This window comes from Poeciliopsis prolifica, unplaced genomic scaffold, assembly GCF_027474105.1.
Source record: "Poeciliopsis prolifica strain line A6 unplaced genomic scaffold, Auburn_PproV2 SCAFFOLD032, whole genome shotgun sequence".
Lineage (NCBI taxonomy): Eukaryota > Metazoa > Chordata > Actinopteri > Cyprinodontiformes > Poeciliidae > Poeciliopsis > Poeciliopsis prolifica.
In genome coordinates, this window is record NW_026562407.1 from 1,922,792 (window position 1) to 2,145,162 (window position 222,371).

The 222,371-nt window shown below is 38.4% G+C and overlaps 10 protein-coding genes and 3 non-coding genes across 26 annotated transcripts; 6 read left to right on the forward strand and 7 right to left on the reverse strand.

The window, feature by feature from the left end:
- The first annotated feature begins 839 nt into the window (after nt 1-839).
- m1ap (meiosis 1 associated protein) lies at nt 840-34,464 on the forward strand. Of its 3 annotated transcripts, none has more exons than XM_055051183.1 (12): nt 840-977; nt 2,903-3,166; nt 3,244-3,441; nt 5,203-5,368; nt 24,536-24,734; nt 24,840-24,935; nt 27,217-27,358; nt 27,968-28,031; nt 28,101-28,243; nt 29,004-29,119; nt 29,240-29,321; nt 32,075-34,464. In XM_055051183.1, the coding sequence occupies exons 2-12, from the start codon at nt 2,909-2,911 to the stop codon at nt 32,279-32,281; spliced, it is 1,671 nt and encodes a 556-aa protein (XP_054907158.1). In that variant the 5' UTR covers nt 840-977; nt 2,903-2,908; the 3' UTR covers nt 32,282-34,464. The 3 variants fall into 3 exon arrangements, with proteins under 3 accessions (XP_054907158.1, XP_054907156.1, XP_054907157.1); XM_055051181.1 differs by having other exon boundaries at nt 24,536-24,691; nt 24,776-24,935; XM_055051182.1 differs by having other exon boundaries at nt 3,247-3,441; nt 24,536-24,691; nt 24,776-24,935.
- On the reverse strand, nt 4,030-4,101 carry trnaa-cgc (transfer RNA alanine (anticodon CGC)). Its single transcript has one exon. It is a non-coding gene; the product is annotated as a tRNA-Ala (tRNA).
- Nucleotides 8,433-8,504, reverse strand: trnaa-cgc (transfer RNA alanine (anticodon CGC)). The gene has a single exon. It is a non-coding gene; the product is annotated as a tRNA-Ala (tRNA).
- Nucleotides 11,782-11,853, reverse strand: trnaa-ugc (transfer RNA alanine (anticodon UGC)). Its single transcript has one exon. It is a non-coding gene; the product is annotated as a tRNA-Ala (tRNA).
- Nucleotides 34,465-43,312: 8,848 nt separating the features above from the next.
- On the reverse strand, nt 43,313-64,623 carry dok1b (docking protein 1b). The gene is made up of 5 exons (XM_055051179.1): nt 64,277-64,623; nt 49,580-49,900; nt 48,616-48,706; nt 48,361-48,533; nt 43,313-46,884 (listed from the first exon to the last, which is right to left on the reverse strand). The coding sequence occupies exons 1-5, from the start codon at nt 64,331-64,333 to the stop codon at nt 45,571-45,573; spliced, it is 1,956 nt and encodes a 651-aa protein (XP_054907154.1). The 5' UTR covers nt 64,334-64,623; the 3' UTR covers nt 43,313-45,570.
- A 2,240-nt stretch (nt 64,624-66,863) lies between these two features.
- Nucleotides 66,864-72,331, forward strand: nagk (N-acetylglucosamine kinase). Its single transcript, XM_055051231.1, has 10 exons — nt 66,864-66,927; nt 67,273-67,357; nt 67,573-67,671; nt 67,758-67,899; nt 68,687-68,797; nt 68,868-68,980; nt 69,715-69,802; nt 69,889-69,986; nt 71,445-71,523; nt 71,610-72,331. Exons 1-10 carry the CDS (start codon nt 66,899-66,901, stop codon nt 71,813-71,815), a joined length of 1,050 nt encoding a protein of 349 aa, XP_054907206.1. The 5' UTR covers nt 66,864-66,898; the 3' UTR covers nt 71,816-72,331.
- A 1,293-nt stretch (nt 72,332-73,624) lies between these two features.
- On the forward strand, nt 73,625-80,430 carry LOC129373340 (uncharacterized). The gene is made up of 9 exons (XM_055051232.1): nt 73,625-73,762; nt 76,285-76,416; nt 76,508-76,591; nt 76,696-76,828; nt 76,913-76,975; nt 78,990-79,130; nt 79,917-80,016; nt 80,099-80,240; nt 80,324-80,430. The coding sequence occupies exons 1-9, from the start codon at nt 73,739-73,741 to the stop codon at nt 80,351-80,353; spliced, it is 849 nt and encodes a 282-aa protein (XP_054907207.1). The 5' UTR covers nt 73,625-73,738; the 3' UTR covers nt 80,354-80,430.
- A 1,829-nt stretch (nt 80,431-82,259) lies between these two features.
- Nucleotides 82,260-93,927, reverse strand: paip2b (poly(A) binding protein interacting protein 2B). Of its 2 annotated transcripts, none has more exons than XM_055051142.1 (4): nt 93,702-93,927; nt 84,946-85,112; nt 84,181-84,363; nt 82,260-84,095 (listed from the first exon to the last, which is right to left on the reverse strand). In XM_055051142.1, the coding sequence occupies exons 2-4, from the start codon at nt 85,099-85,101 to the stop codon at nt 84,039-84,041; spliced, it is 396 nt and encodes a 131-aa protein (XP_054907117.1). In that variant the 5' UTR covers nt 85,102-85,112; nt 93,702-93,927; the 3' UTR covers nt 82,260-84,038. The 2 variants fall into 2 exon arrangements, with proteins under 2 accessions (XP_054907117.1, XP_054907116.1); XM_055051141.1 differs by lacking the exon at nt 93,702-93,927 and adding an exon at nt 91,417-91,608.
- A 43-nt stretch (nt 93,928-93,970) lies between these two features.
- hspa12b (heat shock protein 12B) lies at nt 93,971-125,386 on the forward strand. 2 transcript variants are annotated; one of them, XM_055051137.1, is made up of 16 exons: nt 93,971-94,057; nt 99,545-99,652; nt 102,519-102,598; nt 104,068-104,128; nt 104,420-104,502; nt 104,837-104,961; nt 105,046-105,232; nt 106,604-106,708; nt 106,815-106,931; nt 109,186-109,363; nt 120,977-121,063; nt 122,782-122,886; nt 122,958-123,216; nt 123,306-123,409; nt 124,077-124,267; nt 124,343-125,386. In XM_055051137.1, exons 2-16 carry the CDS (start codon nt 99,595-99,597, stop codon nt 124,826-124,828), a joined length of 2,226 nt encoding a protein of 741 aa, XP_054907112.1. In that variant the 5' UTR covers nt 93,971-94,057; nt 99,545-99,594; the 3' UTR covers nt 124,829-125,386. The 2 variants fall into 2 exon arrangements, with proteins under 2 accessions (XP_054907112.1, XP_054907111.1); XM_055051136.1 differs by lacking the exons at nt 93,971-94,057; nt 99,545-99,652 and having other exon boundaries at nt 101,593-102,598.
- A 1,148-nt stretch (nt 125,387-126,534) lies between these two features.
- Nucleotides 126,535-132,734, reverse strand: cct7 (chaperonin containing TCP1, subunit 7 (eta)). The gene is made up of 12 exons (XM_055051140.1): nt 132,644-132,734; nt 131,959-132,042; nt 131,068-131,137; nt 130,880-130,986; nt 130,621-130,799; nt 129,794-129,965; nt 129,514-129,678; nt 129,240-129,428; nt 129,077-129,174; nt 128,837-128,969; nt 128,154-128,360; nt 126,535-127,199 (listed from the first exon to the last, which is right to left on the reverse strand). Exons 1-12 carry the CDS (start codon nt 132,647-132,649, stop codon nt 126,969-126,971), a joined length of 1,641 nt encoding a protein of 546 aa, XP_054907115.1. The 5' UTR covers nt 132,650-132,734; the 3' UTR covers nt 126,535-126,968.
- Nucleotides 132,735-133,268: 534 nt separating this feature from the next.
- On the forward strand, nt 133,269-139,191 carry krcp (kelch repeat-containing protein). 2 transcript variants are annotated; one of them, XM_055051138.1, is made up of 13 exons: nt 133,269-133,437; nt 133,633-133,794; nt 134,096-134,177; nt 134,282-134,332; nt 134,731-134,956; nt 135,113-135,190; nt 135,748-135,879; nt 135,968-136,155; nt 137,302-137,498; nt 137,588-137,682; nt 137,763-137,817; nt 137,950-138,047; nt 138,779-139,191. In XM_055051138.1, exons 1-13 carry the CDS (start codon nt 133,376-133,378, stop codon nt 138,997-138,999), a joined length of 1,647 nt encoding a protein of 548 aa, XP_054907113.1. In that variant the 5' UTR covers nt 133,269-133,375; the 3' UTR covers nt 139,000-139,191. The 2 variants fall into 2 exon arrangements, with proteins under 2 accessions (XP_054907113.1, XP_054907114.1); XM_055051139.1 differs by lacking the exon at nt 134,282-134,332.
- Nucleotides 139,192-143,403: 4,212 nt separating this feature from the next.
- On the forward strand, nt 143,404-203,524 carry mark2b (MAP/microtubule affinity-regulating kinase 2b). Of its 9 annotated transcripts, XM_055051126.1 has the most exons (22): nt 143,404-143,671; nt 143,975-144,629; nt 166,351-166,521; nt 168,066-168,119; nt 170,905-170,953; nt 171,125-171,190; nt 171,434-171,504; nt 172,614-172,670; nt 174,970-175,206; nt 176,478-176,597; nt 177,899-178,001; nt 178,124-178,236; nt 178,402-178,476; nt 179,289-179,346; nt 179,620-179,771; nt 181,770-181,864; nt 186,440-186,580; nt 192,629-192,895; nt 195,700-195,726; nt 200,157-200,195; nt 200,704-200,813; nt 201,130-203,524. In XM_055051126.1, exons 2-22 carry the CDS (start codon nt 144,579-144,581, stop codon nt 201,477-201,479), a joined length of 2,406 nt encoding a protein of 801 aa, XP_054907101.1. In that variant the 5' UTR covers nt 143,404-143,671; nt 143,975-144,578; the 3' UTR covers nt 201,480-203,524. The 9 variants fall into 9 exon arrangements, with proteins under 9 accessions (XP_054907101.1, XP_054907102.1, XP_054907103.1 ...); XM_055051127.1 differs by having other exon boundaries at nt 143,404-144,629; nt 200,160-200,195; XM_055051128.1 differs by having other exon boundaries at nt 143,404-144,629; nt 177,902-178,001.
- Nucleotides 203,525-205,356: 1,832 nt separating this feature from the next.
- On the reverse strand, nt 205,357-221,369 carry rcor2 (REST corepressor 2). Its single transcript, XM_055051202.1, has 13 exons — nt 221,141-221,369; nt 215,704-215,829; nt 214,886-214,942; nt 213,941-214,021; nt 213,769-213,821; nt 213,518-213,679; nt 211,986-212,110; nt 211,620-211,686; nt 211,300-211,542; nt 210,909-210,986; nt 210,693-210,750; nt 209,187-209,428; nt 205,357-208,036 (listed from the first exon to the last, which is right to left on the reverse strand). The coding sequence occupies exons 2-13, from the start codon at nt 215,825-215,827 to the stop codon at nt 207,704-207,706; spliced, it is 1,623 nt and encodes a 540-aa protein (XP_054907177.1). The 5' UTR covers nt 215,828-215,829; nt 221,141-221,369; the 3' UTR covers nt 205,357-207,703.
- Between the last annotated feature and the right edge of the window lie 1,002 nt (nt 221,370-222,371).

The following is a 222,371-nucleotide window of genomic DNA, read 5'->3' on the forward strand; positions in this document are numbered from 1 at the left end:
TTGGCAAAGAGGATTTGGTAAGGTTTTCTTGGGGCTGCCCCACATACTTAACTCTGTTGTTCAACCTATAAATCCACATTCTGTGTTTATTTCCCTTTAAATGGTTGAATATGGATTCAACCATTTAAAGGGAAATAAACACATCCCCTCACTTTAGTGCTTAATTTAAGCCTTTACAATTATTTGGATTTTTTTAAATGTATATGTGTATTTAATGTTAGACTAATTCTGTTAGTTAGATATTGCTAAGTTGTTCATAGCAAAATAAAACATATTATTTAAAATACTATTTAAAGACAAATGGGAAAAGTTAGGAAAAATGTCCATAGTTCCTACTACTAGATGGCAGTAATATGGATCCAGTGATTGCTGACCTCTATTCAAACAATATACTCATAGCACAGGCATGTTGTTTCATCCAATATTGAAACACTGAGTATTTTTTATCTAAATTCCTTTCCCCATCTTACTTATATTAAGGCATTCTGAGTTTTTGTTTTAGAAAAACGTAAAAATAAAATAAAATAAAATTAAATATGCCCTCAAGTTCCCTCCTTTTCAAACAAATCAATCAATTTTATTAAATCGTTCTTCAGCATGAAATTTTTATATTACCACATCTGTAGTTCTTATCAAAATAAAAGTTACCAATCCTTTGTACCGAATTGTTTCGTTTTTATTTTTACATGTAAATAAAATACATGTAAAATTTTTATTTACATGTAGCCCTTCCATATATAAGGTGCTTATATTTGATTAAACTTTGCAATTCTGTTTTTATTGAGAGATATCGATAGAAAGACATAAATATTGCAGATACTAACTCATTCAATGTTTTCTGCTGGATATTGTTTATGGTAAATGTTTGAAAAGTTTGGTGCCTAAGTGACCCCTACTCTCATAATTCTCTAAATATTTTTTTTTCTACTTTTTAAAGCATTATATTTCAGATGTAAAGAACGGGACATAACGTAAATGTAAGTTTAATACTGTTGCAGAGAGAACCAAATGAGAGGTAAAGAGTTTTTGAAATAAATTACAACCGGATGCTAGCTGGTGAAGCTAATTAGCATACCGTTAGCGCTAGCAAATGTTAGCATGCTATCTAAGCAGATTTTAGGTTCAAGATAGCAGTTAAAACTTTCCGACTTAGTTGCTAACACTTGTTTTTGGTGCTTTCCATATATAAGGTGCTTAGCTGGAGCTCATTTACCAGTTCTTCATTTTATAAGATAATTAACAGTTAAAGCTAAAGCGAGAGAAAGAAAATAGCTAAGCCAATAACTGTCAAACCTGATTTTGATAACAACATATAGCTGCTAAGTGTTTGTACATTTTAATTGTAGGCATTGCCATTGTTTTGTTTTTCTTTTTGGTGCTTTATTTTGATAGAAATTCTTCGTATAGTGTAGAAAGTAGCTGTATATACTAGGGACAATAGAAAAACTAAATAATTTGGTCTGAAAGTAGACTAAAATATTTAATTTCTTCAGTTAACACAAAAACCAGTTTAAAGTTACCTGAAAACACCAAAGTCTTTACTCTTTAAAAGTTTTCTAGATATTAAAATTAATAAATTATTTCTTTCTTTGTTAGTTGTGTTTGTTTTAAAGTAGAGATTTTAATCAGCCAAAAGGTAACTATTGTCCAGCTACTACACATATTATTGACATAGTACCTTAAAAGCAGCAACAGCAAATATTCTGCCTTGGAAAAATGGAGGCATTTATATCGCCTTATTTTTAAATTATGAAATCAAGACAAATATAAATTCCAATTTTTGATGGAAACCAAATTTTGTATGCATTAGTTAAGCATAAGCCTTATTTAAGTCCAGTCTGATGTCAACTTCAGGTAACATTAATAATAAACATCACATAACAGAATATTTGGGTTTAAATACACTTGCATTTGTCAGTCAGTTAAAACCGGGTTTATCAGACCTCAAATGACAAAATCTGAAACTGCAGCTAGCAACAGCAAATAAAAACCTGTTTTTGGGGCAATGATGATGCCATTAATGCAATCATGAATCGAGTAATTGGGCCAAAAAGTCCCAGCCACAGACTGAGCGATTTTAGCATGCCTATTTAAAGTATAAAATAAGAAAGCATACATGTATTTATTGTCCTCTACTGTGAAATTTTATTACCATTTCCCAGCCTGCAATAATACCAATTTTTAAAAAAAAGCCACTTCAACCAACATCTGCCTTATACAAACACACCTGCAGAGACCATACATCTCTGCTGGACTGAGTCTGATTACTTTTTCTTCACAGAAGAGTAAAAAAAAAAAAAAAGATGACGCAAGTGGAAGGTGTGAGGGTGAAAGATGTTTGATGTGGTCGTCATGGGTGGTTCAGTTTGTTACAGAAATTCAGTTGAAGACAGATTGTGGGAGCTCAGTCTTTGTGGAGAATATTATCTGTCAGTTATTTTCAGCTTGATCGCTGAAGTGTTTTGTTGGTCATGTTCTTAACTGATGATGACATAGCCTGGCAACAAAAAGTAAACTACCTTGAGATATTCTTCATCCAGTGTTTATCCCAGCTTGCCTCACCTGGCCACTTATTCAGCTTAGTCTGAATTTGTTTGTTCATGTTTAAACTCTAACAAGCAAATGTTGCCATAGAGACTCAGGGACAAATTTAAGGCAACATGATGAAACAAACGTGAAACTTGAATACATAACTACTCTCTGTCAACTATTGCAATAAATTTAACCATGCTTTGGACAAAAAATAATTATATTTCTGTTATTCTTTATGCCGTTTAAAATCTCCAACTAATTTAATTCATGTTTTGCTCTTGTTAAATGCATAACATTTGCAGTCTGGTTAATATTATATATTATTATATTTTTGTCACATTTTTGGTGTGTTGTGTACATTGTTTTCCAGGAGCCCATGGACAACAGGAAGAGGCAACCCAGTTCTTCCAGTACAGGGAGTTTTGTCTTTTGGTCCTCCTCGTTTCCCCGTCAAGCAGCAAGGGTCCTGATTGTGGAGGCATTGCCCCCCGGTTGGTCAGACACTTGCGCTGTGCTTTGTGATGCCCTGGATAACTTCCTGTCGCTGGCCTGCAGCCTGGATGGACCCTGCAGGATACCCCTACTCAGCCTCTACGCCATCAGCAGGCAGCAGGAGTGTCTGCTTCCATTTGTGGTTAGCGAACGTCACAAAAGCATGTTTTAATGCCTGTCTCTCCATTCTCATTCAGTCTGGCTGTTTTCTCTTTACAGCAGGTTCGTGGAAATTTAGCCAGGCTACATTCCTGCGTCGAGGAGCTGAGGTCTATTCCAGGTGAAAGTTGCATTAAAAGTGCAGCCAAAGGAGGCGATCTGCTGCGACAGACGGTGTTGGACAGTCTGCAGCAGTTTAAGCAGTACGTCAAACACGCCAGCACAGGCAACCAGGCCTGCAGCAACGCATCTGTGGAGGTACATAAAGGCTGTCTTAGTCTTTTTTTCCTCTGAACTAGAGACTTTCTGGAAAAAGCCAGGTGTCTAGCAAAGTTTTTGCAGTGGATTTATTGAACTCTGAGTGTACTGCTGGCTGGCTTTAATTTCTCAGATCAGCGGAGGAAAACCAGTCAATGAATCATACTTTTAGAAAAGTCACAAGTTCAACAAACAAAAAAAACCGAGTGAGAAAAATCATAAAAAGAAACTTTGTTGAACTTAATTTTTAGAGCTGGAACTATCGGCTTTTTCCTGAAGGTCCTGAAGGTTTTGCTTTATCTGAAAAGAATTTTGCTCCTGTTTAACATCATGCTGTTTTTTCTTACCCTTTTTTGAAAAGGACTAGAAGTGAAACTGATTTTATCCCACAAAATTTCGAAAAGGAGGTCATTTCCCTTTCCTCAATTTTGTTTTGGCAGACTTGTAGATAGATTTTCATTGTCTTGAATTAAACTATATTTTGTTTCAGATTTTTATTATTCAGTCCAATTCCAATTCTGCAGGTCATGATTTATGCTTCAAGATGCCGTATAACTACAGACACACACACCTCTGAGGAAAAGGAGTTGGAGATGCTGGGGATTGAACCCAGGACCTCATACATGCGAAGCATGCGCTCTACCACTGAGCTACATCCCCACTGTTGCAATTTGAGCCTGTAACACTTTCAATACAAATCACATTTCCATATCGTGCATAGTTTCACTGTAAAAATTGCAAGTGGTGCACTGATTGTAGTTTTTTTGGCTGATCACCAACCTTTAAAAAGATTGACAATCTGATTTTTCTTGTCTAAAAAGGTTCTGAAAATAGCAAGAAAGTGACTATTTGGGCAGCAGTGGGATGACTGTTGTTATCTGCTCACATACAGATGTGACCTATTGGACGGGTCAGTCAGTCAGCAGAATATAAGAGACACTGGCTGATTTTCAGACATTTGCAGACGTGTAAACGGCCAAAACCATTCTAAGTATAGAGTGAAATTATAATCATTCATTAAGCCCTGTAACACACTGCACAAATAAAACATTAGAAGCTTATTTCAGTTAACTCAAGCTTTTGATTGTGATGATGTTTGTATAGATAAATTATCTTATAAATTACCAAAATTCCAGGTTGTTAAATTTGGAGTTAAAAGTCAGTTGAAAGATGAACCAGTCCCATCTGTGCTTGTTAAACTTTAATGGTTTACAGACTCCAGACGCAGTGGTTTGTGGATGACACACTGGGACGTTCTGTTCCCAACATCAGCCGATATGAATAGCTCCTATTACCAGGCACAGAGGCATAATAACCCTATCCATGAGCACGCCTGTTGCTAATCTACTAATACAATAAAAGTTTTTATCCACACATGATTTTGGTGAAACCTGATATTTACTCGTTTTGTATAAAAAGACTGATGACCTATTTCTCACTTTCTGATATAAAAACAAAAAACTTTTCCTTTTTAGGAATGGAATAATAAGCATGAAGCTGTTTTAGAGTTTTCTTTGTTTTCTTCTTTAATTTCAGAAGTTCACATTTGTTACTTTCGTATCGAGTAGAATTCATTTTAACTCACTACCTTTTGGTATGGCACAGGTACTACAGCATTTAAATGTAAAATGTATTAAGTTTTGTTTTTTTAAATAGAAGGAAAAAATTATATTTGGAGTTTCTTTTTTTGTTTTAATGTTTTCACCACATATCTAGTTTGAATTGTTTCTAAATAAGCGGTCCGTCTCCATGTTTTCTCAGATTACTGTGGTGACCAGCCAGCCGGGGCGCGGCCTGATTCATCAGTTGGAGAGCGGCCTGAAAGAAGCTGACCTGGTGCCACTCAGGCGGCTTCTGGTTGTTCAGATTGTTGGAGCGAATGACTGGAGCCTGGACTCCCACTCACCTGAAGCCACAATGACTGAAGGTAAAAACGCATAAAGGATTTTCAACTGATAATACTTGAAAATGGGCAAGACGAGTGCTGGTGCTGCTAGCTGTAAATGTATCTAAATCCCTTCCATTCACACGCACTTTTGTTTCAACCCATTCATAACGTGGCATTACTAATGTTTTTACAGTTTCAGCATAACTGATATTATCACAGTTGGTGGGATATTCTTACCATCCAATTATTTGCCAGTTGTTTCACATAATCATCACCCTTCTGTTCTGCTTTACTGACTTGGAAATAGTTTGAAGGGAAGGAAAAGTAAAAGAATTTTGAATTGAGTGCATCATGAGATGAGGAAATCATTGAGCTTACTGGAAGTTTGTTTTGCCCCAAAGTTTATGTAATGAAAACCATCACACTACTGATGTTGTGATGTTTTTCCTGCCTGACACAGTTCGATCAGTTACGTAACGCTGTAAAAATTGCTATCTCCTTCTCTGCTTTTTACATAACATCTGAAAGAAATCAGTATTCCTTTGTCCCCCTTCTAACCATTAAACCTTTCTGTTGCTGTCACTGGACACTGTGTTGTTTGGGAGCATCAACAGCACAAGAGAGTCGAAGCAAAACCAACATCACAAATCTCCTGCGACTTAAATAAACACACATTTCTATTTATTGTATCAGAATATTTACATTAGAATTGCTGAGTTGTTTTTCTCAGTCAGATAAATATTTTTTTTTTTTGAAATAACTGAAGTGGAAAAAGGAGATGGACTCTGGGTTTAGTGGAGTTTACAGGCATTTTTTCTGGAGTGGTGCTGGGATTTTGTTTGAAACCACATCTACTTACATAAATTTATACATATATTTCTTTATTGGAAATATTCTTTCTTGACTGTTGTTAAGGTACAAAAAAATATCAACTCCAAATTTTTCACCAAGTGACTGTTCAAAAATAAAAATACTGGTCTAAACTTATAAGATTAATTTATTACTTTTAACATGAAAATTAGAAGCATAATGACAGTTTTGGGAAATTTGTAATTAGCTTTTTCTTTTCAATAGAAATCTGAATTGTCACATTCAAACCAAGAAAGATGCCAACTGGAAAGAAAAGGCATTTTAAAAATGTGTGGTGAATCTTTTAGAAGATAAAACATGTGACATTTATTTAAATTGCCAGTAAATCTTAATTATACAATATGAGTTTTAATTTGAGATGGAATGCAGAGCATAAAATGGATAAATCCTGCATGAAAAAAATGTTGCAAGTCTTACCCTTGAAGGGCTACATTCCTGACTGCAGACTAAAAAACGATCAACCGCGGTCCATTGTTGATGTTACGAATCTTTGCACGAGTCATTGTCAGGGCTGTAGGACATCCACAGCAACGCCGTCACACTGACAGGAACACTTTCCGGGGCAACAACAGTGATAAATTTCTTTTGTCGGATTGTCTCCAGAGAGCACTGTGGCCTTGGGAACAGGGGCAAGCTTAAATGATTAATGAGTTTCATTCCAGGCTGAATTTTCTTGGTGAAGCAGATTTTTGGTCTCAACAATTATCCAAAATCACCAATAGTCTGATTTGCTCCATAGATCATTGTTGGTTTGTTTTTCTCCAGAGCAGACAGAAATTTAGTTAGAGATCTGATGCATTGTGTTTTTGTTTTTCCTGTCAATATTTTAATTGTAGCTTCAGTCGAATTGATAGCTTCTGCAAAAGCACACTGGTCAGCCATAAGGCTATGAACTCTGACAGCCAGTGAAAGTTCATCTTGTTTCCTGGCAAAATCTGCCACCAGACACTTGATATGCCAAATGATTATACAGCATGTTTGTTTGTATGGCACATGTCAGCTACAGAAAATTTGAGGCAATAAAGGAACTCAGCGTTTCAACAGCTTCACAGTTTTCTGGAAGTTTGTGTCAGATTAGAGAGGCAGTGAAATTGAATGTTGTTTCTCCATGTTTGGTGATTGTTTTCAACAACCAGTTATTATGTGTAGGGGTCAGTAGTTTTGTTTAAAGAGAGTCAAAGAACTGTTTTGTGCAGTTCTTTTAATTCCGGATAATGATCGTTTGTATTTGCTTAGGTTATATTTGCCACATATCATAATTTGTTTGATGATCTGAAACATTTGGTTGTGACAGTAAAGCAGAAACAAAAATAAATTGTAAGCCTAATTTATTGTTGTTCTGAGATTCAGCCATTTCATCTGGCTAACTAACTCTTGCTTCCTCCTCCTCATACTGTATTTGGAAAAAAATGCTTATTCAAAACAGCTTTTTCAAATCAGCACTCTGTCAGATACATTTAATTTTTATAACAGCTTCATTTACATTTAGCCCACAGATGCATATGCCTAATCCAAATTCAAAAGCACATTCTTTGGTCTATTTACGCAGCCTCCAAAACGGGTTATCTTTACATTGTGTATTTTTCGTGGGATCAGCTCTCCATCAATGCATCCATCAGTCTCACATGAATAAACTTGTTTGGTTTAGCTGGAAGGTAAACAGTCAGCACTAAGACAACAGGAACTTGAAGAGAACGGCTCAGAAATGTTCACTTCTGGCTCATACCCATCATCTCTTCTCAGCTCCAGCTTCCTGCTGCTACACAGATAATGCTGAGCTTCATTTGAAGAGTAGCAGCAGTGTCATTTCCAAACAGCATTAAACATCTCAATTCTGGGAACAGCAATAAAAAACGTAGAGTCATTACTTCCACAGTCAGAATAAGATTAATTTTTTTAAAACATTCCCTGCTGTTAAGGCTTTTAATATTTATAGTGTTTGTAAACTCTAAAGTAAACACCAGCTGTATTTATAAATGACATTTAATCCATATGAATTGCTCCTTTTCCTAATTTTGTTTGATCTTTCAACATTAGTGAGCTGGAGTTTATCAAATGTATGTCACAACATTTATAAAAACTTCAACACTGCGACTCTTAACTGTTTCATCCGAGATTCATGTTCAGAATAAACTTCATTTAAATTTAGATTTGTGGTTAAAATAAGCAGAAGATCCATGTTGTGAAGTGAATTAACAGCTGCAGCTAAACTTCAACTTTCACACCAGCAAGTTGGAGATGCTGGGGATTGAACCCAGGACCTCATACATGCGAAGCATGCGCTCTACCACTGAGCTACATCCCCTCCTGAAGAAACCTCAATCATCACTTCCGAATACCTATCTCTGCCAGTAGGCGGCAATAATCAGAGAAGAAAGTGAGAATATTGTTTTCAATCTGCCTGCTTGCACCAGATTACTATTTTTAAGGGTTGTTTTTTTTTGTTTGTGCTCATCCAGTACTCTATTTCTTAAACATGTTTAACGTGAAGCTTAGCTGGGGATTAAACCCAGGATGTCATCCAAGCAAAGCAGGCTCTCTGTGCTGTAAACTAGTAATTTGATTGATCACAAAGTGTTTTTGTTCTGACAGATGAATTATGGCATTTATGATTTAAAAGAAAACTGGGTTTTGATTAGATGCATCAGAGTATTTGAAGTTAAATACAATTGCAGACCACATTTTTTAGATTTTGAATAGTCATACCACGTATCATTTCCTTTTCACTTCATTATAAACCACATAAAGTCTCAGTAAATACATTAAACCTTGTTTTTGCAATGTGACAAAATGTGAAAACAGATTTGAATGTGCAAGACAAACAAGGAACAACACTTTATAGTTCTTCTGGTCTAGACTTGTTCACATATCAAGAGAATGGCATAATTTTTTGTAACAGGTTGGAGAGTAAACACATTTAACAAACAATGGTAAAAACCTTTGTTTTCTATGAGTTATAGAAATTTCCCCTGGTTTCATATATCAAACAACAACATTGCAGTCTTTATTCTTTTTCTCATGGAGTTTCACAACCATTTTCTGTAACATCCCACAAGGAGCACCAACTTCAACGCAATGTAACCTAAACCGGACTTTTAGTGTCACATTATACAAAACTAGAATTTCTATAGCACAATCACAACTGAGGTGGCCTTATAATGACTTCAAAAAAGTAACATTTGTCTTGTTTTAATTATTCCATTAAGACATTCCATCTTTTTTATAAACAGGTTTTCCTTAGTTTCATTTTCTGATCATATTTCCCTCAATTAAATTATGTAAACTTAGGGGAAATGATTAATAAATTATTATGAAATCTCTTTTACCAAAGAAAATTTGTAATTTAGGTCTGCAGTTTGTCTGGATTGCTAATCCTAAGGAATGTGGCACTGTATTTAAAATGAAGATAAAAAAAATCTTTTATGAAAGCTGTGGTAATCACTAATGTGTCTACTTTATTATAGCAATTAACATGGGGACTTATAGTGTTTCTTTGAAAGCTTTGCCTAACACCTCTTAGCATTAAGAAGAAGCAGTCTTGGATAAATTTTAAGCCAGCACTCTTTAGGCGATTCCTGGATGTGTCCCTCCATAGAAGCGGATTGTTTTCACATTATATCACCTCTAATCCTCTCTCCTTCCTTTCCATCTCCCTCTTTCATCCTTTTTCTCTCATTTTCACTCCTATCAAGCCGTAGCATTGACGCATAGCATATTTTTCGTCCCGTTTCGTCCCGTCATATGTGTGTCCTCCATACATGACTCATGACTATCTCTTTTTGCACATTTTCCCTTCTCTGTCTCTCTGTGCTGCACATTTTCCCTTCTCTGTCTCTCTGTGCTGCACATTTTCCCTTCTCTGTCTCTCTGTGCTGCACATTTTCCCTTCTCTGTCTCTCTGTGCTGCGATGTCAAAGTGCCGTATGAGTGTGTGGTCTGAGCCAATGCAATTTTCTCTCATGATTTTCATTTTTTCTTCAATCAAACTCCACTTCACAGCGTACGCAATTCTCCATCAAGCCACGGCAGATTCCCTCTCTCCTCTCCAGCTGTCTAATTACTTTCTCCTCCACCTCCTCCTGTTTTGCGGGTCTTTTCAGGATAGTTCTTTGCCATTATGACTCCCCCTACTCTCTTTTATTTTGTGATAAAAATATCTAATTTCCTCTATCATTTCATCTGTTTTATCTCTCTTGTATTACCCCATATTTATGATGCTTTAACCTAGACTTATTGCGATTCATTTTATTATCTAGTTGTAGACTTTATTTCAAATTAAACTCCCTTTAATCCAAAGTCACTTTGTCAGTCTCTAACTGGAAAGCATTGACTCATTGTCCTTGATGTTTAAAATAAATTACAAGTGACAAGTTATTAATGTGGTTGTTTCATAAATATTAGAAAAATATGCAGTCACTCCATTTTACTTGGCACACTTGTTCAATTGCTTGTTAAAACAAAGCAGATTGGCCAATCACATTGTGAAAAAGGTCTATTTACGTTTAAACTAACCATCAAAATGAGGGAAAAAACCTGATTCCAATAGAACCTTATCTATAGTTGAAACCAGGTATTTACATCCACTGAATAAAAATGCACAATTTCAGAAGATAGACCAACTTTCACTTGTTTTATGCTGATTAGTTGAAAATACGCTGGGAGCAATCTTTGTTTTAGGACTACACCAAATCCAAACATGCTGTTCTGTTGTCAGACACATTTGTGAAACATCTAGCCTTTCTAACATTGCTCACCAATCAGCTAATCCCAGATAGATTAATAGATGTGTATATTTTCATATGACCTCTCGTTTTCCCTAACCGCACTTTGTAAAATCTCTGAAGATTAATGCTAATTGTTTTTTATAAGATTCGTAGGATCTGGTTCAAACAATGGTAAAGAGTTAGGAATTTACCACGTCAGTGGATGTTGAACATAGTTTCCTTTGTATGAAAGCCAAGAAAAACATTTCTAATAAACTAAGCTAATATAAATCTATTTTCTGAAGCCCTATTAGGAATTGATTTAGTAGATTTAGACAACATAACAACCAAAAGATTATTTTGTTTGTAATACTTCAGTTTACTGAAATACAGATCTGTCTTAGGAAGATTTACTCCCACGTTTTTTAGATGAGTGTATCCTTCCTTCTGACCCCCCATTGATTGTCAGCATAATTTGCACCCTGCCAGACATTATTCGTACATCATCTGAAGGAGTCAAATACGTGGATGCAAATATCCATGATAGACTTTAGCTTGTCAGCTCATGAATGTCAAGTACTGATGTGTGAATGGGCTACTGTGGACTATTCAATACGATTTTAATGAACTGAGGAGTGTTATCTCCTGGCACTTTGGCAGATACAATCAGTTATATCCAACTCTGAAGAATCCAGTTTTATCCTAATTCACAACAAATCAACCCATTTCATTCCAGTATATCACAATGTTCATTTTACTCAAACATATACCTGTAAAGAGTGAAATCAGAGAAACTTTAGATATCATTTTACGTGGTCTCAGTTATTTTTTATAAAGCTGCATATTTAAAAGTATGTGAGTTTTTATAAGTTAAAATTTTGGAGATGCTGGGGATTGAACCCAGGACCTCATACATGCAAAGCAAGCGCTCTACCACTGAGCTACATCCCCCGTTGAAACTAACAACCCAGAAAACTCAGCAGGTCAAGATGGTTCATCTGAGCTTTGCCTTCTCTCTTTAGTGAAGGATAGATGTTAGATGATAAGGCGTTCTTTGTGCTGAGTTAGATAAGCACAAAGAACGCCTTATCAGTTTTTCTAAATTTGGATGAAATGATTCTTCACTTTTGTTATTTGTGAAAATCTTTTCAGCTACAGTCTGCCTGAATTGGGTCTTGCTCTTTATCCTCTTCTCCTTATTCACTCTTCATGTTTTGCATTAATTACTTATGAAATCATCACATGATCAAAACAATTTAAGAGGCTTTAAGCAGCTTTGGTCTCATGTTTTGACATTGGGACCATCACTCCTGTCTGCCAGGCACCCATTCAACATTGAAGAGGTGCCCTAACCAAGACTATCCCCCAATTTCAAGAAAGTTCAGCTTTTCCTGGTGCCCTGGACACTTCCTATCTTGATTAGCCAATGTCTACCACTCAAATTCTGCCCAGATTTAACTGAGCAATAGTGTCACATGTCCTGAACTTTATTAGAAATTGGTATGTTTTGATTTAGAATTAATGAACACAAAGATGAAAAATAAAGTAGCAAAGAAAGGAAGAAAGATGGAGAAAAGATTTAAAGGGAAAGACTGAGATTGCATCAGAGGAGTGAAAGAAACAGAGTCAATAGCCTAACAGTCTGCCTCTAAACCCACGAAAAGAGAAAAAAAATCAAGAAACCACAACAATAAACAACCTTTACACATATAATAACAATCATAATCCCCGCAGTACAAGATAATACAAGATGTTTTTAGTGGGAACTGCAGCCCAACTGGAAGTGCATCTAACAACCCAAGTGTGGAAAATGTTCTTCTAGCCTTTAAACTTAACTGAAAAAAATGCTGGTATTGTGGTGTGTGTTAAACATTGCAATGTTGCCACATCATAATGCTTTGGAGTAGGATAAAGGAAGAAACACTGAAACAGTATCACCTACCATGTGTTTGTTGTAACACTTTAAAATTTCTAAATTTGGGATTTTCTTTGCTCATTGTTGACATCTATTAAATATGGCTGAGCGAAGGTTTTAGGCTCCAATATATATCGATAGAAATTAAGTGAGACTTTTGGTGACAGTAGATGCTGGGGATTAAAGCAGGACATACATGCAAAGCTTGTACTCCTCCACTGAGCTACAAGCCCTTTGGCATAGGTGTCATCATAAAACATTGAGAGAACTACTGTTGCATTTTTAGGCTCTTTTAACAGGAAATCCACTTGCACCATCAAAAGCACTTTTCATTTGTCAACTTTGCTAACGCTTGTTCCAACTATTTGATGAATAAATATTTACATCATTACTTGCGTCATCATGTGTTGTCACGGTTAATGCGTTCCAACAGGTTTAAGGGACTTTGCTGAATCCGCTCCTAAACTTGAACCTTTTTATTTCATCTTGAGTGAATCCTCATCCTGGGTGGTGCTGATTAACGGCGTTCTTTTTTCCAGCTCCGTGTTAAATCATAATTCCACTTTTCAACCAGCCGCTTCCCTTTCATCTGCTGTTGCAGCCACACACCGGCAGACATTTGCCTCGGATTGTCTTCTCATTCTCATTTGGTTAATTTTCTATCACAGTGAGCTAGGTCGGCTCAGTGTGTGGTTGCACAGAGCCAAATCCCTACCCAGACCTGCTTATACACACACACGCAAACTTACTGTATGCTTGGCTAGAAATCAGGGAGAACAAGGGTTTTTTTTCTGACCAACAGTAATTAAATTATTTGTTCCGTTCACATTCGGTCAGTGCCGAGGTCAGGCTGTTCACACCTCTGCATTAACAGAACAGCAGGTGGTCACACAGATGGAGAGCAGCGTCTCTGTTTGCACCAGATTTCAGCCTGTCACTGAAACTGGCTGGTTGCTCTGCATCATGACGAACATCCACATGTCCTCTTCTCACCTGTGTCAACGCCTCAGCTGTCCGTCAGTCTGTTTTGTCTTTTACATTTTCTGCTTGGCACACAAGGAAATATACATTAGGGATCTAGAATATAGCTAAGGAGATAAGAAAGAGGCTGTCTGACACATGGTGAGGTGTCAATCGTAGTTCAGCTGGCAAAGGAAACAGCTTCGATTTGGTTCCTGCTTTACACTGGGGATGGGACAGATGGTTGGTATAGAGAGAAACTCAAATGTTTCTCACAGACTGACAGCTATAAAACATCCAGAAGGTGTAGCTTTAGTGTCTGTCTACTATTCTCTATTTACGTGAGCCTGTCTTCTTCATGCTCATGTAAATAGTCTTTTGGTTTTAAGATTTATGAGGCAAAATGTCAAGAAATGTACAAATCTGAAGTATCGTGAGGTTTATTGTTTTGGAAAACTGAAGGAAAATTAAAAAATCTTTTTTGTCATCATTTGTCTACAAAACGAAAATATTAGTAGGCTGGGCGTTAAGCTAGGTTCCTACTTCTATTTGGATGCTGCAGTGTTATTTAAAGGTATTCACTCTGCTTTTATTTTTTTCCCCACATTTTCCAACACCAACATTTAACATAATGTATTGGTATTTTATGTAATAGAACAACCCAAAGCAGCCCAAAATGGAGGATAAATTGTTTCTTAAATTAAAATCAAATTTACTTTGACAATTAGCTACTGCAATAAGAAATTAATCAATGTTAAGGGGACATATTAGACGATGTCACATCTTTCACATTTTTGTACTTCCCTTTGCAAGTACAAAAGGGAAGAAGTACTTTTGTACTTGCAGGCCAAATGTACACTTGGCCAAGTGCAGGCCAAGTGTTTTCAGCCCGCACTTGAATTATTGTTGAAACTCACTTTGTCCAAATGTTTCTGTTTAACTTCTCTTTTAGTTGTGCTGAGCCCCTTGTTTTATTTATATCAACATCTCAAATACTAACATACAATCCACAGTGATCTTTCGTTGATTCTTCTAGGTAGTTTGTAGACATCTGCTGGTTTTATTAAAACAGAATTGATTAATTTCCTCTGTTAAATTAAAATACCTTCCATGCCTCTGTGTGGCTGATATTTTCTGTAATTTTCACCGCTCTCTGATCCCTCTGTGTAACTCACTCCTCTTTCATGTGGCTTTCTGATATCAAGCATACTTCTATCTTCTTTTTCCAAGTGCTTCAAAGAAAGCAGACAGCTGCTGTCCTCACTTAGTCTCCGTGTCCTTTTCTGCCCTGAAATTCATTTTTTCCTAGATTGTTTGAACTAAGCTAAACTAGTTCATTTCGCCATTTCATTTTAGAGTTTCCTTTAAGAGCAAAAAAGCAACTTAGAAATCATGTGTGAAAGTATTCATATGTAAAACGTCTCTATAATTCAGGAGTGGTCAGAATGTTGCTGATGCCTATTTTCTTCTAGCTTTGAGAGAGAAACAGTACGATAATAAAACCCAACATTTTCAATATTCAGAACAAATTTGCTACGTGTTTCTGTGTTGTAGTTCTCACAATTATTCATTATCACCAGTAAAGCATCAAAAACTCAAGAAGAAATAAATATGTCTATGCAGCGTTAAAATTAAGAGACCTCTTAAAAAGATCAGTTTCTCTGATTTTACTCTTTATAGGTAAATGTTTGAGTAAATTGAACATTGTTCTTTTATTCTATAAACTACTGATGACATGTCTCCGAAATTCCAAGCAAAAAATTTGTATTTATTTGCAAAACATGCGAAACGATCAAAATAACAAAGAAAAAAGACGGAGTGCTTTCAGATCTCAAATAATGTAAAGAAAACAAGCTCATATTAATTTAGAAAAAAACATTACTAATTTTTTAACTCAAGAAATCAATATTTGGTGGAATAACTAGAAAGTTTTCTATGATGTTTAGTAAAGTGGTCCCTTAAGTTTTTACCAGAGTTGTATATACAATATTGCTTGTTAAAAGAACCAGGATTGTAATCTATCAGTAGCTGCATTCTTCATGTTAGTTTCTGCACAATCTACTCAATAAAAAAAAAGACTCAATGTCACTTTATGGCCATCAGACAAACTAAATTTTGAGAAGTACATTGCGACAATATTCCTCTTATGTTTGCTAAGCAGCTTTTTATGTGGTAATTTAATGGTTTATTTTTTTTAATGGTTTATTTTGATAATGAGCTCACCATAATCTTGAGCCCCTCCACAGATTATTAATTCAGGACTTGGCTACACCAATCACTTCCAGCTGGAAAAATGTATGCTTGCAAAATTAAAATATCTTTTTAAACCTAAATTTACATTTTCAAAGCTAAACAAAATGCAATTTTTTGAAGGATTTGAATGTAATAAGAGAGAGATTCTCGAATAAACCTTGCAGAGATTTGTTCAGAAAATAAATAAAAATCAAACCTCTTGGAGCATTATGCTACCTTTAAGTAATCAGATAAAGCTTTGCATTATCTGTAAGTAGGTCCCCTTGTTCAACTCTCGCTGAATGATATCTTGTTCTGCCTCTCCTTTGACAGCCAGATGAAAGAGCTTTTTCTTCCCTCATCTTCACGTCCTTTTCAGCCGTCTGTCTGAATTAATGCTCACTGCGACCGCATCACTTTAACAGAAGTAACTCTGAAGCAATTAGGTCACACAGCCGCTGGTGTGGCGAGGGCCCTTGTTTCAGACCAGATGATCAATGTCCTATTTGTCATCATCTCAAACGGCATCAATGCGCCATTCATCATTAATATTTACACAGACATGCTGACAAGAGCGGACATAGTGGATGCTGTCAGCGTCATTGTGGGGGGGAAATGTTGATGTCAGTGGGAAATTCCACAGACGGCACATCTTTTATGTTAAAGCACATTTTGAAGTTTGCACCGATTCGGGGTTTGGCCTCAGTGTCGAATAAAGTCAACGTACAGGCACAAGAATGCATAATAGTGCAAGTCCTTTTAAGAACCTCATGCTCCTTTAAAATCTTCACAAAATATACTTTTATATTGCCTAGAGCCATGTTTTTGTTGCATTTATACACCTGAATGTTCCATAAATTTCAGTCACTTTTACTGGGGTTTCATATCACAGACTAAGAACATAATGGTGGCGTCCTAGGAAAATGATGCATGGTTTTCAACGGTTTATGAGACTAAAAACCTGAATTTTAATTCAATTCAATTTAGTTTATTTATATAGAAATGATTCACAATAATGTCTCTCATTACAGTATGCTCAACGAGTTATTCAAAGTAGTTTCTGTTAAAAAAAAACAGCAGATTGCATCACTGTCATTGACTTCAAAGGTGTGCCATGCATTTTTATTAAATCCTTGCAAATCAAATCATCCAATTGCTTTGCAAATTTTGAGCAAACTTTTAAAATATTGCAGAAACGACAATGCCAGTTATGCATATTTCCATCCATTGGTTTGGAACAAATCAACCAACCTACGTGAGTAGTAATTTTGTAAGATGCTGATATAATAAGATATAGAGGTTGCAAACTAGTTTAAAAAGTGCAGAGGGGTCCCCTCTAAGCTGGAGGCTTGAACTTTGAAAATTTTCAGAGTTTTGTACCTCTTGTAAGACACACCACCTCAAGCTGATGTAAGAATGTTTTTGTGAAATTGAGAAACTTATTTTGAATTTTGGAAACTTTTCCAATGTAATGCTTCAAAAAATGTTGATGGAAATGCTACATTTTGCTACAGTTGTAAAACCTACCATTCATTTAATAGCTTGTGAACAAAATCTTAAATCTTGGGCATTCTAAAACATTTATATAATTTTGATCTAAACCAAGCTTTGTAACAATTGCTGTATGTTTGGGGTAGTTTTGCTGGAAGGTGAGCCTCTTTGCCCAATCACAAGTCTTCTGCAGCCTCTAGCAGGTTTTCTCCCTGCTAAATATGCTAAGTAAATTCATCTTCCTTCAGCTCCAACCAGCTTCCATGTTCTTGCTGGAGAAAAGCGTTCCCACTTTCACCATGTTTCGAGATGTGGGTGTTGTGTTTACGGGTAGTTTTAGTTGCACACCATTTGGCATTTTGTACATTGGCCACATTGTTTAATTTTGATTTCGTCTGACCAGAAAACTTTTTTTTCAAAGTGTTCTTGTGAAGCAAACTGTACGTCTTATGGCTTTCTTTCAACAATGGCTGTCTTCTGCCACTTTTGCATTCAGTTTGTGGAATGCACAACTAATACTCTTGCAGTCTTCTGTCTTGCAGTTTTGTTGTAGCATCTCTATTTAAGATGATGGATTGAACAGTCTTTGGAAAGATGTTCAAAGCTTGGGATTTTGTTTTCTAACCTAACACCTTGAAGCAGCTTTGAACCTTTAATTACCGAAACAAAGATAACATCATGGAATTTGCTAAAGTTTGCGAGAAGCTTTCACCAGGATTCCCATCACTATCCCGAACACAGTCCATTATCCTTATCACCAGTACTTATCTCTGAGTGAACATAAGCTTCCTCTTCTTGTACAGCATTAGCGTCATTACTAAAGACAAAGAAGCTAATGTTAAAATAGCTAATGGTTATGAGGATGAAGCACTTGTCCTAATTCACATTTAAAAGAAAGCATTACTGTGTATTCTTCAAGGAGAGTGTGGGCTGAGAGGAAGAACACTACCTCTTATATAAAGCAAGTAATCTGATTATCCTCCATTTCACAAGCAAAAGTAAAAGCTTCATGGATAATGGGCAAAACAAATACAGCTGGAAATGTGTATATATTGGACTTTTAGAGTTGTGGGTGGTCAGAGCTAAATGCATTTCACCTGCAGGTGCTTCTAGAAATAACACTCTGCAAAATATATCACATTGGAATAATCTGAGACTGTGACATCTAAATATTTAATTTGTTCACCAGCCAATTCTTTAACTTTATCTTTAATTTGCTGCTGAGCAGGCAGCATAAATAGAGATTGTCTGAATGAGTTAGCTGCTTCGATCAGCTTTCTAATGCTGCTGGAAACATAAAAATGAAAGAATCTAGAAGTAGGACTTTTTATGGTGGATGATGCGTAAATGGGTGATTTTATTTTTTGTCTTACATTTCTGCTTACAACTTTACCACACTCTGCTAAACTGACATGTTTAAATATTTATTAAAGAGCCTCACAGCAGATGAAAAAAATGTTTTAGGACAAATTATTGTATAAAAAACAAACATTAAAGACTAGCAAACAGGAGTCTTTATGCACAAAATAACCAAAGGGAACTAACAACAAAATAAAAGAACAAAAAGGTGCAAATTAAAATCAATACATTAAAGTCAAAACAGAACAGAAACAATCTAGTTGTTTAACATATGTAGGTTAAGATACTTTATTCAGATGACGTTTAGAAAGTACTTTTATTCAAATCACTCCAGAGATTAACAATAGTGTAAACATGAAGTGTTTAAAATACAAAATAACAATTAAAAATACAGACATTCATGAGCAATTACTCTAATGTTATAGCAAACACTTGCCGTTTTCTGTAACTTCAGTATCATTGGGATTTTTGTCATTAACATTTTCAGCACATTAATTTAGCTCTTAATATGTTGTGACAGCCATGATTCTCTCATGCAGCAACAGTGTTCAGTCAGAGGCCTTTTTAGATTTGTTGCAAGACTGACTGCTACTGGAACGTCATCCTCTACAATAACTCTTTGAAGATACTTCGATGAAATGAGTTACATTTAATTTCCCTTTGGATAAATAAAGTACTTTTAAATTGAACTGAGTTAGTGCTCACTAACAGATTTGCTATAGATGAAGTGGCACTACCAGCCTTTATTAGCAGGATTTTGGACAGAAAAGTGGCAGAAATGGAATGGGGGAAGACATGCAGCAAAGGTCCTGAGGTCAGAAGTCGAACCCTGAACAGCTGCATCGACGACTAATAGCCTCCATCACAGAGGCACTACCATTCTGCCACATGCAACCCTGCTTGTTAGTTTTCCTTATTTGAAATGTCATTTGCATGTAAAAAAGAAATGTAAATGCATCTGAGCACGTCTGTTTCTGCATTAAGGTTTGCAGGGCTTGAATAATTATTGTTTAATCACACTTTAAATGCAACAATTTAGGAAAACATGATTGCGTACAGGAGGCTTGTTACACGTACGGCTACATTTCTACCTCTAATGAGATACCAGCCCGACATGCTAGCCTTAACATGCATAGCAGGGTTTACACACGCTAACACATGGAGGAAAGCCTAATGAGATTCAGAAACACCATTAGACTTGTAGATCAGGGTTAGGTCACTTGCTCCGGCTCTTGATTTAATGAATGTTTCATCTCTAATCAGAGCAAAAAGGGGGAACAAAACACTGAGAATGTGGGGAGAGCGGTTTAGGAAGGCTGCTGGAAATAATTGATTTCTGTTGTTTTTCAATCTTACCTGACTTAAATACACACTATTAACCAACCGAGCAGAGATTGGGAAGGAGATATCCATCGGAGGATTAAACAGATAAATCCCCAGAAGTGAAACATATAACCTTGCTGCTCTTTTGCTCTCTGCCGAACACACTCATGAGGATTGACTGCTCTCCCTCTTTAAAGCACCACTTTTCACTATTTAAACAACTGGGAGATATAAAGCATCTCTTTTTTCCCTTCCATTTATTCTCCCTCTGCAGCACATCCTCAGACGCTCGTAAACACAAGCAGACTCGGTGGTCTAATTACGAACATTGCTGACGGTGTGGTCTGTCATCCATCACCCAGCTCACCCATCCATCTTCCCTCTATCTCGTCTTATCCTCCTGGTTTTTCTCTGTGTTTATTTCAGCTCCGATGGCTCCTTCTCGCTACTATCCTTCTTTCCAACTTTACTGACATTGTCGCAGAGAGTGGTAATTAATTTCCTCTAACTTTCTTTTTTTCTGATCTATATCCCTCTCCCAAGAAGAAAACATAAAGTTTCTCTTTCTTCATGCTAAATGTTTCACTGCTTTATTGCTGTCAGGAATTAAACCATGTTTAATAGTGTTAGTTTAGAACACAAAAATTAATTTGTGTAATTAAAAAACAATACAAAATATTTCTGTTGGAGTATTTGTCTTATGCTAGTTCTGATTTGTTTGTTTTTTTGTTGACAATTTGTCAGTGTTTCATGCAATTATTCCCTCTTGGATGCTGTGCAGCTGGAACGATTACGTTTTTGCTTTCAAACCAAAATATAAAATAACCCCTGAACTACGACCCCAAATCTCAGAGGAGTTTAAAAAGAGGGTTGACAGATGCAGAGGAAAGACAGAAGGAGGGAGTTCAAACTATCCTTTCCATTTAATTGCCACTCAGAGATTTAAAGAGGTGCAGCAAAAGCAAATGAGGTGGATTACCAGTGCTTAGCTCATTGACATGTTACTCTGGGTTAAAATCTCTGCTGCCCAGAAATGGAGATGTTAGCATATTCTGATAGTCATACAGCAGCAGTCTTCAGTCAGAGGCTTCTTCAGAGACGTTGTAAGACTGACTGCTACTGGAAATCCTTCCCACCTACACCATCCACAATAACATTTTGAAGATAGTTGGATGATATCACTTATGACAATGTTTAATTTCCCTTTGGTATACATAAAGTATTTTTGATTTGAATACACAATCTGTATATTGGATTGGGATCTGGACTTTGACTAGGCCATTCCAGAACATTCTCTTTATTGTCTTTAAGTGAAGCTTTTTGCTGTACGTTGGGGTTCCAGAACCTGCTGCTGCATCCCCACAGCATGATGCTGCCAACATTATTCCTTACAGTTGAAACGATGTATTTGTGGCCATAATCAAAGTTTAAAAAAAAAAAAACACATAGCATCTTATGTGATGGCTTTCATCTTATTGGACCACAGACCTTCTGGTCTACTAAATACCTTTAATGTCCTTGCCTGAAAAGCTTGCAAAATCAAAACGCCTCCAGCTGCTTTTTAAAAGAATCATCAGAAGCTATAGATCCTTTCTGCTCAAAAAGTGTGTTTGGGGATCAAGTAACAGACTGTAAGGATGTGGGATAGGGTCAGATCCGAGATCAAAGGAGAAATTGACTGCAAAAAGCAACCTGGGTTTTTAAAAAGAGCTCTAAAATGAACTGATAACCACTGAAGCAAAGCTAAAACTGATGTATGTAATATATTGTGGGTTAAAAGCTGAACAGCAACAATCTGGACAAATAAAAAGGAAATTACAATAGTTCATGCGATAAAAATGAAAAATGTGACTCAGGCTTTGTTCTCGTAATTTCAAAAAGCATTGCCCAGTCAAAACACGTTCCTAACTTCCTATGATTTAGCAGAGCAGACAAACCTACAGCTTCAGGGTGTCGTTTAATTTAGTGTTTTTTATTGTCGGCTGTGTGCAATCTTCTTCCCCAGCCAGTCAGTTTGTGAGGACAGCCGGACCAGAGCCATACTCCTCATTTTCTTTATGTATTGATTGAACTGTTGTGTTCTGAAGCAGGCCAAAGCGCAGACAGGAACTTGGTATTTCTGTCTGCACTTTTTAATGAATAAATAAGAAAACAGTGGACGAGGCATGGAGCATGAACCGAGAAACAGGAGGGGCAACGAAAAGATCCAGCAGGAAATCACAGAACCTGAGAGAAGTTGCATATTTACATTATAAAACATGTTGGGTATATATATTGTAAAAATAATTTTTATTGTGACATAAGGAAAGCAATTTTAAGTTGTATTATTTTTCCAAATAACATTTACATTAAAATACTACGTTTTTTAACTTTAAAATTATTTCTTGCAATTCATTCTTATGTAAACTGATTCATGCGCAGCTGTCTTATTATACGGACGATCAAAAGTTGTAAAGAATTAAGGGACGTTTTTTTAATCCGACGGCGACTTTTTGACACATTGAAGTAGGCATGCAATTCATTACTTATTAGCAAAGTTTAAATCTTCCTTTAACCTCTCTCACTCTCACAGGGACCAATCAGAGGAGAACGAGCACACACAAATCTTCCCCTCAGATGAAGCACAGAGATGAAGGACTTCTGCAAATGTTGGCAGCTAATCCAAAAAGCTAACAGCACATGATGGATCAGATAGATAGTTCAGTCTACTAAAGGAATTTAGCTTCGCTTAATTTCATCCAGACGCGGAGAGTGGGAATATTTTCATTTCTTTTCCCCTGCTCTGCGTCCAACTTATCCTCCCTTCTGTCGACCTCCTGATCCTCCGCTCTCCCTCTAGCCCTATTAGTTATCCGCTGATGGCTCATTAACTATTAAGCAGCAGGAAAAAAGGGGAGGATGGACGAGCCGAGTTTATAAGGTTTCTGTCAAGCCTGCGATAATAAATGGATGCTGGGGATGAAAGCAGAAAAGATATGGTTAGAAGAAAAAGTGGCCAGTTTGTCCTTTGAAGAAACAGATAAGCACAAACAACTGGATAAAATACATTCTAATAAATTATTTTTCATAGAAACACCAGAAGTTAATGAAATCTCTGCACACCAGGCATGTTTAAAAGTTACGTCAAGTGACTCTGAAGCCCTGAAATGACACTCCAGAAGGTTATTTAGGTTGGTAATTGTGTCAAGTGTTGTAAAAGTATGTTGAATAGTGCTGCCATCTACTGGCCATATACAATAATTCCCCTAAGCAACACTTTGTTGAACAAAGCACTAACTTCTTTCTTATCTGTATTTTTGTCCCTTCTTGGCTGCTGATTTTTATCGCTGCTTGCTTCAGGGAAGGACTTCAGACACGGCTGCATAGATTATCAATACAACCTTTAGAAAACCTCTGTCTTAAGCTTTTTGAATATTTTGCACATATTAAACAACTTTATGTTGCTAGCAATGGTCAACAGCAAACATTTTATATATATCCGGTACATATAAAAGGTTAAATTTCAAACATCTATTTATAAAACCCGTCAATTATTCAGTTTCTCTGTAAATTTGAGTCTTGCATAAAACCAGAGGTGTGTAGAAACTGGTTACATTTAATTAGGTTTTTGGGAAAACATTTCTACTTTACCATACTTTTTATTTTTACTTGGGTTATATTATTATTAAGCAGCACTACTGTAACCTTAATAAAATGTTTGGATTGCTCCACAAAGCATCCTACTACGAACGAAATCAACTTTGAATATGTTTGCTTTTTTCTACCTAATGTTTTCCCTCCACACAGTTTTCCATTAAACCGCTTGTAAACATCATTTGAAATTCTGTAATAATAATCTTTTGTGCCTTACCGTCCATGAGATGGGAGTCAATTTCATTTTTTATCATCTGTAAATCAGAATTAGGGGAAGTAAACACTCAGTGTGTGATTTTGACTTTTGAATTTAAGTACCGGAATAACTTGACTTTTTGGTGATGTTTAAATTTACTGAAATACACCTGTAGCCATAGACATAGGTTTCACCTAGTGGTCTCCAAAATAACAATATAAAAGCATTACAATAGGAATGTCATGTTGTTTGTTTTGTCACTTTGACATATTAATCAAAAAATGTCCCAAACTGACCAATGTTGTGTCCATAACTGTCAACATAGCAAAAATAGCAAAAATAAGTGAAAAAGCAATGAAACTCCAAAGATAAATTCCTAAATATCGCCAGAAGGTCTGGAGAATTACTGACGTTTAAACAACTGTAGAGAACGTTTTTTCAACATCAGTAAAATAAGACAGATTTGGATTTAAACTTCAAATGGTCTGATTTGATATCATTTCTGTGTGTTTGTGTCTCTGGAGACTCACTGATGTTGGGGACAGAGGTGGACCTGCAGCAGGTGGAGAACAGCGTTTTCGCCATGGAAACGGTGTTAAAGGCGTGGCTCCAGGAGCAGGGAGGAGAGAGGGAGCACCTCCACCTGCTGCTTCCCAGCCTGGCTGACAACCCGCTTCCAGGTCCGACTCAACGACCAGCACTCAGAACCGCACAAACTCAAATGTAAAACAAGCTCAGTGAAATGTCCTGTCCCACCTGTGCAGTTTGTGTGAAATGTGACATGCTGGAGCGCCTGATAAGCCCCGCCCTCATCCCTTTGACCCCCAGCCTGGGCGTTAAGACAGAGAGCCTTCGTGACTTCCTGCCGGCAGTCAAGGGCCCCGGAAATCAAAGCCCGACTCCTCAGAGGCTGAGAGCGATCAAGTAAGTGAAGGACAGAAAAACAACAATCTCTGAGCCTCAGGTTCTGCAATACAGAGTTCAAATTGGTGCTTGAAATCCGTGACTTAATATTCACACTGCACAGTTTTGTAATGAAGTGCAATCTAATATTTGTTTAAAAACAAATATTAGATTAAATGTTATTTACATTTGAAACCGAAATTTTTCAAACCCCGAATAAAAACAGATATTTTTTAAATCAGGCCAAACTTCTCTCGTTTTGGGCGAGTTATAATTATCAAAATTATTTCTATTTGCTAAATGCCAGAAAACGTAGCAAGACAGTTTTTGTAACTTTCTTTGTATATGGTGTTTTAATATTCAAGTTGAGCATTTTCATCAGCATGATTTTTTGACTTAATAACTCATTGATTTGCATAATTGAAATAAAGGTTGACTTTCTTGTACTAAACAATATTATTGAAATTTCAAAGCATAAAATTTTGCTACAATTTAGTTTACTTTGTCCCTATCTCATTAGTTAATAACAGCAATAAATTGTCTCATGTAATAGTAAATTTAAACTGTATTTTATAGTCCACTCTTCCTAATTTTGTGTCTGGCTTGATGAAACAGAGGAAGAGAAGAAACACGCGAGCCTTTGCCGTCCGTGTGATGAAACCTCGCTCCAGTAAAATCTCTATGAATGCCTTCTTTCTGACTGTATGGAGCAGTGGAATATTTTTTAGATGAAACTCTCTCACCATGTTAGAGGACGCTTTGTTCTGCTCTGATGTTTGAAACGTCTCAGAACGAGTGAAACCGAGTGGAAAAACTCCACAGACGTTTTCTGGACTGGCTTGTTTATGTCCTCAATGTGCTTTACATCCTTTTGTTCACGTTCTCGTACTTCTGGAAGTGGGAGAACACAAGAATGAGTTTACAACCGAGACTGAAAACCATGAGATGTTTTTGTGAAGTTTTGATTTATAGATAATAGATTCTACAGGAAGTAAACACAAAATGAAACACGGGGCCTTGAGAAAGTTATTCTTGTAATTTTTTACATTTTTTCAGTTCTTTTTAGTAAGATCTTATGTGATGGATCAATACAATTGATTTCAGCAACATTTTTTCTTTATTATTCCTTCATTTAACTTTGATTGGCTACAAACTATTGTCTGCTTCTCAATGCAATGAAATCAAGTTGTTGCAATTTTATGTTATTTATGTAAGTAGTGAAAGTTCTGTATGACATGAGCTTATTTATGTATTCCTATTTTACTTTCTTTACTTCATGTAATAACAATTGTGACATACTTGTCGTATAAAGGGCATCATAAGTAAAATATATCATTATTATTGTTATTATTACTTGTAATCATTTTATATTTTTAAGACGTAGTTATGCTCAGATTTAATATAGATTCAAGAATTGGATCTGAAAGCTCAAATGTTTTATATAAACAAGCAGAAAACGTTTACTTCAAAATCTAACTGAACCAATTTGTACTGTATTTGAATTATTAGTTTTGGATTTAAAATCAAATATTTTCCTTTTATTTTCTTTTGTTTCTCATATTTATAAGTATTTACTAAATTGCTGCTTTGCATACGTTTACATCTGAGAACCGAACAACAGATACTTGACTGACGTTCAAGAGATGATGTCACCGACTCCTGTAAACACACACACCCACACACACACACACCCACACACACACACACACACACACACACACACACACACACACACACACACACACACACCCAAACAGCAACACAAACTGATGCACACTTCTAAGTCAAATACACCTTTGTGCCTTCACAACGAAAAGTAGAAACCGAGATGTTTGGAGTGACGCAGGCCTTTTTCCATCAGTTATCCTGATTTGCATGGCGTTTGCATTTTTTGTGGAAGTGCAGTTACGACATGTAACTGCGTCTGTGTTCAGGAAAAAGTGTTTTACATAAATGAGTCACAGCATTAACCTGCAGTTCTCAGAAGAAATGAAAACTTTACGCTGTGAAGGACCTGCAGAACTGTCATTTACAGAGATGACAGTTCACATCAGGAGTATTTTTAGCCACATCCAGTCACCAAACATTAACGAATAAAGGGCATTGATCAGTAAATACAGCCATTAAAGGTTCCATTACTGATTCTGGGGCATGTGAATCAGTAATGCATGTTTTAACTTCATTTCCTATCTAACTTCTAAGAATAAAGGCCACTGGTGCTATAAAAAATCTAAAACAAAAACCTCATATTTCCTTCAATCTTTTATGCTTATAATCCCAACTGAGACTGTGTGTTTTGAAGGGTCCTGCATGCAGACGGAGTGTGTGAGAGTGTGCTGTACGGGCTGCCGCTAGTGATCCGGCCCACCACCTGTTGGCAGCTGGAGTGGGACGAGATGGAGACCAACAACAGCCTTTTTCATGCACTCTGCCAGACACTGCGGGTGTGTAAACAATCTAACACTAATCTCCCACTGATGACAGTGAAATGCATCCTGCTATGCAAAAAAAAAAATTATGTTGTTGTTGCTCTCAACCAGGGGTTGAATTATTTAGTTTGAACATTAATAAAGTATTTTCTAATTTGAATTGCACCTAGAATTTGTGTAAATTTAGGTATGATGCAAATTTGAGCCACCAGGCACTTAAGGAATGAAACAGCGTTCAGTCTAATTGATGCTGCTATTTGTTCAAGCAAGACCTACAAACTTAGCCAAAATGTATGTTTTTAAATAATCTCAGATTTTTAAAATCATTACAATGTTTTAAATACTGCAAATTTGTCTTTTTGGTTATATGAAATTGGTTTACAAATTGAATTTCAACATGTAATTTTGAACAGTGTTTCAAATACAGTTAAATACTAAAACATTTATTTAATGTACTGTGCGAGAAACTTTTGTTCCCTCTCTCACCATAAGGACCTTTTGCTTTTCTATATTTCATCACGTTCATTTGCTGTGGATGCTTTGCACCAGTTATCCATATTTCTCTTTCCCCCACTAAAATTAAAATACGATTCCTAATGCAGTATTTTCTTTGTCCATCTTCAGAATCAAGACTTGTTCCTGCTGCTGAAGGTGGAACCTGATAAGAAATCCCCAGCTGGAGGTTCAGGTGTGTGTCTTAAAGACAAACACACAGTTTATTGCTTCACATCTTCACATCTTATCGTACCTGTTCCAGGTGTATATTCCCACTTCGTCCTCCAGCCGTCTCCATCTCTTTCCCTCCTGCTGAAGCCCGTCGCTTCCAGAGAGCTGCTGCTGCCTTGCTCACTGCCCGTCTCCAATCAGGACCCCTCTCCTAATGCCATGCAGAGCATACAGGTTTAGTAACATCTGTTTCATGGAAGTTGCGCTGGATAAAAAATATATTTGTTGATCTAGTAGATTTGATGATAAAAGCTGACAAAAATGATGCCCTTCTTCTTGTTCGCAACTCCAAAAAAAAAGTTCTATTATTATTGAAATGATTAATTTTTTATGAAATACATAAAAATAGTCAATAAAAATCTGAACTCTTCCTTCACACACACTTCATAGCAACATATTTAAAGACTAAACAGTGTTAATCTGGGTCAGTAAAACTTTCCAGTTTGTCAATACTTTTAATATTTATCTGGTAAGATTTTCGCAGCTTACATGCAAAACTGAATAAAATGTCAATCTTTTCGATCTATATATGTATTTATCCTCTAATTTAGGTAACCTGCAGATCTTATTCATTCTAGTAGGGATAATGAGCTGATGAAGGAAAATATTCTAATTTATCATAATTTTATTATGCTTTTTCCCTTAATAATCATATCATGCATAAATTAATGTACATCATTTTGTGGCTGTTCAGTCACTTTATAAATAATCTTTACTTAATTGCTAATAAATATTCAAAATATATTTATTAGCAAGTAACTTATAGCTTCATAAAACCTGATATTTAGTTTAGACTAAGCCCACAGTTTCTAAAATGGCACATGATATAACATACAAGCACATTTTGTGAGTGTTTTGGACAATATTCACTGTAAAAAAAAAAAGGATTTTGTGCTGGTTCCTCTAAGGTTTTTGTGTTTTCTGTGCGTCCCAGGCTTGCCTCTCTCAGCTGGATGAGGACTTTGTGTTGAACCCTCTCTTACTGAGCAGCAACCTGTACCAGCACCTCCGGAGCAGAGCGCTCCTCTCACAGCCACGATACCCGTACAGGTCGGTCGCCTTATCTGCTCCCACGATAAAATCCACCTTAAACATACACAGAGAGAGAGAAGGAGATGGGGAATGACAACAGGGAGGGGTTTATCATGCATCTCTTTCTCTTTACTTCAGGCTTCAGTCGGCAGCCGCCCATAGAGAGCAGCCGCAGGCGGCAGAAAGCAGCAGAAACGCAGTCGGCCGACAGCAGCGCCAGGTAAAGGCCAACAGCTGCTCCCCATGGAAATAATAGGGAAATGGAAATGTTTTGGCGCCGTGGTTCCAGAGCCATTACACATAAAACTTGGACAGTTTATCTTTAGCCTCTTTTAGGAAACTTCCTCCTCACTTCTTTAGTTCCTGACTGACCCACTAGATGGCAGTGCAGAGTTCATACAGACAAGACAAAATAAAGTCTAAAATAAACAGTAAAACATAAAAGTTTCTTTGTATTCTGGTTTAGGTAGTCAAATACTGCAAACTATTTTTATTCTTCTATTTTGACTTTTGAGCTCGGATGATGTCAGACTTAGCGAGTAACATTTAGCGTAAATGATTTGAATGAAATGCAAATTAATTTCCTAATGTTCTTATTTTTAGTGTTAAGGAAACATGACGCTATTTACAGCCTCCAAATAAAAACAAAATAAACTCCACAGGTTGACCTATTTTTAAATCCACTGAACTAAAACCAGTAGATACAGACTCTAAAAGGGACTTTTGGTTTTGTTTAATGCAACCACTTTGTCAGTGGGAGGGGTTTAATACATTTTCATATTCCCCTCTTCACATTCATTTACTTATTTCATTTTACTTAGTTATTTAGTTATTTTGTATTTTTTATTATTCATTTAATGCATTTTTTATTTATTTTATTATTTGGTTTAGTTAATTTAATGCATTTTTTATTTTACTTATTTATTTATTTTACTCATATAACTTATTTTTTAATCCACTTGCTGATTTTATCAATTTATTTATCAATCTATTAATCAATGCAGTATTTATTTTGTACTTGAGATCCAAAATCAAACACAGTCAATTTTTAAATGTAACTTTTTTTTAGAGATGAATGCAACATGCTAAATAGTAAAACATTGGTATTCAATCTTTTTTTTTTTTGCATTAAAAGTATAAAATGGCCCCAAAGTTAAAACTCTAGAAACTGTTCTGCTGCGATGATGCATGCGCCTAGAATTAGGAGTCAGGCTTGATTCTAAATCTTGAACATTAAAACAGAAAGTCCTGTTGAGTCAAACTAATTCTCTTTGAATCATTCTTTTATTGTATTTCAATATTTCCAGAGTGACTCATAACCGTAAATAAAGCACAGTGACAGAGCAAGCCTGTGGTCGGGGTATTTAAAAAGCAAGATTACTTAAAATAAAATCAGACTTACAACAAAAGCGGTACTTCTCGGATTTAAAAATACAATTTCTTAGAAAAAACTTCCAGTTTACTTATCGCCGTTTTTCTGGTGAACAATTTTAACAGCCAACAAAAGTTGTAATCAGTAATCCTGTATCGCCATGCTTTGACTCCTACTCTGTCTTTCACGCCATTAATTGTTTATTCAAACTAAACCCATTTTCCAAACTGGGTTTAGTTTGGAAAATGGGTCTAATGAACCAAGAGTCTGTCCTGCTTGAGAACTCACACATCAAGCTGCCATTTTATTTGATTTTGTCTACAGAGGCCGACGGCGGCCCTTCAGTGTCATCGCCGCAGGTCGTGTGACTCATCATGGCCGATAAGCTGCTGACATGCAAATAGTTCGCTTCAGTGCAAGACAGTGTTCAGGGCTGTTTTTTATTCGTCTTCGTCCTATTTTTTATTTCTTAAATTAGTTTACAATCCGCTGAACCTTGTTTTTGCTTTATACTCTAAGAGTAAGACATTTACTTAGCAAAAATAAAGATTTAAAGTTTGAGAACTAAAACGTTTCAGTTCCAAAAAAACTACCAATCTAAAACAAATCACTTTTATTCAAAGGAGATAAGCATGAAATACTTTTCTAATGAACCAAGAGTCTGTCTTGACATACATGAATTATTCCCACACACTTTTACATTTTAAACTCTATATTTTTACCCAATTTTTAACCCAAAATTGCATGGATGGATTTTTTGCTAAATATTTTAAGCTCAGTCTGGTGCCAGTAACATCCACTTGTCGATCAAAGGTGTGAAAAGTTTTTCCATTGCAGTTGATACGGGCAAAAAAAAAAATCCACCTCATCCTAGTGCAAAAACGTTGAGTTTTGTGTTTTTTCAAAATGACTCTGCTTCCATTATGCAAATTTATTTTGAAATTGCTCAATTTTATGGTCAATAGGAACGCAGCTAGTGAAAATGAGGAGAAAATGTTCCTTCAAGAACGGCATTCAGACTTTTTCTTACACCTCTTGTTATCACTAACTCTGTCACAATGACAGATTTTGCTGGAAGACAAATTGTCCCAGACATTATTGCAATAAATAGTAATATTGTAGTTTTGACACCATTTTTAAGTGTTATAATGGTAATAATGCAAAAGCACATCCTCAAAGATCAATTAATTTTCAATTCTAATGACTATTTAACTCTGAAACTGGAAGACATTTTAAATATCCAAAATAAACAAACAAAACAAAACAAACAGCAAATAAAATTAATTCTGAAGTTTCTGTAAATAAAATTGTCCTTCAAAATAAAAGAGCCGGTTGAGACCAAAGCACCAGACTGACGACTTTTTGGTAGAAGAATGATAAACCGAGCACAAGGAAATTATTGAGCTTGTTTTTGATCATTACAACAGACTTAGTTCGAACAATCATGATCTATAACTCAGCTTAATTCAGTCCAACAACACTTTACCATTCACAGATACAAATTAGATAAATATGTGTGTAAAATGAATAAAAAATGTGTTTCTTGGTCTTGAGGTTTCCTCTGCATACATGGACACAATGTGTGTGTTGTTTCACTTCAGCCTCCAAACCGCCAGCTTGGACCCAGCAGCAGGGTCAGGGCCACCGTGGCTCCGCTGCCCTCCGCCTCCTCCTGCTCCTCCTTCCTGCTGGGACCCCCTCCGGCGAAGGCCTCCCGCCCCGCGCTGCACTTCCTCGGCAGCGGCCGCCGGGCCCCGGCCCCTCCTCTGCAGGAAGAAGACAGTGATGACTGTTTGATTTTACAGTAAGAACAATGAATGGTGAGTGGAAGAAAGGAGTCAAAGAGAAAGGGAGAGGTGAGCGCTGCGCCGCAGAGGGGTTTCCCTGCATTAGGAGCAAACCTTAGTCAGCACAAATACACCCTCATTTGGCTAATTGGGCTCGTTGTAAAACATATGAGCACCCACATGGCTCCTAAAGTATTTAAAGACATTGTTAAAAAACAAAAAAAATGCTTTAATTTGAAGCTTTAGTGCTCTGGAAATGTATTCATAGTCTTTGAATTAGTCGAAACCACAAATGTTTGGTGTGTTTTATTGGGATTTAAGGTTAAAGAGCAGAACTGTGAAGAGGAAGGAAAATTATATGTGGGCGGCATTATTTTTCTTAAACTGTGACAATCTGAAAAGTGTGGTGTGCATTTAAATTCACCCAACCACCCAAGTAAAACCCTCAACAAGCCACATTATGCTTTAAACCTTCAAATTGTTGTTTTGTGATATAACTCAAGCTTTTTGACTTTGGATGGAAAGCCCCAGTGAACATCAATTGTCAAGTCTGGGCTTTGACTAGGTCATAAACGCGACGCAAACCAAGTCCTGTAACAGGCATTTTGTGACAAGAATCCTGCATTGTTTGTGTTTCTTGGTTTTACGCACTCAAATTGGACTTCAGTTACTAATTAGGTGACATTTAAAGACAGCTGGTTTTATTTGCAGATGCCAGAGTAAAGTTGCCATGTATCTGAATTACACACCACTTCTGAAAACTCACAATACGACAAAAAGTGAAAAGGTTAGAGAGGGTTTTTATACTTGTGTGCCATATTTGTGACTGCTTCAAGCCTACAATAATCAGAACATCTTTAGTAGGAACCGAATCGAACTTGTGAGGAGGTGAGCTGGTGCCACGTGCAGAATGCTGAGGCAGCACACTTAAACTGCAAACCTACAAAGACTGAAAACATGAGACGAAGGGAAGCAGCAGGACAATGAAGGCTTCCTTCAGTAATGAGGAGGAAGAAAGAACAAAAGGTTCCTCATGTAGGCAGATGAAAGCCTCTGCATGTATATAAAAAAATCACTTCCTGCTTTTAATTTAAGACCCCCCAAAAGATGAGAGTGAACACATCAGACACACCATGTATGTACAGTAATGTGTGCATAAAGCCCCATAGACAAAAACACACACAAGTGCGCGTTTCTTTTCATTTTGGCCTTTGAGCCCTGAGTTTGAACACAGCATCTCTGTTATAAAGCAGCAGACAGAAGGGCCTCTCTGCTGGGCCCCTCCTGCAAGCAGAACCAAGTGATAAAAATCTCCAGCGTGAGACTTCTGTGAAACGGCGAACGTGGAAAAGAAAAATTTCCATGGTGTTTTTGGCCTGGTGGTTGATTTAAGTCGATGAAGTGGCTTCGTTTACGTTTGCTCTCATTTAATGGATGATTCACGCTCTTACGCAGATTCCGCTCGGTTGAAGACTCGTCTGTCGTCACTTGTCTTAATTTATTCCTCTTCAGGAAGCTGCATCATCCCCACACACAGACGCTCACACACAGTTAATGAGGATCCCGCCATTCCGCCCCCCTGCTGAACCTTGCAGTACCAACGGGTGACTGGCATGACACCGCAGCTCCTCTGCGTTCACAAACCCAAACCACAGCGAAGCGTTTTGTTCCCAGAGGCCTAATGCTCGGACCTTTGCAACTTTCCGCTGACGTCTCACCCTTGTTGTTTTCTGCGGTGTCTTTTCTCTTTTAATTGCCTTAAAAAGCGGAGAAGTTGAGTCAGCGCGTGCAGATTTCATAAATTGGTTCAGGGAGAACAACAGCAAGCCCCACTGTCCGCGTTGAGGGTCAAAAGGTCGAAGCTGGAGGTCCTTCTGTTTGATCCTAACGCTGTCAGACACACTTCACATTTAAATAACATCAGAGGACAAAAGTGTGCTTGTTTCTGTTTAAACGCTGTGGCAGCCGTTCATGTTGTTCTACTGTTACATGTTGACTCGTTAATGTTGCAGTTCGGCGTTTGATTCGTGTTTCGTTTCTTCCTGTTGTGCGATTTTAAAGGTTCGTCCATGAAGGAAATGAACAGTTCATCTTTTAACTCAGTTCTCTCTGCTGTGTGTCTTCACTGTGTTCTATATTTATAAATTTCTTATCTCTGTAGCATTTGGGTTACTAAATAAAAGCGACATTTGTTGGAAACTTTATCAGGGTAAAATCTCTGTGACATTAAGTGCCTGCAGGAGAAAGGAGAGCATTTGACCTTCTAACCTTTAACCACCCACTGACTTCCTAACTGTGCAACTGCAACATCAAACTCAAGATCCTGATGGCAGTGAACATTACCTCCAAGCACCATACTGCCACCACCATGCACCAGTTCAGCCCGTTAGTGCAGCAGATACTTTCATATTTCAGCAGAATCTTGGATAGAGGATGTTAACGTGGCACAGATGTTTCCAGATGCTTGATTTGTTAATTCATTTATATTTTTTAAATAAGCGTTGGTCATTAACAATTCAAGATGGCGGCCGTTTTTCAAGATGATTGTCAAGGAAGATTTATTTTTGCGCTACAACTGCCAGCAATTACCACAGATGAATACTGTTAGCGTCAAATCTTACATAATTGGACCCACAAAAATGTTATACTTACTGATAACCTTTCAATTTTCAAGATGGCCACCATGGCTGTCATGGAGAATTAATTTTTGCAACAAAATTGCCAATTAGATGAACACTAAGCTGCTTAATATATTTTTTTTAAAATCAGCATAAGATAACACTAAACCACTAAACACATTGTGAAATTGGCAGAAGCTATTGCTAAATCGCTAATTTCACAAAAGATTGGCTGAAGATAATGCTAAATGGATAACACATGAATGCTACTTGCATGCAACCTACATTTTTAACGGCTGTTTGTCTCCTAAAATAATCAAGAGGCTCAATATTGTTTGCTAAAAATTAGTTTCAGTCAAAAAATGCAGCAGGAGAAGCTGAATCTTCTCCTCATCTCCATATATGAAGATGAGGAGCTATTATCTGCTCTAGTTTTGTACATCTCTGAATCTCTTGCTTCCCTGAGAATCTTTTTAAATCATTCCCAAAACTCTTTACTAACAAAAACATCATTTTTCTTCGACCAGTTTCCACTGTGATCAACAAAAAATAACTTTCTGCAATCAGACCGTCTAAAAGAATGAGTCTTTTAACTCATCTATATCTGTTCTGGGATAATATTAGTTCTGCGACTTCCTCCTTTATTCTTAATGTTCCATTTCCTTTTTTGCAACAATCTGCAGCAGAGGCAGAATTATGTTTTAGCTTTTCTTTGTCTCTGTCGCTTTCCTGTAATTGTCCACACATCTAGGCCACAGGAATCAGACAAGCATACAAGAGTCACAATTCAGACTCAGGGAACAAGAAAAAATAATAATCATGTCTCTTACCAGCAAAGCTGAGCAAGAACTGGAAGAGGAAGTTCATCTCTGGGAGGGAGGAAGTGAGGAGGTGAAGTCAGGACCTTGCAGGGACCAAACAAGAATTGTCTGAAAGAAATGGGAAACATTTTTCAAGTCTGAATTGTCTAGAAAATCCTGATTCTTTTTCTTTTCTTTTTTTGCTTAATTAATAATAATAATTTGCAATGCAAAAACACAAATTCTTACCAAGTATTTTCTTGTTTTAGTTTATTGTGCAAACATCTCACCACACTGAAAATAAGATAAAACCGACTTACCGGTGACATTTAGGCAAAATATAATTCTTGAATAATGATAAAAATAACTTCTCCCACTGACGATTTTGGTTAACTTTTGACAAGATATGTTTCCTATGTTATAAGTGAAAGAATCTGCCAAGAGAACTGGTACTTTTTCATAAATATCAAGGAAATATTTACTGAAGCTTGCTAAAGGTTACTTGTAAGCTAGTTTTATCTTAATTTGAATGCATTAAGATATTTTCATTAGAAAATAGACGTTTGCAGATAAAATCATTTTACTGGAAACAATCCTCTTCCTCATGACGACTCACATTTGTGCTTGAAACCTTGTAATTTGCACACACACACCGAACACACACGTGCCTTTATTTTTAGGTCAACAGAGCGATGACATGCAAGAAGAGCTGTCATTTCCTTCAGGTAGTTCTGAGAAAGACCTAAGGAGAAATGAGTACGATTCTCTTTCAGACTCATGACTGTACGGGGGCTAGCCCACGCTAACAGCTAAAAATAAACCGGGGTGGTCTTCATGCTCAGAGGGGAGGAAGCCGTACAGTTTCGGGTGTTTCTGAACGGAGAACGCACAGATCCCTATCAGATGTTCAAAAGTGAAAGGGGTTCTTGCTTTGCCTTACCGCAGAGGAGGAAATACATCCTAGCTTCAGCTAAATGTTGCTTTATGTTCAGAAGCGCAGCTGACAGCTGTCGAAGTTCCTCAACATTAGAAGGAAGTTCTTTCTCAGATCACATCAGACTGAAGCTTTGGGTCTGAAAAACCTGCGTATAGAGGAAGAGTTTACTTGAGGCTGGAAAGCAAACATCTTTAAACGTAAATCATTTTGACTTTCCTCCTTCCCTCTGGTTGAATGTCTGCAGCCTCGCAGCATAATTCTGTCTGGATCTTTGCAGAATTATTTAAATAGTTGGATTTTCTAGTATGGATGGACGTTTGGTTTTTAGTGAGCAATGTTACACAAAACGTTGTCTTCCTCACAGGGAAGCACACACACACACACACACACACACAAACCAAGCACTGATCCAGAAATACTTTAATCTAGAAGAGAAACAAAGCCAAACAGATATTAATAAAAAAGTACTTGTACCACTAACAGATTATTTTGCTTATAAAATGCTAAAAATGTCTTATTAAAAGTCAAATCTGCCAGTGGAACCAGTACTTTCATCAGTATTAAATTATTTTCTTAAACAAACTCAAATGTCTTGCTGTAAATCTACTTTTAAGTTATTTTTGTCTTACTTCAAGTGTACTAGAACCTCAAAAATACTTAAGATTTTGTTTTTGCAGAGTAAGCTTTACATTCCATAAGCAAACTCCACTTTTAATTTGTTCGGTTTAGAGTTGCATGTAACATTGATTTTAGATGTGCGCTTACATGAGTGTCTTTTAAAATAAACGTCTCCACCGCATCTTACTACTGTTGATGTGAGGAGCGGCCATTTTGAAACACAATGTCCGCCTGGCTCTCCGTTTCCCACTGGAAAACCCGACTTCTGGGAGCGCTCCAGTTGATTTTTCCAACTGAGAAGTCAGAATTTCCCAGTTCCAAGTACAACTGGAACGCAGCGTAAAACTGGGACAGCTGGTCCGAAAGCCTCGAATTCACAAACTTAAACAAACTTCTTGTCAGTTTGGTGGAATCGCTCAACCTTTGTACATGGATGCAGTTTCTCAGAGGCGTCTGTTTTGGAGCGGCGGCTGTTTTTCTTGGTCACCGATGATGTTAAACGTCCACCATATTTCAAGGTCACGAAATGAGACATAAACAACCCACATTCTGCTGGCATTTATTTCGTTTTTCTTCATCAATGTGACTCCACTGCTCCTTGTGAGCTGCAGCATCTCAGCCATAAAAAACAAACATCTACTGCAGAACGTCAAGAGCTGAACGTCCTCCAACACCGCACTCAAAGGACAACGCAAAGACGTTCTTATTCAGTAGATTGTTCAGCTCTGATTGTAACCAATTTTCAGCGGTTTACACAGTTTGAAACTGGTTTTGGAATGGATGAAGGATCAATATTTAGAAATAAACCAATTTGAGTGAACGTTACCAGTTCTCCTGAGAAGCTAATCTTGTTGGGGTGTAGTGGAAACCTGAGCGGATGAGGCAAAATCCACAAAAAGTTCAAACTTGTTCACGAATCACAACACTTTTTAAATGTTGAAGCAGAATTAAGGATATGTTCCACACTAGACTGGATGAATTTTACTGTTTTACTGAATTAAATTTTGGTAAAGCCTTTTTTTTTATATTTTATCAACATTTGAAATTGTCTTATTTTTCTGTCATAAAACTTTTCAATAAACCTGATTTTTGTATTCTTGAGTCTTGAGCCACAAACACCAGGAGTCACTGAAATAAAAACCAATCACACCTACACTAGTTCAGAGTGCAGAGCTTCGTGCTTTATGGCGGGTTAACAGGGCAGAGGTCGCTTTTCACTGAATGACTCACGACTGGCCGACATGATCCAAAAGGCACCTGACTCTCAGTTCACCAGGAAATCCTCTGAATAAAACAGAGATCAAACTGTTTCGCTTCGCTTCCGGACAGGTTCTGCAGCAGAGACAGGAAGGAAGAGCGCGCCGTGGAAAACGGCGATGGCAGCAGTCATCTTTGAAGCTGCGTAGCAACATGCTTCATTTGCAGGTTTTATTCACAGTTTTTTTTGCTCTTCTTCCCACTTTAGCTGCCCTTATTTTTTTACAATTTAACCTGAGTTATGCTTTGGTTTATTTCTCTTAGCAAGTTACAGGTTAATAAAATAGTAAGAATTGAAATAAGTTTTTTATAAAATCTTCCTGCCCAGACTAAGGTCACTCATGATGTTTCTCTTCTCTCAACCTCTGTCTCTCAGATGCCATGAAGGGAGTTTATTCATTATATTTCTCCCCTCTGGCTGCTTGTCCTTTCACCAAAGTCCACCTATGATTGGCTGACTCATTTCCCTCAGCTGCATTGTGGTCAAAGACACACTGCAAAAACGATCTAGTTTCTAGTGCAAATGTCTTAGTTCGATTCAAATGAGGCAAAACCAACTTACAAGTAACTTTTCATCAAAATATGAGACTGTTTTAAGTCAGTAACTCCTTAAAAAGTACTTGTTCCACTTGAACGTTATTTCTCTTATGACATGAAAAACGTCACAATCTTTCAGTAGTGACTTTTGATCAGCATAGCTGATCCAGAGACGAGTTCAGATCAGTTTTGAGGATTTCACTCTGACAAGTCAAACTAAGAGCTTAAACATAAAAGTATCGGCATTTCTGCTCCCATTTAGGTTTTTACAGCGCTGGTGTTTCAGATCAGTTTTTCCAGCTCTCAACCACAAAACAAAGAAATTTAAAAAAATAATAAAGTCTTTAGCCAGCAATTTAGTCAACACAGAACTGCAGCTTTAGGATATTGTAAATATTCTTCAATAGCACTGACACTCATAACAGTATGACTGTTATGCTAACAGCAGATTCACAACCTTTGGGTGTGAATTAAGAGATGCACAAAGCAAATGAGTTATTTCTAGCCAAATTATAAGTGCTGCATCATCAAATTTGTGGCTGAACATTAATTTCTGGAGCAACGCTTGTGCATCACTCAGAAAGTGGCTGTCACTCAAGAGGCGTTTCAGTGCCTCTTGCCGTTGCACCGACTCGTCTCTTTCTGTAAATCTGACGTGGCCTTTAAAAGCTGCAAAGTGAGACACGGAGTCTGAAATATTAAAGGTTAGAGGCTGTTTGTGTGGATGTTGACACGGCCGTTAGAACAGCTTCGCCCACACATTATGATCTTGTCTTTTACTGCAGAGGCAGTCCACACTTTAAAAAAAAAAAAAACAATTATCAAGAGGATCCTCATAATATGCTTCCTCTCTAAGAACAGCATGAACCTGCTGAAGTTGATCTGAAACTGTTTGGCGGGGTTTTTTTGTTTGTTTTTTTAATCTAAGCTTGCATTAGATGATCACATCAATAACAAGAATTGACAAAAAAAAACTATTGCACAACTGCTCAACATATTTTCACATGTACAGTTCAACACAAAAGCCTTATTTTCACACCTAGATGTGCCTAAACTCAGCTCATGTGCGAAGTCAGCCAAACTGCTTGGCGCAAGTTTGAAAGGTCAGAGGAGTTAAGAAGAAGTTTGTGCAAAAGGCAGAGGAGGTGATCGTTGCAAAGGCGATGTGAGCTTTAGACGGCGAGGCCCTCGTCAGTCGGCGTGAGACAAAATGAAACCAGGGACTGAGAAGTGGTGGAGATCTCAGAAATAAATAAGCCAATAAATGAGTTTTTGATGTCAGATTTATAGCAAAAGTACTCTGTATATTCCTGCCATTCTATAGCACAATCAAGTAGAGCTGGGCAATAAATCAATAACAATTTGTACCGCAATAAACACGTGATCAATATCTATAGATAACACATATGGTAGAATATTTAGTATTCAGTATGTAAAATACTCAATGAACCCTGGTGCAGAACCACACGGCATTCTGGGAGATTAGGCAGAGGAAAGGCTTTAGTTGCTCCCATACTTAAGACAGTGCTTCTCAAATCCAGGGCTCCCTGCTCTGCATGTTTTAGATGAGCCTCTATTCCAGAACAGCTGATTCTAATGACTGGATGACCATCGAGCCTGTTAATCCCCAGATGTTCAGTCCAGGTGTGGCAGAGGGGCAACACCCAAAGCATGCTGGGTAGGCGGGCGCGCAGACCGGAGCTGTCTTAAAGCAAACTGAGAAAGTGATGGAGTCAACTAACTCACTCATTCTTTGGTTACTTGGCAACAACCTGCTGAGTGGCGCAGCAGCAGTTCAAAGTTTTGCCCCATCGCCTTATGAATGCTTAAAGATAATCAAAAGAGTTAAAACTGTGACTAAAACAGGAAAAAGTGATTTGGCTGGATTTCAGATATTCAAATCAAAAAACTAATCAATAATTATCGATATCAACCTAAATGAAACGCTTTGAGCCATATCGTCCAACCCTACAGCCATGTAACAATTGTGTGTTACCTTCAGTTGTTATGAAAATGCTGCATCCAACAAACATGACTTACAAGAAGTCTGACTTTGCAATTCAACGCCTTGAAATCAGGTCTCTGTCTCTTTAAGAAGCTCATTTTGTTCCCCCATGCTTGTGGTTACGTAACTCCTTCAACTGATCAATAAGTGGCAAGAAATGATGTAGTTTTATTGAATACATACATCGACTGAAACCATTTTCTGAACATTTGTGTTCATTTTTCTTTTAAATGGCCGAAGCAGCTGGTTCAGTTTGCTCCTCGTTATTTAACAAGTCTGGACAAGAACAGAAAACTTTCCAGGGCATATTTCTTAATCTGTTGCCTAAAAGTCAGAATTTATAAAATAAATAAATAATTTAAAAAAAAAAAAATTTGTTTATATTTAAATTATACATGTTGTCTTTGTTAAACCTCTTAGAACATTTGGTGGCACAGTCCAGAAATGTGTCAAAAATTAGATTTGTCCTGTTTTTTTAGTCTCCGCTCCTCAGGGCTTTAAGCTCTGGATCCATTTTGTTTATTTATTTTTACAACTAAATCAAAGCTACCACATCCCACAAACTGGGCTTTAAATAATCTGCGTTTAGTGTCAAACAATCCAGTCCAGATTTGACAAGACCAAGTGTTACTGCTTTTAAAAATGAGCCGAACTGTAAATATTTGAGAGAAATTATTTGTGCTCAAGTGTGCAGAACTTTACAAAAACCGCAAGGAAAACTAAAGGGGAAAAATCTGAACATGGAACTTTATACAAGTTTTCATTCTCCTTTCATTTTTCCACACACGCTCACATCTCAACCTCAAGCTACCGGGATTTTATTTGGCAGACAAACTATTGCAAAACTGCGACGCAAATGGAAAAGCATGCCCTGTTTTCAATCTTTTTGATCAAAGGAAATTCTGAAAAGTGTGGCCTTATGCACACTTTTGAGACTTTAATGCCCCTGAAAGCGTAGCCCAGCCAATTGCATTCAGCAGTTAAAATAGAAAAAGTCAACTTGTGTGTAATTTAAGGACAACATTATCCAGCCTCTTGAAGCAGCTATGAGGCACATGCTGCAGAGATCCACAGCTCAGGAGACACGGTGGTGGCAGCATCATGCTGTAGGAATGGTTCTTATAGAGGAACTGGTCAAAATGGATGAGAAAGTAGAGTTTAATACAGTTTAATCCTTGCATAAAACCAATTTTAAAAGTTCTATTTGTAAAAAATGAATGTGAACTTTGCTCCATCTTCCTTTCATCTCAGTCATGAACGCCGTCGCTTGTTGGATCCTCTCGGTATGAATGTTTTTTTAAGCCACTGTGCATCTACAATGAACATTTGAGCTACCTGCCGAGTATAAAGCAGTAAAACGGCAACAACAATAAAACAGTAAATCTAGTTGGCAGACAACTGAATTGAGGTAGAGCTGCAATCAAAACTGAAGTTGGAATCTTATTATTGGCACTTTATGGTGGATTTTAAGACCCTAATTTGCACCAAAAAAAAAAATTCTCCATATTGAAACACACAAGACCTGTAAACGTGTAAACAGCTTGTTAGTCGCTCCAAGAGGAAGTGTTGACGCAGATAAAAGAAAAACTGCACACAGACCCTCTAACCCAACGCTCCTTTTTCCTCCCTTGTGTTCAAAGATAGTTTAATGAGAAAAACAGAAGCTCTTTTTGCTTTCTGCTTTTCTTCCCTCTCTCTGTCTGAGAGAAGCAGAGATGTAACCAGTTACTTTTCCTGGAGCTGGAAGGACTCTAGCAGCAGGTGAGGGAAAGAAAAAGGGCAGAGAGGAAGAAAAAGAGAGAGAAGTGGAACAGCCTGTACCTGTTTGTGAGCCAAGACGACACAAACAGGTTCATCCATCCAGACGGCGTTCGTCACGTTCAATCAGGGATCTGAAACTTTGTTTTCCTTCATATTCGTCTTCTTAACGGTATCACCCTGCAGTTAAGATGCACAGCAGGTCCGACACAAACCAGCCACCATTATCTGTCGCCTCAGCAACCAAACAACACAATTAGAGGCAGCGAAGGAAGGAAGAAAAGTAAGAAAGAACGTCTTTGTTTGGCTCTTTTTTTCTTCTTTTTTTCTCTCTCTCTCTTTGGAAGCTACGCTTTTACGGCGTGATTAAGTGGTTGGAAACAGACTGAAACAACAAAAACAGAGCAGAGGAAGAGAAATGAAGGATGAGGTCAGACTGTTTTTACTGTCCCGGTCGCTCCAGCACAGAAAAGTCCTTTTTAACACGAATAACAGATTCTGATTGGACCAGAACACCGAGGGGAAGAAATTATGACCAGTTTAATGACTCGGTTTAGTGAAAAAAAACAAACTTTGAGACACTTTAATTATCAGATACATTTCCAGACAGCACAGCTGTTTGTGACAAGTAAAAGCACAGACCGGCACATTACTGGGGATTGATCAGTTTCATATTCAGTTAATCTGTCGACACACGTTCAGGATTCTTGTGCAGAAAGTTGCTCTTGGGTCCATGCATGTTTTGGTAATTGGATTATCTCACCATTAAAAAAAAAACAAGTGGATATTTTATATTTTTACTAAATAAAAAAAAATATTAGATTAACATTTGAGGTCTAAAAGCAAGCAAACATTTTATTGTTTAGATTTTTACTGTATAAAAATATATAATGTTTTTCTCATGTTTTAAAATAGTAAAAATTGATATACATATATTTCAAGACAGTGCATTTTCTGTTCTGCATATTTTATTTTATTTCATCTAATAAACATTTATATGGACACAAAAATATAAAATCTGGACAACAATAAAAAGTATTTTTAAACACTTTTTCAGCATTCTTACTGCTTCATGAACTTGTTGGGAAAACAAATAAATAAAAACAAACCTCTTCTCTATTTGGCGAGTGATGTCACTGAGTGATGCACACGTGTCAGAAAATTTTTTTAAAAACAGGCCAATTTATTGTTTCTTTTTACCCGTAATTTTAAGAATTGTTTAATATTGATAATATATTAAAAACGTCACATTTTTCCTACATTTTTGACTCAGAAACCCGTCCATTTGTAGATTTATTTTCTTAATATATGAAAAAAAAAATGCAACTGTGAAGCTGAAATACTCAGACTCAATGCTACTTGACAGGCTATTGGCTGGCGTTCAAAAGCAGCCAATAAAAAGGCTTCATTCACTTTTCTTCACGCCGATTGGTTGTTGCTCAAAGAGCGGAAATAAGGAAGACAGTAGATGTTAGCTTCTGCGGTAGTAATAAGATGGTTTCCACTTGAAGCATAATAAGGCATATTTGGTGTTCGAACTAAATTAAGTATTTTTAGAGGGAATCTAAATATTCATAGATTCTAACTGGTGGTCCTTAAATCTTAAATGTCTTTAAATGTCTTTACACGTGCAACATTAATGTAAGGTAAATTATACTTCTCGATGTGGAGGGGATTCATTTTTTTGCTGTTTATTTTTGTTTTTCACTACTAGTAATATGAAAACACACATTTAAAATTCAGAAATTTCCCTGATGATTTTCCAAAATGAAACAAATGCAGATAAACAAGAGTGTATAAAATAAACACATTCTTCTACATTTAGACAAAGGACAGTCAAAAGGAAGAATAAATAAATGTACTGCATGTGAGATTGATGTTGAAAACACTCAGAAATACCATATATGGGCAGTGATGTCAAAATTTCATAAGAAAGCGAGGCAGCGGTCGACTCTTCTCAATGATTTTAAGTTTTTATTATTTTAAATATGGTTCAAAATGCTTGCAATTCTATGTAATATTTTATATCATGACCCAAATTGTTTTTTTTTTATTTTATTTTTCATTGCTGGGTTCGGATTCAAATCCAAGCAACAAAACATGCAGAGAGATCCTGACCCATTTGGTGTTTTGAAAACCCGAAGCCGTCCTGTTTTTACTCCCCCGTTTCATTGGGGGAGAAAGAATAATAAAGAGCTTTTCTTTTGTTGAAGTCAAAGATCGACTCCTGACCATCAAATTCTGTTTCACATTAAACACAGAAGAGATGCAGTGCAAAAATAGGTCTGTCTTTTTCATAAGCACAGCAGGAGTTTGTAGGAAAAGAGGAACCAGGCCGCTTTCCTTCTCTCAGCTTGTTAAAGTGAAGACAAATCCATTTGTGTGGTGTGTGTGTGTGTGTGTGTGTGTGTGTGTGTGTGTGTGTGTGTGTGTGTGTGTGTGTGTGTGTGTGTGTGTTCCAGTGAAGTGGCTGTCTCCGGCCGCACTGTGGCTTGGTATGCCAATTATGGCTTTGCCCGTGCAAACACTCTCCCTCTCTATGACACGCACACAGGGTGGCCCAGCGATCACTGCAGCCACATTTCAAATTGCGCCCGTAATGTGGTTTTCTCATCGTTGTGTGCCGATCTCCTCCGAAGCAGCTGACCGTCTCAGATAATTGTTGCAGTCCGCACGGATGGAACAAATGTGAAACGAGAAAATCCCGAGGCCCAGCGTTCCACTCCGAAGCTTCTCTCCGTTTTTCAGCGAGAGAGTAAAGGTTTGTTTTACAGGAGCGGTCAAATGTCTCCCAAGTTGTCATAAATTATATCAGGTGCCCTGAGCGGGGCCTGGTGGTTCTTATTACACCACACAACGGATGGAGGAGGCTTCTGTTTTGACACGCTGCTGTACAGCTCCTTCCCGCTTCCTCCGGAGCTCCACATGTTGTTGTTGTTGTTTACGTTGCTACCGGAAACGCCATGTTTCCCAGCGGGAAGAGGCACCGGCTCCTTCCGAGCGAAAGCGCTCTTGTTGGGCTTTGGAGCGGTGGCGGGTTTGGGAAACTTTGGTGTCGGAGGCTGCGGCGTTCCGCGATGTAGGCCCGGCAGCTTTGGAGAGTGTTTCTGCAGCTCCGTCGGCTTCCCCTGGGAGGCGATGCTGTAAGTGGCGTCCAGTCCTGACGGAGGCCCGACCTCTTCCTGTCGCCTCTGAGGCTCCAACCGGGCCTCGTCATAAACGGTTATCCCGAGGCTTACGGGAAGGCTGCTGCTTCCTTTGGCGCAGCCTTCTGGCTCGTCATATATGTGGTCCACAGAGTGCACAGGAGGGGGTGAAGCCCCGTCCCCATGACCTCCTGGGGGTCTTTTGCTGCTAGTCGCCACCTTCCCGGCGCCTCTTCCTCCTCCAGCCGACCCGTTCAGACTCAGTGCGCCCGTCTTCTGGCTCAGGTCCACACCGATCTGGTCATACAAATGCGAATACAGGTCAGGAACTTTCTTTTGGTTGCTCCCCGTGTGGTGATGATCCCCTCCGCAGGAGTCGTCACCCACAGGCCGAAGGCGTGGCGTTGGCACCGGAGGCGAGGTTTGGTTCTGACCCTTGATGGTGTCCACTGGGTCTGAGTAAAGGCCGTCACAACTGGGAACAATCAGTCGCACTGAGTCTGCTGGCTCAGAGTAAAGACTTGTCTGTTCATCCAGGGGGGCTACAGCTTTCCCTGCCAGTCCTCTAGGAGCTGGGGGTTCTGGTAAGCTCCTCCCTTTGTGTCCTCCTTGCCCTCTTCCGACTCCGTCTCCGCCCTCCCTTTTCCCAAGCACTCCATCAGCCGAGCCCGGCTTGCTGCCGCCGGAATCGCCGTCCGCTTCCCGACTGCTGCAGCTACTGTTGTCCCCGCTTCCCGGCGCCATGCCGCTCCGAATGTACTGGAGGGACAAAGGGCAGTCGGAGTCTAAGCTTTGGGGTCCGCTGAGGTGGCGTTCCCCGGCCTGGGCCTTCTGAGACTGGATGGCCAAGTCAACCAGTGTGAAGATCTCATTGCCTTGTTTTGTCTCAAAGGTAAAGTTGCCAGGGCCGGAGTCGCAGCGGCGTCCTGCTTCAAAAGAAAACATCACCTGGGGAAAGAAAATACAAAATGAAGTCTGGTTTATCATGCTTCCTTGAATACATGAGTGATACAAAATATATTAACTACATTTTTTTGCACAAAATCATTCTTAGATAACAAGATTTTACATTTTGAGCTTCTTTCAAAATGAGCTGTTTTAGGGCATTTTGTCACTTTGAATCCAAACAAGCTGCTGCTGACCACAACCCCTAACTCAATGTTTACACTTGCATGTGAAAATGGCTGCAAAGCAGACGCGTCAATCATATATCTGATTGCAGCAAAACAGCTTTGAAAAGCAGAAGTGGAGCCTCCTGCACAAACAACAATATTAGAGCAAGTGACTTCTGGATGGTAAGTCAACAACGAAGCAGTTCTCTTTTCCAGCAGCCACTGTACAGTAAATACAGCAGTAAAACCAGCTTATCGAGTGTGCTGGAGCTCCTCTGGGGCGCATCGAGCAGGCCTACTTCGAAGACCAAAAGCTCAGGAAGGACTAAACAAACACCGCTCTCTGCCAACTTGTCTTGTACATTCTGGGACTCCTTCTCTCATTCCCTGTGCAGTAGCAACTGCCACACCAGCGTCTGTGCTTAGGTCCACGCTTGTACATTTGGTAACGCCACGGTGTTGATTGTGACTTAACAATTGGGGAAGTTTTTGAAACGGCTAATGTTTCACACACCACTTGTTGCTGTGTAGAGGCTCAACTTTAAATCCACAGAGTAGCAGGTGTTTAAAAATGAAGTCAAGAACAGACGTGGCAAGCTCTTAAAAAGAAAACAATGTGTCTGACGTTTCTTAAGGCTGCAGAAAGCGAGAGAAAGCAAAACTTTCATCAGATAACAAGAGGCTTAATGGTGTTGATGTTTGATCCTTTGAAGAAACTTAGACACATGTGATTGTGACTGAGTTTCTTATTAAATGGAATTGTGAAATCATGTCTTCTGACATTAGTGGAATACTGACAAAGTTTTGCCACATCTGCAATGGAAACAATGGTTTGATGGAGACATGAGGATCACTACTCTTAAATATACACATGGGCAGTGCTGTTTTAATGAACATAATCATGCTAAGCATTAAGATGCTGATGTCTCAAGCACATGGTGTAGCATCAGGTCTGCTACTGATATAAATAATTACTGTAAAACTTTCCCAACAACAAATTGGCTAAAATTGGTATCGGCAGGTTAAACCTGTTCAAAGTTCTAATCATTCATGTCATATTTGTTATAAACAGACAACAAAAAAAAACTTTCTGCAGACAAACCAAACCACCGGCTTTAAAGGTCATCTGCCAGTTTTAGATCACATACTCTATCTTGAAAACACGATGTGACAGAAATTACCACAAATGGGGGTGCTAAATATAATCTGACCACATCTGTGCCATTTATGCTTCCTTTATCACTGCTGCAGCCAACACGCTTCCTCTGAGTTTTTGGTTTGTTTTGTTCAGTTTGCGTGTTCAGGCACTCACCCGGTCCCTGCCGTATCTTCTCAGGAGCTTGTAGGGCCACACCAGGACGTTCCTTTTTGTCTTGGGCTCCTTTAAAATCAGCGCTTCGTTTTCTGCTTTCAGCCAGTAGCTTCCTGCGAGCCTGCAACGTTCAGACGCCTCGGTGCGCTGAACTGTCACCCAGAACTCATTCACTGTCAAGCGATAACGTCCATTAGGGATCGTGCTGGAGTTTCCAACCAAAAGTCGTAAGACTAAACTGATCAACGTCCTTACCCTCCTCCCTGGAATAATAGATGAGGTTCTCAGCCATCTGCAGGTCCTGAGGTCTTCCATTACAGTCCGTCAGGCTGCTGCCGGTCCCCCCCTGTACTCAACCAGAGGGAAAACATCATGTTAGTAATCTTATTACTCCACTTGTTTACTCCACGGTGTGCCAAGGATAGCCACTTAGACAATAAGGGTTCCTTCACACCAGCCCTGCAGAGGCCACTGTAATCGTTTCCCGAGAAAGTTTGGTTCATTTGTGGAGGTGTGAACTCTAATCCGAACCAGAAAAGCAAACTCTGGTCCACCTCAAAGGCTAGATCTTGGCTTAGTTGAAGTGAACTCTGGTGCGGTTCGTATGCTCTAAAAACAGGAAGCAGATTCCAGTGCAGGGTATTCTGAGTCAATACAACGAAAACAAAACTTTACAAGTCTAGCGCAGGTGGGAGAAATGACTTGTGGTCTTTTACCAAAGACCAAAGAGAAATCCTACAACCGCTAAAATCTGACAACACTCCATTTTTGTTTACATTTTGTGAAGAAGGAAGTTGAGCTCACGTCTTCTTCAAAGGTTTTTGTATCGGTTTCTTCAGTGGTTCTTGGTGCAGCGCCAAGAAGAGAGGGTTTTCCAAAGAGTTTGGACCGTTTCACAGAAAGTGAACCATGCCAGTTGAAAATTTAATACTGGTCCCAATCAAACCAAATCTACTGGACTGGCAAACACTGTAAGTCTGGGCAACACAACCAATAATAATTTTCAGTTATTCCTATTAAGTTAATTGGTCACAGTAAGACTCAGAATCTAGAGAACAAGAGACATCAAACAGAGCAGACGCATGTAAAGGAAGTCCTAAAAAACATTTCCACCCACGTCTTAGTCACTCATTACACACTCCTATTCCCTTTAGCAACCAAATGAGTGAACTGGTCATCCTGTTTTCAGCAAAAGGTGAGAGCAAAATGGTAAAAATACCTGAAAAGCAATGTCACACATGGTGTCCATCCAGTCCTTCGCAGTGTTCTTCTCTGCTGCGAACACATGCGTCTTGTCATTTGTTTCCACGCAGAAAGCCGCCATGTTGTCTTTGGGGCAGCTCTCGGTCAGGGCAGGCAGAATGGAGATGCACTCCGACAGACGGATGATCTTCTTGTCCAGCTTCCTGGTTTTCTCGTTGGAGCCGCTTACCGAGCTCCCGCCGGACCCTCCTCCACCTGAGGGGCAGTCGAAGAACTCGAGGCGAGCGATGCCGTTTTGGCTGGCCGGGTAGAGGACGAACCAGTTTTTCTTCCATTTCTGATGGATGGAAAACAAATGAGGACTCAATGAAGAAAGTATTGAAACAACACGTCAAAAGAGAAGGAGGCAATGTTGGACTTCAGTCATGTCTAAAATGTGCCGGTGATGTTGTGTATGGAAGGGTTTAACGCCAAGAAATATCTGCCATCAGGAAGTCACTTAGATAGTTTTGTTTGATCAGAGGTCACTTTGTTTTTTTGTTTTTTTATTATGTGGCATTAACAGTCACCAAACCCAAATAAGGTGCAAATCATATTTCAATTTGAAGTCAACAAAAAACTGTATTTGTGAGAATTAGCAAACCACAGCCACCTGTGAAAAACTGAAACCCTCTTCCAAAAACACATACAAATACTTTTTTTCAAATTGTTCAAACACCAAAAATACCTTAATATGCATTTATGCAGTGGAAGCAGACTTAGTGCTAGCACAGAAGCTAACTTCTGTGGTCTTTCTTTCCTCCGCTCTTGGGATGTGATAAAACTGCCAAAAGTGTCACATTACACATGAAAATCCCCTCGTGCCGTCCCAGTCGAGACGAATGCATCATATGCAAAGGTAAAATTTGTTTTTCTGTCTATGACAAAATATCTCAGACACAAAAAAGGAAAAGAGGAAGTACGAGTTAAGACTGTAAGGCCAAAAAAGCATAAACATTTTTCTCTAGATTGCTTAAGACTGCAGTTTGTCTTTGCTCTTCCATCACAAAATGCAACTGTTGACTTGGCTCTGTCACTGTCCCCGACCCAGTAAACGAAGGAGAGGAACCAGCTTTTTGTTGAGTCATTACAGATATTCTGTTTGTGCAATTTAATCTCACTTCTTGCAAAGAGTTTAATGTTTATTTGGCAGTTTTGGAGCAAAATATGGTTGAAGAACAGGGAGAATATTATTTTGTATTTTCATTTAATTATTTGTCCAATATGACTCGAAAGGTCAGAAATTATTATGTTAAAGGTTAATTTGCTAATACAGCAGAGGTACTTATTTTAATGCTGTTTAATTACAGAGATTATTGTTTGTATAACACTTAACTGGGAAAACTTTTTGAAGTACCATTGCTCTTACATACTATTCAAAACGCAAGATCTCATATCCACTAATTAGTAATCTCTGTGGCAAAAACAGTAAAACATGCACTTTTTCTCTATAAATGCTGATCCAACATACCACTTCATTTTTTGCTTCATCTGTAAAACCAATGGACAACCAGTGCTTTTGTGCAAGCTGGGTTTCTTTAAACCAAAACTGAAACTTACAGATCACATTGTAAATACTCAAAGGATATGAACAGAGGTAGGTGGTAAAGAGTCAGAAATTATCTTCACCCAGAGATAACAGGTCTACGACATAATATAGGGTTAGACCACAAACAATAGGGGGCAAAAACTTCAGTTTATTCTGAATATATCAGTCTGAGTGATAAGCGGATCTTTCGTTTGCTGCCTGAGGCTTGATGTAGGAGGCGTGTGGTGATACGTTTGATGTAACTCGGCATTTCGTTTTGCACGTTAACAGTCGTTCGAATCAGCAGGCAGAGACCTCATCAATTCACCACCTAAAAATCAAAACTGGCTTTAATCTGGAAGTTTAAACCAGCTGGGAATCGTAACAACATTTATGTAGTTTAATACAGACAAATGATTCTCCAGAGAAAGTTACTTCACTGCAACTTAAGAGGCTGATAAGATCACATTTCCATCAAAATGTAGCAATTCAATACATGCTACTAACTCTTGAGGAGGACATGATTTTTCTTCCACTGCTTGTGGAGTAAAGAACCAACTATTGTTTTTAAATATAAATATAATAACAAATCCAGGTTTTAGCAGCGGTTTAGTTTTTCATTTAATGTCCACAACAGTGGATCAATAATTATCAATATCGACTGACATGAAACCGTAGTAGTGATAGGTTTTTCAGCTATATTGCCCCGTCCTAAAAAATATGATTAGTTTTCCTTGTATTAGTTTGGTGCTTTTTTTGCTCCATAAAAGAAAATGGATCTATCATCTTCATTTTCCCAGTTTTGTTTTTCTCTCTCTTAAGGTCTACCAGTAAAATAAAATGGTGATTCTTTAAAAATGACAGCAAAATGTTCTACCGTAGATATTCAGTGGAGTTCAGCTACACTTTATTTTGGTGAATTATCAATATTACACACAGAAAACAGAAACAAACTACTTTACAAACCCAAACAGGCAAAGACTGAAGCTAAAGCTGATGCTTTATCGTCAAACATTATAATCTTTCTTCAAATGATCAACTGGCCTCATTAAAATGCAGTGAAGTTAAAATGGCTCTTTGGACTATAAATGTTGCTAAGCCTTCCTGTACAGGTCCAGTTATTGGGTTTTACAAGCTCAGAAGCTCCTGAACGAGTTAAAGAGACGCCACAGTCAAAACCAGCTGAAAGCTTTATCTTTTTCACCCTGAGAAAACAACAGCGAGCAACGATCACTTCCTGCAAGGGGACAAACAACAAGACACTCAGTCCTGAACAATGACGCAGGTGGCAGGTGTTAGTTTGTACATGTTTAGTGCCAACAATAGCCACAAAGACAAAGCATCACACTGATACACATATCATTATGGTATAGAGGTATGACAGCAGCTAAAGTGAATAAAATGGATTTTGGGAAAAACCCTGCTTAATGTAGCAGCAGCTTGCAGCCCCAACAGGCCATGCTTCATTGACTACATTAGTCACAGAGTTCAGGTTTGCTCCTACAGTTACTAACACAGCAGGATGACAGTCAGAGAGAGAGAGAGAGAGGAGCTTGTGACAGGAAGGTCAGTGGTTTTTTATAACCTTTTGACCAGCTGGGAAAATCCAGCTAAAAGAGAACGAAATGAAAAACAGCTGCAGATCCTCATATGAGCTCCAATCAGAGGGACGTTTCCTTTTCTCAACTGTCTGATAATATCTAACTTAAAAGCCTCGTAAAAACGCTTCTGACCTGCATTGTGACTCAAAGTGCCGTGTTTATTCTGGGTGATTAGAGCCATTTATGTGACTGAACTAAAATACTGTGAGAAAGTAGTCTAGTCTAGAAATCAAGACTAGTTATTTACACTTCTGTTTTCTGTCAAGATGTCAGCTGGAAGCAAAGTTAAAAAGAAATTGGTGTGAAATTCTCAGAATAGCCTTCAGATTTTTTCCTCTGCGTACGTCCAGGCCTGTCGCTATAACACATTTTGCTGGATGATACATTATCCCAGTACTTATTGTGATAAATTATTATGTAGTTTCTAGTAATGTATTAATAGCGGCATAATAACATAGGTTCACCCTGATTACGACTGATAAACTTTAATTTTGTAAAGAACCTGTGACACTGGAACTGGCAGATGATTTAAATATCCAAAATAAAACACGGCAACCAAAAACTGTAAATAAAACGGAAATAAAAACTGCATACAACCGAAACCATCAATAGAATGTATTATTACGTTTCTGTAATCAATATCGCCCGTCAAAAAATACTGCCAAGACTGGAAATACGAATGGAAATTATAGTTATTTGCTCTATCTCCCGCTTCATCGGCCATTGTTACTAGAGCAAAACTCTCCCCGACCCGTCCTTCGAATCCTTTTGAGGAGCGTTTAAATTTGCAATCGGCCTTCAAATGGAGCCTTTGCAGGATGCAGCACTCGAATACGGACTCACCCTTGGTCTTTACAAGGTTCTAAAATTATGTCTTACCTTAAGTATACAAAAACACATTCCAGAGACTGATTAAATTACACAGAAAACAACTACATTAGATTATTTTAGCCAGAGGAGGTTCTACAAGCTACTGAGCCATGTGTTTAAAATACCTTTTCCGTTTTGGCTTCTTTCTTGTGTGGTAATTTCCATGCTAACATGTGTAAAAATACCCAATTGAATTAGGCAGGAAATGTCGAAACATAAAATGATTCAAGAGACCTTTGAATCATAAGCAATAACCCAACAGAAAGTTAGAATAAAAAGGACCAAAGTCTTAAAAAAGACTGAGTAAAATGTGAATATTTACATCCTGACAGCAGGTTCTGACGTTAGATGAAATCTTCAAAGTGGTCATCTCTTCACTATCATTCATAGCATGAAAATAAGCATCATGTGAGTCGGTCTAATTACAGAATTACCCTATTTGCATGTAGGCCCAGGTACAACTATAGCCGCAGGGTGTTGGCGGTGAAACATTTGATCTCAGGCTAATGTCTAATGACTTTATTAATCAGATGCTATGGTTTTATTTTAAAGCTTATGAACTTTCACCAAATGAACCTGTTTGAGCTATAAGCCAAAGGTTAGCTGTCCTAAAACTGTTGATATACTGTTTATCTGGTGACATAAACAGTAATTATCTGTATAAATTCCATTTTTAAAGGTAATTAATTAAGATTTTGCAAAAAGACTCGTATAGGATGTTGGTTGGAATTGCAGGTTGTAGTATTCAGAGAAATCCTTGAGACCTTATTTGTAGAAAAGGCAAATTTTTAATAGAGTTTTGGTTCCCTATACACCAGGAATCCTAAACATAATGGCTCCTCTTTGTAGTTGCAAAGCTGATTTGTGGGACTCCACCAAGACGATTGCAGACTTAAGAGGACATCTCTATACTTTAAGAATTGCTTAATTTTATGAAAAGAAGCGACAGGGCTTGTTATGTTACATTATGTCACGTTACATGGTGTTGTGTGATAATACATAGTTATTACATAGTTATGTTACATGACGTTACATTATGTGGTGCTACATATAGTGTAGCACCACATAATGTAGTTATATTACATTTCAATCAAATTGGATTATTAACTTTAATCCAACTTGATTAAAATTAATCAAATAATTGCTGAATCTGTAGTTAATAGTAATGATTGCATTTCAATCAAAAACTACACTGACTAAATAATACACATTTTCAGTTCATAAACCATTTTTGCAGCTAAATTATTGAATAAATAGACATATGGTACAGAGTCGTCTTGGCACCATTCTGATGCTTTCAGTGTTTCAGGAACCTCTGATCATTCATGGAATTTCTTGAAAAAAATACTTCTTTAGAAATGCCAAATTTAGCATCTGGGCTGCTGCAATGTTTTGCGCTGAAGTGCTGTCTTATGCTTGAACAGCTTTGCTGATATGCTAACTCCTTTTTAGCACAACTTGCACCGAACAGCAGCCTCTTAACAGCAACAAGAGCAGGCCTGAAACAATTAGTTGGGATGAGTCAATAATTAGTATAATAGTTAACTAATTTTGTAATCGATTGTTAACTGGAGTAAAGACTCAAAAAAACATTTTGCTAAAAGAACAACATAATCAGCAGTTATTAAGTTAAAACATGTACAATTTGCATTTAAGTTAAACCTTTGTTAACATTTTATACCCAAAACAATTCATGTGGCATAGATTTTAGCGTTACCCAATTCAAATTCTGTGAAAAATCTCATATTGAGCACCTATTGCTGTCAAATTAATAATGGGAAAAATAGTAACAGGTCAACCTTACTGATGTTAAGTCGTGCCATAAGGTTTGAATTTGTCACATTTTGATGTCAAAAGTGTTTTTTCAGCTGTAGCTTTAAAAATATTTTTTAAATCATTGAATTATTTATGGGTTTTCACAAACTTTTACGTATTTCTAATATTGTATCAAAAAGGCTTAAGGTACAAAGTGTTTAGGTTTCGTTTTAGGTGTAGTTCAGAGTCACTGAGTTCAGAGTGGATCTCAGTGACTAAGTGTGAATATTTACATCCTGACAGCAGGTTCTGATGTTAGATGAAATCTTCAAAGTGGTCATCTCTTCACTATCATTCATAGCATGAAAATAAGCATCATGTGAGTCGGTCTAATTACAGAATTACTCTATTTGCATGAAGGCCCAGGTACAACTATAGCCGCAGGGTGTTGGCGGTGAAACATTTGATCTCAGGCCAATGTCTATTGACTTTATTAATCAGATGCTATGGTTTTATTTTAAAGCTTATGAACTTTCACCAAATTAAACTATCTGAGCTACTGAAACAATGTGTAGCTTCTGCCTGACAGAGCTTCACTCTTACTCAGAGGTGTCTAAAGATAGGTGCAGGGGCCATATATCGCCCTGGAAGTGATGTCTGGTGGCCTTTGACCAACAAACAAAAACAGCACAAATAAATGTTATTTGTGACATTTATAGTTAACCAGAACAATATCTGTCATTGTGTAGGTGGGCAGTTTTTTTAATTAATCTCATATGCATACACGCACTGAGGCCTCAAAGATAACTGCCGGAGAGGACAGGATATATGTGGGACGGTGATTACCCAGGATTCTCTCTGCTTCCTTCTTCTGCATCCAGGTGCGGCTTCAGAAAAATGCTAAAGTGTAAATGCGTCCATCTGTTCGTGCTGTTGAGCTCGGACCATCTGGAGTTGCTGTCATGCAACAGTTTTCTCGTACGAGGCGTGACGCTCTGAGCCGTGTTGCAACGTGGTCCTAAAGTGTGCGTGAAACAGCTGGTCCATATAAGGCAACAGAGCGTTGCACTGAGTGGAAATTATGCAAAAAAGATCATGGCAGAGAGACGGAGAGAAACTTCCTCACTGGTGTGGCAACAACCTGCTAAGTTTTACAGAAACAAGCAAAGTGCAGGAAAGCTTGAGTGGCTTTCTTTACATTTTTGTAAACGCGTATTTGGTGGGTTATGAATGTCTCATAAAACAATCACAACAACATCAAGGCCCAAAATGCTCTTAATAACACCCCAGTTTGAATATTTAGTGTGATTCACGGCTCAGTTTGGCTGCCTAAAAATACACAATGAAACCCATTCCTGTATGAGTTGCGTTTGTTATCAGAATATCACCTTGTGCATGCATGCAGAGTGACCCTGCCACTGAAACACCTTCTTTATCTTTCACTGTAAAGAATAACCTCCTTAGCGTGAGTAGACACAAAGCAGCAATCCGGTGGGGCTTATTTGAAAGCGTGAAAGACTGTTTATCGGCGCGTGCCTGCTTGGTAAAAAGAGACGGATTAAAGAGGCTCTTTGGGGAGTGGTTTTCTGAGGAAGGGAAAAGAGAGAAAGTCTAACTGCCTTGACCACAGAGTGAATGAAACCATGTTTCAATTTGACAATCATCTGCGGAGGCGCTCTCAGCATTAGTCTTGCGTATCCGTATCACCTCATGGCACGTAAGACCAGAAACTGCTTGTGCAGAAGAGAGAAGTCTGTATGTAGAGAATGCAAATGTCCACAGCAGATCAACATGGATGACACTTCTGTGCAGCATATCCAGCCCAAAACATTGGTACATTTTTCTGCAGAAAGTCACTCACAGATAATTAGCCAACAGCAGAGCTAAAATATTTTTACAAACCTAAGCTTGGGAAGCTGAAATATCCTACAGGTGCGATGCTACTTGACTTGCTATTGGCTGGCGTTTACAAAGCAGCCAATCCAGAAGCACCATTTATTCTCCTTGTCACTAATTGGATGTACATGCGTACATTAAATGAGAAAAACTGTAGATATTAGCTTCTGTGGTAGCGATAAGAGTTTCCTCTGTGCTTACTAAAACATATTGAGAGATATTTGGTGGTTAAACTATTAAAATACAGTGTTGTGTTTTGAAAGAAAACCTGTTTCAAAATTCAGGATCATAAGATGCACAGAAAACAGAAATAGACGGATTAGTGCGGCTACATTATGGAGTAGTGGCGAAACACAAAAACTATCACTGTGTATTTATGTGACAGCACTAACTGGAGCAATTCTATGATTCAGATGTGGCTTAAAAACTTACGTATTAACCTTTAAGTTGAGATAGGGCGACGTGAGATCATAAAAATGAATGTGTTGGTGATCTAATATAGCAGAGAAAATGCTTTATCATCCAGCACATGCTGTTTGTTGCTGTTCAGTCCTGTACAGAAGCATCAGTTTTGGTTTCATTGTTGTTCTTCAGTAAACTGGCCTTTAGATAGAGCAATTTACATGGTGGGTGTCAAAAACGGAATAAATGCGGCTGATGCAGATGCACTTTGTTCAAAATGTTCACTTAAGTCTGGTCTTATAAAAAAGACACACAAAAAAAACATTCAATCATTTGCAATTAAAAAAAGAAAAAGTCATCTTTTCGAATGACTTTCCCAACAAAATTCTGTTTTGTAGCAAATAAGACCAAAAACATCCTGTGAGTTTTTATTCAAAAACAGAATAAAGACTGACTCATATTCTGGTACTGGGAATTCAAACAAAGAAATATAAAAGAAAAAAGTTTTGACTTTTTTTTTCATCCTTTTTTATGTTTCCAATTTGAAATAAAACAAAATAAAACTACTTGGTTTCATTCAAATATTAGGTATGCAGTTTAAATTTAAAAAATTACATTATAAATACACTTAATAAATTAAAAATAATATAATTTTTGTGGCCAACACTACAATCAACTTGACACTTTTGGCCCTCCATATACTGTTAAACGCGTTGCCATTTATTATGTAATCAGTGTTTTATTTCCTCATTTCATCATATCAGATTTAAATTGATGTTTCATTAACAAGCTTCTGTAACAACGAGCAAGGAAGGCGATTTGTTTGCATCACAGAGGCACAAATCTCTGTGAAATGGAAACTGTGATATTTAAGTTTTTCTTGGCTCATTTATTGAGTTTGTGCTGCATAATTTGACCAAAAAAAGCACAAAACTTCACCTTTAAAAAATATTCATCACAGTCCTATACCTTTTTCACATTTCATTATAAAAACACTTCTAATTCTGTTTTCCTCTTTTTCTTTGCAGGGGTGCAGAGCATAATAACATGGAAGTAAAACAATGCAAGTAAGAGAGAGAGCCTAAGAGAATAGGCTTTCAAGTCTAACCGCAGATGCTCAACAGGTTTTTGGTCAGGATTTTGACTAGGCCATCATAGCACACTATACTGTGGTGTACCACTCTTTTGTTGTTCTGGCAGCTTCTCGCTGGTTTTGTCTGGGTGCTGCTCTATATTTAGCTCAATATATTTTTCCATCAGCACTAAGCTTTCTCTAAAGCTTAGTGCAGAGCATACATTTGTAGGCTGAAACAAAAACTGTGAGGAAAAACTTTCCATAAGGCACCTAAACATCTCTTAGACCCAGGGCCTGCCCAAGCCTTTTTGGGGCCCTGGGCAGATTTTCATTTGAGGCCCCTCAGACCAACATGTCAACACCAGATACATTATCATTCCTACGCCACTTTATATGCAACATACATATTGGCATTAGCATTATTTGTAATTACCTAAAATATCACACCAGTGTTATTATTACTGATTTTGACCTTACAGGAGTAGCAAACTAAAAAGAAAATTGGATTATGAGACACATAGTGGTATTTAAGTGTGCCATATAATTTCAACCATTTGAAAGAAACACCAGCTGACAAACACTACATTTACAGTAAATAAGTTACAGCTTCAGTTTGTAGATTTTAGAAAAAAAAATTCTACATATTTATTAAAACTGTTACCCTCTCATGACAGAAGAATAAAAGACAGATAACCTGTGAAAGAGCAATCTCCTCCCTGAGCTACTATTGCCGCTCCAGACCAAAAACAACCAATCAGAGCCAAGAGGAAGGTCTTGGGACTGTCAATCATCATTGTGAATGCTCTGCTAAATGTACTAACGCCAAAGAAACAACTCACTATTATAGAAAACCATTTATGATGCTAACTAGCCCTAGCATTCACAACTGTATTGTAGCAAAGACGGCGTCGAAGGGGATGAGCGGCACGAACATAGAAGTGATTGACAGCACTAAGACCTCCCACCTAGGTCAGATTGGTTGTTTCTAGACACCAGAAAGCAGATGAGTTTGATTGTTTTAACAGATTATCTGTCTCATTCCAAACTGTCACAACATAGTGACAGCTTCATTAAATATGTAAAAAATATTTTTATAAAAGTTTTAGCAAGTTTGATATCTTATATTTGTCCAACCTGAAAGGAAGAGATTAACCTATTATTTGTGCAACAACTGAAAAAAGTAATATAGATTATACATTTTTCATGAAAAATAGCATTTAGTTTATATTATTTCATGCTATTTTAAATAAATATTATCCTAGCTAGGTGGTCTTAGCAGCCATTTAACGTGCACATGCCTTGGGCCGGCTCTGCTTAGAAAAAAATGACACTTTTCTTCCTAAATCATAACAGTTTACAAGCATAATTATTTGACCACATCAAGGTACTTAGTTATTACCATAAATGATCTGGTGCTTCTTTCTGGGAGGTTTGACATTAGCGTCTCACCACAGGACAAAAGAAGAGGAGGAGACCTGACAGTGAAAACCTAACCAATAACTTGAACTAATGTTGTATAAATCTCGTAGCCTGAGGAAATGTATTTCTGGCCAAGCATGACACACATCCTGGTTGAACTTGTCTGCTGCCAATAAGGAGACAAAGTCAAAATTTCAGCCAGTGTTTGGTCGACAGCTGCAAGCAGATCACTGAAAGCTTCTGCTAGCTGCAGGTCAACCAAACACAAGTCGGAGCAGCTTCTAAAACGTTGACATGGATGCGGTAGAGCCAGGCAAGCTGATGCAGAGACAGACATGACTCCCCGGTAAATCTGCTGCTCAGATCTGTATCCAGAACCAGAGCCTGGATGACAGCTTGACAGGTTTACAAGCTGTAATTACAACAGCAACTTCAAAACCAATCATCATTTTAGATATTTATTGTTCATTTGGTCATTCCTGAGGGAAAGTAGTTACATTCTGTTTTATTAAAAAACATCCGCATGAAAAAAGTGGAGACGAAAACAGTAGTTTATGATTAGACAGGAAAGGATAATTAGATTTCTCTCCCTTGTAACATTTCTTTGCCATTTTGTGTTATGTAAAAGCTCAATACAATACACAAAACATCTAAGAGTGACAAGTTTTACAAGGCAATGTGTTGCTAATTTTCTCCTTGTCAAATATTGTTTCTTTCCTAACATAATGTCCTGTTAGGTAAGTAATTTGTCATTTTTTTTTGTCTAAATCATGTTTTGAATTTTTTTTTTTTTGTTAAAATAGTTTTTGGGCAAAAACTGAATAAGTTAGGTTGATGATATGGACGATATTTGTCATGTTTTTTTTCATGTGATAAAGCATGAAAAAAATTTTGATCACGATATTTTGTGGTATTGTGGTAACAATAAAAGTAACGATAAGTAACTTTTTGACATTTCTTAGTTAACTAAGAATGCATTAGCCCCATTAAATGTGTGCAAGTTGTTGATATTCTGCTGATGTTGAAAAGACAATTACAGAATTGCTGCGTTTCCAATTAATGACAAATTAAATGAAAGTAAATAAGTTTCTTCACGCAAAAAGTCATTAAAAATTATGATGGCAGTTACTTTATATAAAAATACAACTATTTTCAAAATTGTCACGTTTCCATTAAGCAATTTTATTTTTCACAACTTAAATTTGTTTAATTTTGTAATATAAACACAGACTGTTTATGTGAGGCTATGGCAATCATCGCCTCACATAAACAAATACTCCTCTTCAAAAACATTTTTATTTGCAATACATTTATTTACGCTTCTTTTGGACAACAGTCCTATAAAGACGTGAGATTTTAGTAAACGACAGAATAAATGTATTTAGTCATATTACATGCTTAGCAAACAGTAACAGTAAAAATAATAAATTCCGATTTAAAAACAATAATACAACAATACATCAAACTTTATTGCTGTAAATGATAAAGGGCAACTATCACATATTGTGCTATTGCTTTAAAAGCACAGAAGTCCAGAAAGAACCCTTGTTAAAGTTTTTTTGTTTTGTTTTTTATCTAGTCTTTATTGCCCATTTAAATTTCAAATCTCTTTTTCAAGAGAATCGTGGCCAAAGTCTGGCTGCCAGGATGTCTGCACATGGTGTCTGCGAGCTTGATTTGTTGCATGTTGCCGACCTGCAACAAGTGCTACAACTTCCCACGTCACAAAAAAAAAAAGACAACAGTCTGAAACAGAAACCTGGCTCCCCTCTTCTGTCACATTTTCCAACGAAACACACATAAATCACCCCTATATGTACATATATATGTGTGTGTGTGTCCACTGACTGTTATGAAGATTGCATAATTCACCTCAGCAAACCTGAAACTAGTTTCAACACTTTCAGAATAACTGAGGTTCTGCTTCCTGTTCTATTTTTTTTGCAAGCTCTCAATCTTTTTTTCCTCGCCTCTCCCTGCCTCATTCAGCAAACTTCTGTTTTGCTCAGACACAGAAATAATGCATGTCCAGTTTCTATAGAAAACACACCATAAAAGACATTGAAAGTGTTTCTTGGGAGCATGAATATGCATTGTGAAGTGGTGATTTCAGAACAGGAAGCATGGGGCCTGAATGTTTTGTCGGTTCGTGTCATATGACCACCAGAGACAGAGAGACGAGGCCAGACAAAGACCGTCTCACAAGTCTGAACGTCTGACCGGGTTGTTATCTAGCGGGGCTGCTGAGAGACTAAACTGGAGCGTGGATGCCAAAGACAGGAAGGCACAGACATGAGCTGAGGTGTTTATCACCGGGGTTTCACTCTGTTGTTTTGCTGGCTGCAACAAGGTGTGAGTGCAGCTTTCACAGTCAAAGGTAGTTTAATAAGTGGGGATGATCACAATCAACACAAAAACATGCTATCCCTAGTAAACAATAACTCAAGTAATTGAATGATGATTGTTTTTCTCTCTTTCTAACAAAAATGGACGACAAAAGGCTTCAGTCTGGTGCATTGGTCTCAACTAGCCTCTTTACTGAAGGTCAGTGTTGCTTTATTTATTGTTTGTTTATTTATTTTCAATATTTAAACTGCCTTCCGCTTACAGTGCTCCATATTCATTATAATTTAAAGTTTAGTCATGTTTGAGATTGCATTATTATCTCATTATAATCATTATATTACTTGAAAAGGGCCTCAAAACAACAATATTATCATTTATCACAATAAACTTTGGGACAATTTTTCGTCCAGTAAAATTAGTTATCCCTTTTTCCAATGGGTGCAATAAATTCTTGCAAAATAAAACATCACAATATCGTTTAGGCGACTACAATTGAGCCAATTTAGGTCAACAATCCTTCAACAGATAGTCATAACAAAATGAGCCTGAACTACTCTTAAATCATCGCTATATCAACCGATTATATCAACTCATCTTTGGTACGTTGAGCTACATCAAAATCTCAGTGAACTCTACCAGTATCGGTTGTTAAATGTTATACAGCAGAATATCTGTTATTGAAGTACTATCCTAATGTCTGACAAGATAAAAAGAATCAGAAAAAGGAAGATATTTGTTTGTTGATTTGTTTCAACCTCACTAAAAACGTATAACAACAGGCTTTTTGGTAGCATAAGTTTAATCTCTTAAGTTTTCTCCTAGTGGACCATCATTTGACTCAGTGTACGAACCAGAACCTGCAGAATACCGGGCCTTGAAGTCTGTCTTTGAACGCCAATGTCCTAAAGTTTGGTCCAATAACTGGTATGAAGGCATACCAGTTATTGGACCAGTTATTGGACCAGTTATTGGACGCCTAGCGGCCATTGAGCCAACCATTAATTCGTATGCAGAAGTGATGAGAGCAGATGTCTGACTGCTAAACTTTGACCCAAGCTGGGTCATAAAACAGAACCTGCATGACCTAGTTAGTTATTTAAAGGCATATCAACATCTGTAAGTTCTTCTTTCGCTCAGCTTAAAGTTGTTTTAATGAGATGCCAGAGAATGTGCTGAAGTTGAGCATTTGGAGCAACACTACCCCTATCCCCTCTGTCACTGGACACTGCTGGTCAGCTGGCTGAAAGGAAAACTACTCCACTTTTCCTTTACTTAAGATATTTTTAAGTACTTAACAAAATATTTCTAGCGACAAAAACACACATAATTTAAGGATGTTTAGTAAATTTCTATTGTTGAAGCTGTAAAAAAGACTAAATGAAACATAATTTACTCATCTTGAGTGAAACTCATGCCTTCTCCCTGCTAAGGAAATTGCATTAAACTGCAATACGTTGCATAAGAGTTTTTCCTTTTCCTCCTATACGTGTTCAGTGTTTTTACTCAGCATCACATCGCAATAACCAGGTTATTTCAGTGACCACTCAACCAATTAGCAAAAACGTGTCACTAGTTTCAAACTGTGACTGTCATCTTCATATTTTCTGCGAAAATACGTACTATTAAAATACTATTAGAGGTTCTGGGCTATTTCTAGGTGTGTAATGAGCGTTTTGCTAAGAAATAAAACCATTCAATGCGTCAGTAGAGATCTGCATTACCAGCCACACACACATTAGTAGTTTGCCCGGTGGAAGTAAATAAGTAAACAATAAAACTCACCTTCCCAAACTTTTGGTGCTGCACGTAGAGCTGTCCCTCTTTAACATGCGCGTCCATGATCCCACACTTTTAATACCAACTTTCCTCCAGGGAAATCAACAACAATGACGATTCAACTTGAACTTGACCAAAGAAAGTCGCTTTTTTACAAATATATTGTGGGTTTAATTATCTCCCACTGCGACTTCCCTCTTATTCCTCACTTCCGTCCCTTAGGCGTCTTAAAAAGCGGTTTTGTAGAGACGCGACAGTGTGAGGCGATGCCATGGCGAGGGCAGAAAGAGAGCGGTCCAAACGGACACCGAGCGGTTCCGTGAAAAGCTCAGTACTGTCTGTGTGAAGTCAGCTGCTCGTCTATCTGCTTCTTCTCACTCCGCCAGTGAGGATGGAGCGGCAGAGCTCCTACAGCTAGCTTAAACACAACCAACCACTTCCTTTTGGTTCTTTCAAAATAAAAGCAAATCGTGTTGAAGCGATATGCGCTTTGGTGCTGGTCTAGTGTTTTTGAATTTACCCTTGTTTCTTTTTTATTTTAATAAAGCAGTTAAAACAATTTTTCCCATTTACATTGTTTTTTTGTTGTTAGTCCAGTGCTACTGTGTTTAGTTGTCTGTCTGTCTGTTTAACTAGTTTTATTTACTTGAGGAACGTTTTGTGGGAACAATATACTTTTAGGATTATTTTACTGTGCTTTACTTTTAGCTGAGTAATTTTATAATGAAGTATGGCTACTCCTACTTGAGTAATTCAGTGTACAGCTGATCTGCTGATTTAATTGTGGATTAATAAATGGATCGCAAAAGGTGTTTAATAGTTTAATTGCTAAAACAGACACTTCTGGGTTAACTATACTTCTAAATAAAGTTTGTTATCTTTAATGCAAAAATTTTAATATTCTTATTACAGTTTTTGCTTAACTCCTGCCCTCAGTATGTTGGTCTTTCAGTAAATGGCCTCCACTTAACAATTAATCGATTTTAATTAATAGTAAAATGTGGTGCCAAATAATTTGTAACAGAGCGCTAGACTCTTATTCTGAAGTCTTTGCGTACATCCGGTATCCTCCTGTAGCGTGGAATTGACGTTTCTCTCTGCCTTCAGCAGCAGAAACAGCACGCTCCCCTGCTTCCCTCCTCCCACATCCTCACTATTGTGTAACTTCTTCCTTGATTTCACCTCTGACACGCTCACTTTCCTACCTCATCGTTCAGCCAAGCTCTAATTAACTCTGTTTCTTTTGCTCTCTATTTGTGTCGAAACGAACCTCGAAAACTCTTAATTACATCCGATGATAATGATGGAAAATTACCAGCAGGGTATAAATGTTACACAAAGCTTACAGGTTTTTGGGATTTTTTTTCCTTTTTGCATAATAATCCGTTCCCCCTTTTCTGTAGACCTGCTGTTGGTGCCAAAATAAATAGGCTTTCACGTCAGAAAAATTGCAGGAATTTTAAATTAAGCAGTGTGTGTTGGCAAGTGGAGCTGCCCAGCTAAATTAATATGTTGCAGATGCCTCCTGTTCCTGTTGGCTCACAGTGTAGCTGTGCTGTGTCTCCAGTGGTGATAAATCTTATTGACATTATTCTGACACTGGATAAGGATTCTTGAATAATGAGTCCCAGTCTCAATTTAAGGCCAAAATGTCTTATTCTGCTTTTGTTTTTTGTGTTGCAGTTTAGTTTTGCACTAAATTAACCAACAAAAGATAAACTCAATCGGTTTGCTGTGAAATTATCAAATGACAAGGTCAGTGTATACAGCAATAAAATCAAGGAGCTGTATCTAGAGGAGAGGTTGGAAGATAGTGCAGCGCTACTCTTTGGCTAATAATCGTAAAGGGGTCAGGAAGTGGAGAAGATTATTGGTTTTAAACACCTTGGTACACTTAAACATAAAGAACACTCTCCAGCTCCATGCAGATTCTGGTTATAAAAAGTCAAGATGTTTTTTTCATTTGAGAAAGTTAGGTGATTAAAAGATCATTTCTCTCCTTTAATACAACATTTTGTTTCCGTTCACTAGGTGGTCAATCAGGTCAAGATAATTCTAAAATAAAGCAGCTCTCGCTCACCAAAAATGATATCTAAGCAAAAAAAGTGATGACTCTTCCGTCATTGTGGTATTTGTTTGTTTTTGGCTGTGTACTTTGTGATTTCAGAATTTATTTGTGTGTCCTTTTGTATGCCGAAGAGAAAATTTTATGTTCATTTATAGTATAGCAATGGATTTTATGTATTTTTCCACATTTTTAATTGATATCTTTATAACAAGCTTATTCATCTTAAAGAGAGACAGTGTGTGGAAGCATATAACTACTACTATTGTTTTTGTTGGTGTATTACAGATAAATACAGCAACATACAAATAATTAGATCAATAACAGTGAAGATAAAATTTTAGCAATTGTAATAATATTAGTATGAAGAAACAACTAGAATAATAGTTTTATTATTTAAAAATGTTACAAATAAATTCAAAATTATAATTATTTATTTATACATAAAACTTTCAGCAGGCACAATTTAGCACAACGCTGCCATCTAGTGGTTAAGATGCAATATTGTAAGTGTAACTGGTTCTCGCGAGATCTCAGCCGACTACAGGGACCCAAACAGGAACATGGCATCGGTGTACGGTGGAATAGAAGGGTAAGAAAGAGTAGAAATGTTCACTAAAAGCGTTTAAGTTGAAGTTTTATGGCATGTATCTCTGAGTTTGTTTGAATTTTGTATGTTTACTTATGCCTTGTGGGCTGTCATGTATAAATTAGGGCTAAACTTAATATGTTTTTCGTACACGGAAGCGTAAATCTCGAGATCGTCTCGTCCCCCCTGCTTACGTTGCCTTTAAATGAATGATTGCTCATGAAAATGCATAGAAACGTGTTTCATGTTGCATTCTGTCGCCCTTCCTGTCTTACTGAGGTATTTATGTTAGTTGTTAATAATGTCTTAACATATTCCTGCATTTCTGTTTCTTTTTTTTTCATCCAGTGGAGGGACTCACTCCAGGGCTGTGCTGCTGTCAGGAGATGGGAAGGTGCTGGGAGAGGCAGAGGGACCCTGCACCAACCACTGGGTGAGCTGCACAGTCAGGGTGGGATAGTTTATAACCCAAAAGAGATTAAAAGTGCACCGTCTTTCAGTTATGGTTGAAATATTATAATGTCTCGCTTTTTATTCTTATTATTTTTTTGAAGACTTATGTCCAGATATAGTTGCACATTTAATTTCTTTTTATGAATACTGTCTTATTCCCTGTGCTATGGACTTGTGCTTTTGTGTCTAACATAGTTGATTGGGGTGGATAAAAGTATTGAAGCCATCAACGAAATGGTCCATAAAGCAAAGATCACCGCAGGACTGGATCCAAACACGCCGCTACGCTGTCTGGTCTGTCAAACGGCTCCTTAAAAACAAATTCCTGCTTGCTGTCGTAATTTCAGGTTGAAACTATAATTCTTTATGTTTTTGTGTAGGGTATGTCTCTGAGTGGGGGTGAGCAGAAAGATGCCATCGACAATCTGATTGCTGTGATGAAGGAGCGGTTTCCACATCTCAGCGAGCATTACTTCATCACCACAGACGCCATTGGTGCTATGGCCACGGCAAGTGATCAAGGTAAGCTTTTAGGTTACAAAATGTAACCTATAAAATCCAACTCATGTTGGATTTTCATTAATTGGTTAATAAAATCAAAATTATACATTTTGGATGCGTAATAAGATACTGGACAGGAGGTTTGTTGCACATTAAGCAACGTATGTCATAACGTTTATCATTTCTCCTGATATATTTACAATTATAATAGCAATTTTGATTTGTCATTGTGATAATAAATTCCAGTTATTGGTGTCTAAAACCACCCAAAACTGTTTATTGTTAAAAAAAAAAAAATTCATTCAATGAATGTATTGATAAATGTAAATAAATTTTAAAATATGATTCAATACAGTTTGTGTGCGCAAAAGTCTAAAAGAAGCGTATTGCAAATGGAAATATTTTTCAAGACCAGTATTGTAGGTATGATTGATGTGACATGCAGCCAAAGTCACTTTTATCACCCAACTGAATATCCTCATTTCTATAAACACAATAATGCAGGTAATGTAGTTAGCATCTGCATTTTAACTTACATGTAATTAGAATTAACTTATTATAGTATAGTTTATTTTTTTTATAGTTTATTTTTAAAAATTACAATTAAGAACATGAGTTGGATTTTTATAGGTTACATTTTGTTTCATCATTGCTTTTGTTAATGATTTTGTTCTTGCACCAAAGCTCCTCACAGTTTTCCGTTAACGACTGGTACTTTACCCTTTCAGGTGTGTCTACCTCAGAGTGCCATCTGTTCCTTTATGGCCCTATGTTACTTAACACCGTCTTCTGTGGGTTTTCTCACCAGGAGGCGTAGTTCTCATATCCGGGACTGGCTCCAACTGCAAGCTGGTCAACCCTGACGGCTCCCAGGTCGGCTGCGGAGGCTGGGGTCACATGATGGGAGATGAAGGAGCAGGTAAACAAAAACCTTCAGTGTCTATGTCTTGGTCGTTGCAGCACAAGCTCATATAGCTTTTGTGTTTCAGCGTTCTGGATCGCTCATTCGGCTGTGAAGACGGTGTTTGATGCCAAAGACAACCTGGTGGCGCCGCCACATGACATCACACACGTTAGGAAAGCCATGGAGGAGTACTTCCAGGTGAGACACGTCCAGAAGCTGTTTGCTTTGAAAAGGGGTGTCCAAGATGTGTCCAAAATGTGGCCTTCTGGCTGATGTTGATGAACACTTTTTCATCTTTTGTAGATAAATATCTTTCTAAAAAAAATATTGGGTGCCAAAAATATTTTCCCATTTATTAATTTGCTTCATCTTACTTTTGGAGTAACTAGAAGCACAGTTATTGACCTGGTTTCAAAAGGAAAATCTTCCGGCCCAAATAGGAAAACAACCAACCCCCAAAATTTAGAAACCGTTATCCTGTCTTATGGCTGGACAGTAAATCAATAACAATATGTCGTGATAGACACACGATCAATATCAATAGATGATATGTCTGATAGAACATTCAATAATTTCACTGAATTCAGATTTAGAAATGCACAGCATTTCAACCAAAATCAAATCAATTATACATAACTGATATGTGATGTTTCTGTTACAGTACATTTTTCAGCCATATCATCCAGCCTTAGCCTCTAATTATGTGATTTATCTGCAATAATTCACTGATTTTTATTCCTATTTCAATTTTGATAGAATTGTCATTTTTTGTTTTATTAAATGCACAATTTTTTTATGTTATAAAAAAATACATACAATTTTTGTAACCCTCAGTGCTTCTAACTTAACAATTTTTGTCCTCATGCAAAAACATTCGTACATCACTTGCTTAAATGAGACTATGGAGAATAAAGCATCATTCTTCCTGACAGGTGTCAGATCTGATGGGCATGCTGCCACATCTGTACAGAAACTTCCAGAAATCATTCTTTGCTGGCTTCTGCTTGAAGCTGGCTGAAGGTAATCAGCACATCAGTTTCTTTTGTTTCGTTCTTTTCTTTGATAGAAGCAGGTAAAGATGAACAATATTTATCTTTCCATCTAAGGTGCAGAAGCTGGAGATGCTCTGTGTCAGCACGTGTTTGCCGAGGCGGGCAGAGTCCTGGCTAAACACGTAGCAGCAGTCCTGCCTGCCGCACAAGAGGTAGCCAGCTGCATGTATATATCAGTATCACATCAGATATACAGAGTTATGCAACCACTCGCCTAACAAGTTCAAACCTGAATGCCTTTCATTGGGTTTTATGTGATAGTAGTGCATTTTGTGAAGTGAAAGGAAGAGAATGCATGTTTACTTGTATTTATTATGTTTACTGCTAAAAATCTGAAAAAGTTTATTTTTAATCCAAGAATCCAGAGCAACCAATCACCTATAAAAATCAACAAATTATTAAATACTATAGCTATTCTACAGGGGAAAACTTGTTGAATCAATAATCAAAAATTCATGACATTTAGACAATATCATCACTGTCAACTTTTTTTTCTAAATATAACTTTTTAAGCTTTGATCATCTGATACTTTATGAAAACATTTGTTTAGTTTGTAAGATTCTTGATTACATTCCCATTCCACCTTTACAAAGTTTGTTTTCTGAGATCATGAGTCACATGGGCGCCCTCTAGAGGTGACGACAGTCCTAAAATGTAGGACTGCTTTTTAGAAACTACCTTCTCTTTTTTTTATTGCAAGTCATTGCAATAGTTTGCCAAATGACATTATAACATGTTCTAGTTTTAAAATGATAAATATGCACATTAGCACTTATTATTTATGAAGGCAAAGTTATTGTTTCATAAATTCTGTTGGTTTGCAGTTTAGTTTACTTGGATTTAGTGAGATTTGAATAATGACTTATCAGACACGCAATTAATTACATAATTAATTAAAAACTTACTTTTCACCCAATTATAATCTGTTAATCATATTTGATTACACCAACCTGACCAGGGACTGCAGGTGGAAGTTAAGTGTTTTGTTTTGTTGTGTTTTTTTGTTTGTTTTTCTGCTTTAACCAGGTAAAATGCATATGACAGCAAATTAGTCATTGTAGTCAGAGAAAAAAAGCAAAATTTCCACACAAAAAAATTACTCAAAACCACCAAACTCAAAACTAAGAAATTTCTGAATTTCAAAAGTTGAATATTGAAGATGTAATAACTTGTTTTAAGTAAATAATTCCTTAATATTGATGAATAGTAACACAGAAAAGGCTTGTTATAAGTAAATTAATCTGCCAATGGAAATGTTTCTTTTTTCAATATTAAGAAATTGTTTAATCAAAACATGCTCTGATTTCTTGCTAAAAAGTTAAATGGAAGTTAGTTTTATTTTATTTCAAGTTTTCTAAGATATTTGAAACTGAAACTGCAAACTAGACTGAAAATACTTTTGTTTTTGCAGTGCAGTCAGAAGAGACGTAATTAAAGTCTTTTTGTAAACCATATATCACCTCCATGCACTGCTTGTTGTTAGTCTCACATAAAATCCCAATTAAGTACACTGAGGTTTGGAAAAGATTAAGTGATGTGAATAGTTTCTGTGAAGTACGGTGTGTTATTAACGCATGAATATTTCTCTTCTTTCTTCCTTTCCTCCAAGCCTTTACTGAGCGGTGAACTGGGTCTGCCCATCCTGTGCGTGGGCTCCGTCTGGAAGAGCTGGTCTCTGCTGAAGCCAGGTCAGAAACTGAGAAAACTTTTCAACATTTCCTCTGGATCGTAACTCTTTTAGTTTTACTTCCTGCTCTCGTCTGTCTCTCTTCAGGGTTCACAGAGGTTTTGGAAAAGGCAGCATCATCTGAGAAGTTGAAGGGTCGTTTCCGTGGCTACAGCCTCCTGATTTTGCAGCAGTCGTCGGCCCTCGGAGGGGCCAGTCTCGGTGCTCAGCGTTTCGGCTTCTCCATCAGCATGGATTATGGCGCCAACGCTAAAATCTCCTTTCAACACTTCTTCAGCAGCAGAAGCCAGTGACAACAAAGGGCACTTTATGTTTTTTACAGTTAACTCGTCTTTTTCCAATCACAGTGACTTTAAATCATGTTTGTGTGAGACTGGACTTGCATATGATTTCACAAGATCCAACCCTCAAGTGAAGAGATTTAAAAATACGTGACTCTTTTTACTTGACAGCTTGTAGCAACAGCTGAAATATTTTTTTATTGAAGTCACTTCTTTTTTTTTTGATGATTCATTTGCACTATGACTTTATAATAACAGTGTTGGTGATTTTACAGACGGTTTGAGTGCAGATCTCTAGAGAGAAATTCAGCCTTCTGGGTCAGCAATTAAAAACAATCAGATTTCACATAATCAACACATGAAGTCATCAGGCAAAAACAGGTGCTATTAACTTTGTATAAAACTTCACATTGATTCATAATCTTTATACAGTTCTTATGAAAGCAAATTTGCAATAAATATAAATGGAATCGATTGATTAGACAAGCTGCAATTTTTGTTGTATTTAAAGACGATGTTCAAGTTTGACTTTTGTTGATTTTTTTTCTTATCCATATAGAGTTCATTTTATATTTTTATAATAGAAGTTATCTACTTCTAACAAGGTATTAGAAGGATATCATTAATTGATTTTACCATATTTCTACATACTAGTCTAGTATGTTGTTCCCAAGTTAGTTTCTCGTCAACAATAATTCCTAAAAATGTGGTTTGAGGCACTTGGTTAATGTTTAATGCCATCAGTGTACAGTATTGCATCTTCTTTATTAAATATATTGGGGGTTTGTGTTCTAAGAAACATGAAACTTGCATCGTTCCCTGATGTAGTTAATTCCAAAAAAAAGTGAATAACAAAGTTATCTGCATCTACCATGGTTAAACTACCAAAATTCCTCCAAGAGGGCATCAACAACTCATCCAAGGAGTTAGTACTATACATCTATACAGTAGTGCAGCAGGCCTCACCTACCTCAGATATGGTCTGTTCATGACTGTAATAGCAATAGAGAGATATGGCAACAATGGCATCCATGGCCGAGTTCCTATGTTAATCAAAGACAACACAAAGACCAATGTCATTTTCTAAAATTTATATCCATCCCAATTCTCACCTGATGATTGCTGGAGATTTGCACCATCACATTGTAACCCTGGAAGGAAGAGCAGGTATAGTGGATGAACTGATGGGCTTATTGACGATCCTGAAGGGGAACAGTTCTGTGGATTAATGAAACAAAAGTTTGTGGAGGATGTGCTATATCTTAGTGTAAAACTAAGCTTTTAATGTGAGGTTCCTTTGCTGCTTCAGTACTTGCTGTTATTGACACGATTAACTCTTCAGTAGTGGAAAACCTTGAGGGAAAAGGATTGTTCATCAGTTTGAGACCTTAAACTGAAGTAAACGTTGTCTAAAATAAACTAGGTTTTGCAGGTGTTCATTCAATTGTGGGACTTAAATCCAATTGAGTGTCTGTGGCATGAGCTTAAACAGACACTGGCCTCCAAAGTGCCGTTATTAAAATAGTTCTGCAGCTGGGCCAAAATTCCTCCACAGAAGTAGAAAAAACACATTGCCAGTAAAACACTTGATGGCATCTGTTGCCACCAAGAGTGGCAGTTTTTAGGGGGGATACTGCTTTTTCACACGTTTGGAGATTTTTTTCCCCCCCTCCATTAATAAATAGAATCATTTGAAAACTGCATGTTGTACTTGATTAGGCTATCACTATTGTTTTCCTTTAAACTCATCAAAGTTCTTTCAGTTCATTTATCCACCCTTGGAAAAAATAGAACCAAGTGTGTGATAAAACACAGTTACATTTAAATGTAAACAGTAACAGCCCAGAGAAGTAAGGGGGAAACTTCTCTGAGCTGTCCAGCAGAGAAGCTGCAACCGAGACGAGGGATTAATCTGCCAAGGAGGAAGCAGCAAATATGTTTCCGTGGGCTCGCTATGCGGTAAATACTCCTTTTGTTTTGGTTTTTATCCACTGAATGCTTTGAATTAGTTATTAAAGAGAAAAAACATTGTTTCTAACTGGAAATTCTATAGACACTAAAAAAAAATATCAAAATATCTGAGGAGGTAAAAAAATATATATTATTTTTTAAAAGAAGATAAGCATTTTCTTTAAAAAAGAAAGAAAGCTCATTCATGTAAATCCAAAGCTTTCACAAATGGAATTTTTATTTGTGAGGCTGCGTTGCTGATGTTTCGCCTGGTGGGGGCAGCATTTACTCCTCGGAGAACACACACACAGAGAAACAATAGTTAATAAATATTAAATAGTTACGATGTGAGTTACCAACAGTACAGTTTATACCCGTGTTGTGTGTTTATTCTATTTACCTTCCTCTTGGTGCTTTTTTGCGATAAGTCTGAAGTAAGTTGAGCAGCCTAACTGTCAGCGACGCTGCTAGCTAAGAGGCTAACCGAATGAGCAACAAAATGAACGGCTGTTTTTAAAATACTGAGCTTTTTTGTCGTCATGTTTTTATAATTATGGGTATTATTTTAGGATTTTTTAAAAAAAATAGCAAAGGTTATGCTTCTATGCTTCTTCACATAAAACATAAAAGATATATATTTTTTACTCATTTTAAGGGTTGTAGCAATTTTTTTTTTAAAAAGGACGAAAAGAATAACTTCTTTTTAACAGAATTATCTCAAAAAATGCACTTTTACAAAAACGTAAACAAAAACCTCCGTCCAATTATAGTTCACACAGAGATAAATAGTACCAATAATTCATTGCAGTGCGCACTATGACCAACAAACTGTAAACTAGGGCTGGACAGTACATCAATAACAGATATAGCTGTAATCAGTGTCAATAGAGCACATGACTGATAGAATATTTAATAACTTACCTGAACTCCGATCCAGAACCGCAAACATTCTGGGGGATGTAGACAAAGCAGGCGCTCAACATTTAACTGCTAGCTAAACTAGATGGGTGGCATGAGCTAACTCACTCTGGTTACCTAGTAACAACCTGTTGAGTAACACGCGCTGCAGCAGTTTAAGAAACTGGATAAAATAGGAAAGCTGACGTCACCAGATTGGCGGTGTTTCAGCTATTTTAAACAAAAAAAATATCAATAACTAATGATAACTGCTGATATTAAACACTCGTATTGCTATGCGTTTTTCAATCATATCGCCCAGCCTGGCTATGAACCACATTATGTCAAACTCGAGGCCTGCTGGCCAGATCCGCCATAACTATTTATGTGGCCATCAAGACTCTACAAGGCCACATAAACAGAACACCAAGAAAACGGCTGATAAAATGCTGTTTTATCAGTAAATAAAATCAAATGTTATTTTTTATTTGTATAGTGCCACATTAATTAATATTTAATTAACATTTTAACTTAGCTAATTGGTACTTTTAGCAACATTCTGCCACAACATCAAGATCAAGATCATTTATGATCTTAACATGGCTTGAAATTAATTGTTTGAAACCCCTGCTACAAACCCTAAGTTATAATTACAAAAAAAAAAAAACAAGGCTATTTTGCCTAATTTGTTAAAGCATGTAAGCATGTACACACTTTACCTAACTATGTACCTAACTAATTAAGATGCAATATATACAGAGCAATGGCTCCTTCCAAAGTTACTGGTAACATTCAAAGCATAACTATTTTACTAAAAGTACATTTATTTCAATTGTTCTGTGAAAAATATTAAACTCATAGTAATTAGATTCAGTAGACAACAAAATAAATATTTTAAACGCTTACTTATGAGCTGAGGATTATGATTTCACAACTAATCAAATTCCAAAATTCTGTAAATCTAAGATAATTTTAGAGAGAAGAGTTAACTTAACAGTTATGTTTTGGGACTGTGGGTGGAAGCTGGAGTACCTGGAAAGAACCCTGTACTCCATATTGTCGTTGTTGTCCCGCAGGGAGAACATACAAACCCCCTAAAGGAAAAATGGGGATTGATTGAATAAAATATGAACAGCAGGAGTGCAATTAAGCGTTATATGTGATTTATTGTACATTTCGCTGTTGTTGTTTTTTTTTTTAAAGGTGGGTTAAATTGATTATTACACATTTATTTTAATGTACAATTTTGCCACTGACTTAAATTAAGTTAAAGTTAGGCCTTTTAAACATCTTGACCAGGCCAGCAGTAGTGATATACATTTTAAGTACCCTTAAGTAGCAGTTTTTGGTACTTAAGTACTTCTTTCTGGATCAATAACTTGTTCTCAGCCAGAAACAGCTACTGGCTCAGCTTTAGCTTTACCACAATGATTAGGTATAGATGAATAGATGGACACATGACAACATTAGTTGTGTGTGATAATTACCCAGAAATTAGTACTATTCTAGTCATTTTTAAAGAATACATTTTTCTTAAACAATTAGCTTGTTCTGCTAACTTGCATGTTTTTAAGTCTACCTGTTCATTTGCTGTTAACTCCAGCTTTTTAAGATCCCTGCTGTTTTCCTCTCAGGGCCTTGCAGTGAGCCCTTCAGAGAGATTTACCACCACCTACAATTCAGACTTTAAACCATTTCACCAACGCAAAACATTTCTCAAGCCCATACCTTCCACTAAACCTGGTGCAGTAAACATGAGGCGGATGGTAGGTTGGATCACCCGGATACACAGAAAAGCATCTCTCTTTTCTTGTGGCGTCACTTTTTTTTACATTAGTGTTTTGGCTGTTTTTACAGCCTGAACGTGATACGTCGGCTATGTTGCTTCAACACTACTACATGAAAAATCCCGATAACAAAACCTCACTAATTGGCCCCCAGGTAAGGCAGCACGTCCATGCATGCTTTCAGTGGCCCGCTCCATGTTCATCTAGTTCTTCATTGCTAGCAGCAATAAACACTCATATTCTGCTCTGGTCCTACAGTACCCCCCGAATACACTTTTCCCAGTCTTCATACCTTCACTCGGCGGCATAGCCACTTCCTTCACTGAGGAAATCAGAAATTCTGGTTGCTTAAAGGATGCGGCTCCATGGCACAACGTCTACGGCGAAAGAGGTACAGAGGCATTTTTTGAAGCAACAAGACGTTGAGGCTCCAGTGTGCTTGTTGACATTCGACCTGTTTACTCCTGTCGGGCAGCTGGCCTGTTGAAGCGGCAAATGGAGGACCCAAGTGGGACCACTGACATTCACTACGAGGAGGGTGAGTACACTTTTTTTTCCCAGAACCGCACAACATTCTGGGGGATGCAGTCCAGGCAAGCGCAACATTTAACTGCTAGCTAAACTAGATGGGTGGCGTGAGCTATCTCACTCTGGTTACCTAGCAACAACCTGTTGAGTAGCATATTCGCAGCAGCAGTTTAAGAAACTGGATAAAATAGGAAAGCTCAGTTTAAGTGGTAAAACAGTGGTTCGGCGCTCATGAAACGTTTTTTTTTTTTTAGCAAAAGAGAAGTGTTAAACGCAGGAGCCGAAATTGTTCACACCGCTTGAAACGTTACACATTTGTACCCTGCTTCGGTTGCTTAACGGTCGCTCGGCCGGGGCGTTAACGGGCAAGCGACTCGAAGATTACGGCTATCCTTGTTTTTATTTATTAACTTGTTTTTGTCTTTTCGTTATCTGGACTGGCAGCTGAAACGGCCAAGCGGCACAGCAGGACAGATCTGCTGAAAATTAAGGCTCAGACTTCGTAATTCACAGCAGAGTTTTGTACCACCGGGGTTACAACGGACGTTATGTCCGTGTTCTGCTCTCTTCTGGTCCACCCATAACGTTCCGCTTACGCCGAGCCGCTCGTCAGTTAAACCGCAATATTTTTGGTTGTTGCGAGCTTGTTAAAACGACACCAATGACCGGTACTTTTCGAAAAATTTCCGTAACACTCCCCGCAGATGTTAGTGTTATGTTAAACATAATAATAAAGAGTACACGGGCCGTTTTTTTTTTTGTTGTCGTTTTTTTTTTTGCCGTATTGTCGTTGATGTGCCGTAGGGCCGCCATTTTGGAACGGTCGCTGTCGCTGAAAACTAAACTGAACTTTTCACGTTTTTTTGGAAGCCATATTTAGAAACCTTATTAAAACATTTTTTTTCAAAGTATCTTTGAATTGGATTTATACCCGACTCGGTATATTGCGATATTTTTAGAGGGTCTTACAGCAACAGAATAAAATATTCCGATATGATGAGCAGTTTACAAACCACACATCTATGCCGTTTGTACAGCTACAAAAAATTAACAGCAATATTTTTGGTTTATTTTACCGGTAATAGAGAAAAAAACGTGGATGCTCAAAGTAAAATTTTTACCACCATGTTATTCAGAAATTTATAAATGTTCTAAACTAAATATTTAATTCTCAAGCTGACTGTTTAGTTTGCAAACTACACATTTAGTTTTGAAATTAAATATTTATTTAGGAAGCTAATTATTTAGTTTCAAATGTATATTGAATACCAACCTAAATGTTTAAGTCTGAGCTAAATATTTAGTTCCAAAATAACATTTATTTTGCTAACTAACTATTAGTCACAAACTATTTCATTTTCAAACTATATATTCTACCTGCTAATTAAATATTTAGGTTGCTAGTTAACTATTTAGCAAATGTTTATGTTGAAAACATAGGACGTGCTGCTTAAACAGTTATGTAAAACAGCATGTTTTATAATGGCATATATTAGGCTATACTTAATGTCCTCTTTATAATGTCTGAGGAGTTTTCCACTGTCCTTGTCTGCTTTAAGTCTTCCATCATTGTGCTGGTACCAAAACAAAATCTGCTGTGACCGGTTCAAATGAGTCGCACTAACCCCAGTCATCAGGGAACCGGTCCACAGAGAATGCGTCTTGACACTGATGTTAGGATGACTTCAGTCCAGCATTTAATACTTCCTGTCCCTGAGAAGCTGATGGTGACGTTTCACGACTTTTGGCATCAATGTGACTATGAATAGGGGACTTTTTCACCAACAGGCCTCAGATGGCGAGATTAGAAGACCGAACATCATCCACCTTGGTCCTGAACAGAGGCACATCACAGGGCTGTGTGCTTGAATTCATGGTGTTTGTGGCTATAATGTGACAAAATGTAAGAATTTTATGGGGTGTGAATCATTTTGCAGGGCAGTTCATTCTTACCCAAGGGAATGAATGCAGAAAAGCACATGTCTCATGTATAAAGTTTAATTCTCTTACTTGTGCTCCTGCAGGAGTGATTGTTTTATCACCATACAGAGGTCCCATCAAGTGTGAGGATGTCCTGCAGATTCTGCACAAGACCGCCACTCCAACTCACATGGGCACCATTCCACGGGGGACGGCTCCTTACATCACACTGAATCACGCCACAGGTTCATCATCTGCTGTTTTTTCAACAACCTGCTGCAGAAAATGATCCAATCTATGTCGTGAAAAAGTAGGGACTAAGGGTTGGAAAAACAGCAAACATTTAAGCTGAAATACTGGACGAAATAGACATAGAACAAAGTTTTATTGAGCAATAACATCAAGATATAGTTTTTTTCTAAAATACTTCATTTAGTGCGCAAAGGATAAATTAAATTATTTCTTAGTTTGGTCACAATTAGTTCAGAATTTGAAAATTAAATTAAGCCTTAAAACATTAAAAATGCAGCTGATTGAACAGGAGACAGTGCGAAGTACTAAAAATGAAACCTCTGACAGCAAAGAGAAGTGATCTGTGCTAACTGTAAATAGTTTAAATAGTTAGAAAAAAGTGCTATTGCCTGCGTTCTGAAGTGCACAGTAGATTAATTGACTGCACTTTCTCTAGTGTTGAACAGAGGAATGAGCTACAATTTCATTGTGTAGACATGTGACACTGGTAGACACCTAACTCAGAAGACTGACTGCAAGCAACTGAAGAAAAAAAAAAGATTCTTAAAAGTGTTGACTCAGAATGCAAGTCCAAGCCACACTTTTCAGATTTTTGTTTCCCTTTAATTTCACAGCTATGCAATACTTTGTGTAGGTCTAAAGGGTAAAAATATCAACACAATACATCAAAGTTTGCGTGCTGGTAGCGACATGAAAAGATGTGACGGTTCAAAGGCTGCTAAAACTTTTGCAAGGCACTGGGAATTCACTTTTAACTTTTCAACTCTGATTGGATGCAGGAGTCACGGGGGGCAACTTGACCGCCGTGAGCCAACCAGCTGTATATCCCGAACCCTGCCCCGGCCAAGCCTTCACACCTTCATCCCACTACTGCAGCAAGTATGTCACAGATACACAACACTTATTTACACATATATAATTTATTCATTGTTTTCTGACTCTGTCTTCGTTTTTCTCCCAGCTGTGGATCTAAATCTGAGCATCCATTAGGTTGCTGCTGTGGGGCGCAACTTGTCCCTCCTCACGTCTGCCAGAGCGGCGGACTGCCACACCCCGTCAAGAGGCCTCCAATGACCGAGTATCAGGACAGCTATTCTGCTAAGGTACAGACTGAGGCCGCAGATCCTCTCCTGACGTCGCCGTAATGTTCTAATCTCTTTTCTCGTCTCCATGTTTCTCTGCCCAGTGGTTCCAGCCAAAGATCAAACCCGGCTAACGTCACCTTCCTCCTTGTCACAAAGATCAGCCCCCAATACACAGCTCACGAAAAGAAGAGTTGTTTGTCTTTTGTCTGAAACATAACCAGTCGCGGTGTGAAGAGCTTTGTCTTTATCGCACCACCTGCGCTTTTCAGGCTTCACAGCAGCTAATTGTTGCTAAAACACATCAACAGTCAGAGCTAGTTTGGGCTCGAATGCGTTCCCCAAGGACACAGGAGCTGAGCGTGAGTCATAACTCCCACCAGCCACCCAGAGGAAGGAGGCGCAGTAGTTTAGAGAAGGTCTTAATGTGAAGAAAACGTAGAACTACCACTCAGGGAAAATTTAAGTGACTGTATCTGATTTGTTTGAAGCGTTGTTTTTGAGGGACATGTTTTCTAAAAAAAAAAAACAATTATTCTGGGGGTTTTTTCAAACCACACAGGGTGACAATTATACACCCAGCCTCAGTGCAGGCAGTTGGAACTAGAAGTTTACATCCAGACATTTTTTCTTTCACTGTCTTAAGTCATTCTTGTTTTAGGCAACTTAGCATTACTAAAATTATTTATATTTGCTAAATGCCTGAAAATGTAGCATGAAAATGCCTTTATTTTATTGTAATTTTTTTAATTCAGAGGTTTACATAACAGGGTTTGTATTTTTCCCATAGTACATTTCTAGGTAAGTTTTCAAACTTTTGCACCACTATAGTGCATAGTATTGTTATACTATGCACTCCATAGAATGGAGATTATAATACAAATGAACTAAAAACACTATAATATATAATTCACTATAATATAATGTATTACTGACTTATGATATTATTCTACAGCTACCAGTAAACTAAAATATAAGAAAATGTTTCGAAATATCTCACACACACACCTATGCACCAGGCAGAAGAACAAAACACCAATTCATCAAAATATAACGTTTCAATGTATAAAATATAATCTTAACTTTATTTTAATTAGACAGATTAATATAATTTAACCATTAGGAACAATAAATATTCATCATATTGAAACAATCCAAACTAATAGTGTTGATGTAAATTACCTTCCTGCTAAAACACAATATACAAAGAAAAACATCTTAAAGTTCTGTATTCAGTTTTCTGGCATTTAGCAAATGTAATTTTGGTAATTCTGTAAGGAGAATCCTAGTCTGAAGTTTGACTTCTGACAGAACAAAAATGTGTTCGGTGTATGAAAATATCTGGTTTCAATTGACTTACTTTTTACAAATTTGTGCTTTTCGTAAAATGCTAGACCTCACTTTATCAAAAACTGAGCAGTTTGAATATCAAGCACTTTCCAAACCTTAAAAACACCCAATTGAAGTTTCATACAAACTCTGTCATACATTTATTTGGTAAGTATCAGGGATGTCTTGGATCAAATATTTTGGTTTTCTCTCCACAAGCTTCTTAGTAGTTTACTGGAGTTCTGACCCAGTCCTTCCAATCAGGTTTCAGATCGTCCTTTAAGCCACTTTGTAACCACTTCTGCTGGTTGCTGAGGGTTGTTTGAAGCTCAATCTGTTCCAGTTTTACCGTCTTGGTTGCTGTCCTGAGGTTTCTCCAAGACTCCAGCTGCAGTCAGTCCAACAGACTTGATTCTTGTTGCCAGCAGTTGATGTTGGACTTTGTGGCCATTCAGTGGAGGCAAGGCTGAGGAAACCATGTCAACACTAAATCAGTCATTTGAATTTAAATGTTGCATTTGTTTCTGATATTGTACAGCCTTTGCTGAAACCCTTCATCAATGTGGTGAGATTTTGAAGTTGAACAAAAAAATGGAGTTATCTACCAGAGCTGGAACATGGCATTTAATTTGCTTATGTATTTTGTGTACTTTAAAATATAAATTAAACTGGAGGAAAGAGAACCCCAAACAGAAAAACAGACAGCTTAGATTTGTCTTTAACATCTTTATTCGTCTTTTTTCATTATTTTTAACTCTATTGAAATTCATACTGTGTTTTCAGAATTTTTTTTTTTATTTTTTCCCCCGTTTCTCTTTTTTTTTTTTTTTTGAAACAGCTTCTGTCATCTAACTCAAAACAAAAATCACCAAAAATGATTTCATGTTGTACGATCCACCTGGCGGACGGTCCCCGCTGGCTTATCCATTCTCCAGGTTGCTGTTCGGTGCTGTGGTCCAACACTGAGGAAGTTCCACCAGAAAACCAGAACTCCTGCATTTCCGGGCAGCGACAGCACCAAGACGAGCCAATAGGACGACCAATTACCCAGTGGTGAAATATTCTGATGGTTTCTCCATAATACTGCCGCTGAATTTATAAGCCCACGTGGCAGATTTCAGAAAACAGGACGTCGTAATTTGCGATTGCAGCTGAAACTTAACTGATATCATATTCAAACAATACAAACTCCGGAAAATCCTGGAACACGAGGAGTTCTGGTTCAGAAGGAAGAACTTCGTCGAGAAGGAAAACAAATTCTGTCCTTGAGTAGAAATGAAAAGAATTGGAGGGATGCAATACTGTCCACCAAATGCTCCACTTTATCAGGACAAATTGGACACCACAGTAGAAACCAACGACTCGTCCTCAAACACACTAAGTGGAAAGAAAGGAGGGAAAAAAAAAAAAAAGGAGACAGATCTGGACACCAAATCTGAGCGAACCGAGCCGGTCCAGCAGGAGGAGGCAGCGGCTGAGTTTCAAAGCAAACCCGTCTCCCTCCGTCCCCCCGTTCCCATAACAACGCTGGTCCCCAAATAAACCCAATCTGAAACCAAGCATGAAGCCGATAGCAAAATAAACAATTAGAATCTATATATATTTTTAAACAACAAACTCAACTTGATGCATGATTTAGGCGTTAAACCACCTCGGCTCTTACGCACTGGACAATATAAAAATCTGAAAAGTAAATTTCTCATCCACAATTACAGCTGTCCATGTCTGCTCTGACCGGTGGAAGTGAACTGCCAGGCAGGGTGGGGGCGAAGGGCGGGGGAGGGCAGGAGGCATCTGGGTTTGCTCAGAAACAGAGCCGCTGCCGCTACGGGTGAACTCGTATCTCTAGATGCACAAGAGCTGCGATGTAAGCAGGAGTTTTCGTATATCGGATTTAATGAATTTTCTTGACTGATGAGTTTGCAGAGCAGCCACAGAACCTCACTGGAGTCCCCTGAAATTCTTGTCCTTCTTTAGCCTTGCTGTTGCTGAAACCCTCTTCCTACTAAAAATGGTGTTTGTTCATTTTAGAGAAAAGAAAAAAAAATTGAAAATAAAGCAATTACAAGTGTGGATCCGAACTGATTTTGATTTCTTGTAAAGCCTTTGGGTTGAAGTTTTGACCTGGCATCTCTCTCAGGTAGCTGCCACAGTTCCCAGGGAGCCACAGTGAGCTCTGCATGCTTTGCAAAACGGCAAATATGACACGTGAAATGCAAATGATGAGCTAGCGTCTGTGGGGCCCAGCGCCCCTCAGTTTACGAGAAAAAAAACAAAAATAAAAAGATTAAAGAGGAAAAAAAGAAAAGAAAAAAAATAGAAATCCCCCCACCCCCCAACTGGGCCTACCGGCACGCCACTGACTTCAAGTGTACGGTGTGTGTTTGCGTGTGTGTAACAATAAGAATGTGTGCGGCCACGGCCGTAAAGAGTCTCTGGATGTGCAAGGGCTCATGTGTGCATGAAGGCTCCAGGGGGTGAGGGGGACTTCTAGTATTTCATCCCTGGCACAAATTCCTTCGCTTCAGGATTCAAGATGCTCTTCCTCTGCAGAAGAAGAGGAGAAAACAGACTTAAGAGCTTTTTCTTGTAAACAGGATGTGTGTGAAGGGGAGAGGAGAGGCAGACTCACCGCCACTTCCTCCACGTTGCTGTGGTGGTCGCTGACCGACAGCCCGTTGAGTTGCTGCTGCAGCTGGCCGACTCCCTGGTTGTTGAGGTCACGCGAAGGGATGAACCAGTCTTGGTCTTCTTCCTCCAGCATTTCCTGGAAGCAGCGCTCCAGGAACTCCTGCTCCAACAGCTCCTCTTCCACCTGGGAGATGAAAAACAAAAACACATGAGGAACGGATAAAATATAGAACAGAGACTCTGCGTCGCAGCATTTTACGTACACAATTTAAAGCTGCAGTATGTGACTTTCATGAATGTTTAAATAAAAAAAATAATATAGCTAGTTTGGGCTTGAATAATAATATTAAAAAAAAACAAGCTCCTCCGTCACCTGTAGAAATGCACAGATGATCAGAAACAACCAATCACAGCCAGGAGGCGGGTCTTAGCGCTGTCTATCACCTTCTCTCTGCTATGCTACAGAAACAGGCTTACATAAAACTACTAATGGAAACAAGAATAAAGCTTCTTTTCCCCAGACATTTTTAGGGTTTGATTGCTGTAATGCAGTTAAAATTCCTTCATTAAACATTGTAAAGCCCTTTTTGTAATATAAAGCTAATTTTCAAATTTGACTATTATACAGTTTTGAGTCTATTTTACTGTTCTAGATTGAATGAAAACATTAATTTCACATCTAAATCTACTAGGACTTAATTTTTGGCTTGACTGTGAGGAAATGTGGGACTCCTACAACGTGTATCGGCACATAACATAAACACACCTGTCTGTTATACTCCTCCTCGTTCTCCATCCACATGTACTCAGCAAACGGATTGGCATCGGGTCCGTCTCCTGCGTGCCCATTGGCCACCGGCTCTTTCCCTTCCTTTCCCGGCGCTCCGCCTCCCGGTGTGTTGGCGACCTCTGGACCGCTCATCTCAGCTGGCTCTGTTTGACGGTCACAGGATGAAAGTGAAAAACGTTGTAGGGCTGGACAACAAACACGTAATCGATACCAATAACAGATTCAGCAATTTCACTGAGCTCCCACCCAGAACCGCACAGGATTCTGGGGGATGTAGGCAGAGGAAAGGCTTTAGCTGCTCAACCAGCAAAGGAAGGTCGGTGGAATCAACCAACCCATTTTCTCTCTGGTTACCTAGCAAGCTGTTGAGTTTCCTGCTCAGCGGAAGTTAAAAGTTTTGCCATCGTCACGATAAACTTTGCTGGACAATAAATTATCCTGGTATTTATTGCGACAAATGGTAATGTTGTTGTTTTGAGACCGATTTGAAGTGATGCAATGTTAATGGCATAACGCAACAACACATCCTCAAATATCAACAAACTTTAACTTCTAACCAACATTCAACACAAAAATTCAATAGAAGCAACAAATAAAACGAGTTGTAATCAAACCGTCCTTCAAAACAAGAGCTAGCCAAAACTTCTGTCATCCAGTTTTTTCAGAAATAGAGAAAAACAAATCATGCAAATGAACATTTTTAAGTTTGCTTTAAATTTTCATGTGAAGAATTAATTTATTGCTTATCATAACAGGCCCAGGTCCCTCATAACTGCTTAAAAATAAAAAAATAAATAAAAAACAGCATGGAGAGAAAACTGGATAAAACAGGAAAGGTCGCGCCACAAGTTTGACACCATTTCAGATATATAAAGTAAAAAACCAATCTATAATTACTGATAGACTGACATGAAATGGTTGCATCATGATACATTTTTCAGATACACCGTCCAGCACTAAAACCTGGTAAATGGCCATCAAGTTCAATATCTCTAAATTTAGGAAAGGATCCAGGACAATCAGAATGATTCCCTTCTCATTAGAACATCTAGATAACAAACAGCTGGGATGGATCCAGTTAGGCGACCCAATTCATCAACTAAATCAGCCTGGAGCCCAAACAGAGTCTCAGGCATTTTGTTTACCATCTCCAGTTGGATTAGGAAGGCGGCGCTGCAGTAAAACACGCGTTTCATCATTAACTAGACACGAACACGCGTTACCAGGCAAACCCACGGAGTGTGTGGAAAGCTAATGGAAAGCAAGCAAATGAAATTTAAAAGCAGGTGGAGGCTGGAAAAAGCAGGAAGTGCAACTAATGAATTAAAACCTGCAAGAAATATAAAAAGGGCTACTGTCTGAGCATTGAGGGTTGCAGACTATAATTTCATTCACGAATGCTGAAGCACGTTTTAATGTGACGTGGCTCAGATGACTCACTCTGCCTAAAGCGGCTTTTTATTCAAACGCTTCATTAAAGCAAATCTGGAGCCTAAAATTTGGACAAGGGCTTAAAAATCCTGCATACAAATATTGTAAGAACAATTTTTACCAAGAGAGAAGTGGGTAAACAACTCCATTAAACCTCAGCGCACATCAGGAACTCAGATTATTTTACCCCGTCAAAATCACAGACAGACAAATATTACTTCTATTTTTTCCAGCTGCTGCAGATTGCTGAACATGATGCAATCAAGGCAAATAAAATGAGTCATGTGAAATCTTGCCGCTTGTTACAACACTCATACGTTTATCTTAGAAGAGGGATTTCAAAGGAAACAAAAAGGCTTTTGATGGTCAATATTCAGTTTTATGCAAATTCTCAGAAGAAATCCTTGTTTTGTGATAAAACTCACCTGTAGAGAAAAATTTACAGCAGTCATAAAGCCGGAGTCAAACATTTTCCAGTATCAGGATTCAACTGTAGTTGCTTTCACCTCGTTATGGTTCAATGTTGGTGGATTTATCCCGTTTAGTTATGGAAAATTTCCATTTACAGATTTTTCTGTAGAGCATATCTAAAATATTTGAAAGAAAAGGCAGCTGAAATATTTACACACAATGCTACTTGACACAATATTGGCTGTTCCCCAAAGAGTAGACATAAAGACTATAGACGTTAGCTTCTGCTGTACTGCTATGACGGTTTCCACTGTGCTTATTAATGCATATTCAGGTAGATTTACTGTTCTAACCATTACATAGAGGTGGTTTTAGACTAGAATGAGCCTCAAGTAGTCAGCACAATTGATGGAGTCAATGATAATTCTGCTGCAAATTTGTTGAGGCATAATTTTAATGCATTTCTGACCAAATTTGCAACATTTGTTACATTTTAAGCTGCTGCAGTTTGCTTACACACTGCACTCAAACTAGCTAAACTAATTGAAAAACCTGTTCCCCTCCTCACCTCTTGGGACGCTGTACCAAGAAACACTGAATGGAACGACAAATAAAAATGGAGTGGTGTCAGATTCCAGCAGTGTAAGAATTTCTCTTTTGCAAAACTCAGTCATTTCTTCTTCTGGCATTAGACTTGCGTGTTCATTTTTGGTTGCATTTACCCAGAATCCCCTGTGCTATTGTCCACTTCCTACTTTTGGAGTTGTAGCCGGTTTGCTTAGCATTCATACAAGCATTCAAACTGCATATATGTGTAGTTTGTTTTTTTTTGGTCCACATCAGAGCCTGATCGCACAAACAAACCTGAGTTTCTGAATAAACTAGAGTTCAACTAAAGCGGCCTAATCAGGACTGGTGTGAATGCATCCTCTAATACGGAAGGGTCAAATTCCCATCCTGAAGAGTCACCAGAATCACATAATTGGATCACAAACCGGGCTTAGTAAATGTCGAGTCCGTAAGGATTTGATTCAGTCATTTGTTTTCAGAGTGTTGGATTTAAGGCTGATCCATCTGCTGCTCAGTCAGCTGAGCCAAGTTATTTCATCTCAGAGGATGAAGTCGCCTAAAATATGGGACAACTTCTGGCCCGGGCGAAGGCAGACAGGAAGTTTCATTGAGAACCTCAGCAGCACGAGGGACGATCAGCGGCTGAGGATGACGCCGAGCCAAAAAAAGAAAAAATGTTCTGAGAGATTGGACAAGTTGTCCCGTCTGCCATGTCTGGCTGAATAAATGTTAATGGAAACACTTAGAAACACACCGGATTTATCAACTTTTGCAGCTGATCAAATCGTTTTATTTACACCAACAAAAATCACATTTAAAGACAACTCTAAAAACAAAATAAACAGTAATATTATTGTCTCTAATACTACACTTTAGGAAAAAGCTTTAATAGAAACTGTTTTTCTACAGGAGTTTCACTTATTTTGTTACCAATTCAGTCAAGTTACACATTATATTCTAACTACTAAGGCTTATTTTACTCTTAAATAATTTTTTTTTTTAAACTGAATACAATAAAACCAAATGATTGTTCTTATTGGTTTGTTTGCAGTACTTAGTTCTGCCTTAGTGGGAATGTTTTAAAGTACAATTCTTGTCGCTTTATGTAAAAGTTTACTTTAAAAAACACTTTGCTGACATTTCAGATGAACTAAATACATAAGTTACAGTTTCATCCACTGCCAACTAAGAAACATTTCTCAAGTAGAAAGAAACTATGTACTTCAGTCTCTTTTTACACCACATAATTTATATCAATATTAAATTGCATAAAATGTTTTCAATTAAAATATTGCTTTTTTTTAATAAATAAAAGAAAGGAACAGTTGCGGTAAAACCACTAGAAAACAAACTCCTTATATATGCAGTAAAGTAAATATCTTCAGGAAGTGAAAAAAAATCTACTTCCCTTATTGAGTAAGACTTCCTCTTCCTTCAGCGGGATTTTCCCTCCCTCATCTGGGATACTAACGTCTCGATCAACAATAAAAGTTCACAGACAGCCTGTTTGTCACAAAACAAAGAAATTCCTCCAAGTGAAAGGAGTTGGGATTTGATCGGCGCTTTTCTGACGCAGGCGTACTGTTACTACTATACTAGACAAGCCCTCACTGATGACATAATCCTCCTGCTGCTGCTACAGGCCAGTCATGACTCACATGATAAAAAAATATATATATAACTCAACGAGCAGCATTAGCGCCGACCTGACCTAGGCGTCATTTCTGCAATGTTTGACTTGCAGAAAACGTCCCATAATGAGCCAATGCCAAACCTCAGACAGAAATGTTTCTCCTTGCACGTCCTGTGCAGCGCAGTCGCCGTGTGCAAGCAGAGTTTATCCTGACACAGGCGGACAAACTGTGTTTTTCAGGACAGTGTGAACAAACATGTAATCTAAGTAGGTTAGAGGACAGAGGAAAGATGTGACCGAATCCGTCTAAGAGAGGCAATAAAGACGGCTAATCGAATGGCTATAACCGATAAATGAAAAACTAACCGGTCAGGAGAAAGAATCACTTCAAAGAGAAATCTCATGAGTTGCTTTCAATCTGAATAAATGTGTCAAAAATGACATTAAAGGTTTATATTAAAAAATAAAAATAAAAAAACTGGTAAAGCTTCAAATGAGATGAGGAAAAAAAAACAAGTGACAAATCAAGAAAATAAGCCCAGTAATTATGATCCTGATAGAAAACTACTTCAAAACCAAAATCCTTTAAATATTTAACATAGAGCCACTAAAAACAACTTAAACCCTACTATATTAGCCTGCAACTAGCAATTAAACACATTCAGCAGCCAAACCAACTAATGCACATTTGCATCATTCATGCAATAATTATCAGTTAAGATAAACAAATACGATGCTGAAATCCAATTAGTGCGGTGAAAACACACCAACATATTGTGAAATTACTGTTTTTCATGCACACATCTTAAATTTTAGTGTTGAAATGTAACCTTCTAATACAAGTTTTTGGATTGAAAGATGTATATTTTTAACTTAAAACATCCAGATTTCCATCACTAGTGAAAGGAAGTAACTAGAAGAGTCATTTTCAACATTTACATTTTAATTTGTATGATTAAACATACTAGGTTAATATAAATGTAGCTTGAACTGGAAAGAAAAGGTTTTATTTATAATAATTTGTAATTTTTTTTCTTCTGTGAGGTTAAGGCAAAGTCCATTTAGCTCTAAATTTGTTACTGCATGCAGGTTTAAAAATGTTAGTTCTTAAAAAAATACATAAAATTGGCTACCAACTACAATTACATTGAATGTTCCAACTCTTTCTACTAAATTACTGTATTAAAAAGAAAAACTTGCATGTTTGTAAGGGTATCTCTATGTTTTATATATATATATATATATATATATATATATATATATATATATATATATTATTATTATTATTATTATTATTATTATTATATTTCCTGATTTTCTTCTGCCCTCGTTCTCCTTTAAGAGCATCAGCAGCAACAGTTAGGATGACTAATTTAATGTAAATTAATCATTTTACCAGCAAGACTAAACCAAAATCCAATTCACCAAGTATGTTTTGATTAATATTTTTTTAAAATTACATGAAAAACTAAAGTATATAGAAAATATATATAGAAAAAACAAAGATCAAGGTAAATATGAGAATATACATAAACCAAATAAGTAACTTTTTTTAAATATATTTTTGGATTAAAGCTACATTTTGAAATATTTCAACTTGTTTTGTATTTCTATTTTAGACATTGCATGATGATGTTTTTAATACACGGAGGGACGCAGGCGGTAACAACCAACTAATTCAGTTTATGACATTTTCTAATAATTTGTGAATTTTAAACACATTTTAAACACTAAACTGTATGTGAAACCTTGAAAATATCAGATATCGTTAATGAGTGTCAGCAGGGGGGAACAAACCATTGATAAACTGTCCGTTTCGGCCATAATAACCAGTGTAAATAAGCGCCTTCCTAACTGTTTCCGTGATGTAACCGAGCTGCATGTAACAGGAGCGATGCGGCTCGGAGCTAACGCCTTGCTAACGGGTTCCTCCAGGTGTAAAGCTGTGGCCCAGGCTGCCTGGAGTGAACGGATTTAGCTGAGGTAATGCTCAGAGGCCGGCTGTAAACACACTGTCAGTGGACGGGGCCTAAAAAAAAGGAAAGGTGAGAAGCTATCCCAGCAACAACAAAGAGCGGAGGGGGGCTGGCTGCCTGCCACAAAACTGTTTTTACCTCAAGCTCAAAAAGCGCAAAACATCCCCAACATTACAAGCATCAAATTAAAAAGGGACGAGATCAGCTTTTTAAACGCTTCGAAGCAGACCGAGGACAAACGCAGGTGCTGCGCGAATATTTGAGGCCAAACAAAGTGGGCTTTGCTATCAGCTAGCAGGCTGCTACAGCATGGCAGCATCCCTGAAGCAGGTCAACAAAACAAGCGTCCGCTTACCAACATAACCGCCGTCTAACACGCATCAATCACCGGGCATTTACATGCAGCACTTCGACATTTATATCTACCTGGCATTGTTCTGTCGGTATTCGTCTGAAAGCGAAACGTTAATTGGGTCGTAGTGCCCAGAGAAGAGTGCTCGCTCGTCGTTTCTCCAGCGGGGGATTTCTCTGAGCTAAATCCTGTTAGCCTGCTGCTATCGTGCTCTGCTGATGCGTTCGCGGACTTTATAGCAGCTCGGACATGTCGCGACATGTCAGTGACAGCCAATGCAACTCGGCAAAAACGGTTTATAGTCAAGTTTTTAAATATGGGTTAGCGTGTTCTAAAGGTTTGGGAACGTGCGCAGCGACTTTACGGTAAAAAAAAAATACTAGATTAAAAACTAATATTTTTCATTTGCTTGTAAAGCAGTTTACAATTGAAACCAGAAATTTAAATACAGGGGCGGCCCAAGCTTTTTTGGGACCAACATGTCAAAACACAAATGCTACTAGCACCTACTAGCATCAGCATCATGTAATTATGGCCATTAATTTTAACCTTAAATAAGTAGCAAGCTAAGAAAAAAATTTTGGATTCTGATTTGATCTAAGAGTGCCATTTTATTTCAACCATCTGAAAGTAATAGCAAATAAACACAAAATTTATTGTAAACAACTTTGATATCTTAGGCTTCCACAACAGTGTAAGCAGCCATCAACAGGAAGCAACTAACTTATTATTTGTACAACTATTTAAAAAATGGAAATTATATATATATATATATATATATATATATACTCATTTCTATCATGTTACCTTGATGCTCGTGGGGTCCCCCTGGTGGGGTAGGGGTCCTAAGCAGTCACTTAACTCGTAAATGTGTTTTTCCAGCTCTGTTTAAATGCACTGAATAAAAAGAAAAAAAAAGGTTCCTCTGTTTGAAGTTAAATCAGACCAAACCTTTCATGCTTTAAGTCAGTTAGAATTACCTGAAGTATCTCTTTTTGCTATATTCCACAACAATGACAGGAAATATATATCAGATTTATTTATTTAGGTTTTCAAAATCAGCTGGAGTTCTGGTCCATTCCTCCTGACAGAAGCGGTGGAACTGAGTCAGATTTGTAAGCCTCCTTGTTCTATTCACTATTTTTGTCCTTTAAAAAAAAAAAGGAAATAAAATCAAGATTTGTAGACATGACTAGAAATGCGGGTAAAAAGGACAACGTTAACAAACAGATTGTAAATCGCAACATGTTCAAACGTCAGGGCAGAAAGCTCAAAATCAGTAAATATATACAAAAATAATATATTTATAAATAATACAAATAAATAAGCAGTAAATCAATTGATCGCATGATAAATTAAAATTAGCTACATTATTTTCAGAATTAAGGCTTGTATAGTTACTTCTTTTAGAAATGCAAATTTCATCCTCATTTTGTTCTGCAGATTAGATGACTGAACTTTTGTCTTTTTAGGCTTTTTTTTGTTTAGACAAAGCCAGATTTACTTGTCTATGAATTAAATATTTCATTTTTTATTTAGTTTTTAATATTTTTACACATTTTTGTGAGGTGTTTTTTAGAAAGTTAATTTTTATTTTTGTATTTTTACTTATTTATTATTATTATTATTATTCAGTTTTATAAAGACAAAATAGTTTCCAAATATATTTTTTCCTATATTTTTGACTGTTTAATGTTTTTCATAGCCAGAGCAGCAGGTTTTTAATTAATTTTTTTCTTATTTTTATGCGTCTTTTACTCCATCAAAATAATAAAATAAAAAAATAAACATATATTTTCCAGTTTTTTTGATAACACATTTTCCAATTTTCCAGTTTTTTGATAACACATTTTCCAACTGTAGCAATTTTTTTTTAAATGAGTTTTAGAAAGCTGAACTTTTATCTTAAAAATTCAGAGCTGACAGGAGGTCCCTGAACGCATCATGTGGACAAACATCCACCACGATGCTCTTCACTCTCTTCCACGAATGCTTGCGTGGCTTCGTGAATTAAAGCATTTCCCACGACTAATTAAGACATTTAAACGCTTCCGTTTCGTTTCAACTCTACCGTGGCTGAATTTGGCTGAATCATTACGAAATAAAACATTTCTGACGTTGACAATAGTGCGCGTGGAATTGCTACAGCTCGCGTTACGCACATCTAACCTCGGGAACCGTGTCCTGACCTTTAACCAGCATTTTTCAGGAGTTATTTCCCTATTTTTGCACACACAGTTTGATGTAACATTACGCAGAAATAGACTCATGTTCAGAAGAACTGCGGCTAGTTATTTATTCACACGGAGTGCGTCCAGCCTGCGCTGTTGTCTTTTTAAGCTAGTTTTCACCCACTCACCACTGAACTTTAAGTGCGAAACGGGGGCAATCCGCAAGCCAGCTGTCAAGACAGGAGGGGGGCAAAACGTCTCTTTAACGGTCCCAAAAACCCACGCTGGGAAGAAAGTCCTCCAGTTAGCTCCAAGCCGCTTGTTTTACTCTTGTGTCCTCGACTCGGTTTGCTCGTGTTATTAAGCTAAAACACGACAAAAAACGCTAGATTCAGTCTGAGCGCTGAGAGGGAAAAAACAGTGTCGTAGCCCGCTTGTCCAGTTGTACCCTTCACTGATTGGCTGAAATGAACGTCGATCGGAGCTTCCTCGCAACGCTATTGGTCCATGTTGAAGACAGGTCCCGCCTGACTTCTCCATTCACGTAAGTAAACAAAATCGTCCTTTTTGCTCCTGTCCCTTATTCTTGTGATCATAAGAGTTTGTACTTGACGACGTGGCCCTTTTTTAAGGAGGTCTTACGTGTATTTTAGATGTTAAGTTCCAACGCTGTGCTTTTTCGAGGGACAGGGACGGGAATAATGGAGGAAAAGAGGAATAAAAGTTAGGCATGGATACTTTTGGAAGCAGTCATTTTCAAAGTTGGGGTCAGGACCCCACTTAGGACCTCTTCAGAAATCAACCTAAATGCTAAAAATATATATTAAGCACAAAGCATATGAATTTTAAAAATGTAACAAACTGCAAAAACACCAACTGAATATAAGTAAAAGCAACATGTAAGTAAATATATTATCTATTGATGCGAGCATTTCTTTTAAACCTGGAGAGTCTGGGTCGTATTCCTCTTACATTTTTGTTTTGTGGGGCAAAAGTTTGGGAAAACTTCTAAACTTGAGTGCATGTTTATCCTTATAATCATTTTCATTATTATTAGAGATAACCATAAGCATTGTATTTTAAGTTTTCTTAATAAATTTATAAAATATGTTGTCTTAAAGAGAGTTGCTTTTTTTGATCTTGAGCGTATTCAATATGTTCTTATAAATATACATTTAGTAGAGCAGAGTAGCGACTTCAAGGTTAGAATCACTTCCTAGTTTTTTATTTTTTAGTTTTTTAAGTTCATAATGATCATTGTTACTGCATTGATGTGATGCCAGCTTTTGGTTTTCAGCTGCAGTGCAACAGATGGATGCATTACTCCTGGATCACAGTGGAGGGCGACTGTAGCACACACTGTGGGTGACACACTGGCATTTAGTTTAAATCTGGACCACAGAGGAGAACTCGTACAGTAGACGTGTATTAGTTTTCTCTAAGCTGTATTCAGTCCGAGTCCTTACAGAAACATCAGAAACCCTCATCAAAGTGCAATGTCATCCCAGTTTCTAATTTAACATTGACAAAGTTCATTTTTTTTCCATGACTCTCTTTGGTCCACTTAACTAAATGTAAATAATCTCTGCAACTGAATTCCAGCTTCTTTGTTTTGTTTTCTTGGTCTCTAGAGGTTTTTTTTTTTTTTTTTGTACATGCCTGTATTTGTTGAAAAAAAGATGCAGACATTAAATTCAAGAATGCCAGATGTTCCCCTCAGTGTCAGTCTAAATTTAAGCCTCTGTGTGTGTGTGCGTGTGCGTGTGCGTGTGCGTGTGCGTGTGTGTGTGTGTGTGCGTGTGTGTGTGTGTGTGCATGTGTGTGTGCGTGCGTGCGTGTGTGTGTGCCTGCAGATCATTTGTCCACAGCGTCCTGCGATATGTGTCCCTGCACAAAGAGCTGCAGGAATGTATGATTAAACACATATGTGCGTGTAAGCTGAGTGTGTGCTGCAGCTACATGTTTAATGACGTCTATCTGGGAAATATCTGGTGTTTTTCAGGCTTTAATGAAGATTTTATGCATAAAAATTTAAAGAATAGAAACAAACTTGAAGCCTTTTCAAAATAAATGTTTGCCAGAACAGTTTTTCTTGCTGAAACCTCTTTTGATTTGTCCTAATGCTTGTTTTCTTCCCTCTTTTAGCCAGTTGAATCTTGTCTAATGAGATTTTATGACATAAAAACTATTTTAAATGTCTTGCTGTTTTGTTTAGATTCATATAATCTTGTGGGAAAATAACCTTTTTACACCTGACGGTGAAAACAGATGAAAATAAGGCTTTCGATACCCACCCCCTTCATTTGTTTACACAAACTAACATCTCAGAAATCCTAAGTAATGTGAGCAGGTAAAATTTATTTGCAAAACACTTTTTAGAGACATAAAATCACAAAGCATAGTATGATCAAAATCAACCTTAAAACAATTTAAAGCATAAAACAAACCCAATAAAATCATGACATAAAAGCCTGGGATTTTTTTTAAAAGTTTTAATGTGATTATAATGAATTAATAAACCCTAATTAAGAATTACTTTATATTGTGGATATAAATGTAAACCATTGTAATCCATATCTAATTCCAAAAAAGCATTAATCTGCTTCATTCTTTGCATTTTTACTTATAGAATTAAGGTTTATTGAATCTCAATCTGAATTTCGAAGAAACTCTGATCAGATAGAAATTATCCAGTCTAGGTTTTATTTATCAAACCTTTTGGATTTTCAAATATTCATCATCAGATCTCTTAAAATAAAGTGAAATGCCAATTTGGCTCAGCTCTGCATCAGCTCTGCTTGAATCAAATCACAAGCCTGTAAAGACGTATCCCAAATCTCCTTCAGCTGCATCTGCAAATGTATCTACGCAGGAGGAAACAAATATAAATATGTACCTAAATTACCACATTTTTATTTGTGAAATAAATGTGATATTATGCTCTGTGTCGCAGTGAAGTTGGTGCAAATGTACTGAGTTCATTTGCTAAATGCAAATGAACACAACATTTAGAATAAAACAGAAACAGCCTTTATTGTTCTGCAAAAGGAAAATTCAGCAACAAATATAAAAATTCACACAATCAATCAATCAAATCAAATTTTATTTGTATAGCACATTTCAGCAAGGCATTTCAAAGTGCTTTACATCATAAACACAAGAACACAAAGTCATGCATCATAGAATAGACAATACACTGTAACATATTACATTTCAAAAACAATTCTAAACAGGTGTGTTTTTAGTTGCGATTTAAAAGAAGTCAGGGTTTCCGCTGTTTTACAGGTTTCTGGAAGTTTGTTCCAAATTTTTGGTGCATAGATGCTGAAAGCTGCTTCTCCTCTCTTGGTTCTGGTTCTGGGGATGCAGAGCAGACCAGAACCAGAAGACCTGAGAGGTCTGGAAGGTTGATACAACAACAGCAGATCTTTGATGTATTGTGGTGCTAAGCCGTTCAGTGTTTTATAAACTAACAACAGTATTTTAAAATCTATTCTCTGAGCTACAGGGAGCCAGTGGAGGGACTTTAAAACTGGTGTTATGTCTCTATCTTCCTGGTTTTAGTGAGAACATCAGCAGCAGCATTCTGGATCAGCTGCAGCTGTCTGATTGATTTATTGGACAGACCTGTGAAGACGCTGTTGCAATAATCAATGCGACTAAAGATAAACGCATGAATGAGTTTCTCTAGATCTGGCTGAGACATTAGTCCTCTAATCCTGGAGATGTTCTTCAGGTGATAGAAGGCCGACTTTGTAATTGTCTTTATGTGGCTCGCAAGGTTCAAGTCCGAGTCCATCACTACTCCCAGGTTTCGGGCCTGATCACTAGTTTTTAGTTGTGATAACTGAAGCTGTGCATTGACTTTAGATCGTTCCTCTTTAGGTCCAAAAATAATGACTTCAGTTTTGTTTCTGTTCAGCTGGAGAAAGTTTTGGCACATCCACACATTTATCTGTTCTAAACATTTATTCAGTGATTGTGTTAAGATGCTTTAAACAAAGCATCTTAAGTGTTAAAACAATATATAAATAAATAAAATTAACAATAATACCAACAATATAGACTGTAATGAAAGAAATGCTATTTGAAAAATGAATAAAGTCAGAGTAAATCCAAACACCAACATGTATGTAAACACTTATGGAGTTTGTTGTGTTTATTTGTAAAACAGCCAAAGATCAAAGCATGATCATAACAGTCCTATTTTTGGTGGCTAAAAATTTGCACTATCAGAGTTCACTAAAGAACAGATCCAGTTCTTCAGCTTTTCCCAGTTTTTCTCTCCACTCACTGGTCTGACCTTCTCCTCTCTGCTCTCAAATCCCCGTCAGTCCCCCTCGCCATAAATTTCCTCCTTCGTCTTTGCAGTCGAATCATAAATCATAAAGTTTCCTTCCTGCTCCCCTTTCTTGCTTGCTATAACAGTTTTTTTATGACACAATAGCCCAGACTCCATATAAAAGAGCAGCCACGTTTTCATATGTGTGTGTGTGTGTGTGTGTGTGTAACCTCCAGCTCTTTCCTGTGGCTCCGGGTCCCCACCCCAGGCTGTATAGTGCGACTCAAACATTCACGTGGATATACACTGGAGGAGACGACACACCCCTAGAATGCACACTAAAGAGGAAGTAGCACGTTAGTCCTCGAACTTCCACCCAAACATACAGAAATACCTTCTTTAATTTCTGCACAAGCCCCGAATTGTTGCACACACAGGTGATTATTGTCAGTTTTTTGTTGTTACTCACATCTGTGGAGTTGCTAAGCATCAGGCCTAACGTGAATTTAAGAAGAAAAAAAAAGGAGTTGGAACCATAAAATATATTTATCAAACTGTCTGGAGTCACTTCTGTGTTGAAGCTTGTTTCTCTGCCGGAATATTTGGAGCCATGTCACTTCATCTACAGAAAATCCTATTTTTATTCCAAAGCAGCTCAAAATTAAACAGATTTTAGTTGGGAATACGTCTGGGCTTTGACTAGACCATTCTAACACATGCAGATGTAGGTAGAATACCAAAAGATTTTACTCAAATAAGAGCAGCACTACTTTATCATATTTTTAGTGAAGTCAAAGAAGGCATCAAAAAAAAAAGTATTTGATGTTTCTGATCAAAACATCAATTATTTAATATTTAAAAGTCACATCATTAGACGGACCAAAATATAAAGTTATTTAGAATTTTGGAATTGTAAAGACCAAAATGACAATAATTCAAATAAATAATTATAAGATAACAAAATCAGGCAAAAGAAAAAAAATTCCATATCAATTAATTTTAATATGAAGCTGCAAGTTTGTGTCTGTTTCTGGTGCAGTTACCTAGCAACATTAGCCCTGTCACCTAGCAAACCAAGTGGAGTTCCAGAACATTTGGTCAGCTGGTTTGACCGCTGCACAATGGCTGCTGGAAAAGACAAGTGTTTCCAGAAACCACTTGCTACATCTTTGTCTGTTGTGCAGAAGGTTCCACTTTTGCTTTTCAAAGATGCACGTGGATATAATTGTGCATTTGTTTGCAGCCATTTTCATGTGTGAGTGTAGATGTTGAATTAGGGGGCGTGGCCAGCAGCAGCTTATTTGGATTTAAAGTGACAAGATGCACTGTCACTTTAAATCACTTCAAACTGACCAGACTAAAATCTCATTATCTAATGACTGTGCAACCCATGTAACAACCTTCCTTAACATGTTCAAGGAACCATAATAGGTCACCTTTAACTTGACTTTTTCACCTAAACATTGCAACTCCGTTTTGCTCGTTTCCGCAGAGTGACGTCTGCTGCTATCTTGGGAAGTAACAAGTTCTCATTCAAGCTTCTGTTGACATTTTTGGGCTATTTAAAGAAACTGCCAGGCAGCATCAATGTGTGTTTGAGTCCGTGCATGTTAGTGTGTCATATGGCATGGGTGTGTTTCCGTTGCTGGAGGATTACTTCCAGAGTCCCTGAGATAATGTTGAATTCATGAAAGGAATGTCACACAGGGGGTTCCTTCCTGTCACCTGACCCCATCTCTTCCTGTGCAGAGTTTCCTGAGTCTGAGTGTCCGCCGAGGAGCCAGATCCTGACTGAGGTGATGCAGGGGCTGATCTGCAGCGCTGCTGATAGAATGAGGATGGATGCAGAAGAAAGAAGCAAACTTCCTCCATCTTCCTTATGGTTAGCAACTCCAGGTCTTTAAAGGTTCTCCGTGACAAACTGATATTCGGGGAAGAAGTAGCGACATCTATTAAGATGTTCTTAAGATGGTTTCACGCCTGACAGTCGGGTAGATTTGGTTCAATTGGAGACCAAAACTGCGACATTTGTTCTATTTTCAGTTGTAACGGTGTTTGGTTCTCATGAACCAAACACTTTGAGAAACCTGTTCACCTCCTTGCCTGTGGTGGCGCTGCACCAAGAACCACTGAAGGAAACGACACAAACACTGCAGAAGAAGACACGCCTGCAACTTCCTTCTTCAAGACATGTTACAGAAATGGAGTGCCGTCAGATTTTAGTGTTTGTAGGTTTTGAAAAAGATCACTAGCAATTTCTCCACTACACTCTCACTTTTCTCTAGATTGTATTCATCCAGAGTTCCCTGTGCTGAGCTTACCCCTAAATAGAAAAAAATCTAGTTTGTTTATCTTGCAAGGTCGGTGTGAATGAGCAATCGAACTCTGATTCAGATCAAGCAAACTCTGGGCCACTTCATGCAGCGTGAACTCTGGTACGGTTCTGATGCAAATGTGAATGCAATCGGACCAGAGACCACGGCAAAAAGCAGAAAGCAGAGCATAGTGCAGGAGGAGAACACATTGCAGTGTGAAAGTGAACCGCAACAGCTCAAAATGTAACAAATGTTGCAATTTTGGTCCCCAATCGAACTAAGCCTACCCAATTATCAAGTGTGAAAATACTTGATAATCCGCTTCCTGCTTTTGGAGTGGTCTCTGGTCCACTTGGCATTCACATATCCACTTAAACCAAACCAGAATTCACTTCAACCAAACCAAGACTTAGGTGTTTTAGACAGACCAGAGTTCAGTTAAAGCCAACTAAACAAGTCTGGTGTGTAGTCAATAGTTTGAGTCCTCGTATGTAAGTAAACTAGAAAAGTACAGGAAAACCTTAAACTCTATACATGTCTGAAAATGCTTCGAAAGAACCATTTCTGTCTGTCGGAGAGCTGTATGTGGTATTATTTGAGAAAAGGCTGAATAAAACAACAAAAGAAGTTACAATATGGAGGAAAAGAAGAGAGTGAAAGAGGTGATGGCAGGCTTTGCATGGGGCCTCTTGGTTTTTCAGTCAACAGGGGGAGAGGTGCCAGGTAATGGCTTCCAGACCCACATGCATGCACGCACACACACACACACACACACACACACACACACACACACACACACACACACACACACACACACACACACACACACACACACACACACACACACACACACACACTCTAATTCTATTTGGAAGTCTGACAAGATGAGGAAGCTGAGTGTATCTGAACATGTGTGTGTGTGTATATAGATACCCGGGGCATTTATTCCACATAATAAAAAGATCCGGCTTGCTTTTTACCAATGAAGGGTTGGATTAGCACTACTATCTTTGTGCATACACACACATGCAACAACACTGTCGATTCAGATCTCTGCAGATCTACTGAAAACACACTACAGACATTAAAAAAAAACTCAAGACCAAAAATAAGCATGTTTGTAAGAGCTGAAATCAAACAAGTAGCACTGAAGTTGCCTTTACCTTCTGAATAGTAGGAACTTTTCACAAAGGCAAATATGACACAATGTAGAACCAATAGACCAACTGAGAAAAAAAAATCCTGCAAAAACACAAAATGCTTCATTGGAAGTTTAACAAGTGAGAAAAAGGTTTTTTGTTATTTGATCTCGCCAACAAAATCTTACCAACTATTTTTGGTCTAGTTTCTGGTGAAAATATTGTAATAAACTTGAAATAAGACAAACTAACTTAAAAGTAACTTTTCAGCCAGATATGGAGGCTTGTTTTAAGTAAATAATTTCTTAATATTGTTGAGAAAGTATTTGTTCCATTTGCAGATTATTTCACTGATAACGAGACATTTTTTCCATGTCATACGTTAATTTATTTGCCAATGCAACTAGACCGTTTTCATGTTTGCAAGTTAGACCAAAAATACTTGGTAAGATTTCACATTTTTGCAGTGAAAGTTTTGTTGAATATCCATCTATTTTTCCAAATTTATCATTGGATTAAAAAAATGCATTTTCAGCAAGAAATCAAACATGTTGATTCCAACTCCGTCAGTGACGTTAAACATTATTCTGTCAGAAGTGACAGTGAAAAACTGGAGCAGTGCCGTAAAGGTCACGCCAAGTTTGACCAAACGCACCTGGCTGCTTCCTGCCTTTGTCTGACACACTTACAGGGAGAGTTGCATCAAGGAAAGAGAGAGATAAAGATTAAAGGTTTGAAAACAATGTTTAAAAGATATTTTAAAAAAAATAAAAACCAAAGCAGGAAAGTTGAAGACAGGAAGAGGTAATTAAACGAATGGGAAGAAAGAAGAGAGAGCAACATTACTGGAGCAGGATACAAAGCCAGCATCAGAATCACTCCACCCTCCGTCTCTGACTTACACTCTGCTGAGGTAAATCCCCCGGCATTCCCCCGTATGTGCTGTCATAGCCCTCCCACTCCTGCGACTGGTTCATGTGTGTGTGTGTGTGTGTCACCACTTTTTCTTCTGACATTCATTTGCAAAGCAGAGAGACGGAGCGCTCGGCTGGGGCTGCAAAGCCAAATCACAATTCCACTGAGTGAAAAGAAACTTCTTCCTGCAGCTTTTTGACGACTCTTTTAACATCCAGTTTTGGAGATTCTGCATGCAAAACATTTGGGAGGTCTTGCTTTTTTTAACAACAGCTTTCCAGAAAAGCATCCTCTTGTATCCAGCTGCGCTTTTCCTCCGGTCGTTTATCCATCCATCTTTCTCTCTCTCTGGAGGCAGAACGCCAAAAAGTTTAGGAACATTTCTCACAGTCCAGCAGAAGAACTACAGAAAAAAGAACGACAGACTTGAAGTGGTAAGTCGATTTAAGTAGGAGAAACCTTTTTTTGATCATGCACTCGCAGTTCTGCAGCAAAAGTTTATTGATTGTGAAGCGAGAGGCACGAAAACTTGAAACCTGAGACCTATGATTCCTTTTCTGCTTTTGTTTAAGAGAACAAAGGAATTGTGTCCAGTTGTTTTTATGCACCAATGTATGTAATGACAAACGACACTTTTATGCATTTTTCATCCAAAGATGTCAAACTAGTAGAGTTCAGTTGTAATTATTGCATTAGAGAAGCCTTTGGAGGAGCTTATATCCTCTTGATTACTGCAAAACTTCATGATGAAGTCAAGTAGAGCTACAGTATTTAAACACTGGAGTGCATCCCCCCCCTGCACAGCGATTTTTATGAGGTAGAAAGAAGAGACAGGATGAAAATAATGAAACCCATGTGCATTTTTATCTTCTCTCTGGTTTTACCATCAGAGCAACAAAGAGAACAGCTGGGAAGGAAAACCAGCACTTACTGGTGCATAAAGTGCAGACTTAATACACACACACACACACACACACACACACACACAGATGTTTTATGTGTGCACAAAAAAAGGTAAAAACCATGGGCGTCATTATTAAGTTGAGCAGTAGAAAATAAACTAACTAAGAGAAACTAACATACTCAAACATGCACAGATTCTGTAAAAATACAATTTAAAGAAGAAAATCACAATATGTTTGAGGAAAAAAATGTCTGGAAAAGTGTGGAAGTATTTTCCCAAAGATGAAAAAGTAAAAAATGAAATGTGCAGATGTCCATCAAAGTTATGCTCTGTTATACTGTCTGAAAAAAAACAACCAAAAATTTATTTTTATGTGTAAAAAAAATGTCTGGAATGTTGATATGAAAACATGGAAATTTATTGCAATGTTTATCATTTATTGTGATCAATTTCTTACCTTGATAAGAATTTTAATTTAATATCATCACAGCAGATTCATGTTTTTATTAATAGAAACTAATTTGTGTTCAATAAACACCAATAAATTGGAAAATATGACAGTTACAGTGACAGAAATGACACGTTTTCATGTGGCTGGTGTCTTAAAGTAATGCGTTACAAATGGGAATGCTTCTTAAGAGCAGTATTCGTGTTTGTGGGATAAGAAGTAATTAAAAGTCACAACCACACACATACTTAAAAAAGAAGTAGTACATAGTTTTTATTATCACTTTTATCATTATCAAAGTTTTACCACAACATGTTGTGCTAAAATTCAGTCTGTAATCTTCCACCTTTGTAAGAACTAAATGAGTTTTTTCATAGAAAACATAGACAGACTTTATGTTTATAAGGCCCACAATATTATGGTTGAGGCTTAAACTTGTTGGTTTTTCTCGTTAAAGTCTCTGTCACGAACAGAATATTATAAAAGTAAACATGATCAATAAAAGCATCTTAAATTTGTTGCTGTTTTAATGTGAGTCCAATTCTCCGCAGAAACTGGCTCCTGTAAAAATGGCTGAGGAGGTCCAGCTGGATTCAAATCTGCAGATTCCTGGTAAGACCCATGTTTATTTTATTTTTTAATTCATGCTGGTTGAAATGAGTCACTTCTTCTGCATCCTCCGGAGCGCTGACCTATCGTCGTCCCACTCCCACTGGGGTCCACTGCCCACTTTGGATTCCAGTGACATTCCAGTCATTCCTGCTCATTTCAATTATCCAGACTCACTTCAAGAGAACTCTGCCGCTTTCTCATTTCTCACTGTAATCTTCTTTAGTTGCGGTAATTCTGTGATTATATCGCTAGATATTGTTGTTAATCTCTTAATTTCAATTATTTCTGCAGGTGGGAGTTTATCCATTCCATCTTCGCCGGCCACAGCCAGGAACGACTGCAGCATCACGCCGCTCACGCCCTCGCCTTCACCGGTAACCAGCAGCCTCTCACCGCCACACACCCTTCCCGTTCTCTGCTCTCTCTTTATATAGAGCGTCTACCTGTTATTAGTGGGTCACATGAGGCTTAAGCTCTCAGTTTACGGTCAAGAATAAACATGGAAACCAGTACTTCAACAGGAATGTGATCTGGGGAAAAGAAGTGCACAGAAAAGAAGTTCAGCAATCACAAAACTGGTTGTATGCAGGGCTGACATTATGTATTGGAACTAATTTTTCAAGACAGAATGATCTTATATATTAAAAAAACTGATTCATTATCTATCTGAATAACTATATCAACAACTCCTGGCTCTTCTTGTGGCAGAGGGTGGAGGTCAGACCCAGAATGGCTTGTCCCTTCTCTGTCGTCATCGCCATAGACTTTGGGACGACTTCCAGCGGCTACGCTTTCAGCTTCACGCAGGACTCCGAAGCCATACATATGATGAAGTAAGAATCTGCTTATATTCCTCACAATTGTACAATTTCAACTCATTTCAATTCCCCTTTACGTCACTGCGTCGCTCTGTGCAGACGCTGGGAGGGCGGAGACCCCGGAGTGGCCAATCAGAAGAGCCCAACATGTTTGCTGTTGACTCCTGATTTGCGGTTCCACAGTTTTGGGTTTGCAGCCCGGGATTTCTACCATGACTTAGACCCGGAGGAGGCCCAGCACTGGCTCTACTTTGACAAATTTAAAATGAAAATCCACAGTACCAGTGTAAGCAGCACATGGTCAGAAGTTTGCATACACCCTGTCATGGGCAAGAAATCTAAACACACACCCAGACTGATGTATCTCCACATGTTTCACCTTAGCCAAACTTCTGCTAGAATCTATTTACTGGTGTTTCAATTATTGTCCACAATTTGTTAATAGAGTCAAGGTTTGGGCCATTTCAGAAACTTTATCCACATTTGGTACCGGCGCCTTGTTGGTACAACCGACTGTCTCAAAGTTTCAACCATTTAAGTTAAACTGCCATCCTCAAATGAATCAAAATTTAGAAAATTGTTTAATTACTGTTGAATAAAAACTCAGAAATCAGAAAGTCTGAAGCTTGCTGATTTCTGGAAGATTTGGAAGATTCAAAGTAAGAGCAGTTACCAATAAAAATGCCCCTACTCTGCTTGGCATAGTCAAAGTAAATCTTTCAAATCTAAGAACAAAGTACCAGTTGTCAAGCATGATTACAGAAAGTTGATGGTCTAAAGAAAATGGAGGAATATGTTCAAGTTTTTCTGTTTTCAAGCTGAAATCAATCTAAAAAGTTAAAACCGCATTTTCCAGTTGGACGATCTTCCCAAAAGAAACCCAGAATTAAATCCTCATTGAAAGGATTGTGGCAATGTGCTCAAAGACAACCAATTTGAACTATTCCTGAAACGATTAATCAGGTTAATAATGATTAATCGATTGTTGAAATAATCAACTAATTTAGTAACTGATTAATCGTTCACTGGAGAATACAGACTAAAATAAGTGTTACTTGCTAATAGAAAATGACATTCAGAGAAGTAACTAAACCAAAACTGCACAAAAAATATAAACATTTTGCATTTAAGATCCTCTGTCTGTAAACATATTCTACCCAGAACTCCTCAAGTGTCAATTTTAGCTTCACTCAGTTCAAATTCTGTTAAAAATAATCTAATTTTAGAAACATTTTCTGTTCAATTTTTGATTGGTCAACAGGTTAGCTCTACATTGTATTGATGCAGAAGCATGTTGGTGTTAGAAGTATTTCTTCAGCTGCAGTTGCATCCTCTGCTACAAAGAGTCAAGCGAACACCAGATGTACAGCTGCATCTTAGGCAATAGAATGTTTATTTTCTTATTTATAAAAAATTATTTAATTATTTGTTTATTTGCATTTTCCAGTGTGTTTCTTATATATAAAAAGGCTTTAAAAAAAAATCTGTGGAATTTTCAAATTTTCTTACCCGATTAATCGATTAATCGTCTGAGTAACCAATTACTCATTATTGAACTCTTGAATTAATGAAAACAAGAGTGTTCAAATAGCCACCCAAGGTTTTGCTTCAGGAATATCAGGGGCTAATAAGCTTTTTGGTTTCCACGTCTCAACAGGATCTGACGATGGAGACGGAGCTGGAGGCTGTTAACGGTCGGAAGGTCCGGGCCATCGAGGTGTTCGCTCACGCCCTGCGCTTCTTCAGAGAGCACGCTCTGAAGGTAAGGCCTCGCTCCTCAAGGCAAAGCCACATTGCGCAGTCCGTCGCCGTTGTTTCCAGATCTGGGGAGCAGTGGTACTCAGAGGTGACTGGAGGTTCTGTTTCAGGAGGTGAAGGACCAGTCGTCTTCGGTGCTGGAAGGAGAGGAGATCCGATGGGTGATCACCGTCCCAGCTGTGTGGAGGCAGCCGGCCAAGCAGTTCATGAGAGAGGCGGCGTACCTGGTAGGACATCGCAACGCGTCTGATGTCGAAGCAAACCCATCCTCAGATTAAAAGCAAACATTGCCTTTGCGTGGGAAGGTTTCCCTCCACATCATCCTTCCCAACTAATTATCCTTCTAAAAACAAACAGCTTGTGTTCTCAGAAAAAGTATTTTTTAAAGGGCATCTATTAAGTAAAATTAACATTTTACATCGTTTTGAATTCCCATTTGGGTTTCAGCTGCTTCTACAAAAAAAAAAAAAACTGCTTAAAAAAATCACTGAACTGTTTTATGGGGTCTGGAAAATGTGCCATTTTAAAAACCTTTCAGTTGTTAAGTCACATTCCAATGACCCTGCTCTGTTACCTAGCAACCTCAGCCAAGCAAAGACGTGTTACCTAGCAACCCCAAGGGAATTCCAGCATGCTTGGTCAGCTGGTTCCACCACTGTATGTGTTGCACAATGGCTGTTTTGTTGTTAACTTACCATCCAGAACCCACTTATGCAGGAGGCTCCAATTCTGCTTTTCAAAGATGTACTGTTGTATAATTGTGGATCTGTTTACAGCCATTTTCATCTGTGAGTGTAATCTTCAAGTTAGGGGTGTGGCCAGCAGCAGCTTAGTTGGCTTTAAAGTGCCAAGAGGCCATAAAACAGCTCAAAATAGAACTGACCAGACTAAAATCTCATTCTCTAAGAATGATTGCCTGCAAAAAAAAAGTAACCCATAAACCTTTCCTAACCTTTTCAAGGGAGCATAATAGGTCACCTTTTAGCTTTAGAGGAAAATGTCTTGTTATAAATATTAATTGCTGAACCTTTTCTATTAATTTGAGGATTTTAGGAAGCTCAGTTCATATGTCTGAGAGAGATTAAGGAAGGAAAACATCAAGCCAGAAAGAAAGCCTGGGATAAAAGACAGATTAGCGTTCCCATGAAGGAATCTTTACACAGATTACAGAATGCATTTGGCTTTGTCTGTGATTGTATGTCACCCTATGAAAATGCTCACACCCTTTCTTATTGTGTACGTGTTAGACCGACTTGTAGGAAGTGTGCGTGCATGCACAGGAATGCATCAAGCAGAAGGTTCATGCAGCTCTGCATCGCTTTCTGCACCTCTTTCTGCTAAAATCATTGATTGTCTCTGAGCTCCGCACACAGAATGAATCATTTATATTTTTTTGCCACTTGCTTCCATCTCAGGTGAGTTCACGAAAAGTCAAATGGACACACACACTCACTCACACACATGCTCTGCGCGGGCTGCTGGCTAAAGGCCTGTCAGGGCGTGTGTGCTTCCTGCTGGTGGTGATGTCATTAGGAGCGAACAATAAGGGAGACCGGCATACAAACACAGGAAGTAGAGAGCAGACCCCCGCCCTGCACAGACACAAACTTATTGTTACAGCCTACTCAACCTTACGCCCCATAACATCACGTTTAATACTTATACAAGTCGTTTCAATCCTTCATCCTAACAGATAATACACAGTTCAGGTCAGGTTTGACTGTTTTCATCTTTCAATCTGTTTAGTGAAAAGGGATTCTTTAAGTGTCGTGACTGTTTTTCTTTCTGTTGACCTCTGGAACCTCTCCTCTTTTCCATCCAAAGGTCAGTGTGAAGTACACAGCTCTGTGTAGTTAACATTTTATCATGACCTATAAGCAAAAAAGATAGTCAAAGAAAAACTATGTCCACCCTATCATTCAGTTGATTGTGGAACTTCCTGCAGCAGCGATAATATAAAGCTTATCAGTCTCTTTGGGCTCATTACCTTGTTGATGGCCCAGTTTGGACAAAGACCCAGCTCATTTTGCACATTTTTATTATCCATTTGGGTCTCAACTTGCTTCTAAAAACAACCAAGTGATAAAAAAACAACAACAACAAAAAACAACACCCAGCTGTTAATTTGACAACAAGTTCGTGACTTTTTGGTGTCTGGAAAATGAGACATTTCAAAACCCTCCAGATTGTTAGGCCACATTGTGCAGGCACTGTCTGTGCTATTACCTAGCAGCCCAAGCTGAGCTCCAAGCAGTATTCTTGTGGACTGTGCATAAGGCTCCACTTCTGCTTTTCAAAGATGATTCTCGTCATCTGAAATTGATTTTGCGTTAAAAAAAAAAAGTAAATAAATGTAGTGAACATGTATCACCCACAGCCCATCCTGACCTATTCAAGGAAGCCTAATAAGGCTACTGCATCTCTGTACGCGCTGGTCTCTCCATGTCGCAGTACACTGTGCGTCTCTTCTGCGTCCTCCAGGCTGGACTGGTGTCTCCCGACTGCCCTGAGCAGCTCCTCATCGCTCTGGAGCCCGAGGCCGCCTCCATCTACTGTCGGAAGCTCCGGCTGCACCAGGTGATCGACCTGAGCCTGCAGCCAATCACAAACGGCCTGGACCTGGACGGGACCCGGCCCTTCGACTCCAGCTTCAGACAAGGTAGGTGGCGCCGCAACCAGGAGTTTTCTTCATTAGCATAAGCATGAAACCTCACTGTTTGTTTTTGGAGAGAAACAAAGAGCCGGGGGGGAAAGACGTAACCACTTAGAACAGGGCATATGTTTCATGTAGAGCTGCCAGAGAAGCAGAAATGGATTCATGAGCTGAGGAAGAAAGAGGAGAAGAGCTGTGTTTAAACAGACCGCAGAATTCCCAGAAAGGGGAAGTGTTTATCCGAAGGCTCCCTTTAATCAACGTTACACTCTGCCTGGGACGCTTTCTCTTGAGTTTAGTTAAATTTGCATCTAAAGGCAGTACTCTAATCTTACTGTGTAGGAGTTTCATCAGAAATAGCAAAAAAATGTACCAAATGTAATCCATAAACCTTTCCTAACCTGTTCAAGTAAGCATAGTAGGTCACCTTTTAACTTTAGAGAACAGTATCCTTTTATAAATATTAACTGCTGAACTTTTTCTGTTAATCTGAGGATTTTAGGAAGCCCAGTTTGTGTGTCAGAGAGAGAGAGAAGGATTTTTGCAAAACATGTTTTGTACAGCCGATAGACACATTATAATCTCTTCTAGGAAGCATAATAGTTCACTTATAAAGGAGAACATTTTGCATATTGAAGAGTAAAAAGCTTTTCAAGCTTCAGCTGGATTCAAACTCTGCCTCAGTTTGCAGGACTAAAACACTTTTTAGGACCTAAAAGCACAATATGAAACTCAGAGGGGGGAAAATCAGCATGCATAATTCAGCGGGCGAAGAACATGCCGTCCAAAATCCCCTGCAAAGGCCCACTTATACATAGGCAGCCTGCAATGCACACAAAGAACATTCACACACTCTAAACACAGGATATTGTAATTGGAACAAGGTGCAGTGTGACTGTGATCTCACCCCTCCTGGCCTGTCACTCTCCCTCTCCTTCACTCGCTTTCTCCTTTCTTTCGTTTTTTCTTTCAATCTCTCACTTTATTTTCTCTCTGAGGTCGGTCCCATTCCCAGGACCAAAAGGACAGAAAAAAAAACAACCCCACACAAATACAGAGACCCAAACTTGGCATCATTGACCTGTTTTTTCATCTTCTTCTTTCCTGCTATCTTTAGTATTCCTTCCACCTCATTTCGTGTCCAAATTTAGCGCCAGGGAGTCGTAAAAACAAGCACATGTACATTTTCTCTTCTGCAGTTTCATGTAAATGGTTTCCAGACTTGCTTGTCGCTCCTCAACAAAAACATACACATGAAATCGAAGTTTGCGTGATTTCAGTCGGCCTTCGTTCAGCTTCATTTACAAAGCACACACACTCACTATCACACAGGCGGCCATTCAAATAAATCTTTGCTTTCAAGACGCTGTTGCTCAACAGCTTCACGATCCTATAATATTAAACACGGAATTTTTTTTTTTATTTCAACACCCCCCTTGCGCTCGTTAAGAAGCTTCTTGTGTTCATCTGAGTTTCACACAAAGCAGGGGTCAAACTCACAAGTTTTCTGCACTCAATGAGTCTAAAAATAAAATGATATTGTACATCAACGTAATTTGCCTCCATACATGTAGATATTGATTTGATTTGACTAATAAAATGGCATTCAAATGCAAAACTGTTTTGTTGAAGCCCACTTTCCGTGGCTCTTTAGAGTCTGGAGGGCCACAGAAATAGTTATGGCGGACCAGATTTGGCCCACGGGCCTTCAGTTTGAAACGTGTGCTGAAGCTTCTCCACAGTCTCATCCAAAAAAAAAGGTTGTTCAAAAGAACAACAATGAAAAAATAAAAAGGATTTGCAACTTAAAAAAATCAACTGAGAAAAAATAACTTGGAACTAAAAGAAACTTTAAATCTGCAAAGTAATTTTTTCAGTTTCAAAACTTTTTTTCCCCCATTTATATATATATATATATATATATATATATATATATATATACATATATATATATATATATATATATATATATATATACTGGATAGCTCAATACATAAGGCATCAGTATATCACCCGAGAGGGCAGGGTTCGAATCCAGTCTGGGTCCTTAGGCAAGACCCTTCAAGCTACTGCCTACCTCATACCATGAGAGATACTAAGTTGCATAACATGCCGGCTCAGACGTCGCCCGGCCAAACAAGGTCTGCGTCAGGTGTTGGGAACCAGAGCACCTTGATGACAAATGGGCTACTGGAACAAGACGGAAATGGGCGAGAGATGAAAATGTGGATCTGTTGGAATGCTACTACTCAAGTAACCCTAGTGAGAGAGGTTACATGCAAAGACTGGGGGAAGGAATGGTTACTTCGACATCCCCAGTCAACACTAAGCGCTAAACAACTAGTAGCTCAGTGTTCCAACATCCGCAAACGGCAACTGCTATCACAACTTGAGATTGACGAGATACAACACAAATGCTACGGCAAAAGGGAGGAACCCGGATGTCAGGACTGTGGGGACTTAACTACAAGTCCCCACCCAGTGAGGGGATACACGGCCCCAATGAGCGAAACAGAGCTGAACGAGACAGCTGCTGACCTGAGAGAGAGAATCATGACCCGAATGACAACCAGGCCTCCCCGCCAATTACAACGGCTGAGTGAAGTACCATCTGAAGTCTCATTGAGAATGTGAATGCAGCATTGAGAACGATCCCTACCAACACCATAACAGAAACCAATGAGCTGATCTACAACTCAGCATCAGTGATCCTTGAGATACTTGGCTATAAGAGCAACCATGAGACCCAATACCCACCATGGAAAAGACGGTTAGAGGCTAAAATCAAGGTAACAAGGAGGGAAGTGAGCCAACTGTCAGAGCTCCACAAGGGTGCAATGAAAAGACCAGTACCCAGAAAGTACAGGCAGATGCCCATACCTGAAGCACTCGAGACTGCCAAACAGAGGCTCCAAGCCTTGTCCAGCCGCCTAAAGAGATACACAAGGGAGAATGAATCCAGAAGGATTAACCGGCTCTTCTCCACTCAACCAGCTAAGGTGTACTCTCAATGGCAGGGTAACAATAACAACAGAGCAGACCCACCAAGGCTGGAGACGGAACAATACTGGAAAGGCATATGGGAAAGGGAGGCGTCCCACAACAGCAATGCACAGTGGCTGATCTCTCTACGAGAGGACCACAGCAACCTCCCTGAGCAAGCCCCGGTAACCATCACTGTGACAGATGTCCAAGAAAGAGTCTCAGGTATGAAAAACTGGACAGCACCAGGGCCTGACATGATCCATGCCTACTGGCTAAAGAAACTCACTGCTCTCCATGAGCGACTGGCAGCCCAAATGAACAGCTGCTACAAAGTGGGACTCACCCTGAATGGTTAACTGAAGGGCGGACAATCCTAATCCAGAAGGATCCATCAAAGGGTCCAGTCCCACCCAACTACCGACCAATAACCTGCCTCTCCACAACCTGGAAGCTCATGTCAGGCATCATAGCGGCCAAGATAAGCAAACACATGGATAAACACATGAGCACGGCACAGAAGGGTATCGGTGTAAATAGCAGAGGAGCCAAACACCAACTCCTCGTAGACCACACAGTTGCCCGAGACTGCAAAACCCGACACACCAACCTGTGCATGGCTTGGATCGATTACAAGAAAGCCTATGACTCAATGCCGCATACTTGGATCATTGAATGCTTAGAGATGTATAACATCAACAGGACTCTGAGAGCCTTCATTGCAAACTCGATGAGGCTGTGGAAACCACCCTTGAAGCCAACTGCAAACCACTTGCACAAGTGTCCATCAAATGTGGCATATACCAAGGAGATGCTCTGTCCCCGCTACTGTTCTGCATAGGCCTGAACCCCCTCAGCCAAGTTATCAACAAGACTGGCTACGGATACAGACTCAAAAATGGGGCCAATATCAGTCACCTACTCTACATGGATGACATCAAGCTGTACGCCAAGTGTGAGCGAGACATCGACTCACTGATCCACACCACCAGGATCTACAGCACTGACATTGGGATGTCATTCGGACTAGAGAAATGTGGTCGGCTGGTCACAAAGAGGGGGAAGGTCATCCACACAGAAGGGTCTCACTCCCAGAAGGAACAATAGCAGACATAGAGGACAGTTACAAGTACCTAGGTATACCACAAGCAAATGGCAACCTCGATGAGGTCACAAGGAAAGGAGCCACAGCTAAATACCTCCAACGAATAAGGCAAGTCCTGAGAAGCCAGCTCAATGGCAAGAACAAAATCCGTGCGATAAACAGCTATGCCTTGCCAGTAATCAGATACCCTGCTGGAATAATTAGCTGGCCAAAGGAGGAGATAAAAGCCACAGATTAAGACCAGAAAGCTACTAACAATGCATGGAGGGTTCCATCCCAAATCCAGCACCCTGAGACTGTACACGAGCCGCAAGGAAGGAGGCAGAGGACTAGTGAGTGTGAGAACCACTGTCCAGGACGAAACAACTAAGATCCATAAATACATCAGGGACAAAGCCTCAACAGACAATGTGCTCAGTGAATGTCTCAGACAACAGGGAACGGAGGTTGAGGTGCCAGAGATACCATCATGGAGGACAAACCCCTACATGGGATGTACCACCAGCAAATAACCCAAGTGGCTGATATCAGTAAATCCTACCAATGGCTGGAAAAAGCTGGACTCAAGGACAGCACAGAGGCCTCATCCTGGCAGCCCAGGAACAGGCCCTAAACACCAGAGCAATAGAGGCCCAGATCTACCACACCAGACAAGACCCAAGGTGTAGGTTGTGCAAGGAGGCCCCTGAGACAGTCCAGCACATCACAGCAGGGTGCAAGATACTGGCAGGGAAAGCGTACATGGAGCGACATAACCAAGTGGCAGGCATAGTGTACAGAAACATCTGTGCAGAATATGGACTGGAAACCCCGAGATCAAAGTGGGAAACACCCCCAAAGGTGGTGGAGAACGCCAGAGCTAAGATCCTGTGGGACTTCCAGATCCAGACAGACAAAATGGTAATGGCGAACCAACCAGACATTGTCGTAGTGGATAAACATCAGAGGAAAGCCGTTGTGGTAGATGTAGCAATACCAAGTGATTGCAACATCAGGAAAAAGGAGCACGAGAAACTGGAGAAATACCAGGGCCTCAGGGAAGAACTGGAGAGGGCCTGGAAGGTGAAGACCACAGTGGTGCCTGTGGTCATCGGGGCCCTCGGGCAGTAACCCCCAAACTGGAGCAGTGGCTACAACAGATCCCAGGAACAACATCAGACATCTCAGTCCAGAAATGTGCAGTCCTTGGCACAGCCAAGATACTGCGCAGAACCCTCAAGCTCCCAGGCCTCTGGTAGAGGACCCGAGCTCAGAGGATAAGAACCACCCGCGGTGGGTGAGAAGGGAATTTTTATATATATATATATATATATATATATATATATATATATATATATATATATATATATATATATATATATATATATATATAACCAAGTGGCAGGCATAGTGTACAGAATATATATATATATATATATATATATATATATATATATATATATATATATATATATATATATATATATATATAAAAAAATTCCCTTCTCACCCACCGCGGGTGGTTCTTATCCTCTGAGCTCGGGTCCTCTACCAGAGGCCTGGGAGCTTGAGGGTTCTGCGCAGTATCTTGGCTGTGCCAAGGACTGCACATTTCTGGACTGAGATGTCTGATGTTGTTCCTGGGATCTGTTGTAGCCACTGCTCCAGTTTGGGGGTTACTGCCCCGAGGGCCCCGATGACCACAGGCACCACTGTGGTCTTCACCTTCCAGGCCCTCTCCAGTTCTTCCCTGAGGCCCTGGTATTTCTCCAGTTTCTCGTGCTCCTTTTTCCTGATGTTGCAATCACTTGGTATTGCTACATCTACCACAACGGCTTTCCTCTGATGTTTAGCCACTACGACAATGTCTGGTTGGTTCGCCATTACCATTTTGTCTGTCTGGATCTGGAAGTCCCACAGGATCTTAGCTCTGGCGTTCTCCACCACCTTTGGGGTGTTTCCCACTTTGATCTCGGGGTTTCCAGTCCATATTCTGCACAGATGTTTCTGTACACAATGCCTGCCACTTGGTTATGTCGCTCCATGTACGCTTTCCCTGCCAGTATCTTGCACCCTGCTGTGATGTGCTGGACTGTCTCAGGGGCCTCCTTGCACAACCTACACCTTGGGTCTTGTCTGGTGTGGTAGATCTGGGCCTCTATTGCTCTGGTGTTTAGGGCCTGTTCCTGGGCGGCCAGGATGAGGGCCTCTGTGCTGTCCTTGAGTCCAGCTTTTTCCAGCCATTGGTAGGATTTACTGATATCAGCCACTTGGGTTATTTGCTGGTGGTACATCCCATGTAGGGGCTTGTCCTCCCATGATGGTATCTCTGGCACCTCAACCTCCGTTCCCTGTTGTCTGAGACATTCACTGAGCACATTGTCTGTTGAGGCTTTGTCCTGATGTATTTATGGATCTTAGTTGTTTCGTCCTGGACAGTGGTTCTCACACTCACTAGTCCTCTGCCTCCGTCCTTGCGGCTCGTGTACAGTCTCAGGGTGCTGGATTTGGGATGGAACCCTCCATGCATGGTTAGTAGCTTTCTAGTCTTAATATCTGTGGCTTTTATCTCCTCCTTTGGCCAGCTGATTATTCCAGCAGGGTATCTGATTACTGGCAGGGCATAGCTGTTTATCGCACTGATTTTGTTCTTGCCATTGAGCTGGCTTCTCAGGACTTGCCTTATTCGTTGGAGGTATTTAGCTGTGGCTCCTTTCCTTGTGGTCTCATCGAGGTTGCCATTTGCTTGTGGTATACCTAGGTACTTGTAACTGTCCTCTATGTCTGCTATTGTTCCTTGTGGGAGTGAGACTCCTTCTGTGCGGATCACCTTCCCCCTCTTTGTGATCAGCCGACCACACTTCTCTAGTCCGAATGACATCCCAATGTCAGTGCTGTAGATCCTGGTGGTGTGGATCAGTGAGTCGATGTCTCGCTCACTCTTGGCATACAGCTTGATGTCATCCATGTAGAGGAGGTGACTGATGTTGGCCCCATTTTTGAGTCTGTATCCGTAGCCAGTCTTGTTGATAATTTGGCTGAGGGGGTTCAGGCCTATGCAGAACAGTAGCGGGGACAGAGCATCTCCTTGGTATATGCCACATCTGATGGACACTTGTGCAAGTGGTTTGCAGTTGGCTTCAAGGGTGGTTTTCCACAGCTTCATCGAGTTTGCAATGAAGGCTCTCAGAATCCTGTTGATGTTATACATCTGTAGGCATTCAATGATCCAAGTATGCGGCATGAGTCATAGGCTTTCTTGTAATCGATCCAAGCCATGCACAGGTTGGTGTGTCGGGTTTTGCAGTCTCGGGCACTGTGCGGTCTATGAGGAGTTGGTGTTTGGCTCCTCTGGTATTTTACACCGATACCCTTCTGTGCCGTGCTCATGTGTTATCCATGTGTTTTGCTTATCTTGGCCGCTATGATGCCTGACATGAGGCTTCCAGGTTGTGGAGAGGCAGGTTATTGGTCGGTAGTTGGGTGGGACGGGACCGTTTGATGGATCGTTCTGGATTAGGATTGTCCGCCCTTCAGTTACCATTCAGGGTGAGTCCCACTTGTAGCAGCTGGTTCATTTGGGCTGCCAGTCGCTCATGGAGAGCAGTGAGTTTCTTTAGCCAGTAGGCATGGATCATGTCAGGCCCTGGTGCTGTCCAGTTTTTTCATCCTGAGACTCTTTCTTGAACATCTGTCACAGTGATGGTTACCGGGGCTTGCTCAGGGAGGTTGCTGTGGTCCTCTCGTAGAGAGATCAGCCACTGTGCATTGCTGTTGTGGGACGCCTCCCTTTCCCATATGCCTTTCCAGTATTGTTCAGTCTCCAGCCTTGGTGGGTCTGCTCTGTTGTTATTACCCTGCCATTGAGAGTACACCTTAGCTGGTTGAGTGAGAAGAGCCGGGTTAATCCTTCTGGATTCATTCTCCCTTGTGTATCTCTTTAGGCGGCTGGCCAAGGCTTGGAGCCTCTGTTGGCAGTCTCGAGTGCTTCAGGTATGGGCATCTGGCTGTACTTTCTGGTACTGGTCTTTTCATTGTACCTTGTGGAGCTCTGACAGTTGGCTCACTTTCCTCCTTGTTACCTTGATTTTAGCCTCTAACCGTTTTTTCCATGGTGGGTATTGGGTCTCATGGTTGCTCTTATAGCCAAGTATCTCGAGGATCACTGATGCTGAGTTGTAGATTCAGTTTCATTGGTTTCTGTTATGGTGTTGGTAGGGATCGTTCTCAATGCTGCATTCACATTCTCAATGAGACTTTCTGATGGTACTTCACTCAGCCGTTGTAATTGCGCCGAGGAGGCCTGGTTGTCATTCGGGTCATGATTCTCTCTCTCAGGTCAGCAGCTGTCTCGTTCAGCTCTGTTTCGCTCATTGGGGCCGTGTATCCCCTCACTGGGTGGGACTTGTAGTTAAGTCCCCACAGTCCTGACATCCGGGTTCCTCCCTTTTGCCGTAGCATTTGTGTTGTATCTCGTCAATCTCAAGTTGTGATAGCAGTTGCCGTTTGCGGATGTTGGAACACTGAGCTACTAGTTGTTTAGCGCTTAGTGTTGACTGGGGATGTCGAAGTAACCATTCCTTCCCCAGTCTTTGCATGTAACCCCTCTGACTAGGGTTACTTGAGTAGTAGCATTCCAACAGATCCACATTTTCATCTCTCGCCCATTTCCGTCTTGTTCCAGTAGCCCATTTGTCATCAAGGTGCTCTGGTTCCCCAACACCTGACGCAGACCTTGTTTGGCCGGGCGACGTCTGAGCCGGCATGTTTATGCAACTTAGTATCTCTCATGGTATGAGGTAGGCAGTAGCTTGAAGGGTCTTGCCTAAGGACCCAGACTGGATTCGAACCCTGCCCTCTCGGGTGATATACTGATGCCTTATGTATTGAGCTATCCAGTCAGATATTAATCTTTCTATGCTCAAAACTAGATTCGCACTTGGTCTTTGTTCTTAGGAAGTTGCCTCATATTCAACATTTATAGAGGATGTTTATGCAAAATTTTGAAGAGCAGCATAAAAGAAACCGAAGAAAAATCGACAGTAAGCAGTTTGTAGCATGTTTGAGGACATTCACTTCACCCTCACTGCCAAATGTTATTCACCCAACCATTTTTTTGCAAGTTTTTCTTAAAAACTTGCAAAAAAATGGTTGGGTGAATAACATTTGGCAGTGAGGGTGATATATATATATATATATATATATATATATATATATATATATATATATATATATATATATATATATATATATATACATAATGAAACTTTTGTTCATTAGAATTAAAAGTTTTCAGTTTTCAATATTTATTTCAGTTTCAAACGTTTTTCCGGGTGTCAAATCTTTTTTTTTTTCAGGCTGGACGTTATTATTTATAGATTTTTCATGATTTGTTTGAACTATTTACTAACAGGATGCACTGACAACTTAAATTATCTTTAAAACTAAGAAATGAGGTGCAGAAGTTTGTTTATTCTGTTTTGGTTCTGATCAACACATGGATTATAGGTGGAGACTCAAATATTTACATACACCCTGGCGACCGGATTCAAATATAGCCTAAATATCTCAGAATGTCTATTTTTATCATTTTTCTAATCATATTTTATGTATTTGACATACATTTAGTCTTTAAAACCACACTAACTAACTTCTTGGTGGTATATTATCTTCCAACATGGCCGTCCGGAACATCTCTTCTTCTCCAGCTGTGTGTTTCCGCGTACTCTGTTTTGCTTTCGTCTTAATTTCTTCAGTGATTATACTTTAAGTGTGTTTACATGGGGAAAGAAAAAAATGTTTGACAACCAGAAAAGCAAAGTGAGGCTCGGGAAAGTGGTGATGACTCCTTCCAGCTGGAAAGAGTCCAGGCAACCAATGAAGCATCGTTAAGTGATTAAAATAAAAGCATACAAGCCACAAATTTAATCCATGTTTTGTACGTTAAACTTCGAATAATATCTGTTGTGATTTTTTTCTACAATTATGATACACAGGCAAGATATTTTCAGATAAAACGAATCCTATTTACACCTTTTTGTGATCTCTTAAGACCACCAACCTTGCGAACCAGAGTTTCTTGCACACCAACAGCCTCCCAATGGATGTAACGAGAGCTCAACATGGAGAAGTTGAACTAAACATCACAAAATGGCGCATTAAGTATGTTTAAACCAACGTCTAAACCTCTGATAAACTTGGCGAGGAATTTCAGGAATGCAGTAATATGTGTTTTACCAAAACATGCGCCACTTCCTCAAGTGAAAAAAAGCCCTAACACGAGTTATTTTCTTTAAAATTTTAGAAACATGAAACCTTTAATACAAGAACATTTAATAATGAGACAAAAAAATCATAAAAAATTTGTTTTGATTAGAAACTTATTTCTCAATCCTAACTATATTTGCCTAAAAATGAAATATCTCTAAAAATGTCCCTTTAACATTTAAAATATAATTTCTAAAGTTGATCAGGGTTTTCAGGAACAATTAATTGGAAAAAGACGGATTAGGGTTAAAAAGCTAAATTAAAAGCTACATTACACTCAGAGACAAAGACCTTTCAAATGTGGTAAAAACAATTCTCACAATTTTAGGATTTTGTAAAAAGTAATAAGAAATCCTAACTTAAAGCCTGATTTAATGTTAATTGAGAGAAAAAAAATATTTGTCTTCATAAATATGTATGTAACTGTCTGAACTGTGACTCTGTTAGCTCTGAATTATGACAAAAGAAAATAAAAGAGACGATAAGAACTTCTTTAGGTAACCGAATGGGACAATTATATCCCCACAAGCATAAATAATGCTCTTAAAAAACATTATCGTTTGTGATATATGCTAATTTAGGACACTAGTGCATAAAGAAGTGTAATGTATATCACTAAACAGTAACTGCATTTAATAAAATTTATCGATATTTAATGATACTCCTACTGAACAGTCGGGAAAATAATACAAAAATAAATAAATAAATGAATAAATAAATAAATGTATTTTTTACCCCAATCAATTCATTGCATAATACATTAAAACAAATTCAATTGTTTTTCGATTGACATGCCAAAAACTGGATGATAAAAGTCTTGGTGCCTTGAGCTTAACTATTCCTTTCTGAAGGATAATTTTGTTCAAAAAGACTTCAAAATTCATTTTATTTGTTGTTTTGTTTATTTATTTTAGATATTTAAGATTTCTTCCAGTTTCAGTGTTAAATGTTCATTAGAATTAAAAGTTTATTGATTTTTTAGAATATGCTCTTGCATTATTATTTTGCCACGACCGTTATATCACGTAAGAATGGTCTCAAAACAACATTATTATCGTTTATAACTTTTGGAACAATTTATCCTCCAGCAGAATTTGTTATTGTAACAGGCCAGCCCACATTGCGAAAAAGATGTGGACTATCTCTTTGAGAAATGTTGAAACACGTTGTTTCCCATCTGAACTCGGTGAGAGAGAGTTGTTGCTTTTAGGCCAGTTGTTGTCGTTCAGCTCAACTTTTCATCATCCAGCTTTTAAAAACTGTTTTTGTTTTGTTTTGTTCTGCAGCGAGGGAGCAGCTGAGGCGGTCCAGACACAGCAGGACCTTTCTGGTGGAGAGTGGAACCGGGGAGCTGTGGTCCGAGCTGCAGACCGGTGAGTGTGTCTGGCGGTCCGCCTCACATCCAACACACTGATGGCTTTGACCTTTACCCTCTGACATGCTGACTATGTTATGTAGAGATGTTATGTGTGTGTGTGTGTGTGTGTGTGTGTGTGTGTGTGTGTGTGTGTGTGTGTGTGTGTGTGTGTGTGTGTGTGTGTGTGTGTGTGTGTGTGTGTGTGTGTGTGTGTTGAGGGGGAGGGGCTGCGTAGTTTATTTTTTTCCCCTCCAGACAGAATCGATGTTTGAGAGTCCTTTCCAGCAAACCTCATGCTCCAATTGGGTCGAACAATATTCAGGATTTACATCTCAATGTTGTGTTAAAAAATATCCTTCCAGGGCAGAATTTGAGTTTCTGTGTCGAACATTTGATGGTTTCTGTGTCGAACCGTAACGACAATCTGATGAAACACGTGGCCTCACTGACCTTTTCTGCTCTCTTTCCTGTCCAAACTCACACACGCACACGAACAGGACGGACCCAGCCCGTGGGACTCTCTCCCACTGCGCCGCAAACCCACTGAGGCAGTTACACAAGAAACCTTCCTTTGTCCTCCTCTCTTGCATTTTATTTGTTGTTTCTTTGCAGATGTAGTCATTTCGTTCCGTGTGTTACGTTTGGGTTGAAGCCGAGTCCTTCGCTTATCTCCAGGCACATCATAAATGCTCTCAGACTCACAGCTGTTACTCAACCCTGAAGTTGTTTATTGGTTTAGAGCCTTAAGGGAAAACAACAGACACACCTTCAAAAAGCAAATCACTCAGATTGATCTCTACTCTTGCCTTGCCAAGAACAGTAATGTTCTTGAACTTTGTCACATGATGTAATACAGCAACAAACTTTAATGGCAGAAAATACATTAGTTAAATCAATTAGCCTGCTATAAGAAAGCAGAAAAATCTGTTGTAGTACAGTAAATATGTCAAATATCACTATTTCTCTGCTAAAATAAAAGCTTTAAAGTATTATAAAATGTATGGTTTTATTATGGGATAGCAGTGAAATAAAAATATGTGGTTTGACTATAATCAAAGAATAATAGTTGACATATTCAAGACTCTAATCACCATCAAACCTCTTATGTTCGTTTTATTTTTACAGAAAATAATTACCTTTATTTTGTGATAAATAATGAAAACGGGTAAATAAACATGACTGACTTAAAAAAAATTTACTTAAAGTGATATATATGTACATGTATATATAAATGTTTCCCAAAAACATGTTTAATGAATCCAAAATGCATCTCAAGAGACAGAGAAAAAGATTTACTGTGGAAAAAAAACAACAAATTTTCAGAAAACACTGCTAAGATGATTATCAAATAAAAAAAATGGTAATAGATCAATATGCAAAAAACAATGAGCAAAATACAAGTATACGCCACACTTTTTAAAAAAATTAAATAAAGTAGAAATACATTGTTATCAGTAAAAGAATCTATAAGAATTAAAATGTTTCTTTTTAAAAATATTTTTAGTCATGCACAACTGTCGTACTATAAAAAATTGTGGAAAAGCTAAATGGGTGTGAATACTTTTTGAGGTGCAGTAAAAACACCTTTAAGATGTGCATTGCTGCATGTCTTAAAGAATAAATTTATTACAATAAGACAAATGTAAGAATGAAAAAAAACACTTTATTACAAAAAATAAAACTAAAGGAATGAGTTGAGAGTGAACACTTTTGCTCACTACTTCCTGTCTGTAGGTGACAGGTACGTTGTTGCAGACTGTGGAGGAGGAACGGTCGACCTGACGGTTCATCAGATTGAGCAGCCGCAGGGAACACTTAAAGAGCTCTACAAAGCCTCAGGTACACAACTTCTCCGTCCGGAAACAACAACCATTTTCGACACATTTCCAAAACTTCAGCACGTCTTCCAGGCGGTCCCTACGGCGCCGTCGGGGTCGACCTGGCCTTCGAAGCCATGCTGTGCCAGATCTTTGGTGAGGATTTCATTCAGAGCTTTAAAGCCAAGCGGCCGGCGGCCTGGGTGGACCTCATGATTGCATTCGAGGCGAGGAAACGAACCGCGTCGCCAGGAAGAGCAAACGCCCTGAATATCTCCCTGCCCTTCTCTTTCATCGACTTCTACAAGAGACACAGAGGGCAGAGTGTGGAGGCCGCCCTGAGGAGGAGCAAGTGAGTGGGACTGATGGGTGGAAGTCTGAGGCTGTGGCCTGTTGTTGTGTCTGTAAAAGTCAACAAGAATCTGTATTTGTCTATGTTAGCATGAACATTGTGAAGTGGTCGTCTCAGGGAATGCTGCGGCTAACCCAGGAAGCAATGAATGAACTCTTCCAGCCCACCATCAGCAACATAGTCAAACATATAGGTGAGAAACACATGGACGACATTCAGACACTGTCCAGATACAGAAAGTGAGAGACGCTGTCTTTGACTTTACTTTTCACATATAAGCCATCATGTCTTCATCCAGAAACTCCCCGGTGGCTTTGCACAACAATCAGGAAATGCTACTGGTTTTCTTAACTCCAACTAGATTGTGAAATGGTTGGGTGAAACATCTATTGACTGTTTTCTACTCGTTTAAGTGGGACGCATTTCCTTCAGTCATTGTTTACCTCTAGGTTCACTACATTTGGTGCAGAAATATGATGCAGCAAATGTAGTGCACAAATCAGATTTTTGACAATGTGAAAAGATAGGAATTGGGCAATTTAGACTGCTGTGACACATGGGGAAAAATTTGGTCGCACTCACCTGTGGTGAACAAGAAAAGTAGCGCTACGTCACCACGTGTAGATTTTAGGGTAGTTCTTGTCATGTTGGCTTGGCTATCATAGGTTTCTGATGCTGTTAGAAACCTACAATACCGTCAACCTTTGGCAAATTTGCAGTACACAAATTTGCTGACCTGAGAAGCCAGGAAAACCTTTTATATCAATGATGTTTAGCTTGTAACCAGTGGGAAACTAATCAGAAGGCAAAGTTCTTTAAAACTAACAACTCTGTATTGATTGTTTTCTTTTTTCTAACAGAGGAATTGATGGGGAAGACGGAGGTGCGCTGTGTACGCTTCCTGTTCCTAGTTGGTGGGTTTGCAGAGTCGCCGATGTTGCAGAAAGCAGTCCAGAAGGCACTGGGAAGGACCTGCCGGATCATCATCCCCCATGATGTTGGCCTCACCATCCTGAAGGGTGCCGTTCTCTTCGGACTGGATCCCACTGTGGTAAAGCACCAGGGATGCCAGTTAAGATCAGAGTGGCTAACTGTGACCCTCAATCTAATGGCTTCTCTCTCGCAGGTCAGAGTGCGACGTTGCCCTGTGACCTATGGAGTCGGCGTCCTGAACCGGTTTGTTGAGGGACGCCACCCTCGGGATAAGCTTCTCATCAAAGATGGCCGTGAGTGGTGCACAGATATCTTCGATCGCTTCGTTTCCATCGACCAATCTGTGGCGCTGGGAGAGGTCGTTCGACGAAGCTACACGCCTGCTCGGGTGGGGCAGCGGAAGATCATCATCAACATCTACTGCAGCGCCACAGATGACGTCACCTACATCTCTGACCCCGGCGTCCGGAAGTGCGGGACAATAACCTTAGACTTACCGGAACCACTGGTGCCACCTGGGGCGGTGGGAGGAGCAGAAGCAGGAGCGGTGATAGCGGGCCCAGAAAGGAGAGAGATCAGAGCCACCATGCAGTTTGGAGATACAGAGATCAAAGTCACGGCTATTGACGTCATGTCTAACAAGTCTGTCCGGGCTTCCATAGACTTCCTGTCCAACTAAGGTGGAGCAGCTTGAAGAGACTTGAAAACAACCAGAACTGATTTAATTCAGACATTATGAATCTTGATGGTTAATCAATATGAAATATTTTCTCGAACTCTCCCTGAGTTTATCCATCTGGCCCTCCAGAGAAGATTTGATTTCTGTACAGAAACTCTTCAAAGAAACAAAAACACTCCCGAAGACACAAGATGCTGGAACCAACTTACCCTTCAGTATAAAGATCTCAAGCTAAGACTGAATCACCTAGAGACCTCATAAAGTATACTACCTAGAGTGAGAATCACTCTTGTGTATTTTATCCTGATATGATACTCAATACCTCATTTAAATTCTATCATGACCATGTTTGGACTGTATCGTTTCTCTAACAAGGTAGTGTTCCATCTAGTGGTAAGATGACATAACTACAAGCTGGAAAAGAACATAAAGGACTGTGGCATTATAACATTTGAAACTTGTTCATTGTCAAATGAGTGCAACTGTGTTGAATATATTTACTCAGACTTGATTTGTTTAAACCGAATGAAAGCAGTAAAAACAAAGACCTAAAATGTTTCCATGTTTTCCAACATAGTAAGAAAGTTTTTTAAAAAAAATTATGTAAAAACTGTCTCAATACAGCTACTAGCATTGGGCATCCCTTGAACGTTGGTCTGCTAATGTTTGCTGAACGTCAGAATGAAACGCGATGGACGAACGTTGGCTGACGGTCGAACATTTGCTGAACGTCCGCAGAGAACGTTCTACGTCACACAGACGTTTAGCCAATGTCAGAGATAGAAAAACTTTCAAATACAAAAATTGCAGTTTTGTAAAAAAAAAGAAAAAAATTTGATCACTATAAGGGGTTAAAAGACACAAAAAATAAGTTTAATTATTTATTTAGTATATAATTAAATAAAAACCAAAGTTTGGATAACGTCATGTCCGAACATTCGAGACTGAGCATTAGCTTCTTTAGCTAGATCATTGGGTCAAAAACAAAGTTTTAATGAATGAAAGATGACTAAACTATTTCTTGTAGTGGGTGACCAGGTTTTCATAAACTTCCAAGATGAATTTTAGCAAATTTCCTCGGTACAGAAACTTTCGCTCATTTGCTTTTTGTCGGTTTGGGACATGTAGCCTGGAACCGTTGATCCAATGGTTCTGGTCACTGAGCAGCAGGAATCCCAAAGGAAAATCACTTCTGAAGGGAAGAGAAGAAACACTAAGCGGCTATGGAAGCACAACTGAATCCAACATGGGGAGTTATTTTGTCCTAAAACTGATCATTGAGAGGAGCAGGATGGACCATCACACACAGGTTTGTATTTACGGATCACTGCTGAACGAACAGGTTTAGCATTAGCATTAGCATGGCGTCAGTCAGTTCACTGTTGATCACAGCCTGATAAAATCAGTGTTTCTAACTCGCATCTCTTTCTGTCTTAATGAACCCAAATGATTAAATGCAGGTGAAACATCGATATGACTAACTAGCGATAATAAAGCAGTTTTATTATCGCTAGTTAATAAAACCGTCAGCTCTCAGGAAGCAGTTTCTCTAAATGAGACCAACTTGGTGAACAATAAGGACACCAGAGCAGAATTTTCCTACAGTTTATATGTTTCATGGAAATAATTATTTAAAATATAATGCCACTAAAATAATTCTGTAGTGTTTATGAAACCACTTTGAGCATAAACACCAGGAATAAATGTTTGATTTCAGCTGTGAATTTATTGATAACAGTGGTCCAATAAATAGCTTCACATAGATGTTTTCAGAACTGCTCAACATCCTTTCAGTGCTTTTTTTGCCCCCCACATCAAACAACAGCTTTCCTTATGAACAAAACAAGGCTAAAGGTTACAGACTCCATCAGGTCACAGAGAAAAGGCCAGCCTGATTCAGGACAAAAAAAAAAGATAAGCCGCTGTCATTCTGCTTGTACTGGCTGCAGGAAGAGAATATGAAATGGTTTAGTTGGCTGGTCAGAAACTACAAGACAAGAGGGGAGAGATTTGTTTTAGCAGAATGTCCAAAGAATCTGGGTTGAAAACACTGAAAATCTCCCCTACAAACTAAAGCAGCCTCCAGAAATTCTTCAACCTGCATCTTTGTTTGTATTCTTTTTTCTATTGATGGGTTTAGTTAGTGAGCGTGGGGTCTGCCGCGGCCTCTGCCCCTGCCGGCGCCACCTGGAGGCCCGTCTACGCCGCTGCGGGGGTTCTTGATCGTCTCGTCGACCGACAGGATGAGGCAGGCCGCCTCTGACGCCGCTGTCAGGGCGTTGATCTTCACGACGGATGGCTCCCAGACGCAGGCGATGAAGTTGTCGGTGATGTCCTCGCTGGTGATGTCCACGCCAAACCAGAGGCCACCCTGCAGAGACAGAAAGATAAATATAGCTGTAGGAAAAAACGGAACCAAGACCAGAAATACATATTTTGATCATTTTTTTCTACAAGTGTTGGGGCTATACTACAAAAAGTAAAAAAACAAACAAAGAAAAACAAAGATAAAGTCATAGAATGACAACAAATTCATATTACAAGAAGTTGTACGAGAATAAAGTCAGTATTACAAGAACATACGACAAAGTTTAAATGAGAAAGAATAAACTTGTATGACAATGAAGCCATAATATTATGAGAATAACGATGACTTTCTTCTCGTATTGTTTAAACTTTATTATTGTTTGACTCCGTTCTCATAGTATTTTCCTTTGTCGTAATTTTAATCACTGATAATCTTATAAACTTGGTTTAATTGGGGATCAAAATTGCAACATTTGCTACATTTTCAGTTGGTGCAGTTCACTTTCACATTGTAAAAAAACAGAGACTAATTGAAAAACCTGTTCCTTTCCTCACCTGTGGTGGCGCTACACCAAGAACTACTGGAGGAAATGACAGAAATCTCTGAAGACGCTGGTTAACGTTCGCTCTTCATGAATTGTAAACAAATGGCATCAGATTCTAGAGATTTCTCTTCTGTCTTTGCTAAAGCTACAGCCCATCTCTCCGTCTAGCGATAGATTAGCGGGTTTGTTTTGATTGTATTTACCCACAAGGCCCTGCGCTGTAGTCATTTCCTGCATTTCGAGCGGTCTCCAGTCCACTTGGTATTTCACATTTGCATTCAAACTGCGCCGCCATTCATTTGAACTGATCAGAGTTTGAGGTTTTTAAATAGACCAGTTAGTTTTTTCTGAGTTCAATTATGCATTCACACCCCCACAAATGAACTGGACCTTCTAGAGAAACGAACTCGAGTTTGATCAAAGCGGACTAAACAGGGCTGGTGTGAATTCAATCTTAAAGCTTTGTTTCCTACCTGCGCATGCTTTGCTCGCAGCTTGTTGAGGATGTTGGTGGCGTCGAAGCCGGCGTTGTCGCACAGCTGTCGGGGGATGACCTCCAGGGCCTTGGCGTAGGCTCCGATAAGCAACTGCTGCTTCCCGGGAATGGTTCTGGAGTAATCCCTGAGATACTTGGACAGCTCCATCTCTATGGCTCCTCCGCCTGCAACAATGGAGTCATTCTGGAAAGAGACGACACGCGACATGTTCATCTACATCTGGATACAGTCAGACCGTGGGGAAATTGCGGCAGCTCTTCACCAGCTTTATACATCTTATTATTCCCAATTATCCTTTGCTAAACATCTCATGCTCAAGAATAAAGAGGCCTGAACATAAAAGCACACTACATTTTCAGACATTGGTCAGCATTGGAGACAAATAAAATTATTTAGTCTTTGTAAACAAAATTTCTCTTCAGGAAAAGGTTTAGTTGAAACCAAAGCACCAGACTTTAAACTTTAGTCATCTCCTTTTTGGTAGTCAGAGAAAAACAATAAATGATACAAATGGAAATTATTGAGCTTGTTTTAATTTATCATGCTTTAAAATGATTAAATGCAACAGGCCTGGAAATACCAGACATGATCTTTGCAGCATGTAAACAACCTTCTGGTCTCTAAAGTGGACCACTACCGCTCAAAATTGAGAACCGAACCTTGATGGCTCTGCGGACGATCATGATGGCGTCGTGCAGCGATCGCTCCGTCTCCTCGGTGAACTGCTCCGCTCCGCCTCTCAGGATGATGGTGCACGTCTTCGCCTTCGGGCAGCCCTTAAAGAAGTTGTACCTGCGAATAAAAAGAAGAAATGTTGACCAGGACACCACTTCCTTACAGGGTCAAAACAATCACCAGACTGAACATTTCTAGGACCAGCAGTAGGAAATCTCTCTCACCTCTCTCCTCCCACCTGCACCTCCTCAAACAGCTCGCACTGCCCCAGAACGTCGTCCGTCAGCGCGCCGACCGACGTCTGGATGGATCCACCACAGGCCTGCAACACAAACCAGTTAGAGATCCTTCGGTTCAGACCAGCCGGTTCAATCTGCCCAGTCTCACCATCATGGTCCTCTTCAGGTCCTCCTCTTGCACCCTGCCGGCACAGAACAGGTCTCTGTCGGCGAAGTACTGCGTGGCCACGTCCCCGATGGGCAACTTGGACAGAACCACCTTGGCTCCTGATTGGTAGATCTTCTCCAGCTTGTCGTACAGGATGTTCCACTCAGCGTCCACGATGGCCTGGTAGTCCTGTGGGGGTAACGTTGCAGACGTCATGCGAAAGACCAAAAAGAAATACTGATTCAAAGAGTTCAATGCTGAGACGAAGGCCGACCTCCACTGATTTCACACGGACTTCGGCGTTGTCCTTCTCAGCCTTCAGCTCCAGCTCCACGTTGAGCAGCGCGATCTTTGGGTTCTCGTACTGTTTGGGCTGCATCTCGAAGCCGGCGTAGGAGAACGTCTTCTTGAACGCAACACCAGTGACCAACTGGGAATCCTGAACAGAGAATTTCATCCAGAATTTAATTTCATGACTAACATTTAATCCAGGGTTCGCACATTTATCCCATAAGATTCAAGCACCTTTCAAAAATTGAACGGAGAGCACAAACCTCGAGGGCGCCTCCCTGCACCTTCTTGATGCCGATCATCTTGAGAGACAGCAGCTCGTCCAGAGACATAACGGCATCCACCACCATCTTGGAGAAGAAGCCCTTCTCACCGGCGATTAGCTTGGAGTTCAGCGCTGTGGCGGCACATTTCTCCAGCAGCTGTCTCTGCTCCCTGAGAAAGTTTATAAGACATTTACAACTCAACCAAACAGGAGAAGGTGATTTGATTAGTTTAAACGCCATTAATAAGGTTTCTGCAGGTGTCAGACATTTTTACATACCATTCTGAATGACATTTAAGATTTGTATCACAACAGAATAGTGCCAAGGTTTTTTGCACAGAATGAATGTAACATTGCACAGACGTGAACCAGCGTCGAAGATAAACACTAACTAGACACAAACTTTTGCTTGACAGAAAAGTCTCAAGAAAAATAAAGTATATCCACTATAAAAGCGTAAATACAAAAAAGTTAAGACAAATTTAAGACTTTTTAAGGCCAACTTGCGGGTTTAATTAATTTCAGACATTTTAAGGCCTTAATTTTAAATACATGAATTTAAGACTTTTAAGGATGTGAGGACATAATGAAGCTAGCTAGCAAATGTACATTAGCAGCTAGGAGCAGTAGCCTCAACTGCCTTGTATCGCAGAAAGCAGTGCATACCTACTCAAACTTTGACAAAACAGTGAAGTCCCATGAAAAAAAACTACATAAAATAAACGAGATTAAATAGTTCTGCTACAAAATGTAAGATTTTTTTGAGGGCTAATTTTCAATCCACAAATTTTAAGGGATGCGCGGACACCTCGTTTAAATACTCACTGTTTGTCGTCTTTCTTCACAGGGACGGCGATCTCCCTGATCTTGCTAACAGCGAGACTGGTGGCGGTGCGGAACGCTCTGATGATGGTCTGAGGATGGAGACCCTCCTCCACATACGGCTTCAGCTGCTTCAGGAACTCGGCGGCGAGGAGGGTGACGGATGTGGTACCGTCTCCAACCTGGAGGAGGATTTGGCGGAAACAGAAAAATTAAAACTTCATCCAACTTTAAATATAAAATGTGCAGACCCGGAACTCACCTCGGCATCCTGGGAGCGGGCGATGTCCACCAGGGTCTTGGCTGCAGGATGAACCACATCCAGAAGTTTCAGGATGGTGGCGCCGTCGTTGGAGATCGTGGCTTTACCTGGAAGAATGAATACATTCCAATAACTATAATAAAAACACAAGAGGCTGAGTCAAAATAACCAATTTCATCTGTTCTCACCTCTTCCATCCACCATAAGCTTGTCCATCCCCCGGGGCCCGAGGGTGGTCCTGACAGCCTCAGCAATCACCTGCAGGATGAAACATCACCACTATGATTAAGAAGGAAGTCATTTTAAATTTCACATTACTTTAATAGTTTATTTTGACTCCTAACACAAACTGTGAATGGAAGTAGTTTAAAATCCCACAAACACATTTCCTTGTTTTTCTGACAGCAACTTCTATTTTCTGAGTAGGCCTAAGCTTGATTAAACCTCTCACAAATAAACTATATACATGTTATCTGATGTTTTATCAGATAACTTGTTTAACTAAATTATTGTAAACTTTAAAATGTTGGTAAAACATCAGTTATTGAGTCAATGTTTCAGAAACGATGTATAGAGCAGAATTAACCACACACTGTCTGAATGTTGAAACAAATTAGGAGTTTCCAGGATCATGTTCCTTCAAGGTTTTATGTCTTCAAAGTGGTAAAAACTCTTCATCATAATACAATGCCAAAATGTAAAGTCAGTTTAATGAGAAAAATAATTTTTGGGGGCAAGGGGTTACGTTGCTGCACACTGCCGACCAGCAAATTTAAAAGATTCCTACATGTTTTCATCATTTAAATAAACAAAAAAGAAAAATATGTGAAAACTACTTCAAAATCTAGCAGCTGTTTGAAATGTTACACCACTTTAGTAACTTTAATAATGAAGAGATTCTGTTTTAGCCACTAATAGCTCTAGCCATTTTTCATGTATATGTAAAGGCATTAATACTTTTACTCAGGACTACCAAACTATGTTTACCTGGACCGTTGTTATAAACAAACAACAATAACCTGCTACATTTCTTAAATTATTTCAGAAATAGGACCGAACAGGTGAAGTCTTCCACTCACCTGACAGGCATTGATGTTACTGATGAGCTGGGGAATGCCCTGGGATGAGTCTGTCCCCTCTTTCAGCAGGATAACCGGTGTGGGCTGCAGGAGAAAAAAAAAAAATCAAGTATCAGATAACTGACAACATAAAAGTAAAACTGGTTAAGAAGGGTGTTGAGTTTAACTCATGTGAACGCAGCTGATTTCCTGTCTGTTCATAACATTAACAGCTATGTAAACACCAGCTGGTTCCTTTGATAATTTGGTCAAACTTGCCACTTTAATATGCCTTACCAGACAAAAGGGGGAACTCCTACGTAAAGAAAATTAAATCAAAGAATTGGATGTAAAGTTCAAAAACAACTAAAAATGCAGAATAAAACTGAACTTTCCACAATGTGGAAAACTTGCAAAACGTGAGACAAACTGTGTTCGGTTATATTTATAAAGCCGTTTATTTGCAGGAAGCTAACGGACATCGCCAGTCGCATCACATACGCCCATTGATTGCTGGATGCTAACACCTTCGGAGCTAACAATAACATCTTGATTCAAGTAATTTCAATATAATAGCAGCTTTGCAGCACATCTAATTGTCAGTCACGTCTAATGAGAACACTTCCGATGTTAATGATGGCTGATAAATTAAAGGATGGATACGGATTATGATTTGATTTCGGGGCTTCAATGCTAACTCACTCACCATCATCTTTGCAGTTCTTTCGAGAAGCTTTCACCGGCATCCGATCCCACAATGCTTTGCGACCGTCACGTTTGTTTGGGGCTGCGTTCAAGAGCAACGTTACAATTTACATCCCAAACATGAATTACATCGTGAATGGCATTTGTTTATTGCACCACACTCGCTGATACTCAGTGAAATAACACATTAAGGCAACTCAAGACATCATATAGTCACTGTTGGGGGCAAGCCATTGTACATGTTTCTTTAAAATAACTTAAAACTCTCACAGGCTTATATTACGGAAACAGTTATTATTTCATACTCGGTAGAGGGTAGTTTATTTACATACTATTTTAATTTAATATTTTTTCATTGGTAATAAAATTAAACAGGCTCATTTGCCACTTTTAAAATAGCTGCAATCTGTAATAAACACAGTTTCGTAATGCTTTTGAACACTTGCCGTGGTCGTGGAAGCAGGGTGTGGAGCTCAACCCGGAGTGCGCTCGATATAAGATAAGGATACGTGGCGGGGGGCGGATCACTTGCTGACATAGGGTTTGGTACCGCCGCCGCCTCCTGGAAGGATACGCTTCACAACAAACCAAGCGCAACACAGGCATTTGGCTGGAAATAGCGCGGAATTTAGAAGCTGTAGACGCAGCAGTGGCGGGAGAAGCCAAAACAACATTGTGTTTTAACATTTTAAACTGTGCTAAAGTTAAAAAGGAATTGAGGGAGGATTTCAAGATGGATGAGTTCGGAATTTATGCTATTTTTGGGGTAAACGAGCCGCCTCAAAGGCTGTTGAGGTAAGATAGTTCTTCCACGGGAGTTATTTAACAGCTTGCTGTTACTGTGGGGTTTTATTGCTCCTTATTTGTACCGTACAGAGAGGTTTCCTTTTTTTTTTTTTTTTTGTTGGGAAAACATAAATCTGGCCTCTGTTTTGTTGGGAACTAAAAGCTCAGTTTTTGCATTTATTTTACTCGTCTTTTTGTTGTCAGAGCGGAGGGGTCGTGCAGAGTGTCTGCTGCAGTTCCGCCATCTGTCCGCCAGGTGGTGCTGTTCAGCAGCGGACCGTGGGGGGAAAGGATCTGCCTCAATGCGGAGCTCATCGACGCTGATCAGATTCCCATCACGATTGGAAAACTAACCCCTTATAACAAGTATGTACACTTTGAACACTAATAAATGAAAAACATGTTTTTATGGGTAGTTTTGATTTTACCAGATCAATTGAAAACAACAAAAATTAAAAAGCCAGACATTGATACACATGTAAAGTATTTGATATGGTTTATTGTCACAACAGCAGCTTATATCGGTTCAAAATTGTTAGCTTTTCGACATGTTAGAGATTTAGGAGCTTTTCAAATGTAATGCTTGCATGACCTGGACAAGAATGCCTTCATACCACATGTTTTGCGTTTTTCCTTCCCTATTTTGTTATTAAAATCATGTATTTAGGTGTCTCTCATGGGAGCAGTGGGAAGAAGAAACCTGGACAGACGGCGTCACACTCAATGTTTCTCTGGAGGGAGGAAACCTGGTAACACACATTTAATCTTTCACAAGCATTTAGAGGGGGAGGATGTCTTTGGTTTGGTTAATCAATGATGGATTCACTAAACTTTTGTTTGTATTTCTTTTCAGACAAACTCGCAACCAGAACTTATCGTAGCTGTGAATGAATACACACCAAAGGTTGTTTATTTATCATTCACTCATAGCAGATTGGCTTAAAGTCAATGCATAAATCAGCTTTTTGGTGATTTGTCTATGGCTTGCTTTATTTTTCAATGTGAACTAAAAACTCCAGAAGGAATGCCTCAAATATTTTGGAACCTGAAGAAAGTAGCAACCCTGAAATGATCTCATTTTGTGCAATTTTTTTTCTTTAATTCAGTTTCAACCTTCATTCTGCTACCTATGTGTTGTTATCAATAAAATGTTAGCTCAATTCTTTTAGTTTTCACTTTTTTTTCCAACTCTCAACTTTTATGGAAGGTAGAAAAATGTTTTTTAAATTATGGGATTTTAGCACAGGTGTGTGCACTCTTTACTTTCCTGGTAGTCATGTTCAGTTTGTCTCATAAACACAGACTCCGACAGCTCCTCTCGCAGACCGAGAGCTCAGCGGCAAGAGAAAGAGAGAGCGATCGGCTGAGGAGGACGGTGGAGACAGGACGTCGAAGACGAGAGGAGAAGAAAACATTTGTCCAAATGGAGTTAAGGAAAAGGCGACGCCTGTGCGGAAAGGCAAAGGCCAAGTCAAAAGTCAGAAACTGTTTGGTACTGGAGCAGACGCCTCCAAGGTGCAGGCAGCAGGTGAGGAAGGAAGAGTTTTCTCACCTTTATTTACATCTAGGAGGAAGCTTTTTAGTAGAGTGCAGTAGAACGCAGTCCTTAGAGGTTTGGGTTGCTCGATACGAAGGTGTAAAGTCAAGCTTGTTTCTCCTTTCTTCACTTTGTCGTCTTTTCCAGCTAATAAAGCGGGAGTGACGCCTCCTCAGAACGCAGCCAGGATGAAGAGTCGGCAGGCCAAGACTCCCACACAGACCTGTGCGTTTATTTACACAACACATAAAATGTACATGAGCGAAAGTTGAGACCAGAATCTGGTATTTCATACTTTAACAAGGTTCCTTTGAAAGAGAGACAGACCCACAGCATCACAGATCCTCCACCATACTTAACAATGAGCATTAGCTGTCAGCTACCAACGTTAGTTCCAGCTCCAGGTGTTTTAAACTTTTAAAAATTACAGCTCTTACTGTAGATAATGACATATTCAGGTGACTTAGCAAGAAATAACAGTCAGGCAAAAGAAAATGTTTTCAGATAATTCTTCAATGTAAAACTTATGAAGCTTTAACAGAAACTGCAGGTCTGGTGAATTTTTGATTAAAACATGCTAGTTCTTCATTTAGAGAATCCAGAAATTTTACTTAAGAGTTGCAGTACTTTATAATGAAATTACTCACATAAAAAAATTAAAATACAGCATAGTAGAAATAATCCTAAAAGTAATTAAAATTTTTTTTACTCAAGTAAATGTAACTAGTCACTACCTAACTCTGTATGCCACACTCCATTAAGAGTTCTTCCTCCGCTCACAGCCTCTCTGGTCGGCCCGTCGGGACGCTGGGGTCAGACTTTATGTCCCATCGACGTTCAGACGGCCATTTTAATTGGCGGTCAGGGAGCCAGGATGCAGTTCTGCAAAGACCCGATGTGGAAACTCTGCACAGGTTCGCTCCACGCTACCCTGCGTTTGGAAACGACTTTTTGAGTCCAAATGTTTCCGACGGGTATTAAAACTGTCTCTCCATGCAACAGAGGATTTGTCCTGGGTGGCTGCGGAGACTCTGGCGGAGGGCCCCACCCCCGAGGCCCGAATCGGCCACTCGGCCATCTTTGACCCCGACTCCAAACGGATCTTTGTGTTCGGAGGCTCCAAGAACAAGAAGTGGTTCAACGACGTTCACATCCTGGACACCCAGACCTGGAAGTGGACCATGGTGGAGGCGAGTAAAGCATACACACAAAAAGTATTCGGAGCACTTTAATTAACACTTCTACATTTTCTCACAACCACAAATTTGCATTTTTAAATGTCTTTTCAAAATGTCTGAAAAGGGAGGCATCCCCACATCATTATACTGCCACCACTAAGCTCCATGTAGTGGCATTAGGTTCCACACAGGTGAATTTAATTGAAGGTTTTTATTTAGGGAAAGCTAATTAGCAGCTGAAAATGCTTGAATCTCAATTAGGTGCTTTCAAGGTTTGGAAAGTTCTTGATTTCTGTATAAAGTCATTGAAAGTTCTTAACAGAAACAACAAATAAAATGGATACAGAAGTCTGAAGCTTAGCTGGAACCAAACCACCAGACTGAAGACTTGTGTCATTTAGTGTTTGGTAGTTTGGTTGAGATTGAGCTTGTTTCAATTAATTGATTTATTGCTTCTTGGGTTAGTTGATAAGTCAAGTTTATTTGTATCGCACATTTCACAACAGAGAATTTCAAAGTTCTTTATATCATAAAAAAGAAAGATACAAAGTCATTCCACTGAGTCAACAATTCAAACATTACATTTTGCTATTGTCACACTTCAGATTATTGATTAATGTTTCATTGATCATGTATAAAAAGCAGCTCTAAACAGCTGGATTTTTAGGTTAGATTTAAAGGAAGTCAGTGTTTCAGCTGTTTTGTAGTTTTCTGGAAGTTTGTTCCAGATTTGTGGTGCATAGCTGCTGAATGCTGCTTCTCCTCGTTTGGTTCTGGTTCTTCAGAGAAGAACCAGAAGACCTGAGGGGTCTGGAAGGTTGATATAACAGCAGCAGATCCTTCATCTTTCATGTATTGTGTTTCTAAGACTTTCTGTGATTTATAAACCAACAACAGTATTGCTCTAACTTCCTAGTTTTAGTCAGGACACCAGCAGCAGCGTTCTGGATCAGCTGCAGCTGGCAGATTGTTTTTTTTTTTTTTAGATACTGTTGCAGTAATCAATGCGACTAAAGATAAACGCTAGAGTTTCTCTGAATCTTGCTGAGACATTAGTCCTCTAATCCTGGAAATGTCCTCCGGCTGATAGAAGGCTTGACTTTGTTCAGGTGAGAGTTCATCACTAGACCCAGATTTCACTGGAAACTTGTTTTCCAGGCCCAGGGAAAGGTTCCCCCTCTGGCCTACCACAGCTGCAGCATGTTCCGGGGGGAGCTGTTCGTTCTGGGCGGCGTGTTTCCTCGGCCCAACCCGGAGCCCGACGGCTGCAGCGACTCTTTATACATCTTCGATCCCCAGCTCTCCATCTGGTACCAGCCCATCGTCACGGGAGACAAACCCTCCCCCCGATCAGGGTATCAGAACTCGACCCAAACACCCGTTCAAACACGTTTTAAGCTCAAACTCGACTCTTTAGCTGCGTCTGTGTCATGTTTCCTTCCAGCCACTCAGCCTGTGTGATGCAGGAGCGGTACATCTATGTGTTTGGGGGATGGGACACTCCCGTCTGCTACAATGACATGTACAAACTGGACCTCGGTGAGGCTCATAGCAACATAACCGGATCTCACTGGGTGTGAATATATATCAAGTTAAAAATTCAGCATTGTTTTTTTAAGGTCTAATGGAGTTTTCAGTTGTGAAAACATCAGGAAAAGCTCCGTCTCCTCGAAGGTACACACGCAAAAGTTACATTTTAAATCTTATTCCTGTTATTTTTGTTGGAATAGTTTGAAAAAACATGCAGAAAAAAAAAGTTTTGGGAGGATTTTAAATCAAGAAGATGAACGTCTGTGTCTGTTGCAGCTGGCATGGCAGTGCAGTTCTCTCAGAAACCAAATTCCTGATCCACGGCGGCTACAACGGAAACAACGCCCTCAGTGATACTTTCGTTTTCAATACAGGTGAGAAGCTGATTAAAAGATAGTTACTTGACTGAAATACTTGAATTTGAAGCTCTAGCTGGGCTTTCAATCATATAAAGGTCTACAACAAAGTATTATTTTCGGTGATTATTCTGACGATAAATCAGGACATTGTACATACTTTTCATTTTACCATTTAAGTCTTTTTTATGGAATACTAGCTATAAATTCAAGGATAAAAATAAAAACATTCAATTTCTAAACCTATAGTACTTGAGAAGTTTGGGCTAAAATACACCTTTAGACAGGTTGTTTTTTTATTATCCTAAATGCTAAATATATACATATTTGGGCTTAATTAAAGCACTGAATATGTTGATTTTTTTCAGTGTGTACACTCCAGTTAACGATTAATCAATTACTAAATTAGTTTATGATGATTTCAGTAATTGATTAATCACAATTAACCCAATTAATTGGTTAGCCCTAATCAAAAACATTGTGGTTGGATTTAATTAGTCGCATGAATGACCAAAATAAATCCATTTGTCATAAATTCCAGTTGTTGTTCAGAAGGACTCAACACACAGTCCGGAAGCAGAACTGTTGCTAGCATGAGTGAACTTCCTCCAAAACCTCATCTAGAGATTAAGATCAGAGATTTTATAGAAAACAAAAAAAAGCTCAGACATTTCAGAATTCGATAAGCAAATAAAAGAAACGTTTTGAGAGGTTTTGTTTGGTTCTAATGTGCGGTTCTCATCTCTCAGACACGAACAGTTGGACCGAGCTGAAGCTCGCGCGGCTCTCCCTGCCGAGGGCGGGGCATTCCGTCGTCACCATGGCAACGCCCGATCACCATGGTGACTCGGAGGACTCCTCGGCTTCCGCCGGAAGAACTCTGCTGGTGTTCGGAGGTGGAGACAACGAGGGGACGTTTTACTCCGACGTCACGAGCGTTCCTGTCGAGGAGCTGCTAGCGGCGGCGTGAAGAGCTAGCCTTTTAGCTCCACGCGCTGGAACACCGGCTCTACGTCGTTTACGTTCCGGGAATTTTATATCTTCGCAATTAAAGTCGAGGTATCTGCTGTTTAAGTGTATATTTTGAGTTTAGTGGAGAGATTTTTTTTATGCGTGTTCTCTTATGTATAAGCAATCAGGAGTCAAAACTACTGCATATTTTTGGGCTTTTGAATGTGTATTGAGGAAATATTTTGTATATATGTTTAAAACTTATCTTTGGGAAAATTTGCTTTATTTTCTTGTCTTTTTATTGTGTAAATAAGTCATTCAGCAATTTCAGAGGTTGTACTTAACCTACTTTATGTATTGTTTAGATACTCCCCTGTTAGCTTCTCTTTATACTTAATAAATGTTTATCTGTTAAATTTGTTATTTTTATGCCTTTAATTTTTGTTTTTCATAAATCTTCATTCACTGGGTCAACTTTGAGAGGCTAATCTAAATCTACATCACCTGGTTTTAATAGAAAAACATTTCTTCATTTACAATATTCTATTGAACAATCATTTTATTGTTTAAAAATATTTTATTCCTCTTTTGTTTTTTAGGTACAGCATTATCTCTCCCCGGCTTTCTGTCCCACAAATTTAAAGGGTGGCAAAATAACGTTGCTTAGCATTTCACGAGGTGGCTATGGACAAATTCATGCCACGTTTTCAGATTTCTATTTGAACAACTCTAGAAAGTCACACTTGCTGTTCACCAAACTGTTTGATGAAGTGGTGCATATCACAGAGAATCCCAGTGAAATACATGGATGTTTGTGGTTGTAATGTGAGACATTTCAAATGCTATATTTTTTTAAATTATTTTTTATTTAAACTTACTAGGTGATAGAAATAAAATTGCATTCAAAAATATGTAAATATAACCTTAATTTTTTATATCAGACTCCACTTTTTTTTAAAATTTGTCACCAACACTGTTCTGTTAATGTCAGTAAAAGTCAAGTTCAGATTATCGCTCCCTCACAGACTGTGCATGACATTTCTCACTGATTCCCTCCACGCTTTGTTTATTATCAATTCCTAACAGCTGGATTGTCTGTGCTCTACTGCCTATAAATCACAAACTGTATTAGAATTATGATAAATCTCCTTTTGATGATTACCAGTCTGCTGAGTTACAGAAACTCAAAAAACTGGAAACACTGATAAGATATCAAATGCCTGATGATCTATGTAGTTTGCTAGGTTTGATGGAACATATTACCAAATACATATGATGGATAGATTATTTGGGAACCTAAACTGACACTGAAAATATAGTAGAGATAGATCAAAAGTATCAATTGTAATATTCCAACAGCCTGCAGATGGCGACATTTGTCACTTTTTCCTCCTCCACAAACGATTGAAATCCACTTAAAACTGCGCTAACAAATTGTTCAATCTTTCTAAACCAATATATGTATAGTTTTATGTTATAATAAAACATAAGCGTTATGGAGTACTTTAATGGCACACCTATCCTCGAATATCCTCCCACCACATGTGGAAGGTGATTTTCCCCTTGATTCATCGGGAAATCCTGCCAGTTGGATTCCCTCCCAGTCGTTTTGAACCAGTCTCTCGGAGCCCTCCATTTCCTGGATTCGTCTTTTATTTTCTGCCTGTTACATCCTCTTATTGTGTGACTATTTGCGTCTGTGCAGATCTCCCAGCTGACAGATAATGCATCCTTTTTCGTTTTCTTTTCATGGGGGAGACCACATTATGCGAGGCAACCTACTGTTGTTGCTTAGTAACTTGAAAATATCTGAGGCTGCAGTCTGTATTTCACAATCACACATAGAAACAACAGAGGGCATTTACATTTACAAATGATTTTTAGAGCAGAGGGCCCATAATTTGACTGAACTGGAGCTGGAAAGTGTCAAAATGTGCAACAATGAATAAACAATCCCCATATTCATTGATCGGAAACAATAATTCAGTAACATAAATAAGTGTAAATCACTGACAGCACTAGTTTACTGGAGCTTCCTTATGAAGTTCAATTACTATTTTATCAAAGCATTTTATCATCTCTTAGTTATAAATTTGTTGCAATTATTGTACCTTTGTTCCTTTATTATCTGCAAAGTTCTTTGAACTACGATGTAAAGGAATGACACAACACAGTTAAACATCCTTGCTTTACATGCTTTTTAAAGAAAATTATTATGTCAACTGTTTTCAGATTGTTTATTAATTTATTTTTGCTTTGGTTGATGGCAACAATTCAGACAACTATTTTACTTAAATTGTATTCAGCAGTTTGGATTATTAGGATTTTATATTAGCTCCTAAAACTACTACAAAAAGCAAAGTTTCACCAGCAGTGAGTCATGAGCTGCCAAGACTTGTGAAATGTTAAACTTTGTCATAAGCTAGAGCAATAACACTTTGTTATTGATGTACACAGTGGAAGTATTTTATGGCAGAATAAATATGTTTTGTGTTCCTGCTTTCCTACAAGCTAGCATTAGCATCACAGTAGATGCAGGAACTTAGAAAAGTGTCAATTTAAGCTTCCAAGAACTTAACCTTTGTGCCATGATCCAACCATTTAGGCAGATAATTATTGAGAGGATTTTCAGTCATTTCTAATATTGTTGTCACTCAGGAAGTGGTTTCAAAATTAGCAACACTCTCTGTGAAAAAAGTTGATTAAGTAATGACGCAGAATGTGTGATGCCAGTTTTTGTGAAATATGAAACAGCTAAAGCTACAGCAAGACGTCAACAGACATGGGAAGAGATCAAAATGCTTTGCATAATAAAATATAGTCAAATAAATTAAACTCATTACATTACAAACTCATTACTCATTACAAATGATTCATCCAAATCATAAAGAATAATCATCATAAAATATACATTAAATATATTAATCAATGTCTTAGTTGTTTTAACCAAAAGTAACCATGCTGTCCAGTTTTGGTCTCATCAAACTGAAGTATTTTTACCATGTACTTCACCCAGTTCATTAGTGAAAGATAGTCTGGTGGAAAAGCTGCAATGCTCCACAAAACATTTTACATCTGTCACATTGGTGTATAATTTGTAAAATAAAAAAAAAATGCAAAAGTGCTTCTCAAATCACTGAAATAAAGAACTGTATGCAGAATAATAAAGACAGCTATAACCAGATATAACGTTTATGATATGTAATGTATATATTTTTGCAAATCTTGTATTTTGCAAATCTTGTATTTACTTAGATTGTTTCTGACAGTAAGGATGAAGTTAAATTATTTTTTCTTCTCTCGAACAGCTTTTAAAAGTCTAACGCACTGAGGACATCTGTATCAGCACCTGCTGTTTTCCAACCTGAAGGAATTGCGGTCAAACAAATGTGCTGCTCGTGACCGAGCCAACGCATTCGGCCAAATCATTTTCATGAATTATGCTTTCCCCCCTTTTTAATGTAAAGCACACATTTATTTTATGCAATATTTGCACTAATATTTGCTGCACAGCACATATATTATTTCTGAACATTACAATATGTTTTTTTTAAATTATTAAATATGACTTGAAGTTTGTCTCCTCATAGTTTATTTGTGTTATAGATTTAAATCAACTAAATACTACCAATAAGCTTCACACTTTATCCATAAAAGTTAATAAAGTATTAGATATGGAAAATAAAGGTAAATGAATGATTACATACAAACAGTAAAATCTGTCAAGGTTTCCTCATCTATTTTAGTTGACAGGTAAAGAAAAAAGACAGAGCAACTCAGTGGAGCATGTTTATAGAGCTGGAGTAAAAACAATGCAAAAGTTCACTTTTTTTATTGCCTACATTCAACTAGATCTGATCCAAAATCAATCAGCAAAACATGAGCAAGCCATGACCAACTCGTGTTTTCATCAGAATCTAATAACTGAAAGATTTTGATAAGTTACTGGGTCTATAAAAAAAATTATGTAAATAGATATCTTTTTTTGTTGTTGTCTTTTTTTTTTTAAAACTGCATTTCTTGAGGAAACTTAGATGTAAATGTTTTCTACCGTCATTTGTTAGGGAAGCAGCATCAGTAGGTGACCAAAAAAGGGGTCAACAACCTGATTAAAAAGGCTGGATTTGTTCTGGAAAATCTAGAAATGATATGTTAATACAGACTGCTACAGGAAACCCTTTCTCCTCATAACCATCAGCATCGCAGATTCCTTGAAGAATCTTGGAAAGCACGAGTTACAACAACATCTAACTTTCCTTTGGAACCAATAAAGTATTTGAGAATTGAGATGAGGCGTCTGAGTCGGATCCCGGAAAGTAGTCGGAATTCCCATCTCCGGGCGGTCAGTCGCTCAGCAGTGAAAATTCGGAAAAAATCGAGCAAAGCCGAACACAGAACTCCCTCCCTCTTAGTCGTGGTGCAAGCAGCCATGTTGCTGTTATTGGCTTGTTCCGGTATCAGGGCAGGATAGACCGCATTCGGGGCGCAGCTCCTCGCCTTTCCACCCCCCTCCCCTCCTCCTGCCGCCCGTAACACACACGCACACACACACACACACTCACCTCCTAAAGAAGAAAGCCCCACTTTGCCCTATAATGGATTCAACAACTTGATGATTCCTCCTCCTTCAGTCGGCGCAACGACAGGACGAGCTGCTGCTGCTATATCGCCACACTGCAGTGCAGCACTCGGTGAGCGACCTTATTCCAATCACGCAACGCGAGAAAGAGAAATCGCCGGTCATTTGCGTGGATTCGGGAGTTTTTTTTTTTTTTTTTTTTGGCTTTTTTTTGCGGGTCGCCCTTTTGGCAGTCAGCGCCACTGCAGTCTGTCGCTGGGTGATAGAAGCTAACTAGCTAAAGCCTTGTCTTGAAAGAGACGTTGAAATAGCGATTTTGGCTAACAGTTAGCCAACGCAACAGACTCTTATTCGGCATTTCTCACCTGCAATGTCTCTATTTTTACAAAGTTTGACCTTTCCTGTCTCCTTCCAGGGATCTCCTGAGTGGATTATTTTGACTTTGTCCTGTCAGAGTCGGGAATAACTTTTGGCCTGAAAGTTTTTGGACCTCGGACCTGATCTTAAAGGAAACATCTGTTGGGCACAAGAGGAACGCTGAAACGCCGTCGAGGAGTATCGTGGAGTTAGCTTTGGACGAAAACAACATTTTTTTTATGAAGAATTAAGTTGCCTCGTCCCCATTTAGCTCAACCGTTGCTAAACTTTTTTCCTCCCAAGCTAGCACAACACGCTAGCCGTCCCAGAAACGTACCCATTCTGCAAATTTCTATGATTTCCATTTATAAATGCTTATTTGGACCTGAATGCTTTTAAAGCCGAACGGCAAAGCTGAGGGTGGAAAAGCACAAGCCTTTTCGCACGGTTGTTACCCGTTGACAAACATGGGACACGCAGCAGCTACAAGCTAGTCGCTAGCTCGCAGGCTAACTCTACTAAGTAGCCGCTGATGTGGGATTCAACTTGTTGATTCGACGGGGGACATCTGTTGGAAGTTTCCCTCCACCATTAGCTGCAAGGGGCTTTAAATGATCAACAGACGCTGATCGATCGGCCTTTCTTCACGGTTTTCTCCCGAAATGTCAACAAGGCCCTCACAGGGGCAAGTCATTGAGATTTCAACAGGACAGGTAAGACAACTCTCCAGAATAGTGTCATAAATAACTGATTCCTCAGTCCTTTTGCTCTGCCTTTGTTGTCTTTTGCCACACAACAGTGATTCACCAGCGTGCCTACGCAATTATGCTGGATTTCCCACTCCTTGCAGCAGGGCAGAGCAAATTTAGGTATCTGTTTAGTCTGTGTTTCCAGGCAGGTCTTCCTTTTTGATTTTCTTCCACCTCAACCTGTTGGAACATAGACAATTTAAAATGATTGTTAACGTATTTGTCATTGCAATTGATCAGAAATGCATTGCACAGGTATGTTGGCAAAAAGTAGTCAAAGAATCCATTTGAAATGGTGAATAAAATTGGTGGTGTAAGAAATATGATTGCAGTTTATGGCAATTTATGTCCCAAATGTTAATGCTAAAACCAAAACTGTATGACTTAACATTGGCTGGAATAACGTTTAATAAACATACATTATTGATAATAAAATGTCCTTTATTTAAAACAACTTGATAACTTGTGATATCAGTAGAGGTGACCCGATAAATCAACAAAGATTTCTTAAATTTGGTAGAGCGATGACGTCCACTGACGCTATTTTATCTTTGCAAAGGTCTAAAAGTCATCTGCAGTTCCCTTTTGTAACTTTGTTGCTACATGTAGTAACTTTTTAGACAAAAAAGGAAACATTGACCAAAACTGAAATCGTCAGGCTTTTTAAAGATCGGTGATGAGGTATAAAACTGCAATCGGTGCACTGCGATGTTACCTTCATTAATGCAATGACTGCAACACTTATAGTTTCCAACTATGTTTTTATTGAATGTAGGTATTACTAAGCTGCAATACTGACACTTTATTTCACTTTAAGAGAAACGAGAATAAAAATAGTCATTATTGTCCCGCACTTGATAAATTTAGGCATAATAGTAGCATGAAAATATGTACATTCACACACTAAGAATCAGAAAACCTGAAGTTGCCATCTCTCTGACCATAAGTGTTTGGCAACAACTATATTACTTTAATAAGACACCAAGCAGATAAATGTTGCTGACGACCGCTTTTCTTCTGGCTGAAAGGAAGCTACAAAGCGTCTCTTGTCATTCACAGAAGGGCTCACCCATCAGGAAGTATTGGTGGACTCAAAAAACACAAACAATCACGGTGTGAAAGCTAAAGGAGTGCCATCACTCCTACTGAGACAATGATGTTAGTTGCAGCCTGTCTGGATGCTAGCTGGCTAGCGTAGCAGAAAACCCGAATAATGAATGAGCTAATATGACCTTGATACTCTACAAAGTGTAAAAGGCCTGAAAGGTGTAATATTATGCATAATTAGCGCTGCAGATTTAGCATATAGTGTTCTTTTTGTGTTTTTCTTCTTATGTATCCAACTACCAGCAAATAAATAGATAGCAATAAGAAACGTTAAAAAGATCACGTTTCTTCTGAAGCAGATGTGGCATTTGTTGCCCACATTAGACTATGTTTTGAATTGTAATCTCTAATCTTTTGTGGTTATTATTTGGCAGGGGGGGTTCTTAGGAAATAGTCATTTGAATTTGGTGAAATGTGCCTACTTGTAGAGGGCCAGAACATTACCTTTTAGATACACAGAGGCTCTCATTTGCCATTCAAAACGGTAATACGTCGGTGAAGTAGTTTCACACTGAAGAAATCAGTTCGCGTATTGTTTGCACAGGGCTGTGTTGACTCAGGAAAACTAAATATTTCCCAGCAGGAAGTCTCTTGTGACGATGGATCATTACCAATAGGAAGAAGCTTTTAGTGATTACGGTGTAAACACAAACTTCCAATTAAACTTCAGTTCCTATCTACTATATACTCAGTTTTGTGTAAAATCTACCAAAAGGTTTCGTCGTGTTAGATTTCAAGTGACGCCTCGAGGTTGGGGAGAGGCACAACTGTCATTTCATGGCTTATACAGGTGCAGGAAGTGATTATAAGCACTGCAACAATACACATTACCATGTGATGTCAAACAATGCTCCATTATCTCTTCTTAAGCTAAGGGGTTCCTAAATACACTGGAATAATCACTTGGTACTTTGCAAAGGATTTGAACAATGGAAACAAATTGTTTTGTTGGAAGAATAAAGGTCTGTTAAGCTGTGGACCCAAAATACTTTGAGTTGTCATTTATTGTGAATGGGCTTTATATAAAAAAAATCACATTTTACAGTTCTTAATTTAACTCTAAATAACTTTAAAAACATCTGCTGAGAGATTACAATGAACTTTATTTTTGGAAATTTCATCAGAAAAAATAACACAAATGAATCTTTTTGGTTTCCTACTTTCTCTACTGAAAAGCAGAGCTCAGGTATGTTGGCTCTTATCAGCCAATTGGTGGAGGACACCTGAGGGGTTCAGAGGTCTTTGCTCTGTGTGAAAAAACCAGGCCACTGTCAGACGTTATCTGTTCATACCCTGATCTCACTCCATGAGTCAACCTGAGTGTGTTGGCACATTAAACAGCACAGATAATTACCTCCGGTGTTCTGTAAAAGGAAAAGCATGTTGACCACATGTAGGTGAGGGTACAACCGCACGCACTCTGACAGATACGCACCTCCGTATTTAGCTGCGCCGCTGTCGGGGCACGAAGCCAGAACAGAACGGTTAGCTTAAAAAGGATTGAGCTGTATTGTTTCAGAGAGGATGTGATGTGATGGTAGGAAACAAATGTGTTCAAAAACATTATTTTTTTTATGCCTAAGCATTTGGGAAGCACATCAATATCAATCATATATCAAAGGTTTTACACTTTTTAGGTGAATTAAAGCCCTAGCCTGCAGGTATAACTGATTTATGAACTGAAAATTGGAGGATTCTTCTACATCATAAAAAAGAAAAAAAATATATATATATTACTGCAGTTTTATGTAAAAAGCTTTCAAAGAAAACATAGAGAATCAGAAAGACCAATTTTATTTTATTTAAGAAAACATTATTTATGTTTATGAAAGATAATGTTGTATTGCATGTAAATCTAAAGATCTCTCAGATAACATCTTGTAAATTATTTAAAAACATCAATGTGTTGTTGATCGTTTTGATAAATCTTTTAAGTATTTTAAATATGAAGTATATTAGGATATTAAATCAAAACTCTCTTTGAAAATTAGCTGCAGTTCCACAGCATTTTCTCAACTTTTTCATAAAAATAATTTTGAACGATATACATGCAAGATGTAAAATTTTGTGGGGTTTAAAGGCCGTGGTGTATCTTGACTCAAATGAGAAATCCTTTCATAGTTTTAAGACACTTGGAATGTACTTGGAAAGAAGTTTCCTTTATTCTTATTGTCTATATTTAATAACAGCAGCAAAATCTTTTCAGTTTAATGCTTAACATTATGATGCATTTCCTTTATTTATTTCTGACAGCTGTATGTTCAAAATGAACCTTGTATTGTTTTGAGTTTTCTAGATTAGTACAACTTCCATTTGCTATATTAATAAATCCAGTAAATTGTATTGTTAAGCATTGTTTAGGGTTACTGGTCACTCCATTTTTTACATTTTTTTTAATCATAATTGACTGTTGCAGCATTAGTGTACATGAGCCTAGCAAATGAGAAATGTATTTATCTTTTTTATATTTTTAAATGTATAATTTTCAAATATTAAAATTCTAATTTTTTTAATGATATACATTTTTTTCCTATAAAAATATATCTAAAAATTATTTAAGTGAAAAATAATTGGAAAATAAATTAAACATATCTGAATAAAATGTTTTATTTTTTAATATCATCTCTATTAAAAATCTAACATACGTTTGAAAGTTTACAAAAAAAAGATTTTTCTAAGATAAAAAAATTTGTACATTTATTTTTTCACAAGGAAATCTTAAAAACAAAAATACTCTTAATGTTCACCTCTCTCTGGGGCTCAGCAGCTTTTCCTTTCAGGCCTGACAAAGAGCTGACTGAACTAAAATAGAAATATTCATAAAGCTGTGCATTAAATATCTGTCTTAGTGCTAAATGCCAGTGCTTTAACAGACGGATGAGGCCATTAATGTTGCATTTTTTTCGTCAGTACCAAGCGAGAGCGGTTACTGGCCGGATGAAGGCAGATAACCGTCCATCTAGAATAGCTCCAACCTCTCATTATGACGAGGAAAGCATTACATTTAGCTCTCCTCTATGCCTCTCACTGGCCCACAGCAATTTCTCCTCCAAAGTGGAGTTTCATAAATGATACGACAATGAAGAAGAGGAGAAGGAGGAGGATATATTTCCTGTAGCAGTTGGAAACCCCGTCCCCTTCATTCCTCGAAACGTGATGTGCATCGCATTGAAGTCATTTATTCATTCATCACATCTAATCTGGATTTTTCCATTCAAGAGACGAAAGGGTTCTGATCATTACCAGTCCTGAACAGAGTTGCTGGGTGAAAGGTCACAGATGGTTCTGTTTGGAAAGCGACAGACCAAATGGCAGCGAATGTCAACCGTACTCCAAACTAAGGTGGGATTAAATGTAACCGGTGAAGACGTCCCGATCCAACTGGGGCGTATCGTCAGAGAAGGTGCCTTGTGATATGTGTTTAGCTGTTAAATGGCAGATATGTTAAGTGGCTCGTTATGCTAGGCTAATGCCGGCAGTCGGTTTGAGGAACTTGTTCAAAAGTGCATGACACACAGGCAACTTGTTTTACACGCAAAGCTGTAGGTGTTTTTACTTTACTTACTTCAGCACTAAAGAGTGTTTCTTGGTATAAAATGTATCCAGAATGATGATATTGTTGCTCGTCCGCTTCCATACATATGACTGACTGATTTCCTGTTTTACAGTGAAATCTTGTCAAACCACGTCTTTTGACACACATACAAGCTAGCAATACTGGTCAGTCCGTTTAGTTCTGTCCTTTTGTCATTGTTGGGAAGTGGCTGAACAAACTGGATCCTTCTGTTGTTGAATTTTAATGAAGGCGAGGCGTTCAAGTTTTATTGAATTTGTTGATTTGAGATTCATAGGAAATAAATTTAAAATAGTCTGCTGTTTTATTATGAGCAGAATATTAAAGTTATGTATAAATTTAAATCTTGTTATAAGAGAAATAATCTGCCAGTGGAACCAATGTTTTAATCAATTATTTACTTAAATCAAGCTCCTATATCTTTGAAATAGATGAGAAGTTAGTTTTGTCTTCTCTCAAGCGTACTAAGATATTTGAACTGGAAACGAGACGGAAAATACTTGTAAGATTTTGTTATTGCGGTGTTTGTGTAGGTCTTTAGTTAAACTGGGAGAAGAGGCAGAAAGGGAACAGGAAGCCATTTCCTTTTCTTAAGTTTTCTTCAGCCAAATAACTTGTTGCTGCAATGTTACCCATTCAAAAGAAATCCATTCATTGTCCTTTGCTTTATCAGCCTAGAAAAATTGTCTATAAGGATAGAAAATAAATCTGATAGCTGAAAATAAAACATTATAAATTAGACTAATTCATCACTGACTGTTGTTTCTCTCTGTGACAACCTTCTTCTAGTTACCTCAGTTAATAAATAATTAGCAACAGTAGAATGATAAAAAGGCCTTGAAAGCTAACGCAAAGTTCAAAAGTGAGGAGAACAATCCTTTATTTCTACCTCAATGGAAAATACTCAGTTAATCAGTACCAACTAACAAGTAGAAAGCATTAAGATACAGCTAAAATGATGATTGGAAATAAAATTAAGATGCTATGATGGCATATCAGGGCTATTGTAGATTTTTAAAAAAGAGGAGTAAATTTCTGCAAAGAAATCAGAAATGTTTAGATTAATCTCTGCAATTTTCTAGGGGGAAAAATTCACAATTTCAGTGATTTTTCTAGCAAATTTTAAACTTTTCAGACTCAAACTTTCTTGTTATTTCTAGCAAATTTTAGATTCACCTAAATTTTTGAGTATTTTTGGCAGAAATGTACTCTTCCTTTTGATTCCACTTACAGTTTCCCGAATACTCCATTACAAATTTACAAAGTAAACACTTTAATGGATTTTCTTCTTTTTTTTTTTTCAAGTGTATCAAAATAATAAATAATATTAATATAACTGTAACCACCAAGATGTTAAATTATCTTTAGCCAGTGAGGAAACTTGTGGATTATTTTCTCAAAGTAAAAGCAGATATATGAAACTTTGTACATTTTGTCTCAAATTTACGCACACATATGATGAAACTGGCATTTTTAATCAAGGTCATTGTACTATGAGAGTCTCATACCTGCCCAGGCCTAATTTAGGAACAACAATAACACCCCGTATGACTGCATCTTAATCACAAGTTTACAAACTTGACCTGTTTTTTTTTCTCTCCCTTGTGTTTGACATCATTCACATGCTTTCACATCAGCTTTCAACCAGCCATTGTTACATTTATTTATTTATTTTTAAATACAATTTACCAGTTAGAAATCAACCTGCTGATTGCAGAGGATCTAATTAACATTCCTCTCATTTGTTTTGTTGTTTTTATCAGCCTAATTGGCCAATTTCTTTCTTATGTTACATGTAAGATACCAGTGATTATCTAGAAAGGTTATGGGAATCTTTTAAATATTACTTACCTTGGTTTATGATAGCTAAATTTATAAATACTCTTAATATATTGTATAAATGTTTTAATACATGGCTGAAAGAATATGTTGACGTCAAAACGTCTGAAGAATATTTGGCTCACATTTTATACTTACTAGAAAGATGAGAATTATTTTAAAATAAATTCATTTATGAGCAATTTCTATCTCAATCATTTTATTTACCTAAAGGTTTGCTGTGTAGGTTTTTCCCCTGACATTTTGTGATTATGAGGTGCAAATATTTCTAACAATAACTTCACATGCAGGGATTGTTCTAGTGAGGCCTTTTGTTACGCGTCACAAAGACCGTTTGTATTTTATGAACGTTCCATAAGATAACATGGAGGTGAGCGTGTTTTATAACTATAACTTGAAGCTGCTCAGTTATATCAGATTTTTATGCCGGCAGTTGACCCGTGTTTGAACAGGAACTGGGCTGAAATCAGATACCTGCATGTTGCCTTTGGTTAATATTTTCAGTAACACATGCCATGTATTATTGAGACTTGTACTTGCAGGGAAGTCATAAAATGTTGCACATGTTTGGCCACTTTATTGTGACACACGCATGACTTATTTTACTGGTATATTTGGGCAAAACGTACCGCTGGCACATCGTCTTACTCGAGACCAGACTGTGGTTTTCATTGTGGTTTTAGGATTTTTGTGTTTATGAAAACAGCAGACAGTTTAAGTCTGATGCCAGAATGATTAGTAATGCATATTATTTTAATTTTGTACCAGTCTTCAGCAGTATTTGCGGTTCAGTATTCACAGATTTTCCTATTTGTGGATTTTTCTGTGGAATTTGACATGACAGAAAATTTAAATCTGCCTATTTGCAGGTTATTTTTTGTAAAGCATGACAACTTGCTATTTGACATGCTATTTGTTGATGTGAATAATTTTCGTTGAGCATAAAATTTTGTTCTTCACGGTTTTAATGATGATGTTGTTCGCTGTGTGTTTATCCTGACTGATGATGTCAGAGCAATATATTTAACATTCTCCTAACCCACATTTTTTTAGTGAAGAAGCCCTGCTAACATTTTCCTTCAACTATCCTATAAAATTAGTCTGTGGTTTTAATGTGACAAAAGCTGAAAAAGTTCAAGGGTGAGAATACCTTTTGAGTATCATTTAGCCTTTTGGTTTGACAGGTTTTTACGTAATGGATGATTTTTTTTCTGCCAAATCATCGGGAATTGTGTCAAGTATTTCTATTAAAACCCAAACAGTCTCTAATGTTATTCATAGTCAGCATTGTAGACAGATCAGCAACATTTTCCCATAGTTTTGCCCCTTTTATTTAGGATCTTCTTGTCTGATAAGGTTCAGCAGTGACGAAACCTTTTTAAACTTCATTAGGAAACTGTTTAATACTTGCTTCTAATGAGGTTAAATCAGATTGTGTTGTATTTATGTGGACTTTTAAAGAATGAGATTAGGAACACCTCCTGCTGTGTTTAAAGAAAAAAACAAACCCCTTTGCATCGTCTAGAAGCCCCTGTACCACCTGTGAGCTAGCATGGTGATCTATTTAGCCTCTGAATTAATTTAAGAGTGTTGTACCAACTGCACAGTTGTCTTGTTTCTCAGCTTTAGTTTGTGTTTTACTTTGACCTATTGAACCTGCCCCACTGTGGCTTGCAGATTAAAAACGCTGCTAAGCACCACAGCAACAAAAGACAAAGCAAACGCCGTGTTGGTAATTTGAGTGCAGCTGAGCACGGGTTCATGTTTTTCACCCGACACCTTTTGGGAGTGTAAGAAGCTTGCAGTGAAACTCTATAAACATGAGTTTCTGGATTTGTGAAAACATATCATGACCAATTTTTTATGTCTTTGTGATTCATCTCTAAGCAATGTTTTTGCTTTGATTTGCATACGCCTTTTTTTCCTCTCTCAGAAAACATTAAATTAGGTCTTTAACCTTGACAGACCTGTCATGAGCCAGATGAGATGAAAAGCAAAGCTAACCAGGGACGCTGCTTCAAGCACACAAATGTCATTCACTTTGTCATACTCGCTCACTCACTCAAAGAGGAGTTACTCATTATTTCCCCCTCGCACACTCTGTTAATGATCAATGAAATCGGAGGTTTGTTTTCGTCGTCGTAGGTTTGGCGTTCCTGGGAATTGGAGTGGCTGCTATGAAGCCTCCAGCTGTTTGTTGGGCTGGATCTCAGGGAGCAGGGGTGAAACTGGCCTTTCTGGTTTGGCTGAGGCGTAGGTGCGGCGCTCAACCATAGATTTGAAAAGCTTGACGTCATACAGGAGGGGAAGCGATGGGCTTTTCTCCAGGCTTCAGGTGAACTCTGTTGCTCTGCCAGTCCAACGCAAAGATTCCCTCATTACTACTGTTAACATGGATTTTCTGTTTCTAATTGTAGATTAAAACCTTTGAAGGAATAAAACATCATAGGAAATATTTAGATTTGTTACAACATAAAAAAAAGAGACATGAATACATCAAATCTTAAAAAGAATATTTTTCTGGTTACCACACAAACCTGTACTATGAACTAAAACGGTTGAGATTGAAAGCAGACAATACCTGAGCAGTTCAAGCTCTGACATGTTAGCTTAGCTAATGGGAGAAATGTCTATCAGGGTAACAACAGTCACCCATTCTTAAAAACATCAAGTCACTGCTACCAAATCCTGAATGTTGAGTTCTGGTCATGCTTACGCATCTCAATTTTCATTGACTTTAATCCAGAAAACACAGCTAATTAGCAGTTTGACTTCACACCCTTGTTTAGAGTTCATTAGAATGAGAAAGGAAAGGAGGATTTTCTCACTGGGACAGTCGCCTGTCGTTGGCCTCGATCAACAGGTTTGTTGGCACACCATGTACTAAAGCTTTAACATAAAGTTATTTTTGTTGACTAAAGAAGTCTGACCTCTTACATGGATTACCTTGATTTGGTTTGACAAAATCCACTGGGGAATAAAATACAAAAATGTAACTAAAGCCTTTTATTTAAATTTTTTTTATTCAGGAAGTAAAGAAAATCTGGTTTTCATCACAAATGTAAATGTGGAGTTTGCTTTTGACTTTTAAGATATGAAGATGTAGATTTCTGTGAAATAAAGGATGAATATGCATAAAAACAACTAACGCTCATCGTTAAATACGGTGGAGGATCTGTGATGCTGTGGGCCTGTTCACGTTGTGAAAATGTATTTTGTCTTCATAGGCTTTCATGGTTTCCCACAGAAAACTTGCTAAAAAAACGTCTGGTGGTTGGGTGCTGGGGCAGTCATTCATCCAGCATCCTGTTGTGTTTTTAAGTTAAAAAAGGTTTAAAGTTGACAGGAAATTTGCAGATATGCCTTGATAACCATGTGTTATTGGAAGATTACACAAACTACTGAACACAAACTACTAAGTTTTAAAAAAATGCAGACATTTAAAAAAAAATTAAATAAATAAGCAATACATAGCCTGGCACAAGTAAAGTCTGATGGCCCGTCAGGCTTATAAAACACTGGGGGAAAACCTGGGCTTTGAAATACCAGATGATTTTAATTAAATATCTGAAACATGCAGTTAAATTGACCCCAGAATAGTTCACCAGAGGCTTTTTGCGCATTAACAAAGTTATTGTGAACTCCGAGCAGCATGCTGTTGCATTCTGCTGTGTTTTGTCAGGGTTTGGGGGAGAAATAAGGCTAGTTTAATTTAGCGGTGCGATGGTTGGACTACGACAGCTTTTGTGTCGTTGGAATATTGCGTCATCACGGTTTGAGAGAGAGAGAGAGGAAAAGAGAGATCCAATTCCTCGGATAATTGTAAAAATACTCTATAGGGTACTCGATCACTTAAATATTTTTTTACAACAGCCCTGGATGCAAACAGACTTAATAATGTAACCATCGGTTTATCACACCTTCTGAAGGTTACTGTAGCATGCTGATGCCTTTGGCCCATATGTAGCGCTTGCATTCAGAACAAGGAAGTGCTATGCTGTGTGTCCCAACTGTGACAGCAAGAGTGCAAACAGGAGTTGGTGGATTGATTTCTCTCACACACACACCGAAGGGAGCTGGGGGGCTCGTGTCCAGTCAGAGGGGGCATACACACTCCACGATCCCACACACACTGCATTCACAGCAAATTGAGACTTGGTGTGACACCATCTTGCTAAAGTAAGGGGTCTTTCTCAAAATTACTTTGGGAGTTTGTTATACTGGCATGGCTGTTGTACCAGCAGTCTATATCAAGGCCTACGGGGGGAGATTGCCTCCCACTTCCTTCACATAAGGAGAGATTTAATCACACAAAAGACAGATTGGTGATGTCTTCTTCTAACATGAAATTGCATCACTTTTGAAAGTGGAAAAAAATTCCATCAAATAAATAGGTTTTTCTTTTTGTTTTTGGTCCTCAGTTTATTTTACTAAATGTGATTTATTAATTTACATCACAGTGAATGTGTGCATTATTATTTACAAATTGAAATGACTGGTTAAAATTCTGTGCATCATCTGCTATTTTTGATAAACATTTAGTGTTGGTGGGAATCTTGTTAAAGTAGCTGGGAACAGGTCAACTTCTTGCCTGTGGATTTAAACAGGCTTTGTGGGGAACTCGGTCTGGTTGTAATTAAGATGTGTGAGCATTAATTCTTAAAACAAAAAAACTGTAATTTTGAGGCATTAAAATTGTGTCAGTATTTGGCTAAATGTGATTTTTGGGACTGTGAGCCTCACTTTTCCACACATAGTCTGCATTTCACTCATAAGAATTAAACTACTACACTATGGTAATGTGGCTTTTGGGAAAAAACACTGTCCGTATTTAGTCAGCTTGACATGTTGAGAGAAAACTAGCAATACATCAAGCTAATGCCACATGTAATGCAATATAGTCAAACCAACTCCCTCACTTAGCTCAGTCACATAGAAAAATAAGTTGCAGCTCTCCTGAAACCTCTTTTTTTCCTGCAAAAGAATCTTGGTAGCAAAGTGTTAACTGCATCTTTTTGACCAAGATAAGTGGGAACCCATCCATTCACTTGTAATCCCATGAGAAAGGGATAAAGATAATCTGTAATTTTGTTGAAGATGACTGTCTTCAAGATGGAGCAGTGAATAGTACATCATTATCCATATAAGGAGGTGCATACCTGGTTTGAAGTGGGTGACTCTTTGTATTAGGCAAGTGTGTTTTCTTTTTTTTTTTTTTTTTTTTTTGGACAACACTAACATGATTAAAAAAAACCAAACAACCAAAGAAAAGGCTGATTCTTATTTATGTTTCAGACCTTGAAGGCTTTAACTTTGTTTAGGATCCAAAATATACAAATTTCCTTTAAGGTCCTTTTTTACAGCATTATGACAGAGCTGGAGTGAATGGAATTAGAAATTTAAACTAAAGTGCCAGCTAAAAATAGATTTCTTCTAGTCCTTTTTCCAATTTTTTTCTGTAAGACAAATATTTGTATGAAAGAGATGCATTTATATGCCTGTTGGGAGAAAATGTGTTCAGACACCTGGGTATTGTCCATTTGATTTACACTTCTATATAAATTGGCAAAAAAATTAAAAGTTGCTTTATTGCATTCAAAATAACAATGTCAACTGAGCAACCATTGTTTTTCTGTGACCTACTTGATAACTGGGATGTTTTCAAAGGTCTTGTTCCTCTTACTCCATCTGCAGCTGTAAAAAACAAACATGCATATGCAAATAATGACATGTTTCAGTTTTACTGTCCCTCTGTGGTTCAGAAGAACATTACTAATCACACTTATTTGTATTTTTATCCATTTACCTAGACTGATTTTTATTCATTCTAATTGGTGGCTTCAGCCAGTTGCAAAGTAAGAGACGCAAAGCTTTGAATAATATGGCTTGGAGGAAAATTTGGAAGATTTTGAAAGTTGTTCTGGTGTATTTTGTTTGGAAGTTTTTAAATATTTTTTATTCAAAGACCAAATACTTGCACAAGAACAGCAGTCTGAATCCTTTTGATGAGGAAGTGGGGGAACAATTGAACGCCGATACAAACCAACATCAAGATAAGCAAGCGTGTATGTAGAGCAAATTTACACAGTGGCATTGAACTAATTTCAATTTTTGCATGAGGCAGCAGCTTTTTCAGCGCTATCTGGTTAACTAAGACTGTGGTGGCTTTGTTTAGAGAAATATTGTCTTTAGTAAAGCTGACCCTGTTTGTATTTAGAATGTAATTTTTATTTGAAAAATGTCACATTGCCAGTTTCACCACATAATGTTCCACCGAGTCATTTTATTATGGTCACTGCAAACCTGTTCCAGAGCAGTGAATCTTGTGTAAACTGAAGGTAACACAGTTGAGATGTTTTGTATGATTAAGCCTAATAAAGTCATGTGTGTTCAAAGCAGCTGCAGCTTCACTTCTATTTCAGTGGTGATAAAATAAATGTTTTGTGCTTGCAGCTTTGTGACTGTTTTTTTTTAATGGACTGTATGAAAGAAGCTCCAAGGAATAATATTGAGGCCACGTGTAGTTGGGGTTATTGCAGTTCTTTTATCTCTGATTTTGGCTGAGGTGCAAATTTTTCACCTTTTTGTTTCCTCCTGTTTTTGGCTTTTAATTAGGACTTCTTATCTATCAGCCAACACTTATTAATTTTGGAGTGGAGATCTGAAAAAATTTAATGACTGCTCGGTAGCAAAGAGGTGCCTTTTTAAATAGTACTGTGTGGATGGAGAGTTTAATGACTGGAAGGCTCATCTTTACTGGGTATTGGGATTTTTGAGCCTGTTGGTGGAAGAAAATGATAAAACATAATTTTTAAATTATGTTTTGTTATTAATCATTATGTTTTATAGAAATATATTCAATTGAACACATTAAGATTTGCTTTTAAAATAACTTGTAAACCCTATCATGGTCGAACCCTATCATTATCTCAGTTTGGGAGATTTTATCTCTTATAGTTTGCAGTTAAATTACCTTTAAAAGGTAATGTTTTGGGATTTACTGGGATGCTACATATAATTAGCCTAAGTTTAAATCTAAAATTTTGTAGTTAGCTTGGGAGTGAACTTTACTTTTTGTTCTTGTAAGACCTTCCTTTCCCAAGTAGGCGGGCAGGAGACAAATGCAGGCATCTTAGGATCAGAGCCCAAATTAAACATTCTGCAGATGAGATTCTGACTTTTAGGCCACATTTGTAGAGTTGTAAGTTGAAATGTTGTGTAAAGACCAACAAATAAAAAAAAAAGTCCTGTTTAGTTCGCTTTAATAAAACTAGCTGTTTGCCAAGAAAGTCAGATTCATTTGAATGAATGCCAGGTGGACCAGAAACCGCTCCAAAAGCAGGAAGCAGACCATGATGCAGGGCATTCTGGGTAATTACAACCAAAACAAACGCTTGTGGGAGAAATGCCTCATGGTCTTTTGCTAGAGTCAAAAAAGAAACCACTAAAATCTGACTCCACATTTACATTTTGTTTACATTTCATAAAAAGAAGGTTGCAGTCAGTGTTGTCTTTAGCAGTTTTTGTGTCGTTTCCTTCAGTGGTTCATGGTGCAGCGCCTCCACAGGCAAGGAGGGGAACAGCTTTTCCAAAGGATTTGGATCATTTAACAAAGTGCAGTGTGAAAGCAAACTGCAGCAACAGAAAATGTAACAAATGTTGCAACTTTGATTCCCAATCAAAGTGGGTCTACTAGACTATCAGGTCTGGAAATACCTTTTAATATAAGAGTAGATTCGTCAGAAAGTAAATTTTTTTTTTCATTGCCACGCCCTCAACAAGATGTTCTGTAGTTTGCACATTCAATATTTTTATTTTTTCATACAACTTGCAGCCTTTTTTCTTGTGGATGCCTCTCAAAGCTGTACTGCAGGTTGTTCACGTTATGTTGAACTTTTACTACACCAACTTATTTACCGACCAGTAGTTGACATTCTGTGACTCAAATTAGCTTCTGGTAGAAAAAGTCTTGATTCGGATATCCCTATTAAGATTTAATTATTATTGCTGACTCTGAAGAGCTTCAAGCCAGCGGTGGTTTAAGCCACTGTGGTATTCGTGGCTCTATGAAACTGAACAACTTTTGTTTTATTAGCCTTTATTTAACTTTCTAAAGCCCTCTGTTGTACATCACTTTTACTAACATGCTTTATGAGAGGGGGGCAGCTTGTGCTTTTGTAATGTTTGAAATAATAAGCCCAGCGAGCACAGAAGTGCTGACTGGGCTTTGCAGCATCACAAAGCTATTATTATTTCATGCTCATTTTACTTCTCTTGCATATTGCATCTAGTAGGTTATGTAATGAGATTTCCTAAAATGTTTCCAAAAAAAAAAAAAAAAAGACGTACTGAACTTGTAGCCAACATGCAATAAAAGGGGGTAATTCAGGTGAGTACTCAGATTTTATAGGGGTTGAAGTGGGTAATTATTTGAAGGAAGGGTAGATTGTTTCAAATTAATACTTGGTTGAGTTTCATTTACAGAAGCGGTTTGAATAAGCTGTTTTTATAGCAGCTAATGAGCTTCGTTGGCTTGACGTTTCTATATTTCAGTTGTTTGTAATTGCAAGGGTAATAATCGTGTAGCTACAATCCACATTTTAAGGTGCAGTCAGTTTGTTTTTTTGTTTTTTAGGAGAACGTCTCTTGCTGTTAAAATAAGGGCAGCACTTTGTTAAACTTCTCAGTGTGAAATTCCATCTGTTTGCATCAGAGTGAATTGGTTGCAAAGTCAGAAAAGCAAAGGTCAGTGATAATGAGGCCTGAGTCAAAACATAACCAGTACCACCTTGGTTTTTTCTTGACTTCCCCATTCGTGTGTGTATTTTGATATTGTGCAAGTGCTTGTGTTGGCGCTAAATGGTTTTCAGCCGCGAACAGCTCGTCAGTAACTGTGCTGGATCTGTTTTAGCGTTGGGAGAGGGTTTCAATCGTTGAGCAGGATGTAAACACTACACTAATGGTCTCTCCACACGGTACACGACGGACATAAAAGGCCTGCACCCCATGCAACGTGCTTCCAAAACAGTAGCTCATGTTTTCAGGTTTAAAGCAAAGGGCTTTGCTCTGTTGCACTCTAAGTGGTGGTCATTAAAGAAGTCTCTGAGATCGCTGACAAAAAGGAGAACAAAGACTTTGGCTGATGTGTGGAGGAGGTTTGTAGCTGCACTTCTTGGGTCTTTATTTGCTTGTGTGCAGTATCAAAGAGCTGATGGCGCTTTATTTAGCTGTAGCTTTGTCAATCAGAAGTAATTTCACATTATCCAAAGCTTGATTGTAGTCACAGAATAAAATGTTAACATATTTGGTATCATGGCAAGTTTTTGTCAGCTTATCTTTGTGTTTATTTGTGCCAGGAAGCGGAAATGAAAACGGTGTTGGAAAGACCACAAGAGGAATAATTTGGAATGACTTAGCATTTTGTAGATCTCCATGCCATTGAGAGCACCTGCACCAAACTCATACAAATGTAGTATTTTCAACATTAATTGACCTCTCTAACTTTTAGTAGCTTCAAATGCCATAATTTTAATTTTAAAAAGTGATATGTTTTGCTTTAGGAGCAGAGTTTTGGGCTAGAATGTTTTGGAAATTTGATAAAATATTTAAACAAGAAGCAAGAACTTTGTTCTCGTCTTTCTGGGAAAAACAACCCTAGAAAAGGTTCACAGTTCATTTGTTGGAAACTTGCTGGGAATTTGATCTGGCATTTGTTGTTGACTTAATGGTTGCTCAGTGGTTCCGTTATTAGCGTACATTTTTAATGATTTATATTCATATTCACTACCAAAGTATGTCACCAAGTTATCTTTCTGTACAACACCTCAGCACTTGCTATGTTAAACCTCCCTTTTGCCTTCAGACCTGCTGCAATTCTCCTCTGCACAGATTTAATAAGCTGTTGAAAAACTCCCAAGAGTTTTTGAGTTCATATTGACATGATGGCATCATAAAGTTGTTCAGATTTGAACATGAAATGAATCTCCTGTTCCACTGTGTCCTAAAGGTGCTCTGTTAAATGAAGATCTGTTGACTGTGGAAGCCATTGGACTACTCAGACATTCAAGAAGTAGTCTTTAGAAGATGATCAGCAGATACTTGGGCATATTCATTATTACCTGAATACTCATCAAATCTTTATGTGCGCCCGGTGTTAGAGCCTCATGTTTTGGTCTCAGCTGACAGGTGCAGCAACCACTTTTTTGCTGCTATAGTCCATCTGCTTAAAGGTTTGATGTGTTGTGCATTGAGAGATGGTATTCCTCATAGCCTTGTTTCATCAAATGGCGGTGGTAGAGAATGTTATGCATGGAAAGTCCAAGTAAAATACACAGACCATTTTGTCTAACAGTGACTGAAAATGACTGAAATCCCCTCCAGAAAGTCATCTTGCAGCATCTGGCTGGTTTTCTATTTGTGTTAACAGTTATTTGCATAATAAAGTGGCAGGTGAGTGTAGATGGTGAATGTTAACAGACCATGAAACGGTGAATTTAGTATGCTGACTTCAGTAATAAACTGGCATCTAAGGGCAGAGATTTGGACTGAAGCTGCTTCTGAGACTAGACTTCAGCTCAAAGTTTAGGACTCTAATCTTGTGACATTTCAGATTCTTCAAAATAAAAGCACTTCCTTTTAGATTTGTTGACAGTAATGTTGGTGACCTTTATTTAAACAAGGCAAATATTACCTCTTACTTTCACAATGTAAGGTTTTAAATAACAATAGGGGAAATAGTTGTCATTAAGCCTGAGTTTTGATTGAGAGACGATTGATAGACAAGTCATTCTGAAAGTCTTTAACACATCAAATCAAACCTATGCCACAAAATGTCTTTCCATTTTTTTCTGGGTTGTAGTTCCCTGCTGGTACTCCTAAGTTAAACTTAACATCTCTGAGTAATATGAGAATTAAACAATGATGTCACTTATTGTCCTCTGACACATCTATAATTATAGCCGTGGCGAGAGGTGGCTATATGCTTGTATTCCTGTGTGTGTGTATGTGTGTGTGTATGTGTGTGTGTTAGTAAGGAGGGTTGTCTCGGCCTGCAGCTGCCCAAAAATAAAGGAAGAATCAGAAGGCAAAAATAGTCCGACATGAAAGAGGATAGGAGAGCAGGAAGACTAAAGAGCAGTTTATAGTCTCTCATATCTGGTTTGCAAGACACTCTATCCAATCGTGCCAGAAATCTAAAAGCTTTATAGTTGTCAGGGTTGATCATTCTTAAAGGCCGAGTGAAAAGGCAAATGTATCAGAGACGAGGGAGATGTAGTCTTGAAAATCGAATGATGTTTTATTGACAGGCAGTTTTATACTTGGTGGTTCACATTGAGTGCCTCCACTGTTGTGGCAATAGCAAAAATCTACAATTTCAATCTTGACATTTTCTTAAGTTTATAATTTTTATAAGTAAAGTATTTAGTGAAAGCAGATGAGATTCTCCAAGTGTCATGACATTGTGTAAAAATATTCCATGTTCCTGTTTTTATTCAAAACAAACAAGAATTTGCTAAAATAAAAAAATAAAAAGTACAACATTCATTATTACAGCTATAACGTTAACTAGACTTATTTTTATCTTAAAGCACATTTTAGCAAAAATAATTAGACATTCAAATCACAGCTAAATTTAGTTTGGGATTAGTTTTTCAGAGTGCTGAAAGTAGCTTTTTAAAGTTCTGCTCTTTGTAGATTGCAATAAACTGCAATTAACTTGTTAGTTGGGCTATCTGCTCAGATAGTTAACCTGCATTACATCCTCTCTGGGCATTTTTTTAATACACCGCAGTAATGCTCAGAATGGATAGCTTTGGGTCGTCGAACTTCCACACTGAAGGTTGTTTTCAGCATGGCCTGGAAGCACTGGGAAAAAAAATCTGATTTTTGACGTTTTTTTTAAAAAATAAAGGTTCTCCATTACTTTCATGTTAGTTCCCAGCTCCTCCTCTGCCTGCTGCAGCACTTTCACGGCACGTGGGAGCACTTTAAAAGTTTGCGTGGAAGCTTGTTGGGCTGTTGTCAGTCTTTTAGCTGCACTACACCATGCAGTATTGACAGCTTTTCCATTTAGCTTTCCTGTCAAGGATTGACAGGCTTTAACAGAGGATTAATGCAGAGCAAACGTTGTGGCTCGTTCATCGTTTTTAAAATGTTTTATCTACAGATATTTTGTCAAGAATAAAATATGAGCTGCTGATGCTGTTTGAGTCAGCAGTACTTGAGTAAAATCAATGCGGGGAGGAGTTGGTCACAAATAGTTAGAGTCCTGAAACATGAAGGCAGCAGTCGATCGTCAAATTGACTCCGAATGCTCCGTTTGCATATTATTGTCTTTAATGGCGCTTATATAGCACAGTTGGTCTCACCCACATAGTCCAAAAATAAAAATCATTGGCCTCATCCCTCCCACAAGATAACATAAGGGCCTTTTTGCCTTGTCCTCTGGGTTTAGAGTAACTGTCATTTGTTTTTAAATCCTTGTTCCCCTGCTTTTGTTAATGCTTAATCTGGCCTATTACATTTTATTCAAGTCTGCGCTGTCAGCATGAGGAAGTTTGTGGGGGGAGGCAGAGATGCAGCCATTAGATTATACCATCTGGAGCTAAAAAGCCCACACTAAGCCGGTGGAGTAATCAGGAAGCTTCTCGTTTCCCATGACTTGACGGCAGGGGAATAAAAATGTGGAGTCTCTTTAATTTGCAGTCAAGTTTGCGTCAGAACTGAAGAATTACCGGCTGAGTTTCTTGTGTAGATGTCACTGGCCGCCATGTTTGTTGTTGATGGCAAACTTCAGAGAGGTGTGTTCACTTTCTGCCTATGTGTACGGCTGCACACAACGGTCTTGTTGGACGTTTGTGTGCACAACAGTGTATTCAAGTTTCTGTGTGCTGTCACTGTTTGTTCCATAGCCTGTGTGTGTGTTTGTGTGTGTGTGTGCGTGCGTGCGTGCGTGCGTGCATGTGTTTGCTTGCGTCTCGTCACCCTGGAGCCAGTCGTCCTCTCCTCTGACCCTGATCCGCTTCACCTGTCCGCTCAGATCACACATATGGAAATACGTAGACACACACACACACACACACACACACACACACACACACACACACACACACACACACACACACACACACACACACACACACACACATGCGCACAATTGCTGTGACCCTTTCCTGGAGTTGAAACCCAATCACAGTTGCCAGCCATGCAAAACTTGCCAGCACAGCAAGGTTTTGTTTTCTTTTTCCAGCGTGGGTTTGAGATGAAGGGCCTACTGTCTACTGCAGGATCAGCTAAAGTTATTTTAGTTTATATTTGTCTTTATAGAATGTCTTAAAATATTTTGACCTTTGATATTGTAAGAACCAAACTGCTCCTGAGGATGCAGATTCATTGCTTTCAGACTAGGGGTGAGCATTTATCGTATCATTTATCATGATAAATGTATAAGAATTTTGACTTGTGATAAATTTCACTTACCATGTCCTTATTGTCAGGATTGATAGTTTTATTTTCTCTGCTGTTTGTTGAACAAAAGCATCAATAAGTATAAATACATTTTAAATTGCAGTTACAGTGTGAGTCACAGCACAGCAACTTTTATTATGGCAATTGTACCGCAAAATATTGTGATAAAACTTTAAGTTCATAGCACCCATCCCTATTTCAAATGATTCATGCTCATAAGAACGACAACGTTTTACTTTTGAATTCATTTTAGGTGAAAGTTGAATATTTTACCAGTAAACAATCCCTGAATTGGGCATAACTGGCCAGAAATGTGGGCTGAGCAGCAGCGTTTATGTGAGACATGATTTCATTTTAAAGATTAGAGAACCAAGCTGCAATTTTGTGCCAAAAATATGGTTCAGACATGACACATTATTCGGAAAATAAATGGCAAAATATATTTGTAATATTGAGATTTCATCTTAGTTTCATCTTAGAACTAGAGGAGCTTCAAACTTGTAATCAAGCTGCAATTCTTCAGACATGGGGTGGGCGATATGGAGTTAGTTTTATCATAATATATTGTGGTATCATTGTCATAACTGACGATAAGAACTACTTCTCTTCATTTTTAGGTAACAGCAGTCATCACCAAACACCAATATCGCTCTTGAAAAATATATAAAGAAATGTGATTGGTATCACTAAAACTGCTAGATCCTATTTTCATATTTACTGGTATTAATTGGTGCCCTCATTGAACAAAGAAAATGGCAATCCCAACAATATGGACACATAAAAAAACCCAACAAAACATTAAACTGAATTTATTATGAAAACAATACAAGGTAAATGATATGACCCAATAAATGACTTCAGTCTGGATTCAGACCTGTCCTCGTATTTGAGGTTTTTTTGAGTGTGGAAAGTTTTGAGCAGTCTTTATCACATGTAACTAGGGAAAAGCAAAATAAGTCAATAAATAGAAACCCACATTTTCTGTGCTCAGAAAACTTTCTCCATGTTAGCTGTAGCTCTCCATGATAATGGCCACACAGATGTCTCAAACTGAATTATATATTATTCTTGAGAGGTCTTTTGAAATCCTATTACATTTGTTGCTAAATGTTAAATCTGCAAAATCTCTTCAAGAACTTTTAAAAGTGACAGTGTTGACATTATTCCCTCCATTTATTATACCCTAAATGAACATAATTATCCAGAAATAGTAGATTCCTTGACACTTTTTAATGAGATACAGACATAATATCAGTAGCACTTGTCCTCGTCAGAAATTGGTACATTTTCATATTCATCCTTTTGTCCTTATTTTCAACCCCACAAAGTTTGCAAAAATGTCAAAGTAGTTCAGTTTCACACAACATGTTTAAACCAGGAGGCTTATGTTGTTGATGTTGTTTAATGAACAGGTAAAAACGCATTTGAAATCTCTGCTTTTACACATTTAAAAAAGGTTGTAACTTCAATCAAAGTTAGCAATATTAGCGTCTGGGACAAAAAATGGAAAACATCTGGATCAGAAGCAGATCCACCATTGACCAATCAATTATCATTTACCGAACTTTTGTTTTTCATATTCAGGATTACTTAAAGTAAGTAACCCTGCGATGAAAGAGAATGAATTTTGAAGTTTTTCTCTGCATGTTTATTCACATCCCGTCACACCGCCTAACTCTTTCTCATCTGTTTCTGCAGGAGCAGAAGTCTTCAACTGGTCGATACAGCATGTCGCGATGTCCGAACTCGGGGTCCACGGCCACGTCAGACGAACAGCCACACATCGGCAACTACCGGTTACTGAAAACCATCGGCAAAGGCAACTTCGCCAAAGTCAAACTGGCACGACACGTCCTCACTTCAAAAGAGGTGAGCATCAACACACTCCTGCAAATCGCTTCATTCAGATCATCTGGTTTTCTAATTATATTTGCTTGAATTGATTTTAAACCACAATCTGTGTTGTTAAGGAAAAAATCTAATTATCACTGATGAATAATCCACTTTAGGTATGACTTGTCTGCATTATTTTAGAGTCAAAGAGGAAATAACATTTTCAGTTTCAGATTACAGAGTTTTATAAAACATGAGAGTGCCGCTACAAAAAGTCGTGTCAAAGGAAGCAATTGAAATGTCCTGCAGATGTAAGGCATAAAGTTGCTATTTTGTCAAAGTGTTGAAAATGCAGAAAAATCTAAAAAAATTGGTTATGAACCACAACAGCAGTAGGAATATCAGATATTAATATCAACCCAGATTTGTACATGGGTCCAAAACAAACTTTTGTTTTTGACATCTACTTTAAAACCAAATTGCTTTATGTCCTTTTGTGATATGAAGGACATTAATGAATCTAAACATGACAATTTGATGTCTTATCTCAGCAAGCATTTTAAAGTAAAACAAAATAAATCCTACAAGGCTAAGTTTTATTTGATGCTATGGTTAAATTAGGAGTTGATGGTGATGTTTGGCTGAGTCCTCAGTGTTGGACTGGATTCCTGGTTGCTAAGGATACCGACAGGCTCTCAGACTTGGTACAGAGCAAGTTTGATCTGATCTAAAGCTTTGCACAGCTTTTTGTGCATCAGCTTCTGCAGATTGTATCAGCGCTGTGAGGCTGAGCAGAAAAGCCCGAATGTATCTGGTTTTCTCTGAACCACAGCTGTGATGTAAGGTGGCGGTCTGTCCCTTTAAGAGGTAAAATCTGAGCCCGTGTTGGACTCTGGTCCAATGCCCAGTTGAGTCAGCTGTTGTTTTTTTTTTTTTTCTTTCTTTCTTTCCTATGTGAGAAAGAGTGCAGGGGGCGGGCTCTGTCAATATGTGACAGCCTTGTGCCTGACACCCTGATAACGCTCCACGTGACCTGCTGGCACACAAAGAAAACAAGGGAGTCAGACAGGCACAACCAGAAAGAGGACTGAAAGAAAGATGTTAGTTGACAGAAATATCAGGCAGAAGGAGACCTCCCTGTTCTGTTTCCTTTTGAAGAGCTGATTCTTTGTTGCCCTGCCTTTGTGCTCGGCTCTTTTGTTCTTGTTCAGCTCTCATTTGAAATCCCTCCCATTTCTCAATTTTGTTTAGTTTTTTCCTCCCGTTTCATTCCTTTTTCATCTTTGTCTCCTTTGGTGGATTATAAACCGTAGACCTGATTATTGGTTAGAGCCAAAACCATCCTTCATCCCCTCGAATGTGTGTGTGTTTTGTCTTATTATGCAACCGTGTTGTGCTGTGGTTGTGCGCTCATGCTGCAGGACTATCGTTCCAGTGATATGTGTCTGAAAAGATAACAGTGTGAGTCTATTTGTGTGTGCTCTGCTGTCACAGAATGGGATTTCTAAGTGAGATTCAACAGCGTAATAAATGAAAAGAAAGGCGCAATGATCAGCTCACACGTTTTGTTTTGCTTCCAGGTGGCTGTAAAGATCATAGATAAGACGCAGCTCAACTCCTCCAGTTTGCAAAAGGTGGGTCTCCTAAACTCCCCAACACACACACACACACACACACACACACACACACACACACACACACACACACACACACACACACACACACACACACACACACACACACACACACACAGGGAAATTCTTTAAAGCACACTCCCTCTTTTCCCTTTTTTCTCAGAAGTCACTCTTCCTGCCCCACATGTCCTCCTTTCTCCCTCTCTACTCGACTCGTCTGAAGTGGTCCAGTTTTCAGAGAGAGTTTTAATTACGGGAAACAAGCTGCAATTACTTCCTTTGATCGTGGCAGGGTGGGGTCTGTCCACTTAAACAGACATGGCCCAGCCTCGCGCGCAGACACACACACACATATCATGCGCTCCTCTAACGTCTCCATCCACCGACGCAGGCCATAAAATAGACACTTGTATCCAAATACAGACACCAGGCACAAAATGTAGAGGCAGCACAGTGGCAGAGATGAAGTAAATCATTTACAGTAAGTCACATGGCTCCTGCAGATGCAGTTAAATCCTCCAGTTGATGAACTAGATCGAACGTCGTCTCCTAATCGGAGAAATGAAAGTGGCAATAGTGGATTTTTTTGTGGTTTGTGGCATAAAGTTCAATATTAAAAAAATAAAAATAAATAAATATACATATAATCTGTTAAAACAGATGTTTTTACTTCAATATTTGAATGTCTTCAGTTAGTGAACACCCTTAATTTGAACAGAACGTCATCTAAGCTGTTTCTTTCATGTGTTTCTTGAGCTGGATCAGTGTACCTCACTCACTCTACACAATAACATTCAAAACTATTCACACTCCTTGAATTTTAAAGGGGTTATCTTATCTATAATATATCTTATCTATGATATATTGATCAAAATTCACATTTTTAACACTTTTATACTTTAATTTTGGTCTCCATTGCTTCTAAGAACAGCCTAAGCAATTAAAAAAAATGTTTTTTGTTGTGTGGAAAATGAGCCGTTTAAAAAAAACTCCTGATGAATCACAATACATGGGCACTGCACCGTTACCTAGCAACCCAAGCAGAGCTCCAGCACTTTTGGTCAGCTGGGTTTACTGTTGTATGCACAATGGCTGCTGGAAAATACAAGTGTTTTGTTGTTGACTTGCCATCCAGAAACTTGCTGCATTTTTGTTGATTGTGTAGGAGGCTCCACTTCTGCTTTTCAAATATATTTGGCTGTATATCTATACATCTGTTTTCAGCCATTATTGCACACTCCCTGTCCCAGGAGGCATAAAAGATTGCCTCTGCCCAGGTCTTAAGTAACAGGTTGTCCATTCATCTCCATTTAGAGAAAAGCAACCCCTTATCATGATACTGCCACCACCATGTTTCACTGCGAGCATGGTGTGTATTGTGAACTTCTGGCGGAATGTGCCAAAAAGTTAAAATGTCGACGAAGTCCTTACATATTTTCAAGGCATCGTTTAAAAAATGTTTCACAGACTTTGTTTTGGAGTTGATCATTTGTTTTTAGAGTGTTATGCACTGAACAAAGAGACTGTTGTTCCAGTTAAATTGCTGAAATTGGTCAAAAGTAACTGAATTAAGTTTATCCAAGTTAATTTATTTTTTTAAATTAACAACTTAATAAACTTGTATAACCTTAATTCAGTTACTTGCGACAAATTAATATATTTAAATTGAATGTTCTGTTCACTTTTTTTAGTGTGCGTGATGACTACATGTATATTAACAAAGGGAAGTCCATTATTGACTTCAAAAGATGTCTTATATAACACACAATTTCACTTTTATTCATGCCTTGGTACATAATTATCACCCAGCTTAATTACAGTATAGTTGTATCATAAAAGAGCACACCAGATATTATCCTATCACTCTAATTAGCAGACTGATTACAATAAAAGAGGGCAGATGGCCTTGATATAGCATTGGTTACCTTCAAGGATTATAACATTTAAATTTTAGACCCGTGGTCAGAGAAAGCCTCAGATCTTTTACCACATTGGGAACTAGTCAGTTCTTAAAAACTGGGTGGATAAGTGGTAGCCAACAACTTGTGATCAGCTCAAAACGCCAAGAAGGCCTGAAGAGACTGATACCTCCTGCATCTGGATGAGCAGCAGATGTTCTGGATATAACGTAAATCTTAACATTTTTGTTTTATTAATAAAAGCCTCTGAAGCTTGTCTTTAATTTTTCTGTACTAGTTCACAGAAACTGAATGGATCACACAGATTACCGAAAATATCAGTTGTTTGTCCTAAGAAAAATAGTCATTTTAGCTACATTTTAAATTTTTGTTTTCTGATTGTAAGTTAATAAATTCAAGTAAAACATTAATGAGTTTTACTGACTCGCTTATAGCAGATAATACAAGCAGTATAATTTGAATCTTGAACGTCTCTTATTCCACCCCATGTTTATAAACAGGAACTAGATGTTTGCTTTCTTTTCCTCTCCTGCAAATATTTCCATTATAGACATCCTGGAAAGCCTGGAAAAATGTGGATGATTCTGTATCCCAATCATCCACATTTGGATTAGGATTAAAAAGAAATATGTTTTTGTCTTTATCCACTGCCCAATTATCTCTCCATCCATTTTTTTACTTTCAAAATCTGTTAAAATAGTCAGAGAGCCCTGAAGGTTTGTGCCTGGATGATAATTAAAATTTTTTTTTTTCATAGATTTAAATGAATCAATGTGTAGAAAACAAGCGGACCCAACAGTCCTGTGCTGTCGCTTTGTGTCGTGTGATGCGCCGATTGACGACTTGTTTGTTTGTGTTTGTCGCAGCTCTTCCGGGAGGTGAGAATCATGAAGATGCTGAACCATCCCAACATAGGTGAGTCACCGATGTCCGTTCTGTCGTCAATCGCTGGGAAATAATCGCACCTGATTGATCTTTCAAGGTCATGACTTCTACTTGAGAGAGTTTACATCTTCTACTTTTTTGTTTATCTTCTCTCTCTTCCTCCTTTTTTTAAAAATTGTTTTTTCTTTTTTCTGCCTCCAGTCAAGCTTTTTGAGGTGATAGAGACAGAGAAGACTTTGTACCTGGTAATGGAGTACGCCAGCGGAGGTAAGCACATGTCTCTGTAAAATTATTAACCCAGCAGCTTGGATCTCTGCGTGTTACATAACCAGATATCCAACAGAAAGTAATTAATGTTTTGGGCTGTTCCCTCCTCTGAATCAGTGCTGGGATTAAGGGTTTAGTCTTTTACCCACTGAAAAATAAGTCTAAAAAAGAAAAGAACATGACATTTCAACTTTACAGTTTTGGTTGCAGCACTAAATCTTTTCGCCATTTCTTTTTTCTCAGGAGAGGTCTTTGATTATCTGGTGGCCCACGGCAGGATGAAGGAAAAAGAAGCACGTGCCAAATTCAGACAGGTGAAGTTTCTCACTTCTGAAACGTTTTTTATCGTAGTTTTTATTGAAAGGAAACTACAGTACCTTGCGAAGTATTCATTCTCAAAGCCTTTCACATTTAATCAACATCATATAAATAGCATCATATTAATAGCTTTTCATGGCAATTTGATATTTTGGATTTTTTTTAGGGGCTTAGAATTAAAAAGGAAAGGGGTGCAAGTTCACATCACATATTTTAGATGTTTAGTTTGTAAAAAAAAAAAAAAAAGTAAAACTATTTTATCATCTACATTTCATGTCCCAGTTTTTTTACGTTTTGTTGTCTGTCACAAATCAGTGTTCCTACTAAATCTGGAAAAGTTTGGGATTTTAATTAAAAGTTTTTCCAAGTCTGGATATAGGAAAAGAAAATATATGCTTTTCCAGACTTCTGTATCCCATCTTTTTAAAAGATGACTCATTCTCTTTTCTTTTTCTAATTCATTTTCTGTCCCACCTCATGATTTTCCTCTCCTTTTTCTTGTTTCCCGTTTTATGGCTTCAAAATAAACCTTTTTTTAATTATTTTTACCAAAAATGTTTTAATTGTTTTCATTTTTTCTTACCAAATTTGATTTCCTGATTTGTTTTATTTTGGGATTTTTTTCTTTTGCTTTCTTTTCTTAAAAAGAAACTCCCTGTGACAGAAAATATTTTCAAAAACTTTTTTTTATCTCAGTAATTTTTTTCTGTGAGTTGACATAAATTTAAATATTTACAAGCAAAAAAAAAAAAAAGTTTGTCAGACAAGTGCCGACATCACTGGAAACACAAGGAGTTCATTAGTGGAAAAGAAAAATCTGATTTTCCTAAAATTAAATCTCCAAAAAAAAAAAAATTGGATGAATTGATAAATTTGATGCATCACCCTAGTTCTAGAGGTATAAATACTTTTGCAAGACACTGTCCAGGAAATGGTGTTGCATGAATTCAAGCTATTTTTTTTCAGTGACATTTCTGTGGCAAACCTCGAGTCTATTCTGGTTCCTCATAAATGCTTCCTGATTAATTCCTAATGAAGCATTCTGCCGTTTACTTAATTATGCAACTCTTTCACCCTGAACGCCTCTCTCTCTTTCACCCTCCAGATTGTGTCAGCAGTGCAGTATTGTCATCAGAAATGTATAGTACACAGAGACCTCAAGGTGAGTGCGCGCGCACACACACACACACACACACACACACACACACACACACACACACACACACACACACACACACACACACACGTTACTGAATGAGCGATTTTCTGTGTGAGAAGAAGCATCCCCATCTCTCTGAACACATTTATCCTCTCATGATTTTAATTTTGGATTAGCGCTGCCCCCCCTCCAACAAGTGGCCCTGAGCTTAATAACGAAGATGATATAACCTCTCCGTGTCTCTTTTTGATCGCCATGTTTTGTCCGTTTTAGGAAAATTGTTTGGGTTATTTCTGTTCGATTCACAGAATTTGGGGGCAAAACCTCTGCTGCAGCTTTGCACACGTCGATCTGAGCCTCCGGGTCGTTTCAGTTCATCATATTATGGCGCTTTTTAAATCCTCTTATTGTACCAGAAGGCAGACGTGTAGACATTATCGTGATTACTGCCACAATAACCTCAAAGAAATCCCCCCCTACGTCCCACACTGAGGCAGAACTCAATGTTTTGCTTCTGAAGAATGTTTAGTCTTCTAAAACTAAAAGGGTATGAAGTGTTTTCAAGTTTTCTGATCTTTGTAATAATTGAAAGAAACAAAACAAAGAATGCAGAAAATATGAAAATATATTTAAAGCTGAGAATGTTCATGTGATATTTCTCTTCTTGTTCTGAACTATATTTTAGATCAACAAACGATTATTTTTAGATGATTTTTCTGATAATGAATCAGATAAAAACAATTGACAGTATTTTTTTAAATAAAATACCAGAAATACATTAAAAGATGCAAATACACAAATCAGCCTTAAACATTCAAGCTGTTCTACTTTTACATATAAATGATAATTTCTCAATTATCTTATGTTGAAATTTTGTAAAACTAGAAACATAATGATATTTTTTGGGTAAATCTACAGACATTACATAAAACAGCATGTTTGTCGCCTTTGCTGACTTTTTTTAAATGCTCCATCAATGTTTAAATTTTCCTTTTTACATAATCTATTGAAAGAAATAGTTGATGTAACTCGTTCTGACTACATCATCACATACGTGTGCATATATATATATATATATATATATATATATATATATATATATATATATATATATATATATATATATATATATATATATATATATATATTAGTGATTCTGGCATGTTGACACGTTTTTATCAATACTGAGATGTGAAATTGTTTGTAGATTTAACCCCACTTGGGCTGACATATTTATTTTACCATCACATCAAAATTCAAAACCACTGTGCTTTATGTGAAATGAGTGCGTTGTGTGTTTTATTTTAAAAAGAACACATGGTCTATTATTTAAATTTAGCATAATTGGAACATTGTTAAAAAAAAGAATAAAGACTCCAAACTTGAAATTCCAAACTCCTGACTTGGACTTGAGGACAAAGACTTGAGACTTACTTCAGACTTGCAAAAGAGCGACTTGCTCCGACCTCTGTGTGTGTATATATGTATATATAAATATTGCTGGATTTTACTTCATATTTCTTAATATTTGACTTAATATTTTTAGTTTTATAGACCAGTTGGTCTCTTCACACACATCCATATTGATTAGCATTGAAGAAAAAAAAAAACAAGTCAGCATAAATAAAGTCTTAGTTATGTTGCTCTCAAAGTAATTGGATCAAGTTAGAAATTTTTTTGTGTCACAGTTTTGTGGTAATGGTGTGAGACCTCGGTGCGATTGATGGGTTTTCCCACCAGAATCCCACCCGGCGCCGTTAAAAAGAGCAGAAATTGCTCTCATTCATTTTGGGATCAGAGCTCTGAGACGACGTCGGTTTTGTAGTTGATGCTCATTCACCCAGAAACGCACAGAAGCTGCCGAGCATTCAGAGCAAGTGAAAAGGAGAGCACACCTGTTGCTAGGCAACCCAGCCTCCTTACTCGGTGGTTCACTTCAGGCTTAAAGATAAAACGCCGCACATTAAAGTATGAGCACTGGGAGCTCACTTCGCCTCAGACCATCACTTTGAAAGCACGTGTTTGATCCAACATGATTATTATTTTCGGTCTTTAACAAATACTACTATAGTTTTCTAAACTCATTTGCAAGACAGTGAGACTCTCTCTGCTGTCACAGTTTGCACGGAAGAAGAGGAATGAAAGATTTAGTCTAAATAAATCATTTAGATGAAGCAGAGCAAAAATAATCAGCTTAATTTCTAGCTTGATGCACTTTTTGGACAAGCGAACCCTCTTCTGTGCCTCACTTTTTGGTCCATCTGTCTCCTCCTCCTCTGCTCCCACGCCTCTCTGACTGCAGGCGGAAAACCTGCTGCTGGACGCAGATATGAACATCAAGATAGCAGATTTTGGCTTCAGTAATGAGTTTACGTTGGGGAACAAGCTGGACACTTTCTGCGGCTCCCCGCCCTACGCCGCTCCAGAGCTCTTCCAGGGCAAGAAGTATGACGGGCCTGAAGTGGACGTCTGGAGCCTGGGGGTCATCCTCTACACGCTGGTCAGCGGCTCGCTGCCCTTCGACGGACAAAACCTCAAGGTTGGGACGGGAAGACTTTTTGGTTTTGGTTGTGTTTTCTGTGCGTTACACAATCAGGTGGTTGCTGGATTTATCAGGCTAGTTTCTGCTCTGTTTGGCCCACTAAATTCAAAATGAGGAGATGTGGAGCAAACTGAATAAAGGGCCGGACACATTTTTTACATTTAGTCTACATCGCAGTTGGACGCTGCAAAACACAAAAATATTCCCAACTATTTGTCGAGTTTCTAGTGCAAACATCTTTGCGCAACTGAAATAAGACATTGAAGAAAAAGTTCTTGTTCCATTGGCATTATTTCACTTACAAGACACTTTTCCATTGTTGTAAGTGAAATAATCTGCCAATGAAATTTTAACTTTTTTTCATCAATATTAATGAATGATTGACCTTAAAATAAACTCTTATATCTTCCTGAAAAGTTTCTGTTAAGTAACTTTTGTTTTATTTAAGTGTACGAAAATATTTGCACTTGAAACTAGACCAAAAAAACCCTCAAAATTTCACTCTGAAAAATGTAAACTCTTAATTTTTATATTTTAATGTGAAAACTTTTCACTTTCAGAAAAAGTTCATTTAATCCTGTTAACACAAATATAGTAATTGATGATATTTCACCTAGTAAGTAGCATTTTGTTGAATATTTACTTATTATACAAAAATAACAAAAAGAAAAAAAAAAGACCAACAAACACTTTATGTTGGTTATATTTAAAAATACAAATTGATGATGTTTTAATATTTTACTTTACTTTTTTAAATGATCAGTTTATATGAATTTTTAATTTGTAATCCATTATTTTGTGTCACATAAACGTGACACAATGGTGACCTTGAGTTTCACTTCCTACTCTTGACCACATGTGGGTTTGAAGAGCCACAATCTAGGCTTGTGTGGATTCTAGATATTGCTGCATATTTTACAATAAAAAACACAAACTCTTTTGAATCTTTCTAATTTTACTTTCTTGGTTCTTTTCATATTGCATCTAAAAGCCAGAACATTTTAACAGCTTCTTGTAATTTTTCATTATTTGAAAGAACAAAAACCAAGTAACTGTCCAAACACTTAAGGATTAGAATAATAATTTTTTTAAAAACTGTTTTTGAAGTGATTGTTTTTTGTTGTTGTCTTCTACTTGGACTAATTCCCTTGTTTCTTTTCAAGTAAACAACTTTTATGACCTATCTGAACAGACCTGATTGCCAGGTTAAAGATGGACTAAATATGTGGAATTAACCCTTAACCTTTGATGCTCTTGTTGCTGTGCAGGAGTTGAGAGAGCGTGTGCTGCGTGGTAAATACAGGATCCCTTTCTACATGTCCACTGACTGTGAGAACTTGCTGAAGAAGTTCCTAATCCTAAACCCTTCCAAAAGAGGCAGCCTCGAGGTATGCAGACATGCACTAATTTAAAAGCACAAATCACACAGCTACTACAGCAGTAAACAGGAAATCCCACTAATCATGACGATTAAACATGTTACATAAAGCTGAATTATTATTAAACACTGCATACAACCAGTTTTTGTTACACACATGACGTGGTAAACCTAGATTGTTTCATCAGCTGCATGTGACTTTGTTACGACAGTGTAAAGTGATTTTTAAAGGCGTAGTGAACACATGCTAGGTTCAGTTTTATGTCACTTTTTTTGCTGCTACTTACTGGAAAACAGTGGGACCTTTGTTTCAAGAACAATGTGATACGAATGAAGCAGGGAAAATAATTCTGATTGCATCTTAAAGTTTTTTTTGTTATAACAGCAGGATTGAGGCATTTTGGTTCACACAAAGATAATTTTAAAAAAGTATTAAGGGTTTTTACGGGTGCTTAAATTTCAATTAGGTGCTTTCAATGTTTGAAAAGTAATTTTTTCAGTCTTTGAAAGTAATTGATATTCAAACTGCACAATTTTGTAATAAAGCACAACCTAATGCTTGATTGAAACACTGAATGTGAAAAATGTTATTTACAGTTGAAACAAGATATTTCCATACAACCAATACAATAAAAAAAAATCATTGTCTGAAGTTAATCTACTAGTTTTTCTTTTAGATTAGTTAGAATCACCAAAATTATTTCTATTAGCTAAATGGTAGACAAATTAGCAAGAGATTTTTTTTGTAACGTTCTTTGTTTACTGTGTTGATGCATTTAATTTGAGCAGGAAGATCATTTATGTGAGCACACTTTGTTTGATTGTTTCAGTGTAATGAATATTGATCATTCCTAATGGCTCAATGGCTTATTGATCGGTGTAATTGGTGTAATTAATCATATTTGAAAATGTAAGAGCCCTGTAAATAAAAACAAGCAAAATTAGGAAATGTACTGTGCATTAAGGACAAGATTATAACTTAAACATAATCAGGAAATGGCGTACTCTGATCTAATGAAAGTGAAACCGAGCAGCATAATTTTTAAAAAGTTATATAATATTTACGTGTATTTGTGCATTTAAAAAAACAACAGATTGTATGTATTATATAAAACTAAAGATTTTGCAGAAGTGTGCAACTAACAATAATGTTAAGATGAGTGAAACTGCAAATAACAGGAATTGTTATGAAATGTATCAGATAGTTACAAGGATCTGAGGTAATGCTCTATTGTGCACTTAGGATGAAGCAGTGTATTTTATCCCATTTAGCAAACCTTGTCATCCTGTTTGTTTGTTTTTTTATCTCAGCAGCAGATAATGAGGGACCGATGGATGAATGTGGGCTACGAAGAGGATGAACTCAAACCCTACATCGAACCTCTGCCAGATTACAAAGACCCCAGGAGAACAGGTACATAGCAGCTCCACCTATCTGTTCTTCATTAAGTGCTCTTTGCCCTTTCACATACAGGGTTATGGCTACACAAGCAGCACAAAGTTTTAATCGTGAATGATCTGTGTTGCTGTGTAAAGAGAAAATGTTGCGGATGGGATATTCCCAAGAAGAGATCCAGGATTCTCTGTTGAACCAGAAGTACAATGAAGTGATGGCTACGTTCCTGCTTCTGGACTATAGGAACTCTGAGGTACTGACCTCTTCTCATGCTCACGCACCAACCCTCTGTTCTGTTTTGTTTTGTAATAAAGTGACTTAGTAACTCCTTTCAGTATTTACATAAAAACATAAGAGCGCCATTAGTCTTTTTTGTGTTTGTGTCTCAGTGCCTGATGATGTTTTTCCTTCTCCTCAGCTGGATGAACTACCCCTCAAACCAAGGCCAGGAAGTGATTTAAGCAACATAAATGCCCCATCTCCACCTCACAAGGTGCAAATACACATATTAATGCTGCTTTTTTTTTTAACCTCTAAATCACACCTGTCCTCTTTGTAAGTTCTGACTATACGGGCATTGAAGGGACATGGAGGTTGTGGACTGGGGCTCTTTCTGTAAAAATGCAAACAAATTCAGTGACTCCAGCAGTAAACCTCGATAATTTCAATTTGCATGTTCATTTGTGTAATTATCTTCATCTTTAAAATTAGTGAAAAGCTGCCATTTTAAAATATTATGCAAACATTTGACACACAATACAAAGTAGTTAGTTTGCTTTTTTTTTTTTTTTTTTTTTTTTTTTTTTTTTTTTTTTTTGTTTTTGCTTGTTTTCCTGTTCAAGTGTTTTTATCAATATGTTTTGAAGGGCAACTCTGTTTTGTTGAACTTTATGATCCATTTTATGTAATGGTTTGATAGTTTTGTTTATTTATTTTGGATATTTAAAATGTGTTCCAGTTCCTGTGTTACATATTTTCTGGAAATTAAACAAATTTTTCCTATTTTATGGTATAATTTCATAACTAAAATGACAATATTATCATTTATTGCACTAATTTCTGAGAAAATTTAAGGTCCAGCAAAATTTATCTTGAACGGCCTAGTTACATAAATTTTATTATTTTTAAAACTATTTTCTGTTTTTCTTTTCTTATTTTTTTACATTATCAAATCATTTCCTGCACCTGTGACATCCAATAGGAACTTCAGTTTGGTTACAAAACAACAGCAGCACAATAGTTCGACAGTATTTTGTCACCATCACGTTGGACTTGGCTAATTTGTTCCTTCGGTTCCCTTCACAGGTACAGCGCAGCGTGTCGTCCAACCCGAAGCCTCAGAATCGCAGAACCACTGACCAGAGTGAGGCTGGTTTTTATCAGAGTTCATTAAAGCTGATGTGAACTGGGACAGGAAATTAGCAAGTTTAGCTATCTGGTTGCTTGAAAAACAAATGAGCTCATTTTTAATTTTTATTCTGTCCAATTTTATGAGTGAAGCACTTATTTTGTAGATACATTTAGTTGTGCTGTGGAAAACATTCAAGTTAAGTAGAAATTGGTGTGATGCTAGACAAATGAGCTGCAGGACTTTAAAAGTGATGTTGCGTCTGACGCCAACTCTGTCTTCTCTTAGGCTCCTCCTACTCAAAGAGGGGAGGTCTGTCCGACAACCGCTCTACAGCAGAGGATTCTGGGAGGAAAGGTTCGTCAGGCAGCTCCACTACCAAGGTGGGGGCCAGCCCTCTGGTCTCATCGGATCGTAAAAAGAGCGCCACGCCTTCCACTGTAAGAACGCCGTGCTCTAATGAAACGACAAAAATTAACTAACTACATCCATTCATTTATGTGTTTCACTGAAACGGCAATACCAGAATAGAGATGTTTTCTGATTATTTGTTGTTTCTGTAACATTGCTTCTGTTTCTACCTCAAGACATCCATTTTACTACTTTAAAACAAAATGTGAAAAACTGTTTGGGGAAAAACGTTTACAGAGAAAAAGAGTTCAGGACATTTAATGTGTCCAATTAAATTCCTTTCCCTTTTTTTTAAAAATTCATTTGAATACAATCCAGTCATATGAACACATTCAAATCTAAATACTTTTAGTACTTTTTGATTATAAAATGCCAGTACAAATGGTTGTCCAATAAATCATGTTGTGAAACTGAAGAGGATTAATTTCTTTAAAAAAAAAAAAGAAAGTATTGAGTCAGGAATACTTTCTATGGTTCAGTCAACGGCCAGGGATTAAAAAAGCTTAAGAGCAAAGTAGGGCTGAAACAATTAATCATGATGAATCGCTTATTGAAACGATTGTCAGTTGGTTTAGTTATAAAATAATAATTAACTAAGTACGCAGACTCAAAAGAAGCCAACAGTAATACAAACATTTTGCATTTAAGATGAAAAACCTTATTTGTAAATATGTTCTACTTAGAATTTCTCAAGTGGTGATTTTAGTTAAAATTTTGTCAAAAATAAATAAATATCTAAATCTCGTGATAAGCACCTTTTGCATCCAATGTTTTGAAAAATACTCAACATATCGACGTTAAACTGTATTGATAAGTCAAAAGAAAAGGGGTGAACTTTTCATATGCAGATTTTTTTTTTACCTTCCTGCAAATTATCAAGCATACACTCAAGCATTTGGGGCAATAAAAAGATTTTTTCGTTGAAAAATTTCAATTATTTCCATTTTTTTATATTGTAACACATTAGTTTAAATGGTTCAATAAAAAAAAATCAGCAGAAAGTGCCAATTTTATTTATCCGATAACTCAATAAAATAAATGATTACTAAAATAACCAGTAACTGCAGTGTTGGAACAAAACACTGAGCCTATTATGAGCCAGGAGCAACATTTTCAGAAAGAGAGAGGACAAAATGTTACTGGCAGCATTGGCTCCTTAGCAGCTCTGTCTAAAAAGAAAAACTTTCTATGGGAAAGGAAAGCAAACGGAGCAGATAAAGAGAAACTAAACTACTAGGCCATGCATACTTTCCATGAAGAGAGGGTAGAGTTTTCGGCAGCAATGGTCCCTCCCAATGTAAATCAATAACGATGTATATCGCAATCGACTCGTGATCAATATCAATCCAGTAGAATATTCAATCTTTTCACTGAACTCTGATGCAGAACCGCACAGCATTCTGGGGGATGTAGGCAGAGGCAGGGCTTTAGCTGTTCAACCTCTCTCAACCAGTGAAGCAAAGTTGGTGGAATCAACCAACTTGCCCACCCTTTGGTTACCTAGCAACAACTCCCTCATCCTTTGGTTACCTAGCAACAACTCACTCATCCTTTGGTTACCTAGCAACAACTCTCTCATCCTTTGGTTACCTAGCAACAACAATCAGTTGAGTAACTTTGCGCAGCAGCAGTTTCAGGTTTCACCACCCTGCGTCATAACTGCTTAAAAATAGAAAACAACAACGTGGAGTGAAAACTCAAAGGTCACGCAGCCAGTTTGGCTGTGTTTCATAAATTTAAAACAAAAAACTAATAAATAATTATTGATACTGACTAATATGAAACTCTTACACAGTCACGTTTTTCAGCCATATCGTCCGTCCGTAAAATAGCCACTCAGCTGCTTACATAAGCATTGTGTCGGGTGTAGAAATGCTGTTATTTCTCTGCATCAGTCATTAGCTGCCATTATCACAGTCCATAACCTCCAGTGTATTTCAGTGAATTGATAAGAAATTATATGATTCTGATGTGAAAGGCGAACAGTCAGTCTGGTTCAAACATTTCTATCTTCTGTCCGTCTGCAGAATAGCATCCTCTCCACCGGTACCAGCCGCAGTAGGAACTCTCCGCTGGCTGAGAGAGCCACGCTTGGCACTGGCATTCAGAATGGCAAAGACAGGTACACAAACACACCCCAGGCTCGCAAAATAACGAGGTTTCCAACAGACCACAGTACACATACATCAATCAAAAGGCAGCCGGTGCCGTTTCGCCGCCGCTGCATGCCGAGCAAGAGCGCGCTCACACCGGTTTGTGAACGAAGCCGCCCCTCAGCCATGTCGCTGACTGATCCCCAGACCTTGGCTGGTGCTCTGCAGAGTGCTGCCAGCTGGCGCAGGGAGGGGTAAGCCCTCCTGGACTCCAAAACCAGGCCGTCCTGGGAATTTAGGCCAGACCTCCAGTAGATTACAGATTTCCCCCATGATGCTGACATGGAGGCCCGGCAGTCAGAGCAGGGAGTTCGAGGGAACTGGACGGTAAAAGGAATCGCAAGTCTATAATATTAGGCTATAAAACTGGCTTCCCATGTTCTTCCTTTGGGATTGGGATACTCCCTCTCATTTTACTCTTTCTAAATTTGGCTCATGCTTCAAACTGTTCTTTCTCAGTCGCTTCAGACTTTTCCAGTTTGGACAAAAAAAAAATGTTAAAGTCTTTTGTCTGCACTGGAACTACATGCTTAATCGAAAGCAAATATTTGCTTCAACCGTCATTAAATTTTGCATTTCCCGACTCATTCATGTCCTCACATGCAGCTCATGCTTAACCAGCCATACGCTTTGTACGCTTTCTCATGAGCTTTAAACATCAAGCCAAAACATAATCCCAACTGCGACGGCGTTCATGGTTCATAACTGCTTTATTACTGTTCATGTTGTCGTTCTCAAATGACCCCTTTCGGTGCCAGCAGCGCTTTATCTGCAGTAGCAGAAATTCAGCTGAATCTGTGCTCAGGCACTGATGTATCTGAACATTTTTCACAGATTTTTGTCTTCTGATTCAGTGCTGCCTGGTGATGAAGGGCTCATTTCAGAGCTCATTGCTTTATGTTTTTAAAGTCATGTGGGTCTATTAGCTATGCTAGTTTCTGCTAACATAGTGGTTATCATCTGCTTTGTTTTTGAAGTTGCTTTTTTTTTTTAATCATCATTAATGCTTTTGAAGTTTGGGCTTTTTTTTTTTACTTGTTTTACTTCTCCCACTGTCTCTCTCTCATCTTCATTCTCCGTCTCAACTCTTCTAATGCTCTTAATTTGGTCGTCTTTTATCTTTGTCTGAGCGCTTATCCCTCTGGACTCTTGAGTCTTGCTTTTCTCTGACTCCTCCTTTCTTGGCTTCCTTTAGTCCTTGTCTTAATATTAATCTTTCGTCCTATTTCTACATTCCCTCACTCTCTTTTTGAGATTAGCACCACTGGTGGAATATTAACCCTCTCCTTAATTTGTGTGGTCTGTGTTTATAGGCTTGCGCAGCTTTAAACATAGTCATGGTAAAATGAAAGTACACCCACTGTCAATTCTAGCTTTTTTCCTTCATATCAGGACCTAATAAAATAATCTGGTCTCAACCAAGTGTTGAAGGTATTTAAGTCTAAATGCTGCATAAAAACACACAACAGCTTTCTTTCTTTCAGAATATGAAGCAAGAATGAATGTGTTTAAAACTAAATTAAACTCCATTTTGGAAAAACTGCTTAGATATAATCAATTTCTTGGCAACTATTCATGCAATTATTCAGTAGTGCATATTTTTCTACTAGCTAAACTACATTTTTCTAATTGTTCATCTGAGAAAGTGCTGTTCACAAATTTCACCGTTTAACTTGCTGGCTGGAGCCTGTACTTTATGGCTATGTTCACACAGCAGACAAATGAGACCCAAATCTGACTTTTTATACTTATTTTGATATTTTCTACCCTTAAAAGTCCAATTTGTGCCTCGTCTATATATGGTGCTAAATCGGATACCTATCTGATTGTTTTTGAAGCGTTTGTAGCCAAAAAGTTCATGTTGGCTTACACTAGCATGTTCAATAAACCTAATCTGTTCATTGAGATAGCTTTTTAGTTTTGAAGACAAAATTAGCTAAAAAGCTAATGCTAATTTAAATGCCACCATTTTTTAAATTTTTTTTTATTTTCTTTGCTTCATGACGTTGAGAATCATTGGTAAATAAACTTTAAATCGGTCCACAAACGGCTCCATCCATTTTCACCTCCACAATCAGACACTGCTGTGTGACGTCAACGTTCTTCTTCTTCACATGCGCATCGCTTTGGTGTTGTAAACTATTCATACACAAGTCTGATTGGGTTTGCGTTTATTTAGTAGCGAGAACAACTACAAAAATAAAAAATCGTATTTTAGCACAAAATTTTAATTGCTCATCAAGACCTGCTAGTTGTCTGTAAATTACTTTACAAACCTTCCCAGATTGATAGCAGTAAAGCCGTTGCTGATGCCTTTCCGGCGTGGCATTGTGTTAAAACACAGCTGGACACTTTAGAGCTGAAAACTTTCTAATCTCCTTCTCTTATGAGATTGCCGTTCATCAAATTAATTTAATTACTAACACCTGGTTGCTGCTTTCCCTCTTAAATCCTATGAAAGGATTAGGGGTGACCAAACTCCACCAATTTCTCTCTCCTTTATGTAGTTTTATTTAAAGACTTGACGGCTTTTATTATGTCCTGATGTGTAAAACTCCTGAAAAAAAAGCAGTGCTTTGTTTCGCCAGCCTTGCTAATCCATATCGGAAAGAGAGAATTTCCCCCTCACTGTTATGTCTTTTTTTCTGTGCAATAATCATTTGTTGTTCGACTTTAGTAACTGTGCCTCTTTCTCTCTCTCTCTCTCTAACGATCTCTTTCTCTGTCTCCCTGTGGTACCACTCTGAGAAAAACAACAAGAACACACACAGTACCCTCACTGTGTGTGTTCTTGTTCTTCTTTTTCTCTGTCTCTCTCACTCTATGTCCATGTTGGCACAAAGTTAGAGCTGTCAGTGATGTGCAGAGCTCTGTAGCAGCTGGACAAGCTTGCTAATTAACACAGATGTAGTTCAGGGAAGTTAAGGAGATGGAAATAGAAAATGTTTAGAAAGTCGAGAATCTGAATCTGTTTTTTTTTTTTTTTTTTTTTGACGATTTGTCAATTAATTGGATAAGAAAAATTATACATTTCATTTAACCGCTTAAGCCTTTTTATGTAATATTAAGAATGCATTAAAGGATGCAAATAAACAACTAAATTCCTTTTTTAGTGAATAAACATTTGATTGCCTAAAGTGCAATAATGTAGCATTTATTTAGTAAATCCGATCCAGGTGAAGCTAAATCTGCAGCTTGAGGAGTTAAAACATATTTACAAACAAAAGTGTTTTCATCTTAAATGCAAATGTATATATTTTTTGCATAGTTTTGACTTAATTACAACTCTTAATTGTTTTTTTTTTCTTCAGGAAATGGCCTACTCCAGCTAACATTTATTCTATTACTAAATTAGTTGAGGATTATTTAAATAATCGATTAATCACGATTAATCGTTTTAGCCCTAATCTGCTGCTTGACATGACAGGAGCGTGAACGCAAATGAAATCTATAATGCAAAGTCAGAGCTTAGACAGTGCAACCATGCAACAGTTGGGCAAACCAACTGCTAGTTGCTTTTGCAGTAGATATTTATCACTAAATGTTATTTGATGTTCATTCACAGGTGATTCTGCTAAAGTTTTCATACCCCTTGAAAGAGGCATCATTTATTGCCACAATATATTTAAATGAATTTTAAATAAAAAAACTAATAATATGCTTGATACTTCAATACATATCAGTAAATTCGAAAATATGATTAAATGCAGTTGCTTTGTGCAGCTTGGTGATATAAATCACACTTTTTGAACTAAGCAGTGAAACTTTTTGCATTTGTTTGGTTACAACAAAATGCATTTCTTTCCGATTTCGTGTAGCACAAAGTGGTAGATTTTTGTGACAATGTTGAATTAAATTGTAACTTAAAACTAAATTGGATTCATTTGTGCTTAGCAATTTCTACTGAGATACGCCCTATAATTGTGCATTGTGTTGCGTTAATGGGAGAAGATTGGAACAAGGTTCAAGGGGTATGAATAATTTTTAGAAAGCTCTGGATGAGAAGCAAAATTAGTTGTTCAGTTTGTGCACAGCAGTCCTAAACACTGGGCACAATAGACCATAAAACAGAGATGTTTTTGTCTCCCAATGTTTTGAGTTTTATTGCTTTGCACATTTCTGTCTCTCTTTGTCTCCATAAATTGCCTTCTTCTGGTGCGACGGCTCTGAATCATCTAGAAGTTGGTCCTTTGTGTTTTCCTTTATGTGAAAAGATGAAAGCACAAAAAACCAGCTTGATTGTGGTTTCTCCTTTTCTGTGGAACCGCACAGATGAAAACAAATGAAGACCAACTGTGTTTGTTGCATGCATCTCCTGTCTCTACTTATTTTTCTCACTTTCCTCTTTTTTTTTATTTTATTATTATTTTATTTTGTTTTTAAACAATAAATGCTGCCTCTAACTATACTCCACCTCACTTCCCCACCCACCCTCACACAAACCCCGCCCGCTTGTGTGTGTGTGAATATGTTTGGATGTGTTTCGCCGGGCGGGGTGTTCCTCCTCCTCCTCCTCTTCCTCCTTCCCTCCCCTCCCATGCCAGCCTAAACACTCCGGGCTCCCGAGCCTCCACTGCCTCAGCCGCTGCCGTCCTCTCCTCCACGTCCTCGCGTCCCCGCCACCAAAAGTCCCTGTCCTCCTCCAATCATCCATGCCCCTCTGACCTGCACGCACCTCGGCCCAGGCAAGTCTTTGCATCGCAGACACACAAACACACACCTTTCTACCTCACACCACTCTTCCTGGAGAGGACACAGAGGAGAGATCAAGACACAATCTGGGAGAAATCTGTGATTTTCCCCCCTGTGCTAATAATTTTTTAGAGATGCATCGATCCAATAGAAACATCTGTATTGGTCCCAGTTAGGGATGCAAACAATTAATTGTTGATTAGATTCAAATTTGTTCCAGTCCATAAACTTAAAACGTCCACTTAGATCTTCTGTTGGTGTTGAAGTTTAGCCTCCATCCAGCAGATGGCATCCCTGGTCATCCCTGAAGCCATTTGACAAAAAAACAAAGGTGGTTTGGCAGTAAAAGGATGGTGAAGAAAAACGGTCCAGACTCCATTTTTGGACACAAAAAAGGCACATTGTGCAGTTTTGTTTTGAAATGTAAATACGTAAACTAATGAAGTTTCACCTTCATAAAAAGAGCTATGAAATGTGTAATTAGTGCATCTATATCTGTCTAAAGAAACGTTTTAAATCAATTCAGCACTGTTTTTCTGTATCGGATCAATATTGTCCAATGCCGCACCTCAGATGTTGGTATCAGAAATGAAAAAAGTGGATCGGTGCATCCCTAATAATTCCCTCTCATTAATGACTTAATCAATCGAAGCAGTTCTTCTTCCTGCTTCTCTGCTTGCATCTTCACACATTCAGTCATGGAATCAAAATGGGGAAAACTTTATGTTTCTCCAATGATTTCAGAATATTTTCATTCAACTTTAACCTCATTGTTGAGCAAACAAGCTGAAAAACTACCACTCTGACTTTCATCTTTACAGGTTAGCAGCTAACATGTTAGCGTTTGTGACTTTACATGTTTTTTTTTTTATTTTTTGCTACCAGTGCAGCCTCAGATTCGCTGGTTCCCTAGCAACAGCCAGGAACTACACAGTCGAGCTGAGAAAACTGTGGGAATGTTGACATGGCTCGCTTTTTTTTTTTTTTTTCCTACAGCTAAACAGGCCCTGTCAAATCACACTTTTTACTCGTCAGACCATAACTGAGCAATCACACGTTTCAGATCAAGCTGAGCAGGTTTTTCTCCACACTCTGCCTCTGACAGGAAGCCTTGTTTATCATAATGATTGGAGAAAAAAGATGTTTCTCCACACATTAATTAATCCCTGAGATAAATTACATGTTGTAGCTTTTATTAAACAAGGTTCTACTCCTGTAGCAGTCTGAATCACAGCACATTTTACTCAGAAAATGAGAATAAAATGGATCTTATAAGTCCTTAGAGCTTAATTAGAAGAACCACTTTCATATATATTTTAGAAAGGTACAAAAAGAAGTGTTGGTAGATTTTCAGGTTGAAATAGTGACATCTTCATACTAGAGGACTTACTTTTTTATAAGTTTCTTCAGCACACCTGAATTAACATATGAATTATCTCTTCATCATGTCATGAAGTTATTACAACTGATTTATTTTGTTTTTTCTGAATGCATTAGAATTTTTGTTAAATACTGACATGCTGTTTTTGTATAGAAAGGGCTTTTATTTGGCTAAAAAAAATATTCTGTTCCCCTAATTTGTGTGAAAATTGTTGCAGTACATCTTAATCTCACACAAATTGCCTGGGAAATCCGAACTCCATTACAAGAACCTCCAACCAGACTTTGCTACCTGCTTTCTGTGTCTTGCATTGTCCTGCTGTCGGCTTGCTTCCCCGTTCTACCTGTGCGTCTCCTTGAGGGCCACTTTGATATTTTTGCTCTAATTTTCCCCAAACCGCCGCCTGTGATTCCCAGCGCGGATCGGGGAGATCTCGAACACTTTGGATGCAGCTGGCTCAAATGTCAGAGTTAAACTTCCTGCAGAGCGAATGTCAAAGTGGCCCTCTGGCTGTGTGTGGTTCTGTCTCGTTCTGTTGCATGCGTCCTTCAGCCCTGAGCTCGGCCTGTTCAGAACCTGGTTGGGAACGCCGGAGAGAAGGTACCACTCAGACACTTGGACTGAACCACGACTCACCAACAGGCAGAACATAAACTTACTCCCATCCGTAGCATGTCCAGTCATCCACATGACTTCCAAAATATCTCGTTTTCTGACTGATTTTAAAAGGAGTTTAGTTTATATTGCTTTTCTTTTTCTCTGCTCATAAATGGGCAGGTGTAATCTAAAACAGAGGTCAGCGACCTTTCTACCCTGAGAGCCTTTGTGCGTTTGGTCCAACTAAACAAGATTTAATTAGAGCCTCAAAAGCGTCGAAATAGAAACAGTGCTTATTGTCACACAAAGGCAACTTTTGAGTGTAAGGGTTCACACAAAAATACAGTTTTTGTTGTTAAAAACAAATATGTATATGAAGCTTTATAGATCAGTGACAATAATAGTGATCATAACATACTGCACAAGACTAACAGAAAATGCTGCACATCAATGCAGAAGAAACCGATATGTAGCGGAAATGGTTAAAAATTAGTAAGAAAAGAATTGATGAAACAAATTATCTTTATTTTTAACAAAATGTGCTTTTTTTAAATAAGAAAATCCTCAAAAATTTTACACAAAGGAATAATTTATTCATTTATTTACTTTAAATGAATGTTATTGAAAGTCATGGTAAAATACAAACTTTGCAACAAAAAGTCAAAAAAGTTACTTGATGAAAAACAGCATTCTTTGCTCTGTCTGTGTCATTCTTTCTGGAAATGCTTTGCATAAACATATTGCATAAAAATAGCAAGCATTTTATTTTAAAGTAGCAATCGTTTAGCATTTTTGACCAAAATGATGAAGAGCTGAACTGGAATGACTTGCTTGTATTGTCAGAGTTACTGATTCATTAAGGAAATTATTCTTAGTGCTAAGGGTTTTTGTTTTTTTTACTGTGTCTGTTTTATATCTTAGTCATTTCTTGAATGTTAATCTAATGCCAGTTGCAACATCACTTGCTTGTTTTGTAATATAAAATATTCAATAAACGTAGAAAAAAAAAAGTTAAGAGCTGCAGGTTGTAGCCTGTAAAGCAGAGTGGTATTCCCCAAATTCTGACTGCAGTCCTCACACAGAGGCACATTTGTCTTCATTTTTAATTCCTCGTGTCTAGAATAAAAGTATTCTGTGTGAAAAGGGACTCCAAGTGCACAGGATGTACAAAACGCCTCCTCTTTGTGTTAATTTTTGCACCTGCAGTCAACACAGCAGCTGATAGCTGCTCGTTTGTCTCTCATTTTTAGAGCTGCTTTATTTCCTCTTCCTCAAAGCTGTTGATCTGAAGCTGAAGGTTCCTTCGAGAAGCGTTTCGAAAACCTGCAGGGTTTTCTGCGTCTGACGAAACTGGAGACGGTTGGAGAGGTTAAATGGGGTCAAGGACGAGGAAACGCTGTGTGGCTGCAAGAAAACAGGATGTATAAAAGAGTTGCAAGTCTTTAAAGTCACAAAGTTACCTGTTTATAACAAGCTTAAATTAAACATTTATCTCCAATTCACTTTAAATAATATCCAATAAAGAAACCAATTAGTTTCAAATAAATCCAAATTAGTCTAGTTCTGCACAAAAAAACAGTTAGATTCATATCCAATACTAATTTGATAGAAATTAAAACACATTTCTGTCAAATTCAGTTACGTAAGGAAGAGCTTACATTAAACAAGCATGTGGAGACTGTGGGGGAAAATACTATTTGTTTGAACAGAGGAAGATGATCCACACACAAAACAAACCAAAGGACCAGAAGTACTTTCTTCTGGGTAAAACAAAAAGATTGCCTTTAAGAACACACTGTAGGACAATAAATTGGCTTAAAGCTGAAATACTGAACCAGGAAAGGAAAACTCAGTAAATGAAGTGAATAGAAACATTGAGCCAGGAATACTTTCCATGCAAAGAAATAAGTTTAACAGCAGTGCTTTCATACGCTCAATTAATCCAACAATTGAGGAAAAAAGAAACATATTGCAGCATATTCAGATGATTTATTTTTTATCCACCAATGGGCTTTTTTTTTAAGTCTGTATGCTCCAGTTAAAGATTAATTAATTTCTAAACTAGATGATTGAAGTATTCAGACTGTCAAAAAGGCCATCTGGTGAAAAAACATTCTGGGGAAAAAAACTCAAAAATTAATGTTAATTAAATCAGGAATTATTTTCAGAGCCATTGCTGTAATCATAACAATGGAGCCTTAAATGACATTTAAATGTTGCTGCAAACCTGTGAAGAAAATCTGAATTTTCAAAGTTTTTCAAATTTAAAAACTTGGTTACATTTGACCAAAGTGTCGAATTAAGTTGCAGCATAAAAATGCCGCGTCAAGACTAAGACTGAAACCACAACAACACGGTATTAATTGCAGCTCGTTGTGACAAAAGCTTCAGCAAAGTGGTGAAAATAATGATGATGTTCAACTGAATCACTTATTGAGACACAACTTTATTAAAAACGTTTTCCCTGTCGGGTCTTTTCCGATGCTCTAGTGCCATCTGCTTGTGACGGGATCAGCTGAGGGTTAATTTGATGCTACATGTGAAGAAAACCTCTAATTGTGGCCACATTAGAAACGATGCTGCCGCTCCATTAACCTCTGCGTACGCTACATTAGAAACACGGATTCTCTTAATGCTGAATGCTGACACGCATTATCTAACCCAACTCGCATCATTTCCATCCACAGAACTATTCAACTGATCCACCTGATCCAGCCTGTGTTGTTTAGGTTGTTTTATTTCTTCGTTTCATCTAACTGATGTGCTGACGTTCTCCCTTCTTGATCTCAGCTCTGGATTGAGCTCTAAGTTTTGTCGAGGGGGCTGGAGAGGACTGCTTCGCTCTCAGACTCGTTATGCAATCTGTCTCTGGCGGAAAGCTTGTATTTATGGGCGACAGCAGAGAAACACTCTGAGGTGATCCAGATAATCAGTCAGACCTGATTTCTATTTAGTCTGTAATCTCTGGGAAGATTAATTTAGCTAAAGTAATTCAAGGGATCATACTGGTGCTTGAAATCCTTGAAAATATTTGAATGTCATTTAAAGTGCTTGATTTTTTTTTTATCTGCACAGTTTTATTAATAAGCTGCAATAAAAACATTTGATAAAAAATGTTCCAGATGAAACCAGATATTTTCATACACCTAATAAAAGTATTTTTCCTCGCTGTCTGAAGTTAAAACAGACAAAATTAAGGCTTTTTTGGATATCGTTTTTAAGTGTTTAGCAATTAAATTTTTTTAAAAATTGTTTCAGTGTATTCAAGATTTATTATTTCTGATCAATCAGGAGCACGTTTTGCGTCAGACTGACCATGAGTTAGCAGCGCTTCTAGCAGCTAACAGCTAGCCGCTAACAGCTAGCCGCTCTGAAATACGAACAGTAATAAAAAAGAGAGAAACAGTGCAGCTGTGCTCACACCGCAGAAACACTGGAACTACATAATATTAACTTGTGATGTAAATTTTATTTTTCATTTGGATTAAAAATAATAGTCTTTGCGTGGCGATTGGTTTGTACTTTTTGCCTGTACACGTTTTAAAAATAAAGCAACAAATTTCTACAAGACAAAATGAAATATCTGGGTTTATTTTGGTCCATTAGAACTAGAGGTTCTCCATCAGCAGAGAGTTGACCACATCCCGCCCACCTGGTTCTGAGGAACGCAGCGTGTAAAGGAAAAGCTCACTACCTGGTTAAAACCGAGCCGCACTTTCACCGGTCAGAGCGCGACGGAGCTGCAGAGAAGCAGCAAAAGTGGATCTGTGCATCCACAGTGAAACATGCTAACGCAAAGCTTTAGCTCAGTGTGAAAGTCTCCTCAGACTGAAGATCATAACTGCCTGTAGTCGCTGACCTGACGTGACTTCATCAGAATATTGACTGTAAAAACAAAGTGAATGGATTTCCAATGTTTTTCTAACTTGTTTGTCTTCCACATCCTCGTTTTTCAGCTTTAAATTCTGTTCATCACCTCCCACTTTTCTCCCTTATCACACCACTTTCTCTTTTTTTTTTTCCCCTCCTCCCCCTCTTTTTTTCGCTTTCTTCTCCTCTGCAGCGCCGCGCCGCAGCGGCCGCCCGGTGCCTCCCCGTCTGCCCACAACATCAGCAGCTCGACCGTATCTGACCGCACCAACTTCCCCAGAGGCGGGGTCGTCCGCAGCACGTTCCACGCGGGCCAGCAGCGCGGCGCCCGCGACCAGCAGGGCTCCGCCTACCCCGGCGGGCCCGCGTCCCCGTCCCTGTCGCACGGCAACAGCCAGGCCCGGCGGGGCCACGGGGCCACAGGGATTTTCAGCAAGTTCACATCCAAGTTTGTACGAAAGTGAGTAATCGTCGTGGTCGTGGTCGAAAGATGAGCAGGTCGAGGATCGTCTCCGTTTGCAGCTTCAGAGGAAGGAAGGATCAGAGGAAGGAAGGAAGTGAAACAGGAAGGATGTTGAGGAGGTTTACAGGCAGTGAAGTTATATTGGTGGTCGTTATTGTTGGTATTTAAGCACCAGTTGAAGATGGCTGAGGCGAGATGTGCTTTACAAGTCATTTAACGGGCCAGTTTCCTGCCAGAATTACAGTACTCTGCACCGGCAGCCCCACAGCGCTGCTTAGGTGAAAAAGGAAAGTAGAAAGCAGCAGCTGCTCTGTAATCTGGGTTGGAGCTGCTCTCACCAGCCAGTCATTTTGGTTGTGGTCCAATTTCTTCAGCATTTTGTTTTATGCAGTTGTGCAGGATTTATCATAGAGACTGAAGTATTTTTTTTCTCTTTAAACTAGAAATATATTGTCATTAAGTTGCAGATTTTGACTATTTAAAGATCATAAGGCAAAGAATGAATCTGCAGCTGCTGGAGTAGACGGTCACAAAAATGTCATGCTAACAATAATAAGGGCAGTGACTTTTATTATAGCATTAAAAGCAGAATAATAGGAACATGGATTTTTAAAGCAAGACAAAGAGAAGATCCAATTCTGTTTTGTTTCTTTAAGGCAGAAATGTTAGTATCAAATGTGGAAGCCTTGACTATTTACTGAAAAGAAATAAAACGGGTCAATAGTAATAAATGATAAACTATATGAATTATAATTTATTAAAAATTTACTGAATATCAAATAAGTAAAAGAAATGATTAATAATGCTTGCAATTGTAATATTTTTCTTAATTATGTTTATGTGGTTGCATATGAATTGAGAAATATTAGTAGTTATAGGCTTTAAAAAAATAATTAATACAAATAGAAAATAAATGAATAATAATGTGAGAAAAATGTAAATTCAACAAAATTACATCTGAAACCTGAAAATGAAAAAACAATATTAGTAATAATCATGTAACTGTAACATAGAGACAATGAGTGGTGATAATAATATTGATTATAATAATAAAATGAGCAGCTCTAACAATAGAACTAAATTACCTTAAATGCATTATGCAATGACACTGAGAGAACATAGAAATTGCAGTTTAGTGGCTATATTTACCAATATATTAATTTTTAATTATAAATATAAAAATATATATTTATATAAACACACAATTTAAGAATATTGTTGTTATAATAATAATAAATCTAAAATAATAAAAGTAGGTAGAAAATGTGTAATAAAACAAATATTAAGATAAGCAAGTTAACTAGATATAATAAAATATTGTGTAGTTTCACATATATTTGAAGTCAAAGTTGATCAATGAGCAGCGAGTCATTTTAGGACATTTATATATCCTTAGAGGAATATAAATGAATTATTTTCTTCCAGATTGATCAGTTTTATGGCGGTCTGAGTTCTGCTGGGTCATTCAGGTGTTTGTGAGGACGAGGCCGGCGTTTCGTTGGCGTTCCGTCCTCACGGAAACAAAGCGCGTGCGTTCGTGTGTCCGAGGAGGAGACGGAGGTACAGCCGCTCTCCAAGCCTCCCACTCAGCGTGTCCATGGTTACACCGGAGATATCGTTTCTCCCACAACTATAAATACCGCGAGTGGAGACACCTTGACACACATGCTCACACACAAACCGGTCAGGAAAGCAGGAAGTCGCAGCACCCAACCATTACCGCCATGCTTGTTCTGGAGTTTCTGTCTGTGTGTTTACAGATGAAGTTGTAGCTTAACCGTCTCTGTGTGTGTTTTTTTTTTATGGGAATGTTTTTGTTCTTTGCTGCACGGTTGATCTTCTCGCATCACAAACGCTTAATTTCAGGATCAACCAGGACGGCTGCGTTACGCAGAGGAGAGTTTCGTCTCACTGTGTTGAGGCAGAGCAGAAAGGCTTTCTACGGCAGAGCGTTAGGGCCACGCCACCAAAATAGCAGAGGAATTAGGAGAATGAAGTCGTAAAATTATGACAATATAAAATCAGGAAAGTAAAGTCATAAAATGGAGAATGGCGTCAAAAAATCATGACAGTCATCAAATTAAGAGAGTAAAGTCGCAAACTTGAGAATGAAATTGTAAAATTAAGAAAAGTCATTTGCGAAAATAAACTTGTATGAGATTAATGTCATAATTTTGAGAGTAAAACTATATTTTTGTAATATTGCATATTGCAAGAATAAAGTCGTACAAGAATAAAGTTGAAATAATATCAAATTGAAATTGTATTATCACAAGAAAATGTAGAAATAAAAATAAAGTTAGAAAATTAAAACAAAATGAGACGAAAACAAAGTTGTGGCATCACAAGAATAAAGTAATATAACGACTTTATTCTGGTAAAATTGACTCTATTCTTTTATGATTGCAACTTTATTCTCATATAACTGACATTATTCTTGTAATTTTACTACTTTATTCTCATATCATAACTTGTAATATTATGACTTGTAATTATATCTCTTTATTGTATGACTTTAGAGTCATAACTTCATTTTTACAGTTTCGTTTTGGCCCTATAACTCCGTCGTAGGTTTTAGATTTTCCCTCAGACGTCCTTTAAAACCCCTCTAACAACATTGGTTCACCTTTAATCACTATATGCAGGATTACTGATGTTTTGTCTGTTCATTTTCTTTTTTTTGTTCATTTATTTTTTTATCCTGAGGACAGTTTATCTTTTTTACAGTAAAGTTGTAAATGCATACGTTTTATACATCCAATTTTTTTTGTCTTTCTTTATCCCTCTTTTGTTTTTTGTAGAAATCTCTCATTCAGGTTTCCAAGAAGGTAGGCAACAAACCTGACGTTAAACATAACCCCTTGATATATTTTTACACGTATATTTTCCTCTTTATATATATTACACATATATATATTTATTCCCTTTATTTTTTTTTTTGGTGTTTTTGTGCAGCTTTTTTGTTCGGATCTTCCTTTTGTTGCCTTCCTATTTTTCTGTGGTTTGGCCCCTTTTTTTCCCCCCTGAGTTTGAGTGCCGTGTTTTGGCCAGATTTTATTTATTTTATTTTTCTTACTAACATCCCTGTCACTCACCAAGCCATCATCATGCAGTGTAACACTTCGCCTCTCTTCCTCTTCGTCCTGCCACCGTCCTTCCCATCCACCTCATCCTCGCCCCCCCATCCTGTTTACCATCCGGCTGGAATGTGTGAGAGCTCAGATCGTCTGCAAAAATCCCAGATTTCAGACCAAACCTCTGCCTTCCTAGATGTGCAAACATTTTCTCTAAAAAATCCAAAAACAAGGAGAAATAGTTGCAGAAATAAAAACTGATTATTGTTGATTTTGCTCTTTTTTTTTGTCACAAACATTTCAGATGATATAGAAAATATTAAAACCTTCCCCTTACATCAGAGCAGACTGAAAAGTGAACAAAAGACCAATTTTCTGTATGGTTGGGCAATTTCTAACAATTATCAACCAAAGTGCAATACTTGATTGCATCTTACTAGTCTCATGAAGTATATTCGTCTCATGGAGTATATTAATCTTCTTGCCTTGTAAAAAGTTCGTAGTTACCCCAAGGGCTGATTGACGGCTGGTTTCCATCACCGTCTTCTTCAAACATCAAAGGTTTACGATAATGTTTGTGCAGCACTGGATGGCCGTTTTTACAAAGAAATCAGCTAAATAAAAGTGATGTTAAGTTATGAACTTCATCTACAGGAGCGCATAGATTGTTTTGACGTCTGTCCAATATTGCAAAGGGTCAGTGTTTCACATAAGCATTCAAACTGGGGCAGAGTTCACTTCAAGCAATCCCAGACCCGAGTTCACTGGTTCGCATCAGAGTCCAGTGGCAGGTTCACGAACCGGACTTTCTAGGCAAAGAAGCTAAAGTTTAATTAAAGTTTAATTATTCTCTTATCAGGGCCGGCGTGAATTCACCTAAGGTTTAGGGTTAATTACTTTGTCGCTTTGTTTTTTCCCTTTTTATGTTTACTCATTTCATCTTTGTTAGAATTTGTTGAATGATCTGAAAAATTGTGACCAAAAAAAAAGCAATCTCTCTGAGGATCAAACGGTTTGTTTTTTTCCCTCAGCACTTTATGATAGTAGATAGTACTGTGGCCTTTCCCCGCAGCATTTATTGATGCTCCTTTAATCCAAGCTAACTCCTTAAACCATCACCCATCACATCCCTGTGCCGTAATCAGCTCAGATAGCGACGCCGGGTCGTCCTCCTGGCTTGCGTTCAGCTCTGGTCGGTTTGGCAGAGGAGAGGACCCAGGAGGGACGGGTCCGCAGCGCCTTCAGGCTTTTCCTCCCGTAACATTCATCTCTGTTCTCACTCACTCCTGGCATTGGCTCTCTAACATCAACAGCAGCAGCGACAGACCTGGATGGCTTTGAGCAACTGTGGCTGGAAAAACCAAAACTCTTTATCATTTAAACATGTGGATCGACTCACTCACACCTTTCCACATGTTTGTGTTCACTGGAAATGCAAAAAGCATGTCGAGAGAAGTTTACCCCTTGCACTGGTTCGTTTCAGCCAGCAGGTAGAGCAATGCTAACGCTTTGTGCGGGACACTGCTCCACCTGCTGGTCAGAGCTTGTATTACATGTTGTCTCTGTGTTAACATGAGATTATTTCAGTAAAGATGTTTATTCTGTTGCTGGGAGAACAACTTTAAGGTGTTTTTAAGTAGATTTAAAAATAATTATTTTACAGCTTTGACTCCCATACTTTCATTTAAAACATGTCTTTAGAGTCGGATACATATATTGGTTTTCAGTTAGGATGTTGAAAAGCCTTAAAATAAATGCAGCTTTTATAAACTTTGACTTTGCACATGCATTTACTCTAACTGTATACTTTTAATTACTTTTAAGCTCATCTGCGTTTCTATAAATTCAATCAACAATATTTGAATCAGATTCGTCGTAGATGGTTAAAGCTGCGTTCACTGCAGGAAAACCTTTTCATAACAATCTGAATTTTGAGAATTTTAATCTTTTCTCCACAAAAAGTTAGATTTTTTTTTTTTTACCACTTCCAAACATGACACCTATTAAGATACATGCACGATTGTTTTCAGAGTCTGCAGTCGCATTTTATCCCACTGTGGAGTGAAAAACCTGAGACGTGCGTCATAATACTGAACCCAGACGAATTAGCTAAGATTGTAAGTTTGAAATTATGAAAAACGTCACGCATCACGTCACTCTTAGCTTGGACTGCACATCCAATCAGGTTGGAGATGAAACGCAGTCGCTTCTGGTCGTACTTTCTTTTTTTTAACCTCCTTTCTTCTTGTGACGACACCGTCATCTCCCAGTGCTAAATAAACTTTAAAGTCAATTAATAATCCATAAGTGTTTCCATTATGCTCCTCAAACAGCTGCTGTGTGACGTTTATGTTCTTCTTCTGGGGTCGTAAACCGTTCACAGAAGTCTGATTGTGGTCGCATTTAATTTGTAACATGAACAATCAATTTAGAAAAAAAAAATCAGATTTCAGCAAAACTTTAGAATTGAGCATCAAGAACGCAGTCTTGGTTTCATACGGTATATTTTGACGCAACAAAACAAAACGTTTCTACTCCAACTGGGAAGCGAGACAAAGATTGAACCGAGGTCAAACAGCAGGACATTTGAAATGGAAACCTGCTCATCTCAGCCACCTTTGTCTCCAGACATTAAAAACAAGACAACAGAGCAGAAAGTCAAATTTGTCCCAAATGTTTCTGATTTAATTTTTTAACGCAAATTAAATAGATCCTTAGCAGAACATTTACAGCAACAAATCCTATTAGTTAATCCTTTCTCTACTGAATAAATATTTGTTTCTCAGGTTCTGCTGCAGTTAAAGCTGAATTTATTTTAAAGCTTTCAACATGTCTTTTCTGTCCCATCTGCAATAAATGTTGATGGTTTTGTTTAAAATATGAAGTATTATATTTCCTGTTACTAAGCTACCAGGAACCGGTTTCAGACGTCAAACTGTTGGATGCGTCTCTCCCATCGTCCTCGTCTCTGTCTCTCCGTTCAGTTTGTCCTCCGTGTTTTCTGTCCCATCTGCTGCTGTGAGCGTGGACGGTGTGTGTGTGTGTGTGTGTGTGTGTGTAGGTCCAATGTGTTACTAACAGGTTGGTTTAACCTCCAGTTCTGGGGTCATTCGTGCTCCTAACGTCGCCCCCTCATCATGCCGCCCTGGTTGCTCCATCCTCATCCAGAGAGCCTCTCATTTGCTCCAACTTGTTTCGATGATCTCAGTTATTCTCTTTTCAGTTATAGTGTTTTAAATGAGTTGAACGTATGTGTGGAGCTATAAACAGAAAAAGTTAATATCGTTAAAAACGTGACAGAAAACACATTTTACTTTGGATTTGCAGAAATTAAACATCCTGAGCTCCTGACTCAAAACAAGTTAATTTCCTCCTCTTTTAAATAAAGTGTCACGTAAAGAAACTCTCAAACTGACAGAAATACAGTTTAATGCAGCGGGTGCTCTCGTGTTAGGCGATTTATTTTTAATAAAACTACAAGAGCCTTGTTAAAAATCAAAAGGTAGCTTTTTTTTTTTAGTTCTCATTTAAAAAAATTGCTGACTGCGAACCCACAGATCAGAAATGTGAATTCATGAGAAGCTTTATTTGCATTCAGAACTTCCTGCATTGGTTTAAAAATATTAGAAAATATTATTGCATTTAAAAACCTCAATCTTAAAATCCTAAACCATTGATGTCTAAACTTTTTGTGAAAATAATGAGCTAAAAACATCATTTTTAAAATCTAAAATCACCCAAAAAAATTACATTTTTAAAAATATTTCTTCACCTACTCAACAATAAGCGAAGCATGAACTATTTAAACTTGTTTTGTAGAGAACAGGATCCAAAATGTCAAATGTTTTCTTTCAAATTTGCTTAATATTTCTGGGTTTGATTGGAACAAATGTAAAAATATTTCATTTAGCCATTTGTTTAATTTAAATAATGGTATAAAATTACTTAATCCATTTATAACAGTGCGAAATAGATTTTTTTTTAGACATTTTTTTTCTCAGAATAATCCAAAGCAACTCTAATTTATAAATGTTGAAATCAAAACGTTGACGGTTGGACTGGAGTGTTCAGGACGGCATGGTGAAGAAAACAATGTTTCTTTTTACAATTATCATTATTTTGTAATCACCTATGAGAACCTGAACTTGGGCAAAAAAACTAAACTTGTGTTGATTTTCTCCGAGGAGTTCGTATGAGGGAGAGGGTCGGGATGAGGGCAGCAGGTGAGACACAGAGCGACCCGACCGAAGATTAAATAATCCCTCAGATTGTAGCACAGATCCTGTTAATCAGTAGATGACCGCCTGGGAGAGGGGAGCTGTAATTGGTTGGTGATGGTGATTCCGGTGTCCAATCAGGGGGGGGCTGCGGCCATTTTTAGCGGTAGAGCGTGACAGCGATGGCGTGGAGGGTGAGCTGCATGGTCATGAGTGTGTGGGAGAGTGAGGGAGAGCGGGAAATCACATGTAGGCTCCAAAGTGTGTGTTTGTGTGCAACAAAAAGGTCAAAAAAAAAAAAAACCCCAGAGCACCACGATGCGCACCAACACACACGGAGGAGCTTTAAAGTTTATCTCCATCATCCAGACATCCTCATCAGTTTTGCTTCTCCTCCATGTTTCCCACCTACTCTTTGTTCTGACTTCACTTTTTTTTACGGTTCTGCTCTTGAATCTTAAACTTTCCTCTCTTTTCTCCCTCCTCCTCTCCGTCTTTCCCTTCCTCCTCACAGATCCGTGCTGAGCAGTACTGTAGACAAGTCGGAGAAAACCTCCGGCGGCGTCCTCTCCTCCTCTTCCAACAACGACGAGAACAACTCCTCGCCCGGCTCCGGAAACACCGGTGGGTCACTAGATATCTTCAACTCGTTTAATCGTTTCAGCAAATATTGAATTAAACCATTGAAAATTGTCTATTAGGCTAGAGGTAATGTTTTATCGTGATTTTTCTCAGTATGTTTATGATAAAAAAAAAAAACTTGATAATTATTTTTTAGGTGGCTGTGGGTGTCACAGCAATTATACAGAAATTTACACCTTTTTTCTCGTCAGTATTGACCCTAAACGCCGCTGCAGAAATGCGTTCATGGTTTGTGGAAGGAAAAAAAGCAAAAAAAAAGAAACTGAAACGTTGTTGTTGTTCCTTGGTCCGCCTGCAGGTGGCACCGGCACGCCTCCGGCCAACGCCAGCCAGAAGGACGCCGCCAAGCCGCGCTCGCTGCGCTTCACCTGGTCCATGAAGACCACGTCGTCCATGGAGCCCACGGAGATGATGCGCGAGATCCGCAAGGTGCTCGACTCCAACAGCTGCGAGTACGAGCTGCGCGAGCGCTACATGCTGCTGTGCATGTCGGGCAACCCGGCGCACGACGACTTCGTCCAGTGGGAGATGGAGGTGTGCAAGCTGCCGCGGCTCTCCCTCAACGGCGTGCGCTTCAAGCGGATCTCGGGAACGTCCATGGCCTTCAAGAACATTGCTTCAAAGATCGCCAACGAGCTGAAACTGTGAGCGGCGGCGGCGGGCTGATGCCAGCGGCGGGGGGCGGGATCACTTTAAAAACATGATTGTTGTCTAGACTACAGTCTGAAGCGTAGGGCTGCCGGTTCTGAGACCTGCAGACGGAGAAGATGGCCGCCATCTTCTGCTGAGACGTTCCACTCTTCTGCATGTTTGATTCTTCTCTGTTTTTTCGTTAGGAGGCACTTTGATCACTCGGACCACTCCAGTTTTTCCTCCTTGTATTTATTCGTTTTCTGCACGGTTCTGCTGTCGGGCGGTTCTGGTGGGCAAAGCGATCTTTTGAGCCTTATTTTGCTGGTGAGTTCGGTTCGGGTTCTGCTCCGGCTCGTCCCGACAAGCGAACGGACCCCTGTCCCCGACCTGCCGCCTTCGTTTTCTCCCCACCTTCGGCACAAACACATCCGGACTCTCACCTTTCTCACTCCGTTCTGGTTTCTCTGCTGCCGCCATCTTTACGTTTGTTTTCTTCCTTTTTTTAAAAGGCTTATGATAAATGACGGAGTGTTATGGCCATGCTAAGAAAACAAAAGTAAAATTACAAGAACAGTCGTAGCATTACAAAAATAGCCATATTCTGAGAACTCGTACAAAAAATCGTAATATTACAAGGTTAAGTCGTAGTATTATGAAAAATAGTCATAATGATAATTCGTACATAAAGTCAGAATAAAGTTGAGAATAAAGATGCATCACAAAATAGTCGTATTACGACTATTTCTGTAGTATTATGACTTTATTGTCGTAATATTACAACTTTATTCTCAACAGTTCACATATTACAACTTTATTTTCATGATTGCTTTATTTTCGTAATATTACGAATTTATTTTGGTAATTTTATTTTTTTTCTCAGTATGTGTCTAAACAATCCGTCGTAAGAGCTGTGCACTGGAACAAGATGGGGAGGATTTTACGTTGCCTTTCGTAGAAGAATTTAAATCGGGGGGTTTTTCATTTCCTTGTCCTCAAGCGATTTATTTGTGCCCCTGGAAAATCCCCCCTCACCTCTGATTGGTTGGTTGTTTTCACGCCTTCATCTCCAGAATGTCAGCCTCTTCCTCTTCCTCCCGCTTGTTGAGCGTCCCAAAGAGCAAACTCACAGGAAGTCGTTTTGTTTGTTTTTACTTTTGGAGGATGAGTGTTTATAGAAGATCACTGGAAACAACGAGAGAAAAAAAAAGATAATTGACGACAAATGGTGAATTATTTTCCTCTGCTTTTTTTTTTTTTTTTGATTTGATAATATATTTTTGTGTCGTTGAAATTATTGGGGATTTGTACAGATTTGTGCGGGAAGGGGGGGAATTTGGATCATATCATTGCTGCCTTTTTTTTGTTTTGTTTTGTGTTTTTTTTCGGGTGCACTGCACCTTTAACACAGATTAACACCGACCCTCCCTGGATTATTGACCTATTTAATGATGGTGGTGGTGGTGATGATGACTACTGCTGGTTTATTTTTTATTTTTATTATTTTTACTCTGTTAAAGAAGGCCTTTCGTTGGTCCAGAACGGCTTGAAGCAGATGGAGAAAGTTTAGTTTCTCGGAAAAAGAAAAAAAAACTAAGAAGAAGAAGACCCAAGCGGACTCTGGTTTGCGTTTGACGCTTTAGCTTCAGAAATAAACTCGGATCAGTGAGGAAGCCTCAGTTAGTCGAACCTAACTCAACACTTTTCCTTTCAGCTTTTAATACGTCAGTTTCTCTAAAATCATTGTATTAAGGTGCTGGGTGTTGGATTCTAATTATTATTATTATTATTATTATTATTCAGCCAGTTGCTGTTATATTATCTCTTTCAGGGTTGATTTTTATTTTGCATTATTTTCGTTTTACATTGCTGTAATTTACATTGATTTTAAATGTGTTTTGAGGAAAGTGTAACTGTAGTGGTGGGATTACTTTTTGTTCTTTTGTTTTCCTCTGGGGAGGGACGATCAGCTCCTTAAGAAAATGTATTTGTTTTTGTTTTTTTGTGCAAAGACGACATAATGAAAAATTACAATGATAGTAATAAAACAATGATATAATGACGGCCTGACTCCGCTCTGCTGCCGCTTTGCCTCCCCAGGTGGCGAACCAGAGGATCCTCTCAGGTAACGCAGCAAAAACTGTTCAACTAAGACTTCAAATGTTTCAGATAGAAATAGAAATGTAAATGAAAAATCCAATAAAGAAAAGTAAAGCTAGTAACTACTGTTTACAATTCATCAAAATTAAAATTACATGAAAATGACATCAAACATCTTGTGGCGACGCTGCAGCAGTATCCAAGCATACTGATGTAAAGTTGAGTGGAAGGAAAAGTGCTACACAAGGAATTAAAATGTTTTTATGTTAAACAATTTTATTGTGAATTTTTCATACATCAAAGTGAACAGAAATTAGCATCTGTTGCATCATACATCCTTTCAGTTTTTTCTTCCACTCAACTTTTTGAGTTTCTGTACTAGAATGACATAATCAATTACTAAATTAGTCAACAATTATTTTAAAAATTGATTTATCACAATTGGATCAGTTCTATTTATCAAACCTAAACCAGTGTGACAATTTATTAAAATATTAAGGTTATTGCATAAAACCATCAAATTATTTTAAAAAAAGACTATCAATGGAAAGTTGAGTTACAAGAAAAACATATTCACAAGCTAACTGGATTTTTATACGTTTTATATCAAAATGAACAGAAATAAATTCCTATTGGTTTTGTACTGCTTTCTATTGCAGTTCTTTCTCCCACGCAACTTCCCAATAATATGCAGCCAAATCATTTTTGCAAGAAAAATTGTTAGACTTTGAGCATTGCTGATTTACATAAACCATTACAGAAGCCCAGGCCATCATATGGCCACCACCATGCTTCACTATGTTGGATATCTGTTTCTGACAGATTTACACCCAAGCCTTCCACTTTTGTCTCAAATGTTTCCCCAAACATCAAGAAGATCTGGGCAGATCAGACTCTCCCTTATTTTTAGTTTTTATTGATCTTCAGTCTCTGAGGTTATTTTTGTCCCCTTCTTATTATTGAATCATGAACACCGACCTTTACAGCAGCAAGTGAAACCTGCTGAGCTTCAGAAGCTGCTGCAAGCCGGTCACTCCACCACTCTGACATTTTCAGACTTTTGCCTGAAAATGTTTTTTTTTTTTTCTTTTAACCCTTTCCATTAGAACAAATGTCAAAGATTTTGTTAATGAATTTCTTTAGGTTGAGGCATGGAGTGTAAATATTTTATTGTAGCTTTCATGAAGATGAGACCTTGTCTACACCTCTGGCAAGGCAAATGAAAAGGTCCAAATTGTGACAAACTTGAGTTCTTTGCCATGTGGCGCCATCTAGTGGCCAGTTTTTTTTTGGCAGGCTGGTGGGCAACATGTTCTATTCAAGTTGTACTCTGGGCGATATGGACTTAAAATATCATCACAATATTTTGACAAAGATTTTATCACATTTGTAATTGAAACGTAGCAAATGATAACCGACTTGTGAATTACATTTAGCGTAACTGGATGGTCCTACAAACGCATAATGCTCTTGAAAAATATTCCCATTTGTAGTAGGCATCTTTATGTAAAGTACTCGAAAATGTACAATTTGCTGAAGGGCACAAAGTTGATCAGATTTTCAAATTTGTTATTGTCATTGAACAAGCAGCTGAATTTATTATCACTGATTCACAGAAAAGATTAAATCTTTAATTAGTGCACAGGAAAAGTTACAAAATGATATTTTAATTACTTTTTCAGACTGAATAGATTTTGATAAAAACTATTGTTCTTGGATGCTACCCCCCTCTGTTCTGTCCTGCCTCCCTTTGCATCCAGGATCGATCTCTTTAAAACACGACAGGAGTTAAAACTGTTTGGTCATTTTGGTTTTTATTCTAAAATGTTGAACAGAAAGTGATTTTTGTTCTCTCCACAGTGTAAACAACTTCTCACATCAGGTACAAACAAGCAGGAACCAAAACAAATGAAAAGGCAGTCCTCGTTTGGATCCAAACCGAGTGATGGGACTGCTTCTGTTTCCAGTTGGGAATCATCAGGCAAACATGTCGACAGCATTAAAGAAGATATTGAAGTAAACGGAAACTGCAGCGTTTCCTCATGATGGACTGGTTTAAGTTATCAAGTGGTGGGAAGTTCCTCCAGGAGGACGCATCCTCTCTCCTGACTGGACCAAACGGGCAGGAAGTCATTCTGATGCACCAATCAGAACTTGGTGATTAGATTTCTGTAAGAGTGAAGCTGCAGTTTGTAACTTTTAGAAACAATATTTTTACATATTTGGTAAAACTGTCACTGCAGTAAAATATAAGAGATCTTGGAAAAAAGAAAAAGAGATGGGAGCTCTTCCATTGTAATCTGCACAAATCCACCGATCCAGGTCAGAAACAACTAATCCGAACCAGGAGGAGGGGCTTAGCGCTGTCAATCATCCTTGCATATGGGCTGCTACTACAGTTTAAATTGATAAGTGCATTTTTGAATTTGGTAGCCATGCTAACTTGCTTTAGCATTTAGAACTCGACGTAACAGACAGGTGGAGGGTTTGAGCAGCATATACATATGTTGATTGACATCGCTAAGACCCTTCTCCTGGCTCTGATTGGTTGTTTTTGACTGGAAGCGGCGTCTTCCTGCAGGTGGCAGTAGAACCACAGGGAACTTAATTATTTCTTTTGTCAAGATCATCTGTCTCATATAGTCTCCTTCCTAAAATATTTTTTTTTTTTACCAAGAAAAAAAAAACAGAAAAAAAGAGTTGGGTCATTATTTTAGCAAGGTGACAATATTCTATTATAAAAGTGACAGTTTTAACAAGGTGTGAAAAACACATTGCTTATAAAAGTGCAGCTTCAAAACCTTCCAGCAGAAACTTTTCTTCAGTCTCCTCTGCCTTCATGTTCTCCGCTGGACTTCTCGCTCTCTCTTCCCACCCGAACAAACCCTTGCTGTGTTGAAGTCCAGTGTCTGCCTCTTCATTTTAAACGCCTCACTGACTCGTCTTCTGACGGTAGCAACTTCCACACTGAAGAGTAGCAGATCAAACCTTTTCTGGTTCCAACCAACCAAATAACATTCTTAGGTTTTATTTTGTCTTCAAAGTGACACTTGCGTGTCATCTGATAAGTGATAATCAAACCAATGATGGGAAATGTGACTTTAATGGATTAATTGGAACTCTGAGGTGCCAGAGGTAAGCAGATTGAAGTTCTCGTCGTCTCATTGCCTCCTTTGTGCTCAGTCGTCATCAGTATGCACAATCTACGCTACTTACAGTCACTAACAGTCTATCTAGGCTCCAGTTATACTGAAGAGCTGCAGCTCTTCTCGTCTTTTTAACTTAAACTGGAAGCAACAAATTCAACTACCTAAATCCACAACAACATCTCTACGCTCCTGTACCATTTTTTCCTCATCTTCGAAGCTACAATATGTAACTTTTATAGAATATACTTTTACATATTTGTTGAAACTGTCGTTATGTCATATCAGTACAGTAGGAAATATAATCTGTGGGGAAAAAAAAGCCTCAAAAGACCCAATCTTCTACGAGTGCTAACTAGAAACAACCAATCAGAGCCAGGAGGCGGGTCTTAGCGCTGTCAATCACGTTGTGATTGGCACTGCTTATCCTACCCTCACTTTCTCCCCTTGCTCTCTGCTATGCAGCAGCTAGCATAGCCTGTCATGAGAGCTAAGGTAAGTGAACATGGCCACCATCGTTGGCACTCAGATGGTTTTTCTGTTTTTTCTGGGATTAGAACGTGATGTTGACTGACAGCGCTAAGACCCGCCTCCTGACTCTGATTGGTGGTTTTTGGTTGGGAGTGTTGCATTTCAGATGGTAATACTTGTACTGGGAGGAGATCGAACTTTTCACAGATTATCTGCCTCTTAAACTGTCACAACATGGTGACAGTTTCAATAAATACGTAAAATAAAAAACTTTAAATAAAAGTTACACACTGCAGCACTAAGGGTCTAAACATTTAAAGTGAAGCTCAGAAATAAAAGCGATTTCTTCACATGACCCGTCTTAAAATGCAGGTTTGGCTCAGATGTGGGAGACTCCTCCTGTTTTCCAGATGTTCGTGTTTCTCTTCCAATTTGGTGAGTTTCGTGTTTCTACCCGTCGGTTGGTAGCCGCGGTTTGGAGGTAGCTGTTCACCTGAGCACCATCATGTGACGAAGAACCTAGTATCAGTACGAGTTGGGCTGCTCCACTTTGAGGCCAACCAGCGACGGAGGCATCTGGCATCCAGCGGACAAGGAGCTGGGCGGAGAACCCCTGAGACTGGAGGAGGAAGTGGAGGAGGTGACGGCGGGCCGGATGAGCGGAGGAGGGGGGTGGTTGTGCGGCGCTCGGTTCTGGAGCGGCCGCGTCTGGAGAGGCGGCGGCTGGCGGAGGAGGCTCGGGGGGGCGGAGGGCGGGGCCGGGCGCAGCAGAGGTGGGGGCTGGGAGAGAGAGGAGGGGGGCACGGAGGGAGGAGAGGAGGAGCTGCAGGGGTCTGGAGGGGAGTCCTCCATCTTCACCTGAGGAGGAGAGAAGAAGAAAACGGTTTGGTTCAGGTGGAAAAGGTTCATCTCTGGAGTTTTTACCTTTCACTGTTTGTTTGGTTTCCGTTTCTCCGAGTAAAGAAGTTTACAAAAGTTTCCCAATCCCCAAAAATTAAATTAACACCAAAACTAAACCAAACAGGTTATTTAGGGTTCTGTCTTTATTTTTCTGTTCAGTGATATTTTCATGTAAATGTGTTTAATGCTGCAATATTCTGCCTAAAACCGTCTCAGTGCTGCCCTCTTTGGTTAACCAGAGAAGACTGCAGTTGAATTTCCTGGAGGTTTATAATGGCTTTTCTTCAGACAGCCTTGGGTCTTATCTCACGCTGACACACGCCCCCTGGTGGTGAGTCAGGAGATGGAATAACAAACACTGATGAGCAACGTTACTCAGCTTTACTAACGTTTGATTTGGACAGAGTGGAGTGGATGGAGTGGGTCTCCTCTGCTCTGACTATTGGTGACGATGCCAGAGGAAGCGGGAGAAGCTCACATTAGCTCTCAGAGTTTACCTCAGTGTTTTATAAGCCTGGTGGGCCTCCAGGCTGAGCTTCATTTGTTTGTGATGGTAAAACAGATTAAGCTGGGTTTATAGTGGAAGCACATCAATTGCGGCCGACTGTTGGCTTCATATGCTAGTAAATGTTACTTAAAATAAAACCTTTCCTCCGCAACTGTCCAAGTCTGTTGCAGCCTCCAACAAATTTAGTTTTTTGTTTTGCATCCAACCTTCCCATCAACTCTGACCAGCTTCAGCTGAAACATCTTGAGGCATGTTGCACGTTGTTCAAAAAGAAAACCTGTCATCAATCCATAGTAAACCTGCAGGATTTTATCAGATCTATAAATGTTCTGGGTTGTTTTTAAGAAATCATTTCATTTTACTGTACAACTTTATCATCACAGTTAAATTTTTAGTTTATCCATTAAGTGAAAATCAAGTGTTTTGCTGTTTTTATAGTCCTTATAGATTTAAACTTGCTCAGACTGGTGATTAGAAGTCACCTGACTGAAAGTAGAAATGTCTTCCATTAATGAAGTCTTTCATAACCAAACAGATGTACTGTTTTACCAGAGCTTGCCCGATCACCCTGACCAGCTGTGATAAAGCCTGCAGCCTCACCTCCTCCTCCTCGCCACCTCCTCCTCCTCCTCCTCCTCCGTTGGCCGCCAGCTCCTCGCTGCTCCTGCGGCCGTCTTTCTGGTCCCGGCTGGTGGCCACCTGCTCGGCGGCCCACTCCCTCAGCACCTCGTCCAGGTTGAAGCGCCGCCGGTAGCTGACGAAGAACGAGCTCACCTGAGGAGGCGTCTTGGTGCCGATCACTTCGGCGATGGCTGTGAAGTCTTTACCGTAGCGACGGATGGCTGAAAAGGAGACGTCAGGTTAACGGATCGAGGAGGAGCTTCGTTTCCATCTACAGTTAACCTCGATGTGAGCACAGCTGCTTCAGGCGCTCCTGTGGTTGGGAAATGGAGGGCAGCAAGTCTGCAGCTGCGGGGAGGGAACGAGCCTCACCTGTTGACTGAACTTTATGCAGAAACTGAAGGCTTCATGAGTTTCCTCTGTTAACATGTCAGAAGTTTACTGTCTATCTACTCCAATGTCAATAGACAGAAAATGTTCACTAAGACAAGCTTAAATGTGGCCATATCATAAGTAAGACAGAGAAGAGTGAACAGTGGAGTAATCCTAGGATGTTTTCACACCCGACAGTCTGATGAATTTGGTTCGATTTAGTACCACAGTTGCAACATTTTTTATATTTTCATATGTGAGATTCACTCTCACTGTTCAAACAACTGATTGAAAAACCTGTTCCCTCTGCTGCCTGTGAGGGCGCTGCACCAAGAAACACTGAAAGAAACGACACACAAACCTCTGAAGAAGACATGAGCACAACTTCCTTCTTCACTAAATGACAACAGAAACGGACTGGCGTCAGTTTAGTGATTGTAGGATTTCTCTTGTTTTTAGCAAAAGACCATTCTAGACTAGCAGTAGACTAGAATGGTCTAGACTAGACTAGCTTGTTTTGGTTGTATTTACCCAGAATGCACTACTCTACAGTGCACTTCCTGCTTTTGGAGCGGTCTTCGGTTTGCTTAGCATTCACATATGTACACAAACCGCAGGAGTTTCATGTTTCACCTCTGTGCTTTATAACTGGTTAAACATGAACAACGGCACAAAGTGAAAACTGTGAATGATAACAGGTTACGTCACCAATTTGACAGTATTTCGGATAATTAAAACAAAAATCTGATCAATAATTATATTGTGACAGTGGAAATGTGTTTATAAATGAGTATAATTTGAATCCTGTAAGAATTAAATAAAATCCCCAATAAAACAAATCAGTGCGGGCAGATATTAGTAAAATTGTTTTTCCACTTATTATCATCCCAATCATAAATCATTAAATGTGAAATACTAATACGAGATTCATCCCCACTCCTAATGTATGTAAACTTCTGACTGGCTCTGTCTGACTAACTCCAAATTTGAGAAAAGCCGCGAGCCGCAGCAGCACAGACGGCTTCTGTGTGAAGAATATGAATGTGTTGTCTGGCTGCGCGGACAGACAGCAGACTCTGTGGGAGAGGGAGATGACGCTTGGCTGTTACTCACCCTGCACGGCCAGCAGCTGCTCCTCTGTGGTCCAACGAGAGTTCATCTTCGGGGCAGGCTGAGGAGAAGAAGAAGAAGGGAGGAGACATTTTAGAGTCACTGAGCGAGGCGGCAGGAAGCAAACAGATCAAAACTAATCCATCCTACATGATGGAAAGCAGACAAATAAACGGAGAACATCCTAAAGAAACGGGTAGGAGACAGAAGGAGTTTTACCTCTGCTGGCCTGAAAACGTCGACACCTTCAGTCAGGCTCTGTTTCAAGCTGCTGTTGGTCTGTTTGATCGACTGAACCTGAGAAAAAAAATTAAGCAAGACAATTAGGTTTGGTTTATTTAAAATCATAGCGCTGTCCAAACCTTTTAGCACAGGAAATAAATCGAGCAAATTTAAACTACTGGCAGTTCATAAAATCCATTAAATTAAAAATGCAAAGATGAGTTTTTTGTTTATTTAGTTTTACCTGCTCAACAAAAACCTTTTCATACAATCTTGTATCGTTAAACACGGACAGGTTGGAATTGCCTTCTCTTTTTACCTTGCAGTAAATTTCAAATACAGCAGCACACTGAGGACACCGATGTCTTACTGCTGTCCGTGAACCCACCTGTCTCTTGAGCGACACCAGGTGTGTGTCCAGCTGACGTACGGACAGAACCCCGGCATCGTGGGAGGTGGACAGAGCTGTGATGTCGGTCTGGTCCAGGTGCATGCCTTTGGGCGGTCTGCGGCGAGCTTTGAGCGGGTGGTGTCTGTACTGAGCCCCGATGCTCTCCTTCTTCACCGGGCCGGACCGGCTGGGCGGGGCTTTCTCTGCGTTGCTGCTGCTGCTGCTGTTCTGCTTTACGGCCTGAGAGCAGAGAGGAGGCGCCACCATGTCCACATCAGGTAGAAAATGACTCAAAAGTTGAGATTTGTGGCGCTCACCTCTTTTTTAGCATCGACCTCCAAGTCGCTGTCTTCACCTGGCTCTCCTTCTTCAATCTCATCGTTACTGCATGAAAAAAAAAACAAAGACAAACAGAAATAGATTAGACAAGAATTGGTCTGTACTGAAGCTCCGTCTCAATCCAGCCACCTAATTAAATCTCCAAATGGCGTCTTACACTCTCCACATGTCAGCTGGAAGGGGCAGAAATAACGAGTCTGCTTCATTTATATTCATGAGAATTGTTTCCCAGGATGACGTACCCATCCCGTGTTATTTAACAAAGAAGTTCTGCAAATGCCACATCTCGTCTGGGATCGTCCTTCTCTCCTTTCGCCTGCATTTATCAACAGACGCGTTCTCACCTGTCATCTTTCTCTCTCTTGTTGATGAGCCTCCGGGCCTGTCGGTCCATGACGGAGGTTCTGGTTCTGGTCTTCTTCCAGCTGTAGTAATACTTCACTAAGCTGGAGATCAGCTTGTCTGGAAGCTGCAGAACAAACAAATGTTAGCAGCTTAGAAAAGTTTACATTACACTTTAAACTTTGTCCAGATTTTGTCACACTACAACGACAAACCTAAATTAGGGATGCATTGAAATGAAAATGTGACAACGATTTCTGACTGTAACACGGCGATTATGGCAATATTTACCGATTTATACTTTGCAATAAATCAATTAATTGCAGGATCAATTAAAATAAGCTCGATAATTTCCATTCTGATAATATTTTTAAGAAAAATTTTGCTTACAGAGACTTCATATTCGATTTTATTTCTGGTTTTGGTTGTGTTTTTATTTCTATTGTCTTTATCGTTTTATTTAGGATTTTTAAAGTATCTTCCACTTCCAGTCTGAAGTGTTCTTCACAAAACTAACTTGCATTATGACGCCAATGTCACTATATTATCATAAAATGGTATCAAAACAACAATATTACTTATTAGAATATTTTTTGTGGCAAATTATCATCCTGCACAATTTGCTGGACAATATGTCAAACAATAAATAAATAAAATCAGCTGATATTGTTGTTGACACCAATATTTCATGCATTCCTTACCTAAATGTACATTATTTGATCCATCAACTAGTAATGCATCATTGTGAAGAGAGAAGTTATAAATAACTTCAAATTGTTTCACGGTTTCATGGTTTGTTCAGGTCGTCTTTGCTCCACTGTGATTAGGGTTAAACTTTAAGCATTTCAAAGGCTTTCAGCAGCTTTCTTCCACGACGACCAGATTGTCGTCATGGAAGACGATCAGTGTTGGTCCTACTACAACACCTGAGCTGTCGTTCTCTGCAGCTCCTCCAGAGTCACCATGAGCCTCTTCGCTGCCTCACTGATCAATATTCTCCTTTTCCAGCATGTCAGTTTAGATGGACTGTCGTAATGTTTTTCACTTTTCTAATGTTCAGACGATCATATGACAGAACGGAGCTTGAGAAACGTCTAAAGCTTATAACATAAACTACTTCTATTTAACGCTAAGATCGGATGCAAATGGCATCATGGAGGAGTACTGTTGCGATTATGTGTTGAGGGCCGAGAGTCGGAAAGATTAGTTTCTTAAAAGAGACAGAGGCCAATTTCAAGGGATCAAATTTCTTTAACTTTATGTTTGATATACATATGGCACTTTTGTAGCAATTGAAGGCAACAGTTACGTTATTGTGATAAAATGCACAAAACCACCTCTAAGGTGTTTTTTTTTGTGGAAAATGTTGAAAATCATGAATCATTTCACTTCTACACATAAATGCATTATGTATAGAACTTCAATGCACAAAATGCATTGAAGTTTTTTGTTGTAACGTGACAAAAAGGTGAGAAGTTTTATGTTTCTGTAGCATCTGTAGACCCTCTGTTGTGTGTTCGTTGACATTTCGCACCATCTGCTGGATGCGGTGGAAGCTCTTGCCGTGGAAGCTGAAGGCCTGCTCAAACAGAACTTTGTCCTCGACCGTCCACTCGTCTGGGAACGGCGTGAAGTTGGCCAGGTCGGCCAGCGAGCGCTCCACGTCGTGTTTGTGCCATAACAACATCCCCAAAGCCTGATGGGAAGCGAGAGCCCGGAAATCAGGATCAGAGAAAGGTCACCAGATGAGTTTTATTATCACTAACATTCTGGTGTACATCATACCTGCTCCATGTTGTATCCATGTTTTTCTTTGGCCATTAGGATGTACTCATCCACTGCAATTACATCAAATAATCAGAAAGAAAAAAATGCTTCCATAGAAAGTTAAAGTTAAGCCTTGAAACTAGTAGTTTGGGTTTATTTCGTCAAGTCTGTGGAGATGGAAGCAGCTTACACATGTTATCCGAGAGCTGAGTGTTGGGACACCAGACCAGCATGCTCCTCTGGTCCTTCTCATTGTAGCGGGCTGGACTGTCTGATGGTCAGAAGAGAAACAACTTAATACGGTTCAAATTATTCCTTCAACATCATTTCCTCATACATTAAAAGCAAACCTGTACTCTTCACTTCAGGCTAGAACTCATGTTTGATGGGGTTATTTATTACATTTATTACAGACTATTTTTGAAACAATAAACAACCTTTAAAAAATATATGATACTTTATGGTTGAATCCGATTTCTTTCTCTGATAAGTGAAGTCAGAAAACAAAACAATTTGAGGAACTGTTATGAAGTGTAAATGTAAATGACAGAGCCAAATGCTTTATGATGAGATGCGAACCATCAGATAAATTTACAAAATCATACTGTTTTTTAAATTAATTAATCCAGATACAAAAAGTCTGATCAGTTTTTTTCTTGAGTTTCTTTTTAATAGTTCAGAGTCTTTTAAAGTGTAAATCCAAAAGTTCACAATTAAATTTTTCTCATATGGATGTAGAGAGAGAGAGAGGGAGAGAGGGAGGGCGGGATGAATGGAGGGATGAAGGGATGGATGGGTTTTCACAGATCTACGACTCAGATGGTGGAAAGGAGGATTCTGTTTTAAAGCACTAGTTATATTTCCATGTGTGTTCTTCCCCTGCACTTCCACACCTGAAACATCTTTTCCCAAAATCCATATTTTTCAAGAGATTTTCAGACAGTGTGAAACATTTGTGTTCTCTTTATTATTTAAAATGTAAATAAAACCAAATGTTTCAGTCCTTCATGTAGACATGGCAGATTTGGCCATAGAGGCTCATTTTCATCTGCAGTCCCTGATGGTCCATAAATTCCATCAGTGTTACATTAAAATCCTTCCCCGTCCCTTCCACCACCTTGCCTCTCCGGCTTACCTGGTTTGAACTCTGGGATCTGGGCCTGGTAGTCTCCTCCGACTCTGATCATGCTGTCTGTGTATTAGAGAGATGACAGGAAGTTTACAGACAGGAAGTTTACAGTAATCAGTGATGCGGCTCAGTTACTTTCAAACCGGGACATAAAGCATGAAACATAAATATAAATAATCTATAGTTTCTGTTGTCATGAAAGCATTTTCGTCCATGCTACCAAGTAGGGCTGGGCGATGTGACTTAAAAATAAACACTCCAATTTTTTTTTCAGATCAGAACTGACTGAGTTTTTTTCTTGCTTTATTTTTTAAAAAAGAAATTCAGGGGCAGGCTACAAAAATTGTTTAATTTACGAGTATAAAGCTGTAATATTATCAGAATAATGAACCACTCTTCCTCAAAGCAGAAGAGTGGACAGCAAGCAGAGGACAGAGACGGTTCAGGAAGACACATTAGGCTTTCCTCAGGGACAGAAGATAGAAATGGAGAGTTAGTGAGAACTGAAACAAGAGTAGATGCATCACATGAGTAAAATAGATTGAAGAGGAGGAAACTGGCTGTAAAAAAATCTAGGAAATGTTACAAAATTAACAGATGTGTCTGATATAAAAGCTAAAGCCAAATGAGTGAGTGGCAAGAGAAAAACAGGACAGACATTCAGGCAGTGGGTGACATGAGTGTGGGAAGATGCTGGGGGAGGGGATGCCTTGTAGCACTGCAGCAGTACGACAAACTCCACCAGAACAGCTGGCGTCATCTGGGCCGGGAAATCCATTAAATCAACGGCAGAGAAGAAGAAAAAACGTTCAACAAGTGTCTACCATGAGCGTGCTCTTCATCGCTGCTCTCCTCCTCAGAGTGGGGCTGGCTGCTGCCGTTAGTCACAGTTTTGGCTCTGCTCCTGGACAGGACCCCGGCCCCAGAGCGCTCCATCACTGAGGGCATGACTGCAGCACGCACACGCACACACACACACACACACACACACACACTCTGAGTGGATCGGTTCTCCAACCCTGACATTTATGGATTAGGTGGGATTATCCCAGCAATAAAACAAAGACTCAAAGTCGGGTTAAATGTAGGAGTTGACAGCCTTTTAAACTTGGAATCCTTGAAAATCACAACATTCTCATAAAACAGAACAGGTGCCAGATTTTTCCACATTTTCTCCCACTAAGAACACAAACTTCAATGTGTTTTATGAGCGTTTTAAGTGTTTGACTGATCTGACGAACTATTGACAGGTTCTGTCTCTGCAGCTCCTCCAGAGCAACCATGGCCTTTTACCTGGGTCTTTGATTAACGCTCTCCTTGCTCTGCCTGTTAGGTGAGATGATGTTTAGGAAAATTCCTTTGACAAAGGGAGGCCATGTTTTGTTACATCTGCAGTTGTGTTAGACTCTTTACATTTTCAGGTGATGGATTAAGGTTGGGATGTTGTTTTATGACCCAACAGCTTTAAACTTCTCCCTGCTGTCTTCATGATGCTGTTTTTTTCACTAATGTTCTCTAACAAATCTCTGTGGCCTTCAGAAAACAAATGGATTTAAACAAAGACTAAATTACAGATGTGGACTATTTACTAATTAGGCAGTTCCTCACACTGGATTTTATTTATAATCATGCACTGTTTTATGTTGGTCCATCACATAAAATCCCAATAAAATCCATTGAAGTTTGTCAGTGTAATGTGACAAAACTGTCAAAAACAGCTTTAAATTATCTGGCTTGCTGACAAAACTCAACTCATGATTTGTTATTGCTTAGCCTGTAAAATGGTATTACAAACTGTACAAATGTCCACAAAGAAACTGTTTATCTGCTTTTCAATGATGATTTCTTTACATCACATGACCTGCTTTGTGCAAGAAAACTCAGAGGGCAGCTGAAAAACTACTTAGTAAAATTAAAATGTTTAAATCAAAGCGTTACATTTTGCCAAATTCGATTAAAGGAACTAAACTGAAATGTCTAATTAGCCATTAGCTTACGCTCTGCTTTTTCTTATCAGCATAAAAGAAAAATGTTAAGAAACATGAGTTTATTCGTTTTTCTTCATTTATTGTGAGGTTTAGATGTGGAGTCAAAACTGCCATCTTTACAGTCTGACGAAGGGCTACAGTGAATAAGCTCGGTGAAATGTAACGCTAACTAAATGCATAATTATTTTCCTGAGTTTAAAAGCTACCAGGTTTTGAAGAACATGATTCTTGATCTTAAATTATTTAGATTGGTTCTGTCTGCCAAAACCAGGGATTGAGATATTCCTAATCTCTACTGCTCAATGCATCTCTATATTATCTTTGTTTTCATAGTTATGTACATTACAATGAATTACATTAAATTACTTTTAAGAACTAACAACTTCTGTCACTGCTGACATGAGTTGGTGAACTTACTAACTATTTGAAAAGTCGGGATAATAAACATTTCTTGCATTTTTTACATTAGTATAAATGCAAACATTTAGGAGATGGAGATCTGGGGCTAAATCTGTTGTAAAATATGACATTTTATTAATGTTTTAAGAAAAGGTAACTTCAACATTGGTATGGACTTGGGACACATTCTGCATCACTAATTTTACCGAGTTCAGGTTGAGCACTGACAGCCATTAAAAACTTTCAGCTTCATGCCTCCTTAGCTTGCCCAATGCAGGCTAGAATGTGCGTTTGTAAATATTACTTCCAGAATTTGCTTTTATTTAACTAAATCCGTTCTTTCTTTCGTCGACACAACAAATATTCGCCACTTTACTGACTGCAAACGCAAGCATGAAAAGTTATCGATCTTCTCTGGTGATTAACAGGGAGAGTAAAAATTCTACACCCATTTTTACTCTCAGAGCATTGATGTGTCAGAACGCTTAACATAAACCACATATTTCAAAAGCAAAATCTAGCAGCTCTGTCAGAATAATCAGTGAGGTTTAGTTTTGTGATGACTCTTTCATGTAGGTCATTTTGAGCTGCACAATGAAAACCTGCGCTGCCACCACTACATAGGGTAGCTTCTCTGGCAGAATCATGAGCAGCTTTTCCTGGAACATTATACTCCTGTCAAGGTTAAGATTATTGTAATTTTTGAAGGAAGCATTCTAGTCTCATTAGAAATATTCCTAATCTCCCAACTCAGCTAATTTTGTGTTAACCAGAATTATTGTTGTCACCAAGTTTTTGAATTAGTACCTTGGGGAACATAAAACTCCTACTCCTTAAAGTGTCTCAAATCACCCTAGACCTTTTAATGGAAATGATGGGATTAGTTCATGCGACTGTTTCTCTGACTTCTAGTATTCAACTAAATGCACACTGATGATGACCATTAACCTTTAAGATTGAGTTGTCAACCCAAACACCACAGCAACCCCCTTGGGCGTCATTTGGTCTTTAGCCAAAATTCATTCTCAGCAAAAATCACCAGCCTGCACTCCAAGCAGTTCCTAAAAACTAGATGCAACAGAAACATTTCAGTTTCTATGATCAAATTTATAATTCTCTTTTTTAATCAGGACAGCTGTCTAATCAGGACAGCTGTTTCACTGACATACAGTCACTTTTCAAAAGAGGAAAAACAAGAGAACTTGTGCACTGATATGAAAACATATACCAAAAGCCAATATTCATACTGCTGTAATGTCCAACAACCAATATAACATTTATTTCCCTACACTGTTGACACGTAAACGCAATCACAGCAACTACATTTCTTCTCTGCTTCAGTTAAAACATCCCATAATCCTGCGCTGCATCAGAGGCGTCTCCCTATCTGGGCCGATATCAATACTGGCCCAGTTTTACTTACTTGTACAATACAAATAAGTAAAAAATGACTAACATTGACCAATAATGATGCTGATATTGACATACATCATGCATCCGTTACTCAAGGTGCATGGTGGTAGTTGTTCTACACAAGACATAAAATGGATAAATTTGCCTAAATTTGATCAGTCAAAGCAGCAATTAAACATTTATAAACAACTGCATCAGTCTAGATGAGGATGACAGGAAAAGAAACAAATAAATAAATAAAAATCAAAGTTTTTTTGGTTTTTTTCAAATCCAAGAGCAGTAGCTTGGTAATTCCTGTTGATATCAGTTTACTGGTTAAATTTACCAGTAAAACTTATACATGGTTAAATTTTTCAAGCTGTTGTGCTTGAAAAATTATCAAAATATTTTATATGCTTAAATTAGGTTGAAATAACTGAAGTGCAAAAAATGTATATGTATTTTAATTGTTTGCATTCGTTAAGACTTTATAGTTCTTGTTAAGGTTTTGTTAATAATGTCTTCTGATGACACATAATTACCTAGTGATGTATTCAAATTTCCTGTCAACTTTAAACATTTGTTAACTAAAAACACTGGATGATTGCCCTAGTTTTCTGGGGAAACCCTGAGATTACAATAAATATTTTTGATTTCCACTTCCTTTTTGTGTCTTCATATGCAGTGGACCAATGAATTGAGTTTAACTCCAGTTTATCCGTCTTTCTATCCATTGTTTATACATGTTTGTCCTTGCAGGGTCACAAGGAGCTGGATTCCATTTCCACTGGTTAATGGTTGCCAGTCCATCACAAGGTGATTCAAGTTCAATTTAAAAAGTTTTGAAGTACTTAAATATCAAATCTCTGCATGTCATCATTCTAAACCAAATATTCTAAAATTAAACATTTTTACAACATTTTAAACTCACCAAAAGCCAAGCAAGTCAGTAAAATCTATTGCAAAAGAAACATAAAACCAACAGCATCTGAGATGAGAGTGGGGGAATATTGCATCAGCCTCTTTAATCAGAGCATTTAAATGTGATTTGAGCTGCTTTAAATCAGAGCTTTTTATTCAGAAGACGCAGATCCACACAGTTCGCCTGGCTTCTCACTAATGATATCAGATTATAACCATCATCATATACAGTCGCCTCCGAAACGCCTGAACTTTCCCAGCCCTTATCCTTCCATCATACACTTCATCATCCTCAGTTTCCCAACCGGAACAAAGCAGGAGGACTCAAAGGCTCCCTAGATTAGCACCACATCTCTCATTCAACACGTTTAATTTGACCAGTTTATACATCTGCAGCCGGATGAACTTCCCAATCCGAGAGATTGGGATCACACCAACCAGCAGCTACAGGCAGACAATGCAAGAGGCTCTCTGGAGGTCTTTTGTCTGTCGCTGCTCCCTGAGCCCCCCTCCCTCCCAAAGACAACAGCAGCTGCCCCATCCAACTTCACCATCAACATTCAGAAATAAACTACTGCTGCTACAATAAAGATTTTGACACCCATTAAGCGGGCAAAACAAGCATTAATATCGCTCAGGTTCACTTTACTTTTATGGACTTTTCAACGCAGTAGCCTCAAATATGGGTAGCCTCGATCAATATAAACAAGCCAAAACACCTGAAACTAAACTATATAATCTCCATTTATCATTAAAAATGCCATAAATACATAAATCTACACAAATACATACATAAGATTATGCTTCAATAACTTTTAAATCGGCATCTTTATATATCCAGACAGTAATTACAGATAAACACAACAAAACATGTTAAAAATAGTACTTTTGAGTACAAATGCTGTTTTATTTGCGTTACCCATAACTTCAGATTCGTACAAATAAGGCCGATTAATAAAGCTTCAAGTCCTACTGCAGATTACATCTGGCAAAGTTCACATCATGGCTATGGATAATTAAAATCATTTCAAGCTAAATCTCAAAAGATTTTTTAAACCACTTCCATATAAACGCATATAAACGCATCTCTATGTGGTGTCCAATATGTAAATAAACAGTTGGGCAGATTTTCAGAGCAGTCATCATCAGTGTGTGTCAGACTTTAAGGTCCTTTTGTTTCTCCCCCATGCGAAGGTCGCTCTCTCTCTCTCTCTCTTACAACTTCCACTTTCTCAGCACTATTTTCCCCCCCAACTGTTTCAGAACCCAACGCTCGGAATAGAAACAGTTTCAACGGTCGGAGTGATGGCCACAAGCCGAACGGTAAAATATATATATGGATAGATATCATCGAAATTAGGCGACACCAACCGCCCTCCCTCCTCACAAAGTGCAGTTGGAAGTCCTCCCCACTTTGCTCGTCGGGATGCTAGCGCTAGCCGCCTAGCTCGCTCGCGGGGCCGGCTTCCAGACCCCCCCTAAACCCCCCTCCCCCCTCCCCCCGCGTTACATTAGTAACGTCGGGCAGTTGGAAGTGGAGGTTACAGTCACACACTCTTACCTGCGTTTCGCTTCTTCTCCGCTTCCTCCCGCCCCCCCACCCGGCGCTCCAAAAACACAAAACTTGTCCGGAACCCACCCACCCCCCGTCCGCAGAAGTCAATCCTCTTTAAAGTTGCGAAAGGACGGCAGTTAGAGCGTCCACAGCGGCTTAATTTGTGCCTAATTGATGAGCGCAGAGAAGTGCAGGGATAGATGGAAGGAGCCGTGAGTGAGCGTGGGACGGACAACATCCGCGTAAAAGTGAGGTGGACATCCGCTCCGCCTCTCCCAGTTAACCGTTGGGATTGACTGAAAATAGTCCTCTGAAACTATTAAATTGAGATTTCTCTCAACTGTATATCATATCATAAATACCAGGGTGTATAGTGTTTCACTCATCCATTAAAGAAAATAAAATAAAATAAAACTCACTAATAAGGAATATTCTTTTAAACAAGCAGCAACCCACTTCCCTCGAGTGTTTTCATATAGACAGCATATAACAACGCGACATCTCTTATGAGTATAGTTTAGCAAAGCAATAGTTAAATCAAAGTCCTATCTGCCATCCATCAGATTCCCATAATTTAGGGTCTACTTGCCAGTGTGCTGGCGGAGTGATTCGTCAGCTGTGCATCTCTGTGCAGAGGCAGGCTGTCCAGACTTGCACTGGTGTATGCTTGTTGGAAGAAAGGGTGAGTGCTGGGTACAACTGTATGGAGGCCAGGAAGTGCCAGTATTTAAAATAATAAAGGAAAATCAGTTGAAAGACAGATTTAACAAGGTGTGGCAAAAGCAAACGTGGATGAGCAGTGCTTGCCAACAACAGATGGTGACATCCAGGACATTTTACCATCGCTCATGTCTGGAAATTGAGCTTTTAGCAAATTACAGTACTTAGTTTGTACTTGATGTATGTACATTAAACCGTACAAAATAGAAATGCAAAATCAGAAATCAGAACTTGGACTATTTATCTTTTTCTTTTTTTGTTTTTTGTTTTTTTGCATGAGGTGACGTAGGGCAACTGTCTTTGTTTACAAATGTACAGCCTGCTTATGATACCACCTTCCTGGATGATTCTACATTGAAATCAGAAAATTAAAGTTTCACCTTAGAAATTAAATTGGTTTCTTCATTTTTTTTAGAAATAAAACAAGTGTTTATGTATTTTCCATTTTCTATTCAAGTCAGTCAAGGACTTGAATACTTACTGATTTAGGATGACAACTGAAAGTAAATCTGTCAGC

Coding starts and splice junctions, on each gene's coding strand:
- paip2b (XM_055051141.1), bottom strand. CDS start 91,603: ATGTCGCGACATGTCCGAGCTGCTATAAAGTCCGCGAACGCATCAGCA. Junction 84,364..84,945: donor AGGAGGAGTATAACAGACAG/GTGTGTTTATGT, acceptor TTCATCTCCCAG/GTGGAAGAGGAGCTGTTGGA. Junction 84,096..84,180: donor GCAACGTGGAGGAAGTGGCG/GTGAGTCTGCCT, acceptor CTTCTTCTGCAG/AGGAAGAGCATCTTGAATCC.
- dok1b (XM_055051179.1), bottom strand. CDS start 64,333: ATGGACGCGCATGTTAAAGAGGGACAGCTCTACGTGCAGCACCAAAAG. Junction 48,707..49,579: donor TGTGTGACATTGCTTTTCAG/GTATTTTTACCA, acceptor GGTTGAGTACAG/GGGGGGACCGGCAGCAGCCT. Junction 46,885..48,360: donor GAAGATACGGCAGGGACCGG/GTGAGTGCCTGA, acceptor TTCTTTCCCCAG/GTGATGTTTTCTTTTGAAGC.
- krcp (XM_055051138.1), top strand. CDS start 133,376: ATGGATGAGTTCGGAATTTATGCTATTTTTGGGGTAAACGAGCCGCCT. Junction 134,178..134,281: donor CTCTGGAGGGAGGAAACCTG/GTAACACACATT, acceptor ATTTCTTTTCAG/ACAAACTCGCAACCAGAACT. Junction 136,156..137,301: donor GGAAGTGGACCATGGTGGAG/GCGAGTAAAGCA, acceptor CTTGTTTTCCAG/GCCCAGGGAAAGGTTCCCCC.
- hspa12b (XM_055051136.1), top strand. CDS start 102,398: ATGCAAAACATTTGGGAGGTCTTGCTTTTTTTAACAACAGCTTTCCAG. Junction 121,064..122,781: donor GTGGTCCGAGCTGCAGACCG/GTGAGTGTGTCT, acceptor TCCTGTCTGTAG/GTGACAGGTACGTTGTTGCA. Junction 123,217..123,305: donor GCCGCCCTGAGGAGGAGCAA/GTGAGTGGGACT, acceptor TGTCTATGTTAG/CATGAACATTGTGAAGTGGT.
- mark2b (XM_055051126.1), top strand. CDS start 144,579: ATGTCAACAAGGCCCTCACAGGGGCAAGTCATTGAGATTTCAACAGGA. Junction 179,347..179,619: donor TCGCAGAACCACTGACCAGA/GTGAGGCTGGTT, acceptor GTCTTCTCTTAG/GCTCCTCCTACTCAAAGAGG. Junction 179,772..181,769: donor AGAGCGCCACGCCTTCCACT/GTAAGAACGCCG, acceptor GTCCGTCTGCAG/AATAGCATCCTCTCCACCGG.
- nagk (XM_055051231.1), top strand. CDS start 66,899: ATGGCATCGGTGTACGGTGGAATAGAAGG. Junction 68,798..68,867: donor GATGGGAGATGAAGGAGCAG/GTAAACAAAAAC, acceptor TTTGTGTTTCAG/CGTTCTGGATCGCTCATTCG. Junction 69,803..69,888: donor CTGCTTGAAGCTGGCTGAAG/GTAATCAGCACA, acceptor TTTCCATCTAAG/GTGCAGAAGCTGGAGATGCT.
- cct7 (XM_055051140.1), bottom strand. Junction 131,138..131,958: donor GTAACATCAATGCCTGTCAG/GTGAGTGGAAGA, acceptor TTCATCCTGCAG/GTGATTGCTGAGGCTGTCAG. Junction 128,361..128,836: donor TCGTCCGCAGAGCCATCAAG/GTTCGGTTCTCA, acceptor GTCTCTTTCCAG/AATGACTCCATTGTTGCAGG.
- m1ap (XM_055051181.1), top strand. CDS start 2,909: ATGGACAACAGGAAGAGGCAACCCAGTTCTTCCAGTACAGGGAGTTTT. Junction 3,167..3,243: donor AGTGTCTGCTTCCATTTGTG/GTTAGCGAACGT, acceptor TTCTCTTTACAG/CAGGTTCGTGGAAATTTAGC. Junction 3,442..5,202: donor GCAGCAACGCATCTGTGGAG/GTACATAAAGGC, acceptor ATGTTTTCTCAG/ATTACTGTGGTGACCAGCCA.
- LOC129373340 (XM_055051232.1), top strand. CDS start 73,739: ATGTTTCCGTGGGCTCGCTATGCG. Junction 76,592..76,695: donor CCTCACTAATTGGCCCCCAG/GTAAGGCAGCAC, acceptor CTGGTCCTACAG/TACCCCCCGAATACACTTTT. Junction 76,829..76,912: donor CAACGTCTACGGCGAAAGAG/GTACAGAGGCAT, acceptor CCTGTCGGGCAG/CTGGCCTGTTGAAGCGGCAA.
- rcor2 (XM_055051202.1), bottom strand. CDS start 215,827: ATGCCCTCAGTGATGGAGCGCTCTGGGGCCGGGGTCCTGTCCAGGAGC. Junction 212,111..213,517: donor TCCACCGCATCCAGCAGATG/GTGCGAAATGTC, acceptor TTTGTTCTGCAG/CTTCCAGACAAGCTGATCTC. Junction 211,687..211,985: donor AAGAGAGAGAAAGATGACAG/GTGAGAACGCGT, acceptor TTTTTCATGCAG/TAACGATGAGATTGAAGAAG.